The 288358-nt window shown below is 43.1% G+C and overlaps 6 protein-coding genes and 2 long non-coding RNA genes across 21 annotated transcripts; 5 read left to right on the forward strand and 3 right to left on the reverse strand.

Moving 5' to 3' along the window:
* The first annotated feature begins 1195 nt into the window (after positions 1–1195).
* Positions 1196–1500, forward strand: SMIM36 (small integral membrane protein 36). The gene has a single exon (XM_048965045.1). It carries the CDS (start codon positions 1196–1198, stop codon positions 1478–1480), a length of 285 nt encoding a protein of 94 aa, XP_048821002.1. The 3' UTR covers positions 1481–1500.
* Positions 1501–13198: 11698 nt separating this feature from the next.
* MMD (monocyte to macrophage differentiation associated) lies at positions 13199–27498 on the forward strand. 4 transcript variants are annotated; one of them, XM_048965043.1, is made up of 8 exons: positions 13261–13375; positions 14552–14759; positions 17907–17988; positions 22674–22834; positions 23593–23667; positions 24062–24163; positions 24870–24939; positions 25071–25254. In XM_048965043.1, exons 2-8 carry the CDS (start codon positions 14563–14565, stop codon positions 25104–25106), a joined length of 723 nt encoding a protein of 240 aa, XP_048821000.1. In that variant the 5' UTR covers positions 13261–13375; positions 14552–14562; the 3' UTR covers positions 25107–25254. The 4 variants fall into 4 exon arrangements, with proteins under 4 accessions (XP_048820999.1, XP_048821000.1, XP_048820998.1 ...); XM_048965041.1 differs by lacking the exon at positions 25071–25254 and adding an exon at positions 25261–27498 and having other exon boundaries at positions 13273–13375; XM_048965042.1 differs by lacking the exons at positions 14552–14759; positions 25071–25254 and adding an exon at positions 25261–27498 and having other exon boundaries at positions 13199–13375.
* Positions 27499–32196: 4698 nt separating this feature from the next.
* Positions 32197–66122, reverse strand: HLF (HLF transcription factor, PAR bZIP family member). Its single transcript, XM_048965075.1, has 4 exons — positions 65804–66122; positions 64516–64851; positions 39828–40048; positions 32197–36121 (listed from the first exon to the last, which is right to left on the reverse strand). Exons 1-4 carry the CDS (start codon positions 65907–65909, stop codon positions 35906–35908), a joined length of 879 nt encoding a protein of 292 aa, XP_048821032.1. The 5' UTR covers positions 65910–66122; the 3' UTR covers positions 32197–35905.
* Positions 66123–68899: 2777 nt separating this feature from the next.
* On the forward strand, positions 68900–105152 carry LOC125702112 (uncharacterized). Of its 4 annotated transcripts, none has more exons than XR_007380447.1 (5): positions 68900–69011; positions 69411–69617; positions 87578–87656; positions 91760–97432; positions 104981–105152. It is a non-coding gene; the product is annotated as an uncharacterized LOC125702112 (long non-coding RNA). The 4 variants fall into 4 exon arrangements; XR_007380446.1 differs by lacking the exon at positions 104981–105152 and having other exon boundaries at positions 91760–94753; positions 96119–104293; XR_007380445.1 differs by lacking the exon at positions 104981–105152 and having other exon boundaries at positions 91760–91958; positions 93782–104293.
* STXBP4 (syntaxin binding protein 4) lies at positions 79245–133014 on the reverse strand. 4 transcript variants are annotated; one of them, XM_048965008.1, is made up of 23 exons: positions 132903–133014; positions 132182–132288; positions 125628–125701; positions 125353–125448; positions 125052–125121; positions 124177–124251; positions 122512–122597; positions 121739–121868; positions 121120–121252; positions 119159–119265; positions 118582–118765; positions 117609–117687; positions 115373–115467; positions 114816–114912; positions 113531–113643; positions 112776–112862; positions 111287–111352; positions 106872–107048; positions 105159–105275; positions 104762–104811; positions 104306–104439; positions 90844–90901; positions 79245–82602 (listed from the first exon to the last, which is right to left on the reverse strand). In XM_048965008.1, the coding sequence occupies exons 2-23, from the start codon at positions 132217–132219 to the stop codon at positions 82488–82490; spliced, it is 2181 nt and encodes a 726-aa protein (XP_048820965.1). In that variant the 5' UTR covers positions 132220–132288; positions 132903–133014; the 3' UTR covers positions 79245–82487. The 4 variants fall into 4 exon arrangements, with proteins under 4 accessions (XP_048820965.1, XP_048820964.1, XP_048820966.1 ...); XM_048965007.1 differs by lacking the exon at positions 132903–133014 and adding an exon at positions 128173–128328 and having other exon boundaries at positions 132182–132280; XM_048965009.1 differs by lacking the exons at positions 125353–125448; positions 125628–125701; positions 132182–132288; positions 132903–133014 and adding an exon at positions 123043–123103 and having other exon boundaries at positions 125052–125066.
* Positions 105193–111269, forward strand: LOC125702113 (uncharacterized). Its single transcript, XR_007380448.1, has 3 exons — positions 105193–105291; positions 107337–107447; positions 108182–111269. It is a non-coding gene; the product is annotated as an uncharacterized LOC125702113 (long non-coding RNA).
* Positions 133015–133097: 83 nt separating the features above from the next.
* Positions 133098–135942, forward strand: LOC125702336 (cytochrome c oxidase assembly protein COX11, mitochondrial). The gene is made up of 4 exons (XM_048965475.1): positions 133098–133379; positions 133480–133635; positions 133931–134056; positions 134375–135942. The coding sequence occupies exons 1-4, from the start codon at positions 133134–133136 to the stop codon at positions 134555–134557; spliced, it is 711 nt and encodes a 236-aa protein (XP_048821432.1). The 5' UTR covers positions 133098–133133; the 3' UTR covers positions 134558–135942.
* Positions 135943–136772: 830 nt separating this feature from the next.
* TOM1L1 (target of myb1 like 1 membrane trafficking protein) lies at positions 136773–241475 on the reverse strand. Of its 5 annotated transcripts, none has more exons than XM_048965472.1 (15): positions 158299–158472; positions 158136–158220; positions 156173–156251; positions 150735–150884; positions 150197–150316; positions 148346–148450; positions 147569–147685; positions 144294–144427; positions 142547–142607; positions 141088–141208; positions 140415–140511; positions 139852–139912; positions 139490–139577; positions 139145–139217; positions 136773–137849 (listed from the first exon to the last, which is right to left on the reverse strand). In XM_048965472.1, exons 1-15 carry the CDS (start codon positions 158354–158356, stop codon positions 137783–137785), a joined length of 1416 nt encoding a protein of 471 aa, XP_048821429.1. In that variant the 5' UTR covers positions 158357–158472; the 3' UTR covers positions 136773–137782. The 5 variants fall into 5 exon arrangements, with proteins under 5 accessions (XP_048821429.1, XP_048821425.1, XP_048821428.1 ...); XM_048965468.1 differs by having other exon boundaries at positions 148346–148447; positions 158299–158471; XM_048965471.1 differs by lacking the exons at positions 158136–158220; positions 158299–158472 and adding an exon at positions 241457–241475.
* Positions 241476–288358: the final 46883 nt, after the last annotated feature.

Here is a 288358-nt window from a genome sequence, read left to right on the forward strand (position 1 = left end):
ACAGCACGAGGCAGCGCCGCCTGCCCGGCCCTCACCGCGGCGCCACCGTCCTTGGGGGGCTGCGCTGCACCTCAGCCTCGGGAGCTGCACTGCGGGCTCTGCCAGCCGAAGTGCTCGTGGGGTCCCATGGGCTCCTTTTTCCAAGGTGTAACATGTTTGTATCTGATCTCAGAGTTCTTTGCTGTTTTTGTGATAACCTCTGCTTTTCCACGGAGTGTGAAGTTGCACTGGTGCTACTCGGTGTCACCAAGTGCTCATCCTCACCATGTAGGCTCCTCTCGAAGCGTGTCTCCTGCGGTGCCTGGTTTGTGCTTATTTCTTCTGGATGCAGATCTGCACAGAGCTAGCAGGGCTGTGGGGCAGGCTGTGGAGCTGCTGTGTCCAGGGCTGCGGCAGCCGCGTGGCCCCATGACATATTTCTTACTCACAGCTTAGACGCCCCAGATCCGATTCCGGCTGACATGTAAAGCCCTTTTCCACAGCTCCAGCAGCGCTAAGACGGTGACAGCCTAATCCCTTCCTAAAGCCCCCCTGTGCTGTAATGCTGATCAAAACCTTCGGGTTCTGTGTGGAAGAGGTGAGCGTGCTGACGTGGGGTCTGGGTGCTCAGCAGCATCGCCTGCTGCCCTTCCCCATGGCCTTCCTGCTGCTGTGCGCTGTGTTGTGGAGGAGGGATTGGGCTTCCGTAGCACAGGGCAGGGCAAAAAGTTGTTAGAATCAGAATTGGGCCAATTAGACTTAGAGCAGTTACCTTGCAAGTGGCTTTTCCCCTCATTTATCTCTGTATTTGTTTAGCAGTGAATAGTGTGGCTTTATCCAGCCCACGGCCACAGTGAGCACATCTGGAGCCCAAACCCACCTTTAGGGGTGTCCTACAAAACGCCCTTTGAGGAGACCCAGTTTGGTGCCCACCTGTGGAAAGAGTCCCTGAATAATGGAGATGTTTTGCTGTCAATATAGCGTTCAAATTTAGCTTCTGCCGCCGTAGGCAACGTGGTATTAAACGAAGGAGCTTAAGTTATTAAACTGAGCTGCTTTAATCATCCAGTTCGGGGAAATCCACTGCTACAGGAGACCTGAGGATTAATGTATTTTTACCGCAAAGCCAATACATCTATTCTGATCAGTTAGCGGTCACTCACTCGTGCATATGAAACTTCACTGTCCGGGTTTGCACTCCATAGTATGGGATCAAATGGAGTTTTATTTGGAGATTGACCCTGTTACCTTGAATCTCATCATTCTGGTAGCTAGCTACGTGATTTTGCTCCTGGTTTTCCTGATCTCCTGTGTGCTCTACGACTGCAGGGGAAAGGATCCCAGCAAGGAGTATGCTCCCGAGGTCCCGGCCAGCAGCCAGCCCCCCATCCGGCTGGTGGTGATGCAGCAGGGCACCCCGGGCACCCGCTGGGCAAAGGGGCTCGTCTCTGCCTACGAAACCTCCCCCGACCTGCAGGGGAAAAGGACTACTGTGGTGTGAGGGCCTCGTGCTCTGCCGACCCGCCTGCCTCGGCACCTCTGTTTACTCTCCGTTTGCAAAAGGATAACGAGTTCATGAGGTAAGCTGAGATGCCGATTTATTTGTTATGGGGTCAGACAGATGGCTTGAGTTATTGTGTTACTGAGCAGAGCTCTGTGCAGCCGGCACAGTTTGCACGGGGCTGGGAGCTGTGCTGCACCCCAGCCGTGCAGGTGACAAACTGGGGGTTGGTGGTGTGATGCTGTGCCACACACTGTGCTGAAACAACAATGCTGAATACCTTGTTCTGTTTGTTCAGCACCGAAAAAGTGCAATTAACTGCAACTTCCAGCTGCTTTTGGCAAAACTTGGCAGCGATTGAGCCTTCTCAGTGATAAGGGATCCCTGTGATTCTGTGACTGTGTGCTCGTGGCTGTTTTCTTTGTTGGTTGAGATGCCACAATGAGGGTAGAAAGGTCCACAGTTCTCTGTCAAAGGTCATGGAAATAATGCAGTATCTGACACTGTGTGCTTGTGTAATTCTGCAGACACAGAGATTTGCAAGGCTATATTAATAAATACTTCAGATAGCAGGAATCTTCCAGACTCATAATTTTCTCTGCAAATCCCTGGTGTGCACCAAACCAAAATTTTTGGCTCCCTGGATGTCAGTGGCAAAACAGTTGATTTTGGCATGGTTATGTTTTCTTGATGAAGCATCAGGTGGGGAGAAAAGGACCTGTGAGCAGGGGAGCTGCTTCAGGAGCAGTGTTGATGCTAAGGAGACTTACTGCTTGTGACAGGGTTGGTAGACTCTGCCCTGCAACGCTGAGCTCAAAGCAACAAATGACATTTCCCTCCTGATAGTTTTTATGTGTAGTTGGCAAAATCCCTTTCCAGATGAGGCACTAAGGTGCATCAGGACTTTGTCATCCCAGAGGCAGGGGCTGGAATGGGTTTCTTAAAGCTATAGCAGAACAGCATTGGTGTACTTGAAGCAGCAAGAGCGCTTGGGTGCAATGGGGAATTGCAAGTGATCACTGTGAGTGGAGGTCTCTGATGCCGCACTTGGCTTGTATCTGGAGCAGGGTTATGGTGGGCAGATGGGCACCTACAGGCTGAGCTTGGAAAGGCTCTTCTTCAGCTGGCTATAGCACCCTTCTAAAGGTATGTATGGCTGCTTCTGCATTACAAACTGCAAAGCCGATCCCACAAGCTGCCTTTGTGCTTTCTTGCATGGCAAAGCACTCAGCTGTGCTCCTGCTCCGGCCCAGTGGCTGTGCTCTGCACAGGGCCAGGCTCCCCAAGCTGCCTTTATCCTGCTGCAAAGGGCATGAGTGGGGAATCGTGTACAGGTGGGGGTTAGGGCTGCTGTGGGGCTGCACGCCGCAATGCGTGCGAGGAGCTGCTCAGGATGAAGGCGCTGGGCTCCTGGGGCAGCAGGGAGGGTATGGCTATGGCAGCGAGTTGCTCCTTGCAATGCTGGGTTAGGAAGCTGAATGGACTGCCTGTAAATCACCCTGCCATTCATCGTGGAAAATCATCCAATGTTACCAAGGAAAAGCATACTAGGAATACAAAAATGGGAAAATCAGAGCTGCTGCCATCCCCAGCTTCCCACTGCAGCTCCCCTTTCTGCCTTGCATGCTGGTCTCCTTGGAGACACTGCTTGTTAGCTCCCTTTTCTTAGAACAAGCTGTTCGGCATTAACCTTCCCAGGAGGCAGCCCCCAGCCTGGAGGAGGTCTCCAGGGGCAGATCCATGCCTGGCAGCACCAGAACCCACTGCCCACTGCTGCTCCCCACACTGTGGGTGCTCTGTGTGCACAAACCCTGCCCCAGTTTCCCCATCTGTGAATGTCAGCAGTAACTGTTACACAGCTGGGGTGTCAGGTTGAGTTAATTAATATTTATGAAGGAACTTTAGATCCTTCCGTGGGCAGTGGTATGGAGATATTGTTAATTATGAATTAGTCTGATTAAGTATCCATTCTGGAGCATACAGACACAGCCATGCTCCTAAAGAACCCACATTTCACACTCCTTCAGTACTGAAGGATCGCAGCTCAGCTCTTCCTTACCCCACAAACACACCGCACTGTTGTTGAGTTTGGTCTGAGCAAGGAATACAGGCTTAGCATCTGCTCCAATGCAGATGTGATTACACCAGAAAAAAAGTAATTTGACAATAAGCCTTATTTTGCTTGCTGAAACAATGTGTGCTAAACTGGCAGAAAACCTCAGGCTCTGTTGAGGCTCTGTTTACAGCTGATGGCGAGAGGCAGCTTGTAGGGACATGCCATCAAGTCTTCTCCGGTGCAGACAGAGCTCTGTAAAAGCTGCATTTTTATTTATATACCTCTGCAGAATAGAAAATCGGGGCAGCTCTTGTAAAGCCAAGTGTTTGGTCCCTGGGGTATTGAATAGAAGGCAAATGTCTGGCATCAGGAGGTCGGGTGTTTGTTTTGGGAAGCAGAGCTGGCCGTGCTCCCAGCACTGACTCTGAACAGCTGAGGAAGAGGCTGGCTGGGAAGAGTTCTGTTGTGACGCAGACGGGGGAAAGCCAGGAAATTGAAAGCCGGGACAGAGGCTGCTACCTTAACTTGTTCTGGCACACAGAAAATAATTGGGAAGTGTTAACACCACGTCCTTGGGCCGTGTCTTTACAAACCGTGCTGGCGGTGCGCTGCTGGGCAGGACTGCTGCTCCACAGCTCTGTGCAGAGGGGTCAGGGAGCTGCTCGGAGTGGAGCTTCCAGCCAGCACTGAGGACACAGCTCGGCACTGCTGAGCCTGTTTGTGTGGCTGTCTGAGCAAGGTCGGTGGCCTGAGAGGACACTTGCACATCTGCTGTTATGCGTAGCATGCTGGAGGGACAAAGGGATCCTTTCCCTTTCTCTCTAGCTAACTTTGTCTCACCAGCTTTGCAACATAACCCATCCCTGGGGTTCATTTTTCTTGGGATTTTTTGTTCTCAGCATTACAGAGGTCCAGCTGCTTCTTTGGGTAGAAGTTAAATGCTGTTAGGAGGGCACAAGGTATTATTATTGCTGGGCTCAACTCTCCCTGTTTTGCCAAATGAAAATGCTTTGCCTGCTCCCTATGCTGAAGGTGAAGACATTGTTCTGTTTCACTGCCTACTTGATCCTAAATGTTGGTTTGCATTGGGAGGAAGCATCCCCCAGCTGGGTGCATCACATCTGGGATGGTGGACAGCAGTTTGCTGAGGGCAAAAACAGGTGGCAGCATCAGAGGGACTGAAGCATTCCTGCCTGGGTGTGCATCCCTCAGGAGCAGAGCAGTCTTGGCATAGGGCCTCAGCTTCCTGTATTGCTGAAGTAGAACAGCTGCCTGTGAGGAGGCAGGAACCAGGGAGGCCAGATGGCTGTTGATTTTCGGTGCAGGAGGCCAGAAGTGCTTGCTGGATGGAAAGGATGCAGGAAAATGATGAAAGCCAAGCTGTGCCCTCAGCGCAGCTCTGTGTCCGTACGCTTTGCAAATTCTTGTTCTTACCCGTGGTAGACCAGGCCCAGCTTTACTCGGTGCTGCCCAGTGGGTGTCCTGCTCAGTGCTGGGAGCATTGTCTTGCAGCTGGCCAAATTTTTCATCCCCTATTTCGGCACTACCCTGACAGATTGGCTTTACACCTGCAGGGCGCAGCTTTGCTGTCTTAGCAGATAAAGCCCCACCAGCCTGGTTGTATCCAGCTTGGGTGTGCAGAATAACCCAACAGAGGGCAGTGGGGGTTCAGATAAGCTCTGAGTTCAAAGGGACACATTGGGCTTAATCTGGCAGCACCCAGGGTGAGCAGAGCTCTGCACACAAAGCAGCACAGGCTCTTCCAAGTGTTCCAGTGCTCTAACACTGTTGTAACAAATAAATTCTTTAAAATGGCAGAAAGTAATAAAATGGGGTGGTCAGCACTAAGGATGACCTTCAGCAGCCCTGCATTTGAAGGGAAGTCAGAAAATGCTGTGATGTTTTACCATGGATTTAAAATTTTGAAACAGTTGTAATACATATCTCCAAATAAAAGATAGTATGGAAAAGAAAAGCAACTTCACCAGCTTCTTTGGCTGTTGTACCCATTTTAGTTGATATAATGCAGGTATACACCTACATTCTCAGTGTTGTATGAGCACATAATTACAGGTTGTTATATAAAGATTGCAGGTGTTTCTATTTTAACTCAGTGTCGTGGTATCTTGAATGTAACTCTGAAGTCCCTCTAGCTTGATTTCCATCCTTCCCCCCCTCTTTGGGATTGTCTTCTTTCATCTTCCCAGAAGCTCACGTGACAAGGGCAGATGTCCTGACTGCTTTGTGAAGCAATTGCCATCCTGAGCACTGTCCTCCAAAAAAGCACATTCTGGAATCCAGAGCCCCACGTTTGAGCCCTGGTTTCAGGTCCAACATATCCCCTCGTGCTGGTTTTCATGCTCTGTGTTGCTCCTTATACAACATGACCGCTAATTGCTCCAGCTAGCAAATTGTTAAAAGACAGTTTTTGGGTCTTCAGAGCCACCTGTGGGTTTGAGAGCAGCTTTGCTGAGCAGGGAAGGCAGTGAAGGGTAGGAGCACCCTGAGGCAGCACTCGCTTTGTGCTCTGCTTCAGAGTCTCAAGCAGTTGTTTTTCCTACTTATTAGGTGCGAGGTTGGACCAGGCAGTGTTTTTCAAAAGCTAAGGGAATGAACAAAATTAAGTATTTGTTTCAATTGGGATTTGTCTAATCCCTCTTCTTCTGCCATCTGTTCAGGAAACAGAATATGAAATGGCAAGCAGCAGCCTTTAACTTGAGCCCCCTGAGAGGCCGATGTCCCCTTTAGCAGAGATGGCAGTGCCTTCCCAAGGCGTTCTTGCATTACTTGTGGCTTGGTGCAGTAACAAAAACAGCTGCTTTGTTTGTTGAAGATTTCAGTTCTTGGCAAGCGCTTTGTTCTCTGGTGGTTCCGTGCCCTCAGCACGAGGCTGCGTGGCTGTCAGCCCTGGTGCAAAGGGGATGTGTGACACAGGGAGCTCCTGAGCTCCTGCTGCTGGCAGCCTGCACGGCGACCTACATGTGGCAGGAGGCAGGCTTGTAGGCAAGCTGTAAGTCATCAGGTCTGTGCCATTGCCCTTTGCATGTAAGGCAATAGCAGCCCTACTTTCTTTCAACAGTGCAGTAATTTGTAGTTTGACAGCGGCTTAATGAAACTCCGCCGTTCTTCTCGCTGGAATTTGAGAACTGACATGAAGAAGTCCTTCCTTGACCTTTCCCTGTTGGCCCCTCCTGGAAATTAGTGCCTTCATTTTAATGAGCTCAGAGAACTGGGGAGTTGGAAGAAAAATAGCTTCAAAAATACCTCACCTCCTCTGGAGAGTGTGTCAGGACACGTTTTAGGTACAAAGCTCTTACCTGACTGGGCTTGTGCTCTTCTGATGTTGTGCCTTCTGCAGCCAAGCTGCCTCTTGGCCCAGCCTCTGCTGTATGATGCACAGCCACGTGTGCTGTACATGAGGTACGTTGCAGCATTCAGACCAGATCTCCAGCTGTTGTAAATCGCCCTAGCCTTTGCTCCTCTCTCTATCACTTCTGCAGTTAAATCTAGACCGTGGGCCACCTATCAGTGCACATACACATACATCCCTGCAAGGCTTCCAGGAGCTGACAACGTGCTCATATGGCCAAAAAGATGCTGCTGCCTGGCTGCAAAGCAAGAAGCAGCCTCAGGTTTTCAAACCAGGCTCCTTCTATGCGAGTGATGCAGTGACTGGGATGTCAAGGCAGTGCAGAGGTGCACGAGCTCAGGTTGCTGAGGCTCAGAGGAGGAGCAGGGCTGGGGTCCTCCTTGAGTGGGAGTTCAGGCTCTGGAGGTGGTATGAACATGGCCGTGTGGGTTCTGTGATTTAGGAAATACAGCCTGAACTATACACTGGAGTTTGTACAGCTTTGGACATTGTGTAAATAATGGTCTTTTGTAGTAACACGCACACTATCTTGTGTACATATTTATTTAGGAGCAAGGCAGGAAGATTGGAAGAGAACCATGTTTGCAAAGGGTTGTAATGGCAAACATTTTCTTCTTGTGCTGATGTTGGGCAGCACATAATATAAGCCAATATATAATTGAAAATCTGTAGGAAAGACAATTTATTCTATCAACAGCAAATAGAGATACAAAACGGGCTGGCTCTGTAAGTTTATTTGCAGATTTTATTAGCAAAAATAGATGGTGAAGTGAACAAAGTATAAACAGAGCTTGCTCCTTTGGTGCTTCCTGAGGTCCCAGCACAAGGAAAATGATGGCAGTTGCCTTGGCCATGCCTGGCGTCAGCCTGCTGCAGCTGGCAGGCTCTGAGGGGTATGGTTCTCAAAGCGGGATGGTTAATGGATGTCAGCTTTGCCACCACTAAGTGAGGAAAGCAGCTGTGTTTTGTGCAGTCAGGTAGCAGCACTGTCATCCCTGAGTGGAAATATTGCGTTACGCTCACCTGGCTGTGGCGCAGTAAAAATGATACATGCCTCATCTCCCCAGGGACTTCACAGCCAGGGAGGTGAGGCCCATTAATTAATTCACCTGCCGTCACAACAAACCCTTCTGGCAGAGGACAAAGCTGCGGCTCAGGGCTGGCCTTGGAGCTGCAGCCATGGGGCTGTGTGAGGTCAGGGCTGGGTTGAGCTGGCAGGGCTGTGCAGCCACGGCTCTGTGCTGTGCCCCTGAAGGCAGGAAAGGGCAGCCTCTGTCCTCATCCATGTGAGCATCCAAGGAGGGATGGCTGCCATTCCATTGTTCTCTCCAAGCTGGGGCCTTGTTTCTGCATGCAAAAGTGCTCAGTTGGTGCAGGCACACTGTAGCCCATGCTGTGGCATGCTCTTTTTTGCAGCCTGATGCACTGTGAGCAGGGAGCCTGGTTCCACAGAGCTCTGGGTGGCTCTGTGCTGATCTGGGCAGATAGCTGGGCTGCTGGGAGGTGGTGGGAGTTCCCATTCCTGGAGGTGTTTGAGGAGTGTGGACATGGCACGAGGGATGTGGTTTAGTGGTGGGTCTTGGTAGCTCACACTGGGGGTTGGACTGTGGTGTAGAGACTGAAGGGCCGATGGGCAGAGCCCATGGTGCCCCAGGTGCAGCTTTCCATCTCCCCTCTGTCAAGCCCAAGCTGCAGGTGGTACAGACTGACTGGTGCAGATGCCCTAAGCAGTTTGCTTTAGTTTTTCACTTTTCAGCTTACAAGAAAAGCTGGTTTGGGGCCATAAAGCTGCCCAGTTGAGCAGCCAGGATGAAGGTGTGTTGAGTCGCAGCTATGGAGTGGCTGTGGGTCATTCCCTGCTTGGTCCTGCTGTGCCACGGCTGGGTTCAGTGCGTGGCTGCTCTCCAAGTCAGGCGTGCTCATCACCTGCAGCAAAACTTAGCAGAAAGTTGTTTGGCAGCCTGTTATTGCTGGGGGAGGGTAATGCGAATGGGATTTGTGAAGGCTGTCCTACAAATATTTGTTCTCTGCTCCTTAGCAGCGCAGGGATACCTAAAACAACATCTCCTTTTAAGGTCTCATTCTTGTTACACAAGCCTTGATCCAATTCTCTTGCTGTTAAAGACCTCTAGCTCTTTTGGCTTGGTTGTGTAACATACAGTTCAGCTTGCTTTGCGTAGCACTGAGTAGAGGCAAGAGCCTAAAGGTCACCTTTAGATCCCCAGCCATGAGTACAGCTGTGTTTGTACCCAGTCATCCCAAGCACCCATCTGCATGCCATGAGCATCCGAGCAACAGCACATCCTGTGCCCATGTTAGGTTAGGACTGTTCTGCTCTCCCAGGATGAGATGGGATTGTCAAGAAGGCTTTTTGTGAGACCTCCCAGTTTGGATGAAATCTCAGGCCACAAAATGAAAAGTAAAGAGCAAGTGAAATACAGAATAGCTGCTCCCAACAAGAATGTAGTTTACCCAGTGTGTCATTTTTCCTGCAGGAAAATTGCAGTTTGATGATGGTATCACATGCTGTTCCACATTAGACATATACAGAAGGAGCAGGTTAGAGTGACTTCGATTCTGGTACTTCCTAATATTAAGGCATTTGATTTTGCAGCTTTAGCATGATATTTTTCTGCTGCAGGTGGAGAGATTTTGTGCTGCCACTGTGTTAGCTGAGACACCCTGCAGGCATATGCCAAGGCTGTATCTGGTCCTGCAGTTTATAAAATTGATCCTGCTAAGTGCAAATAGAAAGACAGAGAGTGGGGTGACCTCAGCCGGGAGGAATGGTCTGAGGGCAGATTGGGAATTCCCAGGCTATGACCTGCCAGTGCTGCAGCCTGGCTGCTGGGGAAGTATGGAGAAAACATGTTTTGCTGCGTGGCCTTCCTCCAAGGCTTTGCATTCCGTTCCCAAAAATGTGGCCTTGCAATTTTATGTTTACAAGCTGCAGATAAGAAAAAGTTGTACGTCAAGTGCAGCAGAACAAGGTAAGCTCTGGCAAGGTTTGCCTCTCTTCACTTTGCTTAGAAGGAAAGGTTTCTGAAAGCTGTGCTGTGTGTGCGCAGTTACCTCCATTTCAGCTCTTCAACAGGAGCGTTGTCTGTTATTTCTTGATTTTTCTTAAGCTAAATTATCTTCTCCTTGATCATGTTGCTATGAGACCTTGGAATATGGAGAATAGGAATGTGCAGTCTTGAAAAACAGCCCGAGGCATGCTGTGCCCTTCTGAGTGGCTGCTTGCCCACTGGCCATCAGGCACCCGACATCATCCCACCTCCTGGGGCTTCTTCCTTTGAGCCTTCCAGCAGTTATGGCAGAGGCTGCAGGCTCCTGAGCTGCTGTTTCATGGCTGCGCGGGGCATTCGGACACCTGGTCAGGAGAGCTGGCTTCTGTTCACCATGGCTTTCACTCCTGTGTTCGGTTTTTCTAAAATACTGAGAAAAAAAATCACACGGTTCAGGCCAACTAATCTTACAAATCTGAAAATGAGAGAATATCCTGTTGGAGTGAAGTTTCAACCATTTATCCACTGACAAGAAGTCAATTTGTTTTCTTTCTCTAAATATGTTTAAAATCTCCAAGTGGTCCAAATGGGATATGGAAACCATTTCCTCTCAGATGACGAATGACAGGGTAAATTCCACTCCCTCTGCTCTCTTTAGGCTTGACCTAGAGCTGATAGGAAACAATGAGAGTCTTTCCTTTAACTTAAATGGATTTTATGTCAGGCCCATTAAGTAACAGCTTATTTCACTTCATTGATTGTGATGTCAAAAATGAGATATTGAGAGTCATGATGGATGGCGGGCACATCTGCAGGGAAAAATGCAATGGTGGGAAGAAAGAAGGAGAATAAATGTTTTTGCACCTAAATTCCATGAACATTGATTACAGACAGAGCTTTGCCTGAGGAAAAGGACTGAAAGGTAGGTCAGTTTTATTCTGGATTTGGTGTTAGTGTGAATGTTATCCATTTAATTCTGAGATACCAGAAATGGGTATATGTATAAAATATAAAAGAGAAGTCATTTGTTCTGCATGCATTATGCTTTGCTTTAAAAAAAGAAAAGGTTAACATCCCTGATCATCTCCTCTTCAGTCCAATTACTAAAAGCCAAAACAAACAGATATTTGTTATTTCTAAGCAGGCCCCGAATTCTGGGACTCTGTGACTAACGCTTCACAAAGGAAACACTACAGAATCAATATTTGAAAGCAGGATGTTTCTTCACGAAATCCAAGTTCTTTGCCATCATCAGCTGATGACTCAGAGCTGTGCGTGGCTGCAGCAGGGCCAGGCCTCCCCTCCTTCCCTGCTGTAATCTCGTTTCAGTCACACAGAGCATCTCCTTGTGGCTTCTCCATCTATGTCTGTAACATCTGTAAGGGGGAATGTTTCACTCCAACAGAAAGTTTTCTTTCCTTAGTCCTGCTAGAAAATGTTGCTGGTTGAAGTACACGGGAGGTACATCAAGAATCCAAATGAAACCACCTTTGCTAATCACAATAAGGAAAAAAAATCTGTTTTATAAATAGTCTCAACAACTAGAATATGAGAGACTGTGCTTTTGCAATCAAGGGTGTCATGTGATATAATTTTTAAAGCCATTTATGTTCTTGGACAAGATAGATTAATATCAGATTTGACCTTTATTTTTTTAGGTCTGTATTTTGAAATCTGTGTGATTTTACTACCTAAAACAGGCCTGCCTTCAAATACAGCGCATGGCAGGACTGTCATCTGAGGCACAGGCCAAATGACTGCAAAGTAACAGTTCCTCAATTATTTTCCTGAAGATACAATTGAACTTCATTAGTCAAATAGATGACGAAATTTTAACTTCATAATGATGTCTGTACCTTGTTTAGAAGCTTAACTCTCACAGTTTGAAGTCCCTACATCAGAGAACGACTGACACGTTTTCTCTCTGTATTTTGGTATAAGTTTATATTTTCTGTTACATATTTCATTGTGTGGTTTTTTTTTAATAGAAAATTCCAAAATTTTAAATCATTCAGTCATTGGATTCAATGGCTCAACAAATTATTTAAATAACTGAGTAATTTTAAGACATTGCTCTCTTCTGAGACTTTATAGCTACCCTACTCATTTCCTATTGATTGACCTCATATTAAAGATTCCTACCAACCTGTAGCACTTTATATTATTTCCCAACATAGATCCCTGCAAAATCTTGAGTGTTTGTAGCCATGAAAAATACCCTTTTATCACAAATACTGACAGAAACAAACCTTCAGTAGATTTTCATTATCTAGCATAACCTAACTACTGCAAGGCACAACCCTCTAATATCACTTGTTTTACTGGTGATAAATCTTCTCTGATATTACTAAGTAACTCTGTAATCTCATTTCAGGTTTAATGCTGGCAGCAAGAAGGCTGTGACATCAGGTAAATGTTTCTGCTTCAACATTATTCCTACCGTGTGCCAAGGAGGCAGTCCCTCCTAGACACCAGTGTCACCCTGGAGATGTTGTCCAGGGCAGAACTAATTCCATTAGTGTTTGGAAAGCTATTTATAAGCTGCCTTCAGCAGGATGACCTTATTAATTAGGCTGGGGGAAGGCTGAGGGAGGGAGAGGTGCTTGTTTCACAAGACCATTGACATGCATTTCAGTACAAGATTCTTCTCCTTCACAAAGATTGTCAGGAAAGGCAGCCATCTGAGCCAGTCTGCAGCAAGAAAAAAAGAGAGATGTTCATGTGCTGTGCAGGAGCCTTGGCCCAAGGAGGCTGCACCACGCTGAGCCCCAGCACAGGGTGTTCTGCAGCCACGTGTTCCCACACATGCCAAGTCCCCCTGGGGAATGAGAGTTGCTTTGCAGCACTATGGGGGTGTGCCTGAGCACAGGCCAAGGGCAGCACACCGAGGTTTGCCTTGGGCTCACGTGGGACCTGTTGTTGTCCTGGTCCTACAGGTTGTGTTACTGCAAAACCAATTTTTGTACTAGAAACTTGAAGAATAGGATTTTCTTCCAGAATTATGTCAGTAAATTAGGTTTTACCAGCCAAGAAGGTCTTTGTGCATTTCTGCTATGACCATGTATGAAGCAGTCAGTGACAACCACCATTCTTTCAGAGTTTATTCTCTAAACTTGAGGAAGGGAAGGAGCTTTATCTTTAAAGCTGCTAAATCAAACCTCAGGGAAACCACCACCCTCCTCCATTAGCACGAAGACTCCCAGGAGAGGAAGTCCAGATTCTCAGATTTGTTACAAAGTAAGAACAAAGCAAAAGATATTTTTCTCTTCCCTTGCCAGAAGTGCGTAGGCTGGGAGTGGAGAGGAGTTTCAAGGAGTTTCACCTGTCAGACTCGTTTCCCATGCCTCCTTAATGCCCCGCGCTGCTGGCCTTGCTGTGTTACATCGACTCAGAACTTCTCAAGCCACAGTGTGCCTCTCTGCTGCTCCAACAGAGCCCGTCACCACCAGCAGCTCCGAAAAGTAAGTACGTACCTGGGAACATTACTTAGCAATATCGCTGGTAGATCCATTTGGTAGCACAGATTTATGCTTGTCTGTTATCTGTTCAACAAATCAAGAGACTACGTGTTATGCAGGCTGATATATAAACAAATTATCTGCGCTAAATGGCCGGAAGAAACTCAGCTCTTGTGTGAGATGTTTAGTGAAACTTCCTGACAGAATCCAATTCACCACTGACATCTCATGTGGATCTTAAAATTTCACCTTGGCTGGCTAAAAGCAAACTTCCATCAAGTCTCATCTGTTGGCTTGATAGATTTGTGCAACCCAAGACATTCTTGTAATAGAATGAAAACTGCAACTTTTGTAGCTTCAGACCCCACGTTTGTGTCCCGATTTGCATAATCCTATAAAAGCTGCCCAAGTTCTGATTCAGTAATGACACATGCTTGTTTGCCAGTTTAACGCTCATAAAAGCGCTGGCTTAAACATCCAGGAGAATGAACTCCTCTGTCCCTAGACAGTAGATAGTTCCCCAAAGGCTCTGCAGGAGCTTCTGTGTGGGTAAAATCTGACCTAGAAATAATAAGGCCAAACCACACAGCTCCTGTAGTCATTGACTTCACTTCTGAGACTGTCAAGAACTGCCATTAGAACAGATTTGCTATGCAAACTCCTTCTATTAGGTATCAAATAGGGATTGTCTTATTCATCCTGTAAAAATATCTCACACACTGATAAGAACTAAATTCCTTTTGCTCAATGAGAAAACAAGTCAAATTCCTTATTAACAAGCTCTTTGCCTCGTGGAGGCAGTTTACAAAGCTGTTACCACTTCACTGCTTGCTCGCTCAGGATGTGGAGGAAGATTTAGTAAAAGGGACCCACAGCCGTAGGAGATTGGATTTAGTTTGACCGCCAGCCAAGTGACGGTGCTAATTCCTCCTGGCAGGCAGAGATGGCCGCTCAGCTGGGGGTAACACTCCTGCAGGTCCCATCTGCCTCCATCCTACGAACAGCACGGTGCTGGATGGTTCATTTGCCTAATGGTGGTTTGTTTTGCTGTGCCTGCACTGTTGCTGTTGTTGAAGGCTGGAGCTGTTTGAATCCCATTGTAAACAAGATCTTAAATTACAACACAATCTCGAACAGAACTTCATATTCTCCTCACTGACGCCCCGCTTTGTCCCACAGTGGTATAGGCAATGGAACACTTATGGAGACGTTCTCAACACCGTTTCTGGGTTTCTTCATTTACGCAACATAACCCTTGCTCGGACAACTGTGAGCAGATACGGATCCTCAGTGGCGTGCAGCCGGGGGTTGGAACTGAGCAGCCGGTTATCGGCAGCGCTGCAACCACGGCAGCCCCGGCGGAGCGGCAGCTCCCGCTTCCCTCGCGGTAGGGCCCTTCGCGCTTCCGCACTTCAACAGATCGGCCCGTTCGCATCGCGATCCCTCAGCCTCCGGCTTCTTCGGGTGAATCGCAGACCGCGCAGCGCCTGAGGCGCGGTTCTGCACGGCTCCGCCCCGCCACGGGCCGCCATGTCCCCCCGCCACGGTCCCGCCTCAGCCGGGCTCGGCGCTGGGGGCGGGCCGGGCTCCGGGGGCGGGCCGAGGCGCGGGCCGGGCGGGCTGCGGGGAGCTCGGAGAGCGGTTAAAGCGGCCGGCGGGCCGCCCGGCTCTCGCTCCTCTCCGACGGACGGCTTTGGCCGTCGCTCCGCGCCGCGGCGGCCCGCACGCCAATGAGGGCCCGGACTCCGGCCCTCGCCGCTTCAGGAGCCGCCCGCAGCCTCCCGTCCCGACCCCCCGCCCAGCGCCCGGCCGGGGCGGGCGGCCCGGACCCATGCGGCGGCTCCAGGAGCGGTTCCGGAGGTGAGGGATCCCCCGTTCCCCTTCTCTTCCTTCCGTCCCCGCGTTACGGTGTCCGTCCCGGGGCAGCGCGGCTCCGTCCATCGGCGTGGCCCGGCCGGGCGGCGGTTGCTTTGGCGGCGGTGCGTTTTCCCCTCTCGGTGGGTGAAGGGTCACGCATCCGCCCGTGCCGCGGTGCCCCGACCTGTGGCTCTCGGCTTCCCCGCCTCGGGATGCGGAGCTGCCTTCGTTTCGGAGCGAAGAGCCGCTGTCCGCCGGGTTTCTCCCCGCAGGTAAACGCTCCGCTGCGGGGCTGCGCTGCTCGCCCATCCCGGCTCGCTCGGGAAGCCGACGTGTGAGCGTTAAAAGGGAAATAAAACTGAAAGGGAACGGGGGGGAGAGGGAGGCGAGAGCGTGCTCGGACCGCGCGAGGCTGGCGAAGCCGCGTGTCCGCGCCTTTGTGCTGCGCTGCGCCGCCGGGATGCGCCGCCTTCACAGCCGGCCGCGGCTCTTAGAGCTGAGGTGATTGCAGCGGATTCTTAGCCTTACGCGGGTGTGATTGCATTGACGCTTCCGGAGAAGCATCTGTTTCTGCGTTGATGCGAGTTACATGTGCGGCTGGGTTGTTGAGCCGTGGAGGGGATGGTGTGGGCAGGTACCAAGCGCGGGTAGGCAGCGGCTACGGGGAGTGCCTGTGCTTGGAGCTGAATGGGCCGGATTCACAAAGAGGAGATACCTGCCGCTTTGCTTTAAAAAGAATAATCATCAGCTTGACTGTCAAGCTGTTTCTTTCTCGTCAAACCTACGTGGATATCGTTGAAACGCAGCGCCGACCTGTCTTGACCCGCTGGTGGTGTTTTTTCCTCTCGAAAGCACAGAGCCGCGGCAGCGCAGCAGATCGCTTTGCTGTCTAAATTTATTCGCCCACTGAATGCGTGCTGCTGCTGTCTGCGCGGAGTTCTGCCCGCCTTGCTGCCGTTTCTGGGGGTGTGCTGCTATGTGTGGCTTAGGAGGTCTGACTGGCCCTTCCTGCTGCTGGAGAGCACAAGGAAAAATGATATAACAAGGGACAACGTGGTTTGCAGCTGCTAGAAGGAAGTGTGAGCCCTTTTGAGCCGAGTAAAGGAAGTGTGCTTCCTGACAAGACAAAAAACAAAATTAGATCTTTGAGACTAGATCGGTATTTGCTGGTTGTTTTTTCTGCTGCCTTCTTTGCTTCATCCATCAAAGGGTAATTCCATCAGCAGATGGATCCAGAATGGAAGAAAAGAATGTTTCAGTGGTTGTGGGAGTCTAGTAGAGCTTTCTGTTCAATAGTCACAACAGTAACCTTATTGTTTTAAATGAGATGGTCAAGACTGATTGTTTCTGTTTTACTTAAGGAAGATGTTTGGAATTACTTGTAATTAAAGGTGCATGTGTGAAGCATGTCTGAAATCTGGTGTTTGTTTTGCCAGGATGAATTTACCACGTAGATAATAGCATATTTCTTGCCAGGGCACAAACAAGGGTGAAAAAGGCCCTTTGTGTAGATGATAGGGAACAGATAGCTTTGTTAATGCCTTTGTCCTCTTCTGCTGCTAATAGCACTGTCTTAATTTGCATGAATACCAGATCCTAATAAGAGACTTTTCAAAAACGTTTGTTCACCATCCTAAAACCTTCCCTTATACCAGGCCCTGCTGTGAAAAGGATCCATCACCTTTTCTCCTCAATGAATATAAATGAAGAGGAAAAAAATTCTAAAAAGCCCTCTAATGGATAACAGGAGGTCCCATTAGCAGCCTGCCTTCAATTATTAATAGCTTTTTCAGATGGTAATACACAGAAATGTTGAACAACAGAAATAATCAAGCTAATGCTGAGGATAAGCTTATTCCTTTGTGTTTTGGGGGGTTTTGGCCTCTCTCCTCCTGCAAGGCTCCCACAGCCCCCCAGTGACCCTTTGAGGCACAGAGTAGCACTGTGCTGTGGGGGGTTTGGTTGTGGTTCCCCTCACAAGCCGTGTGTACAAAAATTGCCAACAGAGCTGCTCTCAGTTCTGAGCACACAGGGGTGTTTGTAGAGCTGGTCCTGCCCTGTTGGATACCTGTCTGACTGTCAGTGCTCAGTTTCACAGTAGTCTGCAGTACTCTGGAATACAGTACGAGAACTTACAAGTGAGAGCATCTCTTGCACGTGGCAGCAGTCTGTGCTGGGGTGCTGTGTGCAGCACCGTTGCTGCTATAGGAATGGAGAAGAGGTTCAAGTTGGTTTATTCTGAGGTGCTGCAGAACTGCAATGTTGCTGTAGGGCCAAGAATGCTATTCAAAATGAGTGACCTTTGGCAGTGACGATGAAGGCCACAATACAAGAAAAATCCGAGTCTTTATTATGAAAGGGAATACTTTCATAGTATAGGAAATAAATCCTTAATTCTTCTTTTGACCGAACGATTGAAGAGGGAGATATGACTTCTGTATTGTCTTCTATGAAATGAGAGCAGTCTCGACTGTAGATTGCCATCCCCTGCACAGTCACAGGAATGTTTTACCCTGTATTTCTGGTGAGGGAGCGTATTTGGGCAAACGTGGAATTTAATAACAGTTACCTTAAATGTGTCTGTACTGATACATGCCGTGTTGCTGGGTTGGAGATATCCTCCACGGCAGACATTCCAAAGACGGTTTATTAAAAATACTGCTTAATTACTCCACAGGTTCATGAACCACCCAGCTCCAGCCAACAGCCGCTACAAACCCACTTGCTACGAGCATGCTGCTAACTGCTACACACATGCTGTAAGTGCGTTTCCTTTTTCCTTTCTCACCTGGGGTTTCAGTACATTTGTGTCCTGTGTGGATAAATACTTACCTTAGCCCAAGTGGGTGCATTTTTGCAGTCTCTCTGGTTTTGTTACACAAGCTTCAGCCATAACAGCCCAGTAAATGGGATCACCAGCCATCTAGCTGTTTGCCAGCAGTCCCTGTTGCTGGTAAGAACAGAATTACTTTGGTTTACATGTAGAAGCGCTAACTGAAGCTTGTCTCATGTACAGCATTATGTAAATATGTGCTTATTTGCCTAGAGAAATGTAGCAACATTCTGTTAGCGAGCACAAATACGTGGTTTAGCTCCTAATCCTTGTACAAATCCTGACCAAGAAGTTGGATTTGAAGATACCTGGCAGAAGTTGCTGTATTCCTCAGCAATTCTAGGCTTCATCTAGCTGAAAAACAGACATGTGATATTCCTGCCTGACAGCAGCAGGTTACAGCCAAGATGTCCTATCAGTATTTTGTGGTTTGCTGCTGTTTGTGGTGAATTTGTCTAATTATTTTCTGAACAGCCAGGCTGTATGCTACAGCATACCACAAACTGTTTGTAACTTGGGGATATGGTAACATCCACTTTAGAGAAAACGGAGTATAATAAGGGGATTGTTGCTCTGTAAATGAAATTGTATGCAGTAAATAGCTTTTAAATGTAAAGCCTTGAAATAGGAATCTAAACTGGGGAAGCACAGTGCGTTATATGGAAAGAGCTAGGGGGCATGCTTTATTTTTCAGATCTGTTACAGATTGTTTTGCTAAATGTCAGAAGGTCAAGTAGTTGAGCAATTGCTGCTAGCCTACAATAGTTTTTAATTAGACACTGATACAATATATCTGTAGCAGTGTTTAGTAATGGTTCTCTGTAGGCCTTTCAAAATTTTGCTCTTAATTCAGAAAGTAATCAACTTGTATTTAATGGCTGTACTCCTCAGGTACGTATCACTTCTGGTTTTCTACTTCAACACATGGTAGTCTGTTTAGGCAGCTGCTTGGAAAACATCAATTAGTAAATGGGAATACAGGGTCCTACGTACAGCTTTGGGATACAGTGATGAAGCTAACTTTGTGTAGTGTGATAAGGCAGCTTCACATTTCCTACTAGAAAAGCTATTTAAAATGTCTGGAATATTTTTTAAGTTTAAACAAAGCATTGACCTGTCTTTAGTCACTAGGAGACAGGAAGGGCAGCTAAGCAGTTGAATGTAGAGACAGAAAAGACAGCACTGTGTTTAGAAGAACAGGAAGGAAGCGGTGTGTGAGAGAAGCAAGAGCAATGAGCATTTGAGATGTAAGGTAAGCAAAGTTGAAGCGTTGGGGAGGGGTTGCTGGGTTGCTCATTCATGCTGAAACTTTCTAGGATACTCTAGTATAAGGTTTATTAGATAAAAGACACTGTTGTATTCAGACCTTTGAGCTTAAGCACAGCTTTCTTTATGTTGCTCAAAACTTTTCCATTGCCTTAAAAGGAGGAGCTGTTCTTAAAATAAGTTAGGTTCAATTTCTGCAGTGTGTGCTGGGAGGAGAAAAAAAGTATCTCAAAAATGAGGCTTGGAGTGTTGTCCAGGCCATTGGTGCATGGAAGGAGGGGGCTTCAAAATGTCAAAGTGCTCTCATGATGAAAATGCCTTGGCTGTGTTTGATAGTTAATAGCAGTTTCTCTATTCTCTGCACAGTGAAAAATCCAAGGTGCCAGAAGGCTTTTCATTCCATGATGCTTGTCTCCTTGTTTGGGAGGAGAAAATCCATGAGTAGAGGGATGTTGTGCTTGGTTTAGGGCTACACTTCTGGAGCAGGAAGACTGAAATGGGCGCGATTTCTCAAGTTGCTTCTAAGCATCACGTGATTATTTCTTTTTTCCTAACTGTTTTGACTGCTTACTGCTCTTTCTGTCTGCTTCCATCCCTAAGAATGTTGGGGTCATCTTTATGCTATTAACGTTTCCCTCTCAATGAAAGGCAAGTGAGAGAGCAGCAGTAATACCGTGCTTTGCCACAGTGGCTTGAGCATGTCACTGACTGTGACCTACGTGACCTCGTATGCAAAGAAAATAACTTAATTTTGGTATGAATATTACATATAAAAGTAATTTTAAGGTTTTTTTTTTTAAGCCATTCCATGGGAAAGATCGTCTACAGATATAAGAAAAGAACACAGATAAAATGCTGGCCAAAGCACCGTTATTCTCAGCACCCCAAACAGATGCAGTTAGCATGGAGTTTGCTGTGATGCTGATTTGGAGGAATTGCACTTCATGACGAAAGAAGTAAAACTTGTCCTGATTTTGGCTAGTTTTGTTAGTGGGAACGTTGGCAGCTGAGATGTGCCATGGCATCCCCTGCAGTGACGCAGCACACGGTGCGAGTTCTGTTAGTCCTGATGCTTTGACTTCTTCTGTTAAATCTCTCTCCCTTTAAAGGACCGATTGCTTCTGCCTTAGGATTAAAATACCATGCTTGCATTAGAGAGTTTTCTAATTACAATCTTGTTTTGTTCACCGGTGTTTTCCTTTGAGACAGATGTTAGATGTAATGAAGTCCATCAACGACACAAGAGCTAAAGAACTTTGGTCCAGTTGACTGGAACAGATTTTGTTTTTAATCTAAGTGCCTCCTGCAAATATGAAATGAAATAACTGTCACATCTAATCAGTTCCCTGCTGTTCTTAAGGGCTTTAGCCACACTTTAAATCGTATGCCATATGTGGAAAACAGGGGCAACTAATCTCCTGAGGAGTGAAATGCTTTAACCTTTTTAAAATTGGAGAGCAGTCCAGGATATGTATATGGAAATTTATGGGTTGTGACAAATGAGAAGCCAGGCTGGAAGACTATTTTTGGCCTTAGAGTGCATGAGGTCAGCTTCCACAGACTCATTGCAAAACTCAAAGTATTTTCACCTCTGGTCCAAATGCTGCAGATGCCAGAATGCCACACTTCTCAATTGTATGACTGTGTAGCTTTCAGCTTAAATGTAGTAAGCTTTGCAAATAAGAAGAGAATAAAATGTTAATGAAGTCAGTATGCTTCAAAATCCATAGGAAAAAGTAACGTTTTGTCTTTTTTAGCTCTTTTTTTTGTGGATTAACCGTCTGCTTTGCAGATTGATTCAGTACACTTTTCATCTTCTGAGCTGTAGCTGTGGTGAGAGTCTCCATTTTTTGTCTGCAGGTAGATAAAGGACAGACAGTACTGGCTAGACCAGAACTTTGCACTCTAAACTAACAAACCTGTAATGCAAAGCAGAATTGCCATATTTGTTTAAACATTGCTGCTTCCTGACTTTGTTTAGCCTGCTAAGCAATGAAGAATTTAACCTGTGAACTGTCTGAAAAGGAACTGATGCAGAATTTTTAACAGGAGGGCTGCCAAAGATTTTCCTTCATAGTAAAAGGCGACAGGTAGAAATGTCTGAGTCAGCAGGTTCCTTCCTTTAAATCCTCTTTGGCTCTTGGTGTTTTCTTTCTGAATGAGACAAAGGGAGATGGTAGAACCTGGAAAAGAAGTGGAGTTTTAAATGCATTTCCACACTGTGCTGGAGAAACAGAGTTAAAGCTGCTTGAGCAGGGATGTGGCAAGAAAAACAGGTTGGGATACACTGCAACATAATTTCATGTTTGTGCATTAAGCATCTTCACAAAAGAAGTCCCCACTTGAGTACTGTGCCAAGGAAGGTATGGGAGCAGGTCCAGAGGAGAGCCACAAAGACAATCAGAGGGCTGGAGCACCTCCCTTGTGAGGACAGGCTGAGGGAGATGGGGCTCTTCAGCCTGGAGAAAAGAAGGCTCCGGAGGACCTTACAGCAGCATTCCAGTACCTGGAGGGGGCTACAAGAAAGCTGGGAGGGACTTTTTGTGGGGTGTGTAGCAACAGGAGAAGGGAAATAGTCTTTAAACTGGAAGAGGGTAAATTTAGACCAGATAATAGGAAGAAATTATTTACTGTGGGGTGGTGAGATGCTGGAATGGGTTGTCCAGTGGAGTTGTGAATGGAAGCATCCCTGGCTGTGTTCAAGGCCAGGCTGATGGGACTGTGAGCAACCTGGTCTGGTGGGAGGTGTCCCTGCCTGTAGCAGGGGGTTGGGACTGGATGATCTTAAAGGTTCCTTCCCATCCAAACCATTCTATGGCTCTCAGTCTGCAGCTGATTTATTTGGTATCTAAAGCCCAAGTTCTGCAAAGCCTTTGTTAATTCCGTTGCCACCTGTTTACCTGCATATGTTAAAATATTCATTTTTTTACTCATTTGCTATTTTAGTTTCTTTTGGTCTGTCCTGTGCTCAGCCTCTATGCACAAGAGGTGCTTTGGAGCACAGCTCAGGGTAAGATCAAAACCTTTTTAGGAAGAAGAAGCAAAATGTGAATATGAAAGTCGATCATTCCGAGAGGAGCAAGTAGCATATTCTAATCCCATGTAAGAGTGCATGTGTCACAAGCAGGTATGACTTCATTGTCTGAGACACTGTCAGATCTCGACCCCTGTGTGCTGATGTACAACTAAATGGAAAACTCCTTCCAGCTGGGAGGCTGCCGTCAGATGTGCGTGCATGTTCCTCTGTGGTGTGCTGCAGCATTCTGCCCTGCTGTTGCAGTTCAGTGGATGGTAGCTACATTTGCTGTGAGTAGAGTTAATGGCCTTTTTTTGGTTTTGTTTTAGTTCCTCATTGTTCCTGCAATTGTGGGCAGTGCCCTTCTCCACCGACTTTCCGACGATCGATGGGAAAAAATAACAGCATGGATCTATGGCATGGGGCTCTGTGCACTCTTCATTGTCTCCACAGTGTTTCACATCGTTTCTTGGAAAAAGAGTCACTTAAGGTATGGCTGTAGCTCTTGTACAGATGTTTGACCCTCAGGTTCTGTGAGGTTTTAACACTGTGGCCAAAAACTGGGAATTTTACAGCCTAAGGTCAGGTATCTTGTACTTAATCACATAATCATAAAAAAGAGCAACAGACAAACCCTTGATTCTGCTGAAAGAAACATGAACCAAGCTCACGTACAAACAGATGTATGTCTGCTGTGTTTTGATGTTGATTTATGAAGCCCTTGTGGCTCTTAATCTAGTACTTGAGTGGGAAGAACAAAACCTATGTGTGTGGTGGATGTAATCCCACCTCAGAAGAACACTATTTGGGACTATGTTATTTCATGTACCTGGAGTAATGCAGAGCTTGCTAAGAGAATGAAAATGGGATACATGACTAACAGCCTTGGAAGAAAGGCAGCAACAGCAAAACTAAAATGTGATGGTTTTTTTTTTAATGACACCTGTGTAGTTCTGGGTCATGAATTGGGTTTAACTCACAATCACTGGATAACCATTTCTGGATTAAGCAGGTCTGATGTGACAGCTTTCTTCTTCCTTGTGAGTACAACGTATGGTGAGGTAGGGAAAGGGAGAGAAATAAAAGAGTGCTCATCTCCTGTGTGTCTGGCTTATGGCCTTGTGAGGTTGAAGCAAAGTGGACAGTCTTCCAAATGATTTTAAATGTATTTCCCCTGAATTCTAAGACGTGTCAGGAAAAACCAGTGATACTCTGATCTCCCTGCTGACTTGTTCTCTCCCTCACCAGGACAATGGAGCACTGCTTTCACATGTGTGACAGGATGATGATCTACGTCTTCATTGCAGCATCGTATGCACCGTGGTAAGAAGTCTGGGGGGAAGAAACCTCTAACTCTGAAGCACTCCATGTAAACACTTTTATCCTTGCAACTTTCCAGTTGCTGTAGGAGTCTCCATAGCTGCATCTGACCATGTTCTGCATTGTAAAAACACACGTCGTGATGTTGTGGGATTTGCTCAACAGAAAGTAATTAGAAAAAAAAAGCAGAGTTGTTTGTGTGTTCCCATATCCCTTTTGGTGCTTTCCTCACATCAACAGAAATACGCTTTTGCCTCTTTATGCGTGCCCACAGTCTTCTCCCCATCATGTCTAAGCTGTAGTTCTGGATATTTATTTATATTAAGCCCCATTATTCTTGTGTTGGAGTGCTCCATTCATTCACTAAACCTGTCTGTTGAAATCTTTGTGCTTCCAGGTTAAATCTTCGTGAGCTTGGACCTCTAGCATCTCACATGCGTTGGTTTATCTGGCTGATGGCTGCTGGGGGCACTGTTTATGTATTTCTCTACCATGAAAAGTAAGAATTCTTATTTGCATTTAACTTTAAACTGAGGCTTTTGTTCTGCTTTCTGAGCGTTGGGTCTGGCCTTTCACACGTTGAAGAAAGACCTTCAAGATGGCAGAGATAAGTGATGAGAACAATGCAAAGTTGCATCTTGTTCAAAGATGCTCTGTGTCTTCAGGCTATTTTACTGTCTTCTCTGAAAGTGGGGGGAGGCAGGTATCCAGATTGAAGTCTTAACTTTGTTGCAAGAGAGCAGGAGTGAGAAGGGGTGAGGTAAGAAGGATGAAGTGCTGTACAGGTTGTACTGCAGTGTAACACTGGGTGGAGGAGGAGGAGGAATTCCTGCTGAAATGTGCCTTCATTGGTTTCAGTTCTGGAGCCTGATTTCATTGCTTCTATTTTCAGTGGACAAGACCAGCTGTTCTTTGTTTTGATGAAGAGCTACTGAGTTTCTTCTCAAATAAGGATATGAGTTTACAGAATGTTTTATTCTCACTAGCATTTAGCGGGAATGAATGCGTCTAGGCAGTATTTAGTGGAGCTCTGCATGCAGAGATAAATATTGGCTTTATTTTTAGAATAAAATGGGCAGAAAGCTTTTTGAAAAGTTTAATGGCCTCATGCTAACGTGAGATTGAATACATTTTCTTTAGTGTTGAAATAAAGGGTCATATTCCTGTACATCACCTGAAATGATTCACTTCTGTTCCATTTTTAGGTATAAGATCATTGAACTCTTCTTCTATTTGGCCATGGGATTTTCTCCTGCTCTGGTAGTGACGTCCATGGTAAGGAATGCGAATATTGACGTTACAAACACAGGCTTCCCTTTTATGACTAGTCTGAGTTCTGGTGCAGCTCTGCTGCTTCTGAGAAAATCTGAATTTTAGTCTACCACAATGATAAATGTTCTCTGCAGGAGAACCAAACAGCCACCTATGTCATGGATTTATAGCTTCCATTCAGCGAAGCGCTGCCTCTCTTCGCTGAATCCAGGCTGCAGAGTTCAGATAAGAGCAGCTGGGGGTCCAGACTTGCTGAGGACAGCCGTGTTGTGTAGCAAACGTTCCTTGCCTCCTTTCCATCCCTAACGCGTCCTTCATTGGCAGAGCAACACGGAAGGACTGGCGGAGGTGGCGTGGGGCGGTGCGATCTACTGCCTGGGCGTGGTGTTCTTCAAGAGCGACGGCGTCATTCCTTTTGCCCACGCCATCTGGCACGTCTTCGTGGCCACGGCGGCCGCCGTCCATTACTACGCCATCTGGAAGTACCTCTACAGGAGTCCTGCAGACATTCGTCACTTGTGATCCGCGCGGGGCGGGGGGCAGAGCTGCACGGGGCCTTGGGACAGTATGATGGACTTCAGGAACGGGGGGAAATGGCCCAGAGAAACTGCACTGACTGTGGTAGTTCTGTGAACACCATTACTGTGAAGTGCTGTGCGCGTGTCCTGGGATTGCCCTTCAGGTGGCGATGCTGTAACTGACAGAGGTGCTGTGCTGCAGTACTCAGAGTCCATTCCATGTGAGCAGAACTGGCTACCTGATGTTTACAAAGAAATTTTGTATTCTAGTTTACCTTTGTGATTTTTTAACAACGTGAATTTTTCTAAATGAACGATTCCAATGAAGTCAGTGCAATAGTGAAAACAGAGCTCTTGATTTGAAATCGGTTTCTGTCACCTTTCCACTAGCATTTGTTGAACACAAACACAGGTGAACGATCTCCTTTTACCACCTATCATCTTGATATGATGTGACTTTTATAGAAACTTCTGGGGGCTTTTGTAAACTTTAGAAGTACATTTATTGAGCTGGAAACAAGCAGCTTCATCTATGCAGTTACTCATATTGCAAAACCTTGCAAGAAATGGTTACATTCCACATACTGTACTGACAGGCAAACATGGTACCTCTTCCAAGGGTTGGAGCATAGGTGTAATTATAACCACTTTTACAAACTAACGCATAAATGCTCTTCTGCTGAGTTTTAATGTGCTATTGTTGTGCTTATCTATAATACCACTTAAACAGCACCTTAATTTGGCTTTATCTGTGATGGAAATGAAGCGTGTTGGAAGAAATTGGCATTAACTAGTTCTTCAGGATTGCCAGTCTGCCTCGGTGCTGTGCAATAAATAGGGCAGCAGTGTGAGGAAGCCAGCTTATCAGAGAGCAGCAGCGTTAATGAGGGCAGTCAACTAATATGCCTCCCTGCAAAACAAAGGTGGTAATTTCCCCAGAGCATGTACATTGGTACTGGAATATTAAGGCTCCAGTTTTTCAAAGGGATTCTAAACTGGCTGACAAAGGCAGTTCCCAGCAGCTTTCCCTGGGGCTGTGGCTGATGTGTGAGGAAATGCAGGTCAGAGCAGCAGACAGCAGTGGCCAAGCAGGGGGAGTCCATGGCTGATGGCTCTCCTCAGCACAGCCTTCTAGGAAGGGAAGGTGAAAGAACTTGATGCAGTGTCACTTGTCATTCTGGGACTTAAAACACAGAATAAAACTGGTATTTACTTGTATTTCTGTCCTTCTGTACAGGAAAATAAAATGTGGTAGAAAGTCATGACTGTAGAACGTGCATTAAATGGCCAGATGTAGAAGAGTCATTGTAATACTGTTTATCTGATAATTGTTCTCTGTCCCACTATATAATGAATGTCTTATATTAAGATTGACTTGATCCTTTTTCTAATTTACTCAGTTTTTCATGTCAGTATTTGAAAACAAAACCAAAACGTGTTGCCTTTTTCAGATTTCGTTCTGAACATTGCCTGTCTCTCTGCCACTGATGAGCAGCAAGGCAGGGGCGTCTTTCAAGGTACCACTTAATACTGCAGCTAGATTTGCTGGGGGGGGGGTTGCACATTTTAAGGTAGATTCTTCTGTAAACAGAATTTATAAGAGGGACAAACTTCAGCTTCAAGGCACTGAGGAGTTGTGCAGTGTTAGCAGGCGAGCGGAGCAGCACTGCAGCAGGCTGAGCAGCTGCCCCATGGCTACGAGCAGAGCAGCGGGGCAGGTAATCTGTAGTACTCACACATTGGGATGCCTCAGTTTTTTAACATTGTGTCTACTTTAGGATTTTTCCACTTGGTGATTTCAAACCTTTTGTTTAAACGCAGTACTGTTAAAACCACTAAAACGCACGTAAAGGTTTCCTGTAGTCTAAAGTGAAACTATGGCTTGAATACGTTTGATTTAATTTTTCATGGCATTGCTTTTTGGAGTGTTTGAAATGGTTTTTAAAGATTTCAATTCGCCAAAAATATTTTGAATTACTGTAATCTAGTCGATATGATATTGAATGTACTAAACTAACAATAAATATTTTGTGCAATTTGGAAACCCTTGTGTTCTTGTATTTCTTGCCCCCACCATTTGTGCAGGCACAGCAGGGGCTGAGGCTGTTGCCATTCCTTGCACAGGAGATCAGGGCTGCAATGTACTGACCCCTTCACAGAGGTTTTTCTCACTCAGCTCTTACAACTGAGAACAGTAGGATTACAATCCAGAGGATCCCATTGGATGTCAGGGCAGCAAAAGACTTCATTTTCATGTTTTGATCCACGCTGGGACCTTACTACTTCAGCTTTGCTGTTCTAGATTAACTTTCTCGGTCACAGGGGCTTCGTGCAAGTAAGCTACCCTGCAACATAACCTTCCTCTTATGCAGTGCTACATCTATAACAATAAATCACAGACAAGCTGAACTGAAAATACAGTTGCCTACAAACCAGCGTTGTGTCAATCAGCCTCTGTGTCCCAGTCCCACCCCTCCCCTGGGCTCCCAGAGGTAGCAATGGTGCTCTTTCTACTAAGGCTTCCTGCAGTAACAGCAGTTTCTTCTTCTGGAAGCAAACGTCTTTAAAAACGTCTTAACAGCTCCTCTATTTCCATGCCTCCAGGGTTTAGGATCTGCAACAAGTACACTGCGCCGAAACAGCAGTGATAGAAGCGTTGGTGTTTGTGGGTCTTTCCAGAGAAGCCCCAATGCAGCACATATCTGGGGAGCAGCGCCTGACTGCTGTGCATACCTGGTGTGTTCCTGGTTTCCTGCACAACTCTCAGGGCTAGGAACAGAACTACAGTGCTAATATTTGATTTGTAAATCACACAGGTGTAATAGCATTGCTGTGCTGCTCCTTACTGAGATACATGGGGCAGGAGAATAACGAACAACTGGAGCAGAAGGCACTAAGCTCCCCGGAGAGGCTTTTCTCTTAAACCTTTTGCTTAAATTGCACCCAGGACCCTTCCTCTGAGTCACCTACACACTTCTTTATTTAGCCACACGATTTCTTGGGAGGCCAAGGCTGTCACATTCACATCATGTGCTTGACTAAGTCCTTTCTCCATGCTTTGCTATTTTTTAAGGGCATGCAGGATGTTAGCCTCTGCCTGTTAATTGCTTTTGCTGTCAATAGGTGTCATAAGATTAAAAATAGTTAGCAGAAGAATGACCAGGAAGAGCAGCCAGATGCTGCCTGCTCCATGCATTTCCTGGGAAGTTTAGTTAAGCAAGTTGATCGCTTCGTGGCATGGACAGTTGTTCTTAGCAGCCAGAGGCTGTTTGCTGTCATTCTTTTCTTACTAGAAGAAAAGTTTGCTTTCCCTTTTCAGAATGTCTCTGACTGAATTCACTGAGTACTGTCATGGTCTGAAAAGGGAATGCACATGAAGTACCTGTAATGTTCACTCGTGGCTACTTGCAAGCACTTGGATGCTTTTAATTCATTAGGACGGGTGCAGCCCAATTGCAGTGCCTGTGGTGCAGCAGCAGCTCCACGCCCAGGGCCAAAAGCTCCCAGGTTACTCAGCGTCAGCCAAACATCAAAAATTCAGCATCAAGATCAAGCGAAGCCCCTTAAAACATCCATGCTGTGCATACTCTGGACTAATGCAGTATGCTGGCCTCACTACCTCCGTGCAAAGCAGCCCATAACGCTGTAATGTGATAGAAAGCACAGCAATGACAGCAGAATAACAAAGCCCTAAGCTGCAGCAAGTGAACATAGGCTCAAACACAGAAGCTGTGGGTACAGAAATAAAGGAAAAAAGCTGCTTACCTTCAGGAGGCCCCAGGTACACAAGGATCTCCAGATGAGATGCTCTTGCTTCTGTACCAACCCTTAAATGAGGGCTGGGAAGGGGAGGATCCTGGCTCCATCCCTTCCAGTCAGCCAGGTTTATTGCATGCACCTGAGCTCCCCTCGGTTGGCCCTGCCTTCCCACCAGGTGCTCCATCACTGCTTCAAGCTGTGACTCAGCATTTCCACTACACAACCCAAAAGTAGGAATTTTCTGAATTCTGATTTTCTTAGTATGATGCAGCAAAATGGTGTTTTGGTGCTGAACTGAGTGATGGTTTGTGTCACAGCAGGTGAGCCTGTATGGCGTGCAGCACAGGCAGCAGCCATGTCTGTACAACCAGGTGCTGGTTATTACTGAGCAGTTGGGGATCCAGAACCCTCTTGTAAAAAGCTGGCAGTGCAGCCAACACCAGTTTTATAACAGAAGTTACATCATTGCCTCTAACGAGGCTGGGTGCTCTCAGAAGGATATATGCAGACGCCTTTGTTGCTTAGCAGCATGAGCCATGCTGGCAGTGGCTTTGTGCTCCCAAATCCTTTAGGTGCCTTTGAAAAATCTCCCTCACGTTTTCATGTATGTGAAAAGCCATTAGCAGGGACCTGCTGAATCAGTGGCCTCAGCTGTGCAGAACTCTTCTTGCTCTCTGTGTCCTGTTCAGCCCAGGTGTGAGGCAGAGGTTTGGTGTGCAGGCAGTGATGGGCACAGCATGCAGCTCCCTTGGCACTGCCAGCCACCAACTGAGCCTCATCCCTGACAGGATGCCCAGCCCAGCCCATGGCTGCTTGGAGGGAGAGCACTGGTAATTAGTGAGCGACTTCACCAGTGATTAACACCAGTAATGAAACCCAACCCACACTGCCCAGTGAACTTAGAGAATCTGTGGTACATTGGGCTTCAAGCAGCCACAACACAGGAAAGGACTGAATGCTATTGCTCGGGGGGCTCAGCCATCCTCTGAAATTAAAAAGCATACACCCAGGAAGCTAAAGATGAGTTTAGGAAGGGAATACAGATTTTTTATTAAATGCATGCCTGCACCCATGAATGTTTGACTGAACAAAAATGCCCTTTGTCTCGAAGCTGATGGTGTTGCTGAGCAGCTTAATCAGCCTTCTGCTACATCACTGAAAATAAAGCTTGAAGGGACTCAGATATTTTTATCCCATCCTCTGCCTGCAGGCGGGATGAACTCTGCCTGTCACTCCTGATGGGCTTGTCCAACCTGTTCCAAACAGCCTCTAACAACAGGGATTTCACAATCCTCCCAGGCAGTTTATTTCTGTATTTCACCCTCTGTCTTCCTGAACTTGTTTTTTTCTGCTATTTAAGCTGTATTCATCATCTTTGCTATAATTTAAGCCCGTTACTCCCTGTCCTGTCTGCAGCGTGCTCAGAGAGCCCTTAGAGCAAGGTTTCACATGTGTGCAGACAGTCACTCCTCCCCTTTCTTTATTCTCCCCTAGACTTAAACTCAATTCCTTCATCTTTTTTCACATCACATTTTCTATACCTCGCACGCTGCCTCCTGCAGTCCTGCTGCAGTCCTCCTCCTCCTCCTCCTCCTCCTCCTGGCCCCGCAGCTCTGCCTGTTGCTGCAGGCGCTCCACATCAACACATTCTGTGTCACATCACCTGTGCTGCCTTTAGGAACTTTGCAACAGTTCAAGTACCCCAAAACAAACTGTGCGTGATAAAAACGAGCAAGCAGAGGGAAAATAAAGGGTATCCTCTGCCCACACACTTCTTGGGCTGCAGCTTTGGGAGGCTCCCCCCATCACCAAGCTGTGCAACACTATCCCAGCCAGGAACAAAACATCAATCCTAGCAGCTCCCCCTGGAAAAGAAGTGAAGATTCACCTAGGATGGGCTGCAGCCAGGGCGCGTGTAACAGCTGGGGTCGGTTACTCATCCATTTCCCTCGTGGCAAAGCTGCTGGGGATGCATTTGCTGTTGAACCCAGAGCTCAGGAGTGGAGCACGGCTCGTGTGTGACCCCTTGTGTCGGCGGGATCCGGCATGAGGGATGCGGCCAGCTCCGCTGGGACATCGCCGTCCCTACTGGGACATCGCCATCCCCATTGGGACATCGCCGTCCCTACTGGGACATCGCCAGCCCCGCTGGGCACGCACAGATGGTGGCAGCTCTGGCTGTGCTCTCGGTGGCTGCCGATGATCCGCAGCTCCGCGTTCTGCTCCCTCCCGTTTCTCTCAAGCGCGGCCTCGTTTTCTTTACGATCACAGGGAGGAATGAAATGTAAACACGCAGCAAAAACCCGAAGTCACACTCAGCCGTGTCAGTGAGCGCTGCTTCTGTTTCAAACACCACCGCAAAGCTTTTCAACGGCCTGACTCCTTGCGGCAGCGCCGCTCCGCACCGAGCTGAGCAGCGCAGCGACTTCCCCGAGGAACCGCCGGCGGCAGCGCCCCCTAGCGGCCGTCCCTCTGTCTCTGGTGCGAGAGCGGCTGCGCCTCCGGTGGCCGCCAGGGGGCAGTAGCGCCGCGGGAAGCACCGCGCTGCGTCAGCGCTTATCCGTAGTGCGTGTGTGTACGTTTGTGTACATGTGTGTGTGTGTGTACATGTGTGTACGTGTGTGTGTGTGTACATGTGTGTACATGTGTGTACGTGTGTGTGTGTGTGTGTACATGTGTGTACATGTGTGTACGTGTGTGTGTGTGTGTGTACATGTGTGTACATGTGTGTACGTGTGTGTACATGTGTGTACGTGTGTGTACGTGTGTGCACAGCGTGCATGCTTAGGGTATACATACGCTTATATGTGTGTGTATTTAGATGGGCTGGAAAATACGGATACATAAAACATGGATACATTCTATTTGGCCCCATCACCTGTGCTGTGTGTCTATAATACATCAGTAATCCTCTGCTGGAGAGCAGCGTGTGTGGGAACAGCGGGAGCAGAGCCCTCCCAGCACCGACAGAGAAGCACGCAGCTGAGAGAAGACAAATTTAAAAGTTTATTAAACATTGAGAATAACAGACAAAAATAAAATAAGATTTGGGCTGAACAGCATACAGGATGCAATCCATTTCTTGTTGTACAGTTAATTTGATCTTATTAAACTTGTGTTTAAACAGATGCTGTCTCGTGGTGTTGCCAGAAATACAATGGTTGATCACTTGTTTTAATACATACATATATTTCCTTCTTGACATAGAAAAAAAAAACCTCAATAAAAATAAAACTGCACATCCCTATTGTAAGTCACATGCAAAAATAGCTTTTAAGCAATAATTGGGGTTATTACAAACCCACAGAGGCAAGATGATCCATGGCCAGGAGCCTTTGGTGCTGCAGGCAGCACAGCGCACACGGAGCCCCAGTGCTGCCAGGGGCACTTTGCTTCTGTGAGTTCAAGTCAGACAGTGCTGCCATGGTGTCAGATCCAGTGACCCCAAAGCACCATTGGAAAGAAAGAAAAGGACTCCCCTGCCCTCTGCCACGCATCTTCCAAAGCAGCTCCCCAAGGTGCTCATGTTCACAAATACGTCTCAGATTCCATTTGTGTCGAGGATATTCCTTCTCAAAAAGAAAGAATTTGCTTCTAAGATCCGGAGGTAAAGAAATAGAAATTAAGCATTTTACTGATGCTTACGTTTTTAGTAGAGGTCAGTGAATTATTTAGACATGCTGGTATTTATTCTGCAAATACATATATTTCTATTTTTATAAAACGAGAGTTTCTTATGCCTGCAAGCTCCTTCACAGCCATCAGAGCTGTGATGACTCCAGCTGAACTGAGCCGCGGAGCTGAACATGAGCTGAATTTCCTGTTGGTTTTTGCCACGCTGGGGAAACAGCCTGGTTGGAAAACCTGTTGTCACTGCCAGGTTTTTGGCCACGAGTCCTGAGCTCTGAGAGGGTGTCGTGCAGGGAGCACCCAAAGCCCTCGGGCTCCTTTAAGGAGCACTCTGTGGTCACAACGCAGCGTACCAATGGCTCTCACCATTTCCACATCAGCTGATTTCATTTCCACCATTTCTGCTTTTCAGGCACCACTCCAAGAATGCTCACAGTGATGCTGATGACAAACTGCTGCCAATTGCTGCGCAGCTGCTAAAGATGCATCCGTGGCAGTGGCTGCTTGGGGAGCTCCGCCACCGCCACACAGCGCCAAAGGGAAAGCAAACTTCTGCTTCCCAGAGCACAGAGCAGATGATGAAGGCTCAGCTGTGCTGGCCGCTGCCTCCTGCTTCTCCATTTGTGCATTCAGTGCCTTACACTGAGCTCTAGAAAAGAACTGACTGCACTCCAAGCTTTGCTGCAGCACATGGAAGAAAGTTGAGCTCACTGAGTTGAAGGTCCACGGGCGAGTACTGCGCAGTGAGGGACATGCTGGGTCTGAGATCAAGTACTGGGAAAACGTCAGTGTGCACGGATGTCTGTAATGCTGGACAAAATGTCGGGTCCTCTGTAGGCATCTCCTGAATCATTGTTTAATGGAATGAACGACCTTTTTATTTGAAAACAATGCCAAAAACACTCAGGAAACAGTGAGCAGGACATGTAGCACCGTATTTTACTCACATGTGAATGACCATGTGCACTACGTACAACCGTACACATGAACTGAGCTATTCATCAGAAAAAAGGTCACCTGGAAACAGATTCGAGCAGCAGCAGCAGATTAGAAGTGAGTGAGTCTGGGGTTTGCATGCTGTTTTTTGCCTTTAGAAATTGCACTGTCCAATCAATAGTTGCCTAAAATCCATATTGTGCTTTGTCCCTATGAAACAGATCTGTCACGTGTTTCCAATGGAAAATAAGCAAGTCTCTCTTCTTCAGTAATACCGAACAGCCTGGAAAGCCACACTACTTCCATAACAACTTAATTTAAAGCACAGAACATGCCAGTGTGCCAGTGGTAGGCTTAAAACACGAGAGGTTCACAAAACAAAAACTGAAACCAACCAACAACCTCCTAAGCATTTCCTTTCTGTACAATAATGGAGAATATATATCTTTGCTATATATTTTAAACATGGAATAGCTTTTTCTCTTTGTTATATATAATATATGTCTTTCAAAATACACTGTCAGTATTTGTACTTGAAAAATACTGTACAAAACAAACATACTATAATTATTCTGTATAAACTTTATACATTTTATAATATCTGTTCTTTTGGTCTATAGTAAACACTTAGATTGATTGGATTAACCACAGTATATGACAACACCATCCCCCTCTGAGATACACCAGTGTCTCTTACATTCATTTCTCAGAAGTCCACTTTAGATTCGAACATAAGTGTTCAAAAGCAAAGAGAGAGTTTAAAACAACAGAATTCAGAACCATCAGTTCATGTCACACTCAAAACAACAACCACTAGGAGAAATGGGCTTTGCAAACCAGTGACTTCTTCTAACTGAATCAAAGTGATTTTTATAACAGCAAGATATAATCCACAGAAAATATATTACACAACATGGGAAAAAAACAACTGAATTCAGGTTATTTAATTTTTAATCACAAAATGGAGCTCGAAGAAATGCGTAACTAACTGAAAACAGAAAAGCCCCTCTGATTCCAATGCCGGATCTGATTTGATGCTATTAACTTTGTCATTTCAGGTAATTACCCTGCTTCTTACACATGCGCTCCCTATGGCAGGGATACAATTAGCATGCTCACATGAACGTGTCTTTTTTCTTTTTTGTTACAGACATTAAAACTCCTGTTGGGAAGGGAAACCATCCTACGTCCACTAGGAACATCCAGGCAGCATGCGCTAGCGTACAATAGGATTATTGCTTCAGGTACAGACAGTGCAAAGTACACACTCTGTGGTCTATCAATAGTACTCCTACCTACCTGGGGTCCGTGGAAATAAAAGGAACCTTAATAGCTACAGAGAAGCCATTATGGGGTCTATAATGAGTAGAGCTAACTCAGTCTAACAGCACTTTAAATCTGAAGACAATTATCACCAGAACTTAAAATACAACAAAAGCAATCTATAAATTAATATTTCTGCAGTGTAGTACTAAATTATTATTTGTGCACTTTATTAGCATGTTAACTTTTCTGATTAGACGTACTTAAACGACAGCTTGTTACTCTCGAAAAACTGAGCCCTACTTTTTTTTTCTTTTTTCTTTTTTTTTTCCTTTTTTTTTTTTTTTTTTTTTTAAATATAATTTATACTGGGATCTTTCCAAGTGAGTCAGGAGGATGGAACCGGTTACAAGAACATACAAACCCTAATCCGAAGCAGCACTGAGAAAAAAAACCAACGTAATAAAAAGCTTACTATGGCGGTTCTCAACAGTCCAGGTAAAAATGTGGCACCCTTCGAAGAGGGCTTTGTAAAAATGGGAAGTGCTGAGATGCGTGCACACACACACACACACACACACACACACACACACATGCACACATGCACACACACAGAGGTGTGAACACACGTGCACACAGATGCGCCGCACACGCAAACGAAAAGAAAATAACGTGAAGTCAGTTTTGTTTCTGCTTCTGGTAAAGTGCTGAAGACAGAAAGGTTGGTTTGGGCGTGGTGCTATCAAACAGGAAACACATTGTCCATCTATTCAAATGCCAACCCGCAACCGAAACAAAAACAAAACACAAAAAAAAAAAAGAAAAAAGAAAAAATACCCCGCTCCCCTCCCCTCCCCGCGCCCTTACAGGGGGCCGTGCCGCGCCTCGTACTTGGCCAGCACGTTCTTGCACTTGCCCAGCTCTTTCCTCAGGTCGGCCACCTCCTGCCGGAGCGCCGAGTTCTCCTTCTCCAGGAAGGAGGCCCGGATGGCGATCTGGTTCTCCTTCAGCCGGCGCGCGTCCCGCGACCGCTTGGCAGCCATGTTGTTCTTTCTGCGCCTCGCCCAGTACTTGTCGTCCTGCTCAGTGAACACAGGGAGACACAAACGAGCCGTTAGACGTCCCGCAGGGAGCGGTCGGTGCGATGTGCTCCCTGTGCAGCCCCACCGGCTTTGCTGTGAGTTTGCCTACTGTGCTCTTGAAGCTCAGGAAGCAAATGGGATCCTGGGCTCCATCAGCAGAGGGGTGGCCAGCAGGGACAGGGAGGTGATCGTCCCCCTCTGCTCTGCTCTTGTGAGGCCCGTCTGCAGTGCTGTGTCCAGGTCTGGAGCCCCCAGTACAACACAGACGGAGCTGTTGGAGAGGGTCCAGAGAAGCCACAAAGATGATCAGGGGGCTGGAGCACCTCCCTACAAAGACAGGGCAAGGGAGCTGGGCTTGTTCAGCATGGAGAAAAGAAGGCTGCGGGGTGACCTCATTGCAGCCTGCAGTACCTAAAGGGAGCCTGCAAACAGGAGGGGAGTCAACTCTTGGAAAGGGGAGATAACAGCAGGACGAGGGGAAATGGTTTGAAGTTGAGGGAGGGAAGATTGAGGTTGGATGTCAGGGGGAAGTTCTTCACTATGAGAGTGGTGAGGTGCTGGAACAGCTGCCCAGAGAGGCTGTGGATGCTGTGTGCATCCCTAGAGGAGCTCAAGGCCAGATTGAATGGGGCCCTGGGCAGCCTGGGCTGGTATTAAATGGGGAGGTTGGTGGCCCTGCATGTGGCAGGGGGTTGGAGATTCATGATCCTTCAAGTCCCTTCCAACCTGGGCCATTCTGTGATTCCGTGATTCTGTGATACTCTGATTCAGTGTCCCACTGAGCCCTGACAAGGCCGGGCACTGCAGGGACAGAAGTTACAGACCTGCAGGCACAGCCCTGTGAGCACAGAGCTCTGCCGGTATTTCTGCCAAAATGTTTGCACAAAGCCTCTCATCCTCCCGAGAATGAATTCCTCCAAGGAAAACCAATGCGATACTCTGGTCCGACCCATCTCACAGCTATGCTGACCTATTTAGCACATCCACCTACGTGTGCCATGACTCCCAAGCGGTTGCTCAAGCAGTACCAATTAATTCCTGCATGGCCCTGCTCCTCTTTGTCACCCAACACCTGGGGCTCTCTTTTGGAGCCATCACATCCTCTGCTGCTTGGCTCTTCGCTCTGTTCAGAGCTCTCACTACAGCACCCCAAAGGGTTCGTGTTTGCACACCAGAACAGGAAGTCACTAGAAGAAGTTTTCTTGGCACAGCTTCACAGCCAACTCAGGAATGGCAAAACAAGCACGGCTGCTTTGGTACCATCCACAAAGAGATTCATGCAATGGGCTCTAACAGTGAAGAATAAAGCATTTGCCAGAAATAGGTTCGCTCACCTCCAAAGTTTCACAAGTCAGCACGTTCCCAAAGCATTGCCCCAAAAGACTCAGCTCTAGGAGATTTCCTTCAGCTCTAACTTTATACTTAATTTCATCTGATTTCTCCACTCTTCTAAGTAGCATCATTGTTGGTATGAAAGTTAATTAAGCTCAAGAACAATTCACTAAACGCAAAGTGGGCAGAATCTCTTAGGAAAAGTGAAATTCAGACCCCTGAAGAAAAAGTGACACAGCTATTCAGCCTTCAGACTGCCTGGTGGAGCCATACAGCTCCAACTTCCCTTCCCAGCACCATCCTTCCATTTTTATACGCTTACATTTTCTTACGATCTGAGTGCAGCTCTCCTGTTCTACCAAGCATGGAAGCACAGCCCCATCTCCTGGGTGAGATCTAAGAGCCATCTGTCCCTACCAAGCAGGGAAACACCACCCACTCCTCTGTCTCTCTGCAGGAAACCTGCCAAGACTAATGCAGCTGCTCTGCATCTTATGCCGCTGCTTGCACAAGGCAAAGCAAGAGCAAAATGACAGCTAGAAGCACTCTACAACTGCTTTGCACTATTTTAGCTGAGCCAGGTGTCCAGTAATGATGATTTGGAGCCAGTGTATCTCTAAATTGCTTTTTACCTGCATTGAGACAGGACCCCCCCAAAATCCTCTTAAAAACAAGCATGCAGCAAAAAGCTATGACCCAAATCTTGTTTATAATTTCCCATCTCATTCCACTCAAAAAAAAATCAGCTTTAAGCAATTTATTAGTGTGCCACCTAGGCTTCATCCATCTTTATTTTAACAAATTGCTGCGGCAAATCCCTTAATCCAGGCCCAAAAGAGGTAAGGCTGGCATTTCAAAATCACATGCAACCAGAGACGATTGACTGGTCTAATCTGCTTACCCTCCCCGAGAACTCAACAGCCATTCCACATGCCAGGCAGAAGCAGCCCTTGGGTCAAGCATTCTGAAATGAGTCAAGGGCATCTGGTGTGGTTATCTCAGGGAAATGAGACCCTGTATTTCTAGCCTTAGACTGAAAACTTATGTGCTCCACTGCTGTGTGCAAGGCAGTGACATTTTCTGCCTCTGTTATGAGGCATTTTTGGCAAAAGCTAACTTTGGCTAGCAAGGATACCTGGGAGATACCACAAAATGATGTACGACACAAATTTCCCTCTCCTTACATCCGTGTAGCCATTTCTGTACTGAACTTCTCTACTTAGGTAGACCTCACAGTACACTGCAATGCCAACAGAGCATCAAAAATAGTAAAATTTGCCTGAAAAAATAATGGCATGGTACAGAGAAACCTTTCTGAATGAAAACAGAGGACATTACAAAGTGATAGCAACATTACCACCTGAACACCACCAGGACTGTGCTTTCCTTGCTTTTAGCTTGCACAACATTATCCTTAGGGATAAAAATAGCAAACAGCATCAGCTTCTTTCCCTAAATCTATCACTGTGGTTTACACACGTGGCACCACAGCCTCTTTGCACACACCGCCAAAGATTCCCTCTTCCAACAGGCTGTCAATCTGTATCTCAGGGAGCAACAGCAGGATGAAACTCTGCATTGACTACTTCTGATAAAAAGGTCCTCTTGGCAATCACATGCTGGGAACGGAACTCTGAAAATAATGACAATTTTCACAGTTATTTGGTAAACTGAATCAGCTGGTCAATTTGTTCAGCTCTCTTCTGAGGAGGTTTTGCTCTTCACATCTCAGAAATGGTGAGAGACATAAACAAGTGTGCTTCCTCTTTTTAAATACTGTGCTGTTATTGCATTATGTTTTAAATATTGTACTAAAATGCACTTACTGGCAGAATTATTTTCTTTGACTTTCCTTAAACAGTTTTAGATTCTTTCACTTAAATTAATAGCATTTAGTGTGGTGTTCCCATTTGTTGTTAAAACACAGAGCTAAAGAAACTTCCAAACAAGACAAAACATATTTTATTCTGTCTCCACAGACACGCTCTGTGAGTGAGGGATTCTTCCTTGAAGACTTTGCAGACTATGCCAATGAGCCAGACAGGGTGGAGGAAAAGGAAACATGATCAGACTGTTTTGTAAGTGGGAAATATGGGACAAATTAAGCCTGTCCAAGGTCACGCAGGAAGTTTCTGGCATACAAAGGAAATTAATATTGATATGAATTTCAACTGTTGATTAACACAAAAGGGACATCCTCCCCTCAATCTTCCTCAGAACCACTGACAGTTTTATTCTACAAAAAATGTCATTTTTAGTTTGGCAGATTTACACTACACGAGCAAACAGATTCATGCTCCTAATGCGCATCTGAGAGAACTACTGTCTTAGGGTCTGTGTAGGAACAAACTGGTCACCAGTTCCAATTTACCTTCAGATCATCTGGAATGAAGACTTTGCGAGCTTTCTTAATCATTGGCTGTGGTTTCAGCTCTTCTTCAGAGAATTTGCGCTTACGAGGGTCAAACATCTCCTGGCCAGGAATACTGGAAAGAGCAAGATCTGCGGGGTCAGGTTCGTAGCCAACGGGAACTTGGATGGTCTCTGGATCAATAGGACTTGGTGTGTTTCGGTTCGTTGGCAAGATTTGACCTACAAAAATAAAGGAAGAATTCAGCTATGTTAAAAGAAACTATGTAAATAATATCACTGAGCATGGATTTTAAAGGCTCTGTAAATACCAATAATTCTTTAAGCTTTCACTGTAAGTTTGGTAGCAACTCTGCTCAAATATTAGATTGCCCATCTGCAGGGTGCACATTCAGGTCCTGACATGCTCATGCCGTTCTTTTCAAAACTGGTTCCTAATTCTGGTTGCTAATCTTACGTGCCCATTGAGGATCAACGAACCCAGCAGAGCTGCTCTCAAGTGCAGGCAGAGGGCTTACTGCTCCAACCTGTGCCTTACGATCACAGCGTCGGGAACAAATCGTAAGTGCTGTCATTTAGGTCTGATTTATCCACTGCACTGCAATCTTTCCTCTTATTCTCACACAAAGATTTCTAGAATCTGAAGGTGTATTAGCTGCGATAGGAAAAAAGTCTCATCAAAGTGTACTGTCAAGCTGTGCCACAGCTCTCTGCTAAGGAGGTGCTAACTACTCTCAGAAATCTTACTGGAAACGTTTTAAAGACAGTGAAGGAAACCAGCAACATAGCAGGCTACAATGATGCTCTGCAAAAACGGAAGAACTCTTATGTACACTGTTTACTGCTCTTTTATAAGAACTATTTAAAAGGAGCCTACTGCAAGAAAAGAACTATTATCACATCTACTTCTCTTTTTTTAACCTTCAGTATAGCCTTCAAGACTCCAGTGTGACAAGCCCAGTACAGGCAGCATTCCCACTACAACTCCAATTTAAAATCTCAACCAAAGGTTCCAAAAATAGGATCCTAAGGTCAGCTGCCTTTCCCCATGGGCAGAATTTTCAGGAGTTTTCACATGCCTCAGAAGTACCAGCCTCACTGACTTCAGAAGAACTTGTGATTGAAGTAGATATTCCTTTATAATTTTGGCTATTAGTTGATTCACTTTGACTTTAGAGAGATGGTGGCTTTCATAATATCCACACAAACATCCTGTGACTGCATAATATTTCCCTATTCGTGCCTGCATCTGTAATATTGACAGCGTAAAATGGTAAACATGAAGTGTCATTTCTAATTCCAAATCAAGGTCACTGTTAACAATACAGTTTTATTTTAATCTAACAGATTGCAGCAACAATATTGGAACTGCGCAGAAAATGCACCGGGGGATTGCATTGTGCAAACCAGGGCTTACTGACAGGGAGCCTGTCTTTTGTAACTCCCATTTTAAAATAGCACTGATAAAATCAGCTTCCAGGAAAGGTTAGTAAGGGCCTGGGAGAAGAAAAAAGGAGGATCAAAGTTATTTGATTAATATATATATATCTGTATGAGAGAGCAAGAGGAAAGAATTCATCTGCCCGCGTTGCGCCAACGCCGCGCTTCCTCCTGTGCTGCACAACATGGCTGCTGCTGCCAAGGCCTCGGTGCTGAGCGCCGGGCTTCCTGGCAGCCTTCCTCACGGAGCCCAGCAGCACCGTGTGCTCAGGGCCGGGCAGCCATGGGATGGTGATCAGCCCACCTCGGCCTGCTGTGCAGGTGCAGACCAACCCCAGGGTCACAGGCAGCAGGACATGGGCAGTGGGACTCCGCTTGTGGGCAGCTTTGGCAGAAAGGCTTTTTGGTCAGACCTGGGGACAACATTGGTTAATAGGTGTTTAAGCTAACTGTCTTCAAAGGGGGTGGTGGGGAAATCCAAACTATTAACAGTTTTAAAGCCAGCCCAGAAGGCTCAGTAAACCAAGACATTTTTGTACCTTGCTTTAAATGGATAGCTAATCTCATTCCAGATACATGGGCTGGCAGAAACAGGCTTATTTAAAGGATTAAATGCAGGAAAGCTTCCTTTGATGTTAGCATACTTGTATCAGAGCAACCAGATATTCCTTAATGCAGACCAATATGGAGAAACACACAGGTACAAAGCTTGCAACTTCAGTAATGCAGATAAAAATGAAGCAAGCCACTATTTCTGAATACCTCATAACATTTTCAGTGAGCATGCAGGGTATTTCTAAAAGTCACGCAGACTGTGAAATTTGCCCCAGCTTTCTAATTGCCCTCAACAGAAGCACAGGTATTGCAGTATTGCTAAAGTTCTAGGTACAGACTATCAGCTGACATCATTTATCTACAATATGCCATATGACACAATTACATGAGGTTTGTAAGTGAAATTTTACAAGATCTCTCTAAAGAAGGAAAGGGCATAAAAGCTCTTTTTCAACATGGGATATGGAGGTATTGCGTCTTGCCCAGTGAAAAAAACAACAAACCACTAAAACAAAGAGCATTGCACTTCTAAGTAATCCGGGAGAGGAATGTGCAGTAACCACAATCCTGCCTTCTTACCCACCTGCTCGAACTTTGCTTTGCTCAGTCCAAGCTCCCCGTACTAAAGGTCCTTAAGGACCTTCAAGGCAAGGCTCAGTAAAGGTGACTGCTTTCACTAATGCAGAGCCTGAAAAAATTATGTGCACAGCTATGCATTATTACCTAGGAGTCTGAAGACTATTATGCTGGAAGAGATTCGCAGGCTCCCAACCACCTGCACACCTCTGTCAGTCTGTGTTTGCTCTCTGCTCTGGTGTGCTCTGCAGATGATCAGGAACTCCACTGAGCACAACAGAGTTAACGAGGGTGGATGAAACCCCAGGCAGAAAAACCAGTATTTCCTTGTCCAATGTTTTACGTTAGGCAACTCCTGGCACTCTGTATCTTTGTATTTATTCTATCAAGTTTTGCCAATAATGCAAGCCAGGAACCTGTCTTCGTTAGTTTACTGGCTAATGGCCACTGCATCTACGTGGTGCTGGAACTCGTCGTAACCTAAGACGACAGCGTGGGCTGTGCTGGACTTGGCACTGCTGTTAGTGCAGAAGTACAGTATGTGGCCTCATGTTACACTGCTTTTCAACCTCCTCTCCCCCTGTATTCATGGCACTTTAGCTGTGCATCCTTCTGCCAAATTTGTTCAGGGTGTTATTTTTATGCACTAAATTCCTCGCAATCAGAGGTAGGTCAAATAAGAACAGCAATCTGAACGTCATGTGCCTAGCAGCCGACTAATCCTCACATCAGCAAGCTTCACAGCTGTCACAACATCCCGAGAGAGGGCCGCTCAGAGGCCGTGATGCGCAAGGAATCAGCCAAGGAGGAAGCCTCCAGTGCCAGCCGCAAGGCCAGGTGAAGGTAAAGCCTCTGCTGCTCAGCATCAGCAGCCAGATGCCTTCACTGCCAGCCTCTGTATTATTTAAACACTCTGTACTCACAACAGTGGCCACATTTTCACAACAGTGAAGTGGCTGGGCTGTTCAGTGTGCTTAGCTTTGTTATCAATGGGGGCTGATGATTGCCAAGTGTTTTGGAAAGATCTTAGCCCCTCCATTTAAGCTGCTGAAACGAGAGCTCTTGAGCACTGAGCTCTTTTGGAAATCCAGCTGCAGAACTCCACAGCGGTGGTGGAAGCAAGCTGGGAACAATGGTTAATGGAAACTTCCCCTCATACCACCCCAGTGATGTGTCTCAACCGTGGCCTGGAGAGACCACAACTATGTCAACACTGGCCTTTTGTCTGGAAGCTTTCCCGCTCGCAGAGCCGCACTCCAGCAGCACTGTCTGCCAGGACAGACGCAGCTCCAGGTGGATCCCGGCAGAGAAGTCAGCAGGTTTTGGCAACCCCAGCAGCTACGGCTGCCCCAGCAGTTTGCCTTCGCTAATGCTCTTGGTGTTGCTCTGGCTCCTATTAGCAATAGCAGAAAATTTTCCAGAAGGAAGGACTTGAAAGAAAGTTGGCTGTTCTAACCCTTTCAGTCCTTCTCCTCCCAGCAGAGACTGCCAGCGAGGAAGCTGAACGTAATGGTAATATTTTCAGTGCAGCTCCTTGTTCAAAGAGAAATGGACCGAAGCCATTCACTCATGTCATTTAGGTCACTGAGCAGCCGGTAAGAAAAGAGCAGCTTTTAATTGCTTGCAATAATTAAAATACACAATTCAAAAGTACAGTAGCTTTTTTATATACCTTCATATACAACAGTGCTTTTGTACACCTATAAAACCAAAACATGGAGGTGTTGTGGGGAGTTTGGTCATTTAATCCTGACTCGTAATTTCCCCCTCTTTAAACATCCTGCCTCCAGCTGTGTCTAGGAGAGCTAAGATGGAAATAACCTCTTCAACTGTACCACTACTTGACAGACTTATTACTCGTATTGCAGGAGATCCCTGATGAATTATGTAGAACTCAATTTTGAATCATTCAAGCCCCATAGAAATGTGCCTGATTTTCAGAAGAATCTCCCTTCTCACAGCCCTTCCACGCTTCTCATCAGTTCTGCAGCTGGCTGGAAAACAGCAGCTGAGAAGAGGAAAGAAAGGGAAGATGTTCTAAGAAAAATATTTTCCCTTATTTTTTACACATGCAATGGTGGAAGGAGAAAAAAGAGGAGTTTCTCATTCAATTTATGAACAGCCCAAAGAGAAAAACAGGTGTTTGCAAATCACTTTTCTTTATATAAACTAAAGGCACCTTGGGTATGTCAGTGTTATGATGTAGTGTGGAAGTGCATTGACACCTAATCCTCACCCAGAGCTGCTCCGGAGAACCCCACTGCTCTGCTGGTACCATTTCCAACCCTTTTATCCTGCTGGAGGCAGGCCAGCTTTTTGGGATACTTCTCTCACTCCAAATCACAGACTGTCCCAGACTGATCTGCTGTCTATTTCTGCATTAACTCCTTCTGCCTCTAGGCAAAGTCACTCAATGCACAGCACAAGGCAGAGCTCAGGAAGCAAGACAGACAAAAGAACCAACCAGATAGCAAAGTAAGAATAGTACTCTGGAGGCTAACATTTATCCACAGGTCACAGAGTTTCTCAGTTACAACATCACAAGCTACATTTTATTTTCCTATCTGATTTCAGTGACTTTCTGCCCCTGAAACATCTGCATGCCTATTAAGACCATCATCTGCACTAACAGGTAGAGAAGAACCAGCCATGCTGCCTCAACCCCAGCCACTCTGCCTGGGGTGAAGGATGCAGGTCACCCTTGGGTGCATTTATGTAAGCAATTATCATAGGAGCTTTATTTTCTTCCAAAGCAACAGACAAGTGTATTTCGACCACTGCTCCAACCCAGCACAGATATTCTTCTATTTCTTCTCCTCCACAGCCTAAATTCTGCAGAACGTGGAACAACTGCAAACCTTTCCTCCAGAAAAAAAATCATCATAATCCAATGCAACAACACATGCACTGCTCCTAACCCACACTAAGAGTTAAGAAGTTTTTAAAACATGTACTTTTCAAAGATACCAGCACTGTTTATGAATCTTGAGCATTTAATTATGAAGGAATTGTCATTTCCCCTCTCAGCACTGCGTGCCTCCCGCTCTGGGCCTCTGCAGTATTATTACAGGCAGGACTGGTAGTCTTACTAAGACTGCCTGACACTTCCCAATAGAGGATGCTGTCTTCAGTTTCTCAGGCCTTTGCCAGATTTCAGCCATTCTGTTTGGATTTGAATGTGCCAATTTCTGTTTCTGCCAGAATGGTTCCACAGCTTCCTGAAAAAGTTTCAGCAAAAATACTTTGTTTTGAACCTGCTACAAATTTCTGGCCAACTTTTCCCTGCCCAGTGCTAGTGCTCTGTCCTGGAAGAGAGGAAGGGAGCAGGAGAGATCTGTGCTCACAGCCCACAGCCCCAGCTCCATGCAGCTCTGCCTCGTGCTCAGTGCCAGTGCAGGGGTGCTGCAAACTGCAGTGCTGCTCAATGCCAGACTGCATGCCAGATGGGGGGCACATGAGAAAATCCATGTTGTCTATTCAGTGTGCTCTCTGTTCATGCCACTGAACTTGTTCAGAGTTCTACTGAACCTGTACGGCAAGGAAAGTAACAAAACCCAGTTTCTCCAGACATAATTGTTCTCTTTGCAGCCAGACTTCTCCTTCTTAGTTCCTCGTGTCCTCTCACATCTGCAGCAAATGAGGTCAAGATCCAAGATCCTACAGACAACCGCTTCCTTCCTGATACAGCTCTGATTCAACACAGAGCTGGTCTGACCTCTGCATTCAAAAGGGAAAGGATAAAAAGAAGAGGATATAATGTAATTAAAGCCTGTATCTCAGAGCAGAGAAAGGATGGGGCTGCACTATCTGGAGCTGCACATGTGGCCTTTGTTTCAGTGTCTGCAGGCTTTTGAGGGCTTGAATTTGCAAGCCCTGCACGCGGTTAGCACAGTGTGCACACAATGCACTATATGCCTCCAGTGACCTTCAAAAGGGATAAATAAGTAACTGAGGCATCACCACGTGAAATTTTCCACGATGCCCACTGGACTTACAACTCTGCTACTCTCTAAGACTGATACTCTTTAACCTGTGTGAAGACAGCACTTTGTTCCGTGAGGCCCCATTGCTGACAGCTCCCAGGAAATCAGATTTTTATTCCTTCCTAAACCTGCCCCTACAGCCAGACTGCAGGATGCCAAAAACCATTGTTTCCATTCTCAACAACTCCCTTGCACAGCTGCTACACACAGAGAATAAGGGATTTACCTTGATCCTGGGACAATGTACAGGGATTCCCCTTTTCAAATCCTTGAAAAGCCTCTAAAATGACTTTCTGATTTTTTGTAGGGCTCTGCTTTTCCTACACAGACAGGCATTTAGAGGGGGCAGAGCTGAAAGAGAAGGTGCATGAAAGCACGCTCATACAGGTATTTCATTTTGGCTTAGAAGCACATTTCACTTCAAGATGCTGCTGTCCTCTGGTATGTTGGAGCTTCACGACATCCTTTGGCACATTATTCACATACAGCAAGGTTCCTGAGAAAGTACAATTTGTTTCTGATAGAGAACCTTCCAGAAAAGCATCAGAACTGTCAACCTGTTCTGAAGGAGACAGCGGTCCATTTTTCCTTCCTTAGACCCAGCTTTAATTGATCAGTCCACCAACAGTAGACTTTAACTGAGTCCCTGCTTCAGGCATCAGCCTCATATGGCATCCATAAATTCCCCTTAAGTAGAATACCACTTTCAGAATGACAAGTTGTGCATTCATGTCACTGCCAACGTCTTCTGCAAATATCCAGAGCAAGTTCTTCTCATATTGCTCTATCTATTTGGCTAATGAACATCCAGGACAGCACGCTCCCAGTCAGTAAACAGGTCTTGCAAAGCCACCATGTAATCCCAGCAGCATATGCCACTCATGAGTCATGTATCTGTTACCCAGTTCTAGTACCCAAGCTGATCTTGCTTGGGCGTTTTATCAAAACACAGCTGAGTGAGATTTGCAGTGGCATGGAGAAGCCACGTGAACCAGGTACATTTCCTCCCACCGGCAGGCAATGCCAGACCAGAGAGACAGACAACAGATGCTATCAGCCCCTGGCTGAATGTATCCCTTCCAAAAAAGGGGTCACCGGGCAGAGTTACAGCGGCTTGCAAATCTCCCCTTCTCTTTTGACCTGTTCTGTACACAATACAAATTTGCTCTAGCTGTTCATTGGCTTTTGGTTTTATTTACATTTCTTGTTCACTAAAACAAAGCACGCTCTTTAGGTGGCAAAACTAAATTAAAGCTTTACAGAGAGTTATCTTTATAATCACAATTTAAGAAGCAGAGATGTCAGAATGAGGACAAGTTGTTTTTCCCTAACCTTTTAAGTAAGACTTGATGCATTTTCTTTTCTCTCCAACTTAATTTTAGGACCCTGTAACGAAGCTGGAAAAAAAGAACAGCAAAATTTCAAAACAGCAAAAGCCTGTATTTGGTTTGCACAGGAGCCTTGTTTGCTTTTACATACTAATGTCATTCTCACTAGGCACAGACAAAGAAAGCAAAGGTGGTGTGAATGTCTTCTTCTTGGGTACCAGAACAGGATGACAGAGATCTGACTTCCATTATAAAGTATACGAATGCATCAGTCATCACGTAGTCTGAAAATGGGTCAGAGGAGGAAGAGAATGCAACCAAGGCTTAGGGAAAACTCCAGAACAGGCTGCTGCATACAGACGTTACTGGTGAGGCTGTATTTCTTCGTAGCTGCTGCATATTTCTGTAGCACATCAAATACCCAATTCAATTTTGATCCAACTCACAAGTAATTAGGGTTTTACTTTTTGCAATCACACACAGCCAGGCATTCATAAAAATATCAAATTGTTTGAATGTAAACTTGAAGACAACGAGAATTGGCAAATCACTTAACAGTCCACATTTCATGGGAGCTTTACAAATGTGTCGGCATTTTTTAAATACACATAAGCAAACTGGATTCTGTTTTCTGAAAATTTTCATTAAGAGAATTGTAAGCCAATGGTAACCTTAATTACAGTAAACTTATTTTTAATACAGTATTTTTCTTGCAGCAGCCATAGCTGCAAATTACAGAATTAGTTGCCAATCCAGACGTACCGACCAACTTTCAAACAATGTCTTGGCACCGAAGCATTTCTTTAACAGAGATACTTCTACCCCCTTCAAATATAGTAAATTTTGTACAATTCTCTGCCTGCTAGCAAACAAAGCCCCCTGTGTGCTGCGCTGGGCACTTGGCAACAGCCAAATGAGCAGCTCTGTGCCACACTGATCAAAAGAAGATGCGTTCTGCTCCCACAGGCATGGTGTCACTGCTGTGCAACACTGTTATTTCAGGATTATATGAGAGGGAGGGAAGGGACAACACACTCATCTGTGGCACCTTCAGTCTTGACAATTCTTACAGTTTGCAGTAAGTGTAACACTGCTTTCCTGTTAGCTGACTCCCACAGCTGGATGATCCGGCACCCTTTTAACATGGTGGTTGTATTCTGTACCTGGAATAGCTGCAGTACAGCACAGGCCTTATAGTACTTTGTTGTCTAAACCTTCCCAGAGGATTTTTGGAGGGGTCTCGATCCCACATGTTCTGCTCCTCTGTTCACAGTGGGTCATGCACATGCAAAGCTGCTGTGGGCTCCACCACACAGCACTGCTGAATCTGGGGTCGGCCATGCAGAAGGTACATCTGTGCCCAAGTGAAAAGAGAAACACTGGAGAGTTGGAAGGCACCGCAAGCTGAGGGCAGCAGCGATTCATAGGCTTGGAAAATTATGTGGGCTTTACCTTTTACACTCCTGTTAACTCTGATTTTCATGAAGTAGGTGGTGTTGCTACAGCAACTGTCATATCACATCATTTCTACTGACTCTGTCAGGGAGATCATCTTATTTTATCTTAAATTCAGATATGCAGTTCTTCTTCTATTCTAAAGCCTTCTCTATTTTGGATATAAAAAACAACAGAAAACAGAGTTGCACCATATAAATAATACTTCTAAAATGCAGAAAGCCTGTAAGGTTTTTATTTGTTCTCTCTTTACGTACCCAGAAGGGAAAAAGAAACCAGCACTGATGAGATCTGTGGTGCTCCAGAGGTTTGGAAATAATTCAAGAGCAGGTCTCACAATTAAGGTGCTTCGTGCCTCCTTTAACACATTCTTCCTGCAGAAGCAAACTGCATCCTTGTGCACTACACCAGAAGTAACTAATCCACTCACAGGTGTAAACACCTTGCCTCCTCATGCCGAGGTCCATTTACGTATGTACATTCCACGCCACTCACACCCAGCACTTCCCAGCCACTGCACACAGTATGTGGTTCACCCTGCATACATCAACTGCTTAACCTGTGGCCTGGCAGAAGCGCCTATGGAAGCAGAGGCCTTATTTTTACCCAATGCAGAACACTCTGGGCACGAGGTGGCACCCAGCTCAGTAACACCAGAACTTTGTCCAGCCTCACCTGCCTCCATTTCACTGCCTGGATGAGGTCTCTGGGTACTCAATGCAGTGGGCAGGAGCAGTGCCCTGCAACCCTGGGTAAGGCTACGCACACTGTTAAGACATCAGACAGTCTGCAGGTCTGTCATTCACTCCACAAGCTGCATTTCAGCACGCTGGTACTTGACAACTATTCTTCAGCTCAATTTCCTACCAGAGATGAGTTGTGTGTGATTGGGCTGTGCATGCCTGTGGAGCCTCCTCCCAGCTTTTTCAACTGCTGGGCAACTTCAAACAGATTTGGCAGAGATGTATTATTCTCAAACATGTATTACTAACGAGCTTTTTGAAAACAATGTGAACCAGAGAAATTTGATTTCCTGGAAGAAGGGCTCAATCAGCCAGAGAACCCCCAGAGATGCTGCTGCTTGTGAAGCCAATTCATCAGACGGGCAATAGGAAGGAAGGAGGAGGAATCTTCACCAAATTATTCTTTGTTATAGCAGTCATGAAAGTCACTTAATCCTCCCATTCCCTACTACAATTAAGTATATTTCTTCACCATATTCCACCCACCCATTTACTATTTCCAGCAATCACAAGTAAAATTATTTGTTTGACAACTGCACTGTTACTTGACAATCCCTCTGAACTCATCACAGACACACACAGCACTGCCAGCCATTAAAACTGTCAGGTGCACATTCCATCTTAACGAGCAGTTTAAGAGAAGGTCAGATGTGGACAACCACGCTGTCTGATATCCCCTGAGCATGTATTTAAAATCTCTCTAGAAAGAGCTCCTTTGTATGTTGTGTTATCTCTACCATTTATTATGTAAGCAAGCAATTTAAGTCTTCCAATCAAGACACAGTAGGAGAGTTTGGGAACCCCCAGATTTGTCCTGGCAGTGATGAACACTCATTATTGAGTTTGGGACTGGGAGTGAAAGTGAAGATTTCATTAAAATACAAGACAAAAAGCCAGCTGATAAGTGCTAGGTGGGACTCCAGCTAAGAATGGCAGCGCTCTGGATTTGTACAGGAAACTGCATGTCTCTGCATGAGGGACATACGCTGACACAGCTCAGTCCTTGCAGGATCAGAGACCCCTTTCCTAACCCTCTTCTGGCTCTCCTTGCTATTATTTCAGCGTTATGAATGTCCACAACATCTGAAGTCTGGAGAAGAATGGGTTAAACTCTGCAAAGAGGAAAAAAAAAAACAACAGGAGAAATACCTTTCCTCTTTCTGCTTAACTGGCTAATTGGTGAGCAGGAACCTGCTTGATGAGTTTCAGCAGCTCCTAGAGATCAGGCAAGGCTGCTTCTGAGCAGGCTAAAGCTGCTGCTGTATAAACAGCTTTAAGCTGACCGACAAGGCACCCCTGGCTAAGGCTGCTTTTTCACAACTAAGATTTTCAGAAGGCAATGAAGCAGTTTGCACCCTGAGGACCCAATCAAGCCCAGTAAGAGCACAGAACTGAACTACGTTAAGCAAGATATTCTATGGACATAAAACTATCTTACGGACAGAATTAACAGATGATTTCAAAAATGTTCAGGAAAATGAATAAAGACTAAATAAAATGGAGAGAGCAAAAAACCAAGATTCTAACAAATAACAGTTCCAGGAGCTAAGAAAATTCCAGTCCTAAAGGTTCATATGACAAACTAAAGAGCTTCACTGGATCTGTACAATCCCCTGAGCTTAATACTCAACACATTTATGTATAATGCAAAGATTCTACTCAAGTAATTAGTGTTTTTGAGTCCAGCTGTCTAAAGAGAAAGTACAAGAGGGTTGATTTTCACACAGGGATTTAAACTGTCCTATATAAGATGTGTAGCTATGTACATAGCATTAAAAAAGAAATAGAGAAACCCTAGTAATATCTTGCTTTAAGTTCAGAACTCCATTAAGTCTTGAATATGCTATCACCCAAGCAGCATCTATAGCAATCAGAGCAAAATACTGGGAAAGATTCACTTAGCACCCTCTGTATTGTCATCTTGACTCCTGTTTATTCATCCTGATGTTTCAATTAACTGAACACTGACACTGATAAATGGCTATTTACACGAGCTGGGTTCTGACCCCACGAAGCAATCTCCCCTGCCTGGAGTGCTGCAGGCCAACAGCAGCTGAGCCTCATGTCCGGGGTCCTTCCTGCCAGCTCTTCTCTCTCAGGATGCAGGAGGCCCTGTGAGAAGACATCTGTAAATAGATGTTTCATAGAACAACGCACAGATCTGGGGAAACGCACGTAAGTTTTTGCTTGTGTGCATCTGCTCACAGTAACTGCAAAACCAGACTCACAGTCTGAGTTCTGCCTACACGAAACAAACCAACTGAAAACCCACACCTTCAAGAGATGTCCCTTTGTAAAGCTGGGACTGCTCCTCCAACGCTGCTGCTGGTGATGCTGTTTGCACCCCTTTCCTAAGCCTTATGTTTTTGTACCATTTTTTCATTCAACAGTGCCATCAGAAATACTGGGGTTTCAAACCCAGAGCCAACTTCCCTAAACGTGCTGTATTTTGAAAAGCCCATTTTTGTTTCAGAGAAATAAATGAGTTTGCATCACAAAACCTTTATATCCCCCAAACCTGGAGCCTTCCATACTGTTAAAAAAATCAAATCCAGCTTTATTTTCCTTCCAGAGCCAGGCTGCATGCAAACAGAATCAGAGAAAGGCAAGCTTGGGGTGGAGAACAGAACTGAAGTACGACATCCAGAGCAGGATACTTGTTCTTCTAAAAGCACACTCCTATTTCCAAGATCTTTGCTAATCTTTTCACTTTAAAACCACCCTCTTCCCCCAAAACATAGTTTTAAAGATTACAAAGACACACAAGGACAGACTTTATTATTTTAACAATTAGCTATTTTCAGAGCTCCAGCAAAGCTGCTTCCTTCCATAGCTGGACTCCAATCAAACCCTAGTGAAGCTTTTGATCTTGGAAAGAGTAACAACACAGCTCTGTTATCGGCACACGGGGGGCAAAGAGGAGGACATCCAGAATTTTTCAATAAAAGAAAGTTAATTGCTTTGACTTGTATTTACCAAAGGTCACGACTACAAGTTTGAGTGCACGTACATAACGGTGCACACTGAGAAATGGTGCACAGAGCAGCCAAAGTGAGCGCTGGGATTATACTACTTGTGCATGAAAAAAAAAATAGAAAAAAGAAAAAGGCAGCAAAACAATGCTAGATTACTATCCAAATATACCCCAGTGGATGTCCTGCCAAACAGCAAATATGTGGCTGTAAGCTCCAAAGTGAAATAAAAGCTTGGCCAGGAGCCCAGAGCTTCACTGTATTTTGCTCAGCTAGCCATAGTCTGGCAGAACAGAGTGAACACATTCTCAGCCACGTGATGAAGAAGCCAGTCAGGCCAAGCTGATTTCCTTGTGTTGGGTAAATGTGATCTTCAGACTGTACAGTACACACCAGCAGCTTTGGGAAAACGTGAGAAAGTGGGAAACAACAAGCCATGGGCTATAAACTGAAGGGCAGCAGAAGAATCACTCAAGGATTTGCTTCAACACGTGTCTGCAGAGCTGCCCTTGATGCAGGCGTTAACTGGGCTCCCAGGGCACAGCACATCCTGCAGAGATGCTGAGCACTGTGCATGCACACGGGCTGCATGGGAGATAAATATCACCAGCTTCTTGGGCATGTAGCCCCTGAAAGGAGCTGACTGTGAAGAAAACAGTAAATTTTTCATGGTAAAGGATTATGAGAGCTTCTCGTGAGAGCTCACAAGAGTGAAGTCTTGAACAACTTCAAATCCCATATTCAGGAGAGTCAGAGGTACTTAGGCCTCTCAGTAAAGGAAAGCTGTGCGTGTGATGGTAGGACATAACCCAAAGGCTCAGATTTTGCTGACAGTACTTAAACAGCTACCAGGGAATAGCACTGACCATAAAGGAACATTCATGAAATAGAGATAAAATTTGGCCAAGGGAATCAAACCCCAAACCATACAGGGTATAATGGGCTAAGAGTTCTCCCGGTGATAAGCTAGTGTATTTTGATAGTAGTGATAATAATGTTTTCAAATAACTGACTCTGGAAGAGATCAACAGCATCCCTGGCCAGCATCAGGGGTGCATGTGACTCCTGAGAGCACGTAGCATGTGGAAGCAGAAAGAAAAGCCTCCGTGCACAAGACCTCAGAAGTTCATCCCTGCTGCAGATAACAGCAGCTCAGATGAAGCACTCGTGAGGGTACATAAGAAAAGTGAGATTTGTTTACTTTCTAACAGAAATAAATTGATAACCTAAACACGTGCAGCAGCTGCTGAAATCAGAGATGCCACAAGTTGACAATTATACCTCCAGCTCCTTCCCTCTACTTGGCTAATGATTTCTTTTCACATGTTCAAAACAGCTTCGCTTCTAAAGACTACCAGGACGTTCAACAGTGACTTCAACCATGTTGAAGCAGATAAGAAAAGCGTTGCCTAAATCTGGCACTAAGTCCAGTTGCACGGAGATCAGCTGCCCTGCAGCAGCCATGTGATTTTGGATGGATGGATGTCATGTCTCTGAACGCTGGCCTCTGATTTTCTCACTGTTGAAGCAGCAGCTAAGCTAAGGTGTTTCACGGACACCCAAACCACAGCTGTCCAACACCTGTAACTAACTGCAGGCCGGTGGTTCAACCTTCTTAAAAGGTGGGTACGTGGGGTAACTTGAAACATGTTGCACTCATTGCTAATTCCCCCAATTAGGGATACAGCTAAGTCATGCAGGTGTTCAGGTCAATCTTCGGTTCCCGTTTACTCAATTTGTACTACTATTAACAAATGACTCAACCACCATAAGGAACAGCCTAATACCACCTCAGGAAAACCTACATCAGCACACGCCATTTTTTCCCCTATGTGAATTAGAGTAAGGCATTGTAACAGTGCAGTTAAGTGACATGGCAAAAACTTTGGGCTCTGACTTCAATCCATATTTTATATTTATGCTCTTCTCTCCAAAGAAAACAGACTGGACTACAGGGGGGAATTAATCTCTCCTTTTTCATTGCACTCCTGCTGACACAAAGGGCAGGCCCTTATGCAGTGGGAGCCACCCACCAGCCTCTGTGACCTGCAGCCCTGAGGAAGGCTGGAAATGGGGGAGTAGGAATGAAACGAAGGTATCCTAAGGTATCCTCAGCTTCACCCCTCAAAGTCCTCTCCTTCCCAGTCTCCAAAGTGATGCTCACCAGCTGACTGGGCTCCAACTCTGATCACCCATCCTTAGCTATCTGCTCACTGCCTGAGCTGGAAGCCATCCATCACCCCACCCTTCAACCTGTGGTAAACAAAGGGAACTGGGCTCCTCCGTGGGGATAGCTCAGCACAGAAAATGGATACAGCAAATTAAATTATCTCACAAAGTAAGGAAGACAAGAAAATAATTGAGCAAATACACACAGCTGTGAAAATTTTACTTAATGCATCCAAAACAATGAAAACAACTGAGCAGGAAGCTAAGTGCTTGCAGTTATTTCAGATCTGTATCTGAATTTTTACTCATCCAAAGCTAAGCTCAAGGCAACGTCTTTGACTTACACTACTGAGATATGTTACCATTTCTTTTTATTTTAAGCTTTAACTTAATCTGGAGAAAGCAAGATGAAACGATTTAGTGTCTTTTTCATGCAGCTTTAAAAAAGAATTATTTTAAAAGTCACTTCATACAGCATGTACCACTTTGTGATGCCAGTGCCAGACAAAATGGAGTTTCAGGACTTAGATAAGCACTACCATGCCAAAAAGGGACTGAACCATCCCGATGCTGGGCTGGAAGCAGAGAGCTGAACTCTGTTCTAACAGATGTCTGAATGCCCCAGCAAGTGTGTGCACTCAGGGTAGAGGGAACAGGGTGCTAAGGGAGCAGGAGAGTCCACCCAGCAGTGCTGTATTATACTGCAAGCATGTTGTGTCATTACAGCTTTATCCCGACACACCCATATTTACAGCACACAATGTACTGTACAATTCACAATGCCAAGAAACTCAACATATCTAATCTGGCAGAAAAACAAAGTCATATCAGGTTAATCCAATTCTTACATTGCACAACTTTGAAAAGCCAATAGGAAAACAAGTCTTCCCCTCGCTCCCGCTCCCCCTTTCCTCCTTGAGCACACATACCCTGCCACGACCTACTTTTCTCTTTGATCCCTGAACATCTTTAGCCCACTCTCACCATCCCATGTTTCTCACTCACTCCTAACCCACCTCTGCCTCCAACTCTGCTGGAAAGTTACACTGATAAGCACAAGCCATAGAAGGGAACTTTGTGCAGAAACACGCTGCAAAGAATGAATGGCAAGACACACAGACAGGGTCACTTGGACATCTGCCCACATGTGATACTGCAATAACTGCAACGAGATAACAGGCCTCAAATTTAAACCTGGCTGACCGCAAGGGAGCTTCAAGCTGGGCAGTGGAGCTGGGGTGCATAGGATATAGCAAGGTTGCACAAAGGTTCAGGTTTTAGGTAAAGTTGTTCAACCTTAGAGAGGATCAAGATCATTTCATTACCTGCTTTAGTGCTCTCAGGGTTCTGTCCACAAACCCAATGGCTGGTTTTCTAATTTCTATTGTTAAATGAAACCTTAGAGTCATGTAACGGCAAGACTCAAGGAGATGAGGATTTTAAAGGAAGAATAATGGTGGAAAGACATTTGGGACAACTGCACCCCTTCCCAGTAAATAAAACCCAGCTTCTTGCAGATTGGTTTCTCAAAGTGAATCAACACCTCATGGTATCCATAAAGGTGTCAGCTCTCACAGAAGAATTTCAAGCACATCAAGCTCTTTAAAGGTCTTATGTAAATTCTCTGATACAGAAAATGCACATTTACATCCCCACAGCTCCCCTGCTCACTAACATATTCCTATCCTATCCAGACATCTAATTCCAAGAAATTTTAGCAATGTAATTATTCTTTGCAAATTCCCACTCTCTTGCCACATTTGGTTAAAAACAGACAATTACTCAAGAACTATGACCAGGAACATGCAAGAGGCCATGCACACCTGGGATGAATGGATAAGGTTCACTTTCACAGCAGAATAGGCAAAAATAAGAAACCCTATCCATCTTTGGCTGTAAGCAACAGAGCTGCAAGATTTACATACATAAAATGACCGACTGTCCCACACTGTAATGAGGCCACAGCTGCAGGGATTGCAGACGTCAGTAACATCTGCATCTCCACTATGCAGCACAAAAGGGAACAGTGGTATGTCTGATTGCTGCAGGGTCCTTCAAATTAAGTCAGTTTAACCCTCTCCGTTTTAATGAGGAACAGGATTTACTCTCAAGTGCCTGGTTTTCACTTACTAAGCTTTAGAAGCTAAGCACCCAGCTGTTTTTGAAACAGACTCCTTGCTGAAGACTTGCTTCCAAATCTTGCAACGGTGACTTTGTGAAAGTGCCTGAACTGTTTGAAATCACCTCCTTCATTTCAGTGCAGTCCCTCTCACGCAGAGCCTGCTCCATATTCTGCAGCCTTGTGTAAAGCAGGCTTCCACAAGAAGGTTTAGTACTACTGTTTCATTAACTTGTGTTTAAGCACTGGATGCCCCAGAAAACAGAACTCTGCAGAAGTATTCTGCATTTAGAAGTTTCACATTATTATTCTTTCAGTTTACCAAAATGCAACCTACAGTTTCTTTCCTTGTCTCCTTAGAATCTCAAGTTATAAGCAGTTACAGTTAGACCACTTTTAATTTGTTCTCCTTTACCACAATTACTGCACTTAGCAGGTCACCTCTAACATGTCCGCATACAAGGACTAAGAGAGTGGGGAACCTTGCAAGCATTTCAAAAACAAAACTAAGGTCCAATCACTGCCACCCAAAGTAATGGATCTTGCTATGGATGGAAAGCCCTGTTCATTCATTTATTACATTCAGGAGTACCAACCAGCTCTGTAATGAATTACTTAATCTTTGACCTATTGTCCACTGCCACGTTCCAGAACAAAGAATTTATAGCAAGCTGAGTTCCCTAAGGCTAATTGGAAGAACTTTTCTAAACCATTCTTCATCCTTCACCAATCTCTGCCAAAAAGTGCCCTTTTGCCTCTCTGCTTATACACCTGAATAGCTAACACTTCACTGCAGATGAGCTACAGCTGTAGGTCTCTCTGGCATCTGTTGTAGTACCTGCCTGCTAATGCACTGATCTATAGGTACCTGTGCAGTGATAACCCAGATTTGTGCTTCACTTAATGACTACCTGAGTTTCTAGGATCCTCATGCAATCTGGATTTTTTTCCTTCCTCCTGCCTGGGTCCACGCACCAGAACATAAGCATATGAGCAGAGTATCAGAATTCTCAATGTCTGTTTTAATTAAACAGCAAATAATATGAACAAGAGAATGCTAGCAATAAGATAAAGAGCAAAAGCTGCTTCTCTCAAAATCAAACAGAGAACCTTTAAACCAATGGGTGCCACATCACAGAAGCTAAGCAAGTGAAAGCCTAGGCCAACTTCAGCCCTGGCAAGATTCAATTCAACCAGAGAACAGAATGTAGAACCGCAGCCATACAACACCTTCATGCGTGTCAGAAAATGTGAGAAGTTGAACAGTAACTAGTATTCCTATCAAACATGATGGATGGCACCTCAGCTGCACAAAGCTGCCCAGCTCCAGCCCAAGCAGAAAAAAACCACAATGAAACACTGCAGCACCCACATTATGTCTGAAGCTCCCAGGACCAAGTTCAACTTTCCAACAGAAAGCTTCCTTAATGCTATTTGCTAGTTTCTTCAACACTGTTAGCTCATGGGGAAAAAAAAAAAAAAAAAAAAAAAAAAAAAAGCCATAAAAGCTGCAGAATCTGTTCATCATGTATTTATTTTGACACTGATGTGCATCTCAATGTTTGTTTTCCATACTTAATCTTCATGTATAACTTGCTCCACTAGTTACTATTGTATTTGAGGTTTAAGTAAATGTTTATTTCCCCCCCATTTACTTCACATGGAATAGATCAAACCACAGCCTCTTCCTTAATATAAAACTTAGTTGAAATACACTTTCCTGACTCTCAGCATCTTTTGTGGAATTCAGACAAAGTATTGCAATATTTTATGAAAGTGAGCCTTCAAGAAAGCAAGCTAACAATTACGTTAGCATGTAAAGCAAGATGCCAAGCTTCTGATTTCATAACACTCTAAAGTACTCTTTACTGATGACAAATATGTCCTTTCAGTCTGAGAAAACTCCATGGGTACACTGAAACCAGCTACCCCCCTCCTCCCAGAGGAAAAAAATGCACAAAGATAAATGACAGGAGAATGGATGGTGACATTCTGCTGCTCCACCTAGGAGCTGATGAGGGACGGCAATCAACAAATCACTAATTGTATGAGGAGTAAAGCACTCATCACTGAGATTAATTGGCAGAATCTGGTCACAGTTAGCTCCCACCATTGCCAATCTCTCACATAAGCACGGAGGGATTGCAGCAACTTAATAAGTACCCCAATAGTTTCATCTAATCAGATAATATCAATGTCTTCTTCATATACATCTCCTGATGACGTCTTGTCTCTTTTAAGTACAAGAAACTGTTCTGTGAAGGACTATAGGGTGTGCTCTCTTCTTCAAAACCAACTCTCTGCACTAGGCAACCTTTCTAGGATGGGAAGCAGGCCTACAAGAAACAACAGTACTGCAATAAGTTTGACTCCCAGGCATCCTTCAAATACCTTCCTCAGGGGAAAAAGCACCCACTGGCCCCTCAGTGTATCCTGTTCCTAGTCTGAGTTACCCCTGGCTCACATAAGTGGCTCTGTTGGTGCAGAAAGTGCTGATCCACACAAGAAACTTAGAGGCAGGCCAGGTATTTTCTAAAAAAGCAGTAAAAAACCCAAGGTCTTTCTTGCTGTTTACTGTTTGAACTCCTAAGAAACTTCAAGTTCTTTCATGTAGCTGAGCAATTATTTAACCAATAATCAAATTTTGGCAGCAAATATTAAAATTAGATCTCCTGACAGAGACTCAGTGTTCTTGCTTCTAGCATTAACAAGGCTTGTTCGTTCAGCACTTTTTCCCCTGTTATCATATGACAGGCTATTTTTAATATTTGCCAGAATATATTTTGCATCTTCCTTTGATCCGGAAAGCAGTTTGTGAGGCTCGCCTGCACGCTGCACCCTCCTTGCTGCTGCAGTCCACAGAGCCGCGCTTTTCCGCCCGGCTGCGGTTTCGGTAGCGGCAGGAGCACACAGCCACGCACACATGCCTGCTGCTCCAACAAAAGCTGTGCTGAACAGGCTGCACAGGGGACTGCCACGTGCCTGAGCACATGGTCACGCAGGCAGCAGCCATTCAGAGCCTCACGTGAGAGGCAATGTGAAGAGCAGCTCTGGTACCAGCCTGCCTGGCCGGTCATTCCCATGTTATCACGTGGGATGGCAAGGGTCAGGAAATTCCCAGCACTTCTCGGTGCCGGAGGTGGAATCCTTTGCTTCTGAAAAAGGGGGGCTCAGGTTTTGACTCATGTAACACCTGCTTGTAAACAAAGTTTAAAGGTTCAGAGAGAATTCCTCATCCAAGCCGTCTGCTGGAAGCACTGCCCTCCGCGCTGCAGAGGCCGGCTAGAAGGGGAGGTCACGTTAAGAAACACATGGGAAGGAGGACTACAATGCAGGGAGTGCTGCACACACACCCTTCTGTGGGCTGCCCCCTCACCAGGGCATTCCCAGCATGCAGCTGGAGGCAGCAGAGGCAGCCATCCCCAGCCAGAGGGTACGCCCAGCTCAAAGGGGAGTGAAGAGAACACCAAAACCCACCCAGTCCTGCCCACTGTCAATCATTACAACTCTGTATCTATGCAACGAGCGAAAAGTAATGGATAACGTGCTCTAGATGACATCTCCCCACGGACCACATACAATATGGCATTGAATTAAAATCTTACAGGAGGGGAGTTGGGAGAGCACAATTCAAATAGAAATGGTTTTCAGCTTTCTGATCAGTGCACTCCTGACTCTCCACTTATTTTGTTACTGAAAGCAACAATTCACAGATGACATATATCTGCAACAGATTACAAAGCTTGTTTTTCTATTTTTTTTTCCCTTTATCTTCAGGGTATCCTGCTCAAGTAGGACCAGGGCATCCAGCAATCCAAGCATCACAGAGCAAAAACCACCCTTGTGGAAATGCAATGACAGGGAGGGCTTTGTACGCTTTCCAAGGCCCTGTCTGCCACAGGGAGCTGGGCTGTAATAATGCATGGGACGTCAGTGTGCTTGTACCTTCTGTGACACAGCCCCATATCCAAAGCTTTGGTGGCAAGCAAACTTGACATCTAAATCTCAAAGTATTTTCTAAGTAGAGCAGCCCTACAACTTACCCAATGTTTCCAAAGCCAAACCCTTTACATTGCTCCCCAGTTCAGCCAAGTAAAGGCAACACGGAGAGAACAGGCAGATAAAAGCAACCACTGACCAATTAACTGCAAAATCTGATCCTCCTTTTATGTACAAACAGCTGAGCACTCCCAGTTTCCTTAAGGGACTGCACAGTTAAGTGGAGGGACACTCAATAAAGCTATCTTTATCAAGCACTCTTTTTCTGAAGGAGCTTAGTTTTCTACCAACTAATCAGCACTCAGTACAGGAAAAACATATGTTTTAAAGGATGATGGTTTGTAATACTAAAATAAATCACAATACTGCTTATTAATAAAAGATACTGTGAACAAGAGATGCATTTTATTCCAATCCTACAAAAAACACTATCCTGCATCCCTCCTATTCAAAAGCAAACCAGTTTTTCCTACACTGAGATTCCCAAAACAGGATTTGATGGCAACGTAGGTGTTTACTTTAACCTTTACTATAATTCATAAAAAACTGGTGAGACAGTACATTTCTCTAACAATCAGACAACCCAAGAAGTTGGAAGTAAAAACGTCTGTTCTATTTATAAGGAATTTGTTGTTCCATTTTAGTTTCTTTGCTTGTTTTCCTCTCTCCCTGAGGGTTCTGTAATGTCACGTTTACAGACACAGCCCAGCTCTGGTGGGCCCAAGCACACTTCTCACTGAAAGCCAGGGCAAATTCCCAGATCTCTTCCACAGATACTATGCAATGCATATCAGCAGAAGCCAGTGATGCCACTCAGATAAGCCGTCTATTTCAACACACACACAAAATTAAACCTTAAGCCAGTTTTCTGCAGATCTCTATGTCTGAGATACACCATACAGACACATAAACCACATCTGGTGTTCCAGACTCCCAAACACAGCCTCCACATACACACTGTGTGCACAGTAAGATTTGTAGCCAGCTGCATGCGATATGCTGATGCTAACTGCCCCGGTGTCGTGTAAAGCAGGGATGTGAGAAGCACAGCATTTGATCCTCCTTCAGCCCCAGCTCACACAGGCTTACATTATAATATTAATTAAAACAAAACCCAAAGTACAAAATTGCTTAAGAAATGAAGAAAACTGAATTTTTTAGGTGATAGCAAGTAATGCCATGAGAAATTAATTTTATTGAAACTATTTTAGACTCTGTTGGTGCTTTCTTTCCAGTAGTACAAATTAAAACAGCTATGCACAGGGAAACAGTAGTTGACATCAATTAAAAAAGAAACCTCGATTCATGTAAGTTTATAAAAATAGTTTTTAAAAGTCCTATAGGACTTTCTTTAACCAAGAAGTTCCAGTGCAATGATTTTGACATTTACATTCAGAAAAACTTTCATATGTCAAAGCAGCAAATTTACCCCGGCACTTTCATGACAACCTTAAATGGACACTTTTATTTTACTGATTTTTTTTAATAAATACTATCTTACCTTAAAGCAGATTATTGATTGGACTTTCTCCATGACAACACAAAAATATTCCAACAACTGGACAACTAACAACACTACGGTTGTCACAGTACCTATCCGCAATTGGGGAAAAAATGTTATTGCTAAGAAAATGAATGAGCTTACCCTTAAAAAAAAAAAAAACCAAAAAACAACTTTAATAAAAAAAACCTGTATTACTCTTAAGACAACATGGCATGGGGAAAAAAATACCTTCAAGTTCAGAAGCTTTCTCCTGCCCCAAGAGACCTGACTTCTTTTACACCAATAAACGAGCACACAGTTTCTAGTGAGAGAAGTTAGTAACCCCAAGCTGCAAACAGCTCAGGGAAAAATCCGAAAATCAATGAGATGAAAATAAGCCGTGCAGGCAGCTGATCACAAATAAATTCTGACAGGTGATCATTAAAAGCCTGGCCCATAACTAGGCTCCCCTGAGAAGAACAAGGACAGACTGTCTGCTTTTAATGCACAAGTGACAGAAAATGGGGTAGCATACCCGCACTATTTTTAAAGACTCGCTTGGGAGAAGCAAGATTTTGTTTTATATTCCACTCCTGCCAACTCCAGATATATTTTAACATTGGACGCGCTCACAAGTTACTGGTTAACTAAGAAATGCCTTGAAACTGAAAGACAGAAATGAAGTAAGATCCACATACAGTGAGCAAACAAAATCCATGACCCAACACGCACACGACTTAGGGCCAAAGGCTCTGCTGACAGGTTTGGGGTGCACTGGGGGTGCTCTACTTCTTTTTAATGAAAAAGGTACGTTGTAGACTTTTAAGACTTTTCTACTTCATCCTGTTTTACAACTGTTGTCCTTCTATTTATTTATTTTGCCTCCTTATCAGATGACTCTGACAATGACTTCGCACGCTGAGCGTGGCAAGCGATCAAGCGGAGTGGAGAGGAGCGGTTTCCTGCTCCCACGAGCACGCTTTGCTCCAGCAAGCCTTGTGAGAGCAGAAGGGCACAATAAGCCAGCCTTGGACTTCTTTTTCGGGGGGAAAAAAAAAAAAAAGCAAAGCTCCATGTTTTCCAAACTTTAAAGTTGACACTATTCTGCAGGCCATGATCTCAGCCTTGCTGGTATCAAGCCAGAGCAGTTACTCTAGATGTGCACTGGTGTCTCTATAAAGGGACTGTTTGAAGCATTAATAAACAGATAGAAGAGTTTCACTGACACCAAGCAGGTTTGAAACCTGTTAGGATCAGAAATTGGCTCCCTGTCAATTTCTTTTTTGCCTCCAACTAAAAGTAACCATAGGTGTAACACATTAACTCTGGACAGAGCTGCACTCAGCCTATGCTACTTTAAGAAAGGTTACAATGCAATTACAAGATTTAGTTTGTTGCACCAGCTATGGCAAATTTTGCTATGCTCAATAAGAAATAAGATCACAGCCAAAGCTCAGAACAGGAAGCATGGTCCAAGGATTATCTTAAAAAATAATTACCAAGGCTACAACTCAAATACGGGTAAGAAAAATAATGGTCCTTCTCCCTGTTCATTTCACATCATGGCACACACACGTTACTATTTTGTTCATGTGTTTTTCATCTGCTATTAGCAGGCTACCAAAGAAGAAAAGACAACAGGAAAGTTCTCTTGGAATTCTTGCAGCTTCCTGACATAAGTTAAGCAAAAATCCCTACGGAGCAGCTTAACAATACCTAGAGCTACTTTCCTTTTCTGAATACAAATGCCACGAATCACATCAGCCCTCTCTAAACTGCCTGTCAAGCATACAGTGCGAAGCAGTGATGTACAGCGGGGAGGGAGGCTCACACCACAATCCAGAGGAAGCTCTGAGGGCTGATTTACCTGGTCTGACCGGGCTCTGCATGCAGTTCTGCGACACCATGCCTGGGTGGACTGAAGTAGAAGCCCTGCTGCTGAGGTCCATGACAGAAGGGGATGCTGAGGTAGCTTGCTGCAGACCTGGCTGGTGTGGGCTATGCTCGTGCTGGTTTGGGCTGGGTGGAATGCCATTTTCTGAGAGGAACTCTTCCAGGTCCATGTATTCCAACTGGAAAGTGTCTCCATCGTATGGCAGCGTCTTGTCCCATAATGTCGGGCCCAAGAAAGCAGACTGAGGGACTGTGGTACTGGTGCTGTCATCCTCTAACTTCTTCTCTTTGTCTTTTTCTTTACCGAATGCTTAAACAAAACAGATAACAATGATGTAAGAGCTGAGTAATTAAAATATTACCACTCTTTATTTCTTACAGCTGAAGTTGCAGGGGAAATGAGTATTAGCTTTATAAAATCAGTTCCCTTGATTCACTCTGTTAAGTGCAGCATGGAAGGGTCGTGACAACCGAGCATCTTTACTGGATGTAGCCACGCTTGTTTTTTTCTGCTCCTTTTAGTTAAGGATCCCAATGCATGCTTGGATTTGAAGCCAGCATGTGAGTAACAGCAAGCTGGGAGATACTGCTGTATCCTGCTGGAAAGGAACGGTCTTGACCTAAACCTGAAGGGGTTGTTATAAGGTCTCATTTAAAAAATTAAGGTCCCACTCTTGCAGTCCTTGAATTTGATAACTGTTTTGCTTGCTTTAAGGTGGCCTCATACTCAGCAGCAAATTACAAAATATATCATTTGAAGAAATAACACTACTAATGCTTTAAAGTTTCTAACTCAGAGCAGCAAAGTCTAACTGGCCTTATGTTGATGTTCAAGGGTAGAACCAAAGCAAAAAAAAAAAAAAAAAAAAAAAAAAAAAAAAGCAAAAACTTCAAGCGATGTTTCCTACCCGTCCCTACAACGAAGAGCTGTAGGGAAACACCCCATTTCCCTCAGACATTTGGAAGACCCCGAAAGGACGCGGCCAGCAGCGCCGTGCCCGCACCGCACGGCCCGCGGCTCTGCGGGACCTCCGGCTCCTCACGGCTCTCTGCTCCCGCGGTGCTGAGAGGCTCGCAGCTCTCCGCAGCGGCGGACGAGCGCTGGGTTGGGGCGGCAGCGTCCGGCGCCGCACCGAAGCCGTCCCGGTACCGAACCGCGCGGGGACGGCAGCGGCGCCGAGCCGCCATTTCGGGGCGCGCTGCGAGGGGCGCGGAGGGGCGGCGGGGGGAGCGCGGGACCGCGGCGGCCCGGGGGGCCTCACCGTCTTCGTGAGCGAGCGGCAGCTTGAGTGGGTTTTCCAGCAGGGATTTCAGCACCCCGTAGGTGGGAGGTAGGAAGGTGGGGTTCAGCGGGAGCGGCCGCGACATGGTGGGCTTTCCCTCGGGGCGAGCTGCGCGGCAGCGGCTCCTTCAGCCTTCCTCCGGCGGTGCCGCGGCAAAACGGGAGTTGCGGGGCCGGGCCGAGGGACGGCTGCAGGCCGCCGGGCAGAGGGAGCGAGAGAAGCGCCTCCGCCGCGCAGCTCCTCCGGCACCGCCGCTCCCGCTGTGCGCCGCGCGCCCCGGCCGCGCGCCCATGTGCAGGCGCTGCCGCTGCTGACGTCACGAACGGCGCGGCCCCGCCATTGGCGGGGGGGGGTTGAGGCGGGCGGCCCCGACCCTCGGCCCCGCCCCGGGGCGGTGTCGCCACAGCCGCGCCCCCTCAGCGGCACGCGCGGTGGCCGTTGCCCGCGGTGCGGCGGGGCAGGGCGGGGCGGCGGGTGCTGCCCATGCGTCGCTCTCTTCGCGCTGCCCCGGGCCCGGCGCCGTTTCCATGGTAACCGGGAGGCAGCGCGCTGCGCGTGATCGCGTGGCCCCGCGGGAGCCCTCGGCCGTGCCCGAGATGATGCGGGTCCCTCCGGCCGGGCCGGGCGTGCCGCTGGGAGAGCGGCGGGGCAGCGTGTGAGCGGGCCGGGGAGCTGCCGGGTACGGACCGCTGAGGGCCAAACTGCTGTCATTGGAAAGATTGAATTGCAAAAGTACGGAGGGAACGACGTAGAGGAGCGGTGCTCGTGGTGTTATGGCACGGAGTGCTTCTTCTGCACGGTGTAAAGATAGAATAAACAGTGAGGCATCGGTGGAGTGACAAAGGATCGCTGTGCCAGCGCTGTGGGAATGGCGCGGCGGTGACCAGCAGGCTATAAGGACAGAGCGGAACTGCTTCTGTGGCTGTTGACATAATTGGCATTTTCTACAAAAATGTACTAAAAAAAAACTCCACCAAGTTGTTTTTTAGGTACCAGGGGACCTGAATGCACCAGCCCTGTCATCAGATGGGTTCTGCAGAGCCTATTTGTGACCGAGGTATGAGGGCTGCTCCAAAAGTAGTGCCTCCTGTTTCGTCACGTTGGCCCATGATGTCAGAGGCAGATGCTGGCATGGCAGCAGAGGTTGAACCTTCCCACCAACATCTCGCTCCAGTTTGTTCTGATGGCAGCAGATGGGAGGTCTGACAAAACGGTGTCTGACATGGGAGTACAAATGGAGCAAAGAAGTGGAACTGAATTCCTCCATGCTCAAAAAATCGCACCCACTGATGTTCATCAATGGCTGCTGAATGTTGATGAAGGCCAAGCAGTGGATGTGAGCACAGGGAGGGGCGGTGCTGCGTCCCAGCAGTGGGGCAAAGGGTCACCTCCTTGTGCAGGTCCTTATGAGCGCAGCATGCAGCTCTTGTTCATCGCTGGCAAAATTCACAACTAATGTTGGCGACCGTGATGAAACGCAGTGTTTCTTGAAGTTGAAAACATGCTCTATCAGTGTTGTTGCGCTCTTCTTATCTGTTAGTTTCCATGGAAATAAACGGGAGGCATTACTTTTGGAGCAACCTACGCACATGAAAGTTAAGAACAAATCTTCCAAGATTATTATTATTATTATTTTCTGTGCAATTATTTCCTAGCAATTGGAAACACAACTTAGGATGCAGGCACGGTGACGTTTAAGGCCCCTTCTCCCTGCAGCGCCCGGCGGGAGCACAGCCGGGAGCAAGAGCCCCGCAGCAGGGAGGGGTGAAAGGAGGGAGCGCGGGGCTCGTCACGTGAGCGCGCGGGCTGACCTACTTTGGGCCAATCGCAGCACGCGAAGCCCCGCGCGCCTCCCGCAGCAGCGCCACAGCGTGGAGCCGCCGCAACGGTCGCTCCACGCGCCCCGCCCCGCCCCCTGCGTGGCGCCTCGCCTCACCTCACGGCACCTCGGCCGTTTTGTCTTCTAAATACATTTTTTTGGGGGGGCGGAGGGAGAAAATTGCAAAAGTAGCGGGAAGGATGCAAAAGCAGGAGAGCGCGGTTTGGGGAGAGTGCAGAGAAGCAGTTCCCCCTGGCTGAAATACTTCGGTTTGGCACCGCCCTCCCGCAGGCAGCACGGAGATGCGGAAGGGACAACGGCTCCCGCCTTTGTTTTAGGTGTAAAACAGCAGAGCAGCCCCAGCTTGGCCTCGGGCGTCAGTCCTCCTCCATCTGCCCGACAGGACCCGTTACTCAGAGGTGCATAGAAAGACAAATGCTTACGTTTAGACACCCACATCCCAGGCAGAGCTCAGAGCCGGCAGCTCCTGAAGGGCAACACGAAGCCCCAGCAGCACGCCCTGCTGACTGCTGCCCGCGCGGCTCCTGCGAGCAAGGACCTCTGCTGAAGGAACCACCATCTGCCCCCTCCGTTTTTATTATTTCATTTCTTTTCAAAGGTTTTTAATGAATGTGGGAGAGACAGGTTTGGAACAGCGTTGGGGTGATGGCAGAGGAAGTTCTCTGAAGTAATCTGGGGGCAGTGCCAAGAGCCATTCCAGTTCTCAGAAAAATAACCAGTCACTGCTTATGTGCTGGGAGCTGAAAGATTGATCATTTTTGCTGCCAACATTTACAGTCAGTCCTGACCATGACAGTAGATCAAATACATGTACTTTTCTGGACAGCTGACCTGGTTTGAACTCAATGAGTGTTAAATCTCAACGATGACTACGTTTATTTAATAAATACTTTGCTATATTTTTTAAAGCAACCATAACCTCACCAAGCACCAAGCAGCCTCTTAGGACTGTTTCAAACACCTGGTGCCCTTGGTACCTTGGGGAATTGCTCAGACCCCGCAGGTGTGACTAGCTGGTGAAATGAGATGACACAGCTGGACTGAGACAAGCCACAAAGAAGTCGCTGGCCTGTTCTGCAGTTGGACATTGATTGGAACGAGAGTAACTTCCAGCTGGTGCCACTGGGAGAAACAATTTGATCCTTTCTCTGTGCTCGGCTCCTATTCCTTTCTCACTTTTGGCTTGTGTGCAGCAGGAAGGCAGTTAGAAATAGCTGTTCTTACATGTTTAGACTGTTTGATTTTGGAACTTGGCGCTGGTTTTACTGGAGATAGAAGAGCACCCACAAGCAGAGAATGAAACATCCCATCCCCAGGCAGAGCTGTAACGGGAGAAAGGAGTGAAAGGTGAGCATCTCTTCCTTATTCAGAGTTTCTAGCGAAGTCAATGACCCAGATTTCTCTGACTTCAAATGGCTGTTTTCAGCAAGCTTGCCAGAGGCATGGTGCTGGGGAAGGTCAGGCAGAATTCAGCCTCAAGTGTTCTGCATGTTCAGGCTTATCAGATCTGGATTTGTAAAACTTCATGCTGAACACTCACTAAAATCTGACCAGTGCCCTGGGCTCCAGACTTGCAAGGCAGCTGCCCAAAGCTTGGGATTCCTTTGTCTGTACTTCTGGGCTCAGTTCTGTAACAGTTGCCTTGTTCTGAGATTTTACTCTTAAAAAAATTACAGAAAACCAGTTTTTAATCTGTGGTATTTATTAAGAACCTAGAAATACAATAAACCTCTTTACGTTCTCAAGGAAGCCTGACCTGCTGGAAAACTGGGACAAGTCCTGCAGACAACAATCAGCCTTCCAAACAAAGGCATTAGAAGTCATGCTATGCCTTTTTATGAAAGAATCGTCATAACAGCACACATTTTAAAAGAACAGCAAGCAGTGCAGGAGTGCTCGTTACTAACCTGTATGCAGTTTATCCTGAAGGACTGGATCCATTAAGGCTTGCAGGTGAGATTTTCCCCCCTCATTGCACCCCTCCTTACCACCCCAAAATGTTTTCCCACTCAGTTATATGCAGTAGTGGAGAAGGTTCTCAATTTCAAGGTTAGGCTGTAGCACCCTTCCTTAAGATCTATCCTCATGTCTCTCTTATGCCCCTTTTTTTTTTTTAATCTCTCATAAATAAAAAGAATGAGTTGGAAACTAGTTGTTGTTATCTGAGTATTAGAATATATGCACTGAGTATGTGTAATACCAGTCTACCAGACTTTGCATGTATTTTGGAACCTACATTTCTAAGTACCATAAAGCAACCACCATTTTAAGAGGCAAACATACCTTGCATTTTGTGCACGCAACTCCTTCCTTTATTTGATGCAGTGAGACAGATTAGATCTCTAAAGATTAACTTGGATTTTTAAAATGCATTTCCAAATATTGAATAAGCTTCACTAATACTGAACATCCAAAATCTGGATTTCGGTTGTATGCTCAGTATTTACCAAAAGGAAGTGGAGGTATTTTCCCATAACCATTTGTTGGCTCTGCCTTAGCAGTGTCTGGGGCTGCTGCCTGCTGTGACTCAGGATGGAGCGGCTGCACACTGGGAATTGTGCTCAGAGTGCAAGATCCTGGGCAGCCACAGTGCAGGTCCTCCTGCCTCAGCTGTGCTCAGCAGCCCCCTGCAGAGGTCCTGCTGCCTTCTGAAAGAGGAGATGAGTGGATTATTAATCTACCAAGAGTAGATTACTGATGTCTTCTGTAAGGACAGACGTGTATGGAAAAAAATATACATTAAGAGAGATGTGTAGCAGTTGCCATTTCAAACATGTTCAGCTTTGTAAAACTATTTTTGTGCATTTAAATGAAATGCAAAAGTTGCAGTGGTAGCTGGCAGCTGCATTGTACAAACTTCTGATGTTCATGCAGACACAAGAAACCATGGAATGATTGCTTTTCACTGCTTTATTCTGCCTTTGACTTTTTTTAATACTGTATTTTATTTTGAAGTTGTCAGCCTTGATACGTGGAAATGTGGATGTGTAATTGTCTACGTCTGGGTTAAAGGTATTCTTGCCTCTATATTTTCCTGGTCAGGCATTTAGACTACAAGCTATATTGAAAGCCTTGGGCAGCAACCTATTTTGAAATCATCAGAATAACTGGTTTCATATTAAAAAGATCTGCATTTGTTTTACTCCCACACATTTTGCTTTAAGCTTTTAAAAAAATCTATCTTTAATTACCTTGCAGTGTAGCATTTTCGTAGGCACTGGTGAGTTTTATTTTTCTTTTTCTTTAATTGCCAAAGGGCATAAAAATAACCAGTATTCTATGGCCATGCAACAACACACATGCAAGGAAATAAAGATGTCCTCCTGTATTTTCCCTTAAATGGCTTTGACCTGGAGAACACATCGTTTTGATTGACATAAGAAAGAAGGCTGTGATCTTATTTTTCCTGCTTGCTATAGCTGTTTCAAACTTATCAAAGGAAGAAATAGAGGCTTTTTAGATGGCTGCTTGCCAGCATCACTAATCAGAATTTTAATGAGATTTTTCTTTGAAGGCCTAAATTAGGTCTAATTAACAATATATAAAGCAAATATATAATGCCATAAAAGAGATGCAGCCTGCAGTCTTTTGTACAGAATACGCATTTCAATCTCCTTACAAATAGAATTGTTAAGCTAAATACACATCTTTATGCTGCTTAAATATAGGCAGAATTTCTTTACTGTTAGGCATTAATTAACAAATTGCCTTTAGAGAATGTGGTCCTACACTCTTATAGTAAGTTGGAAATCCCTGACAGGGATCAACAGGAGCGCTTACGGCTGAAGCCCTCAATGAATTCCGTTCACTTTAACGCAGACTCTGAAAACTCCAGTCCAACACACACCACAGTCACAATGGCAGGGTGAGCTGTTCTCTTTTACTTCCCTCAAGTACTCCATTTGCCACCATCGTGTCTCTGGATGGACCATGTGTTCCTATTGTTTGTGGGCTGGATAACTAGCCTGCAGCTCCCATTTCCCAACCATCATAAAAGGCGCTGTTAAATTTAGTCTGCAGTTTTCCCCCCCAGCATTTAGGACAGAAAATCATTAGCAACTACAAAACATTATCCTCAAAACACAGCATTGTTTCTTCTGTTCCCCACCAAAGCGTATAGCACGAAAAGAAAGAGGAATAAACCAAAGACATTTTTCTTTCCCACTTGTAGGGTTTTGGTGCTACTTACTGTTCTGTCCTGGGCTGACATATCTCTAACATTACAAAGCTTTTTAGAAAGGGAAGCATTTTTAATTAGAGATGCTCAGATGCAGCCTATTGCAATTAAACACCTGAAAGTATGGAATTGCAACATCTGCTTAAACAGATCATTTTATTCACAAACTGAGACCAATAACCAGGAAGCTTCTTTCAAAGCCTTTTTCCAAATTTAATGCTTAGTAAACAAATCTCATTTCTTTTATCCCTGTTAAATCAACATCACTTCTGATTCATTCAGTTCGTGAAACTAAAGATGAATAGCAGCATAACAATGGGGGAAAAAAAAAACACACACACACCAAAGCACAGCAGAATAGAAAGAATTGAAACCCCAAGTGCTCCCCCTTGCACAAAATCCAAGTCACCAGTTCAAGTGCTGCTGGATCGAAGCGTTCGGAGTGCTTGAGCAGGATAATGCTCTAGGGATTGCTCTGGAGCAGGTCTATTTGGGAAGCTGTAGGCAGAGTTTATGTTAAATTGCAGCATCTGTAGTTAATAAGAATAGTCTCTCAAGTGCCCATTAGCTTTGAACTAACATCAGACATGTTCTGAGTAAGCTTAAATAGCCATTTCAAATGTGTATTTCTTGAAGTGTGTAAATAAATATATTCTCAGCAATTTTAAGAGAAGAGCCAAACCACAGGGTGAAGTGAGCCAGAATCATTTCGCATCTGTTACAACACTCTGGATAATGTTTTGGTTGATTTATAGTGGAAATATTTGTTTTTCAGCTGGAATTTTGGTAACTCAGAACAGATGTTCACAGCAATGTTGGAGTAATGTCTACCCATACTTCTCTGTTAAATAAAGCACTGTTACACATTTAAGCTAACCTAGGTTGGTTTAACCTGAAATCTAATATACTGTGAAGTTAGTAAGCTTAAGAAAGATACATAGTAATGGAGATGCTCATGGAATCCAATATCATTTATTTTCCCATTTTATCAGAATTAAAAGGCTTACAATGGTGCACATAAAGAACTACCAAAGCTGTTAGATTTTCTGTTTTGTGAATCTAGATGGAGAAGTGCTTGTCTATCAATTTAATATTTTTTCAGAGCTATATAGTGTTGAACCAACTCATTTTTCGGACTTTTTTTCCCCACCCTCTGCAAGCAGAGGGATATTTCTTAACCAGGAGAGAGAACCAGGTTCTTGTGATGATAAAGTTATGTATGTTTCCTAAAAAGCTGGCTAGTTGTCTTTAAAATCATTAGGAATTCAGTACATAATTTAGAAAAGACAACACACAAAACAGTAATCAACTGTATCACCTAGACCTTTGACTGCAGAACAGAGATGAACAGAGTCCTCTCTTCTCCACTAGAATTACTCATCTCTCAACATTTTGCCAGATAAGCATAGATGCAAACTCATTATATTAGCTGGATAGACAACATGTTGTGAAACCAAGTGATATCTCTGCATTTGCTTCAGTGGCATGGAGCTCTGTTTTTTTATTTCCTTCTGCTCTGTGGAGGCCAGACAAATAGCATCCAAAGCTCTTTGCTGATGCAAATTCCAGATTGTCGGTGGAGTTGTACCTGATTTGATGTCTTTACCTTATGATGCTGGTTGCTGCTTCTAGGAACTTTCAGCTTCTCTGCTGTACTGTTCTTGCTTCCCAGGAAAGAGCCCCATTATCTGGCATGCAGCTATTTAATGGTTATCCCGTTTGCAGCTGTATTTCTTTCCAGGTGGCATTACTATTTTCCTAATAGCTGAAAGCATTAGCAATGTCAGAGAGGTTTCGGTTACTCATTTCTATGTGGAGCACATACTTTGAATGGCTGCCACTGCATTTAGCTCCTGAAGGTATACCCAGAGAAGCTTCCTCACTGATTTGCTGAGCTCCCAGCAGTACCTGATGATGCCCAGCCTTGTGCTGTGTGCTGTTAGAGGCACAGTGTCCTGCTCAGTGCTTAACCCCAAGTGCTTCCAGGTGGGAGAGAAAGGCAGAGGCAGAGCACCAGGAGCATAGATTTTCCTTGGGCTGCAGCTGTTTTACACCTGCGTCTCCTCCTCCTCTAAGCCATCACTATGCACTGTTAGCATTTGGAACAACTGGAGTCTCAGCAGAAGTTGTTGTGCAAATGCAGTACAAATGCAGATCTTATTAGAATATACTTTTTGCAAGCAGGTTTGTATTTTTAGCAGTGACATGAGTTGCCTCGTTAGATACCATGGATACAAGCTGGCTGATTTCTGCTTCTTAAAGAATCCTAAACTGCTGAGAACTCCTCCAGGTCCAGAGGGCGTGATCCTTCCAGGCTGTGAACGCTTTCTGGGGCTGAGCTGTCCTCATTCCATCAGAGGTGAAGGCTGTCCCCATACTCCAGGATCAATCGGGCTTGAACAGAAATTCTATGCATATGGCCTACAAGAGAGCACAGCTTGCTCTGGAATGCCCATAGATAAGCCTGGTTTACTTAAGAGTTGCACTGAGGCTCTTTGGAAGGCAGTCACAGGTGTGGTTATTGTGGGATTAGTGGCTCATGAGGAGTGCCTGCTGAAACAGTTCACTCTCACTGGGCTGCTGGAATTTCTCTGGTACTGTACCTCACTGCCACACAGACTTGTTTTGAAAATCAAGGAAATCTGTGGAAACACCATATTTCTGTCATAAAGGTCAGAAAAGCATCTGTCATGTTCGTGCCAATGTCTTTCTTGAAAAGGTAACACTGGATTTACTATAAATGTAAGGTTTGCTGGTAAACTTTTACAAAAACTAAAATATGTACATGTTCCTGGGATGAGCTTCTGTAACTCTGACACACGCTGCAGCTATAGACACAAAACACTGCACTTTTGGTTCATTTAGTGAATACGCATTTCAGCACTCAGAGGCCCCCTTATGATCAGGCATCAGCACAGACTGCACTAATGGGAATTTTCAAATTAACTCTGGAAAAAAAAATCATTAGAAGCTTTCCAGTTCTATGCTAGACAACAAGAGCTGTGATTTTCTTCAACACTTAGAGGAGTCCCTCTCAAAATTGCAAAACTCTGCTGATTTAGCTCTTCTCCAGCAGGCGTGCACTGCAGGGGAGGAGCTGCTGGGCCCGGCCCGCAGGCCTCGGCGCTGAGTGCAGTGCAGGCTGCACAGCCCAGCCTTGCCTGCTCCCTGCTTGTCAGGATGGGCAGCAGGAGCTGCTCCTAGCCTGCCTGTGACCTGGATTCAAGAGGCTTGAATCCAGCTGGATCCTGCTGTAATCTATGATTTTAATCCTCTCTCCTCCCCCAGAATTGCATGAACTGCAGTCGTGGCTGAGGTTCATATCCAGAATCTGCGCACAGATTAAAAAAAATCTTGACAGAAAAGCTCTCAAAAATATCTTTCATCAAGCAGTAGTCACTACTTGTAATTACCCTGCTTTTATCTGTAGCTGTCATTGCACTGTAAAAAGTGGCTGTTATAGTGGCTGTTACTCCCATTTTAGAGAAGAAACAGATGTTCTAGGGACTTCTGAACAGATTAATACAGAAATTGCATGCCTAAAAGGTCTTCTAGAAAATCCTGTCATTATCACATGACTGATTTGGTTCAGTGCACCAGGAATTCGGCAGATCTGCTGCTTGTGCTTTGCTTCTCTTATTTGTTTTAAAGTAGTTTTGGTTTGGAGTTTTCATTTCACTTCTGCTCTTGGGCAAAGCTGACATAACACTAGCTGTCAGCACTTTCTTTTCAAGGCAAACTTTCAGGTAGGGATTTGTTTGAAACTTCTTGAGGCTTAATTTGGTTTTCTGATCAAGAGACACAGAAGTCGCATTTGTGCAATCCAATTAGGCTCCATCCCTGGCAGGGACATGGCGCAGTGCACGTATGTCCAGCTGACTCACTGTCCTTCCCTGCTCTCAAAGCCTTCAGCCTCACTTGCAGAGCCATGCCTCTTATCGCAGGTATTTGGGATTACTGCAGGCTGTTTGGGAGGTGTCAGAGCTGTAGTCTTTCCCTCAGAAACATGGTAGGTGACAGTGAGAAGGGCAGGAGAAGAACAGCAGGTGGCTGTTGTATTGGTATCAACAACTTGAACTACTGCAGTCAGTCATTACTGCATGCCACTGTTTCCATCCCCAGCAGCACCATGTCCCTCAACTTACCTTTCCAATTTGTCTGCAGCAGAAACTATAGATCTTTCTCCTTAAGTGAAGAACTATTTCTCTCAGCCACATCAGAAATCAAATTGCTAATTACTGTGTTTCTCACCTCCCTAGGAAGTAATCATCCCTCCCCGCAGAGACCTCTTGTAGAACTCTCTTGTGCCATGAAAAACTTCTTTCCTGCAGGCTGAGAATTTTTTTTTTGAGAAGGAATCTGTATTTTCTAAATGTGCTGAAGTTACTGAGTCCTTTTCCTTCACTTCCCTGAAATTGCATCCATTTGTAGATAGGTTAATTTGTGTGTATACATAACAGTGAGGACAAGCAATTATAACAAACTTTGACTAAAATGGACTCCAGAGCTTTGAACCAAATATCTCTGAGCACAGCACTTACCTTCAGCCAGCCACAAGACTTTCTTCTTGGTGTGCATTTATCACCGATCTGTTTTAAAAATACGATGTGCTGCTGGAATCTAACCATTTTGTGGAGCACTGCAGCCCATATTAGCTGCTACTTTAGCACATAAAATTGTAACCAGCTAAGCACATAGGTATTTTTGAGAACTTAAGTGGCTGTACTACATGCCAAAGATGAGCAGACACAGAAATGAACGAGGTAAGATTAATTGCATCTAAACATTTTCCTTTAATGATAAGAGGCCTCCTTTCAGTTGCATCTTCCAAATAGCCAAATAATAAGACTATCAGTCTTCAACTCTGCAGGTGTCCTACTTCCTGTTCCTCTGCACCTTTATCGTTTACAACACTTTCTGTACTTAATTTTAAGGAACAGGATGTTCTGAGAGTGACAGGCAGCTTTCTTAATGGGCTCATCAGCTCCTCTTCATGCCATGACATCAATTATGTACAGTTGTCTTTGACTTGGAATTTGTTACCCCCATGGTGACTAATTACAGTACCTAATGTTAGAGTCCCTGGTGGCACGGGCTGGAGATTAATAAACGCAATTCAGCCTGCTGCCTGGGGATGGAAAGCTTCACAATCCCTGGAGAGCTCATGGCTCTTGGATTTTTGAGGCCACTGTAGTTGGAAAGGAATGGTGATTACCATTCCTCTTTGCAGTTTGGAGTTTGTTACCGTCCTCTTTGGAGTAAAAATGAAAAAATGAGAAGGAATCCCAATGCTAAGGTCATCTCTTTCCCGTATTGATGCTATTACCTTTTTATTTTAGGCCACAAACATCATTTTATATTTTCTTCTATTTTAATCACGTTTTAAAGAATTCTCTTCGCATACAAGAGCAAGGAATGTTCTTAATAATAATTGGACCATAGGGAAATTATGACTTAATAGGTTGAGAGCCAGGGTACTTGAAAAGAGATTAAGGCATTTCTGATGAACTTGTGGCTTCTAGGAGTTGGAGTGAAATTGTGACTTATCCAAACTGTGGCAGAACTGCTGATTTTCCAGAGCTTCTTTTACTCAAGAGATCTTCGGGTAATGGGATCTGACTACTAATTCTGTGTTAGCTCACTTCAGCTCTTGTTGAGGCAATGTAAAAGGGACGAATCTCTTTGAAAGCAGGAGACCAAAATCAGAGACGGCCTTATGGATTCAGGGGCAAACTCTGCAGGGATACACTAACATCCCAGATAACTTCACAAGTGAGAATAACTGGGAAGGTGTGCATTGGGTTTTTCTTTTTTTTTCCCATAGATTCCCTTTGAATCAGCAGTTTGAACTAGTTTGAATTTGACTCGGGTACCATACTATGGTGACAAAATCAGTATTGGTCATTGGATTTTAACTTCCCATCCTATTTCCTAATTTATCTCAAAAGAATGTTACAAAAATATCAACCTATGGATCCATGGGACCATTAGCCATATATGTTGAAAGAAGAGTGTGGAATGAGCAACGAATAATCAAGCTACCAAAAATGCGAAAAGAACCTAGATGGTACAACCTGTGAGACAGCTGGTATTTTTAGTATGATGTGAAATCAATCCCCAGGGAAAGGCAAAGCTAGTTACAGAGGACAAAGGGCAGGCTTTATTCATTAGTAGCTGATTTTTGGTACAGTATCGTTGTAGGCTGTGAGGAGAAGGACTTACTAAGATATTTAGGTACCTAAACATGCCTAGCAGCATTTATAGCAGCATCTAAGTAGGTTAGGTACCTAATTCCCATTAACTCCATCAACTTCTTTAAGCTGCTAAACATCATTGTAAAGCTGGTACCAGTGTGAGCTGACAGGTGCCTCTATTTAAACTGAGGTGGCTGTACTCATTAGCAGCAGCTGAAGTCTAAGCTCATGTTTCTTGCTCAGCTCAAGAAACGCACTGGAAGCTACCTGGGAAACCTTAATGCTTACTTCAAACCTAGCACCAAAACTCAGCGCCCTTCTTGCAAATTCTGGTCGGAGTGACTTTTGCACAGTTCTACCTTAAATTAAGTCAGAAGCAAAATTTCAAATCAGCTCAGGAATTAGAATTGCCCTTTGAGGGCAACTACGTGAGAACTGAAAGGGCAAGTTCTCAGTGCAGAATCTCATACCACAGCAAACCTGTGTGAATCCTGAAGGCTCCAAGTGAGGTTGTGTCCACGTGAATGTGGTTGTGCCCCTTGGCTTGTGTTAAATGTCTGTGCACAGATAGCAACTGTTTCTGTCATCCTGATTGATCTATAGAGGCTCCATGTATATGCTTACACAACATCTGTATCTTTTCTGCACTTTACTGCAGAAGACTGGCAGGGCAGCCATTATACTGGCTTGCCTGTAGAACACCAGTGCCTTAGCACAGGTTAGGCAGTGTGGCTGTGCTCCTGCCAGCATAGGTGCCTGAATATTTATGCTTTATTCATAGAATGGCCAGCTTGCGTATGTATGCATGCATATATTTATTGCATGGAGTTGACGAAAGAATCATCATTTATTGAGACCCTGAGTAGTGTTACAGGGAAATTACTTATTATATCTAATATGCCAGTGTAGGTATCTGTGCTAAGCTGTTTGCTTTGATGGCAGCCAATGTGCCATCTAAAGCTTACAGTATTTGTGGTATTTGAAGGGCAGAGTGGTGCAAATATTCAGGTCAGCATTAACACCTGTGCGTACCAGAACGGTATTTCTCAGTGTCACCTTTGTATGGAAAATAAATAAGAGATGCAGGGATTACTTATGGCTCTGTTGCCATTCCTTTCTAAAGCTGACTTTCATTATTTCAAAGGCCATAAAGTGCACTTTTTTTTGTCCACATCATTTTTTTAATTCTGCAATGAGAATGGGAAGCCATTGTTTACAGCACTGTATATTTTGACAACTGTTCTTTACAAATTCTTCTCAAGTTATCCTAGAACCATTTTCTCAATATGCATAGTTCAGTTCAATCAAAATAATTTCACAAAATATTTCACAGAAAGGAAGAGACAAGGGGAGATACAGAGAAATATCCTAGGAAACAAGCATGCCAGCATACAAAAATAGATTAGAACATTTGGAAATTGTAGGTATGAAAATGTAGCCTCAATAGCAGAGCAGTTGAACTAGTGGATCATCTGAAGAGGTAGTGCTTACCAGAGAAGAAGCTAGATAGATGCAGAGATCTATTTGTAATGACTTTAATTTCTAGGCAAATTTATAAGAGAAAGAAACAGTCTCCATGTTTCTGAAATGTTCTCATCTGGGGGTGGAGATGGTAAGCAGAGCTGGCAGGATGTCAGCATTGTGCCTTGATTTCTTCTCCTCTCGTGCACAGCAGGCTGTGCAATGCATTCTCAGAGCAAGAGATCATTACCAGCTCTTCAGGAAGGGCCAGCACTATGTACATAGCTGTCCTCCTCCAGCTGGTACAACAGAAGGACAGTTTTAAATTGCTGCTAGGTCTCCGTAAAGCCTCTTCTGATGAAGTCTGCCTGATCCATAGCCTCTGCCCCTAAATAGCTTCTCTATGAGGAAACTCAACTAGCTGTCAGAAAGCCAGCAGCAGAATAAATCAAGACTGTGAGGGTCAAGTAGAGCTTGAAACTTCTTTGGAGCAGAACTGGAAAACTGGAGTCTATATGAAGTCTGGCTGCCATGGAAGTATGAACTGAAAGCGCCTGTCATAACGCATCCAAATTACTTCTAAGGCTACAGTAAATATTGCAAGGCATTTAGAACCTCGCATACAGTTTATGGGTCACAAGTCTATGCCATTTCAGAAAAGGTATTTAAATAATGGTGCATCTAGAGTGCTCAAATGAAACTGAAGCACACACTTTGTCTTTTCACACTGTGCTCTCAGGGAACACAAAGGAGACCATGAAGCACTTAGGGGTCACTGGAGCAAAATATGAGTGAAGCCCAAGTGTTATTGCTATGAGAAATTTTCTCAGAACTATATGCTACTGTGGGTCTGCTGAGAAAACTCCTACCTAATCCACCTGTGTAGATTCATGGATAACGTGGTTCTGACCTACTTAAAAGTACAAAACATTTTTTCCTATTTGCTTATTCAATGTACCCTGACATCTCCTTCCAGCAAAGACTGCAAAAGAAACTTTCATGAGCTGCACTTTGTTCCTACACGAAGAACATTTGGTGATGTGCTCTACAGCTCACAGGCCATATGCAGTAGATGCAGTAGATTCTCCGAACATGGCTGTTCGGAGAAGAGACTTGACTTGGGTTTTTACAAACTGTGTATTATTTTAGATTCAAAAGGACCAGCAGCCCCTGTGTGCCTGACTTGGCACAGCTCTGCAGTGCTGAGGATGGAGATATGACACAGACACCAGAACTAGGAGGAAGTCTGGGCTTTATACACCTAGCTTGCTCTGAAAGTAATGCTTCCTATTTATTTCCATGGAAAACACAACAAATACAGTGAGCAATACAATAGTACTATTTGACAACAAATTCTCAGCTACAAAACAGTATTTTTCAGCATAGGCATCACTGAGAGCTATACATTTTTGCCAGCAGTGAATAGGAGCTTGCATGTTGCACTTGTAAAAATCTGCACCTGCAGAGCTGACTCTGCTGCAAAAAATTTTTTCTACCTGGAGGAATTCAATTTCATACTTGTTCCATGCACCCTTCCATGTCAGACCACCCCTGCTGCCATACCGCCAACATCTGCCTCTGACATCATGGGCCAACATCATACAACAGGAAGCATTGCTTTTGGAGCATCCCTGGTACATTCTTCTAGATGCTTGGATTTTTAATACCACATCTGCTGGAGACAGACCTCCAAAAAATGTGACCGCAAGTCCTAGTTTCTTTGTATGGGCCAGCAGAGGGGAGCTGGAGTGGAGAAGGGTCCCCAGCCATTTCAGAGAGGTTTAGAAGTCCTAAGTGTGTGCCTCAGAAAAATGCAGGTTGCAGCCTGTGCCTTCCTCACACTGTTACAGTACTGTTCTCCTTGGCCTGAAGTTTAGTAATAGGGTTTTTTTTTGGGAGATCCATCAGTGCTTCTGCAATGTTTCAGATCCTTCTTTCATTTATTAGTCAACACCTACCATATACATATATATATAAAATACATACACAGAGTCTCTAGAAAAATATAGCATAGAATCATGTTTGTAAAGCTAGCATCGTATGTTGTGTTGTGAATAATGAGATTTAAAATATCCTGTGCTATTGAGGTGCAGCAAAATCTGTTTACTTAGATTGCAGCAGCACCCCGTCATTTTCTTTATCCTCTTTAAATCATCACCAGTGTTTACAAAATGATTCTGTTCTCCTTGAAGACCATTTTTGAGGAGGTGACTGATTTCTGCTGATCCTGGAGGTGGTTTCACAGGTTTCATTGTACTTGAAACTTCACAGCTTCTACTGAAGTATCTGATGCATGTATGTACCAGTTTAGCAGAGTACAGAAGTAGAATAATTTTCTTTCTTGCCACATATTGTTATCGAGTACGGTGTCCTCTCCCAAAACTGCTTCTTTTTGTTTGACATCCTATCAAAGATTCATTTTCCTAAAGCCCAACCTTAAAAGTAATCAGGGCTGCAATACTTGTAATTTGTAACTGCCAAATTTCTGTTAGCAAAACTCATTCACGAATTTATTCTATAAAAATAAGATTATTCAGTAGCTACACAAAAGGCATCCATCTGCATTACGCTCATTAGCATTGTTCTTAAAAAAAAAGCAGGCCTTGCATACTTCAGCAAACCATCAGATGGAATTTACAACATGAAGCATATCCAATGGCTGTCACGCTGGTCAAAATAGAAAATTTCACTCTGAGTCAGTGGAGTTATGCTGCTACAGAAGTCATGAATTGGGTCCTAAGATTCGCAACTGATCCCTACACAGCTGGGGAACTTACGGACTAAGAGAGACTTCTGCAGTGCCAGCATCTTTTGAGGCACCTAAAAATAAAGCCATGTAAATAGGCAGCAGAACGCCCCTGACTTCATGGGGAGAAGTGTCACTGGGTACTACAGTGTTGGTACTACAACGATGAGAGAACGTTAGAATAAAATGTGTGCTTCTCCTCTCTAATGTTTGGAAATCAAACTGCTTTCAGTCAGCAGGTGCCCTCAGTGGCTCTTGGATCCTGGAGGCTCCCTTATTCCATCGTCATCATCCTCAGAGCAGAGCAAGCTTAGTGCGCTTGTTACAGGGTGGATCCATGATGTTGTCTGTGTCACGTGGCTAAAAAAGAAAAGACATGCTATCAGCAATCTAGAAGGTTTACCAATCTGGAACAAGAAATGCCAGATGATATCCATTTTCAGGCCTTGTGTTATCATTACAATACTTTCAAGTACTGAATTCTCTTTGTCTTGCTAACTAGGAGATTTTACAAACAAAATGAGGAGTCTTCCGGATGCTAGAATCTGGAAAGCTTCACTTCCAAATAAATGAGAGAGTGCTTTTCTAGGAGATTCCTGGTTCAAACTAGCAACACTTCCTGTTAATGAATAAAACTGACCCAGCAACAGTGAACAGCCCAGACCATCAAAGTCTTAAAAAAACCCACATCGAGCTGGCACGGTATTAACATTGCCATCATAGCAGTTAGAGAGTGAGGCATTGTGGATAAGAGGAAGTGGACTGAACACTCATCATTAATATTTCTCACCGAAAAAAAGTTGATGCATAAACCCAAACAAGGTGTATTTTGTGTAAGTAATAAAAAGGAGTATTATCTTTTTAAAGGCCTAAAGCCTATACTTGAAAAGGAGTCTGAGCTGCTTGGTATTTTTGTTGAGCTTCCAGATGAATGGGAAGAACCTGCTCAAACTCAGTAAGGACAGATAAATGGGATGTGCTCATTGTCTGAGGGTGAGAACGCTGCACACCCCACGATTGGTAGCATGCATGCTAGCCATACTGTGTGTGGGCAAGGCACAGCCTCTTCTCCCTTCTGGAATAATGTGTTCTTGGTAAAGGAAATAGCTTCTCTGGACTTAAAAAATCTTGCTAATAAATTCACTGTTTTTATAGTCAGGCCAGTGCAAAGATGAATTTTTTAATACAAGTTCATGAGAAAAAGTTGCTGAAAAATATGGCATATTTAATATAAACTGTAAAAAACAAGCAGTTCTCCTCAGTTAAGTCTCACAACTACTTACTGTACCTAAAGCTCATTTCTGTACTCACATTTCTGGTGCATAAGTTTAACTAAACATGAAGTTGTGATGAAACTACTCTAGATTTACCTTTTCAAGTGAAAAGTTTGCATTTTTATCTTCAAGAATGCTATACAGAATATCTGATAATGGAAATTGATTCACCAAAGTAGGATTCTGCGGGTCAGAGTTCCGTCACACTGACTTACAGGTATGGAGACTGCTTTCCATCTACCTGCATTGACACACAGCCTGAGGAATCACGGGATTCCATCCATTCATTCACTGCCAATGCAAGATTTATTCAAGTGTTTATACTGCCTTTTATCAAGCCATTTCTCAGCAAGCCATTTCTGAATTTAAATAAGAACCAAACTATTTTTGAATTTTTTTTCTCATTTGGTATTCACCTGTAGATGCCTTGACCTGCTGCGTACCTTAGAAGTCAGTTCTTTCAAACTTGCACTAAACTTTGTCCCATGCTTCTAGTAGTACAGTTTGTTTTAAACCTTTTGTTAAAATCCTTACTAGGAAATAACTCTTGTAAATAACTGTTAAGTCCAGATAGCATGTAAGAAGCAGTTGTAAAAAGACATGCATTGTAAGAAAACATACGCAATATGCACAACATGATTTAGGTAAAGAGTAGATGTAGAAACCTCCTGCTATTTATTTTTAGCTCCCTACAAGTGCTGTGGCTAAAAAGCTTTGACATAATCAGTCTGAAGAGATAATCCCAGATTTACTGGTTTGCAGAACATTCCTGTATTAGAAATACATCCTCTCTGATTTGTGTTAGGCCATCAATACGAGCAAGAGAGAATACAAACCTACAGGCATTTTTGGAAGGCTTCTTCTATTTATGAAAATCAGATTATTTGAAGTTAAGCATTCTTTTTTTTCCCCTTCCTTTGTTAAAATTGGCCACTCCTTCAAGGCACAGTGTATAAAACTATCCAGGGAGCTGCTAGGTCCTGAAGGATGGACTGACATCACCTTTCCTCGGCTGCAGGAAGATTGAGAGCACTTGTCACTGTGTCCTAAGGTGTCATAAATGTTGTTATTTTTTCTTTAATGTCCCTCAGGGACTGAAGGTTTGGCTTAATGGTAATTAATGCTTGAGGGATACCAAGTGAAAGAAGAGAGTCTCGCTGTTTATCCCTGGATAAAACAGTTGTCTACTAAGAAAAATGTATGAGCAATCTCAGAAGTCTGTTATCACTAGGAAGATATGCACATCTAAATGGCATGCTCGATCATTAAAAATTACCAACAACAAACTAATGAGCCCACTGAAAATGAAAGCAGTAATAAAAATGGGATTGGAGCCAAAGCTGAGTAAGCCCAAAGGTTTGAGTGATAGGATATACAAACTTCTCACAGTTTCACAAGTCTGACCTGAATTCCTCCTCACACCAGTTTTAGCCAGCTGCTGTTAACCCTACAGCGCTGCGTTACTCACAGTCCTGAGTGCCTCCCCAGGCCTCACACGAAACACACATGGAGCAAACCCTTACTGTGCCCTGCTCTGCCTCTCCCCAGACGCAGGATCCCAAGAGCCCCGACTCAGCCCATAAATGCCCCAGCACAGGAAAACTTCCTGGGAGCCTGAACTCCAGCCTGAGCGTCCAGCTCTATTTATAGAAGTTGCTAAATAGTGAAAACTAGACCCTTGATCACACCAGGCTAAGAGTAGAATTACCCAGCAGAGGCAACAGAAATCAATGCACTGATTTCCGTCGAATTTACAAGGCTTGAGCAAAACAGTAATTTCAGCTTTGAGTGTTTCCTTACTGAAATGTTAACAGCTGCCTCGTATGACACGTCAGAACCTGGACACAGCAGTGTTTGTGGAAGCTGAAAGAACGCTTCTCCATTTTGGTTCTTGAAATTAAAAAACAAACAGCCTCTGAAGGAAAAAAATTATCCAACCAAAAGCAGCTTAAGGACTCAACATTCTTGTATTACAAGCTCATGTTATCATAAAATCCAAAGCCAAGTTTTCTGGTTGCACATCTGAGGCTATTTTTCTTATAGTCATGCAACTAGTGAAAATCAGACTGGCAGAATTCCCTACAACCTAATCATCTGCTGATGATACACTTCCAAACCTTAGAAATTAGAAATTTTCACCTTATCTCAGATTACTACCAGTAAGTCTTTAAGTCTTTTTGTTAGCCAAAAGTCTACCTCTGTAGAGGGAGGTAGGAGCAGAGCTCATACTTGATTCATTCCCACTGCATGTTCAGTGCAGCAGATCAGAGTTTCCCTTAGTTCGTTACTCTGAAGTCACTGAAATACCAACCTTATGGAACATGCACATTACTCTTAGATCACCTCTGCTTCAATTTGATCTTAATTGAGCTTGATTTCTTCTTAGATTGCCTGTGGTCAACTAGTATATTGCAATACACTAATACATGCTGGAATCAAATAGCAGAGGAAAAACCAAACACATCGATGTGCTACATTTTTGGGTTCTTTGTAATGCAGTAGAGATGTGAAAGTGCACTTACAAAAGGAGCAGGTTTGTTTTTCAATTGAGCACGCTAAGTAAAATCAGCTGTGATTTATTTTCCATTTACGATGATACCTTTAGCTCTACTTCACTGTTTACACTGCAGAAGCTCATTTACCACACATGCTTTCTATTCTTAGTTGAGTCACAAAATCATAAACAGTTTCTGTGACTGCCCAGCTTTCAGTAGAATTAATGTTGGCTCCTTCCCATACAAAACCAAAACAAATAGAATATGATAAAATAAGTCCAATTTGTTATTTTCCAAAGTAGAAGCATAATTTTAGGTACGATTTCAAAAGCTACCAGAACACACTGTGTGTTTTTATTAACCTGTAATGTATGTATTGCTTGTCTTCTACTCTCAGTTACACTGACATGCTGTCAAAGCACCTGTGCCTGCTTTGTCACACTGAAATACGCAGTGCTTCAATGTGAAGCTTCTCATTTTTAGGTAAATTAATGAAAGATAATCCTAAATCAAACATTACCATTTCCTTTTTAACATAAGACAGAAAATCCATATGTCCTAATTCATCTAAAAGAAAGCATCCCAAAACATTAAAGGAACTTCTGTGTGTCTTTTAGGCTAATTTAATTTAAGATAAATGTTCTTGAGAAAAATAACAGTTAATATGGAATAGCTGGAACCTAGTCCTGTTAAAAAGCTAGAAGAGGTGTTACAGGGGCAAAATTCACAGCTGGTCCTTACAAACTGTATACATATGTAAGCAGTGGGTGGGAGTGGGAGGGAGAATAGCAAGGCCCTACCTAATTATAGGTGCCAGTCTCATGATACAGAGCTGCCATATGTTAAAGGTGAATGTAGTGGGAGGGTGGAAGAGATCAACTTTGATGGGTTTTCTGAGGAAAAAAATTAATGTCCCAGCTATACTGTAAGTAGAATAGCATAGTTCAGTTGGAAGGGACCTTCACAGATCATCAGGTGCCCCTTGGAATAGGGTGCTTGGATAGGTGGTGCAACCTTCCTCCCTGGAAGCGTCCAGGTCTTGGTTTAACAGGACTCTCATTTACTTTTCTGCGGAAGGTTTGATGACTTGACCTCCAGAGATTCCTTCTGATCTAGACTTAGGATTTTCTTCTCTGATGTTGGAATTGCAGTGGACTGCTGAAGAACTCATTGGGCTACGTTCAGTTGTTGCTTTAAGTTCATGAGGTCAAGATTTCAGCTCTTCTGAAACAAATTCACCGATGTAAACAGGGATAGAAATATCAAGGGTAAAATAGTGAAGAAGCAGGCATGTATTTCTATTAGACATCGTGTGAGGGGGCATGAATCTGGGGCTGCACGTGGATGAATGATTGTATTGCTGGCAGGCAAAATAAAATAACGCTTGCACTATCCATTACTTTAAAGTATATCAGATTATTTCAAAACATATCTGGGGCCAAATTCAACTTTTCCTCTTCAGCAAGAGGAGAGCAGAGCCATGTTAGCAATGAAGCTGATTGCTGCCTTTTAGTCTACTGGCATAATTTTTGTCCTTTTGATAACTTCCTTTATATTATATTGCAGAACACTGAAACTTGCTCTTGCTGCACTGTATGCTGACACATAACTCAGAGAGGCATACGCTGCTATCTGATATTGCACGGTAAGTCTATATGCATGACCTTAATGCCTTGCATAGAGGTACATGAGTTTATGACACGATAGCAGCCTTAAAGCTAATTTCCTCTCACTTGCCTCACTTGCACTTTGTGACTGATCCTTAGCAACTTGGTTGATTGATAATAATTTACTGCAAAACTGAAATCATTTCCTGAGTAAAAGAAAGAGGTGACTTCAGAAAGTTGTCTGCAGGTACATAGAGGTGGACAAGATGAGTCTTTCCACAGTAGATGGAGAGCAGTTTAGTGCCTTAGGAATAGAGCCATGTAAATGTTTTATTCATGTCATTTATTCACATAAGTGGGTTTTCACTTCAGTGTGTAACACAAGCCAGCTGGTTTGCTTCTTTTAAACTCTGATTTCTCATGCATTTCATATTGCTACACCCCCTTCAGAGATATTTATGGGAATTTCACAGCAAGCTGTCTCAAGCTTATGTGCTATTAAGATTCCGTTCTGGGGTGTTTACCACATTAGATTTATAGCATATAGATTTATGGACTCAGCTAGTTGATGGCACAATAAAGCACAATGGAACTGAAGGCAACTGCTAAATAATTCTTACACCCCTCATGGCTTTGGATCTTCTAAACATCAAAGAATAAAAGGATTGATATTCACAGCCAAAGAGAACAAGTTTACAGTGCCAGGACGGTGAATTATCAACTATTCAGCTAAATCAATTTAAACAAATGAATTAAATTATGTGAATTGTCTAATTATCTGAAAAGGATGAGCTGATAAAGATGCATCTCAAGCAAGCTGCTCCTAGAAAAAAGATTTTTTCAATGATATTTTTAATATTAGGTAGAATTTTATCTTCAAATTTCTTCAAGCTACATTGGAAACAAGAGACTTGCAACCCTTGTTCCTTTCTCCAAATAACTGTCTGAGATGAATACTGAAGAGGTATGAATTTTCAAGCCTATGAAGAGCCTGGCTTACACTCTGTATGTACATTTGGCAACAAAGATATAAACAAAATTAGGAAATAGGTAAAAAAAATACTAATTAATATCATGTTTTATCCTTGCATTCAATTAATTCTGTTCTAATGAAGTGAATTAAGACCTCTTAACAAATGTGGTTGTTCCATTTAGAACATGACAGGTGACTTCATTCCCTTCTCTTCAATTAAAATGGATAGATTTTCCTTGCCAGCCACACAAAGCTTCACAGGACAGGTTACAGAAAGTAGCAATGATGGAAAACCCAGGGCTCCATCACTTGCAATGCTAGGAGCACGTTAAGAAGAGGGAAGAACATTTTTGATCCATTAATGGTCAAAGGCCAGATATGCAAAAGTTCCTAAAAAACTTGTTCATGTGATCTGTTCAGTTCAGATCTGTAGCTTCAACAAGTGGGGGCAATGTGAAAAACATGGGAAGCTTTCTGAAATTAACTTCTACCACCTGGAAAGGCTGAGATTCCGCTGTTGCTAATAAGCATCTCTTTAGTACAGCTGCAACAGTTCATCCAAGAGCAGATCTTAAGAGTTCTTGAGCAAACCCAGCTTTCTGCTGACTCCCAAAAACACTTGTATGAAAGACACCAGTAACAAAACCAGGAAAAAGTGTTAGATTTCTTTTATTCTGTTGCTAGTGTATTGTTTGCATAATTCTCTCTTCAAGCTCTGTTCCCAGTTACGCTGGTAAAAGCCTGTATTCCAAGTGCTTTACCCAGAACAGAACCCAGCATCCACCTTAAGCATCCACCTGTGCCATAACGTCTCCCTGTATCAACGCCCATCAAGATGGAGACCAAGTGAACAGTGCTCTGCTTAATACTCGCTCTTGTATTTATTTGCATTGTTATGAAATTGGCTGCCAATTTGTTTTCATTTCCTAAATTATTTGCCTACAATTTTATTTTTTATAAGTCCCATTTAGTAACTTATATCTGTCTGAAAATAAAAGCCACCCTTTGACTAGAGCTGGAATGCACTATTGTGTATGGTGTGCTTGAAAACCTCTGCAAAAAAACCCAACAAATCACGTCTGCTTTAACACACGTAGCCTGAGGCACCATGGGATGAGTCAAGGACAACAGAGCAGTGCTTGAAAAAAAACCAAAAACCAAAAAAACCCAATTTCCTGCTTTTCTTCACTAGCTGATACATAACCTTCACTGTTATTTATGTGACTTCTGCAAGAGTTTGGGATAAAAGCAGTTGCATCTCAGTGCAAAGATTCACTGCCTTTCATGTCTTTTAAGAGACTTCAGGGAAATCTACCTGCAAAATCAGACTTAAACAGTATGTAAATTCCAGTAGCTGAAATAATCTGCTACGATGTAAGCAATCATTTGCGATGTATACAGAATGGAGATAAATTATAGTTTCTCAGCAATTGTTTCTGTCTTTTAGAGGAACAGTAAAACTATTACATGAATTAGTTTTCACTATATTCTGGAAAAAAAAATGCTTTGCAGCAGCAGAACAACTGATTCCCACAGAAGGGAACAGGAGATCATATTTAAAAAGTCATCAGTAGCTGCAGATAGCTTGGAGACTGAATTCATTGCTAAGGCAGTTCTCCCCAAGATGTCCATTCAGGACAGGAGGTGACCAGGGAAAGATGATCTTTCTAGTTACAGTGTGCTATGAGTGCTGCAGAATCAGGAGAGCAGACAGAACTCCACCTTCTAGGGCAGCTGATACATTTGGTAGGACAGCTGGACTCTGGGGTCCTAAATGCCACAATGGGACTAAAATCCACCAATGAAACAAGACTGATATGTTCTAAAAATCCAGCCCTCAGAATTCTTCCACTTCCCCCAGAATATAAGAACATTTGCTAATGGATATATTTACTATACAATTTTTAGGGGATTTTTTTTTCCTTCTGTATCTTCTAGGTCTGTTATATGGTCAAACACAGCTGGGGAAGTTCTCAACACATGCACTGGGGTTTTCAAAGACATCTGAAAGACAGAATCTCACAGTTCTCACTGAATTTCAGTTGACTTTGTGGCCGAGCCCTGTAGGACTTTCTAAACAGTGCAGTACTGAACCAGAGGAATGAACAAGTGATGTTGGTAATAAAGATGTGTATTAAAAATGTGAGAGCTTTTGTTAATTTGCTCTTTTTTCCTGTTCAATCTAGGTTTAAAAATGCAGTTAGATGGGATTTTATTTTAGCTGCAATCCATTTCCTCTCAGAAATACTCACTTGATAAAATATTTGATTCCATCTGCTGTATAAGCTTCTTCCCATCCATAAGGTAGACCTGCAATGAAATAAAAAAAGTCTCAAAATTTAGGTGACACAAGGAACAAATGGTTTTGAAATGGCGTAAGTTCGAGGCATTTCATGAAAAGATTATAAACAAATTCTTACTCTTTTTGTCACAGATGATAATATAAGCAATGCAATTTAATATTTGCTGCACAAAGAAGCTACGAACCACTCAATGATACTTTTATTACCAGCATTTCTCTTCCTGAAGCTGACAGTCTGGTCAAATTGGAGTGCAGCAGTTTGGGCTTTGGAACTTTTCTTGTAATTCACACCTTTATAATATCAGCAAAAAGAACCCTGTGCTTTACCGAGGTCTGTTTTAATTTGTTTTTATAGCTTTTCATTCAGATGGCTATATGAAGTACCAATCTGGACAGAATCAACTCCTCTACTGTCTGGCTTGTCACCGTCTTCTGTGCTGCTACATAATTATTTGGAAATTTAGACCAACTCCAAGATAATGAATGAAGATAAAAGAAAGAAAATCCTAAAAATCCCTTCATTTTTTCTGTAGACTAGAAATATATATGTGCAGTTAAAAGATGCATGAAGATTGTTCTGCAAGAGTTTTAGCTTGAAGTCATCTGGAAATGTTACTGTCTTACAAGTTCCACTATTTTTGTTCAAGTCACAGTCAATCTCAAAGACCAGCTCATTAGAACCATCTGTGAGCCTGCTTTAGATTTAAAACTTGTATTTGGAAAACATGCTGGCCTGCACACACCATATGATCTTCAAAATCTTCTTCATACCAAAGCATGCCCTAAGTGCACACATTTTCTGGGAGGGAAATTCTTTCTTAAAACACTGATTTTCTTTTCTCAAATTGTCACATCTTTGTTTCTAGTGCGTTCTTCTTCAAAATCTGGAACGGGATGGCTTCAGTTCTCAAAGAGAAACAAAGTTCACCACAGCTATGGAAGCACTGGCAAGTGAAGCAGGCACAGACCAGCTACGAGGTCATCACAGCTGGATGCAGACACCACGTGATGAATAACAAGGATGTCTACCAGAACTCAGAATTCAGATGGGTGACCTGAGAACAGGTACCTGTGTGCCGTCACAGTTTTGTGCAGCTTTGAAAAGGAAAGAGCACATCAATCACATTTTTCCTCTCTTTTGACCCGTATTTCCCACTTATCTCAAGCATCTTTACATTTTCAATTTAGCATAAGTCTATGTAATCTGGTCCTCAGAACTTTCCACCTACTGCCTTTGAGAAGGAATAATCCACAGCCACTTCCCTTTAATACCAAGCAGTTGCAGTGTAACACTTTTCAGGCTTTGATTCCTACAGAGGAAAGTAGGAAAGGATGTTTTTAAGTTATAAATACACCAGACATCATCACTAATTCTTCTGCCCTTCCCATAGATCGTGGGAATTTTATTCAAGTTGGATATTTTCTAGTGATAAGAAGGGAAATAGGATTCATCCTTCAATTACTACCACCTTCCCTGGCTTTTCCTCATTTCTGCACAAAACACACAAATCCAAAACAAGTGACAACACACTTGCTCTATTAAGAATAAAACCTCAGCATCTCCTCTGTGCTCACTCTGATCCCATACATCCCCTGTTTCATTCATCACTGATAATTACATTTTACGCTGCTAATTTGTCTAAAATTATTTCACTTTTTTTCCTTCTAAATAAAGGCTGGCACGTAGGTAGCAGTGATAACTGACGCAACCACGAAAGATTGCTTTTCATAAATAGTGAATACATTTGTCAGCTGTAAATGAAACTGCAAAGATAACTCTGCAGCTTTATTTGCCTTTCTCACTTAATATGCAGTAGTTTGTATATCCTACTCTATCTCCATGTTCTTCAAAGCTCCACCTTTGTATTTTTTAATGCCTTAGTTTTCCACACTTTTTCACTGTTAACTGTCCTTAACCACTGTTCTCTTCATGCCTTTCTCTCACTGTTAGATTTATAGTTATTTCCCATGGTAGCCAGGAGGCTCTCATTTTTTACCTTGTGTTTCCCCAGACACCATCTTCACTTACTTCCAGCTCACTTTCTCCATGAATCATTCAAAAGTTGATCTACTCGCTAGTGCCATGTTTTTTCACACTGGGGTCAGATTTGTTGTCTTTCCTAGGACTTGCTTTGGAAGACTGCAAAGCTCCCACCTGGGGTAATTGGGAGGTAAAGGAGCTCAAACAGGCAGAAGCATAGTCTGAAGACCACATTTAGCCTATGTAACCCACGGCAGTCTTAAGTTTCCTACATGTTTATCATTTCTTCTGTAAATTGCTACATTCTTTGATGAAACTTCATAAATAATGTATCTTAACTGTAGTTGTCAGCATGTATAATCTTTTAAAAGAGTCAGATTTGCAGTATTTAAAAATAATTTCCTCACAGCAGAAAATACAAGGCTTCTAGCTATTCAGATTTTTACAATTATTTGTCTTTTGCAAGAAGGTAATAATACAAAAGTAACAATGCATGCAAAACAAAAGGAATACATCCAAAGCACCCTTTGCCCAAACAGAATAGAGTCTCCCTGGAGAGCATATTAACCAAAATATATTACAACCTACCATTATTTGGTTCAGAATATATGCATCTAATTAGGCTTAAGGCAAAGGAGAAGTATATAATTTTATGCAAAAAAAGCAAAACAACAAACTGCTTGCTGTTGTATGTGCCAGTACTGCTGCAGCTGCTACAGAGCAGCAAGGCAGTATCCGAGGGGGACTGCTTGCTTCTCAGCTGCAAGATGCCTGCTGCAGTAACTGCTGTATCAAGTTCCCACTGCTTAAGGCAGAGGGAATGAAACCCTGGGGCTAACCAAACTTTTTTCTGCTACTACATGAAGTGTGCATCTCAGTGATCTTGTTTACTTCTTTGGTTCAACAGGACAAAGAAAATGCACTGATACTTGGCTGATTGCACTAAATAGAAACAATAAAGGTAAGGCCAAATTATAAACTTGTACAGGGTGAAAAAAGTGGAAGATTTTGCCCATGTACCCTCCCTCATGCCTCAGGATAGCTCTCCTGGAACAAAAGATGCACACTGTGTCCTCAAAGGTACGTCACTAAAAGAGCAAGGAGGAGAGCAGAGAATTTAGGGAGGAACCTCATTTTACTGGGCAGTTATCAAACCTGTAAGTAGTGCAGAAATGTTATTCCTGCTCTTCACTAAGTTAAGTACAATTATAGGACAGGAAATGTGGAGAACAGCAGATGAGAGTAATAGTAGCACATATTACAGCACAAGCATTGAGTTGAATCTAAAGAGAGTTATTTCCCTAATGAATAAATAGTGCAGACCAAAACTTTTTGGTTTTATTATTTTCTGATGACAAAATTACTTAAAGAAATGAAGAGATTCACAGACTAGTAAGAATGGATCAAAATTTACTGTTCACTACTATTAAATTACCTCCTTGCGACTGATATTTAATATTACAATTCTCCAAAATGATGAAGGTTTGAAGAAATAGTAATTATCTATTAAAAAAAAAAAAGTACATCTGTTAGAAAAGGTTTCCTAAAGGACACTATTAAATGGTTTTCTCAAACTTTGGATAAATGAAATTTTGAATTCTGATCTCTTTCCAACATCCAGCAATTTATGCTCTTGTTCACACTCAAACCCTCCTCTAATGGCCTCAGTAGTCGTGCAAAACTCATCAGTTAGGATCTCCAATGCCTTTGGCTTTTCTCTTTGAGCCATCTAGGCCATGCAAAGGAGACGGAAAGCCGAAGATCCAACCTGCTGGTCATCTGATGGCTGGTCTCAAACTCCTGAGCGCTCCTGGAATATGGGAATATCCCAGATGGACTGGAGACATCAGTGATGCAGGACTGGCAGAGAAACTCCTGTGTGAGTTATGCTGTTCGGGACAGCTAAGGCAAAAAGTTGTGGAGGAAGATTCATCCCTGTTTGTCAAGAGTGGGTCAGGCATAAAATGGCTCTTTGTTTTTTGAAGCTGCCAATAATCTATGTATATTTTAGTGCTTACTTGCAAGTTAACTACAAAAACAGCTAGAGGTCCAGGAAAACAACTTCCAGAAGAGAGTATGCACTTCTGGCATTTGTTTGTGTGGTACTTTATTCTTCAGAGCATTTCAAGTGCTCTTCCCACAAACAAATGGACTCTATTTTATGAATAATACTCTAAGGGGACATTCAATTCTTGTCTTTCACATATCAAATTCAATTCTTTTTTCTTCTTTTGTTTGTTGTCATTTAATAAAACAAAGATGGAGTCAGTAGTTTTCAAGTGGAGACATCTGGGAAATACTGGCAATTGAAATTTATGCTAATTTAGAGTAAGGTTGGCAGGGTGGCTTGTCTCCAGTCAGCAGTGTTCCTAGAAACCAAGCTTTAGGAAAAATAGTGTTCTTATTTTGAGACAGAACATGGTGAAAGACGACCTTGTGCCTTCCATTTCCTATTGATCATATGATACCGACCCATCTATGTCAGCAAACATCTCTTACTGAGACAAACGCACTGCATTGAACAGTAGTTAGGTACTAGGAGAGTAATGAAAAAAATAAATCACATGGCGAAAGCTTAGATCTCATTTTTACTGGAACACTGGCTTATATGATCAACTTCAAGATCTTTCTGGTAATTATGAAATTATTAACTATTAAACGTGGTTTTGTTCTAATAATTGCCCTTGAAGAACTTGGTACAGTTATCGGAAACAGCATGGATACAATGGAAATGCTAAGATATGAACAATGCTCAGTCAGATGGCTTATTTCAGGAACCAAGACTGAATGACCTCTGATCAGTACCTGGGGATCAGACTTTACTGTAGGTGTCCTTTTTTTCCTAGCTTAGGAATTAGGAAATCCAAATTTGAACAAATTCTTCCTGGAATGCACTCTTAAGTTCAAGTGAGAGCAATAGTCATGCAGGCACTGAGGTTACTAATAGGTGCCTTCAAGATGGATAAAGAATCACATTCCTGAAACATTATTTGAAGAAAAAAAAGGTATCCCTTCAGAAGCTGAATGCTATTAAAACAAAAAAATGCATGTTTTTCAACTAACTGCTAATATTCTCTATTTAAATACAGTTTTACATTCTGTAGGATACAATTATTAATACTGTAATTAAAAAGAGAAGTGAACAGTCTAGCTGAGGCCTGTTTTTATGCAGGAGGTTAGTAGTGTAATGAAAAATAAGCACACCTCACTTAATTACGGCAATAAAATGCTTTCTTCTGCTTAGCCGACAGCAATCAGATGCATACAACAAAACACAATTATGCAGAAACCGCAGAAGTCACCATACTGTGCAGTAACATCACTGTGAAATACTCTGACTTCCTTTTTGAAGGAATGGAAAAGCTGCAGCAAATAACTGGGCTGTACTGAGTCTGTCTGCTTCAGCAATGGATGCTGTTCCTCTAAGGTACGCTGTAGAAGATGCTCATTTTTGTGAGAACAAGCTGAGGTACATAAGCCATTATCAGCTAACAGAAAACCACTGACCTTTGGATAAATCCTTATAGCCCAGAGGGAACACTGACAATCCAGCCATGCCATCAGCTAGGCACTGGCCTGATCCTGTGCAACTGCACCAAGTCTTGGTAAGAAACTGACAACGTCTCTTAAGCATGCAGAATGCCCAAGAGAGACTGCATTCCCTGAAATTCCAACACAAAAGGAATTTAAAATTATACTGATTATTTCTGTAGTGAGAAACCTTCTAGAAAACATGCATTATTTAATAACTTACATTGAAAACCATAAGCTCTTTATTTCTTGTATTCACTATTAACATGATTGCCTGTTTGTGATCAGTTAAGAACACAATATTATTTTCACAACACACAATAATTACTGTACAATCAGAGACATGGGCCATAGCTGGGGAAGAAATCTGCACCACGTCCTTACATACATTACATTTTAATACTGGCTCCTAAGTTCATTCCCAGGCTAAAAAAGCTAAATTCATAGAAGTGAAGTGCTGTCTCGAGTACATTCTTGCACTAAGTCAGCACTGTCCTCTTCCAGCTAATTTCACTAATGTGGAATAACACGTTCTGACTTCAAAAGCCGATCCTCTGCACACGAGGCACGCAGGACCAAGTGGGAACAGCCTGGAGTACTGCAGTGCACAGCCCTGCTCCAAATCATTTTTGTCCACAGCATCCCTTTCTTTTGCTCCCCTGGTTACTACTCCCTCTGTTCTGGAGCTCATTTGTCTCCTCCTCTCCTCACTGGATCAAATCCTCTTGTCACCATCTATTGTGCTGCCCGCCCACTTCCATCACTGTCATCTCGCACCGCTCCCTGACGCATTTGTTAAATATAAGTTTAATTAGAAAGCGTTCATTGGAAACAAATGAAAAAGCCTAAAATTAGAATTGGACAGAGATTGTCTGAGATTTAAAAAGTAATACTATTACATGATATGCCTTTATTGCTAAGCAATATCTTACTTTTATGCACTGATGATGAAATTAATCCATGCAGGGGCTGGCACGTACCACCTTCAATTTGAGAACCACATAACTACTTTCAGCTGAGCTCCACAGTAAGTATGGACCAAAGTAAGTAAGAAATACTATTTTGTTACGAAGCAAGAATTGTGGGAATGCATTAAAACAACACCCATTCAGCCTGTTACTAAAGACACTGTAACTACACCTGAGTTAAAGAAGGGCTTTACTTATAGACAGACATGACTTCAGGACCAGTATATTGTAACAGTTGTCAAACGTTCCTAGAAACTAGGAGAGATGCCTTTTTTCCATAGTAAATCTGAAGAAAAATAAATTCACTAATTCACCGTGTACCAAAATTAGCATATTTATTTTATCCTAATTGTGAAAGATTCCAACAGAATAATTGTACCAACCACTAACAGGAGCCAAAATCACCATCCCCAACTTCCGTTCATGATATACATGCTTCATGGGATAAGATGACAGATTCAGTACGAGATGTATATTTTGTACCTCATTTGGGTCTCCTTCATAAGCACCAAGCAATTATGTTTTGCTATTGCAAATTCTCAAAATACACTTCTGAAATCTTCCTATTCCACTCTTGGCAATCAACTTCTCCCGTGCCTCTTCCCATTTCAGTTTTCACATTTGTGCACCACATTCACCATGTATGTCTAAGTAACTCTGCTAGCCCTCAGCTTCTCACTCCTACCTACTGAAAAGAAGTGAAAAAAATGTGCCAACTGAAGGAACTGACAGAGCAGCACATTGCCCCTCCTATGCAAGATGAGCACTGATGGCTTCAGCATGCATTGACATTCTAAGCAAAGGAAATTAGCATTAATCCACTCTCAGGGTGCTCCTAATTGTATAGCCATGGAAAATTAACTCAGCATTAACTGCACAAACAGCTTTGGTTGTGCTTCCTGCTGAAATGGTTACCTAATTTTTTGGTACCTGAAATGAGGAGATAGTTACTCCCTGATGGTGTGCAGATACGTGCACCCCAACAGACATCTGGGCACCCTCCTCTCCTGACAACCAGCATCCTGGGCTGACCTGTGCTGGCGGGTCAAAAACAGCCTGGAGTTTGAGGCACTATCTGGAATTGAGAACATATGGGTTCAATTCCTGTCTCTGACTTCTTTGATTGGGAGCAATTTGCATGCAACAAAACTGAGAAGTATTTCTGTTTTCTTCTCCCTCATGTCAAGGACGTTGTACTGTAATTAATTGTCAGTACATGTAAAAAAAGTCTAATCATTATGTCAACAGAAATTAAGATGAGGGAACTTAGGAAGTACCTACCATCCGGCACAGTTGTTGGTTCTACAGAGTTTTGACTGTTGTTTCCACAGTTACTGAGAAAAAGTATGGGAAGAGGCACCAAGTCATTTAATTTTTTCATGGCTGGGTCACAGTATGAACTGAACACGTGCAAAGACTTCTAAAGATTTGTTCCTTAATGAAGTCTTCTTATCAGAGATGCTGGAAATTTACTTAACAAGTCTGTCCTAATCTTGTTAGAGCATCTCCATTTTATGGTATAATAATATCACTTACTTGTTTTTCATTATTAAAATGTTTTGATTAGAAAGTCAGTACAGACAGTGCCTATTCAAAAGCTGATTCATCTTTTCTCATTAAAGGTAAGTGAATGGAAAAGGAATAAATTGCTTTTCTAGCGGCAGCAACAGAGTTCTAAAATCTAGGTCACATTAAAGAACTCTTAAATAGGGTTTACACGTTGACTTGTCTTTCTCATTGCTGTGAAACACTGGGAATAAAATACATGTTCAATCACCAGTAAATTAGCTAGCAATTTGTTCACATACTATCCCTTCATGATACTTTAAATAGTTTTTCTTGTAATGTGATCAGACGATGAAATTATTCTGTCCTTCTAAGTATCACCTCTTATGTAGCTTCCCAGCTTGTACATAACTGCAATTTGCAATGTTCTGATTCTTGGACATGAATTTAAACCTGGAAAGAGGAACACGTGTACCAGCCTAAGAGCTTTTGTATGCTGTATCTTAAAGCAAACAAACTGATTAGTCCATTTTATTTCCCATAGGAAGGTCTCAATTCCTATAGCATAATGCAATGTTGACGAACTGGAAAGAATCCAGAGAAACAAAAGAATGATAAAACAGCAAGAACAGCAAAAAATGAGCAAACTGGTATTAGGGGCTTATTTTGGGAACGGAAAATTCAATGTGAAATAATATCTTCAAATATATTAAAAGGTACCACAAAGAAGAACGTACTAGGATGTTTTCAATAACCACTGGGATGAAGAAAAGCAGCAATGGACTTAAACCACAATGAGGATTTAGGCCAAAGGAAAAGCCTCCTAATGGCAAAGATAATTAAGCATGGGAATCGTTTGTCTAGAAAAGCCAGAAAGCAGAATATGTTTGACAAACACCTCTGGATTCATGTAGGTGTAATTGCTGAAGGCAGGCAGGTGCTCTACCTAATTGCTGGAGATTCTTTCTAGCCATGTGTTTTCAGATTCATTGGTACTGTTCCAAGTACTTGTCTAGTTTTGGAAGCGTCTGTGTGATTTACATTACATATACATATTTCTTCTGCTTCCCATTCACAAGGCATTTTTATACCTCAAATTCACAGAAGTAATGCATGTGCATTACGTTATGTACCACACAAGTCTTCACTTGTCTCCTTCCAAGTATTTACTGTAAAATCAAATCCATCCTGGCCAAAGAAACAGACTTTATGGCTTTTTTTAGGTTGCAAGATAGCACCTCAACACACACCCCATCAATCACATTAAAACTGAACAGAAAACCCTAAAGCAAAACTGAGAGCTTTTGCTGTCTGCTGCCTTTCTAGTCAACCATTAAACCCCAACGTGGCCTCACTAGGCTTTTTTATTTATTTAACACTATAGACACGGCTTTTAAGTTCAGGTATTTCCATAATGAGCACTGTTTTCTATCAAGAAGAGCAGGACACCAGAATACCAGTGCTGCTAATTAACAAATGTAACCTCTACACCTTCAAAGCACACAGCATGGATTTTAAGATTACTACTTTTGCTAGTCAAAAACAATGGGAGCTGTATAGATGCTTTAAGGACATATGTTGTATAATTTAATAGGTCTCCTCATTTCTGATTTGAGTAAGTCACTGAAATATTTATGGCCTTACCAGAACAGTGAATGTACAGTTATCTCTTCAGTTGTTATTATGCTGCTCTTTCTCAAGCAGCTCTTTCATTCAGGAAGAAAAGGTACATTCCGAGTTTATTAGCTGGAACTGTATTAAAGCAATGTTGTCCTCCCAATGCAGAAGTGTCCCTAGAAGGACACCTCACAGGGAATTATTTTCTTGCTCTGACACTGAAAAAATAAAAACATAGCAGCAGGAGCAAGTGCCAGCAATCTGAAAATATTTGCAGGGTCAATGGAAGGGAAGAATTTTGATACTTGGGCTCTGCAAATGCATCTTTAATACCACTACGCTAATTACTAAGAGTCAAGTTAGCCACAGTGTGCCTGTCTCACAATTACAGCTAGATACCAATGCACATAAATCAAAAAGGCAGGGGGAAACACCCAGTGCTTACCTATTAACTTCTCCACAACTTTCCCAATCAGCTAAGCCAAACAGCTGTACAAAATTACACCACTGCCATATCCTTAATTTTAAGAACAAAACTAATACAGTATATGGCATTAATTTGACTGTAATAAATATACTGAGGCTGTAATGTGTAATTAAAAAGAACATGAATATTTAGCAGTATTAACTATTCTCAAATTAGCAACTGCTGTTTGAGAAGACTTGCTACTTTTCCTTGTAGCTCTGCCACATAACTGTGTCAAAGGAATGAGAAGGGACAACTAACAGCTTGCTAAACATGGAGCTGTGTTGGCAACTTACCATAATGTAGTTCAAAAAGTAAACAGAAGAAATTGAGGGATTCCATATTTTAGCTGTTAATACCTGAGATGTAAGACTTCATCTGTGGTCCAGAAAGTAACAGCAACTTCACTACCAAAAGAACAAACACCCATGGCTGCTGATCACCAGCTCTTCCCATTGCCTTCTTTTTATGTGCAATCAGCATACAAGGAAAATGAACGCAAAAAGTGGGCAACTGAACCCCTGCCTGTAGGATCTTCATAAGTGAATGCATAATGCCTACAGCGGTACCTGGGGAGATCAAAACCAGGGCAGCAGGATTTTTGAAGATATGTCTTTGGAGATACTTCTAGTGAACTTCCAATGACGGCCAGATCCCAGGCAGGAAAAGAGATTAAAGGAAAATGGTGTCAAGAAATAGCTCAAGATATGCTGCTTTAGTGCCTGTGATCAGAGAAGCAGGGTTCTGAGCACGTAGCAGATACTGATGGCTAGGATTATATCAACAAGGGCAAGACTGTATTTTTTAATAGAAAAGTCAGAGGCAGGGTGAGGAAATTAGCAGTCAGAATACTTGAATGCTGTGTTATTCTGCTGAACGTTTCAAAATGCTCACTGCCTGCTGCTGTATGAAGAGAGAAGTATGTTCCAGAGCTAATCAGATTTTTGCCATTATCAGTAGCAAGTATATTTCTTTTTAAATTTTGTAATAGGAAAGAAGTTGCTTTCTCCAGTTTTTTCTTTACCATATGGACTACTAAGTGCAGCAGCAGCTACTTTTAAATGTTACGGTTCCTTTGCTGAGGCATTATGATCCTTTGTAAGATGAAAGTAATTTTCTTTGTGTCTTAAGGAGATGCTATTCTGCAAAGCAGAAAGGCCTCCCAAGACTTACTGCCTAAAAATAGCTAACAGCCTTTCAGGAAGATGAAGAACGAATCTTTCAAGAGACGTGCTTGATTATTCTGTTTATTACTCTGATTTGCATTTCTGGAACTGGAGGATCCTGTAGTAGTAAGCACTGTAAAACAAAGGGGTTTGGTTTTGTTTGTTTTATACAGAATCCTGGCTTAAATCACCAAACTGACATCACGTAGCTGTCATTCAGCCTACCAAGCTGAAAACTGCTCTGCAGCATCATTACAGACAAAGCAATGTGTACTTGGAGAGTTTCAAGAATACACTGAACTTCTTTTAAACCTCTTCCCCCAGGCAAAATGTGAAGCTATTGTGCAACAGAGGTCACTCTGTGCAGCTAGCTCATGCATATGCCATTTTGTTCTGGATGTCAAGGAGGATTTTTAACAAGGAAATCAGTTTCCATTTAGAAGAACACTCTACACCTAGACGTGTTTCACATCTACTATAAATAAAGTAAAAATTAAAGGGTATAATGATGAATGTCCAGCAGTAGATTTTTATCCACTTAGCAATCTCAGAAGTATTCAATCCAGTTCTATAAGAACTCAATAACAAATTTTAATTTGGAGGCACTTGTCTGGATAAAAAGGAAGTCTTCTAAGTAGTGCCTACAGTCCTTTTTTCTTTAATGTATGATATTTATGAAATGCTACATACATGAGAGCCCTTTTTAGGACAGCACATCTGCAAGAAATCAGAAGATCACACAGAGAATGTGCTGTGAGAATCTGGCCTAGAAGGCTGCAGACAGAATGCCAGTTCCTGTGCTGTAACTATTTGTCTTCTTTTTTCTTTTGTTTGAGAGAGGAAAGCCTTAAAGCTTTAATCTCACACACAAGCTCATCACATCCCAAGTCTATCTGTAATGCTCTCCAAATGAGAATGAACTCGGAAGGATGATGCTCAATCTTTAAATCCTTCTCTGCAGAGCTGTTTTCAACTTACAGGTTCATACAAGGGATCCTTGCTGTGGCTCTAGAACTTTCTGACGTGTCCTACCTGTTATGCTTGACAACCACACGGTAGAATTCAATTGCATTTAGGACTAAAAGTTTTCCTTGCATGATTTCCTGTGTAGTGCGATAGAAACAACTTAATGTGACAGCACACTTCCATTGTCACTGGTGGAAAACAAATTCCCCTCCCTCCTGGCCACTGTTATTAACTCCAAAGCAAAGAGCATGTGCAAAAGGCAAAGGAAAAAGAACAAATGTAAAAACTGGATCCGCTGCTACCAAACTGCCAGCCCACCAAAACAACACACATGCTAACAGAAATAACACAAGGAAATGCCCCGTGCATTTTCCTAGAAGAATATTTAAAGATTCCAAAAAACTCCGTGACTTCATTATCATTCAAATATCACTGTTACAAAGTCTTATTTACTTTTTTGTTCTTTGTTTACACTGTTTATTTCTGAAGAAGTCACACTGTTACATGACTCAGGGAATTAGCAAACACATTCAATTTACTTAAATAGGGTAATTACTACTACACTCAGCTGACATTAATAGCCTTTATGCAATGAACTGCCCTGTGATGTGTGCTTAAAATAAAGGAAAATATGCATGTATATTTTAAGAGCATTAAGAAGGAAGAACACTTGTAACTCCAGACATATAAAAGCTTTTCATCTTCTACTTTCTGTATTTTTCTGAAGTACTGTTTGAATCTTAAGCTACCAGAATGAAGGCAGCTCTGTAGTCTCAGAAATGAAAATGAAATGAAAAAATAATACAGTGTATAAATTCTTCTGGGTGAGACAGACCACAAAAAAGCCACCAAAACAACCATGAGAGAACAATGCACTTGAAGGAGTTAATGTTATGGTAAGGTTAGGGCTGGAAATACTGACAGGATAGGAGCAGCAGCCCCTAGCCTGCTTTGGTAGGTCTTCTGTCATTCTGAAAGACAGTGCATTCTGGTAACCATACCCACACCACACTCTGAACACAGTGGGAACAGAACCCATACTCAGGAGCCTTTTTCCACACTTGGGAAAAAACAAACAAGGCGACTGCTGAAACTCATCATGCTCAATTACTGAGCAAGATGCTAAAGCTCCAGCATTTAATGAAAGAAATGAAGTGCTTATGTGCATGTATACAAGTGTACACACACACAGGCATGCAGCTCTTACTCACAGTTTACTTCCAGAATGGCACGGACAGACTTGGCAAGGTCTCTGGCTTCTGCTGCAAGAGCTGTGGTAACAGTTGGTCCAATCCTCCCCAGCCGGGCAAGAAGTGCTTTAGAAGACAATGGTGTCCTTCTGCCACTAAAAGAAGGGGAGAAAAAGGCATTTATTTGTAAGTTGAGCAAAGGTTCCCTTCAATAAAGTAAAGCTTGAGTGTCATTCTATGAAAAAATCACTGGTATCATCAAGCATAAGTTGGTTTCAGAATTATTCTGTCTGTATAACAAAGGCTTTTAGGAAAGTTAAAATAAAACAGCATATTTAATCTCCCACCCCCGCATTGAGAATAACAGCATTCAGAAACACACAACAGAAAACTAAGGAGAAAATACAAGACAATTTTTAGGGACAAAAGTAGATTATTTTTCAATATGTGTGTGAATAACAGCTCATATCTGCTTACCTCAGAACAGCCGAGGAAGGAGAGTTTTCGGAAAGCATTTCATGCACAACCTGTTGGCCACAGTAAGAAGTTAACAGCTCATAAATCAGTGCAGTCAAGAAGGTCAGATCTTTGGCACGTGGGCTCTGATCTGTACTTCATAATGTTGTTTCTGTTACAGCATTTCAAAACATTACTAAATACCATTTTTCTGCCTTCTTCCTCTGCAATATTTCACAGAAATCAGTGTGCTCGTGAAAAACACGTTTAAGAAATCCAACCAGTTTCACTGACTCCACGTACAGCAAGATGAAAAGACATTCCTACAAGAACAGCACCTGTATTTCCAGCATGGTGCACCAAGCTGGGGAATCAACACAGGGCTTTTCCAAGCAGAACAGTGCAGTGGCACAGTTACCTCTACGAATTGCAGCAGTTTTTCAGTAGCCACCTCAAAGCTCTTCCTAGCCGACTCCGATTTCCGCAGCTGACAGTCAAGAACAGTAACCCTCTTTCTCAAATCCTGGATGCTATCCTGGAAAAGATGTTTGGTACATGCTAGTTTAAGGCTTTTATTTTCATCATTTGCTTCTATGGCTCACAAAGGTAAAAGGTGTGGATTAAAATAGATGTCTGAAATGTTTTACAGCTTATGTTTCCTACCCATACCTGCTCAGGTAAGCTCTAGTAAATAAGCTCCTGGGTATCACATCAAGATAAATTCAAACTGGCAGCTGACAGCAGTGATGGGCTGAAACTGAGGATGCTCTGTACTGATTTATGAACAGATGAACAGCGCTGAAGTGACGCTGGCAGGACCTGTCAGCAGGGTGCCACAAACAGCCAGTGTGTGAGGAGTTGTGGTCCTCTGGTTTGCGTCTGTACATCCTTTGTCCAGCAGAGCAATTATGGCATATCATATTGGAAATTACCCCCCAGGATTTCTCCACGTGCGCTTGTATAAGCTATCGACCTGAGTTATTCATCCTTCCTCTCCTTCAGCTTCAGACAGTGTGAGCCCAGCACCACTGAGTCTCACTCATTAGGTCAGGTGCTGAAGGCTCAGGGTTTTCTCTCGAGTCCTTGGAACTGTTCACCATGAGAAAAGTTTTCATGTGTATGTAGGTTGCCCAAAAGCAATGCCTCCTACTTACATACATGGGAACTATAACACAGAGCAGTACAACATTATTTGATAGAGCAAATTCTCAGCTAAGAAACGCTTTTTCTGCACAGGCACTGCTTTCAGGTGTGCATGTAGGTATTTCACCCCGATGTTTGGAAAGGCTGCGACTCATCATACATGCCATCAGATGAGGGGAATTTCTCCCTGGAAGTTACACACATTTCCTGTGTTGCTCCTCTGTAAGCTCATACACCGCAGGGGTCAGTTTTATCTTATTAAAACCTTTTAATATTGAATTAATTCTCACCGTGAAAAAAGGCAGCAGTTCATTAAGTCTCCTTCACCATTAATTCTTATGCACATCTATTTTTCAAGAGAAAAAGAAGGCAAACACACACGCCAACCTGTCTGCACTTGTTTGAACCATGTGTGGAAGATTAAAAGCACCTCCAATATTTTTACTCCTCAGCATACTTTGAAATGATTCACTGGAAATGAAGTAGTTTTAAAATATGAGACTCAATTAAAAAATTGTAGGAAATTTCACTGGCAGCCTAGTGTTGGTATCATTTAAATTACTATCTTGATTAAATCCACACGTACTTAAGAACAGCACTGGAGTTTGTAACATTAATCTAGCAGAAGCATAAAAAACCATTCAGGTAACTTCTACATAGGTACAGAGGCAAACAAATGCGTGCATCATCTTCACAGCTGCTGTCTACAGAGCAGAAACTCTTCCTGCTCTAATGCTCGAGATGTGCCATGGTGACCTGTGGCCCACATGTGCTTCCAGCTCCTGTTTTTCCAGCCCAGAGACGTCTGGATAAAGGAAGACTCACGCACTCCACATTATCCCCCCCACTACAAATCATTCCAGTTATTGAATAATACAAGACAAACAGTGACCTACTTTAGCAAAGCAGATGAAAAGAAAATGAAAACAAGATACATGACAACAGCAAGGAAACCATGGTAACTATGACAGGAGACTGCTTTGCTTACTTTATTTTGGCCACAGTGATCAGAGAGCTGAGCCTTCAGCTCCACTATTTCAGCTTCCAGCAGGCGAATTACTTCTTCGTAGTCCATCTCCATTCCGCGCGCCTGTCTCTGTGCAGCTTCTGCAAGATGAATCCTGCTTCGCAGGGCTCTTGTCTCCTCTACAGCTGCCTTGGCTTCCTGTAGATGATAGAATTTAATTGACAAGTTACAACTCCTGCTAATAACAAAGGATTTTTTTTTTTTAACTGCAAATTTAGCTTAAAAGCATCGTGGTTCACGTTAGGGCTGCCTTCTAGTGCTCACAGTCAGCTGATCCACTTCCTGATTTTTGCATCAGGTTTTTACAGAGAGATGACATTCCCAATTAACTACAACATTAATTCTATGATTACTTTAAATCCAATTGAATGAAAGGCTTTATGGAAATGCATCCAAAGCTGTTAATTTTTCCCATTGCTTCTGCAGGAGGTGAAGTCCTTCTAATGATGTTGCTACATACTTTACTGTCACTGCCTGAGTTTGCACATCACGCAGGTGGATTCCAGATGCAACCATTCAGTCCAAACTGCTCTTGAAGTAAGTGCTGTTTTTAATTTTCCTGCCCAGTTCCTGCTCTTGTTATTCTGCATTACCACAGAGCAGCATCACGTAACATTTATTTAGAAATATATGTAGAAAATTAGAAAAGAGAAACTGTTACATTCTTATTCAGCTAGAAGTAAATGCTGTCAATGCTCAGTTCATCAACTCAAATTCAACTTCAAATTTCATGGAAAATACGTCATATAATGTTTAACAGGTGCCATAGTATGAATGAGTAGAAAGTTCAGTTAGGCTTACAAAGGCAGATTTAATTCCATTGTTTCCTAACTTAGAAACATGCCTATTTTGCAAGCAATATTCTTCAAGCCAGGTTTTCCTACACTTTGTCTGAATGTTTTTCATATAGAATGATGGCCAGCTCCACCACTGTCAGTTTCATATGTTTTTTAACCTGTAATCTGTTAGCCCAAGAAAACAATTGCATTTTTTCAGGCTGTAAGTAAATTAATCTGAATGACATATATAGGACACCATCTACCCCATATTTACAATGGTTTTGCAACATAATACCAATTTGGATAATTGCCAGGGACATTCTGGTCCTTTGGAAAATAAAGCATTGAAGGAAATAAGCATGCATGTAGCAAACAGCAATATCACTAGTACAGATGACAGCTTTTACATAAAGACCTTTCTATTATAACTGATGAAAGATACATTTTAATACCCTTTGATAGCGAATATAGACATCTGCTATTTTCTTTTAGAAGCACAAGCAGGTGTGGCCAATGCATTCTGCATGACTGTCATCTGCACCTGGGAACACAGGCGACCCGAAAGCAGCGTCTCTGTTGGGCAGCTCGTCCTGCTGCCAGCCGTCAGCACAGCACCCGGAGCTGAGCAGCGCTGGCTGACTGACAGACAGACAGACAGACAGACAGCTGCTCACGGGCACAGCACAGACAACGCGTCCCTCCTGCACGTGGCTCACAGCAGTTCCCTTTCCTTCAAATTAGTCGGGGCATTTCTTAGAAATTCCAATCCATATCTGCAGAGATCAAACCTCCTGCTTCTGCAGGACTTCCCTGCCGCTGTAACTCATCAGCAAGAAAAGGTGGGCCCTGCAGATGACAAAGGATGTTTTCATAGTCTTCAGTAGCAAAGGTACCAGCAGTGAGCCCAGGTGAGGGAAGGGCTCTTGGAGAGGAAAGTGAAAAGGTTCTAAGTTTGCTGAATAGAAATGAACACAGAGGCCCCGACAAAGAGTAGCATCTTAAAAATGCATTGGTGGGAATTATTTAAATAAACTGATAGCAAATAAGTCATGGGAGAACTGCTATAATGAAAAGGGAGGTCTTTATTTTGAAATAAGACTTCCTTGAGATAGAGGTTTAATCTCTTCTAACCCAGAACTGCCTTCACTCCTCCATTGTTTCTTCTGAAACCCAATTGTTGAATATTAATTCCTCTGTAATAGCAGACTAAGTATGACCAGATTTCAACAATGAAAGACCTAAAGGAATAATTAACGAACAATGGACTCTTCTATTACAAGGAAACGATTATCCACACCAGGACTGAATTAGCAGAATTTTCTGACAAACCAGAGCCGTTTCCTCCAGCAGAGAGCACAGAGGGATGGAGGCCATCAGCTTTCCCAGTTCTACAGTTACTGAAGCTGGCACTGCTGTGACACGGTCGGTTCTAACCCACAGAGCTGAGGGGCATCCACCACGAGAACAGGTGGACTACAGCATGCTGCAGCAGCACCTCGTCTCATCCCTTTTGACTGCAGGCATAAAGGAAGACATAACAGCTGCAAATATTTTACCCAAATAAATGCTTGATGGAACCCTTTGTCCCAATGTGGCACAAAGCCACCACCACAGCTGAGTGCAGGCTGCAGAACAGAATGGAATACTTATGGAGAAGGCAAGGTGCAGCTTTCTTATGTGCCAGGTATTTCTCCCTCGAATTAATTCAAATGTTTACAGGCTTTATCTGAGAAATAATCCAGCCACCACAGTCACTGAACCAAAGTCACAAGACCCCACTGGGGAGGAAAGGAACAGAAACCCTGAAATGGCCATACGTACATGGGAAGGTGCAGAATCTTTTGGGAAAAGCCCCTCAGCATCTGTGCCTGGAAAAAAGCACAACTTTAACACTGACTCAGTCAGTGTTCAGTGCTGAGACTTCTTCCATTAAGGACTGCACCACACCTCTACCCGTCATAATGAAGATGTATTTCTTAATACATATACAAAAAAAAAGAGGCAGCATTCAAGTTATGGCTTCTAGACTGGCAGAAAGAAGGGTGAGGTGGGCTTCAGTACACCAAGAAAGAAGTTGCTCGTGCTTTCACTTTGACAAAACCTGTTTTTCCATTATTTCTCCTGAAATAAAGCACCTCAGAGACACTGCACCCATTCTATTTCTTACACTTCTGTGTGGATAAGCACCTAAACTGCATATCTAAAATGCATCCTCATGTTTGCTCTAGGAAACATCTACCTCCTCTGAGCACCTTCAATGCAAATTAATGCAAATTAAAGTAGCCACAGCTTAAGGCCAAAAACACGTCCCTAGATCAGCAAAGCAGTTTTCACTTTCTTGCTGAGTGAAAAATGGAAAGCACTTGCACTTTCACTTTCCTAAGTCGTACCCTTCCTCACCTCCAACAATCCCTGTGTGTCAGAGGACTCAAAAAGAGGTTGAGATAAGAAGCCTGAAGTATATCATTATAAATTAAATGACAAATGGCAGTCTAGATTGCCTATTATTAACTTTGTATCACTATGAACCTCAGTGTCAACAATGGTTCTGAACCACAGATGTATATATATGCACTATATCAACATATAAAAATGTAATAATTTCATATATACATGTATATACTATTTATGTATAGTTATATCTATAGTTACACATAAAATACTTGAAAACATGTGCAGAACACACAGAACTGTATTTTCATCAAAAGCCTTCTCTGTACCTCCAAAGTGGGTCTCAAACAACAGCACTGCTGCAGTGACACATCAATTATTTCTCTCTTTCACTATCTGGGCCCTTTTCAGCAGCAGTTACTCAAAACCTCGATGGGAAATGTTGGTATTTATCCCTTGGTGGGCTGCTTCACTCCCAGCAAAGCCACCTTTAGGAAACACAGCAGGACTGGACAGAAAACTAGAAGTATGAGGACCTCACCAGGTAGAAAAGGGGCATTGCTTGCACCAGAACCGACTGGTCCTAATGAAAGTCCTTCTCAACAAGAGCAGCTGTGTGAGCCGAGGCTCCTCGAGGAGGACCTGCTGCCATATCACCCGTGTTTACTGTTTGTGCTTTCTCTTGGCTTTAGTTTGAACCGATGGACACCAGCTCCAGTCCGGAGTGACGACCTGAGGGCCCATTAATGAACACAAACATATGGAGCACCATTGTAACTTACTTCTGGTTACATTCATCCAAAAAAGAATCTGGTTTAATTCATCAGGGTCTGCTGTGGAGAAGGTAACACCATAGGATTAACGGAGGAAGCTTCCAAGCAGTTCTCTTGCATTTGTGGAATGAAAGGTACCAACAATGGTGCTTAACAGAAACACGTAACGAGCAAAAACGTAAAACTGATCTTTGCATAGCAGTGAACTGAAAGATTTTTCAAATTATATTTTGCATTTTTGCATCTGATGCAACTGAGAGCCTCCAAGGAAGCCTGCAGCAGTACAAGAGAGAAGAAAGGGGAGCAGCTTTGGAGGAGGGCAGACAGAAGTGTTTGGTAGAAGCAGGAAACAGGGAAGTTGCTCCAGCTGGAATTTGGGATATAAACAGATTTCAAGAGAGAATGATTTTATTTTAAAGAAACTTCAGCATACTTGCTTGACTGCTTGTAGTTCCTCTGTTAACTGCTTCTGTAAATTCAGAGATTCTGATAATTCTTCCTGTAAAAACAAAAAAATAAATGAAGTATGCCATAGCTTGTATTCCAAACTAGATTCCAACTGCTGTGTTTGCAGTTTGTGACACACTCTACAAATGACATCCAATAAGCCCACAAACACACAGATTTTAAAAGCGCTGGTGGGAAAAAAATAAAATCTGAACATTTTCTTAAGATCTGGGACAGAATCAAGCTGTAATTCATAAAGGACAGTTTTTGGAGGGTCCATTAACGTCATACTCATTACATTTCTCAAGCATCTGAGGATTACACACTGAATGTTTCTGCAATGCAAATAAAACACGCTTTAAGCCTCTTGCTGCACAGCCACAGAGAAAGTGCACAGAACAAAGACATCTCTGCGGCTTGAGCAGCTTGCTGCACAGCCTAGCATTCACAGCAAGGCATCTCCAGCACCGTGTTTGACCACTCTTTTAGCTGCCTACCGACACCAGCAGCACAGTCAGGCTGTGCTGCCACAGCCTGCACCATTTCCAGAAGCTTAAAAGCTCTGGAGAAGTTTATTAAAAGTGCCATAAAAGCACAGAGATGCTCACACTGAGGCAGAGCTTACAGATGTTTACAGGAAAAGTAAAAGAAATGGGGCGATTCTCATAAGCTGACCTTACCAGCTTTCAACATCAGCTATTCAAGGCCTCCTGGTCAGTATCCAGTTCTTCAAATTGATCACTGGAGACCAGGCTCTTTCATTTCAGTACCAAGTTCTTTGTGAGAAGAGTCCTTGTGCACAGAGTGAAGAACAGTTCTTTGTGTGCACCAACCCAAAGCTTTTGCAATCTCTAGCAAGGATGAATTTGTTGGGCCAGTTGACAACATATAGAACTGCTTGTACCCTGGGATCACACTTCCCACTCATGTCCAAGAACAAGAGTTAGGGGCACTCAATACAGAATTTACTTTTTTTTTACATCTTGGATTGCTAAAGAAATTCAAGACCACAGGACAATGGTTGTAACCCGAGGTATTAAGTAAAAATAAATACATTAATTGCTTTTGATATTAAGTGTTTCATAATGTCTGTGAAAATACGCATTAATTTTGCAAATGGATTCATTTATTTTCCAGTTAACTTCTTTCAAAATTATCAGCATCTGCTCAGACACTGTGGTTATGAGGATCACACATTTCCAAATTAAACTGCTCTGCAAATCAGTCACTTCTCCAAAGACACTTCAATGAAATGGCTTCTCAACCTCACCTCCCTGTGAATCATTTAAAAGTCTTTGTGGTCCATGGAATAAAGCTCATGTTCTCCATACTGTGAGCACACGATCTCTAAGCATTATGCAGTTTGCTCTGCCTTTTCATTTATCTATCACAACTTGAGTGTCAAAAGCAAAGCAGCAAAGTACACAAAAATTCGACTCTTGATTAAAACAACACAAGTAAAAATTAAGTATTACCTTCAATTTGCTCATTTCTTTTAAAGCTTCATTTCTTTCCTTCTTAAGCTTTTCCATGTCATCCTCCAAAGAATCCCAGGTTACAAACTGCGCACATTTAAACAGGCCCTGTTAGAAACCAGCCCTACGTGCATCTCTCATGATCCTTAACATCCTACCCTAAAAGGTCTTGTCAATGAAATGACAGAATGGTTTTAGAATGATTTAAAGCTCTGGAAAATATTACTGAAATCATGAAGAATTTTAAAGAAAATTCTCAGCAACTTATCAAGTAATTTTTCCTGTTACAAAGGACTCCCAAACTACTACAAAACGTCAAGACCACTACACTAACAGTCACCACTTGGTTCAATATTTTAAATAACACATTATTGTATTTAGATGTTCCTATGCTACAAATACACTGCTTTGGCACTCACTCCTAAGTTACCTCCAGAATGAAGTGATATTCCATTTAGCAGCAGCACAAATCACCAGACCCCATAACTGTTTATTATGCACGCAGGTAGTAGCAATGTGTATTTAAGAAACCTTGGCAAATCACTGTTGTCTGTACTCACAACAACATCATTATGTGAATTGCTTTCTGCAATGTAGGTTGCTTCGAAAAGCTTCACGGAAACTGGGTTATCTTAAAGCACAGCATGACAGGGAGCTGTGCTGAAAACCTGCCCAAGATTTGGAATAATCTCACACGTTAAGCTCCCCAATAATCCCCTCCCAGCAGCTGAACACTGCACACACACATACTTCACCTGCAAATCTAACAAACTGGCAATTTCATCAATCCCAAACGTTACAGGATTTTGGCCACCATCTGTTGCATCCAATTGCACAGAGAACAGATTCCTTGAAACTTCAATGAAATCTAGAAAACAAAACAGTTCAGGTTTTGTTGCTGCAGTCTGCAGGTTCGTGTCAGTAGCAGCATCAGTGGGTGCAACACAACTGCTCAGAGCACGATGCAAGGCTGCTCTCAGAATGCAGCATCTGCTCTCCACAATTTTCTTAAAGGAAAACATAAATCTTGCAGTTTTGTCAGACACAGCCCTCTGAACAGAAGCAAGATGGCAAAATAAGAACAGGTCCTGGCACAAAATGCTTTGTAAGTTGTGAAGGAGAAAGGAAAACCAGGGTTCAACCTCCAAGTACCTGCTTAGAGATGCTGTACACTCGCAGACCCCTGTGGAAACCTGAGATCCGCACACCTGCTTTACACCCACCCTGCCCTGTGGACTGATCTTCCTAGAGAGTCTGCAGGAAGACACAATTCTGTGCTTGCTCACCGCTCAACTGCACCTTGGGGAGCCTTCAAAAGCTCTGACAGACCTGGGAAAAGTGATGTTGGACAAGGAAGTTTTACAAACGCTGTGACAATCTCAATCAGCGCAGCCTGAACTTAATGTTCATTTTGAACGTATCAAAGAAAACGTTCTGCTATAATAGGAGAGGAAATGGGAAGGTCAGTTTGCGAGCACCACAAAATCCGATGGAAGATCCACCACCTTCACCAACAGGATACTTGGAAATCCAGTGTCACTTGTGGATGATTTGGTACAAGCAATTATTTTTGTACCAGTATGAAAGTTACATTAAATTTTTATACCAGTGTTTGATGCCGTTTTTCACAAATTTCAGGAAATTTCCATCAATTTTAGCATTGGAAATAAAATATCTCAATGTAAAACAAATATTCTGAAACTGTTGGTGTCACCTACCAGCACTGCCACAACCAACAGCAAAAAACTAGACAAAGCAGCATGCTGGGCTGCACACAAATGGCTCTCCACACGTAATAGCTCTTCTTGGTTGTCACCAGCTGACCAAGTGAAACCATCTGTCAGTTTCATTTCTTTTCTCTACCTCTCAGATAGAATCGCTTCGTTTCAGAATTTTAAGCTTACTTTTATTAAACAGAAAGCTTTCTGCCCTGCAGTATTGTTTTATTTGTGGTAGCAGTCTGACATTGACAGAAAATACATCTGCTATTTCTGTATTCATACATCTTGCTGTTTTCCAGAGTAATTAAGAAATTATTACCTCCAAAAGACACTGTTCCTTTGGAATCTTTCTGAAGTTGCTGCCTTAGGGCTTGCTGCTGTTCAGCTGAGGGCTGAATCCCAAGATAATTCAATGCCTGGAAGGAAAAAACTTATTTTGGAGAAAAAAAACACCAAAAGGACCAGGGATAAATGGCTGCAGGGACAGAGCTGCACTTCAAAGAGCTTTTGTATCAGAGTGCACTCTCACTGACTACACTTTTATTCCAGACACTCTTTGTGACTTCTTGTTCTAATTGAGAGATGTTCAGATATTATTTAACCTTGAATACAGATGAGCATAATAAGCAAAACCCTTTGTCCTTAATAACTTTCTTCAAAATCCTGAGGGACGTTCAGATCCTCAGAAGAGTTAGTCAGTAATTAGATTAACAAAAATAGTAATTTGCCCAGTATATAAAATGAATTGAAATATTGTCCCAGAACCTGAAAGAGCTGCCTCAAATTCATACCTTTGGTTTTGTCAACTTAGGAATATCCCCCAAATGCTTTATATTATAAGGAGGGAGGGAGGAAGATTCAGAAGATTCTGTTTACCTTCTCTAGCTTTTCTGCTTTGAGACGAATAGCAGAGCTCAAGGAAGCCTTCCTTCCTGGCAGACTGTAACCATTGCTCTGGTTGGGGGCAAGGACTGAGAAGAAAAAAACCAAGCAGTAACAATTCAGTTGTAATTCCTGCTTTGAAAAACGTAAGTATTGATACCTTAAACTAATCTGAGATTTTCTTTAAAAAAATTGCAACTACTGAGTTAATAGAGAGAAACCAGAATAATTCGATGTGTTCGTGAAACATGCAGCTTCTTTTTGAAGTGTTTTCCTTTCTCAGATCTACACAGCAAAACTCTGGAAACAGAAAGGGAAACACTGTTGTGAATTCCAAGAAAGATCTTCAAGACACACCTTCAGCACAATCAACAGGTCCTAAAGGCACGTCCAGTGATCTGCAGAACCCTGTGGGAAGAGAGGCAATGCCCTGCTGCCAATTAAGCATGTGCAGAGGGAGCTCAGCCTGAATTCCAGCAGGATTCTCAGCAGGTTTTTTGGGGGAGGAACTCTTCCCAGGACTGCCATCCATTAAGTTCCATATTCTGTGTTTATCACCCCCCTTCCAGTTTGTTCAGTCAGAAATGCTGCAGTTTTGCATAACTTTAACTAGTTGCATCGATTAATTCATTACAGTGCATTAAGTTCTAACGGAAGTTGAAAAATGCAGCTACAGCCTTGTCATGTTTCACACACACCTGTGAATACAACAGCACAAGAGGAGGCAAAAAGCATAAACCAAAACATCTTGAACATCTCCTGATGCCTCTCACATGCTGTATTAAATTCTGAAGACTGGGCTAGAACCTCAGTTCAGTTGGCACTCTTTCTTTCAGCTCAGAATGACAAAGCTTTGTGCACAGCTTTCTGCAGGACTTTCTCAAAATTATGCTGATTTTTCCTATGGCATTTCAAAAAAATCCCAGAGCTACTTCAATTTTTCATGGTTATCCTTGGAAAAGGGCAACAGAGAGAAGTAGCAGCTTTGGTTAAGGACTGGCGACAACTGAAGTGAAAAGTGACAACAAACTTCAAGCTGGAGCTGCGAGTTTTTCTGCTTTCTACTGTTAGCTACGCTCTTCAGAGAGGCTGACAAATTGCAGCCTTGTTCTCTTTAGGCAGCGTGAAGCTCCTGCGTGTTGCATTGTATTAAATGAGCCTCCTATTCTGAACACACCCAGCAACAGCTGTTTGTCTCGTGCCTTTGATTTAATCACAGTGTTTTTAATCATCAGTACAACAGAGCTGAGATCATTAAACTCCAGGTGTATTCAACTACAGCCTTTGCAGTATCAAAAGCTCATATTCCATCAGCTCACCCTTCAGGGAAGAAAACCAACCAGTCAGGTTTGCACTATGGAGGCTTTCATCTGGAATTGGGATATCTAACGTGGGCCACAAAAAACCCAAGCACAGCTTAAATAATCAGTGCAGAAACATTTAGGATGAATCAGATGCTGTATGTTTGCCCTCCATCTCATCGCTCTTCCCCCTCAAACAGAAAGAAGCACAGGTTCTGCTTCCTTACTGCTGCCCAGAACATGGTTCAGGTTTTCATACAGGGATACAGTTTCATTGCTTTCTGTGAGGATCTCACGTTCACGTCTGCATTTGCACTGTTTATACCTGCATTGCATATCAGCATCTCAGAGGAACGACAGGTGTTCAGTTCAGACTCGGTTCTGACCAAATTCTAGAACCTCTCTTTAATTTTCCCTATTGCTGCTTTCATAACATGTATTTGAAGATACAATCCAAGTGATTGCAGTCTTGTAATGTCACAGCTCCCAAATACACACATGCATTCTGTTTGTTATTGAAATAGTGCTGAAGAGGTCTGCATGTTATGCCTGTACTTCCAAAGCCTTGATTAAAAAAATGTGCAAGCAATATACATCCACAGAATTTCATTAAGGCAAGAAAGCACAGTTTCTATGGCAACATAATCTTGATCTATATGTGAGTCCTCATTATCTGCTTTCTACTAAGTCGGTTATCATTACTGCCATACAGCAAATGTTGTGATCACTCATTTTTGTTTGGTTTCAGATGTTTGTTGTTATATCTGACAGAAGCAACTGCACAATCCGTTGATCTCTGCTCATTTTGTACTATAAAATGGTGCAATACTCCTTTTTTTAGAAGCCTAAAGAATCTTACTACATATTATTTTCTGTTAAGACAAATACTAAAGAAAAAAAGAATGACAGGGAATTAAACCAGCATTTACCATGAACAGATACATCAGGAGGACTGCTCTCTGCAGAAGTAATTGGAGACTGCTCTTCCATTTTGACTCTAGTTTCCATCTGTGAAAGGAAATCAAAAGTCACGAAACACCATTTTGTAAGTAGGTCACAAACAGACCAGAAGCACACATTGAACCAAGAGAGGGAAAAAAAGGGCTGAACAAACTAAAACAACTCCAGCAGAAAATGCAAAGCACAGTGAGAAGGTGCAACAACCAGAACTCAGACCAGGGCCTTATCAAAACCTTCCAAGGGTTCTGAGTATTTTCACAGATGAAAATAGCAAAGCTTTGATGCAACTTGCTTCAATGCTTGCACCCATGAGAGGAGAGAAAGCGGGCAAGAATTGAGAACATGAAAACAATTGAGAATCAGATTCTGATTGGGGAATCTTTTGTTCTTCCTCATTCAGAGGAAATGCTTTATTTTGTTCCAAAACGTTGGGGTTTTTTTTTGTTTGTTTTGTTTAATACAAATCATACACTAGCTAAAAAAGTGTTATTTCTTGTGTTCAGCATTGTTCCTTTACACTGAGGATGAACTGTGCTAACTGCCTCTTACTTAGCCAAAACAAAGAAAACTTCCCATTTTTCTGGGATGCTGATTTTTAAGCAAAAAATTCTTCATCATGGAAGAAGTGCAACCTGTGAGATTGTACTGTGCTCATACAGAAATCAGGCACTGAGATACAAAACTGTATCAAGATATCGCAGATATCAAGTTCTGAAGCTTTGCTGCCAGGAAGAAACAGAAAGAGCTCTGTAACTCTAAATGCAGTTGTGGCTAATTTTAAAGGATTTGTTTTCCTACTACAAGTCAAATAATACTCCTATCACCCTCAGCAGTGTTTATTTTGCTGTTGCACAACATGTCTTGAGAGAATCCTACGCTGAAATTCCAGCAAAACCCAGGCAAGGGCCACTTGCTTCCTAGAGGAGCAGTAAGCCTACTCACAGCGTTAGGAAGCAGCGCTGACAGGAGCTTTGTGTGAGGAGATGCCACAGGACCGGGGCCTGCAGCTCGCTGTCCAACAAAGGCTGCAGGAGGCGCGACGAGGCTGGGAGGACGCTGCAGATTCTCTGAATAACTGGGAGCACTTTTTTGTCTTATAAAAGCTATTTCACAACAACTTTCAAACCTAAAATTAAAAATGAAAAAGCTTTCAGCATACTGGATGCTGTTCTATTCATGAGAGCATGTACTACTAGTGCAAACATCGTTTTTTCCCCAACACTGCATTATTTCCTCTTCTGTTTTTCTAAAAAGATGTTTTATTCTCTACCATTAGAACCATTAGGCAAGCAGTGCTTTTTGGTTTTCTTCTTCTCCTTTAAAAGGAATGCAAACACAGTTTTAAACAGCTAAGGGGTGCATTTGAGTCTCCTTCTGTGATGACAGTATTTCAGCTGAATATATCAAAACCACGAACACCCCTTGTGTCTCCTCTAAGCACAGAGCATTTCACAGTAACCCAGTGTTCACTGTTGTCTGGTAGCCCATTTTGGAGCAGCTGTCTGGCAGTGGCAGATACCTCATCCTGGCTCTGTCAATGATACTTTTTGCCTCTTCATAGGACACGCCAATCAGTGACTCCTTGTTTATGGAGACAAGCTGATCTCCAGGCTGCAGCCGTCCATCCTGATCCACAGCAAACAAAAAACAAAACCACAGATTTTGTATTAACTACCAACACTGGATTTTGGTGAAGTTGTGTAAAGAAATTTGGACAGCAGGTCATACTTCTGTTGAAAACAGATAAGCCATAGATATTTGCTTCACCAAGAAGTAACGACCCATAAGATGAGAGGAAACTTCTTACTAATTAACTTCGCTGAGACTTGGACTAATTTGTATTTCAAGAATCAGACATTCTTGGCTCTAAGCAGGACTTTTCAGGGATCTCCTACCACATTCACCTTACCAACACAAGCAGACCTGCAGACCTGTCTGTTGGGAATTGGCCAGGCAGAATTACCATAGAAATAATCATAGAAATGATACTGTCAACTTTGTGTTGAATTGTTCATTGCAATCTTTCTACCAGCACAGCACTGATGGCACTTTCCTGCTTCAGGTCTGCAAAACAAAGCTTTCAAAATTTCTCACTAATATAAAGCATTCTTCACTCACTTTTTAAACAAGCCTTAACAAATTTAACTGAAAACGCATGGCATTCACCTACATACTGCACATCAGCCATGCTTATGGTTACAGATTCAGTTCAGACAATTGTGCAAAGTAACACACACAGAATAACATCGTGTTCTTCATTTTTCAAGAAATGAATCACAGAAGCAACCTGACCACATAAATCAAACTACAAAAGTGAAATACCTTTATAAGACTAATATAGTTTGACATACTTAATACTCTCATACACTAGGATTTAGTTATGTTATTTCAGCATGTGATCACACTTTGTTACATTTCCCATCACTAAAAGCTCAGGTCTTCCACTTCTGCAAGCAACCTGTTAAAAGATATCAATTTCAATGCTGCCCTCCGGTGGCAGAGATTTAAAATGCACTCCTCATTTCGGTTTCTCCAAGAGGATAAAGAGGGAAAATACCTCCAGCACTGCTAACACCAACACAGAGCACACTCATGGCTCAGCCCCACTCCATCAATTACAAGCACGACAGACTGTAAGTGCTTTAAATTCACACACTTACAATGAGAAAAATGCTTCAAAAGCCAAAACGAAACAGCAAAAAGGAAGAGAAGGAGGATTACCATTTATCTATGAAGCCTTGGAGAGATTTGGCATTTTTTCCCTTCAATCTCTGCCTTTTAGGATTAACCTCAATCTACAGATGTTCAATCAGAAATACTTTAAGGCTATTTTGGAGCAAAACTCACTGCTTGTGAAATTAACTTGTACCCTCTTGCTTGGCAGATGGCAAACGCTGGCTTATCTACACCTCCAAATAACCATAATAACACAGGATGACAAGAAGACTCTTAGATGAACAGATCTGTGTATTTGAACCAGACTGTTCTGTTGTTTATTTTTTAAACTCACAAGCTCTCCTGACTTGCATATTGCACTTGTCAGAAATGAAAACAGAAAGCAATACTGATTCATACATTTTATAAGTCTGCTCTATCTTTTGAAATTATTTGCCTATGCAATGCTTTTCAGCTGCACGGATTCAGCTAAATCCAGTGCAAGGGGGAAAAAAATAATGCAGGTCTGCAGCTCTGTCCCCTCCTTGCTCATTTTCCTTGCATCAGAAAGCCTCTTACAAAAAATCACTTTCTCAAGTTCCTCCTAAGTGGAATAGGGAATAAGATCTTCGTTTACCCCACACAAACTCACATAATTTTCATTTCGAGGCAACCACGCTGCGGTGCAATGAGACAATTCTGTCCAGGGAGAAACAAAAATGGATTCCATGATGACAATGTGTGCATATGATGTATATTGGTACACAAAATGCAGGCAAAAATACAGGGGACTCAACAGTGTGAGAAGGAAAGGCCTTCACCTACCTTATGACAGTCACCACCAGGGACAATTCCTTGGATGTATACCAAAGGCCCCTCATTTCTGTCAATTCCTCCAACAATATCCAAACCAAGGTTTGCTCCTTTGCAAACAGAGATGATCTGAAATGCACTACCCCTGGGAAGAGGAAGAGAATGTACACTTACCTCACAGCTCTGCATACTCACAAATGAGTGTCAAGCCTTCTGATTTCACGGGTGTGCAGCACAGTAACAGACATAACCAGAGGATGGAATTGAAGCATGATACAGCTTGCTTACTACAAGATCTCTAACTTCGGGTGTTGCTTCAGGGAATTACAAAAGGAACCACTATATAATTTTGCAAGACTATAAATCTCTCTCTCTCTCTGTCCCTCCAATGGACCATCCAGGTACACATGAGCCAGAAGCACGCATTCATTACAAGACTCTAAGAAGAACAGTCAATCTGATTAATCTTAACTTTACCAACTGAACAATTAAAAAAAAGAGAAAAAAACTTCTATACTCTGACAGTTGGTGTTATCAACAGTATTATAGGATTCAAAATACAGTAATTTTGAGCACTTCAACGCTCAACTCCCTCTCAGACAAGGAAGTTACCATCAGCTTTGGGAATTACTTTGCAATCTTTGGAGATGCTGCTGGTACAGAATCTTTTCTGCTGACGGTGGTGACAACGTCCTCTGGAGGCAACTGAGGACTCTGTGACCTCGAGGATGATCCAGAAGAAAGGCTGTCCACAGGTTTTCCTTAAATCACAATGAAAAAAGAGAAGTAAAACACACCTTTGGGAAAAAGCACAGTTTCAGCTCACTTAAGGGCTCGGTGGCATTACTTCATGTTAGGAAGCAGAAAACTGTGAGCAGTTGGGCAACAGAATAAAGTTTAACTCTACACAGCTAAGAATTGCAGCCAGCATTCCAGGGACACAACAGAGCAAGGGATGACTTTAAAAAATTTGGTGAAATAAATAAACAAATAAATAAAATCACAGCAACTTTCCAGAAGAGTAATGGTCCAGCAATTGCTGTGTACAGACATTCTATGAATGTGGTATAACTCATAGAATATGGTATTCTAGCTCAAATTTTTATTAGTAATTCATAATCTTGTGGCACTTTTCTACAGCCAAGCACTGTTCACACAATTAACTAAAACTGATGAAAGTGGACAGTAGAATATGTAAGTTAGAGCTGGAAAGCTGGCACAAACCAAGTGATTCACATGTTCAGACTACAAAGTAAATGCTAAAGTCCCAAGTAAACGTGCTTTGCCTGACTTCCTCTTGCTCCAGTACCCTTCCCACAAAGCCTTTACAATGCAGGGTTCTAGTGCACACAAGCATAAATTCTGCCCCACAGGATTATGTCAGGGCAGGAAGCAATCTCTCACCAGCTAACAGCTGTGTTGGAGAACTTCTTGCAGAATGGGCATCACTGTGAGAGCCGTACTTATCCATCAGGTCGAGGAATTCCTTCCTGTGGGAATAAAAAAGATCCTTTTTGTCAGGACTTGGTACTGGTGCTAAAAGTACCCTTAGCATCCTGCTAGCATCTCTGCTGGACACTCAGTCCCTCTGACTGGATAACACAGGTATGCTAAAAAAAAGAATATGAAAAAAGGTATGAAAAAAAGATCATAAAAAATAAAAATGGTGTTTTTACAAACCTACCAAAACAAACTGGCAAAAAAGCAGCAGAGATGTAGAACAAAGTACACACATTGCAGAAAAGGAAACAACTCCTTATTAATCAAACACTGGATGCAGCCTAATAGAAAAGCATGATTTTTTAAATAATCTGAGCTATGAACACCTCAGTAATAGAAAATGTAAAAATAAATACACAAAAATCAAGACTGATGTAAGCCAGAAACATCATTGAATTAATATGCAATTAAAGATAGAGGACAAAATTAACTGACCACAGTAAGTTCCTGTCATTGCAGTAACTGCAGACTTATTGAAATCTTGTTGGATGTGTTGCTTAAAAAAAAAAAAAAAAAGAGAAAAAAAAGACCATTTACTGAACTAACAGTGAACCCAAGGAAAACACACAAACCCAGTTAAATGGAAACTGAACCCTTTATCACAGGGATGTGATGTAATTCATTTACTCAGAGGCATCTGAGTGAGGGACTGTGCAGAGCGGTACAGCATCAGGACACTGAGCATACCACCAGGATGGCAAAAGGACTGATGGGTTTTAATTATTGAGGGAGTTTAGAGGAACTAGGTCAGAATGCTTTAGATAAAAGCAGATTAAGAGCACACCTCACCTATCTGGGCAGCCTGAAAAAAGGAGAGATCAAGGGCTGCAGCAGGGAGTCATTTACATTACTGTCAAATACAAAAATAAAGGAGCAGAAAGAGGAAGGGTGAGGTGTCACAGCCATTTCCTCCAGAGATTTAAGTCATGGGTTACAGGTGTGGATCCTAACATCCCCTGTGGTTCCAAGTATCGGTTTATATGGCTAACTTTAGACAAGATTAAGCAGTACTTCACATAAATGTACTTACAATGGAGGTTCTGGACAACCTGCTGTGGTGAACAGTTTAACCTACTTAGCCAAACTAATTCAGAGCTCATTAGAGACTGAAAAGAAAACTCCTGAGGAGAATCAATACTCAAATTTGCCTTTTTTCGGAGGGCAAGACCAGCTTAAATCATATATCTTTGTGGTACTGTAGATCTAATATATTCCTACTTCTTTATTATTTTAAAATGTGAGAAGTGTATAAGAAAACCTATCGTTATTGCAAATGAATTGTAACAATAAGGGTTGGTAACATAACATGTCAATCCTCTTCATTAAACTGAAATCGGCCAGAGCTTACTGCTATCAACAGCCTTGATAAAGTGAGCCTTCCATTCCCCCCTGCCCAGGGCACTAAGAAAACAAACTGCTGTGAGATGCAACACTGGAAAATGCGACACGTGCTGCAATTCTGTGATTAATCCCATCTGAAAGTAAAACATGTGCAATCCTGATCCCTACAACCTCAGGTGCTGCGTTGGATTCTGTCAGTTTGAAGTTGAGGATTTCTTTTTCTCTTACTTTGCCTCTTCATCTCTGGCAACCAGCAGAGACATGTGATTAGATGCAGAAGCTGTTCTCAAGATGTCAACGGCCCTAGGAGGGAAAAATAATTAAGTAAATACATCAAAGTTTCAGTCAAAGTGGGTAATGCTAAAGTAGTGGGAAAATGAACACATATGTAATGTAGTTAATCATTTTAACAGCCGGATACAGAGAAAAAAGTTTGTCAGTATCATAACCCAAAACTGCGTCAGTGCCAGCTGACAGCAACAACCTGGGATGGCCCTCTGCCTCCCACCCTTCTGTCCCCATCTCTCCTTGGTCGATCCTACTGCCTTCCTGGATCTCCTTCAGAACTGACAGCTCCATCAGCAGAAGAGCACTGCTCAGACACTCTGTTGCTCAGGATTTCACCTGGCAACACATGCAGTAGCTTTACTGTGAATTTTAAATGTACATATTACTCCAGAACGAGGCTCCACATCGATCTCTGGTGATCCAGCTACAGAAACCATTCTGCCTTTTTTTGAAGCAGCAGCTCTTTAATTGTCCCATTACAGTGACACTCGTTAGCTGCATCATTGACTCTCACCACTATTCCATCAGCACATGGTTATAAAAATATCCTAACAGCTCAGTATCTTATAATGCTATTTACACATACATTCAATGAACAACATTATAAAACAGACATTCTGTCATTACAGAAGCATTTAAATGCCTGTCACTTTTCTGCAATGGTTTTGCACAATAAGATTTATCGGATCAGTTCATTGCTAGCTCAATTCCAGTGACCTCAGTGGAGCCATCTTTCATCAGTGGTCAATATGGTCCAAATAATCCCAAGCATATTCCAAGCTCTAATCAACATCTAATTAACAGGACACACGTACCTTTCATTGGTTACTCCAGTTAAGTTTTCTCCATTGACATCCAAAATGAGATCTCCCGCCAGCAAACGGCCTTGCAGTGAAATCAACAGCAATTCATCAATCAACAGGAGAGTGCAGAACATATGATATCATGCTAATGAAACAGGATATGTTCTTTCAATTTAAAGTAAGCTGCAATATCAGGAATCCTGACTACGCCACGCTATTTTAGATATCCTACCTCACACAGTAAAATAAAGAATTGTTTCAACAGCTTTTGCTTCAGAACTGATTTGCAACAGAAATAAATAAAGTTACTTACTGTCCACAGCAGCGACCCCTCCAGGCAGAATTCTCTTTATGAAGATCCCATAATCTTCTGCTGTTTGCGCCCGGTAACCTCCAATTATTTTAACTCCTGCACAAGAAAAGACACAGGCAAGAAAATGGTTATTCCACCAGTGCCAAACTGATTTACAGCCGAGTCCCTAAAAGGCAGCCAAATTAAACTACTGACTGCAGTGTGAGCTGGAAAAGCTCACAAAGTGCTTTTAGGTCTGGTTTCCTATGAATCAACAGAACGTGCAATCTATTTACCTAATCCATTCTGACAGTCAGAAAAAGAGATGCGGTGAACAGCTCGATTGATTCCATGAGGGCCCATGATTGTCCTAGAAAATAAAATAAGAATCATTAAACCCCTCATAAATCAGTGTACATAAAGTGAATACAGAAGAAAGTACAGCGACCGTGTTTGTATCACAAACCCAAAGCAGCTTCTTGGCAATTTCTTATTATTTGATACCTCCAAAGAAAATTCAATCTGTTCATCAAAATCTGAGATGGTAAAATAAAGTACACTTTACTTCCTCTTCTCCCAACGCATTTCAGGCCAAATTCTGAATCCCATTTCGCTTATAACAAAAGGACTGAAAATCCCACAGCCTGGTCCAGCTTAACAGTTTGGCAAGAACACATTGCAACATCTCAGCTCAGGGAATGAATATTAGAACAGAACCACAACTAAGACAGTGCATAAAAAACATTTCCTAAGATTCCCACCATATCACTGATTTTTCATTAACATAATCTTTTCCCTGCAGCCTCTCATCTTTTCTTCAACGCCATTCCACGTAAAAAGGCAAACCCTGCCTGCTCCCCTGCACACCTCCCACCCAGGCCAGCACTGCAGGATGGCACGTGCAACGAGTGCTCCATGGGCACCTGATAATGCTAAAGAACTAAAGAACTACACCAAGTAAAATCAGATCCCTGAAACCTACATTCACAATCTCATCAGAAATATATGGCCGTGGGAATGCAGAGGGTAAGGACCATAAATCCAGTCATCAGAGATGCTCTGCCCTCCCCCTGTACCATTTTGGGAACAGCCTCACCAGATGCCTCCTAGAAGAAAGCAGAAGCACTGTTCAGGTTTTCCTGCTTTGACCTACATTTTGTTCTCTATTAGATAATGAGCAGTGCTTTCTAGAGCATGATGCTGAAGTGAAATGGAACAACTAGAATTCATTAACAGGGGAAAAGAAGATCAAAGTGGAGGACATAGTGACCCAAATCCTCCCGCGCGACCAAATCCAGCACAGGGCTTCAGCTCCAAGCCTGAAACCCCCCATTTCTGTGAAACCTGCAGAACGTGTCATTAAAATGTGCCATGCCAGAGAAGACAAAAACGCAGGAGGCCCAAATGTTGCTAAATTCCAGCACCAGGCAAGAAATTCATGTCCTAAAGAACGTGCCAACCTCTTGCATTTTTGTGCAAGAAAACGAGGTGAGCCTTTTTTTGATGGGCAAGCACTTAAAAACACAACAATCTGTTCCAGAACCTCAAATTCCCAAGCACTTGAAACATCAGCCTTTGCTTCATAGAGGCTCACCTAAGAGCAGCCCAATAACCATTCTTCCCATCCTTTTCCTATCTCGCCTTCTGTTACCACTGTTCTGTTTCTCATGCACCTGGACTCTCGCTGGCGCTCTGCAAAGACCCACAGACTGGCATTCATTATTCAAAACATATTCCTCTCAGTAACAGAGATGTCAATTACACTGCATTTCCTTAATTTCATCACAGTACTGCTGTGTTGGTCCATCCAAAATACTGCACTTTTTCCTCAACTTCTGAAGCATTAGCATAGAGCAAATAGTAGCAAACGAAGCTCTCTCAACACGTGCATAGAATATCAACTTCCAGCAGAACTTTCAGAAAAGAGAATCTAAAAACGAGCAAATGTTGAGCTTCAACTTTACACCATTTATTTTTGTGAAGTTTGAAAATAATAGATCTCAGATTTTAAGTCTTCAGTATTTCAAAGGCGGTGGAGCTCGCAGTATGCGTGCTATGATCACAGCATATTACCAAATTTAGGCACAGAATACATCATACAAAGCTATGTTTCCAGGAGCAATGCTTGGAAGAGGGATCCAACTCACATGAAATTCATTCTGAGAGGATACAGAGAATGTGAATCAATTGGCAGCAATAACAGAAAACAATTTCTTTGTAGGAAAAGATGCAAATGAAATCATCAATTGAACATTGCTGCTCCGTCCTGTAGAAGTCACTCAGAACACCTGTGAGTGAGCTTCCAGCAGGTAGAGGGAACGGATGAGAGGCAAGAGATGAAATAAACAAGCAGGTGCTGAAAAAGGTGTGCTGTGACTTTGGGACATTGAAATTATGAAAAAAATATTCCAAAGCACTTCAACCAAAGTCGTGGAAGGTTGGCAGACAGCTTTGTGCAGATGCTCCAGTAAGGCACTCAATGAAATCTCTGATACTCTTCTCTATCACTTTGTTACCAGCACATACACGGAAACCAACAGCTCTGTTTCCTACCTTCTGGAGACTGAGCAGCACACACAGCTCTGAGCCCTGTTCTGAATTCCTCAGAAGTTACCAGTCACTGCCATCTACCAAGTACTCGGCTGGACTTGCCAAAGGGTAACAGCAAACAGCAAACCCTCCCCATTAGCCATCACCTGGCACTCCACATCTAAACGTTAACCTCTGACTGCTTATGAAAAGAAGGCAGCAGCTGAAAACAATTACAGCTTGTAAAGGACTGAAGGCTGCTTTCCCCATCTGCAGGCCCGAATGCCAGCAGACCCGAACGGCTGAGCGTACCAGTACAGCAGGGAGAGACCATCAAAGCGCTCTGGCTCGTCTTCGTCTCCAGGTGAGAGCAAGGACATCCTGCAGCACAGCACAGCAAACCCCCGGCGCACAGCTCAGCTTCCCAGTGCAACTGCACCAAGGTTACGAGCAGGGCAATTTCTGCTCCTAACCAAAAAAAAAAAAATCAGACAGAGCCCCAGACGAGAGTCTCTGCCTGCTTAATCTGCTTGAAACCCTCTGCGTCACATGGACTAATTCAGCCAGGGAGGTAATGTTTACTTTTTCTCCTTTGAAATAAGGATTTGTAGCAACTTTAAAGAGACTGATAAATGCAAGGGAGAGAAGTCACTCGCATTTACTAAAGCTGTGATTATGTGAGCTATATTTAGCAGCAGCAACCAAGGGAAATAATTAAACTTATTCACTCGTGTTCTTCCAGTTCTTTATGTGCTCCATACAAACAAGGTCAGCAGCAGCAAGTCCTGACCTCCACAACGCAGCCCATCAGCAAACTGGGTCACCTCCACCCAGCACAAAAGGGAGAGCCCACAGAGCAGGCAGTGGGCAGCACTACACAAAGGCCATCATGCTATTACCTTGCATTCTCTATCACAGCACTGATCCATGTCATGCTGTAACTGATTTTTAGCCTTTCAATACCCAGCAGTCACAAGTTAAGCAGAACTTGATGTGCATTCAGTAGGAATGGATGCTGATGTGTTTTAGTCAAAGCAAGCAGAACTGGTGGAAGAGATGATCTCATGTTGTTAGTATATCCTCTGATGGCTTTTATGGCACGAGGAGGTGCAAAGCAGGTAAGATTCTGCACCTCACCTTCTCCTACAAAAGCAATCTGTGAACAAGCTGTGACCCTGAGGCTTTAAAAAAAAACAACAAAGACTTTTCACTTGTCACGCAATGCTCAGAACTGCCCTTCTTAATCCAAATGAGTCTCAAAAATTGCCCCCCAATTTCCATGTCCACTTCCAGGAATGCTTTGTCATGGAGCTATCAGAAGAGACTCACAGCCCTGCAGTGCCTGCTTGTCTCAACAAACCCAACAGTACAGCAGAATACCAAACAGAACCATTCTCTGTTGCTACTTGAGAATAATCCTTTCAGAAAAGACAAAATACACCGCAATTTGCAGAGCTTAGACTCACTCCTGCTACAAGGCTCAGCCCTTGCACTGATTTTCAGAAGTTCTGAGCTTCCCAGATCAGTTTGATTACCGACTATTTTCCACATTTGCATCACAGTGCACTTCTATAATCCCCCACTTCCTAAAATACCTTGGCAATATTGCAACCTAAAATGAAAAGCAAACATTGTGTGTTGGATGAAGGCTTTACAACAAATCCTCCCTGCAGCAGGGTGTCACCTTGCCATGAGACAGCATCTGTCAGCGTCTGGAGCCGCACAGTGGGACAGCTTGGCTATGCAAGGAATGCATATGCTGAGCCCAAGTGCTTTTTTTTTTTGTTAAAGTTACAGCAACTGTGGCTTTATGAGCACGTGGGCATTCCAGGAGAACAACCCTTTTGCTTACAAGCATGTATTTATTACGTGGTGATCAGCAACTTTGAGATCAGCCCTCAGACTGCACTCCCAGTACACAAGACAGAAAGCTGAAGTCTGAAAGCCAAAGCGACCCACAACAGACAAGCCTAAGGATGGAAGCAGAAATATGAATGCCGCCTTCCCAACTCCCACAAAGCAAAGGACTCCCACCAGCCTCGTTCAGATTGCTCACACACATTCAGTGACAAAAAACGTGTGCTCTGTAATCCTTTCTACTCAGTTTAACTCTGCTACTGTTACTGGCATTAGTCCAAAAGAGGAAAAAAATCACTGTTATTTTCAGCACTGTATCAATTGGATTTGCTCCAGGCAAGGTTACAGATGATAGCAAATAAAATACCCACTGCCTTTCTACAACTATTTTTTCAGTGTTCTTAACAGTGCAGTTCAGTTTGTGTATCACTACACAGAGCATTTGTCAAAACAAATCACTCAGACCAACACAGTGTGCTCACAGCATCGTGCTTTCTGCAGCACCAACACACACCTTTAAAAATAGTTTCAAAGCTACGCATTTCCATTATTAAAAAGACTAATCCTTATTAAACCAGGCACAATAAACTCCCCAACAACACTTTCAGATGCAAAGTAGCATCACCTCCTTATTGCTCCAAACTATTTTTATTAGTGTGGTGATCAACAACGCATCCCTTGTTCAAATACTTGCTCTTCCACTCCTTCCTCAAGAGAAAACCCTGCAGTTCAGCTTCCTGAGCTCCTCCCCAAGGCCTCTACCCCTCTTCACTTTAAAATCCTCCTGCTGTGCTGCTCCTACAGTTCCTACAGAGTCAATTGCAAAACTGGGATCGCTTCTGGTGCCAGCTCTCTGCCTTTCAGAAGGTGCTCTGTGCAACACGAATTCCCTTTTACTTGCAGAAAGAGCTAGGGACACTGTGACACCTGCAAAGCTACTCCTGCTAAGTGCAGGTCAGACTGAACTGTGGTGGGAGATGAGGCACAGCTGTGCAGCAGGCAGACAGGCTCCATTCCTAACAGCCAAACCATCCCCATGTGGCAGTGTTTTAAATTATGACTCAGCTTTGCCCAAAGAAATTCTGTAATGCTTTAGCAACCAAAATGGATTACAGGATAATTTAGCAGATGATAAAAAGACCTGTATCATCTCTGATAGCACGATTCACAAGATCTTTTACAAATTAAAAAGAGCTTTATGAAAACCTCATTTAAGCAAATGACGCCAACAGAACCTTTTTAGGTTTGCTAACCCTAAAAGGTGAAAATTCACTGTGACCCCAGGGACCCGGCCAAGAGAACACTTTATCACACAGTGTAAGCAAACTCTTTCTTCTCATCTATCTCAAAGCATTAATTATTCAAAACTGTATTTTGTTGATTAGATCATACACATTAAAAGAAAACATATAATTACGTGCTGATTAGTAAACACAGAGGAAAAAAATGTTGGAGCAACAAACAGTGTAATTGTGGAGAAGCAGGAAGGGTTTGAGGGTAACCCCTGCATACAGCAGGAATGTATTTAAGTTTAGGTAAACCTCAATTAACATTTAATCAGCTGCATTCTTGAAACTCTCTATGCTGATACTGTCTCCCAGAGTTTAAAACTAGTATAGAGAATGACAGTCTGGCACCACAGTGTGGCTCAAGTACGGTTATAGCACAGACTTCATATTTGTTTCTTACCTGAAAAACTGCTTTAGGAAGTCAGTGGCCCATTAACCATTTATATGAAACACTTCACACAGCAACATGTAACTACTTACAGACGTATGTTTGCATTACACGCCCCATCACCCTTTATTTCCATTTGCCTCTTCAGACCTCAGTAAAAAGTTAACTCTTTTTAACACTTTATGCTGGCTTTTTTCTGTCTGCACGATTTAACCAAGTTACTCACAAAATGACGTAATTAAGCTATGCTAAATCACTTAATGAAGCTTCTCAGCACCACAAGCTAGATCCTATTGCACAAACACAGCAAACATGATACAGCCCAGCATGAGCTGCCTGCTTTTAATTACAGATTCGATGATGCTGTTGGCATGGTTACCGAGCAGTTTATGACATTAAAATAATTCTTACTATTCTGAAAATATGATGATTGTACCAGCTGCGTTCAGCTATGCCATGTAGTTAGGGTACATGCACAAGGAACCTATTTGCTACACAGCTCACAAGTACGTGCTCATAGTCTTGGGACCATTAAGGAATTTTTCCATGGGGTTTTATCTGTAGAGATGCAGCTCAAATTAAGTGCTGGGAAACCTGATGAGAAGCAGAGGAGCTCTCCTCCCTTTCCTTGTAAACTCATGGCTGTTGGTGTTACCGTCTGTAAGTAGTTGTTTCACATTGTTTCACTGTCAAAGTTACTTTTAATGCATCATCAAAACATGTTTCTACGTAGACAACTGCAAGAACTTCCATGTTAAAATCCCATAACTGGTGTAAAAGTACTTACGTTTCATTGGAAGATGCTGGAGGCTCTGTTTCGGGCATCTTCTATTTCAGTAGAAGCTCAAAATGAAGAATTCTGAGATAAGAGGCTCATATTTCAAGCAGTAATGGCTGTGAAAACAGGAAAGAAAAAAAAAGCTGTTTTAAATTCACACGGCTATGTTTCCTTTCATGCATGCCAACCATTCCATCACTGCCCCACACCAGGGTCAGATGGGGAAAAGAAACAGCGATAAACCAAGCCTTGCAGCGTCAAAAAAAGCAGATAACACTTAGGACCTGACTGCACGCTGTACTGAAGCGTCCGACATCCTCATTAATCCTTCATCTACAGCACAGGGAGAAGCGAACCTACGCTAAAACCTTCGAAAAACCGAATGAAGTCACCGAGATTAAAACAGCTGCGAGCAACGCGATGCTAAACGGGCTCAGTGCAGCTCGCGGACCGCAGGTGTGGCGGAGCTGCGGGCTGCAGCGGTGCGGCACAGCCCGCAAGGGAACGGAACCCCGCGCGGAGAAGCGAAGCGGTCCCTGCCGATAAGGCTGCGATGAACCGGTGCGCTCAGTGCCCGCGCAGCCCCGCACGGCGCAGAGCCGCTCCGTGCCCGCAGCGCCGCGCCCCGCTGCCCCCGTGCTACAGGGAGCCGCCGTAACGCGCGCACAGCCCACCCGGTGCGCGGCCCCCGGAGACAAAGAGCTCCGACCCCAACGGCCGCGATAGTTACCTCGGTACGCGGACGCCGCCCGAGCGGCGCGTCGGGACACGGGAAAGCGACGGCGCGGACCCCGCGCGCCTCAGCGGGGCGGCGCCCACGGCCCCGCGCGCCGCTCCCGCCCTCAGCCGGTCCGCCCCGGGAGGGCGGCGCACGCGGCGCTGAGGCGGGCCGTGGGGAGACGCGTCTCGAGCCGTTCCCGCCTCCTCTCGCGAGAGCCGCGCGGCACCGCGTGCCGGCAACATGGGGCCGCGGTTGCCCCTGTGCGCGGGCGCCCTGCGGGCTCTGGCGCCGGGCAGGACCGCGCTCCGGCCGTGCCGCGACAGCTGGGCAGCCCGCGGGCTGCGGAGCTCCAACCCGTTCACCCGCCGGCAGGAGGAGGAGTGGCGGCGGCGGAACCGGACGGTGCTGACTTACATCGCGGCGGCCGCCGTGGGCATGGTGGGGATGTCGTACGCGGCCGTGCCGCTGTACCGCCTGTACTGCCAGGTAGCCCCGCGCGCCCCTGGCATTACCCCGCCATCCCCCGCCCGCCCCCGCGGCGCTCCGGGCGGCGCCGAGCGCGGCCTTTCTGCCTCTGTGTCCGCAGGCGACGGGGCTGGGCGGAACCACGGGCGCGGGGCGCGGCGCGGAGCGGCTGGAGAAAATGCGGCCCGTGCGGCAGCGCCCGCTGAAGGTGACGTTCAACGCGGACGTGCACGCCGGGCTGCAGTGGAACTTCCGGCCCCAGCAGAGCGAGATCTACGTGAGTTGCGCCGGGTTTGCCCTGCCTGGGGCCGCCCCGGCTCGGGCTCCCAGCCCTGCAGGACGCGCAGCTGCCGCAGCCGCGGGGTTTGCCTGGCACGGCTCACCGCTCCGTTTGGGCACCGATAGGGATTGCTGCGCGGTGCCCTCATGCAGCCCTGCGCTCACAGCTCCGTGTGCTCACCGTGCGGGTGAGATGCAGAGTGCACACGTACACCGACACAGCTTAATTCACAATGGGGCAGGTTGGCCCAAAGCAACACATTGACAAAGTTACAGAGAAAGTTCTCCTGCAGGTCGTACCTGGAGAGACAGCGCTGGCGTTCTATAAAGCAAAAAATCCTACAGACAAACCAATAATTGGGATCTCTACCTACAACGTAGTGCCCTTCGAAGCGGGACAGTACTTCAACAAGATACAAGTGAGTGAGCACGGATATGAATCGTTATTTGTAAATTATTTCTTCTAATTTCAATCCTGGGTATCATTCTAAATATGCCAACATGTTAAGAAAATACCTTAATTCCTCATTTTTAGCCCTACCCTCTTCATAAAAACCATTAAAGAGGTTCCTAGTTCCCTGGCATTTGGTACAACTGTTGTCCTCTCGCTCGTACAGTTGTTCCTTCCCCAGGCTACAGGGATGTACAGGGAATGAGAGTTAAAAGATGAAATGTTCCCATACTTTTGCAGAGAAAGTTCACAGTTTTTGTCTCATTTTTTTTCCTTCCCCCTGTAGTGTTTTTGTTTTGAAGAACAGTGGCTGAATCCTCAAGAGGAAGTGGATATGCCTGTCTTCTTCTACATCGACCCAGAGTTTGCAGAGGACCCCAAAATGGACAAAGTCGATTCGATCACCCTCTCTTACACCTTTTTTGAAGCAAAGGAAGGACAGCACTTACCGCTCCCTGGCTATCAGTAACGGGCAATCCCTACCCCTGCCTTCAGCTCCCTGACTGCTATGACATCATTTTTCTACAAAAAGAAAAGCTGAAGGAGCACTGTGAGACATGACAGAATTATTAAACTACTGTGGGCGCGTGCTGGTGTTACGGAAGCATGTGTTTCTTGTTTAACCTTGTACAGTTGGAATGTTACCTCTTAGGAGTAGTACTTCATCAGAAGACAGAAGGGATCTCTGTGGAGTAGAAAGCTGTCTGAAAGCCATCCTTGTATCAGATGATACATGCTTAATAAATTCCATGAGGCAAATTTTTAAATCTAGGTGTAAATTGAGATATTTAAATTTAGAGGAACAAATCAGTTTATTAAATACCTAACACTGCATTGCTGGCTCTGAAAAATAATTAACTTACCTTTATTCAGTGAAAGGTTTTTACTTCTCAGTAGCAACCTAATCAGTTCACGGACTCTCAAAACTTGACTGTATTGCTTCATAGCCTTCCCACAGCACAGGAAGATGGGATGATTTGAAGATGATGCTCCTTCTTGAATTATTACTGAATCAGTAGTTCATTTAGTAAGAGCAGACTGCTCTAGAATTGTTGTTTGAGTGAGGAACAATAATTTATGGACTGCTTGGAGAAGCATTTGACTTGGAAGGAAAGTAATCTTATTCTTGTGTTTATAAATTTTCTGCATAGCTTCCATGTAGGAAACTCATTTAAAACATCAGCACTGTTACAGATTCCTCTTTCAGTCCTATGAGGGCTGTACTCTGGGCACCTCCATACAGAGAGAAGCTAGACTTGGGTCAGAAAAGTGCTGAAGGGAAAGACAGTACATAGCAACTGCTCTGCATCACAGGCTAAAGTACCACAGAGGCATCTGAAAAACCAAAAGGATGTCGACAAGTCTGCCCAGAAACACACCAGCTGATCAGAGTACATCTGAGTACTCACTGCTTACCACCAGAACACGTAACCCTGTATTTATGTGACTTTTTGTCATTATCTGGGGGGGAAGGGATAATAACACTTTATCATAACCCTGCAAATAAGGACTGAGTTGCAGAGCAAGTTTAAGTGATGTAGGCATTTTCAGACAGAGATTAATCTCAGTTGAGTATCTCACCTACTAGGCCAGTTCTTTCTACCCCTTCAGTGGATGATATCTCAAAAGATAAGACTGATGTTGTTTCTGAAGACTCTAAAAAGGTACTGAGTATATTGTAAGTTGCCTTAGTCTCACTTGTGTTTGCATACAACAATAAGAATGGTGCCCTCTGAAAATACGCAGGTGCTACCTTCAAAATGCATTTTTGTACTGAATGCCTCGTGTGTTTGAAAGGATTCTGGATGATGTGTCATGCTTTCACTGTGTATTTATTAAAGTTTAAAACTGCCATTAGTGCTGTCGTATCTCTAATACGCTTTATCCAGCAGAATGTGGATCCCACACAAGTGGAATGTATCTGCATGAAAAGACCAGCAAGCTTTATAATAAATCTGTAATTCCAGTTGTGCTTCAGAAAAAAAAAGTTATCAAGACAAATCTTAGAATGCAGGCTAGGGAAAAATAACAGTAAAATCTTACCTTGGTTTTCTTTACTTCTTTGTCATTTAGAAAAATGAGCTGATCCTGGAAGTCCTCTCTACACCTTCCTTTGTTCTGGCCACGTGTTTTAGACGAAAATATCCTCTTGACAAATGCTGCTTCATAAAGGCTGCCTCCCCCTGAGTTTGAAAGCCCAAGTCTGCACAGATACTGAGCACATCCCAATGATGAAACAAGCTCTGTAACCTCAGTGATTAGCCAGTTCCCTTCACAGTTTTTACCCATCTGTAGTCATTTTCCTTCCTTAAATATTGACAAGTTCAATTAGCAATGGGTTACCCTTGAAATAGGCTATTTAAAACTTAGATTTGGCATGCTAGGGTCTGCATATAACTAGGCTGTAGGAAAAGTCATCCATCTCAAATCTTATTTTCAACTGTCTTAAGCTGCTTTCCACATCACTCTAAAAATGCAAGAAAAATAACAGCAGAGGCTTACCTTTTCACCTTTGCTTACAAGCCCCCCCACCTTCCAACAGATTCTACTGGTTCTACACCCAGCTGCAACCTTGAGAACCAGATACTTGAAACACCACGGATCCACTCAGCTTCTTCCAATACTGTCTGCATTTAGAACATGCACGTCAGCTACAGAAACTCAGAAGTAATGGGGCTTCACTATTCAGTAAGAATTTGTTTTTATTTGGAATTCTATGCTACAAAAATTCCTTAAGGCTTAAGTGTTCGTGTCACTTAAACAAATAACCATGAGCACTTAAAATGCAGTACTTAAAGATGAAGTTAGCTTATCAGCTATAAACATAAACCACGTTCTCAAATTTTTTTTATCAATTACAAATTCAGAGAACTAGATCTGTAAAGTGCAGATTTTACATTCAGCATTAAAATAGTCAAGGCACTTAAACTATTAAGAGATAAAAGCAGCTTTAAATTACTTGATTAAAATAAATGGATAACTAGTGCTCATTTGCATTGTAGATGGATATTTTTCCTTCACCAGAACAAGAAGCTGCAGAGCAGGAACATTGGAAACAATAGTGATCCCTTCCACTATTTACTAATAACCACAACATGGCAACACACAGCTTTTTTCTGCTCTGTTAATCACAGATGACAGCACCGGATGTCCCAGCTCAGCTTCTTACCAAGACAAAAATCCTATTAATTGGTGGGGTTTTGCAAAGAAAACAAAATCCATATTCCGAATATAAATGTAAGAAAGTGATGACTGTGTATCTTTCATATCTATCAGGAGGCTCAATTTTAGATAAGTCATACATTTCAAGAAATATATATATTTATAGGGAGAGAATTTCACAGACATCAACATGGCCAAAACAGAAATAGGATTATGTAGTATGAAAGAACAGATTAAGGTGGAAGAAAAGCTTTCTTCTATAGCTGTGAGAGTGCTTTTAATTTACTTGGCTTTGATGTCATGTGCTACCTCATACACAGGTGACTTCAAAAATTATATTCTGAAGGCCACAATACTTAAAGAAATAGCAATCATGTAAGTCACCTGGAACAATACACAGTTGAACATTCAAGACCAATTCTCAAGGTGTGGATCCAAGTACTCGTCCACTTCTCATTGCTCTTTGTTCACGTTCCACAAAGCAGAGCCCAGGAGCAGCACCAGAGTAACTTCTGTGTTCAGATCTCCACCTTCAGCATTCTGAATGCTTTTCAGCTTCTGGCTTCAGCACAGCAGCATCAATTTCTTCATAAATTGCTCTGGCAGAAGAAGAACAGGGCAACTCTTATGTCACAGCTCTGTTTTATTTAGACAAAATGCACCAATTAAGTCCTGGCTGGAAGTTTATGTTGTTTATCTAATATGTACAAGCTGCAGGATGCTCAACTTTCCACATTAGCAAGGAGCCCATCCTGAGATGTCTGTGATTGTATGCTGACTGAGATCTCTCTGGAAATGGTCGCTTTTGATTAAATAAACATGACTGCAAAATGCAAATGGCCTCCATGCCATGAGATGTGCAATTACTACGCTAGTTCAATAAATAAATGAAACCTTTGTTGAGATCTTTCTACCTCACAGTTTGATGGTTCCTTGAAAGTAAGTTTTGTGCAGATGACTCAAATCTTCTCAATTTACTGTTAAAAGGAGAGTGCTGCCACCTGGTTAGTTCATACTAGTTTTCTGCCTAGTTGGCTGCCTGGAGAGGCCTGGCTTGTACTGGTTGCTTATATTTTAAATTCAGGATTTTCTTGAGATTCAGCAAAACATTAAAATAAGGTTGTTATGAACAGGAATTACTTCACAGAATCATGGTATGGTTTAATTTAGAAGGGACCTTCAATGATAATCTGATCCAACCCTCTGCCATGGGTAGTGACATCTTTCACTACATCAGCAGCTCAAAGCCCAGTCCAACCTGATTCAAACTCTTCCCATGGTTGAGCAACTTGTTCCAGTGTCTCAGTGTAAGAAATTTCTTCCTTATGTCCAGCCCAAATCTATTCTCATTCTGCTTAAAGCCATTATCCCTCATCCTGTGACAAGACGACCTGGTAAAAACTCATCCACCTTCTTTATGAGATCCTTTATGTACTAGAAGGCCACAATATAGGGTCCCCAAAGCCTCTTCTCCAGGTTAAGCCATCCCAACCCTCAGCCCCTATAGGAGTGGTGTTCCAGCCCTCTCATCGTTTTCATGGCCCTCTACACGTGCAAGTCACTTTGCTCCAGAACTACCTGTGTTGAAACATCAACTGGCTTCCTCCACTACAGCCCAACAGCGTTGTATTCACCTTTTCCTATCACTTAATAGGATTTTACTGGATAGTTTTTGACATAGCAGTACTTCACCATTTTTGGAGATGCTGATTACTGGGCACACTACAGGAGCCTATTCCTTAATCAGTTAAAAAAAAAACAACTCCAATCCAATTGGTCACTTAGCTCTGCCTAAACAGTATGGTCTGTTTCCTCACTCAGAAGAAAGCCATCTCAGAAGCCCTTTTGCCTTTGGCACCTAAGAGAACTGTAAATTACTTTAAAAGCTACTTACTCTGTAGGAGCCAAAGGATCAAATTCCATTATCTCGTAGTAATGAGGTGTCTGCAACTTGTTCTTCGATGCAGCTGAAGGGTAAATACAGACAGATAAATCCAGATTTAAACATAACTAATAGCACGTTTTATGAATGTTACTTTTTTATTTCTTTCTGAAACAAGCATATTATCTAGTATCTAGTTGCTTTAAATACTAAAATGGGCAGAGAAAACCATGAACTATATGAGTTTTTGTCAGTGTTTGATGCTGCTCTAGTCTTTAACAGGCATTATACAAAGCATTTAAGTGCTAACAAGAAAATAAATCTCCATAAAAGTTAAGTGGTCTGCAGTAATATTACCTGGTGGCGATGGTCCACTTGATGATGTAGCATGTCCAGCCTGTAGATTTACTGGATTCAGAGGCACTGGGCTTAAAAGAGTTGCCAGCTGAGGGAATAAAGCAAAACAATGCACAGATCTGTGAGAAACTGCTGACTTTAGACTCTTGGACTAAAACAGGTAAATTCTAAAGGCAGGCCAATGTTCATAATCCTAATTAATCTCCCTTCCCCACACAATTAAGTTGGCATGGCCACAAAATACAGAGCATTCCCTGATGACTGTGACACAGAACAGGTCCCTGTGTCCCATTTGGACAGCAGTCAGGGTAAATCTTTTTGACACTTGAAGAACAATAATTCTGAAGAGGAGTGCTACTCACATTGCTATACGTATGTCCAGCTGGGGTGCTCACACTATTGTTTTGTGCTTCAGTTGCAAATCTAGGAGAGTAATACATTGAAAGTAACTGAGAAACTAGTACAGCTAAATATTCTGATCACTGCATTATTCTTATCTGCTGTGCTGTCTTCACCTTAAGTCACAACTGAGAGCAGCATGAGCAAGTGCTCCATTTACATAATAGGTGGAAAACTGCAAGGATTCCTTTTTCTATTTTAAACTGTTCTTGGTCTGTACAATTCATCTGTTTCTCCCCTTAACTACAGCACAGGCAAGACTCAAGCAGAAAGTCAACATATATCTCAAGTATCTTGAGATAAGTTCATGGTTATGACTAAAAGGTGCTTCAGGGTTAGTAAATATTTTAAGCATGTTAAGCAATGTCTAGCACATGGAGTTTTCACTTTCCTACTGAACTAATCTGTAGAAGTATTAAATAACTTCTTTTTTCCAGAGCTTTCCATAAAAATTCCTTGTCAGTTACAGCAGACTCATAGTTCTGATTATCTGCTATCTGCTATCGTTTCTTGACAGATTACTCACGGGAACTGCTGAACTTTCACAGCAGCTGCTAAATCTAGCTGGGGGTAAATGGATGGATGCAGCCTTTTTGTATCTTCAGGGTGTGCAGATATGGAATCTGAAATTCAAAGTGATATTTAATGATCATTTAAGCGTTATTAAGCAAATGTTCCTTACTTGTACTATGACCAATGAAGTTTTGTTTGGAAGGCATATAAAGAATACAGAACCAATTGTGTTTATTGTGACAAAATTGTAACTGAAGTTAGGAGATTTAGTCACTCCTTGCACTATGACAGAAGTCTGACGTCAGAGAAGGCAAAGTGCCCTTCTCAAAGTGAACTGCTGTTGACATCAAATGCCTCCTTGAAAAAACACAGGAAATCAAGAATAAAAGAATATCTCAATTTCTTTCTTCCAACCTACAGAACAGGCAGCTATCACAGTTTCATAAAGAACGCTCTTTTGCTCACATTGAAATGCAAGACTGAGATCACTGCTCTCCCTCTAAAAATATTACAAGGAACCTTATGCCATCTTGTATTTATTTTTTTAAACACGCACACCCAAATTATCATGTTTTATCAGCTTATGGATACCTTTCTTTCAAGAAACTACTTGATCCCTCCACTAAGCTCATGTTGGTTTGTTTTAGGAAATCAGAATGCCAGGGAAACACGCATTCATCACTTACTAGGACTTGGAAATTGAGATGCTGCAGGGTCAGCCCCCAACACTGCAGCCACAGGAGATGGAGAATCTGTAGAGAAGTCAAGGAGATCACTGGAGGGAGCAGATGGCTGTTTCCTGTACAGCTTAACATTCAAAAAGAAAGAAAGCTATTAAGAAGAGAGTTGGAAAAAAGGAACATGTAGTTTTACATAAGCTGTCATTTTTACAGAAGGTAAATGTTTGAAATCAGATTTGTCACTAACCAAATGCTCCTATAAGTGTCAGCGATATCAGATTTAATGGAGTGGGTGGGGGCTGTGGAAATGCTAGCTAATGGACCAGAGAAGATTTCCAGATAACACACATTGCAGCAAGCTGACTCAGTTCGAAAGCGTAACTGTGAGTTTGCTCAGACTCTGACCTTCAACACTCATACATTTCTTACTGGGGCTATTTTGATTTGATAAGTACTTGGGGAATGGGTGTTCTTCTAGTTTCGATTTTGGCAGGAAAAGTTCAAAATCACAACGTTTCCCAGAGCACAGGAGAAAGGTTTGCCTTGTTCCTCTGTGAAAGTGTGAGAATTAAAAACGTAGCCAAAGTTTTTAATCAAAATCATGTACTTGAATCAGATATGGGTTTGGCCACACCAGATTGAGAGAAAAAAAAGAAATCCATTTTACCATGGAAATTCCTGGATAAAATACAAATGCACACAGTGCACCATTCAAACCATCCTTTAATCCTACAGTGCCTCCATCGAGCAAAATCATCTACCTACATAACCAGACTGCAGCAACAGCAGATTTTCCAAAGGAAACAACATCGTCTTCTACCTTTCTTTAATAACAATCAGCTGTATTTCAGCTTCCACAAAGCAGTCATTTTCCTATTGAGCCCTGGATGACTGTGCAATTATGGCTTACGAGAAGCTGAAATGTGCAGAACTACTTTGCGCAATATAATTAACAACCATAATTATCAATCAATAATGGACAGCCAGGTTTGCTACAATCCATTATTCAGAACTCAGAAAAGGCTTTGACTGCAGAAGAAAAAAACCAACCTCAGTAACAGTGAATTCTGATTGTGTAACGCATTTTAGTCTTTAAATGTTTATAGAGAATAAAAGCAACATTACAGTTTCTCATTTCATGTATGGAAAATAATTGTGCTTAGCTATAAAGGTAATAAAATTCAAGTAAATCTCATTTTCCTTGATCAAGCTTCCATCTGACATTGTTTTTTGCTTTAGTTAAATCTGCATGAAATTCTGCAATACATTATTAGTTAAATATATAGTTAATATATATTTAATATATATTAATATATATATATATATCCAGTAAATATATAGTTAAATCTGCATGAAATTCACAATACATTATTACAAAACATACAATAAAGAGACAGCTTTCACAATGAAGAGAAAATGGGAAGCTTGCAGTCCTGCAGCTCACAGTTCATCCATCACTACTCACCTCTTCACGTTCACGCTGTATTCTCTGGTTCTCCAAAAATCGAACTCTGTTTCGAGAGAACCTGTTGGAATGGCAAAGCTAAACGTTCGTTCTGACATTTCTGTTGTGCTGCACAACAATCTGGCAGTTATAAGCAAAGCAGCCCTCATTATTTCAGGCAATTTAATTGAGGAAAAAAAATAGGTTTTGAAAAGAAATCCCTGCAAAATATGTTTGTGTACTGATAGGCAAAATGGTGCTACAGTGGGGCCAGAGGAGTTAGATGAACGTCAGCACCTTAAGGCCAATCTGTTACAGAAGGAAAGGCCTGAACTGGCACGGATATGAGACTGGCACACACTGCACTTGGTGTTCAGGCCCACCATGCTGGTGAGGCCCATAAGGATGACATAAATGCAAAGAGGGGCAGGAGAACAAAACCTTTCCAACAGCAGAACAAGCATTTGTCCAAAATACATTAAGAACAGAGTTGCCAGGGCCACTAGAGGGAGTCATCATTACACACACGAGGCCAGCTTGCTTCACAACGGTGACTGCTCCTGATTTAATTTAGACTCTACATGAATAATCAGAAACAGAGAATGCAGCATGACTTGTCTTCAAACAATGCACACAGCATGGAACAGATGCAGCTGGTTAAAATAAGTTTGTCTTTTACACATCTCATTTTCAGAGGGAGTTCCAAAGAACAAACCTGCAACAAGCACTAATCAAATAAATCTTAATACTTAATCAACTCCCATGTGCAAAGGCACCTGCACTCAGGAAGACTCGTTACAGTAAGCCACAACATCACAGTGCTGAGAGGCACAGCCTTCTGCCCATTTCACAATGGCCTATTAATTGCTCCTTCAATCACCTGCTGAGTCCTCCACAAGGAATTTTTTAAATCATGCCCACAAGCTGCTATTCACAACTCATGAGGCTCGTGGCATTGCCAGCACTCATCAGCCTTAATAAACATATAAGCCCACCTCTGACTAAAGTGGATTTCACAGGATCATTTAGGAGGATATAAACTGCTGAACATGGAAGGCTCGTTCCCATTGAACAAGAATATTCTCCACGAGTATATTCACTATGGTATTTTGGAAGAAAATGGTGGAATTCTGAGTTTATGTTTCATTTCATTTTTGCCAGCACCTCATCAAGCTGCTGCTGCCATAACAGGCAAACACACGAGATGTCAACACGAGCACTGCAGCGCTTCCATGTGTGAAGAAACATTTCCTGCTGTAAGGCAGGTAGAACAGCTTGTTTCGATTCAGTTGAGAAAAGCAAGTGACTCTCTTCAGCATGCAATAAAGCAGAACGCTATTCCATGGCCAATTTCTGCAGTTAAGGCTGTCAAAATTGTTCAGAAAGGACAATGAATATTCCTTCCTGGAATTGTATGTATATAAATGTAGTGACCATCACCAGACCCGAAAGATTTGTAGCAGACTGATGGCAAATCCACCGTGCTTGACGAGAAAGGAACACCAAATTCCAAAATGATTTTTGTGTGCCTCCATCTCACTTCCTGCCTATGCTGTCAGCTTGTTTTACCACATTCTGATGGTCTTGTAACTACCATTATCGGCTGCTTCTGACGTGCCCAGGGGAAGGCAAACAGATTATCTGCTCCTGTTGTTATCACACCTCTTTCAGGATGTATGGAAAAATCTGCCTCCTTGGAAAGATTCAGCACTAGTCCCACAGACTGACTGTAGCCACCAGGTGTGCTTATCCAGCTCGGACCACTTACCTTTCATGTCCCAGGAGAACATTATTCAGATCTTCATTTACTTGTATTAACTCTATTATCACATCTTCATTCTCCACTGTCACCAACAGCTCCATGATCCGTTCCTGCATCATCCGACACGTCTTGTACAGCTTCTACCCAAAGAAGGGGAAGAAAAAAATCTGAAGTCACAACCGTGTTCTCCTAATTTCAGTTTTGGAGAAGAATGATAAGACAGTGGAGCACAGGAGGCTCGCAGGTCACGTCCCTTCATTTACACAAACCACACACATACCAAGCATTGCAAATAGTGTGATTTTCATGTCTTTGATCTCTGCAAGGCCATGCTGACAACTCCTATCATCAAACCAGCACTCCTACCCCTACCAGCCCCTACCCATGACCTACCTTCGTTTCTGAGGATATAGCTGTCTCTAAAGTCTAAATTACAAATTAGAGAATAATGAAGACTCCTCTGGGTGATGCAGAGTAAATTTGATTTGAGCCTGATTGAAGCTGATTAAACTCAGTAGGATACTTCACATGAATGTAATGAATGTGATCCAGGTTCAACATCTGCTAGAAGGAAAGACAATGGTAGTCTAAAGGATAAAGCGCTCTGTGACATCACCGTGTAGCTTTAAGTCCTCCTCTCAGTGGGGAAGTCTGGATGCTCCTCACCCATGCACTTTCTCATGCACTGGCACAAACCTAGCCTTATCATCTGGTGTGATATTTATGAGATGTTTCTCAGCAGAACACTGCATTATTGCCAGCTAAAATGGTGGTTAGTTTATTTACATTTCTCTCCCCTGCAGGTTTTGCCTGTTCAAAGAAACACATTCTTTAGCATCAGAAGCTTCATCTCAGCCAAGATTCTTTTTCCCACAGTGTATTTTTGCGAATGCTGGCTGGCTCTGCTTAAGGGAAAAAAAAAAAAAAAGGGAGGGCAAAATACTGTTTGCACACTGCTATTCAGAAAGGGCTCTGGTATTATTTTCAAAGTGTTCTTGTTTTTCTCAAGAAACATAAGCTTTGTGTAATTCTTTAATTTATTATGTAAGAAGAAATGTTCCACCCCTCTGCCAAATCTGCATGCACATTACTTTATTGCTCACTATTGTATCTTCACCCATCCAGGATGGAACACACAAAAATGTATGCAGCTCAATGAATACAATTAAATTTTAAACCTCTTCAGCTCCACATCTTATAACCTTGTCCACACCTCAAAAATGTGTATTTCTTATGAATCCCTTTTACAGGCAATTTTCTTTGTAAAACTGAATAAATCACGAAGCAGTAAATCGTGATGCTCATTTTGAGGAAGAATTTCTACGTTTTATTCTGACTCACCATGAAGTCCAGCATTTTGAACACTGGAATTTACAGCAATGCACTACCAGCTCATATGAAGCCATCAGTGATCCCAATGAACTCGTGCCAATGTTCCCCACCTGGCAACGTGGGCCTTAATTCCTGCACATCCATCAGACATGTCTGTTCACTGCCCAGTACAAACATTTGTGGCTCTTTCAGCTTATAATGGGCTTCTGGTATTCTTCAAAAACTGTTACTGGCAAGCACAATATTTCATGTGAGATTTGCTATCCTTAGTCTAGAACAGGGTGGGGAAAGGCTGGAAGCAGTCATTCACCAAACTGCAGAACCAAAAAATACGCTGCACTGATGAAGTTTACCCCCTTAAAGGTTTTTACTCAGAGACCCTGGATAATCAGAAGGGCTGATACTCATCTCTCCCACTCACTCAAAGCCTAAACAAAGAGCTCTTGTAACAAAGGACTTTGTTCTCCAGCAACAAAAGCCTAACACAAGAAATCCAGGTAAAGCCACAAGCAAACATGCATGTTAAACATGGTTAAAGAAACAGGCTGGCCATGCTTGGTGTTCTGTACCACTCAGTGCATGGAGGAAAAGAACAACAATGAAATTAACATAGAAGGAATGAGTTTTTAGTCACTCCCCCACAAATGGGAACTCCACACCCTGTCCTCAAACTTTTGCCAACAATTTTATTACTGGGAGTGTCAATAAGAATCCACTGGTTTGCTGTGTACAACCTAGTGTGTGCGCCTGCATGCAGAAGGGCTGCTCTGTAGGAGCCAGGAAATGAAAGGCGCCCTTCCTGTTTCACAGCTGAAATATCCCTGGTTCACTGGCCCTTCCTCCTTGGACCTGCGGCTCTACAGATCTCTGCCAGAGACAGCAGTGGAGGTGCCAGGAAGTTCCAGGGGAGCAGAAACCCAGCCATTGATTCTGTCTCCTATCTGGTTCCCACCCACCAGCAGTGCTGGTGGTCAATGGTGGTCATTAAAGGTGAGACACAGTGGTCAACCAGTGCTATCTTCCTAAATCTCAGCCTTCAGCTGAGAACCAACACATAAAAGGATGCAACTGAACAGTGTAACCCTGAAGGCAAACAAACAGTACCCAGAAAAATTCCCTGCAAAGGAAGAATTCTCCACACCAAAGTCTTGCAAAAATTGTATCAGTTCTTCAGTGCGTTTATGTTGACAAATTACCAAAACTGTTTCCTTGTCACAGAGTTTTGGAGGTAAGTTTAGAAAAAGAAGGATATGATAAACTTCTGTTATTTCTTCCAGAAAACACGAAACATCAAGATGTCCATTTAATATAAAAAGCTGTTGAAATGCTCAACAACGTTACATTTTAAATTTCTGAAACAGAAAAAGCATGAGCAAGTAGATCGTATGCATCTTCACTGTCAAATCTAAACTTGACTACTGCAAGACACTACTTCAGGCTACACTTCAAGAGCACGTGGCTCCATCTAATGTGCAGCAAGCTTCTGGGCTTTGAGGTCATGTACAGAAACCCAAAGCCTCATTTTCTTCACTGTCCTTCAAATTGCCTTTAAGGTATTGGCAATAATAAAGAGAGCTCTGAAAACTCCAGGACGGATATGAGATATTGTGTCATCACCTGTTTTCCCAGCAGGCAACTGCGCTCACCTGGAATGTTTCTCAGGGCTGTTTGACAGAACATGCTTAACAGAGAATGCTCCATTATGAAATTCCTTTGCCCTTGGAAGTCCCTACAGCTTAAATTTACCTTGCAAGCTGCATTGTCCTTTCATGACTATCTAGATGTCGGGGAAGGTAAAGGAGACTAAAGGAACTGAGCAAAATCAGAGGCAGAAACTTGATGTTGGTTTGATTTTGCCATCTAAATTCCAATGTTACAAGAAAGGATACAACAGATCCTAAAATCAGTTTTGTTCAAATTAATAACCCCATCAGTGAGTTACCTCATACCTGTAAAAGATTCATATCATCCGGATTTTCAGAGCCAGGAACATTTTCTTTTAATATTGATGACATGACTCTCACATTCATTTTCGCCATATCCAGTTCACTGTACAGTTTCCCAATCTGTTCAGTTCAATAGGACAGAATATTGTGCAGGTGAACAGAGAGAGCAAAGTAATTCTTACCTCTAATACGTACTTTCTTCCCCATTAGGCATAATATGGGTCTAATTAGCATTATTTTACTCCACTGACATTCTATGGAAATTAGCTCAGTTTTTATACATCCAATCACACTAAGACCTAAGCCTAAAAATACTAGTGGTTTCCTATACATGTAGTGCCTCTTTAAATACTGAGAAGACTTTTTAGTTAACTGCAGGACAAGTGGGATCAGAAGCTGTCCCTTCCTTTCTGCTTTTAAGTACAATTTCTTCACATGAGTCTTATCCAAAACTAAATTCAGCTTCCTCACTCATCTCTGAAGTATCTTTTATCAACATGCATAACTTGCTCATAAGAGATCAGCAGAAATTCTTAGCTCAAGTGAACTATTCCACTCCCTGGCTGGGTACAGCCTGGCATTTACCCAAGTGATTTCTGCATGCTTTGTTTTGGCAAATCACCATACGAAACATCTTTAGGTGAACAAATCTAGAACCACGAATAATGAACTATGCTTCTTGAGATGATGGTTCCATCTACGACCTGCAATGCTGAAATTGCATGTTCCTAGCATGTTTCAGGTGGAATGCCCCTCCCCTCCAAACCTGTGGTACTGTACCTGTTCAGGTATCAACAGTAACGTTGGGCCCGTGGGAAGAGGCAACAAAGAACGTTTTGGGGGATTAGCAGAAGATGGTGATGACTTTGCAGAAGATGGGGACTGCTAGAAGACAAAGAGCAGAGCTTGCATTTAACAGAGGAATTGAAACCGACTTCCAGATGAGAGTGCTACCATCATCTGTCAGACCACAGAACCAGGCATTAGCTTTCAAATAACCAATGCTGAGCAAGCTCTATTTGTAAGAATGAGAGTAATAGCTAGTTTGTAGCAGGTTGGAATTTGAGAATGTTTTTCAATTAGTTTGCTTAGTAAATTCCACTACAGACAAAGCAGGAATGGCTGAGAACAAACTGTCTGTCCTTGACCTCTGAAGCCATCTGACAGTGAGTCCTACCTTAAGTGCTACCACAGTTCTACAACCATGGGTGGTTTAGAATGCATTCACACATGGAAAGAGTGACAGGCTGGGGGGTTTCACTTGTGTTACAACTGAACTGACTGCAGCAGAAGGCAACCCTGCACAAGACTGTATACATCACATGCTTAATCTCACAGAGACTGAGCTATAGATTGTATCCAGGTCTGCTGCAGCTAAGATTGACAGGTTTGCAACAGAATTTAATGGACTGAAATATGTGGCGGACAGAACTGTCTCTTATTGCAACTGGTAAGGAAAAAATTGTTGTCTAGCAAAAGCACTCTTTCAATTGTTCAAGATACAGCTTGTTCAAACAGCCTTAAATACACGAGTTTTTGCACTCTTTGCTATTCAGTCGTTGAATCAAACTCAGTATAACGATATCCTTCCTGTCTACACTGATTACAGTCATCTAACTCTGTAATTGCAAGGTTGCACCCAAAGGTGAACAGCTTTCACATATCCCAAGTCTTGTGAAAACTTTTCTAACAGAAAAATTCTGGAAATAACTGCTGGAAAGCATGGATAGCATGTACTGTATTTTCAGCCAATGTCCCATGCTCAAGCCATATTTATATTTAATGTATCCCAGATGCTACACAATGATATTTAGCATACATATGCCTAAACACAAAGGTAGAAATTAGCTACAGGGTCAAACATTATTGAATGTAAGTTATGCAAACAGCTATGGAGAGATACAGGCAACAGACCTCTCTTGCAGATCGGTACATCTCTCAGATTAAAAGTAAAAACAGACACTGTTCCAGGGAGATGTTATTGCAGCCTTCTAAATAATCTAAAGAAACTATTTACTCTGAGTGTGGTGAGGCATGAACCAGCCTGCCTAGAAAGGCTGCGGATGTCTCCTCCCTGGAAGTGTTCAAAGTCAGTCTGAATGAGATCTTGAGCAATCTGGTGTGGTGGGAGGTGTCCCTACCAATGGCAAGGGGATGGAGCTGATGCTTAAGGTCCCTTTTCAACCCATACCATTCTACAATTCTTTGAATGCTCGAATTCTGAATGGCATGTTTTCAGGCAAATCTTACTCAGTTAAGGCTTCCAAAAGCTGACAAGTTTCAAGCATTCATCTCTCGTTCATTTTGAGGCAAACTGGTTGCTCAGATTTTTCAAATGTTCTGGAAGTCTCAAGAGACAGAAACTTCCTCTTTAAGAACATATCTACTATTCCGTGGTTTTAAATAAAAGACACTATTATGTAGGACAGGTTTCTTTGTTGTTATCTTAGCTGCTGTAATTGAAACTGATTTCTGCTCACATGCTTAAGTAGATTGGTCATACTCTGCCCTGGAGCATTTAGAAAACAAAACAATAACATACACACCTTCTGTGTCTACAGAGCTCATACAATTAACACATCCTGCTTCTGATTTACAGTGGATTAATGAGGCATCCCTGCATATCCCCACCTTAGACCTTCCTTTGCTGGTAGCAGAAGATGGAAACTCCACTCCTTTCTTCAGCAGTTCCAGATAAACTTCTTTTACTTCGGTCACATCCACCATTCCTTGGAACCCTCGGGCCCATATCTGGTTTTGAAATAACAGTAACAGTCACAGAAATGGACAGTCAGTTGGGGCAGACAAACTCTTCTAAAACATACAATCCTAAAGGCATTTTCTCCGTGTGAACAGCACGTTTTCTGCCTCTATCTGCTCTAGCTAGCTCCAGTTTAAAACACGAGAAAGACTGCAAAACTCTCAAGTTCCCTCTCACCCTGCTTATCACCACAGAGGGGAGCAAATACACAGACTGGGAGGGGAATATGAAAGGCAGAGGCTGACAGGACTCTTTCTAGTTCTGTCTTCTTGTCTTCCACTCTGTGCTACCCCTGCACGAAGCAGAAGAATAAAGCCCACGAAAAAGGTTTCCATGAGTAACTGCAGGAGAGAAATGAGATGCATATAAAGCAGAGAGACAAACAGCCAGTGTTTGCTCTGGGCTCACCATGATGAAGGTCAGGATCTTCTCCTGCAATTCAATGGGCAGGTTGTATCTGGGGTTCAGCAGTTTCACCAGCTTGTCCTTGCAGAAGTCCTTCTTCACAACTAATGACTGGAACCTTGGACCACAGTTCTGCATACACATGTCTAGCAGCTGCAACCACAAGGAGCTTCTGTTACGTAGATGTAAGGAAAAGAAAACCTTTACTTCCTTAGTTTATGCCAAGGTGTTGCAGGGAAAGAGTACTACTGGATCTGAACAGACTATTGCCAGTAGTCTCACAGTGCTGTCTGAGGAGGTTACTGCAGGGAAACAAAAGTTCAGCATGTGCACTTCTACTGCTATGCACGTACAAAATGAGATGGGTTACCCAGAATTAAACTATTTTTGACAGCGAAGCCCAGCCAAGCTTGTTTCCTTGTCACAGCAGTTACTGAACACGTCATACCTTAACGGTGTGAAATCTGTCCGTAGCCTGAAAGAAATGACTTGCATAAGACGATTAATTTAATGCCTAGCAAACAGGTCCCCTGGTCTGACAGATTCTGAAGAGCTCTGCAGATGAAGAAAACAAGCTTACTAAGTGCCTCTCTTCTAATCTGCCCTCTAATGTGAGAGACTAATGAAAAAATAGAAAAGAACAAATTCAACAGCTCAGAGTACAATTTCTCCACGTGTTTTAAAGGTCACACTGATTTGAAACAGAGCAGGTGAATTGTTCCAGTTGTCAGATTCATCTCCACTACAGCTGTCTACTTTCAAAACTGCCTGGAACGCTCAGAATGGGATCTCTGCAAGCAGCACATCAGCCCTATCAAACACAGCACATGTCATTGTGATGTTACACCTCTCCTTCATGCACCTGGAGACGGCTGGCTGCAATTCCCTTTTTGCAGAAGAGATATCAACGGCTATCAGTACATCCTAACCACCTGGAATCAGGCCAGTACAGGTTTTGTTAGGGAGCTGGGGCTGATCACAATCAGAACTCATCTTGCCTGGCACAAAACTGGAGATCAACTAAGGTACTATGATGCTCCACACAGAGAAAGAACACTCACTTGCACTTTTCACTCTTCAACCTTGTCTTTTCTCTCTTGATTTGAGAGTGAGGACAGAAAGGTGAAAGCAAAGGGCAGAATTCACAAAAGTTTGCAGAATTCTGTGGCTTTAGAGTCATAAAACTTCCCCAGAATCACGCATCAGGCAGCACCCAGTCACAAAAGGATACAACAAATTTAAGGCTGCTACTGTAACCATGATCAAAGTATGCAAGTTCACTCTCCTACCCAGAGCAGACTCTGTTTGGCTCTGTTGGAGTCATTTTAGAAACTAGTTTTCCAGCCCCAGGATCTGGGGATTTTTCTCCCAGCACTATCAGGAATTTCAGGAGAAGTGGCTAAGACCAGAAGAAAATGCACTGCTGAAATAAAGAGAGCAGAACAAAGAGACACTGGCAAACTGCTGCGCAAAAAAACAAAGATAATTACCAAAAATCTTGGCTGGAATCATTATTTTTCATGAGCACATGAAACGTATGCTAATAAGCCAACTCATCTGCCTGTACAGTACTTCAAAGATGGCTGGTGTAAAACATTCCCAACCCAGAACACGAGAAATTTGGTATGCTATTCTCTATCATTAATTTTTTGCATACAGGACTGAGTGTTTACCCTCTGAAAGTACTGAAGGTAATGGACAAGACCCTCCATTAAATTAGGCCAGTTCAGCCCACTTACTTCTTATGAAACCAAGCTGGTGAAAAAAACAAAACATAACAAAACAAGAATTTGACTTTATTTTTAACCAGCCCATTCATGAACAAGGCACTTCTGTACTAACAGCACCTTTACTTACAATGTCAATATGGTTATTTATCACTGTAAGCAGGACTTCACTTTCCTGAGATCCATTGGAGCAAATGGACCCAAGTCAGCCCAGCCAAGTGCTGCAGCATACAGCACAACGGAATCTCAGCATACACATTTTCTAATAACAGAACTGGTAAATTAACGTGAATCAACCCATTAACCCTTCTCTCAATGAGGGGCAGGATTTGAGGACTGTAGGAATGGACAACGCTGCTGTGTTCCAGGCAAGCTGATAGTGGGCAACCATTGAGAAGAGATTTGCACTGAGTAGGAAGGGGGGAGAACTGCACAAGCACAGCCCTGGGGTTCACAGAGCACCAACACAAAGCTGAGGCGACAGAAGGCACCTGAGCAGACACGAAGACAAGCCTAAGAAATAAAAGGCAGAAATGAACAGGGGAGAAGCTACTGGGGATAACAACAGAAAAGCCAACTACATTCCTTATCAACAGTGACCTTGCTCAGAGTTCTGTAGGACTAATTGCTCATCTCAGGCAGCCACATATGAGGTCCATAAAGCAACAGTGAACGCATTACGTTTGTAACAGGTACCTTCAAACTTAATGTGAATGCAAGAAAACACAGACAAACAGTCTGCATTCTAATATTTCTAACTGAAAGAGAACAAGTCATCAATCCCTGCCCAGGCTTATAATCTACTAAACTCATACTGCTGTCCTACCAAATAGAGTTTCTGAAAGCCAAGACGCTTGAAGAAACTGGCACAGGCTGCTTCTCAGCTGCCATTCACTACTCACAATGTAGCAGCCATACAGACGTTACCAAGATCTTTTATTCCTAAATGCATGCGTGTGTGTTAACACAGGTGCTCAGAGGAACACACTTAATAAACTACTTCCCCATATGCTGTTCAGTTCCTAAGGCCTCTCAAGATTCAGAACTGGGGCACTGCAGAGACACCGAACAGGTGCCTCAGCATTCACTACGTAAACACATTTTACACAACCAAAGCTTATTAATGAGCCAGATAACACACGCAGACTCTGCTGGATCCCTGCCTGAAAGTTCCAATCCTCGTTCTGTGGTTGTGCAATCAGCACTGCCAAGCCTGATCTCTCGGCTTTATCGGGGAGAGCAAGAAGCAGCTTCAAGGCCTGGCACGCACACACCTTGATCTATGTGACTTCACAAGCACCAGGTAACCTCCCCAGACCAGAGTACAAGCAGTTAGGCCACAGCCAACACGTTACACAGCTGGCACTCACCCTTCCTCCTGCAAGCGAATAAACACATGTTTAAGATAGAGGAGGAAGACAACACTACTGAGATTCAACGTGTCTCGATGACAGTACTGGGGCTGCACCACCATGCAGTGGTGTTACTTCAGACACAGACTTGCACATTTCAGTCTGCCTGCATTCCCTGGGAAGGATCTGCTTTAGAAGTAGTTTTATTAAGAAGACGATTCCAGAATTTCAAGGTTGAATAAACAAATGTGGATCAAAGTACATTCCAAAGGAAAAGTGGTTTCAAGACTTTGCTGCCTTCTTAGGATCACAGAATGGCCTGGTTTGAAAAGGATCTGAAAGATCACCTGGTTTCAACTCCCCTGCCATGGGCAGGGTCACCAACCACCAGACCAGGCTGCCCAGAGCCACATCCAGATAGAGCTACGAGAAACACAGGCTGGAGAGAGAATTAGGTGTAGAGTCCCAAAAGCAGGAAGACAGCATCTACTGCAAGAACGGCAGGCAATAAGTATAGCTTGTCAAAAGAAAGAGCTCTTGTTTTTGTTGAAATCTGGGAGAAATCAAGGAATTTTTAAAAGGTAATGGTTGAGGGTGGGGCCTCTGCTGGTTTGTTTATTAGGAAGTGAAAATGGCTTGCTTTCCATTTGCAATGACTTACTGATCCAATCCAAGTATCTCAAAACGAGAAACAGGAACAATGTCATTATTGCAATCAAGAACATAAAATGGAATGGCCCATAGAAGGACCAGCTTGGGATCAAAGGAGTTAAAAGACATCCATGGTTAGCAGTGAAGTCAAAGGGAAGGTTTCACACACTGAACTGATAGCAGTGAGAGCAGAAAAGGGGAAAAAGGGAGCCTGGAACAGAGGAAGAAGTGAGGACAGAAAGTCTTACATAGGAACAAAGGTAGGAAGAGAGCTAAATGTGAGTGGAGAAGGAGACTGGAACTGCAAAGAGGCTGTGAGAAAGCGATGAACAAGAAGTACCGCTGAAACCTGGTATGCATTCCACCTGCAAGCAAACAGAATAAGCTTCCAAGTAAACATGATAAAGCTCTTCCTTGGACACAGCTGAAATAAGAGCTCCTTGAGTATGTCTGCAGGGTAAACATCCTGATAAGGACTCAAATGTAAGTACTGGGCCCTGCAAACTCCAGCTGACTGCATTGGAGAGCTGGGGTGCACAAGGACTGCAGAAGAAAGCAAGATCTGATATAGGGATTGCAGTTACAGTGGAAACCAAGTGTTTCTGTTATGCAAACACATGGAACACACAAAAAGGTGACTCATGAGACAGTGGAGGAGGAAACTGAGAAAGCAGTGCGGAAGTGGAATGAGCTGAAGGTATACAATGGTATGTTCAGCACATTTATCTGCCTCTCAAAACTTGTCAAGTGACACTTAAGCAATTGCTAACCGACCTACAACTCAACACTATCAATCACCTATCTTTCTTAATCACCTCTCATATATTGATATAGATAATGATTTTGCACAACAAATAGCAAACCTGTGATTAACAGTACTCAGAGTGCAATGCAGACAAACCTCTCTACACCCTTAAAAAAGTAATTGTCAAATGCAGCTCTGCAGCAGCTTATAACACAAACTGCTTCCTCCTGCAGCTGCACTGCTGTCAGCCAAGAGAAACTCAGGTGGGGACCTCTGGATTTATGACAGCATCAGGAACTTCTTGCTACTGCTCGCCTTACCAGAGCACTGGAGAACATCAGCATGCTCCTGTAAATCTTAAACCGACTGAAATCATAACTCTTCCCCAAAATCTGGGAGAGCTCAAAGGCAGTGTCACGTTCTGAAGGCCAGGTAATCTGCAGTGAGGACACTCCCGGTCACCCCAACCTTTAGTCACAACATCTGAATCCTGCAAGGCTTATCCTCTGCCTTTCTGCATCACTTAATTCACCACTGTTAACCCTTCATTCAAATCTTGTTTATTTACAAAACAGGTAACACACATTTTAGAATGCGACCTCAAGCACTCAGTCTAACCAAGGTCACCACGAGGTAACAGAAAGGCCAGACAGCTTTTATGGCATGTCCTCAGCTCTGTGCCTTTCACAGACAGGTGGGGTGCTCACAGAGCCACAGTTGCAGGAGTAAAGAAGAACCAAACTGCTTTTATCAGCTGCAGGCTTAAATAAAATACAAAGCAGCAGTACATTTAGGAAGAACGAACACCAGTGGACCATCAGATCTACACTGGCAGAGCTATCCACACAAGCAACAAAGACAGAAAACGCCCCGGAGAGTCGTATCAGTGCCAATTTGCATGTCATCTTATCATCTGAAATGTTTTCTGTCTTAGCGCCCAATTAACATAACCAGAGCTGTACTTACAGACAGGGTGAGCCTGATCTCCTTATGGTTACAGTTTTTTGAAAGCTTCTTCTTCAACGCTTTGACTGCATCCTTAGGCCTGTGACAAGACATCAAATAGAAAAGTACCAGAGAAACTGTTTTTCCAGTTCATAACTACATCCAAAATCCCAAAATACCGGCCTGAGATTGGGGCATCCCTGTATTTACACCCATTTACAAACAGAGTCATCTCCCCACAGATTTTGGTAAAATTTCTTCAGCAATAAGCGAGATAAACAAAGCAGCCGATCGGGAGCATTGCTGCTGAGATTTGTGCAGAGAAATGAAGTTATTCTTCGCAGGGCCTCTTTCCAAACTGCATTACTTCACTGTCATACTGTGGATTTACTCACCTAGTGTGGACAACATCCGTTGCTATGAAAGGGAATAGGAAATGCCAAATGTACCAAGACTTAACTCGCACCTATTTTTCAAATATGATGTGATCAAAAGATATTCTCCTGGGAGTGCTGCAAGAAGTAGGGGTGTCTTGGCTAACCCCCAATCTTTTAATTGCTGGATGCTTTTAACTAATCTGAGTAATTATCAGGTACAGACAGACAACACATTCCACCCAAGAGAGTGGCACTTCCACTACAGTCTTTCTCATTTCTATATATACACCCCATATCTGCTAACTATCTCTGTAGGAGGAAAAGGGTGGAAGACAGTATCAAAGTTTATCACATGTGGGAAACAATTCTGACTGATTAATATGGGCTATGTATAGTGTACCCAGAAATTACAGCTATTAGGGCCAGCTCAGTGCTCATCATCAACAAAAACAAGATGTCCTCAAGTCGCTTTAGGATCTCTGTGGAATCTAAGATGGAACCATAAACTGAACGTGTCAATTACAGAAATCTTTGCTGAAAACATTACTAAGTTGATTAACTTAAATGGGTATTTACCACTGCCACTTCTTTTTTTTTTTCCCTCAGTTTGAAAGGTCTGCTGTACCTTATGGAAAAAAAGCAGCAACTTCTGTATTTTTGCTTCGATCCTATGGCCACCCGCAATTAGACCAGCAGAACACAGAGTCAGTGATGGATGGGAGGGGAGAGGAAAACCTCCCCCTGCAAAGCGACGCTGCTACCCCACTGCTGCTTCTGTCTGAAGCATCTGGAAATGCCCTGCTCAGGAGTTGGGTATTACATTAAAATAACAATTTGCCTAATTAGATACAGCAGTTCCTCTGTTCCTAATATCCTGTTACAGACTGGGACTAGCAGCAGTTGCCTAGGAGGAAGCTTTAAGGAGCTGCTCTGTAAGCATAAGCTGTACACAAGAGGAAGTAGTTCATTAAAAAAAGCTCTGTTGCATAGAAACTTCACATAAAACTACCACAGATGGTCAGAACGTGCTGTGGCTCATAGCAGGGACTGGGAAGGAGTTACTGCTGAGCCCCCGAGCTCTCAGTCACAGGTGAGAAATGACATTGGGAAAAATGAAAGGAGGGAAAACTTGCTATAAAAGAAGATACGGATACCTTTTTTTTCTGAAGAAAGCTCTCCAGCAGCGTTATAGCGTGCCACTGCCCACTGCCTGCGAGTGCTAGACACGTGTGTGCCAGCAACGCGTGTGCCAGCAGGTCCCACACAGAGCTCACCTCCCCCTGCCCACACCGCTAAACGCTGCTGCTGGGGCCGGACGACCTCGGGTTCCATCAGCAGCTGTGCTTTAACACCTGAGCGGCCATAGGACTTCTCCTAGCCGGGGCTCTGCAGGGCACGGGGCCGTTCTGCCCGACGAGCAGCACGGGCTGCATGAAACGCGGACGGAATCCGCGCTGCCACCTCTCGCCAACAGCTCTGAGCCGCAGCCCCGGCAGACGGGCAAAACAACTCCCGAGGAGCCGGGCTGCCGTTCGGCTGCCCGTACACACGTGTGCACACACATACAACACATACACACACACACACGTAGCCCCGGCCCCGCTCACCCCTCCTCCGTGGCGTTGATCACGTCGCAGATGTGCATGAATTGCCCCCACTCCTCCGTCTGCAGCGATCCGAACGTCGCCCGGTCTGTAAAGCCAGGGGCACCGCGGTCACCGGCGGCACTCGACCGGCCCGGGATCCCCGCTGCCCCCGCCCCCTACTCACCCACCAGGCTCCCCACGGCGGTGCCGAACGGGTCTTTGGGCGCCTTCCCGAAGGCCATGGCCGCCGCCTCCCCGGGGCAGCCCCCTCCCGAGCGGCCCCGTCCCGCCGGGCGCTCCTTCCCTTCCCGGGCCGGGGCGGAGCCGCCCGCAGGTACGGCAGCGGGGCGGCCGCGATCACGTGCGGGCCGGGACGGGCGGCACCGCCCCGCGGGGCAGAGCCTCAGCGCCGCTCCGGCCCGGGGAGCTGCGTGTCTGGCTGCGGAGCGAGACCCGCCCGCCGCCGCAGGGCTCCTCGGCCATCTCGTAAGCGGCACCGAGCGGCGCGGAGCACGGGAAGCCCGGCACGGGAAGCCCGGCACGGGGCGAGGAGCCGCGGCTCGGAGCTGCCTGCTGGCGGCCGGCGCTCGGAGGAGTTCGACGAAAGAAACGGCACGAGCTGCCTGGGAGCGCTCGCCCGGATCGGTTCTGCGGAAGAAAGAAGTTTGGGCTGAACGCTGTAAAGCTCGCCTGTAAGAGCCCGCAAAAAACCGAGGTGGAAAAGGAGCTGACGCTGATCCCATTCGCGCAGTCACCCCACAGAGCTGCCTGTGCATCCCACAGCGGGGCTTTCTTTTTGTGGTTACTATCGGTGTGCCGCTCTATCCCAAGTTTGACTTTATCTCAGACCCAGACAATGCCGGGGAACAAAACGTGGCATGAATGAAGATTAAAAGCTCAACTGCAGTTTTTGTTGACTGCGAGTTGTAATTATTGCAGTGTCAAACAAACACGGAATCGCATTAACCTTCACTTGAGTACAGCTTAATCAGTCACAGTCAAAACACGATATAACCAAATAAGTCATTTGCGTGGCATTAGAATATCATGAATGAACAAAGCTGTCTTTGCACTGACGAGAGCCCTGCCCAGCAGGAACGCACTCATTTGCGTACATCCACGGCCCCACCTGCAGGCCGGCACAGCACAGCACGAAGGAGAGGAACATCTCCCACATCCCTACAGTGCAAGGCACCGAGCAGCTCGCCTCTGAGTTCTCGCGTTTACAGCACGTTCACAAACCCAATCTCTTCCTCACACTTTCAATAAGAAATGAGCTTCATCACACAATCTGGTGAGGTTTCAGCTTAAGACTTTTTCTAATGAACTCGATTCTCTATGCTTCTGCTCTCCTTGTCTGGTGTTCTACAGCACACAAAGTAGGAGTCTGCTTGTCCTCCGTTGCAGAATACTGAAAGACAACCTCTAAACTCATTCACTCTTTACTGCCTGAACTCCAATAAGGGCCCATTGAAATGAGCCCTTGTTAAACCTGCAATGTGAATCAGCTCTCGTTTCAGAGAGCATATTTTATTGAGCTGCTCAAGGGGAAAAAATTAATGAAGCCTTTTTTTCATTGGAATTTACTACTTAAAGTTACTCACTGAGATCAGCTGCTGGCACCAACTGAAGAACAGCCCGGGGTTTGGGCACAGCCCTCAGCTCTCAGTATGAGCTGCCCAGCAATCAGAGCCCTGCTGCGCTCCCAGAACTCTCACTGCTGTTGTGGCTGCAGTATTACACTTCATGACCATTATTAAGGGGCACAGCATTTGGAAGAGTGTTCTAAAAAGAAAGGAGAACAAGCCCAAAACAAAACCAGGAGAGAATCCCGAGCACATACAAGCATATTCAGTCTCACCGAGAAAGTGCTGAAAAATAACTTTCAGCTTCTTTGAAGACCCCATAAGTTCAGGTTCTGCTCTGCCTTAGATGCATAGACATCTCCAGTGTGAAATTAAGAACCACAGTGGGACTCCACTTCTAAATTTTGTGCCATTTTAAAAAATTCTCAACAAATCCCAAGGCGGCACTTTGGGTTCTGGAGGCCTTATTCTGTCAGTTCGGAGGTAGCAGAGCTCTGCAGACTTTGGGAGATGCATGCACTGCTCACAATAAACTCACGGGCAATAACACAAATAATTTCTCTTTGCAAAACGCTTTGGAAAAAGAAGGTGTCCAGTGGCACCACCTACACCCACCTCTTGATCCAGCATGTCTTTTGTCAGCCTAAGTAGGTTTCTCAATGCAATTTTATTTGTACTACAGATACTGTGGATGCTGTGACAAAAAACAAACCCCTAATTGCCAGAGCTACCCAGAGATTTTCCCCCTCTAATTTTGCTGGGTTTACAGCTTATATATCATTAAGTTGTAAAGTCAGACTTGATTTAATCTTCAGTCTTATTTTCAAGGATTTGTGTACACATACAACACAGAGTAAACATTTCACCTAACAGCCCTCCTACTCATAAATTGATCCATGATATTGACTCGTATCTCTGTGATGTGTTGTATCTTCATGCACCACAGTGATGACTTTTGACACAGTTTAAGAACAGAGAGATTTTTAAGAGATCACTATTTCTGCAGCCTTGCAGAGGAATTGCACAGTACCGTCTGCCCCAAGAGCTGTGTTTCCTCCCCAGCCTTCCCCAGGAGCTGTTTGAGGATGATTCTTCCTTGTTATCCCATACAACAGAGCTGCAATCAGCAGGATTCTCGCTGCAGCTCATTAGACCAGATGCTGGTTGTGGCCTGTGCCGGGAGCTGAACTTGAACAAACGGCCAGAGGGCCGCATCAAATCCCTTCTGCATAATCTCCATTAGCTCACTGCCTTCAGATAACAGCAAACCTAATCAAGAGCCATTTGGGCAAATTAAATTAATGCTTGTCTTATTTGGGACTGAGCCTTACTAAGAATGCAGAGCTGTCCCCAACTATCCGTTGAAGTAATTACTACTTTATTGTAAAAAAAAAATAAAATAAAAAAAAATCCAACCCTGGTTGTTCGAGCAGCACCTTTAATTCGCCCATGTAAGAACAGAGAAAGAACACTGCAGCAAACGAGGGAAGTGTGTGCAGCCTGCAGAGGGCAAGCTTGGCCAGCCAATCTCCCCGTGCACACAGTGCAGGTGCCTCAATGAAAAGGCACTTCTGGATGGGCCTTTCTCACACACACTGTGGGCTTCACATGCAGCTTTTTAGCAGTAGGACACTGTCTTGTTAGGAACAAGGCTGTCTCTGTACGTGTGATGCAAAGCTTTCTGAAAGCAAACCGGGGAAGGAATGCGGTATTTTCGGGACTCAGGAGTGCCCCACTCAGGTTTCCCCCACAGCTCTGTGCTGTTTCCTGGACACACTGCCATGGCAAAGCTGGGCAAATCTGTGTGGCCCACTCCTGCCCCAAGCTTCTCTCCAGAAGTGTATTTCCTTGCAACAGATTCTAGATACATAAGGTGAAATCACTATTACATAGCACAGTTTTTCAAGTTTTGACTCAACTTTCCTGTATGAGATTAATTATTAAATATACCTCTGCTGCTTCTTCTCATTTTCTCAGTACTCGGAGAACAGCGGTATCTAAAACCAGACCCTTTGCAGAAAACTGCATGTAAAGCAAATGATTTTCAAACAGGGTCCTGAATTACTAATTGCAGCATGACCTGATTGCCCACAACAGAAGCACTGCCACCAAAACTCACTTGTAGCCTGTTAGGAACCTCAACCTGCCTGTAGCCCCGTGTCCCCCAGCCCTGGGTTGAGTCCACCAGCCCCAGCTAACGTAATGCCACACTGCTCACAGGGCTATCTCCTGTCCTAATTAACCACGAGTCTCAGCTCAACTCTCTGCTGGATTTTAATTACTGAGTTATTAATTCATGGGGAAAAAATTGACAGATGTTTCAGGTTGGTCGTAGCAAATTAAAAGGCAGGTGCCTGGCACCAAGAGTCAGAAATGATTAAACAAATGACTCATGGATGTTCAGCTGTTTCACAGCAAACAGTGTGCAAGGCACTGCTTGGCATTCTGCAGGGCAGGGTGACTTCTCAGGTTAAAAATAACTGCAACAGATTTCACTATCTCACTTTTAAATGTAAGGAGGCTTTTAAATGTGCGTTCTTAATTTGCTTTGCATTTTTTTTCTTGGTTTCACTCTCCTTTAAAAAGGAAATTCTGCTTTTTCCTCAGATTCTTAGTTTAGAAAAAAGTTGGGGTGATGCCATTTGAAGAGAAGGAACTATCTGGTTCCTCTTCAGTTATCACAAAGCAACATGCCACATGTGACTCTATATACAACATGTATACATAACACAAGGTTGAGGACTATTTTCCATTTCTTACAGGGGACAACAGTTGTAATTCTGCTGCTAACTTCAAGGGCTTGACAAAGCTCATGGAAGCGTTAGTGCAGATCAAACACATTACAGGAAACGCAGCCTGAAAGGCTACCGAGGTCGGTGCTGTTAAAGGAAAGCAGGAAGCAGCAGTGCCACGGGCTGCAGCTCTCCATCACTCGTGCTGCTCCACAGAGCCGTTCCGTCAGGTCTCAGCAGGTCCCATTTGTCATGATGGCACATGCAGCCTCAGCCAAACTGAGCAGAAACCACCTTTCAGAAGATGGCTGGTTATTAAAACCCATCGCTTGGCCACAAGTTCCCTGCATCTCTTTGGGCGTTTCTCCTGGGAAGGTGAAGGAGGTGTTCCAGGCTGAGTTTGGTGACAGTGTTGCTTGTTTGACTGAACACCTATACACAATTTATGGTACAACCCTCTCCTGAATGAGGCATGTTGTATTTTCCACATGTTAGAATCATAAAAAAGATGAGTGTTTTGCTAATATTTTAATTTCTGTACAGGTTGTTGGCTTTTCCCCCCCCCCCCACCCTTGTATTAAAGTACAGCTCAAACTACACCTCTGGTTCAAGTCAATCAAAAAATTACTCAAAGACAAAAAAAAAAAAAAAAATAAATAATAATAAAAAAATCATTAAATTTGATTTGGACAATGCAGAATCAGATATTTTGACAACTTCAGAACTAGAATTGAATGGTAATAGATCCGTAGGAACAGTCTGCATTTGTCAAAATCAGCATTCTCTTATCAGACAGCAGAAAAATTCCCCACAGCTGTAGGCTATACTGTGTAGCAGCTGTCCTGGAGCTATGAGGAAGTTAAACAACCACCACCACTGCCTCCTTCCCATAGCCTACCAAAACTCACCCTGTTTGCTTTATTACCACAGGACACATCCAAATGCATTACTTGGGAAGCTCTATCCAAACCATCTCTCTGTAGCCCACAGGCACAGCTGCAGCCCCAGAACGACCAAAAGCTGAGTTCCTGTGGAAGTTGTGATGCTCGGGGACACAGCGACCATCCTCCTATTATAACCTGTCCCTGTTCTACCTCCCCTCTTGCCTGGAAGACCCCTCAGCTCCTGCACAGCATGTAACTGACATGGCCACACAGGAACTCAGACTCTCTCGGGGCTGGAGATTTTCCTGTTGCCAGGTAAGACACTGCCAACTGCCTGGACTGTATACAGAGCCCCAAGACTCACCTGTACCCCATCAGTTAACAGAAGAAACAAATAAATGCAGACTTCAATGCTGTGACTCAAAAATATCTTTCCCTGTTGCTATGAGAGGCTGCATTTCATCCAGAACACGGAAATGCTGTCTGCTGGGCCCTTTTCTAAGCAGGAGCACGTTCACACTTAATTCCTTCCACCTCCCTCCCGCCTTGTTAGCAGCTGCAGCCTGGTGCCTGTGGCCTGCAGGCTTCTGCACGGCTGCCGCTAGCAGAGTAACACATTAATGGAGATTTATGGCACTGCCACGTGTGTCACACTGAGCTCAGGGTACTCCAGAGCAGAGGAATCACGCTGCTCCCCGAGCTCACACCCATGCTCTGCATCGCAGCTCACTGCTTTCTGTAGTGCATGTAACTGAGCAGCAGCACAGTGAGAGCCATGGGTCCCCAGCTCAGGACAGAGAGCACACAGCGTGCGTGCCCTGGGCTGGGCATAGGGAATTATTGCTTCTTGCTTTTCTGAACTCTACAGTAAAGATATCTCAAAGCTTGCTCAGAACAGCTGTAAACCTCAACATATTCTTCCTGCCTTGGCTGCATCCCCACAGGGATGTTTTTGGCACATGTTCTCCTACAGTGCATTTCGCCCAGGGAGCAGGAGCACCGGTGTGCTGCAGGACCATGCAGCTACCAGCAATTTAAAGCTATGGGGAACAACTCTCGTTAAGACTAAGAGGTGGAGTTTCACACACTGCAGGAATCCCGGCGGTACTTCCAAAAGCACAGAACATGTGGGATGTAGTGCATGCTCATCCTAATGGACACTACGTGTCCTGCATGCAAACAGGACATTGCAGCTCATCTCCACAATGTTACTGCAGCTATCACTGAGTAACAAGGCAGCAACACAGGATTCCTTCCTGAAATATTTCATACAGTCTTGGAGTATTAAAATTATTTGAATTGTTGGTTGTGAAGACAGCCATGAGGAGCAGCCCCCACAAACTGCTGTTTCTACCACGAAAAATCACTCTGATGTTCAAACAATTATAACAGCCTCTACTGATTTTTAGCTACTTACATGGTTCTCATGGCTACAGAAGCTGACTGCTTTACAATCCTTAACACACTTCCCTTCTGTCACTACATGCAGCACCACAGGATCCCCACTGGAAATACACAGGGTTGTCTGTGGTCCCAATGGCTGCCTAAAGCCATGGAGAAGTTGTACAAGGATGCTGAGTGTCAGACCACTGCCTTTTTGTGCTCCACTTCATGGACCCTGTTCTTACACGCTGTGCAAGAATCCTGTGCGTTGTCAGGGCTCAGACTTTGATGCCTATAAACCTTTTATTGGATCTAGAAATAAGGAATTTGCTTAAGGTTATGCAAGAGATCAGTAGTAAATCAGGAAATTGAGCCTAAGCCTCTTAGAGCAGCAGCCTAATGGTTGTTTTCAGAAGAGTTTCACTACATTACACCAGCTAAGTGTCTGGCTCACTCACTGCTCTGTGGATTAACAGAGGGCAGATTGACTATAGTTTATTGAATTCCTAAAACAAAAAATAAATACCGGCTATGAGCTCTTAAAAAGCTTTTCCTAGCAAGGCTTCAGGAAATTCCCAGCAGTCTTAATTGGATATCTATACATACACAGAAACTAAAAGCACATACACCTACATAGCAATAAAGCCAAGTCAAGTATCATTATTTAAAGTTAACAAAAAGCAGTGTAATGCCTGACAGCCCAGATAAGCTGCTTTTCATTGCTGTACACAAACACACTGAAATACAGTTAGCATTTCATTCATCAGGCAAAAATAACCTTTGCCTCTTCCAACCTGGTATTCTCTAACCACCCACAGACAACAGGACATTGCACACTTACCATCAAGTTACAGAACTTTTTTGTCTTCCACAGAATGAGAACTGAAAACAAAACACACAAAACCTCTCACACAGCAACTCCTGACACATAACTTCTCTACTGCATCCCTGCCTACCCCTAATTTAACTCAGCTGAGCCAAATCTATACCCAGCTGCACCTGGTACTACAGCCCTCACAGCTCAAGGTCACCAGCTCCAAATAGCTGCTTGCTTTTAACTGCTCTCACTTGAATGGTAATAAGCTTCAAGTAGTGCCCAGTCTTAGCTTTGATTCAGTTAACAGTGCACTATCATCAGCACGTGAGCAGGCTGTCTGAACTGCAGTTAGAACCTTGCTGCTCCTGTTGCTCCAGTCTAATGCAGAAAATATGCAATATTGTGCAATATCATCAGCAGCCTTCTGAATATAGATGTATATTTACTTACACACCAGGGAAGCTATTGCTAACTTCTTGGTTTTTCATCTCAGTTGTAGTGTTTTTAGTAAACCCTATGCTAAGGGGATACAGATGTAATAAAATAAATTTATTTTGCTATTCCAACCCAAAAGTGCAATGTAATGGTAACAGGTGTAACAGCCCAGAGAGCTCACATTCTAGCAGGCTGTGATTCTGAGACTGTTCCTATGGAAGCCCAAAAATATCCTTCCTTTGCTCTTTTTTCAATCCTTTGATTTCCAAGGCCTTAAAGGCAAGCCAGGGAAAAGAGGGCTAATTAAACCTCTGATCTTGAATCATGGCATGGCAGCTGCAGCCTTGGTGTACAGCACCACACAGCAAAGCTGCTACGAGTAACACCCTGATAACCTGTTAGTATTTGTTAACAACAGTTAGAGGGAATTGGTTTCAAAGCCTCTCTGCTTAACACAGACTGAGACCATTAAGTCTGCATACTAAGGCTAGTTTGGGAAAAACGGCTCACTTGCAAAGTGAAACAGCAAAACCCTTTGAGGAAACAGCAGCGACCTTTGCTGGCACTGTAGTTTGCTTTGCACGAGGATGTTTTGACTTCCTGACTCAGTCATTTTGGACAATTCAATTTGGCAAGCCCTTTGTAATTGCCCTGATTCTTAGGAATGCAGTTAATATTTAATATCTAACTATCAGTTGAGTCAAATCTTTATTACCCTGTAAGGTTTTTTTTCAGTTCTTTCTTTATTTCTAATGGCTGATCATATTTTTTAGCCAGAAAACATTTGTGCTTTGCCCTTTGCTTTGTAGAAGGAAGCTTATTAGGGGTTTCTTTCAGAGTAGAAACACAATGCTGTCAGTCAAACCTCTACAAACACAAAGCCTCTTTACACAAAGTTCTCTCTACATACCCAGACAAAACTTTTTACCTAACATGTATTTCATCTAGCCTTACATTTATTATTTCTTGTCAGTGCATATTTCTGTGGCCGTGTGAGGCATTTCTACCCCATAGGAACTGCAGTTCAGATGCTTCCATGTCTGTTCTGTGCAGTTGGAAGCTTCTTTGAACTGCCTTTGTCTTGAGAGAAACCATGGCTTTCCCTCAGGCTCTCATACCATGAAACAATGGGATTTCCAGGAGCTTGGTGGGAGCATCTACTGCAAGAGCATGTGGACGTGGGCTAGCACCAAGTATAGACACATCTGACTCAGAATCAGAAATGGTATTTAAGGCACAGAAGTTATTGACAGATCTCAAATCAGAGATGGTCCATGTTATACAACCAGGACGGAGGAGCCAGGAGTCTCAGCATCTTTCTCCTGGTTTTAAGCTGCTTGCTGTGCTCTTGGGGAACACAAAAAGTCACTCACTATGCTATGCTGTAGTTTTTTCATCTGGAAAAACGAGATAACATCACTGACCTCCCTCAGAGGCAGTAGGTGAGCCTTCAGTAATACTTGTGGAACTACACCGATCTCCTGGCAAGAAATACTCTAATGGAGCACAAATGTCAAAGATTGTTTTCAAGTCAGGCAGGTTTGAGAGCCACTGAAAAGCAAGTATCAGAATGCTGTATTTATTTCCACTAAGATGCTTCTCTTATTGTTTCATCTCTTTTATGGTCTATTTCATGGCCTATTTTGATCAGTTAGCATTGTCTAATACTTTTTTTTTTCTCCAAAATTTCAGGTGTCTCCTCAGCCCTCTCCCTGCATTCTGCCCACCCCACCTGCTCTCACCCAGCATGGCAGGGTGGGCAGAATGCTACTAGCCAGAAATTTGCATACATTCTTCATTATCTCTTTTCCTTGTTGTGGTAAATCCTCCTTAAGTTAGCTTTAAAATGCCAATGGCTTAAATATTTCCTGTTCCTGTTTTGTCTCTTGGGATTATGATGCCTTTCCAGCACCAGGAATTACTATTTAATAACTTGACTACTTGAGGTTAAAGTGAAGGTTTGTAGAAATGATCTGTACATTCATATTGTACAAACAGATCTCTTCAGAAATATCGGGAAGAGGACCAGCAGCAGACTCATGGAAGGTAATCTTTTACTGTGCTGCATGTAGGGAAGATGCCTTATCTTGAATATGCTTTGTAATTTAAAAAAAGGATTATACATCCAAGTAGGAGCAGTAGCAAGCAATTAATGAAATTACTCCTCTGGGAGGGCTCAGTGTACACTCTTAAATACGTTGAAAATTAGCCACAACCCCTGAGGAGTTTACTTGGAACAAAAGCCAAATTTAAATCCTGAAATTAATACAATAATGTGAAATAAATCTTGAGACCAGTGGACCAAAAGTTCCCTCAACTCTTTCTTTTCTTTTTTTTTTTTAATATTTAAAGTTTGCATTTTACCCAGTGCGTGTTTCTTTATCTCTTTATTACATTTAGTTTAATATTTTATTCCTCCTAATGTTGTCGTATGTTAAATATCGTAATCTCCCCAGGTGATGGAAGATAACAGCAGGCTGTGTGCAATGTAAAACCCAGCTCAGAGCAGTCAGGCACAGCGCTGTACTGCATCCAGCAGAGCTGGGGGCAGCAGTGGGGACCTGCAGAGAAGGCAGGAGGGTTTGGGTGTCCTTGGGAAGAGCTGCAGTTGCATCATTTTAACCGAGGAACTGCTCGGATTGCATCTGCGGTGGGAGAATGGGGAAAAATCCAGGAGGATTTAACAAGCAGGCCTGTGTGGAGCTCGCTGATGCCCAACATGAACCCTTCTGCCTCCTAGGAATGAGGGACTTCTGCTCACACAGCCATGGAGATGCCCTGAGACAACCACAGAGCTCTCCCAAATACCCTTCGAGAGAAATACCTTTCAGAAAAGGGATGAAATTCTTTCTGCCTTTTACTTTTCCTGTTTAGCTTATAATGTCCTATATATATTATAACGACGCTGGACTGGCTGCTTTCCATTGCTCCATTAAAACAAGTCTGCATTTCATTAAAATACATCAGACGTGGCCTATTCCTTTTTCTTTCATCCTGCCTCTGCAGAGAGCTGTGTGAGACACGAAGTGCTCTCTTTTCTCTTCATGGGGTGCGTGTGGCTTTGCTGTTTTGTCAGGTGGCTCCTGACCAGCTCTGTGCTGACCATCACGCATGGCTCTCTGCTCTGCAGCCCCAAAGATCTTCTGAAGGTGCTCCACATCAGCGAAGGAGCTCACTCAGGAGGAATTCTCCTGCGAAGGAGCTCAAGATATTTTCCAAGTCGTAACATTGCTTGTGATGAAGCTGGATATCCTTATTCCCACCGGAAGACGCTGGGTATACGGACCCGACGTCGAGTCACATAAAAGCTACACACAGAGCCAGGTTCAGGCACAGAAAAAAAAGGAAAGAAAAAGATAAAAAGAAAAATAGGAAGAAAAGAACAAAAGGAAATCCCAAACTGTTACTGTTATCTATCTTGCTATCACTAATTCAGGTCTGTGAAAGGCCTGGGCAGCCGTCCTTTACTCCCATCACCATCTCAGATCCCAGGAAGGCTAGCAAGCTGAACTCCTAGGGTGGGTTTTGTACTGGAGACTGCTTTGCTATATAAACCAGAGTGAAATTATCTTGCAGTATTTCAGACTATGACCTTTTGAGTAGACAGACCCAATGATTTTCAGTCAATGCTCCCTCTGCTTGATTTAGAAGCCCATTCAGAAGGCAAAAAAGGCCAGTTCATTGAGGCAACTCATTACTCCACTGTGCTGCTACATCCTGATAGATAACAAATCTGACCTTTGCTACAGAAATAGGTTGTTGTGGGCAGTAAAAGTTCACTTTGAGTGACACGACGAATGCTAACACTCCTGCAGACAAAGACAGCATGGGGGCAGAATGTGCAATCAATGGTCCACTTTGAGCAGCTCGCTGAAATCCTCTCTCAGAAAATGCATGGTTTTCCCATTTCTACAGATGGGATTGAGCCCGTTAGCCTCAGATCTCAGTTTACTGTCGTGGGAACACCAAAAAGTCCAGAAAACAACCCACAGGTAACCTCACTTTTGTTTAATGAAGTGGGGATCAGTTGAAAATGTAACTAAGTGAGCTCCTTTGTAGATGTAGATGGCCCCATTCTTGGCACCAGTGCTAAAGCTGTGCTCCTGTCTGTCTATCAGATATTCTGGCTGATGATGGTGAACTATCAGAAACTATCTGGAGAATTCAGCTCTTAAAATGATGTATCAGTAAAATGGAATCACAGATCTGCTCAGGTTGGAAAAGACCTCAAAGATCATCAAGTCCAACCACAACCCTCTGCTAAATCACATCCCTGAGCAAATCGTTTTCTGAGGAATGTGCTAATTATGGCAACGTTCAGTGGTTCCCTATTCAGCAAATGAATTTCAAACATAAAAATTGATTCTTGATTTTATTCATCACATCCATTTTATTTTAATGCCAGCTGACTTGGCATAATGAGATATTACTTGCTCTCAGGAATTATTTCTTTTCCCAAAGTCAGGCAATTGAACAAAAGCTTGGATGATCCATTTTGTGAAGTTTCATAGATGAAACAATAATATTATCCAATACCTATCACAATCCAGAATATATAAGCTCAAAAAAACACATTCCTCTGTTTCTCATGCAGCTCTGTCTACTAAATCAATGTATTTCTATTCCCTGCCTTCCAAGTGAGAACAACTACAAAAATCTGATGCAGCTATTTCTGGGGAAGTGTGGCCATACATCCACCTGCAACCTGCAAGAACCAATATGCCAGAGACACAGCATGAACCACAGTGCAAGGAGCACAGAAATGAAGCTGATGAGCTCTGCAGGCCTCCTGCTCCTTCACTGAATGCTTCATCATCAGTGAATATTGACATCATCTCAGAACTAAAATCCTAACATAAAGTCAGCAGTAAATTAAAGATCCTCCTCAGGAGAAAGGCGTTTGGCATTCTGGAAATATTGGTCTTTGTTGTTTAAGACTTCTGTATTTATGTGAAACCTTTTTGGCTGAAGCTTCAGATGATTTTTCCCAATCTCACACACCCACAGTCTATCTTTTCATACCAGAGAAGATCAGGCTGAACCATGCTCTCAGTCCATCATTTAGGCTATTTTTTAACTGAAAAATCCCTTATTTTTTGAAGCACTGAGGTTTCATTCCTAGGAATTTGTGCTTCTAGCCTGGGAACTGCAGCGCTAATGAAGGCAGTGCTTTATGGCAGGGCTGGCTTGGCAGGAAGCAAGTGGCATCAAGAAGCCAAAAGACTGAATCCCCCCCCCCTTTTTTTTTAAATCACATCTTTAATGGCCACAAGATCCAGGGTATCATCCTCCCTGCTATACTGCTGGGATGCTCATTAAGCACTGGTAATTAGAGTACTCCTACTGCTTTCTTATACAGCACTGATAAAAACTGTTAACTTGGCTTCTTCCCAGATCAGCTCATTTCAGGGAAGTTCCTCCCACTAAATTCTGTTGACCACAATCCCTTTTAATCTGCTGACCTGGACACTGCTTTAAGGCCATTCTCTTTGAAAAACTTAAAGAAATGAAGAATTAAAAACGATGAGAAGGCAGCTACTTTCTGGAAATGTTAGCACTTAGAATTCCCTCGCTCACAGCTATGACCAGGCCTGCAGACAACAAGGCAATGCATAAGAGTGGTGTGCGAACACTAATGTGGGAACACTGATGTCACCCATGGGTCCCTGCCCTTAACAGCCCCCTGGCAGCCCAGCCTGGTGACAGCTGGGTTAACCAGCCCGCACCGCTCAGGGAACGTCCATCAGCTTTGTGGGTTAATGCCTCAGTGCCCCGAGAGTCTTCTAGAAATGACTTTCAGAAAATAATGCCATCAGCAGGAGACCAGCAAGAAGCCAGCGTATTTGCAAGATTACTTCCCATGTAATAAATTCCCTGCGACGAGCTGTTACTGACCTTGCTGTTTGTCTGCAGCTGCACAAAGGCTCAGAGGGGAAGGCTGACCCAGCATCGCACGTGGCCCCTCCAGCAGTTGCAGTGCAGTGACTGCAGCCTCAAGCTTACGGACAGATTACATGCAGCTTTCCAAAAGACCCTTCTGAAAAGGTGATGTCGGATATTTCATAAGTTAACACCAATGAAAACCAGATTTATTCCTAGTGACAGGGAGCTTAGCCCTGCTAAGCAGCCACATAATCATTTGCTGCTTTCACTTAGTCCTCATCAAAGAAATGGGTATGTTGGAATGAATGATCTGAGGGATGGAACATCAGACATGAAATACCTCATCTCTCTAACTAGCCCTGCACACTGAATCTTGCTTGGGCTCCATCTCACCACAAAAAATTATGTATGTTTAAAACCTTTATTTACTTTGCAGAGCTTGTCAAATCTTAGAACTTCTGTTTTGCAAATTATTTCCAAACATGTATTGACCTATGTTGAAACAAAAACAGGACTAAAACCCCAAAATGTCCCGGAAACAAAAAAAAATGGATGTAAAAAACTCATTCAGTTTATCATTTTGTAGTTTGTCATCTTGCATATTTTCATATTGTTTTATGCCAAGCTGGTAGCGGTGATTCATTACACGAAATTGGAACATTATAGATTCAATACAGGAGCATTCATCTTAGTGACAGGAAAGGATCCTTTAGGTCACAGAACCACTTCCCTGCAACCGTAGGAAATGCCATAAAAGACACCGAAACCAGAGATACTGAGAAACTTAACTTCATTCAGCTGTGCACCCCTGGAGTTACAAACCCCCGAGCATCCCGTAACAACACGAAAGCTGTCAGAGCAAACAAAAGGCTTCAAAAGCTAATCTGATGCTGCAAATCTATGCTATATAACAACCCCAAAGCATTAACAGTGCTCTGCCCTGGCACTGGCACAGCCTTTGTGAGGTTTCATAAAACAAATATTCTGATCACAAATGCCTGATGAGCTCAAAGCTTGAACTTATGGACAAGACATGCATGTCCATGTGTTGTCATCTCCTCTGCAGGGTCATTAAAACAATTAAACATTGCTGGCAGCCTGTTTCATCCAAGCTCCAGTGCCCTCAGTGCCCACCCTGCTGCTCTACAGTGAACTCTGAACTCGAAAAGGTTGCTTCATGTCTCCAGGAGTGATGCTCGGGGCTGTGTGCACGTCAGCTGAAGCACATGGGAGTGAAAGCAGCTCCCTAAAAGTAACAGATGGCGACATTAGTTCCTATTCTCACAGCAGGCCAAGCTGTGAGAAGAAGTAATTGAGTTGCGAAGGATTATAATATAAATACCACTATTGTACCATTATTTTTATTCCTTTGATATTCTGGAAATGAATTGGCCATAGATATTTTACTGTGTTTGAGTAGTGCCTTATTAATCCACATGAAAGAATCATAATGTCTTTCAGAGTGGATATTGGAGAGTGGGTATGGAATACCTAAAGGCAAGAGCTAGACAACACCCAACTGCATGGAGGCTATGCAGAGAGCTACAGAAAGGTGGGCTTGTATGCAGACGTGGAAGGGGCACAGCTGAATTGGAAAATGCCCCGAGGTATCCAAAGAAATGAGATGCTGTAAAACCATTTGGGATCATGAAGGAATCTGGTATACAGAATCTTTCAGCAAGTACCAACAGTTCAGTGACACTGCAGATGTATTCTTTATGCAGAATAACTGATATGGAGATGGAAGAAAGAAAAAGGGCAGGAGAACCAATTGCAAAGCATTGTCTAAGTAGGAGGACTGATATCATACTTCTAAGTTCTTTGGTTGGGAATTCTCTTAAAAGTTTCCACTCAGTTACAGTGAAAGAAAAATACCTTCCAGAATTCAGCTACAGATTTGATTTCTACACGGTAGTGACCAGTAAGCACCACAGAACTTTAAATCAAAAATCACCTCAACATCAAGAATTGCTCTGTGTCCTTCATGGCCTGGCACAGCAGCCTGCCTGGCACAGACTCAGTACTTGCCTGGAAATGCCCTCCCAAGCTCCGAGCATCAGCTGTACCTGCACAGAGACACCCCTGTGCTGAAGCTCACACCCAGCTGTGCTGGTCCAAGGCTTTGTTCTTAGCACTGCTCTGCTAATGCTTTGACAAGTGAAGAAAAAGTAACTGAATTTGTGAAATGAACAGAGGGAAGCACTGACCTTGGTCTATTGTCCCACTGACAATTTGACTGAGTTATGTATCGAGCTCCAAAGACCTTTTCTGTGCAGATGTCCAAGAAAATATAAAGGAAGAATTATACCATACAGTCACCTTTCAGAGAAGCATATGTAAGGGCTAGTACAATTCAAATAAAGATTAGATGTGTTGGAGAATGATTCAGAGAGAAAATTCATCATAGGTTGTGATTTTGGAATATGCTGTTTACCACAGGCTCGCCTGGGTAGCTAGAATTTCAGGCTGACCAGGAAAAAGCCACAGCATTACCTGGTCTATCTGCAGCACTGACTGTTCAGTGGAGAGAGCAGAAGAGAATCAAGGAATCTTGCTTCCTGGGCAGATGCTGCAAAGCAAAAGACACTGCTTCTTCCAGACCTGAGGCTGCCAGCCAAACACATGCTTAGAAGTAATTACAAACATACCTGCCCTGCAATCCCTTGGGTCCTACGTTGTATTGCTGCCTACAAAACTCTGAGAGGAAAAATGCATTTGAAAGAGTTACATGATTATGAAATGTGCATGTCTGATCAGAAGTGTAATTACTTTGCATTTTGGTATGTCAGCAGCAAATGGCATTCCTGTGGGATACATCATAACATATGCACTCTCACCCCTAAACCTCAGGCATTTCTCAAATGCCATTTGAAAGCAATAATAGAAATCCATGTTTTAATTTCTAATATTTCAGAGCCTTTTCTTTTAGCCATTATATATGGCTGAATCAATCACGCTGTCTATAGCTGAATCTCTAGAGGCTCTTTACCTGAACCCTGCTGCTTTCTTCAGGCTCCTACACGGATTCACTACATTTTCATTTTCTATTACCCAGATGGGTATTAACAATAAGGACATTAAGTCATAAAAAACATTAACTCATTGGTGGAAAAATAGACAGCGAGAATCCATTTCACTTCTCCCTGTATTCTGACATTGCATTTGTGAGTTGTATCATCATTTTATGAGTGCAGGCAGAGCAGAGCACAGCCCTGCGATGCTGCAGAGCGTGAGAAAGCAAACGGTGCAAGGCTGCTCTGAGCGCGAGCCTTGGTCGGGGTTAAAGACACTGTCACCAAGGGGAAAAGCATTGATTAGAAAAGCTGTTAAGGGCCCACAGTTAGGAAGGACCTGGAGTGTGAGTACAGGCAGAGCACCCGAGTCTTGTGTCCAGGGTTGGCAGAAGAGCTATAGAGCTGCATCAGCTCAGGGCGTGCACACAAAGCCCTGCAGGTGTGCCAGCTCCAGAACAGCACCGCTCTGTGCATCTCTGCATGATTCCAGGAGGGATCTGCCTGACACAGGAGCCAGAGCTCTTGCAACCATTAATTTAAAAATGCCTCCGGAAATGCAAAAGCGAAACCGAAGAGCTACTAACGGGAAGAAGTGAAACAGCAGAACCTGATGGAAGTTTTGATGTTTCCTCTCAAAGCCCATGTTAGCATTAGCACTAAACAGATGTCCCACATTCCAAAGAAATGGCAGGTTTGGCACCTCTTCACGGTTAACAAATTTAATTATGGCTTCAAATGCAATAATGGAGCAACCTTGCTTGGTTATAATTGGATCTACAACTGGCATAGACTTTCCTTCCCTCACTGTGCCATATGGGGAACTGCAGAACAAGGTGCTGCATATGCTCTTGCTGAATTATACTGGGTCAAATCAGGGTCAGATTAAAATATTATGGAAAGGAAGGGAGGGGCAATCAAAAATGAAGAGTGGGTGTTTTCCTTCAATGCCAGTTTCTCTGACCAAATTACTTGGGATCGAATTGGATGTGGGCTACAATAAAACAGCTATTTTAATTAGGAGAGCTCCCAGTCTGTCTGAAATAACAGCGTGTTCTGGGCAGAAGATCAGGAGAGGCAGAAGAGCTGGCATCAGCTGGATACAAGACAGACCCGAAGAAAGGAAAATAACCCTTTAAATATACCACAGATTCTGGGGGGAAAGCTTTCTCTTTTCATCCCTTTGGAGAGTTAATGGCATTTCAGAAGATTTGGAACAGGGTGGGGAAAAACATTCTGCCAAGTCACATTACAGATCTGAAACACCACACTGATTAATGAGAGCAAAAAGAAAAGCAGGGCTATCTTTTATTTGGTTATGTAAAATAGCCCTACAGGCAGTGAGGGAGCAGCATCTATGAGTGAGACTGCCTGACACTTTCCATTAGCAGACCTTGTTTTCTGTTGTTAATAACACTGTCAGACTTAAAGTGTTGGGACTAAAATTGCCCTTCCTGATCTAAGTCTTAGCCTGAGTTTGTCTGCCACGTGTCCATGCAGGCACACTTACACCTGACTGGGGTGGTGGATTCTAATCCAGAGGAAGAAAAAGCAACCTATAAAATAATTGCTCCAACAACTTCATAGCACCAGCAAGGAAAAATAGCATTACAATATTCATTGTGGCATCCCTCTGCCAGAAGAAGAAAACTGGCTGTGTGAAGGGCGAGAAAGTGATCGGATGCTGATGCAGAACTCCTTACCTCCAGCCAATGTCAGCACTACACACAAGAACATTCAACACCACTTAGTTTTAATTTAGTAACATTCCGACAACATTTTCTTTCTCCTGTTGAAATGAATGGGATTTCTGCAGTAACCGACCGGGGCCTCTTGCGTGTACGTCTGCTTGGAGTTGCATCCCTCTGTGACATCTCTTAAGGCACCAGGAATCACAGTCCACTGTTTACTATTTGAACGCCTACTTAAAAACCCCAACATCGATGAGAAGTTACTTATTCTTGTTTTCCTTTTCCTGTACTTTCTGTGTGATGATTTGAAATTATGATTCTCCCATACTTGGAATAGAACATGAAATTAGCCCTGATGGCACTGAGACCAGAATCAGCACAGCAGCCGAACCCAGCACAGCATGCAGAGGTGCCTGTAAGCAGAGCCCAGCTGACTGCAATTAAGCAGTGTTGCCATGGCAATGGGGAGGGCTAGGGAGCAACACAGCAATGCCATTTACACGGGGCACAGGGGGAAGGCAGCTGCAGGTGACTGTGGCACTGGAATTCGGTCTCTCCGTCAGAAAGCAACAGAGACATTTATAAATATGAATAATGATTTGCAACACCTGGAAGTAAGGAAGAAGGCTGCACACTACAGAGCAGACTACCAAAATAAGAGGGCTGCTACTTTTCATGGCGCTGCGTGCCCTCGGTGCGTGCCCTCTAGATGGAGCAGCTGGGCAGAGCTGCACAGGTGCCGAAGGAGCACGAGGAAGAGGAGTTGGATGCTGGAGTTCCCAGTCCCAACGACTTCAGCTCTGCCAGAGAGCACTCAGCAGCCCCATTCCTTTTCTGTAATGCCAGGGATTTTCGCACTCCTGCTTCTGCTGGTGCCATCTGCGTGCAGGACGTCAATGCCAGCACCACCAGGCTGCCAGCACACACTCAGCCAGAGAGCAGCAGCAGGACATTTACCCTCTGCTCCTTGCACTGCTCCCACTCCCTGGTTTAGGGACACATCCCTGAACACCTCTGACAGCAGCTGTCTGGAAGATGACCAAAGGGAGGAATGGATTTTTACTCCACGTGGAACCCATTTTGGTTGTGTGCCCCTTTCTTCCCCCAGTTAATATCATCTTGAAAAAAAATAATTCAAATTCAAATATGAAATGAAGAGCAAAACCAAACCACAAACCAACAATGAGACCCAAAAACTGCAGTCTGGAGCTGAAGGTCCTTACAGCTGTGCACATCTGCAAACACTTGCAGACAGCTCTGGACTGAAATAATCTGCATATTAATGTCATCCTTGAAGCAGCATGAACAGAACGTGTAAAAGTCATAAGAATGAATAAGGGCAAAAGTCTGGAAGATCTATTTCTTCATTACTTTATCCGGATACATTATGCTAGCAAATAATTCAATACTTGTAGAGAGAGAAGAAAGTCTGTAGCGATGTCCTGGATCCCTGGATCCATATCACTGCCTTCTGAGTTACTAATAGCTGAGACCCTTGCTTTGAAACTCCTTAAACCTGTGGCTTTTCACCTATGAAACCACGTGTGTGATAACATCTCAGGTGGCTGTACTTCTCCTGAATTCAGCCTGGAGAAGGGGGATTTCCATATACCTCATCCTGCTCACAGGATGGGTCTCGCTCTTTCTATCAGATTCAGTTGGGAGGCACTGCAAACAAAGTGTGTTTCTCTACATTAAGAAGAGGGACAGTACTTGAAAGCATGAGCATTATTTTGTCATTCCACTTAACCTATAAGAAATACACAGATACAGCTTCCTCATATATTGCAGTCTCATTCTACTCATCACCCATGGCAAAAGCCTCCATAAGACACGGTAAGCTACAAAACACAGCACTCGGGCCTAGATCCCAAGGGATCCTCAGTCTCTCTTACATAATAACACTGACATAGAACTGATAAGTTCTACATTTATGTCAACATTTCACTGCAGGGAATGCCATGGCACAGACAAGTGGGCTGGGTGCATCCTGCCATCCTGCTCATGCCTTCCACTCCTTTTCCTCTCTCTAATGACCAATGACTTCACTGAACCCCGAGTTCAGCCACGTGCCATGTACAAATCCCAGTGCAATTCATAGTATAAGGGATTTATTGGGTCGTAAGAGGTGCAGAGTTAGCACAATTAGATTTTATATCGGCTGTAGATACGTGGAATATAAAAGTACCTGCTTTAAAGTTGGAGCAATTTCTAGGAAATATTATTTGCTGCAAAATAAAAATTAAGACATTGCTGGGAAGACCACAGCTTCACTGACAGCTTTTGGATAAAAAATAAAAAAAGAGCTCATTCTGCAAAAGCACAGAATACAGTGTGCTTATGTATTCAGCAAGAGGAGGATGTGCTCCGGCAGCGGAGGTACCACGAACAGGACAGACAGAACTCAGATAAGTAAGAAGCTTCTTGAAGAAGATAACTTGCCAGGCTTTCACTGCACAATGCTATATCTGAATTTCCAGTCATCTAACAGATATTAAGGGTGCTCCTTGTCAGATAATCCCAGCTAAATCCAGGACATATCTCCACTGGTATAAAATACTGTTAGATTTTGCTCGTGTTTCATAGTGTGGGAACTATAATTAATGAAGTTCATTATATTGAGTATCTCAGCAGAATGCTGTGCTGCCTTGCTACGTGCCACAGCCCACGCTGTGATGGAACAGCTCCAGCCAGAGCCACAGGCAGTGCAGGTCTTCACCTGGTTTTACTGCCCAGGAAAAGGGAGCACAACTGCTTGTGCTAAAACCTCCCATTTTTGCTAAAATTGAAGCTCTGTCTGTCTTTTACAACCCCGGCTGCTCTGCTGCTTATTCCATTAGCAACCATTACAGTCCTGCCACTGCAAAAGGCAATTATTTGTTCTCCACCCAGCACACGGAGCTGGTGAGTTTGGCTGAGACATCACCTGGAGGACAGACCTCGACTGGCAGCTTCCAAAGGTAATTCAGGCTCCACAGTGAATGCAGTAACGTAAAACATTTTTTCTTTGTATTGCAGCAGCATCCTGTTTGTGAGAGCAGGTCTTACAGCATGGAAAATGATCTTTTATTCTCATTTTAATTGGAAGATTCCCTCTCATCAGCCTTTTATAGCACTGTATCAGACCTTCTGGAGGTAAAGCTGAGCTAACTTGGTAAAAGGCCTTAGCAGAAAGAAAGGAGGTTGCTGTGGCTTTTTGATTAAATTCTTACAGACAAGTGAAAAATCATACAATTCCCTAAAGCCCAGATACCACAGCGATGGCTGCACCGGCTATCAGAAGAATATTCACATCAGAAACATTTCTGCAGCTCTACTCTACCCAACTTGTTTCACCTCTCCACCACTCCTCCCAAATGTGAGAGAGCCAGCCTCGATGATTCAAGGATCTTGAATAAAAAATGCAACGTGCAGAGCTTTAGCTGGCGAGCCAGCTCATAAATTCAGTGTTTCAGCTGGCAGCCCTCGGCAGAAAGCAACCACCCCATTAAATCACACCGGGCAAGAAACTGTCATTTTGGTGAATCATGAGAATTACTAATTCTAATATAATGTGTGCATATATGAGGAAGGTAATTCAGTGGGAGTTTTAGTTTCATTTTTATGGTGTCCTTCAGAAGATTATAATCCTTGCTGCTTTTCCCTGTTGTCCACCCAACTTCCAAAGCAGCTGTTAGAAGTGTTCACAGCAGCAGTTTATAAAGACAAGCCAAGCATAAACCTTTGCAAAACTCATTCCTGTTTTGCTGCTCCCCAGATTCCGGCATTAACATCCCATAGACTGGGGGTTGTTTGGGAGAACAGAAAACCAAAACCAGCCTGAACAGTAGAGTGCTCTTATTTACCATGAACTCCAACTCTCCATAGTCCATAGGACAAAACAAGCAGTGCAGCCCAACTTTAAAACCAATCCAAGAGCAGAGCAAACAGCCCCATCCCAATCCTGAGCATGGCGCGGGGTTCTGTGGCGTTCTGGTAGCAAATACTTATTTTTGCACTTTGTTGCTATGCAGTGGGAGATGTGGGGTAAATTCTATTGACCCAACTGGTTCTGAGAGATACAAATGTATGTGAACGATGAAAAAAAATTTGCCATCTCAACACTTCACATCAAATGCATAAATCTTCCAGAGATCCAAGTGAATACAGATAGGTTTGATACTTCAATCCACCTGAAACAGTACAAACCACACCAACCAGTACTAGCACATTTTGTGGGAAGCTGTACAAGTCCAAACTGTTTGTAATTTCAGGTCCACAACTTAAAAGTACATGATTTAATTCAGAGTAAAGAGATAAAAAGCAAAAGCAAATCTGCTCTTTTTTTTCACCAATGAAATAGTACTTCACGGTGCAGTAAAGAAAATACTTGGCTGCAGTCTTACTGCAGTGTGTCTGCAAGAGGGACACACTGCTCTCGATTCATAAAATCTTGTATGTGTTGATGTGCTAAAGAAGATGCCAGCTTTTGTCACTGGTATCTGTGAGACAAGTTTATTCATTTTTGCATTAGTAAACGTAAATTGGAGGCGACCGTTAAACACAAGTAACTATGTGTTGTCTTTTGACCACTGCCACTGCTCCAACAGATCGATGGCATGCTTACACATATGGGCAAAGAAGGGGCTTTTTGTGAGTTATTTTAATTTATTTTCAAAGTACTGCTCACCTATGCTCATCTTGCTTCCTGTACGGCCCCTGAGTCTTTTGTCTTCAGAGAGCCCTGTTTGAACAGTGAGGAAAGAAGCTCATTCTCTGCACACCTCTGTACTGCTATCACCTCCCCCTCACCTTAGTTTGTGAGACATTTAACTACACCTTTACTGCCCTCTCATAACAAACCAGAGGATGAGCAGAACAACCTGGGACTGAGCTACAAAGAGATTAAGGCCGTGTCTGCACTGTGCAGTGGAGCACACTGAAAACAGCACTAGGGAATATGTACTTGTGTCTAATAACTGCCACAAGCACTTCTGCCTGCTGCACAGCACTATGTCAAGCACTATTCAAGTCCAAAAGGCAGGGCTAATTAGCACTGTTACCCTCACATGGTGATCTTGCTGCTGCTTCTGGAGCTGGCTTGTAGCATCCCCATAGGGTTGCTTGGACCAGTGTGCAGAATTACGTGCTCAGACCAGTGTGCAGAATTACTTGCTCAAAGTCACGCCAGAAATCAATGGCAGCAAGAAGAGAAGAGCCCAGATGTACTTAATATCAGCCTTGGCTCAGTCACTGGGCTCTCATTCCCAAGGACAACATCCTTCTTCCTCCAGTACACAGACAAAGTATTGGAGAACCTGCACAACTCTTAATACGTGCAGAGGACGTGCAGCAGACACAAAGCCAGATCCCAAGAGGAGGACTTCACCAACAGCCCGCTCTGGTCCAGGACAATGTAAAATCTCCTCCTGTGACTCAACTTCCTTGCTGGACCTGTTCAAATGAATTATTCCACATCAAGCAGATGAGCGTTCATACAGACCTGAAGGGTAGATGAAGCTTATACTTGGCTGCAAGCTGCCCCGTGTGCACACAGGTGGGACCCCCAGCAGCAGCCCCTGCTCCACGCAGAGCCTCTGCTGAGCTGCTCTGCACACACACTGCTGGGGCCTCAATCCAACGCTCAGTACATGAATTAGTGACACTTCAAGCCTAGGAGTAGAAATTCAGTTATCTACAGCAACTAAAATAACACTGTGCAGCTTGTCATACCCAGTCCAATTTGTTCCACAGTGTTTCAGAGACACCAGGGAAATACTCCGTTCTCCAGTTAAGCAAGCTTCATCTACGGTATATATTGGTTTCTAAGGAGTTGCTACAGTGGTGAAGAGAAAGAAAAAAGCCATGGAGATATAAAACAAAACTACAGGCTTTCCACCACGACTCCTATCCACTTCTGGTTACTGAATTTAAATCTAAAGCCATTTTCTTTCCGAGACAAATGCCAGTCTATTCTGACTTCTTCAGCTACTGTCTTTGGCATGAGGCCTGTGTCCTATTGTATTGTGTTGGCCCACGATGTCAGAGGCAGATGTTGGAGACACGGCAGCAGAGGTTGAGCCTTCCCACCAACATCCCATTCCATTTTGTTGTGTGTGACAGATGGCAGCAGAGGGACAGTGTGACAGCATGGCGTCTGACATGGCAGTGCGGATGGAGCAAAGGGGCAGAGTTGAATTCCTCCCTGCAGAAACAACTGCACCCACTGACGTCCACTGACACCTGCTGGATGATGGCGCAGCCCAGCAGCAGATGTGAGTGCGGATGTGGTGGGTGCCGCGTTTCAGCAGTGGCAACTGTGGGTCACCTCTGCCGGCACGGGCTGTTATGAGTGGCATGAAGCTCTTGTTCATCGCCGGTGAAAATGCGCAGCTAATGGTGTAACTGTGTTGAAAAATTGTGTTTTGCAGGTCAGAATTTGCTCTACCAAATAGTGTTATTGTGCTCTTTGTATCTGTTGTAGTTTCCATGGAAATAAACAGGAGGCACTACTTTCAGAGCTACCTACACACAATTCTGCACTGATTTATACTTCTTTTGACTTAACTTGTTAAGGTGCAAAGGATGGGAAAAATGGCTTTGAATTTCCTTGCTTTTAACGCTTATCCATAGAGAACACAGGCAGACTGGCTTATATTTTGACTTTGTAAGTCACTGTCATATTTTTTTTCTCTAAAATCACAGTAGTTGAAACCATTATGTTTTTTCGGTGCACAAACAAAATTCATATCCTTTCAGCTTAAATTATTTTTAAATGGTGAGATGCAGAAGTAAGTACAATGACAAAGCACAGTGGGTTTCTCTCAGTACGTTTGGAGCAAAACCAGGAGGGAGCTGTTTTCAGCATGCAGCAGACTCCCAGAAAATTACTCTCCCAGCGCAGGCAGATGTAATCAATTTCCACACCTCCAGTCAGAACAACCAACTCCGATTTTCCCCAGCCAGCAGAGAAAGAGGAAGGTTGGAAAAGAGGATCTTTTGGGGGCTGTTTTTCTTGAATATGTCACCACTGACGGACACAGAATTTCTCCCGATTTTGTAAAAACACCTTTTGGGAAGTTTGTTTAGCTGCTGCTGGGACATGGGGATGTGGGGCTAACTGCCCAGCTCCCCTTAGGGCCCCAGTGAGCAGCACCAGGACCCTGCAGATGTTGATGGGAATGACAGAGAGCTGCAAAGGGGACTGCGACACTGAGAGCAAACTGGATGAGCAGTCAGACAGAAGAGAGCAAAGGAGCCGTCTAATTTTTCTTTGGGGTATTTTGTTTCATAAATTCTCAGACAAGCTAACAACTTTTCCACTTCAGAAATCAAATCTCAATGTGATTCTCCTTGCCAGTAACAAAACGAAAGACGTTATGTATCTGCCCACTGAGCCCATTCCATGGCCCACAGCTACGCCAACTCTTATTGGTACCAATACTGAAAGAGAAAAAATTAGAGCACAGAAGAAATGTTTTTGAGGATGTGCAACCCCAAAAGGATCCAAAGCACACTAATTTAAGCTCCTTTGGTGCTGAGAAGAAAGAGCTGTGGGTACTTAGAAACAAGAAGAAAGAGCTCCTTCAGCAGGGGAGAATTCTCTGCTTCTCTGAAGGGTCTTAACTTTTAAAAATCGTGCTAAGGAGAAGTCAATAAATGCACTAACTGGAACAGGAGGTCAGAAGCGACAGCCCTGATGAGGGCAGCCCTGTCCCTGGGGGTTTAAGGCGGGCCCTGGTCAAGGCCCAAGGACTCAGACCACAGAAAGGCACTGAGATTTGGAGGGAGCCAGACACAGCCACCTCTTGCTTATCTCAGGCCTCCAGGCACCCTAAAAAAATACATCAGAATTGAGTGCTCACTGTTTTGACTGCATGTGTGGGTTTTGGGAGCTCACACCAGCCTTGATGGGATCTTTACCTCGTGTCAATCACACCGCTCACTCTACTGACAACCAGCTGCCTACACCACTTCTTACAAAGCTGATGGTAGGAATTTCAACAGCACTCAGTTTATTCACTGTTATTTTAACTGGATGGAAACACAGGGAAACATCACCGGTGAGCCCAAGCTCTACACAGAGCTGCTGGACCGCAGCAGCTGCCCGCCGGTCTGGGCTCCTCCAGGGATGGCTGAGCTCAGGACGAGCCGCCTGCAGGGCCTGCTCACCACCCCCTGCTCCTCCTGGAACAACGGTTTGCAGTCAGCTTCTATCCAACACAAAGCGCTCTCCCTGTGTTTGTAAATGAAGTCGAATACAAATTTGGTTTGATGTCTCCTGCAAGAATCCTTTATCGTCAAAATTTGGCAGAGGAAAAAGACAGGAGTTGTTCGTGACCTAATGTCTCCCCTCCCCCTTTGGGTAAACCCTTACACTGGGAGACATTTGAATATCAGAGCTTTCTTTCCTTTTATCCTGAACTAGCGCCGTGGAAAAATCCAGCACAACGTTATATGATAAATAATGCATGCAGGCAGTCCTCTGCCCAAACAGTGCTGAGCATGGAGAGTCTCACGGTGACTCGTGCCTCTGCACCTGGCCGTGTTCCCCTCTTGGCATTAAGCAGCTCCCGGTCAGAACTGATTCCCTTTCTGCTCCAGGTGCACCAGGCTCAGCAGGGTCTGTGCCGACCTGCACTGCACATCTTCACACAGCTCCTCCCAGGACGATCCCGTGCTTCTGTTCCTCAGTTTCCTCTTTATCTCAACAGCCTGTTTTAAAGTAACTTTTGTACGCAGCACGGAGGTCCTTGGTAGAAGTGGTGTAGAATTTCTTTACTTCTAAGCCCAGCTATTTGCAATTCAGAAACTCTTGATAGGACATTAAAAGGTTTTGACAAAGTAATGTGAAATTTCTGGAGTAGGCTCCAGCAGCACAGTTTCTTCTTTTTATCTTCTATTTCAAGAGTGACAGCAAAAATGTAATGCTGTTTTTATTTAGTGCTGTTTGATTGAAAGACTAAAGGTTGAATTGCTAATTTGAAGAGCAATCCCCAGTGGAGATACAACACTTATATCTATTAAGGACAAGGTGCCCCTGAAATTGCAATCTGCTGCTCTTCAGAAGTTTTAAATTTCAGGAAATCATAGCTTTTTACCTTCCCTACAAAACAAACGGATGTAGTTTTATGATAAAAATAAGTGCCTAAAGTAGAAAATATGTGTATTTCAAATCAAAAAAGTGCCCTCTTAACTTTCAGACAAGGCATTTCTGCCCCTCTCTAGCAGCCTCACAATAAAACAGCTGTTGATCTTATTTTATGGCCACCTCCCTTCTCAACATGCTAATCCTGCTACAACACAACTGAATTTCCAATTCTAAAGCCAAGTCCAGCTTATGCCAGCGCTGCTGTGCAGCAAGTGGAGCACAGAGATAGCTATAAGGCAGACACAGGGCAGTCTTATCTCTCCCAGACACCATCTGCATGAGGAAGCATCTTCCTCACCCGTGACATCCTCACGCCAAAGGACACTGTCCTCAAACATCCTCCTGCCTGCTAGAGGCCCAGAACAATGTCTTTCCTCTTCCCTCCTGCCCATGTCAAACATGTCTACAAGGGATAATGCTCTCTCAGTACTCCAATTTCTGCACAAACTCTGAAAACTGGCAGCTTGAGTTGTCACAAAATGTTTTTCACCACAGGTAGCTCAGCTGTGAGCTCAGCCAAGAGCCGCATTCCCTATCCAGGCTGCCAGGCCACAGCCTGAGCAAACCTGAGCTGAGAGCTACGGCTGACCGCCGAGCAGCGCCGGCAAGTAGTGGCCATGTCCCCAGCCCCCCTGTGACAGTGCTTTTATCTTACAGGCTGCAATTACGACTCCACACAACCGATCCTCACCATGACAGACCTGAGTTACAAAGCTGTCAAATTCGTCATCTGTCACTCAAACAAAACACTTGTGGATCCGCACACAGACCTGCCCCCAGCAGATTAATACTGAGCACTATAAAAGAGCTGTGCCCACGCTGATGTTTGTGATCACTCCTGGATTCAAATATATAACAGTCCAGCTAGAAAGAAATGATAGATAATAACAAAACCCAGACATTTTTAGATAGAATGTTTCAGTCTTATTCTCAGTAAGATCATTCCTGCTCAGAAAGCAGCATGAGTATTTGTACTCAATACTGCGTTAAGCAGCTTGCAGCCTATCTTGGGCAAAGGCGGTGTTGTCACCCTCATTTTTTATGTGCAAAATACAGGCACAGAAAGAAGAGTTGACTTGTACAGAACGAGCCTGACAACCATCAGAAGTGAATGAGAGCTCGGATGCTGTATGGGAATGTTTTCACAGAATATCTTCCCTTTTCTGTCACTGAATTTCCCAACCTTTTTTTTCTTCCCAATTTCCCACTTAAATTACTGCATCTTTCACTGCATTCACAGATTCTGATTCCTTTGGTTTCCAGCAAGTTATAGTCTGTCCACTTACCAACAAAAACTAGGCTGTTAAGGGTTCTTCTTCTCTATTTCCTTTAAAGGAAACTGACTCCGGGCATCAAACTCAAAGGCATTTCTGGTGGGAACTTTCAAAGCTTTCCAATCTTATGCACCTGCAGTCACTTTAGCTGCTTGCAGCCTGGAAGCAGGAGGTAAGAGGAGGTAAGAGCAGTACTGTGCTACCAAAATGGGTTAGATCAATCCTATATACTTTTCTTCCAGGATATAAGGGAGTAGCACCTCCATCCTAGCACAGAATCATCAATACTGGATTACAGCGCTGGAGTCTGGCCTGCTTTTGAGGGACTCCTTCATTATTCATCTGCAAGCATCACAGGTCTGCTGGAGCAGGAAGTTTATAGTGCATGCTCTCGATGCTAAGTAAAACTCTAACAATGCCTGTCATCCTGCCTCCAGCATAACCTAAGATGAAACTTCCTACACTGATGCTTCAGAGGGCAGCAAAAGAATAAATAAACCCCTTAGTAATATGTCTAGCCAACCGTACAATGCTTTACATGGAGAAAAACATCTTTCCTGAGCCCAATAGGAAATCATTTTGTGCCCTGAAGCGTGAGATTTGTTTACCCTTAACTTAACATGCATAATGCTACTTTTGTTTTTTTTTGCAATGAAATTATCCATTCCCTTTATAAATCCAGCTCTTCAGATTCCCCTGAAGAAGCTTATGGCACAGCTTGGAGAGATAAACCACCAGAATGAAACCGTGAGGGAAATTACTGTTATTTCTCCTAAACTGCCTCAACAACTGCACAGGTTGGACAGAAGTGCACACAGACAGACAAGCACTTTCCTGAGCTGCATTTTACTTTAACACTGGCAAAGCAAGGTGTTGCCTAAATAATAAGATAAATTAGATAAATTTTATGCTTAACTCCCCTTGGAATGCAGCACTGTCAGTAGAGCTAATAGAGAAAACAGAAGTCTTCACTTAGCACTGGAGATTCTGAACTTTTTCTTCTTGTGTTCAAGACAGCTTTAATTTTGATGGCTGATGTTTAAAATGGCACAGACACTTCAGACAGACACTGTTCACGTGGACTGCATGGGGGTCACACCACTGAGAACCATCATGTCTTGGGGGGGCTCAGACACCCACCAGTGCAGTTTTGAAGACCTACAGTTTTATAGAGGAGACACAGCTTCTGCAGGATAGGAAAGGACTTCAATGCACGATGCTGCTAACTCCTGAAGGTCTTTTCCAGAATATTGTATTTACACTGAGATGAATTTGTTCCAGCAGCCTCATGGTATTTTGGTAGACCATGAACCCCCCCCCCAGATTTTATTAACTCAGATGCTCTCTTTTGCTCTTAGAAGGCAAAAGGGCAGAAAGATCTGCTTGCAGTGGTTAAATGCCTTCTTTTTGAAGGCTGTCCAGTGAGAACAGAAAACATTCCTCCAGAGACAATGAATGCTGCCAATCCATAGCTGATGCACTTGTAAATACTGATGACAAAAATATTTGCTGAAGGGCAAAGTAAACATATTTCATAGTCACATCCAAACAGCACTGCAGGAGAGATAACACCACAGTCATAGAAGCATGACTTTTTTTTCCTTGTATCTGTTCACATGCTGTAGTAAACTGCCTCCCCTATATCTCTAGTATTAAGTCTCGCATGCACTCATTGCTGATCCTGAGGACATCATTTCCATTGCAAATGGTGGCTGCAATGTAGAAAGAGACAGCAAAAAAACCCAAACCAGGCCAAAAAGCCAACAAACCATTTGAGGGAATGCAGCGATGCAGTGGTGATCCAAGAGGAATGCTGCAGCCTGGTGAGGTTAAACCCCCTCGGCTCCTCTTCACAGTCAATGAAGAAGGTTGGCCTTTCTCAGATGGTGAAACCGAACAACCAAATTAAGTCCCTGCTCTGAGGTGCAGAATCCTGTCTTCACTAACTAGAGAGATCCCAGGTAGATCAACTGCAGTCAGTGGGGGCCTCACAGCACCTTCTTCAGTTGTTGGCCCAGACAGGGCTTTGAGTGCACGGGATGGATCCAGGTTCTTGTGCATAGATGGTGCCTGCAGGTCACTTCAGATGATGTTTCATACCTGCTGTAAGCTAACCCCATTGTTTCTAATTGTTTGGATTTTTCATTTTTAATTGACTTTCAGCTGGACAGGCCCTGGCCTAAGTCCCCCTCACCCTTAGGGCTTTGCCCTAAGGCACTTCTGGAAGCGCTGCCTCAGTGGCATCCATGCTATGCTGTTGGTTTCTGCCACTACCATTTTGCTCACCATACCCTCCACCAGGCTCCCCACTACATTTCACTTCTTGCCACTACTCAGGGAAAGGAACCACAGAGAACCAATATCAAAACTGCATAATTATTATAGGCTAAATTCCATAAAAAGAGCTTATGGTAGGATATGAAGCCTATATAGCAAGAGAATACCTCCACTGCAGAGCTCGTGTGCTAGATAAGGGTTGGGAGAACATCTTATCCTCTGTTCAACACAAAGCAAATTAATGGCTTACCATCCCTTCCACGTGAGCTATTATGAAACAAAACAACCTCTCAAAAACAAACAACACACAAAGCCACCTCACAATAAAACCAGCAACCAATGAAAAACCCTTGTATGAAAGTATTTCTGTTAGAAGTAACAGTATGTACAGAAAGATGACAGCAATACCTGAGCTTCGTGGCCAGCCAAGCCCTGCTGCAGCTGGGGAGACACATTCCCTCAAATGAGAAGGTAGGTAAAAAAAATAAAAAGTTAAGGAATCAGTCATCTAATTAATTTAAGGCTGAGTTATTAAGTAAATTAGACATGATATTAGAAAAAGAGGTGGCCCCAAATGTGTTAATATTCACCCAGACAAATATTGGCATTGAATCCAGTAGGATTACCCCCCAGAGACATGTTAAGCGTACACCCAAATCCCTGTGGAATTTGGGCTTAGTTTTGTTGAATAAACAGCTGTCAGAAAATTATTCATTCTGTCATATATGGCCTCATCTGTAGGAATACTGATAAAATAATTTGAATACTGCTGAAATAGTGATTTTATAAAATACTCAGTTGCTCTTCTTATGTGGGTGAGGGATAAGACAGGTACAGATACAGTGCATTTGGGAAATAGGAGAAACTTAGTCACGTTACAACAAACGTCATTCATTTCCTTAGTGTAATTAGGTTGATTAAAACCCAAGGCAAGATACTATTATATTTGCAAGCATCTTTCCCCACGGAGCCCCCAAGTACTCGGCAAGGCCCATGCTGGCTGCAGCCTGTGTGCAGCCCCTCTCCTGCACAGCAGCCCAGCCTCAAAGCTCCCAGCCCAGCAGCCCAGCTCGCGCCGTGAAGAATAGATCCATGAGATTTCACCTCACCACTGCTCACATCCGCGCCCATTGCATGGCATCCTGGGCCCAAAAAGCCCGTTCCCTCTGAAATGAATGTTAACAAGGAAGCCTGGCTGTTGGTGGAATCTGCATTAAGGGCACACGTGTATCCTCAGCTGGGAAACCACGCTTCAAACACCGCTTGCAGAGCAGCAGGAGGGCAGCCCCGTTCGGACAGTAGGAGCGGCAGAGCGCAGCTTTGTGCAGCAGCCCGGACCGCCGTGCTGGACCCGAGCAGCAGCCGGCAGAAGGGCTGGAAACGGAGCACCGCTAGAGGACAGTGGAAGCTAAGAAACGCCTGGTGCTGCTGGAAGCGGCCCGGGGGCTGCAAAGCGGCTCCAGAAAACTCAGCACCCTCGTTTCCAGGCGTCAGCGCAGCATGGGAATCCAATCGCGGCAGCTCGGGCAGAGCAATGCCGCGGAGAGGCGGCGCGGAACGGCCCGCAGATCAGCGGCAGTTCCTGCCGAGGAGCGGCCCAGCCCTCAGCGGGCGTGAGTGACAGCTGCTGTGTTTGGGATTGAAGAGCCTGACGGGGCAGCATGCTGAAATATAATTATTATGACGCGGAAAAAAATTAATCAGCTTGCAAAGAGGTGACAGCTGTTTCTCTGATTCCATTTACATCTCATTCGCAGTGTTTACTCAGTACCTTGGGCGAATCTCCAGACAGCTAAGGGTACTGCATCTCTAAGGCTGCTAAGTGAGAGCAGACGTAATTTCACGTGGGTGACGAATTCTACCATTTCTTGCTAAGCAGCAGAAGCCCAGGCCAAAAGGAGTAATTTGAAGACACCTGGTTTGGAATGCTGAATGACAGTCTGCTGCATAGACTCACGCTGGCCATGTGTTTGCATGAGGGCCTCAAACAAAGGTTCTGTATAAGATGATACAGATGTAAATGCCAGGCATGTCAACTGACTGTAATCCTGAAGAAAATGCCCATGTAGAAAACCCTTAAGATTTCTCACCACTCAGCAGCCAAGTGTGGCTAACATGCAGTTTGCGGCTGCTTCTAGCTTTGTTCCTTGGGACTGGCAGTGACACAACCACTCTCCTCCAGTGCAGTTCCCAGTTGAGACTCCTTGTGGCTTTATCTCAAATTCTCTTCCATCTTTTATGAAATTTCTGACTCTGCTCACGTTTCTCCCATTTATTTGGGACTAGCTCACTGCTTGTGAGGCAAAATGTGTAAGAGCTGCCACAGCATCTTTCACACGGAAGTGTCCTGGCTCACTTTGCAAACCATGAGAAGATGTGCAGCATTCCTATGAAATGGCTGCAAAGTCAGGGCTGTGCAGGGCAGGAATGAGCCTTGTAACAGCGGTGCCAGCAGCAGAGCCCTGCCTGCCTGGTGAGGCTCTGCTCTGCTCCCTGCTGGAAGCAAATGCCACAGTGCCACACGGAGAGATCCTGAGTACTTTTCTCCAGAGTTATTAATATTTTATTAGCAATTTATGGATTACCTTTCCTTCTCCCTATTCTCCTCAGACATGGAACAAAATTAAAAAAACAATCAAGGCATCCTGTGTTCCAATTAAATACAACGGGACAGATTCCCAGGGGCTAGACTGGCACTTGCTGGGGCTGTCCTTTATGAACATAAGCAGAACAGATCCCAGTTTGCTATGCGAAAAGCACAGTTCCTACTGTGCATCCTCCACTGCCAGGTACAGAGGGCAGACCTTATTCAAGAAATGCAGTTTTCCCTGGGGAAATATGGGGAAAAAAATGGCAGCTTGTTACTCTTTCTCACAATCTTCTCACCCTCAAAGTAAAACAGCAGTAAAGCTCTGGAGTGACAGCACTCTATGCCAATTTCTGTGGTTTTGGCTAAGCTGCTTACTATTGGCTTTTACACTCACAGTGGTTTGACTTTTCCTGGCAGTCTGGCAGCCCGGGGGAATGGTTTTCAGCATCCTGTAATTGCGAGGCTGCTGTCAATGAGCTGATGCCTATGGGGAGGTGGGGAAGAGCCCAAGCCCTGGGAACGGCCCCCATCCATGCAGCCGAAGCACAGAGAGATGCACAGAGAAATACATCTTCTCTTTGATGGCTGCAGAGTAAAACATGGACTCTTAACATTCACACCTGCACTTCTTGGTCTTGTTACCTTAAGGGAAGCATTGGAAATTTTGGCACTCTGAGGTCATGAAACATACTTGCAATAGATTATTACAAGTGCTTCCCCAAATTAAGGAATGCCTCTTTGTCTCTGCTAAGGACTTTCTTCCTTTACAGGAGCGATCACTGTGTTGGCAGTTCACTCCTGAAGGAGAGGACATCTGCAAAATGCTCAATGGCAGAGGCTTGGTGACTAGGAGAGAGCAAGGCATTGAAAAAGGGAAAGAGTGGAAAGAGAAGGAAACACAATCAAAGCTCATTTTAACCTCTGTATATCATTATTAGTTAAAATTCCCAAGGTAACTTCATATTTCAATTTCAGTAAGAAAGTGCAAGCAAGAACCATGAGACTCCAGGCAAGGACCAAGCAGTCTGGCTGCATGCACCATGTTGCAGCAGGCCTCTGATACTGCACCCCTGTGCCCTCTTCAGTGTGTACATATAGGTGTATATATACATGTGTACCTGCTACAGACAGCTGAATAATAATCCTCCCCTCATTTATTTCTTGTAAAATCATTTCTCAGCAGATCTGGATGACACAGATGAGTCCAATGAGAAGAATGACCTGTTTTTGAGTGCAGAGGTCAGAGGACAGATCCTGCACATCCCTGAAATGGCAAATGAAGCAGATGTTTGCTGTTATTGCCTACTACCAAGGTGCCAGCATTTCTTCCTCACTAACCTCATGCTGCAAGCAGCAGTCATGCATCACCTTCTCTTCTTCTAATGGTTGCTCAGGCATGTAATAAGTTGAATTTCATCTTGCTGATGAATCTTATTTTAGTTGTTTGGCATGACAGGCATTTCTGTTTTAAAAAGTGAATGGAGACATCTGGCTTTGGCAGGGTGACTAAAATGAGCTGTGTTTGGCCAGTGTTTCTCTTGATTCACCTTAATTTGCTGGCACTAGATCCAGCTGTGACTGCAGACATAACAGGAAAGCAAGCTGCAGAAGCCACCCTTTACCCTGCCCTATTTTGCCTCAGACAACTTTATCTTTCTTGGTATAAAACCATGAGGTATTCCTTCTGCCACCCGAGCAGTGCCAGTGCTACATCACCGCTGAGCACAGGCACTGAACCTGTGAGCACATGGGAGATATTCCCATTACTTCTGCTGGCTCCACTGATGGCAGTAATACTGTCTGCCAAGCAAGCACCACGTTCAGTTCTTCCTTGACCACTTGTCTCAACCTTGCGCTTACGCAGAGAAGCACAACACTGCTCTGACTCAACAGCATCTTGCACAGTGTGCAGGACTGGGGTAAGTCACTGTACAAGCTTCAGGACAAAGAATCAGACCCATAATCTGGGGTCACTGGTGAGAGACTGCTGCTGCTTCATCCCCCTTGTAATAGCTTTCTCCCTTCGCAATGAGTTATTGCACTCCTATTTTTGGCTGTGCTTCATTTGGGAGGTTGGCACAGAAATATTGTTTGGCAGACACAGTCCTGCCCTGGCAATCTACTGTTTTGGGGATTGTTTGCTTTTAACTAATTCATTATATTGCTGTACTGCAACGTATATCACTTGTTTTCCCCTCCAGCAGAGAGCGTTTATTAGAAAACTACTCTCAGGAAAGTTCCCTGAGACAAACACTTAACCCTCAGCCTGCTCAGAACGGCTGGCAGTCCTGCTGCACAGGAAAACAAAGGCACTTCCAATGGATTGACACACACATTTAATGATAATAAGCTTCGGATCATATTTTACTTGATATTAGTGAAAACTTGTGTTAACATCAGTGCCTTTACTTAGATTAATCCCTGAATTAATCACAGAGAGATTTCTCAGATGAAGCCTGGATTACACCAGTTTCTCTGTCTTTGTGATTGCTCCTCACAACCCTGATACACAACCATCGTGTCCAGTGCTGGTAACCACCCTTCCTACTGGCAAGGGTTATGCATGCCAAAGACATTTAACAGCATCACTGCTCAACCCTGACTCTAGAGCCACAAAGCAGCTCCTGTTCCTTAGAGCCAATCCCAACAACTTCCTTTTTGGCACACCAGCAGTGTTTGGTGGAAAGCCCTCGGCACTGCCAATTTCCATAGGGGTGACTGCAGGAGCTGCTTACTGATCTCAAAACAACCCTCAAGCTTCTGTGACCTCAATTGCTGCTGCATGAGTGCAAGATTTTCAGGAAATACCAGGAAATACTCAGAATTTCATCTCGTTTAGCTGTCATACAGACTGCAGTAAGCATGCTATTGCATTCAAGATCTCAGTCTAATCACTGGTTATGGCAATATGTAAAGACATGGCAACACCACCCTGACATCAGACAACACGGCCGAAGTCCACCACACCGTACAGCACTTGCTTTAGAGAAGAATCCCTATATGCAAAGATAAAGAAATGGAGAAGCAGCATCTGATCACAGAACGAGATGGAAGAGATCTCAATGACCCACCCAGTATAACTCCCTGTTGTTGCCTGAGTGCCACCCATTGGTGCTTTCCCCCTGCTGGGAGCAGGGCCGGCAGCACAGGGTGAGCACAGGCTGCCAGCAGCTGGCTGAGCTCCTGCAGAACCTCTGCTGAGGTGAGGGCCCGAGCCTCTCAGATAATAAACTCCCCATCCCACAGACAATCTGCAAATTAACCTCGTTCCCTGGAGCACCGTGGCTGCCCACTGAGCCAGGTGCAGCGATCGCATCTTCTCTGCACGCACCACAGAACGGCCAAATCCCCGCAGGCACAGCCAAGTGCATGGGCAGAGAAACGGCACAACAGGACATTAGAGAGAATCACTGATCTATCAGATTTCTGCCTGTCATAATAAATAACTCACTAAAGGACTTTCTAGACCATAAATTACAAGTTTTATAAAAGAGAAAGACACCCTTTTTTTCCTGTGCAGCTGCAGTGGTCCACTGGCTTTTGATGCCTGTGTTTCAGTCCAAGCCCAGGCAGTGTGCTCATCTTAACTTGGTTGTCGTTTTGCATATCAAATTCTCATGCACGTCACCCAGAGGAGCACAGGTCAGCAAAGAAGAACAAAAGAAGCACTGTTAATAATTTCCCCAATTCACCGTTTGCCTCAGCTTTAAAAACATGCCTTGTCACATGAGCTAAGAGAGCACTGCACGAGAAAGCACAGCTGTAAACCTGGGGCTGAATTCTGGATCTGTAAGGGGTGCGAGTCAATCTGTGAGGCAGTAGGAAAAGCCTCCCTCAAACCATCTGGGCTTTCGCTGCTGCCTCGCTGTTTGTTGACATCAGCAGTCCTTGAAACTGTTCCCAACAAAACCCAGGCTTTTATTTTTCACACCTGGGTAATTAAAACAGGTAAGCATTGAACACTGGGAGCCATTTTGAAAAGACATCCTTTTCTCAACCCAGCAATGCAATCTGCTCTCAAACAAAGCATTTCCACGCCCTGTTTCTCAGCATTTTAGCACTATAATTTGAAATACAGGTGATGGCAATGCCTCCTTCCAGGCAGCTGCCAGGTTGGGATGCAGTTTGAAATGAAGCGCTTGCCTTGTTCTTACACAGCTCAGCTGCCTATTGCCTCGGTGTGCAGAGGAGACAGCAGGAAACAGAAGGGAGAGCACTCAGAGGAGAAAAGGTACCTCATAAAATGGAGATGAGGGCAGGAAGAGATGATTTGCTTTACAAGAGAGTTACCACTGTAAGCCTTTCTTAGTGGAAATTCTGTTGTCGGAAACTTGATTTTCAGTGCAGCATTTTGGAAATAAGCTTGGTTGATTCAGAAGAAAATAAGACATAATCCCTGCAGCAAAGTCATAAAATCCTAACAGAACTGTGCAAGGCTGGAAGGCCTTGGCTTCACCTGCAGTTTCCAGCTGAGACCTGAGCAGGTAATACCAGCATCGCACACGGAATCATTTTGCAGTACCCCAAACAAAATACATAATCTAGTTCATCTAATTCAGAGAACTTTTCTGGAGACCACAGCCAATAACCTGGGTGACAGGGGCTCCCATGACCGAGCTTTAGGAACTGGTTTTCCTTTCGGGAGTGCAGAACACAGCAGCACTGTATGTGCATCCCAGTGACTTTTCTCCAATGATCAAATCGCAACACACAGCTGAGAATCAAAAGCAGTTTCTCAGTGTTAGTGGATTCTACTCTAACTCCAATTGTAGCTTAATGTACTTCTTCCGAGCACTAATTTCATTAGATTTATTTATGGTTGTAGTGGGATGGTAACAAGTTACTCTATAATTCATGGATCACTGGCGTAATAGGAACCATTAGCTGTCACATCAGTGCAGATGAAGTGAGCTTTGACCTGTGAATTACCGTCACAATAAAAACTCCCGCAGATACCAATGTTATTCTTGTGGAAATAATGCATGTTAATTTGAAGTAAGTACTTTAGTGAGGAACCTAAGAAATTAAAAGAGTCTAATCTGCTCCCGATCTTTTGTCTTATTTGAGAGCTGTACTTCTAATAAACCTATTTGAATATGCAAAGAGTAATGAGTTGCTCAACAAGGAGAACTAGGGAATAATGGCAAAGCGAAGGACAGCTCCTCACTTGACAGCTGATTTACTGCCAAATGTATGTTCAGGCAAAGGACAACAAAGGAACACGAATGCAAACTGTGGTTTTGTCACTAGTAAAGAAAACAAAAAAGGATAAAAGTAAATGTAAAGAATAAGGGGAGGTAACGATGGTAATTTGTTTCCCTATTCTGAGATAATTGGTCCACGTTGAAAACATAATTAGAGTACATTAAAGAGATTAAACATAAGGTCTGAAGCACAGAGTGAAGACAAGCATGAGTTGAGATACTCCAATTATGACATTTTAGGAGTCGCAATATTTTGATGCTGGCCTTTCAAAATCGGGACAACGGCAATACAGCATTCAGTTGTCAGAAATCTGCTATTTCTATCCCTTTTCTTGTTTCTTTGGGCTGCAGACTCTGACAGAGTGCCTGCTGCTAGCAAGAAGCAAGGTAAATGATGTGACAGTCCATGCGGTTAGGAACAACTATTCTGCTGCTCAGAGTGTCTTCTTTTGATTGCTAATCACACCTCAGAAACAGGGATTCATTTACCCAAGGGGCTTCTAAACCTTCCTGTTTTTGCTTGTTTGTTCCCAGCCCTCTTTCTTCCCTCTAGGTGATCTTGTGCTTTACTCTTATTGACGCAATACCTGTGGTGACAGATGGTTTGGAGCCCTCAATGTTCCATCTGCCACATAGGGCAGTACCTGGCATGCAGGGCTGGGCTACAGCAGCCAGCGGACTCCAGCCATCATTGGCCTCTTTTGTCACCAGCATTGGAAGCTCTCTGAGACAGGGAAGCCCCCAACCTGCCTGGTATGGCTGTGGACATCCATTGTTAATGCGTTGCGGATATATGAGATGACAACAGCTTTTAACTATTTAGAATATACATTCTGTTCTGTCAGTCAAGCAGCTCCTCGGGAAGAATAAAGAGAATGACTCAAATATAGGAATTCAAACCCTAGCGAGGAAAGGAGATTGCAATAAGCTCAGTATTGGCTATTTGCTGTTAATTCTATTATTCTGTGTTAGTGTGCTTTCCTGGGAAAGGCCCCCTTTATTTATTTTGTTCAATAATGAATATAGAATATGCTTTTTTATGGTCACCGAAATTTCAAAAAAGAGTGCAGGCTGGAAATAATAGAACATAACCAATCAGGGAAGAAAAGAAATATCTGGCAAGTTTCCTGCACACAGTACTGGCAGGCATGGATCACCCCATGCATTTCAGAAGAGAGTAGAAGCATTAGAACACAAATCAGTCACAACAAAGATTTAAACATGTCCAACCTACACCGAACACTGACCAGAGCAAGAGAAAGATGAAAGCTTTAGCTGATAACCCACCTTCTGCAGAGGATGCCAGCATACAGATACATCAGCCAGAAAGTTCTGGGGGTGCAGCTACCTCCCACCTACCCGTAGATAACTTATTCCATGAACTCATTTGTCTTATTAAGGCTTCAAGCAGTTGCTTTGTTGAGCACCTTAAAAAGCAACTTTCATTTCACTCCACCAGCTGGCATACATGCCAAGTATGCCCTTTAAAGCTGTTAATCTTGATTCCAATTTTTTTCTTTTACTGCCCTTAGGGAGTGTGATAAGGAAAGAGCAGGGAAGGAAGCATTAAGCTCCTTCACAACTCTGTGCTTAGGGCATTTACAGCTTACCTGATTTCCCTGGGCTTGGCTCATGCTGTGCTTCTTCTGCTGGCTAAGAAGCTTCACTACTGTGGCACTGATCACTTCGTCCAGCACATTAACATATTTAAAAAACCTTTAATTTCACTACAGAGCCTTTTTCTGACCCAGAGATGCCTAAGGAGTTTCATCTCTGCTTTCTACCCAGCCTGTCCCAGAACAGTCTTGATGTACCCAGGCACCCATGGGTGGTGGTCTCAGCAGAGCAGACACTGCAGTGCAGCATATTGCAACTCTGGACTAAGTTCTGTTTATGTAGAATATCTGGGATGTCCTGGGAGGAAAGAAACTTTTCACTGTGTTTTTCTGCCACGCTATTACAGTGAGGTGAGAGGAAAAGCATTCTTGCTGCTATGCAGCCCATTCTGAACACAAATTCAGTGCACAATTGTGCTTTCATTCCAAATTGCCAGGCAATAGAAAACAAAGCAGAATAGGGAAGTTCAAGAGAAAAACCAGGTTGGATGTCATCGCCTCGAGAACTGCCACAGACTCCTCCAGCAAGAAGAGAAATTCTCCTTTTAATCGTTGCTTTCACTGTCTGTTTTGAACAAAAGCTATGTAGAATGAGTTCCGTACAGCACCATTTCAGCCATCCCTAGTCTCACTTAACCCAGAGGCGGCTGATGTCTGCTCTTTTGCTCCCCCAAATTCTCATTTTTCTTATTTGGGAGTTCCCTGAAAACAACAGAAAAGTCACAATATTGTAAAAACCAATTCATTAAAAACAAAGGTCTAGACAATCATTCAAGAAAATGAAAGCATTGCACTTAAGGGACAGAAATACAGTACTGAAATAGATTAATGGGAGAAAGTAATGAAGACGAGAAACAGTCCAGAACAAAAGGCCAAATATTTCATGTTAGACAGGAGGAGAGAGAAAACTGTAAGGTCATACATAATTTGGTCAGTTGAGAATTGTAAGCAGATGCATAAAGGAAAGTAATAGAGAACGGTATCTTCAGACGTGGCTGCCAGAACAGGGTAAAAAGAGGTAAAAGCATCACGAGCAATGCAGCTGATGAAACCCACTGCGCAGTGGCTCTGTGCTGTGTCCCAGTCCCCCATGGCTGTATGACTCTAGGGAGCCCAGGGTGGATGCAGCTGTCCGGCCCTGGCAGCACTCAGCTCTCTCCACTGTTCTGCAAGAGCTCTTACTGCTACTCCTCCATCAGATTGCTCTGTGTACAAAACTGATCTCTGTTACTAAATCCCTTTTCTCCTTCTTTTTAAAAATGACACTTATTTGAACGTTTTAAACTTGACAGACAAGCAGACTTGTCAACTCTTGACAACAGAGACTGCCTTTTAATGCCTCAAACAATAGGCCACAACCTCGCAGCTCTCCAAACACTTAAGATTTAATGTTCGTAACACTGCAATGTTATCAGCATTAAATCATACCAAGAATGGAAGCACATGGATCTTGCACTCAGCATTCAGCTTTGTTTCTAGGAATGTACTTCTAAGGCCCAAGAACCAAAAGGAGAGATGAAGAGAGGGACATTTCCTGCATTCCTCCCTTGCCTTGCTCCTGACACTGTGGGTTCCAAGGGCAAAGCTGTTGCTGAGAACACAGGAAGCACAAATAGCAGTTTTTGAATCCTGAGCAACAACACAAAGCAAATTGACATGAGGGGAAGCAGGGGAGAAATATCCAACATTTAGACTCTGAAGATGTTCGTAATGCTGCTTATATTGAACTTTTTTCCTCCTTATTGACTGGAGGAAAGGAAGAAGAATAACACATCATTGTACTCTGTTGAAGAGGGCACAAATGAGCTTACGTTGTCAATAAGAAAATATTGTACCATTTCTTTTGGAGACCTCTCCGGCTCTGGTTTTAGTTTTTTTAGAGAGAGATAAGACTCTCCATGCACTGTGTAAGTATGGAAATGACCTCTTTTGATTTCCAAACTGGTGAAGTTCTTTTGATACAGAGCTTGCAGCACGGCTCTTTTCACCTCTCTGCTGAACAGTGCTTATTCCTGCAAACAGGTTGCAGATGCAGCTATCAGAATTTCACCAATATCATTTAGCACTGCTGTTCACCCAGCCTGGGCAATATCCGTATCTACCAATTATGTGAAAAAAGATGCCATACAAGTTTGAGCAGAAATGCGTGAAATATTTTAATTTGTATGGGCGCATCTCAAATACCTGAGCTTGGAGACTAAGAAAGAATCACACACTGGCAGGTGTCACTGGTGCCTGTTTTCAAAGGTGAGAAAAAAAAATTTCCAGCAAAATATTCTGTAATACTTCATCAGGAAAGAAATGGATCCTTCATCAGTGATCTTAGGGGGCCTGTGGCAGAAAAATGTGGGGTGTTTCTCTCTCCCATGTCTACAACTGCATCAGCATTGCACAGTATCTCCCACAGCACAACCACTTAGCATGGCAGAATGATTTGCAGCTCCGGCTGAGGCCAGCCCACGGGTGCCCAACAAGGCACATGGATTCAGCACAGGTACCAACTCCTGCTTAAGCCCCTGTCCCTTCAGCATTACAGGGCTCCCCTGTAAACCAGGAAGCAACAGTTCTGCTTACACACAAACCAGCCCTATCTCCACCTCAGGTGGCCCAGCCACCTTCAGGAGTCACAAACCAGGCTTTGTCTTGTCTGATTGATGAAGCCACTGGCCCTCAGCAGTGTCCTCCTCTCTGTGAGTGCTTCTCTAATCCAGACTTAAGGCTAGAAAAATTTCATCAGAAACCTTACGAATTCTCAGTACACTGCTACATAATAAAAGACAGAGGCATGTTCACAGGATGAAATTCTCAGTCCTTTCCAATGAGAAGGCACCAACCCGCCAAACTACCGCTGCTTATTGCAGGATGCTGTGCTACCCTCTCTCTGCTCTCCTCCACCAGCCAGGAAGCACAGATGCTCACTCTCATTTCCCAATTAAAGCCCTGAGGCAGGAAAGCAGTTACTGTGCACTATAAACCACTCTGAAAAGCATTTAAATACATGCTTAAACTTCAGCATGCATTCAAGTACCCTTCCTAACGGGGCTGCTTCCCTGAACCAAGAGTTGAGCTGCAGCCCCTTCCGTGCCTCTTCACCACATCTAAAAGGAGCTCATAAGAGAAGATGGTTATTGTCAGTGGCTCCAGGAGTGGATAACCCTCTTGTTAATACCACCCTGCACAGAGAGGGGCTTTGGATGTGTCCCAGATTACCAAAAAACAGCCATTCTGCCTACTTCGTTAACATCAAGGGCTGTCTAATCTCCAGAAAGAATTTGTTCCACCTGTTCTGTTTATCCGAAGCCCAAATTAGTACCTTTCTCTTCTATTCGAAAGCAAAGTTGCAGAATGCACCAAGATCTGCTGCTGGAGCACACTTAAAAATACCTCTTACAAAAGAATTAAAACTGGCTGATTGCTCGGTGAGTCTGCAAGTAGGTCACTAATTAATCTAAAAATATTTATTATCAAATCAGATCCATACTCTCTGCTCTGGGATAAATGCAATTTCACATTCAAAGACAATGTTTACATTCATCATAAGAACTAAGCTTCTCTGCTGTAATTAACAGTTGTTCAGACACTGCCCACTATTACTCAAAATAATAAAGAAAATATTTTTTCTTTATCATTAGCCAGCTAGGTCAGCGAACACGAGGGCAACATATATCATAAAATTCCCAAGGAAGCAGAGATTAGTTCCAACACTTAAAATACCCTAAATCACTGTCAGCCGCATTACAGATTCCCACGTGTAAAGAAGGAAAGAAGTCACAGTATATCAACACGCACACAAATAAAGGTAATTGCTTTTTTTCTCTCTATTTCTCCCTGCACTTTAAGAGAGATCACAGTGAATAATTATAGCTATTTTTTAAATTCTGTCAAATGAGTCCAGTTTTACTTCCAAGAATCTTCTCTCTACCGTTGCTTTAAAATTAATCTAAAGGATTATTTGGATGAGTGAAAATTGTCTGGGAGTGTGCTCTGAATAAAAAGGCGATTTCTGAGTCGAAGAGGTTATAGCTGAGATTCTCTGTGGCTTGACTTTCAGATGATGAGTCTGGTTTGACTTCCATGTAGATTTAAAGGCAAGCACATGTTCAGAAAGGGATGGGGAAAGACCCCAGAATTTTAGCACACGTACATTCTCATTCAGGAGTACCCAAAAAAAGATTTGGGTACCAAGCTGTGCTGCTTTTTGGACAGGATGGGCTTGGAGGAACCAAACCCAACGTTCAGTCCTCTCTTCATGACACTCAGCACAGGGACAGGTGCGACCTTGGACTCTACACAAACAGAAGTTCACCCAGAATAAACGCAGAATAAATGCTGCTGTGCATGCTTTCATCTTCAGTGCAGCACTTTCCAGAAATTAGATAGGAAACATTCTACCCTAGAACAGCAAAAGACTGCCCTGATGTTACCCAAAATCAGACAACACAGTATTACAACCACCCTGCAGGAACATGGAGGATAAACTGCCTCAATATAATTTGATCTATTTTTCTAATAACCTTTCTAATGAATATTTTATTTTCAGTAGTGCTGGACTTAATTTTCTTGGAATACGACTGTCGTTACATTAAGGAACAAACCGTTCACTAGAGCTGAGTAGTGCAGTAATTGATATTTCAACTTGGTGGGTAAATTAAGGAGTCATTATTTTTATGTTCCAAGTCATGTTAGAAAAGCTGTAGTGGATTCTGAAATTCTTCACTCCAAAAGACTGATTTTGATGTTTTCTAATTCTCAACATATTTTCCCTTTGGTACATTTGGATCAATACCCACCCGTTGTTGCCACGATTGCTTTTCCAGTTCAGATGAAGGTGCCTGTGACCATCCCAGCTCCAAGCAGCAGGGGAGGCGTGGCTGGGCAAGGAGCGATCCCAGAAAGCAAAGCTATTATCCATGTTTATGTAAACATCACATCTGTCGTTTATGTTACCTGCCCAGACATCATCCATGATCAATGAGCAACCACCTTCTAATGTACGTTATATAGGCTTAGTTCAGGGCTGCACTTGCTCCCTATATGCAAATCTTTTAGGCTGAAGACTTTAATACCATTCACTTATTTTGATCTCTTGATCAAAAAAGTACGTTCTAAACTCTCTGCGTCCATTTTACCAATCTGTGGAAGCAGAACAATCTATTCTGCTTTGCAAATGTCTTTGATGTCTTCAGATGAAGTGCAATGAGCATTAATATAACTCTATTGCCAGCACAAAATTACTGCTATACCCTTCCCAGCCTTTGAGCTGCATTAAAGAACCAATGACATTTAATTCATTTGATGTAACTGTGTAAGAATGATCATATATACACAACTGAAAACATCTTTTTTATCAATTATGCACTACCATCTCAGTTGTAGTCTACTAATTAGAAAGGGAAAAAAGAAAGATAGTAGCTGAAAATTAATTATGCCAGCATTTCTTTACTGTTTAGAATCTAGTTATAAGAATTAAATATTTATATCCTTGTGGCTTCCATTATGCATCCTAATATGATTGCCTGAAAGAAAATTTTGCAAGGTGTTGCAATAGTCATGCAAGCTTCGAGTTTGGATTCTCCCAAGAGCTGATAATGCCAAGATGGCTGTATCTAAATTTGACATCTTCAGACAAGAATCATCTTTGCACAGTAAAGTTCAAAATGAGGAAAAAATAATCCAGGCAAATAAGAACTAGAATGGGAGATTAAAACCAATGTGAATAGAAGATGGGTAGAAGATTCTCCCAGAATTTGTCCTCATTTCATCTCTTGCAGCTTTCTCAACTCGCCTGAAAACACAGCTACCAAATGGCTTCAAAACAAGGCCGTGCACCCCTGGGTGTGCAGGTTCATCTCCGAACGCCCAATGTTTATGCAGAACAGGTTCAGCCCTACAGCTCCTGGCTCCTTACCAATGCGGTTTGAGACTGGCAAAATTTATTCAAGGCAAGAAGGCTTTGCTCTTTGCAGGTAATTGCTAAAAGGTGAGGCCCTGACCCCACTCATTACACAATGGGTTATTGCCTAGATTTCGCCCTAAGGGGTTCTTTACCAGCAACTTTTATAACAACTATAAAGTGAACTGCCTGCTCCTACAGCAGGCTGCTCCTCCGTCGTTTTTTTTTTCTCCCTACAGAATCCAGCATCCCTCTCTAGCTTTATTTAATGTTTATAGTTCATCCTTTTATGCTCCTGCGTTGAAGTTAATGAGATATACCTGGCTGGCCCAGCACGCTTGGATGAATCTGAGCCTTTCTGGATGGCGAAGAAGGTCCCAGACTCTCTCAGTCATCATACTGCATATTACACCATTTTGTAATGAACTGATGCATAAACAGCAAATATATAGAAACTCTCTCAGGAAAGAAATTTCACTTAAACGTTGAGCAATTTTAGCTGCCAAAAAGGCACTTGAACATAGAAGTTGAAAAGGAAGGATGATTTAAGTAATAATTTTAGCTTTCAAGAAAACACAGAAACATATGGTTAGTGTTAAATATTTGTACACATGATCTGGCAAATAGAGATGTCTCATGGGTTTTGAAACGGATTATTTAGAGAGAAAGAGAAATAAAAATAACTTGCTGTGTACTTTCTTTAGCGCAGTCTGGAAGCAGATTTTCTTAAGACATGCTTATCAGAGAGAAACTTTGATTAAAAGAAGAAGAAAAATAATCTCTGAGCTCAGCATCAAATTTTAAAGCAGTTTTCTTAGCACTTCTCCCCATTTACTGCATTTAATTCCTCCGGCCGTAGCAAGCGGAGCCCTTTGAAGGCAGAGCCCCTGCCTGGGACAGGAACCAGAGACTTTGAAGCTGGACACCACCTCCAGCAAAGCCAAGACCTTTAAAAGGGAGGGCACTTGGTGGAAATTCTTTGAACAAGGGATGCTTCAGCTACGTGAAGTGTTTAAGAGTAAAGCTTTCTCCCCAGTGATATCGGGTCCTTGACATGAGACACTAATTCAGAGAGGAGAACTCTTTAATTTGGAGAAGACTTAGCTATTTTATCTTTGGGGGGAAAGGGAAAATGTGTCTGAAAATAAAAGCGGATAGGAAATGAAGCAAGGAAGCTACACAACAGCTACCTAACCCTGTTGAAGCATTAAGTGCAGCTAAAAGGAACAGGACATTATTGATTCAGTGCAGTCAATGCTTTGTTTTGCTTCTTTTCCTGGAAATTGCCTCCCACACTCCAGGGGAGCAGCCCGCACCATCAGACAGCTCCCAGCCCACCACATCCCTGGCTGCTGGCCTGGATGAAAACGGCCAATTGCAGGACACAGGAAAGACCAAGTACATATTCCCTCACCCCAAAAAGGTTGTGTTAAGAATACTAAGTGTATGGAGTAATCTTAGCTAGTAGGTTAGTAATGTAAAGAAAATAGGAGATAAATGTCCAGCAGCATCAAGAGGGTCTCATCAACAGACCACAGAAAGCAACAGTCATAGTTCAGAAAAGCATTGTGGTTGTGTGCTTGTGGATGCTGGCACACATGTATGCAGGGACAATCCTTCCTGTTTCATTCTCAATTTTCAGGGGTTTAGCTCAGCAAGAAGACCGGGGTAAAGAATGCAAGACATCAGTATTACAGAATAAGAAATCTGCCTACTTCTTTATATACGATAGTCTCTTTGCTGTTGTTTAACTTCAGACAGCTGCAGTTGAACATGGAGTGATACAAAGCTTGCTCTAAGTTGACAGGCACCTTATTAATGTATGTCATTATAACATTAGCAGTCGTTTTCTTACTCATATTGAACAGGATTTTTATGCCAAAAGGTCAGGAGGAAAAGGATTGAATTTCTCTGATCAGATTTGAAGCTGATTATCAGCAGTGCAAGGAACTCCTGTGTTAGCTGTGTGCAGACAGCAATTCAAAGGCAGTGTTACTCTGCCATCAGCATGTGTATGCAGTGACAAAAGTGAGGAGTGGAACACCTCAGAAGCCTCTTTCAAGATTTTATATGCTGCTTAACATGTGCAAAATATGTGTGTGAAATTATAAGCAAACAACTCTCTGGAATTCAATCTACCCAGAAGTTCACCTGGGTGTACTTTTCTGTCTCTTGCATTCATTGGGAGACGAGAGTTATGTTCACCTCAATAACTTGCTGTAACAGATGTATTTTTGAAGGAGTTTACATGCTCCTCATTCATGGGTCATTTCTGACCAAGGTGACATTGGTTCTGACCATGTTCCTGAAGGAGCAAACTGATCTGGTTGCAGCACTGACTTGTGGGAGGATTTCCTCGACACAAACAGCTATTTTCTGCCTCTCTCCCATTGATTTTCAAGTGCCAGTCATGCCTCTTCCCACTCTCTTCAAATTGCGTCGACATCTGTTTACTCACCCATTACGAGCAATTGGTCCAATAAAAATCCCAAATGGAGAGCATGCTCAATCAATAGCCGAGACCAGTGAAAAATGGAGCATCAAAGCGATGAATGTGAAATGATTATTTTGATCACAATTAATCAATTCTGAGAACTATCATAGCAATGAAGAGTTCAAGAGGGGACAGTGATAAATTGTATTTCACATACATGCTCGGTTCAGTTAGTGGAATGTTATGTTCATAGAAAGTTATGGAGAGAAGCCTATATTTCTTCCTGCTCCAAAGCTCACAGAAACCAGGGCATCTGCGAGGGGCTTTAACATTTTTAGTCCAAGCAAATTCAGGCATCACAGAGTGTCAACAACAATTAATTATCTCCTGGGGTTAATAGTATTTTTCTTTTTTCTTTTTTTTAACTTTATTGAAAGACTAATGTTAGGGATGGCAGAGAATTTATAATTAAGCAGATGTCCATCAATATTTTTTAAGCAGAACTTCTGCTTGAAAAACAGTGAATATTTTCCCTACGATCCCCCTTTGACAGATGTTCTGCCTAATCTGCATTCGCTTTCCTCACTGCCTTACCTTTGACCTTTCCTGTGAAAGCATCCATTGTAGAGAATGTCGATATTTATCTACCTGCTGCGCTTCCAGCTGTCTATGCAGTGCACGAATAACCACAAATTATACTTTCTGTCTGAAATTTTGAATGACAGAAGCATTTCTAAGGCTTCATATACGTGTAACGATCAGATGCTATTTCCTTGTCTTGGAGGAATTATTTATCCTCTATCTGGACACATAAACCAGTAACAGCTGCCAAATCTGGATTTGGATTTCCAGCATCTCCACTGAGATTTCCTACCAGAAGTCTTTCTTGGATGCTTTTCCATCACACGTTGTTTTTCACATATTTTTCTTGACAGAGAAAATGAACCAGGAAGCTTCATACCCAAGACTGCCACAAAGAATGCAGAACAACATAAAACCATTTAAAGATCTCTCCTTTGGGAATGGTTGTCAGAATAATGACTGTCAAATCTATTAAAGTCAATATGGTTTAAATATTAGGAAACGTGCTTCTGTCACGACTTCAGTGGAGCCATATTGATACTAGATCTGGTCTCAGGATTTATGCGCTCTAAGACTCACAGAGTAAGCTTTCAACATGAGATGCCAAAATAACCTTCTTTTGGTCAACTGCTTAGAATAACGAGGAAAATGAAGAGGCAGTGTTCCCTGAATAACTCTGGCACAGAAGTTTATTGGAAATGGTGTCATCTCATTTTTGCCAGAGAGGTGAAAGAGGCCTCAAAAATGTGTCCTTAACAAGCCAATTATAAACACTAAAGCAGAAAAATCGACAAGGACACCAATCAATACTATTAAAAAAGGCTTGCAAGGTTAGGGGCAGGTTAGCTGGTACTTGTGCAGTAGAAGTCACCAGGAGAATTATAGATATTATTTTGGATTTGTTGCCGTAATAGGAATAGTAATTCCTAACCCAGCACATAAGCTTTTCCGTATTACTTCCAAGCAATTGTCAAAATATCCTTTGTAAACTATCAGGAAGCATCCACATAAACAATACTGCCAAAACTTACACACTCAAAAGATACACCCTACATCTATCTTCCCAGCACCTGCTGGGAATCAACCAGAACACCTTTGGGAAGAGCAGACTCTGGAAGACAAGAGAGAATCAGCACCCTCCCCATTGCTCTCTCCACGATTTGAAATTTTTGCATCAGTCATGAGAGTGAAATGCACAGCTTGAACAGGGGAGTATCTGCACGTACTGTAAGACAGGCAGGATTCCCTTTGCCATCCTTGCAGACGGTGCTGTCCCCTCCGATTTCAGTCCAGCTTTCCACTCACATCCCTTCACAGAACAAAAATCCCTGTAACTCCTTTAAGCCTTGGCGCCTCAAGGCTCTGCAATGCTTGAGCTCTGGCGCCAGAACTACAAGAACAGTAATTATTTAAATTCAAAAAAAGTAAATAAAATGCACCTCATAAAGGTCACAAGTCAATGATCTGTAATTTGTATCAAAGCAAGAAATGCGTCTTTGACACTTTAAAGTCTAAGTTTGCTTGTGAGAGCATTCTGACAGACTTGCAGGAGAGGTATCAAAAAGAATACATTAAAATGATTTAATCTGCAGAGAAATTTAAAGGAAACTACATGAAAGACAGTATTTCTAATGAGGGAAGAGTTGAAAACTGTGTCAGGAATTAGTCATGATTTTTGAAAAATTAGACTTTTATTTCACTCGCTATCGAGTAATTGGTGTTAAGTTATCCACCTAACTCGACTGAACCCTAGAAATTAAGCAATAATGGTGGTCCAAGCACTCAATGGAAGTACATTAACAATGGTAATTTTGGTCAGGGTTGTAGCAAATGAGCTGCATGACTTCTGTTAATTTGGGGCCTGCTTTGCTTTTGAAGTCAGGAGTTCTGTTGACTTCAATGAAAATGAAACTGAATTGCCTTTCCTAGCAATAGCATGAATTCAATTCAAAATCAAAGCATCTGCCTAAAAGGTAGTCTGAATTTCTGGCATAAAACTAATTAAAAGAAAATCCTGAGATAAGCATGTAGTCTTTACACATCCTGGATCCAGAGGGGTCAAGGAAACACCACTAATGACCAGATAGCTGTAGACTTCTTTTCTGAGCTAAACTATCCCCTGACATGGCTTTGCTCTCAGGCTTACTGACATGAAGCTCTCAGCTTTTCCATAACCTTGGGTAAAACTCCCTCTCCATGCACCTGTCCCTTGTTTCGGGAGAAGGGGTAGAAAGGGCTTCTTTCTATTTAGATTGTACAAAAGCAGATGAAATAATCTGCACACAAGCTATTCTTCTGACACAATTACACTGACATCTGTTAGGCTTTCAAAATAACACATTTCAAAGGCAAAATGTGTCAGACCTACTACATGCAATACTCCTTCTTCCTGAGGTTATGAATTCTTTACAGTTTAATTACACAAAGGAATTTATAAGGGTGGTCATTTTGGATGAACTGGATTCATTATGAGTGGATGGTCAGGTGGGAGTATTTTGGATGGAAGACGAGTCTTCAGTGTAATTAGGGCAGGCAGGATGAAAGGACAGTGGCACGCTGCATGTTTATGCAATGTTGTCTGTTTTCACCCTGAAGTACACTTTATGTTCAGGCTGTCCTGTCCTTCCTGTTGATGCTAAATGATATGATTCAGCACCTTTCCCCTTGGTGTTCTCCTTCAGCACTGGATGGCCAATCTCTTTACCTTGCTTTCTAAAAGAAAATGTTAGGCATGATTGGAAAAAAAAAAAAAAAAAAGTGATAATAAAAGAGCTTAATTTTTATATGCTTCAGAGGAGATTCGTGTTTCATCAATTCTGAGTTTAAACAACACGAAAATGGGCCCAACCCAGGAGTAAATCCCCTCGGAGTACAGCCTTTTGAGTCAATTTTTCATCTTAGCCTTTCTAACTGGAGACATCACACATAAATAAACATGTGCGAGTTATTGCCAGCATGCTCAGCTTTATTAATTTTGTGTAGAGCAAGCTGGCTTTTGGGGAGGTTAATTTCCTGAACTGAGAAGAAAATGGCACTTCACCAATTTGAAAATAAATAATTGTGCGGATACCTCAGTTCATTATGTTTAACTCTACGGAGTATTTGCAGACTCCAGAGGCGAGCTGGCACTTGGAGAAACAGCTATTTTCAGCACCAAGTTAGGTTTAGCTTACACTGAAATTAATGGCTGTTAAAAACAGCAATGCCTTGTCCAGGTCCTTGTAAACTGAGCCTGGCTGGCAGTCATAGTGCTGTAGCCATTGCTGTAGGAAGAAATCCACTCAATTCCATATTGGTTTGGAGAAAATATCCTTAAACTCCAGCACTCAAGATATGTTGAAGCCCTGCAGATGCCTCAGTAGACAGTGCACCTTTGCAGTCCATGTGGCCCTTTTAACCCTCCAAGCCCTTAGGTATGAGCAGCAGCGTCCTGAGTGCTGGGGCTGTTGAGCTGTCTGTGGAACTGGAACCAGAGCACACACCTGAAGTGCAGGCTGAGTTTGAAATAATGAGAAAATGACATTGCTCCATATTGCCTTGGAGATCTTGGTCCAAACTTCTCTGTTGATTTAAGGGCGTATGGACGAGACAGGTTTCATACAGTATCACTTGATTGGGGCTATTTCTAGAAATAATCTAGAATCTAGAAAAAGCAGATGGCAGCGTTTCTGAGGCTCTGAAACACATGCTACAAAACCTTTATTTAAGTATATTTATTCACAGTGGGCTTAATTCCACTGGAAATCCTCATGAAACTAATATTGGTAAATTGTTAAGGAAGCCAGTGGTGAGCTTCGAGTTGTGTCAACCTGTGGCTCTGGAGTTATTTTCCCAGACTAAAGATTTGATGGAAATTCTGGATAGCACCACCACCCATCCGTACTTCTGAGTGTCTCTGCACAGAAAGATTAGAGAAATAATGCAAATTTGGAATCATTTAAAATTCATGTGTCATTTTGAGTTTATAATCATCTTTTCATCATTGTAGCTAATGTCAGGTGATAGGCAAGAGTGCATTAATTTATCTGCCTTATCAAAATGTTTAGCACAGACAATGCAGGAAAGAAAAAATATTATCTGGCTGACGTGATGCAGAAATGTCATTCTGTTCTTCTCTGTACAGATGGTTTTTCACTACCCACGGTGTTTCACCGTGGAAAATCTGTTGTGTTCTTGATATTTAATTTGCCTTTTCGATGCAGCTTTGTCAATTAAATCTCACGCAGATGATGCAGTCATTTATATTCACAGGATCAGACTTTCTGATCTTATTGGATAAACTTTAATCTAATCCACAGGGCTGAGATTTAGCTGCATGATATTAATTGATTTTAAACTTAGATAAATGTTTCTTCAGTGAAGATCAAAAGGTAAATGTGGTCCCCAGATCTGGAGCCTCCAGGGACAGCACATACCGGATGATTGGCTTGGATTTTACTGAACTAAGAGGAAATCCTGTTTGAGGGGATGGCAGCACAGCCCTACGCCTGAGCCTGCAGCTCAGCACCGCCCCCTGACCACTCAGTACAAGAAGGCCGAGCAGAATGATGCTTTCTTGGCAAAGAGGTTTTCATCTAGGTGCTGTCTTGAGATGTCAGCTTCAACTTGGTATCCTCTTGATTCATCTCTGGATACCAATGAATTCAGCCATATGTCCTTTATAAGACCACAGAAAAGATCTTCATTAAATTCAGTATCTGGTCCATAGGACCGCGTGTTTGTCTTCATCTTTCCTGAATGAGCCTAAAGGAAACCCAAGGGTTGCCACAGAACCTCAGATTCCCATAAGGACAAGCATGCTCATTAGGACCACAGAAGGGATGACACAGCAGGTTAAATGTTACACTTTTGTCCATGAGGTTACAACAAAGCCCCTTCCATGTCACATGAAACAAAAGCTTCAGTGTGCAAATGGGAATCTCTCTCCATTCATTTCTAGATGAGCTGCAACATACTGAACTCCCCTTTGCCCCTCAAGTGCAATGCATTCAAAGAGATTTGTCCTAAAAGACGTCTTTCAATTTGTTTTATCTATTTACAGAACAACTTGTTTTTCCCTCTGACTTGGAGTTATTCATAAGATGTTCATTTAGGTGGCTATCTGCATACAAACAGTACCACTGGAGAGCAGCACAGTGGATAGCCAATATGGATTTCTTTGTCTTATCGTTGCTCGTCTTTCATATCAGGTGCTCATTTAGACAGAATTCATTCTATATTATTCTCCTGTGACAACATTAACCGGCCTCCAACTTTCCAGTGCTTGTTATCATTTTCAGAGTGTAAAAACCTCAAGGACTTAAAAGGACAGACAGGCAAGTTTGCAGAACATTTCATTAATTTGTGGGAAATTCTACTTACTGTAAGTGTCATGTCTTTGCTGTGCAGACTGAGAACATCTGCCAAATATAATACCACTTTCTTCCTTCACAGTCTGGCTCCTCTTCTGTTTGACATTGAGGGACTAACCATTAACTCACAGTCTCAGCTTGAAGAGGCAACTATGTACATATATCTAAAGCTTAAATTTCAATTTGTATTGGAATGTCAGTCATCAGATAAATCCAGACAAGGAGGAAAGTGAATAATAAATAGCTGTGTGGGCCAAGAGAGAACAGCAAGTGCCAGCAATAACTCCTTCCTAATCTATCCTGGTCCTATAATTCTGGGGCTGTTATTTCCAGTGGACTTTCCTATTGCTTCTAGCCAGAATGACAGCAAATCAGAGTCGGGGGTTGAATCACATTCGTCTGCCCCAGGGAGGTGTCTCAGAAAAGCATTCAGCTATTCAGATGACACTTGTCCAAATGATGTAATAAGCTCCAGGGTTTGTTAAATTGATCTGGTAGTATCCTGGGACCTATTCTGGGCTGACTCATCATCTTCCTTTTGCATTTCAAGGTTATGTTCTGGTCCCCAAAGAGAAATTAAAACTAGAAGACTATTAGGTGCTGGGAAGTTTTAACCATCATCTTAATAACTACAATAATGCATGCGCCTATCAACCAAAATCACACATGCCTATAACCATAAGCAATCCTGAATTGGAAATTCAGAGAAAACAATATCAAAACACACTACTCCAAGGCAGCTTCAGTATAACAAGCTTCTGCTAGATCTGGCTACCCCTGTTGTACTCAGTAGCATCAATCTCCACAGACTGACCCAGGGAATCTGATCCCTATAAGAGACAGTGGGAATTCAGAAAGCTGTACAGGGATGTGAGCAACACAGCATCAACCTGGAACCATTTACAAGACTACTGGAAATTGTGAGGAGAGTCCAATGCCTCCAATTGTCTCCTGATGCAAAACACAGATGTCATTTTGCTCATTTATTGTTCAGTTTCCTTAAAATAATTGAATTGTATCATCCTCAGATGTTCTGTTCATGCCTCAGCACTGCCCTGATCCTTTGTGTTCTGTTAAGAATCATTTAATCAAACAAAAAAAAAGTAGAAAGGAATGATTATGGCCTTTTATCTAATTTCACAGTGTTCAGAGACTTTTATCTATGACTTGTTGATTAAATGTTATCGAGCATGTTGAACCATAGTATCTCCTTTAGAACTCATTACAATAAGAACAATGCAAATATGTACTTAAGGAGCTTCAGACAGCAAATTATCTGTAATGACTTCTTTCAAATAATTTAGGTAGAGAGAGAGTTAACAAGAGTTAACAAGCAACCTACAAAAAGAGCATGTAGTATCACTGGCATCTCAGCATTAATTCAACCACACAGACAATGCCACACTGCAACCGACACTGAAGTAAGAGCAGCACAATAAAGATCTCAGAACAAGGTAAATATATCCCAAAAAGGAAACCATCAAGGACTGGTCAGCCCCCCAAAATACTGCCTCTTCTGAAAACAGCAGCTTTGCTGCTGTGTGCCTGGGAGGTGGGCGCAAAATGGAGCGAGGGGTTCACAGCGCAGGGCAAGTCATGTCAGTAGCAACTGACTGAGAGTGGCAAGTGCTCTTCAATTACAGTCCTTCAGCAGTAATTGTGAAAAATGGTGCTTACCTGACTTACTCTGAATAATGAATGAAAGTTCAAGCTCTAATTACGGTAAAATCTTACCGTATGAATTCCAGACAACAGGGTATTTTTGGAATGTTTTCAGATGATTGGCTCATTTTTAATTCAACTATCATCCCAATTGTTTTGGATTATTTGAATTAATGGCCTTCACTTTCAGTTAGGTGCAAACATTTGTCCCTAAAGAACCAAGAACTTGAGAGGTTTGAAGCACAAGCCTGCACCGGTGCAACATCCACACAGGAGCGCTTGTTTGCTTACATACGACTTGCTGTAGAAGACCTGTTGCCATCTTGGATGACTGTCCAGGTCAGCAGAGGAAGGTGGGCACTCAGATTCCTCACACACCAGTCGAACACACTCAAAAGGAAGCAGTATGATAAAGATGAGCGATGATCTGAAGTGCTGCTCTTTCTCAAGGGATTTTGTATCTCCAGCTGTAACGAAGAGCTTGCTATTTCCCTTGGGATTCACATCTACTATTCTTCAACTGTTCCTCTGAAGACCTAAGGATGGACTGGTATGATGTTCTAAAACATGAGCAGATGCCTAAGGATGAAGACAGTCATCCTTACACTGGGTGTAGGTACGCATGCAATGATACTACGAATGTTTAGCAGCAGAGGAACAATTCTGACAAAATAAACGAGGAATGAAATAAGAAAGGTTAACAGTCTCTGGCACCAGATCATGCAACAAGGGTCAAGCCTGGAAAAATTTATAATGAATTTCACTCTGCCATCACCCAGTCACCTTCCCATAAGTTACATCTGACAACAAAGTAACCAAATGCCACCAACTTACAATTTGTCAAATGAACAGTTATAGAATCCTATTCACCTATTTTGAAGCAATCTGAACAGATTTTCTCTGTGAAAACCTTAACTGTATCTGCTGAACAAGAGTTTTACTGGTACACAGCATGTGTGATCACTGTTTTAAAACATGCTTTCCCAATGTAAGGTCTAACATTGCCTGTTTAAAAAAAGCACCTGCTACGACCACTCGTGCATCCTCCTGAATGAATTCAACATGTGGACACTCTTTGTTCCTGGACGACTTTATCTACAATTCTCACTTTCCTGCAGATGCACAGATGATGCAGTGCAGGAGCAAGTCATTCTGTGATCAGCCAGCGAACACCCCTGGGTCACTGCTGTGCCACTCCTCTGACTCACTGGGTTGCATATTGCAACAGCTGCTAAGAAATGCAAAATGAAGCTTGGTAGAGAAAAATAAAAGCTAAATAAACAAACATTCTCCCCTCTATGCCGTGATGTAAACATTCAACAGCTGCCAGACCTTCACAGGTCCTGCTGTTACCCCACAGCTTCTTGACTGGTGAGCTATGGCCCTGCATTCCTTGAGCTAGTTCAGCTAACCAGTGACCCCTGTATTCCAGGTGTAAATGAGTTTTCCCACTCCAGCCTGGCTTTTGTCAATGCTTCAACGTAAGCAGTTAATGAGTGCTATTGCTCTGAGTTTCCCCAGGTGGAAGAAGAGCACATCTAACTGGTACACAATGACAAGCAGGAGCTAAAGGAGAGTACAGGATAAGGAATCCCCAAGGCAAAGCAGGACTAAGGATACATTAGGCAGAGCCATCTGACAGCCCACCTCCAGCCTGCTGTATGGGCTTGGATCCATTTGTGCTTAGTCAGGAATCTAGCTGGGGGTTAACAGGAAAGAGGCTAGTTTTGTGTGAAACAGCCCAGCTAAAGCCATCAGCAGAACTGCTAGCCTGTAACAGCCCAACACATTTATTCAGCAGCAGGAGACAGCAAAAGGATGCTCAGATTTATAACTCCAAGTACCATCATTATTTAGTGTGCAGAAAGCCTTCTTGTCTCACAGTTAGAAAAACAAAATTACAAATTAATAGCCATAGGTTTCCCCCCATGTCCTGGATATATCATCCAATTTCCCGTGCTGTGACTTTATTTTGTTACTAAACATATGGGGCTTGGAAAACTAGCAAAATTAGTATTACACATATTTTATCCCTGTTCTCTCACATGATTTTTCATCTTGTGTTTGTTTGCTGGAGGAGCACAGCCCTTCTCTTAAGAATAAAAAAAAACATGAGGGAAAAAAAAAAGATTTCTTGTTTGTAGCTTTGACTGGGTTACTTCCTTCTGTGGACCCTTTCAGATATGCTTTGGATTTGCTTTCCAAGAGGGAGCATCCACTTCCACACAGAAGCTGGCAAAAGGCAGCAATCCCAACTGGGTTTCTGCCAGGAGATGAGAGTGGAGTTCATACAAATAACTCCCACATGGAGAAACTCGTCTGCTTTCAGGAACACCTGGGTGAAAATGTTACCCAGGAAAGCTCTTGCCAGGGGACTCAAGGTGAAGCCATCAAATGACAAAGAACAGTTTTAAATGAAAGAAAATTGCAGCTCCCCCTGCTCAGAGAGATCAAAACAAACGAAAAGAGTTCCATGCAGGCCCTGGTGTGAAGGGAGACCACAGCGTGAGCTGGGTGTATTTTTGTTCATGGATGTGTAAGGGAAGACAACAGACCACTGCTGCACAAAAGCACAAAAGCTTTCTGGCGCTCAGATGGCGATGGGCACTTTGCAGTACATCACAGATAGGCAGTCTAAAACAAACAAGGATGTTCTATTAGGGATCTTCTCTCAGATGGATGAAGAACCCGGCCATCAGCCTGAGCCCATTTTCCTTTCCATTGTCTCATAAATCCAAGTATGTCTGATTTAAAGGGAAAAATAATATTAATGACACCAGTTTGATGTAGTTAAATTAGGAGTCCAAGTTTAAGTTCAGATGGAAACCCCTCTGACAACAGGAATGTAACGGAGGAGGCAGAAAATCTCAAGATCTTCTGCATTCAAATGTTCTGCACAAAGCTATCTCCACTGAAAACGCCGGGCAATCCATCTTGAGAATCCTTCCAGAGGCTCAGCAAAAACAGGCTGTGTTGGAGATAAGAAGTCTGATTGCAATCTTTCCTCTATCAACACAAAGCAGGAGTCGCCCCACCAAAGTCAGGTGGGAATACAGATCAAAAGGTGATTTACCTTCAGAAATATTCAAATGATTAAAGGCATACCACTGCATTTAACGCCCCATAGTTGGGTCTGTGACCTCAGAAAGTAGCACTTGGTAATTAATTCACATCTGATTGCTTGTAGTCCTTTCATCAAAAGCAAACAAAACAAAACAAAACAAAGAAAAGTCTTTCCCAGTGCTAACCTGTGATGGAGTTGCCTAGAAGCCGTGAGCATGGGCTGCCTGCAGCAGACAGATCTGTGTGCCATGCTCGGGGTGCTGGGGGGACTGGAACTCCAGAGACAGAACTGAGGGGAATGACAGAAAACTCAGATGATGGCTGAAGTCACCGTGAGGAGAAGACCACCTCTCTGCCTGTTACATAGAGTCTAAACAGAACTGTTACTATTATTTATTTCAAGTGCAAATACTGTTTTTATTTGTCAGCAATTAGGAGAAAAAGGAGCAGTGCCCTTAGGGAAATTTCAAAAGGCAGCTTCGAGATGTTCCTTGTGCTTCGTGCAGAGAACGAAGGTCCTGCAATTGGTTCTCTGACACTTCCAACCAGCCTCCCCCAGCCACATCACAGGACAAAATATTAGCCTTACAGAGTCTGTAACAATGGAGTGCTGTAAAACTGTAAATAAAATGCATTCCCACAGCTCAGCTTAAACACAAGACCAGCTGCTGGGTCAGAAGAAGGGCCGTACTGCCCAGCATCCTCTTGCTGCCAGTAGCCAACACACAGCGAAGCTGCAGATGGCTCATTACAGCAGTTATGGCTCCTCAGGTCGCTCCAACTTGGATAACGGTGCTATTTCTAGAGATAATACACAGTGATAAGCACCGACCTCCAGGGATGGATGCATTAATCATTAGCCAATAGCAGATGCCTGGGGAAGAGCATATGGACTTGAGAAGCACCAGCTATGACTTCACTGCTTCACCGCTGCAGCAATTGGCAGATCAGAGATTTTCTGAGACAGAGCTGGCATCTTTTTGTCTCACAGTCCTGGATGGATTATTCTTCTAGAAATCTGTGCAAGACCTAGGCTAATAGGATACGAAAAACACACGCAACTGGAAAACAAGAAGAGCCTTTTGCTTTAAAGCTATGCTATAACAGCACTCTGAGCTGAGCTGCAGCAGGGCGTGCTCCTGCAAACCTGCCACCAGCCCTGCTGCAGCCCGTCCTGCCAGCTGCGTGCCAGCCCTCTGCTGTCAATAGATGTCACACTTGTGCTTCTGTTTATGTCTTCTGGAGGAGACTCCGCCAAGTGAGTGCAGGGTAGCAGCAGGACACAAATTATTTGAATGCAGTGCCTTTATAAAATAAAACCAAATCTAGGAAAGATTTGATCTTCTGCAGGTTTTATGATGTGCATCCCTGGAAAGTATTGAACACAGAAAGAGAAAGAGGGAGGAATGACAGCAGGAATCTTATCTTACAAGGCAAAAGTTCATTCTGAGCCATAGGTTACAAGTTCATAACTATATAGCTAATTAGTTGTCTGCTTTTTGGTGAGCAAATGGATTTTAAGTGTATTTTTGTAATCTCTGGCTAAATGCTTGTTGTAATAAGTGCAAGGCTGGGAGGAAAACAAATAATCTGTGTTCAATGTACAAACAGCAACAGATAATTCTTTTTCAGGCAGAGAAATACATTTAGCAAAAAGTACTGAACGCTTTAGAATAGTAAAAACCTTGGATCTGACTCCACCTGTTAACTCTTACATTGGCGTGCAGATCTGACAAGTGGGATGGCATGATCCATGGAAGAATACCTCAGAAAGTCTTTCTCTGTGCTATAACCATTGCTTAATGGTCAAGTTAGAAAACCAGAAAGCCTTTAGTCTTGCTTTCCCTGTGAAAGAAGGAGTTGCCTTTCTACACAGTCATCTGTGCTAACATACACAAATCAACCTCATGTGGAAGAAAGTCAGCACTAGAAAAAGCGTGCAAGATGGAGAAAAAACACGGGGTTTTAAATCACCTCGTAGGAATTTGTGGAACTTCGGATGAAAGTGTCATTGCTAAATCTTGCAATGTGGCACTGAATGTCTAATAGCTGTTGGCACTGTAAGGGGATGCAGTGCAAAGCTCTGGGCGCTCTTCCCAACAGGAGCAGCCAGCTGTTCAGCCGGATTTCTTGCGGACTCTCAGTAATTGTATTGCTGCAGCACCCCTTGCTCCCCAGGAACCCAAACCTCGTGTCATTGCAGTGGGTTGTGCCAATAGGCAGAGATGATGATTCCAGTGGGACTCTACACAGCCAAAATGAATCAAGCTTAAACTGGCTACGACAGTCATCACTTTTTAATGTGCCAAATGCTGTTACCGGATTACATAGTTCACTTCAGAAGAACTGTATTCCATGAAGTGAGGAATTCCTGTTTTTTACAGCAAAAGCGATAGCTATTTATACTGTAAATGTTTTCCAAAGCAGAACCAGGCAAAAATGTCTCTTCTGCAAGAAAATTTAGTTCAAGACCAGATTCTGGAAACCAGAAGCTCCCCCAGCACAGCAGTTTTGGGGCAGTTCCACTCAGTATCAAACAATTCCCCAAGGCAGTAAGGCCCCTGGAAAGTTAACTAAACTCTTCTCTGATTTGCACTCATCAATAAGCTCATTCATTTAGTTCCCACTGAATAATTCATCATTACTAGCAGTAACAGTATGCAAACCAGGGAAAAAATCAGCTTGACTTTCACATCCCTGGACGAATGCACAGTCAGGAAAATAAGAAGCTGGAAACTTATTTTCTTCTCTTAGCAAATGCTAGAAATGGATGTGGCAGCCATTTCAAGCACTGTGTCATGGTCCTCCACGACCACAAAATCTTTTTCATAATGTCTGAGAGCAAAACCAGGGAGCCCTGGGAGCAAAACCAGAGGCTCAGGCCGGCGAGTGCTGCTTGAGGAGCCATGCCAGCCCTGCTCCCACTGCGCCGTGCTCATGCAGTGCTGCCCTGGTGGTCACACGTGGAGCTAAAACCCCATCTCCACCCCTGTGTCTGCACATGAGAAGAGGAATGACTGAGCGGACATTTCTCTGCGTTCCATTACTACATGCAAAAGATTAAGGGGGAATGCTCCACCCGCTGCATTTCTGTGTATAAATGTGGAGCACATTAAAACCCCACTGTTAGGCTGCAAGATTTCTTTGATCATCACTCACAAAACCACCATCTGGCCTGCAGTACTCCCAACTTGCACCAAAGGTCAATTTATATGAAATGTTTAAAGAAGCCATTTGTGTATCGCCAGCATAGGAAAAATAGACATCACCATTCTATTACATTTCATAACTCAGGCTGAATCTGATTGATATCACCTGAAAAATAATAGAAAATTCCTTCAGGCAAGTAACTGACATATTTGAGGAGAGACAGCTTTGCTTAATTATTCATTGCTACTGTGACTGAGTTCTTCTGGATGATACTGTGAGGGAAAATAGCAGTTTTCTGGCTTTCTGCATTGCCTGTGACCCTTCCTGGAGGCAGATCCTCCCTGAGTGCTCGCCGGCTGCACGCCCTGCGGCTGCAGGGACAGCACTGCTTAGAGCAGAACCCAGTGACAAGGCCAGGCAACACAGGCCCACAGCCTCTGCCCACAGAGCACATCGGCCATGGCTGCTTCCAAGGCAATGGTTTCCCAGTATCAGGAACAGTAAAAGCTGGGGACAACGATAACCAAAGTCGCAGTTATCCGTACAATCCTGCCAGCCCTCCACCACATCACGTCTGAAGGAAGAACGGTACCGCAAGTGAGTCCCTGTGGGGTGGGAGGACATCAGTGACAAGGAGCATTTATGTGTGCTACACAATTAAACAAACTGCACTTCTGGTGACACAGGCAAATCTGAATCATATGCTGCAAACATTCCTACAGTGTGCTAGTGAGAGCGAATGACAAATCAGCACATCTGCCTGCATGCGGCCCGAGAGCCGAAATAGCACAATTTACTTTTTCTATGTGAAATATCTTGCAAAGGAAATGGCATAGAGGCTTAATTTCACAGAAAGAGCAAACAGTAATTTATCCCAGGAGCGAGGAAACAGCAGGGACTTGGAAATTCAGAGCGGGCTCAGTATTTCTGAAACTAATGGATTTTACAGAGGAGAAACAAAGAGGATCCTTCATGAAACTTCAGAAGCTCAGCCCTTACACTCCTATAGATGAGCAATGTTTGTCTCTGGAATAGCATCATCTTATGTTTAATTTATTTTCAATAGTCCCTCAAAGGCCTTCCTATTTAAGTACTTCAGCACTGAGGACTAATCATTTCTCTTTGGCCTCAAGAAGGTCTTCTTTATTTATTTTCCAGCTCCCCAGAGTAAGCGTGAGGAAGCGCACCATGCAGCAGCACTGCCTAGAAACAGCACTAAAAAGACAGAGATGGCACCGCATTGAGTCGGCACCCCGACCTCCTGAATGCTCCTGCCTGCTCCCCAGTGACATTGGGCATTAAATGGCCGCTAAACACAGACCCCAGCTCTGACCAAACTGTGCTAAATTTTATTATCCCTGAAGGCAGAGTAGGAAACCACAGCCAGACGAGCATGGTATGGCTATCCAGAGCTCCCATGGGTCACCTGCAGCCACTGAGCGTGGGGATGGCACTTAGAGAGCAAGGGAACATCCTACGTGTGGCCATGCCTGGGGAGCTGAGGGGTGCGAGGCAGCAGCAGCCGCTGAACCTCCGGGCACTGCGGGCTGAAGCTCCATCCAGCACAGTGAGGAGGAGGGAGACCCAGCATCCTTCAAACATTGCTGTTTTACTGCCTTGCCCCTCATTTGACTAACACAATCTGCAATTATATAAAACATATCACATTCTTCATCTACCAAGTTTCTGGCTTTTTTTTTTCTTTTTTTTCTTTTTTTTTTTTCTTCCCAGCAACAGAAAAAGGAAAAGGCTGGGGCAAAAACAACACAAAAAATAGGATTGAGATCTTTGCCAATGCTCCCTCCAGCTCTCAGGATAGTGGTGGAACAAACGTGTCTTCTATTGGTTGCTTTCTCCCTCTTCTTCAAAGAGCAAGCTGCGAGTACCTGAGTGCCAAACCCCTGGCAAAGTCAGGAGCCGAGTTCAGTTACCCCCATGCCCATGCTTCAGAGCTGGCTATTTGGTCTGAAAAACAAGACAAAGTCATTGGTGTTTTTTTTTTTTAAGTTTACAGGGGAAAAGAGAAATGGAATGAAAAAAAAATAAAGGGAAGGACGAAGAGCAAATGCAGTCATGCTGCACAGAAGCTATGAAGGCTGCACACACATCAGGAAGAGAATATTTGTAAATCTGGAGGTATTTATGTGATCACTGTTCCTTTCAAAAACTAAAGAAAAGTCCATTAATTTATCAAACCATCAAAGTGCTCCTGCTTTTCCATAAGTGCCATTAAAATACATTACTGAAAGAAGGTAAGGCACCAGGGCAGAATATTTTATAATCTAATAGAGTAAATCTTGACATCTTTCACGTTAATGACCCCAAAACTTGACGGGAATTCTGCCTTTATTAAAAATTGAATAAAGATGACATCATGTAGTTTAAGGTCACTGCAAGCCATCACTATTAAATACATGAGCCTCTAATGCAGAGTGCATAATGGAGATTCAATCTCTTTTTTCTCCCTCTGCTAATCAGCCAGCAAATCACACTGACGTTCCAGGCAGGTGACAGAATAAAACATGTAAAGGCAAAGAAGAAAAAAACTCAGAAAACCCACTGTTTTGTTTCATATTCAACAGCTGAGGTTGGAGCTACATGATATGCAGCAAGAGCTTCTGCTACCAATTCACTACAGCTCAACATAGCCCTGAAAGCAGACAGACTGACAGACAGACAGGAGGAGGGGCAGCAGAGCAGAGGAAGCCCAGCCCCGCTCAGCAATACCACTGGTGTGTAATGTGTGTAAAGCAGGCCCATAAAAACATTACTGCTGTCATTTCAGCTCTGCTTACGGATTAGGAAGTCTTTATTTTAATGGATCCTTTCTTCCTTCTCTATACTTTGTTCCAATTATAAATTATTTTAACAGCAGTTTTCTTTCCTCTTTTCCCCCCTTAAAGCACAATTAGAGAATAATTGTTTTCAAATAATAACCACAACTTTTCCATTTAATTCTCTTTTAACACTAGTGGCGTCTCCCAGCTGATTCGCTCAGTGCTAGATGAGGGTTTAGAAGCACTATAGAACAGAGAAGCAGCTGTTTCTTTGAGCATTATGAGTTTTATTAATCCCCTCTTGCCTATAAAATGTAATCGTCCCCTTTATTTCTAGAGGTACTACATATAGTTTCCAAATAAGTGACAATCAGAAACAAAAAGTTTCTAACCTTTTTATCACAGCCCTTTTTATAGTGCAATATACAGACGACCCTGCAGGGTGGCACGCTCCTTCTATTTAGCTAGTTCATAAATAAAACAAAACACACTACAAAAGTAAACACTCCACAAAGCTCAGTTTCACTAAAATCTGCTCTGATTAACATCTCTGAAATGGATATTATCCACAGCCAACAGAAGATGCTCACAGATACTGGAGACCAACAACAGGAAAGCTGCTTTGTACCACTGCAGCTTTTACTCACGGCTGGGGTGCCCTGCATCAAACTGCCTCCCTGCCTCCAGGAGGAGCCTCGTGAGCCCCAGCCATGTGCCCTCCTGCTCCCTTTCCCTCTTACTACAGCTAATGCTTCTGAAGCACATGGAGTGTCTTTTAAACAGTCCCTGACAGAGCCAAAGGAGCTCTGGGGGTACATACGCACACTTTTCTATCACTCATCCAACTGCCTCCTATGCAGCATTCATACTTTCAGCTGCCATCTAAGTAAGATATTAGACTCTGCATTTGTACTGGGAGAAAGTCAATGGAGAGAGAGTGAATGTGCATGTGCCCTATGGAGCAGAGAACTACTGGGAAGACGAGGGAAGCTCCTGATGGCAAAGCAACTCAGGTTTCATTGGAGAAGCTGAAGCTTTGCTGTACTACCTGCTTCTATTTAACAATAGCAACAATAAGAGAGATACTGAGAGTCACTTTTGCTCGAATCATGCCCTCCTGCAGCAACACCTCACGCGGGCACAGGAAGGACCTGTTCTCCTCCAGACAGGGCTGAGCTCTTCCTTCCCTCCCAAGCCCTGCCCTCCCTTTGCTGAGCTCAAAGCCACTCGACTCCTTGGGGCTGCAGATGCTCCCCAGGGGCAGGTCCCTGTTATTTCACACTTTAACCTTAAGCCCAAGACTATGTCACTTAAAAAAAGAAGCCTGTGAACAGCAGATGAATAATAATTGCAGCTTGGATTAAACACTCTTCTCATTTATACAGAAATTCAATGCAGAAGAGGAAAGAAAGATACAACTATGACCGGAATTGCTAATATTTGAGCCATTGCCAGGCTTACTTTCATATCCAAATATTTAAATACTAACTAGATACCATGAAGTGCCCCCAAATACAGCATTCTGTTTGGCTTCCAGAACCTGCTAGCCACAGGGGCATCCTGGTGGAGGCAACACAGCTCCTCCCCTGTTCCTTCTTGCAAGGCTGCAGCCTTTCCTGTGCCTTTAGCAGCACCTCACAGTGCTTGCAAGGGCTCCCTGGTGGCCCATCTTCTAACGATGTCATCAAAGACCTCCCTCGTTTGTTAATTTTTGCACTGAATAATTCAACTCATGGTCACCTAGGGCAGCTTCTTATGAGCGGAAAGTAACTTTTAAACACGTCAGTGATTTCTTTACAAAAATAAACCGTGTTGTACAGCCCACGTCCAAAGCATTTTAAAAGCAAACTACATTCTGTTCATGGCAGCAATCCTTTCATCATCCACTGCTTCAAGATTCAGAATAGGAAACAGATATCCTCCAAAATTACTTTGAAACTGGAGCATCTGTCCTTGCAGAAATGGTTACCTGCCTGTTGTTCTATAAGTTAATTACTGCAACAGCTTAAAGTGCAAATTTATAACATTCTTTTAGTTCATCACACTGTGGGTGTGTTCTTTGAAGAACACTGAATCAAGTTAGCCAATAACAGAAACAAGCTCTGACTAAGGAATACAACTACACCAGTAACCACATTAGCCCGTGGACTAGAGTGCTGTTCAAGGCATCAGCCTTCAGTGCTGGCTAAGCTCAGGCCATGCAGTGTAATGCAATCCTCTGCCATGCTGGGCTGACGTGGCAGCTCCTCTCTGGCCTTGGCGAGGCTCTGAAACCAGCAGGCACAGCCTGCATCTCCTTCAGGGGCTGAGCAGAGAAGGAAGGCAGGCTGTGGGAGAGGGAACTCTACGAGCTGCCCTCTGACCAGGAGACCTTCCTCTCACTCGGCCCTCACACATTCAGTGTCCTTCCATCTCCTCAGGTTTGCTGAAGGCCGGCAGCCCACGGCAGTACCCAGGCAGCAGGTTTGTGGCTGCTGTGTTTATGCTCATTGAACACATTTTCCAGATCCCCTTACAACGTGTTTTCAAGCTGCCCTACAACGAGCAGCAACCTGTGAACACATAGGGCCCACAGCACAGTCATTAACAAGCGCAAGCAGCCGACCAGGAGACTATTTGCATAAACTTGTTATGGAGAAGAAGGGAATTAAATGCTTAGCTGGATTTAGGCCTCCAACTATGGTTCTGATTATGGATTTACACACTTATGAATCAGAAATCACTCTGTCAACATCAACTGAATGACACTGCTGTAAAAGCAACATAAGCAAAAGGAGAATTAATCTCAAGGCAGTTTGATTTTTGTTCACTTATTTCGTTTTTAATTAAAAGGAATGTGGAAATGAAAAATCCCTAATGACTGCAGAACTGCTCCATTTCAGAAAGGAAGGAAACAGGCAGATGTGAATGCAGATATGCTTTTTTCTGAAAAAGGAACATGGCATTTATGAGCCACGTCCATAAAAAGGAAGATGAGAAAAATAAAGTTCTTTCAGAAGCAGCACAGGATCTTAACAAGAAACGATGTAATAATGGTTCAGTGCTAAAAGAAAATAACAAATGACAGAGTTTTAGTGAAAAACCTGAAGATGCTTCGGCAGTAACACCCTGTAATGACGGTATTAAAAAAGTGCTGGCTGATGCTGTACAGACCCATTAAGAGAGAATTGAGTACAGTAGTAGTTTGACAATTTAGAGAAAACATTTTAGCAAATACATTATATTAAGGTCAGAACACTTTGGAGAAACAAGTTAACAAGATGAGAAAGGTCACACCACAACAGTGGTTTGGATTTGTAAAGATATTACAGCCATTGTAATGATGCATTGGATTTTTACGTTTTTGAAGTCATTTGATAAAATTTCACGTCTAGCTTTTACCTCCATGAAGCAGAGCCCATACCAACAAAGAATAGCTGCAGACTAATAGGAAAAATACACTTTATGAAGCTCAGCATGAATTTCATTCAGAATCATAACCATTTTTAAATAATTCACATTCAAAGTAAAATGTCCAGCTTTACATGAGATCATTGGAAGAAGCACAAAGAAAAATAGCTAGAGAAAAAAAACCACAGCAGCAACATTGCCAGAAGGTAGGCTAGGAAACTTTCTGAAGAGCACAATGTGCATTATAGTCTGTTAAAGATATGCACCAGTGAATTACTCCTGTTTTGCGGGTCTACCCTCAAAAGCAATTACCAATTTGGAGGGTCTAAAATTGTAAGTCTGTTTTGTAATGCTGGGTTTGCAATGAGAATGTTCCTTGGGGTACAGAGGTGTGCTTAAGTCTCAGCAAACAGAAGGCCAAGTTTACAATACAAAGTGTGGCTTAAAAGCTGACCATAGTCCTGCTTAAAGCAGCAGAGGTATCATTAGCTCTGTCACACTTCTAACTTGACAGCTGTTAGAAGAGCGCATTTTCTGAAAAGCCAAAAGAATTAAAGGCTCATCCCAATTTCAATGAGGTCTTCTTCATACAGTTCTCAAGAGGAACCACTGTGGCCATCCCAGCTGACCATTCTTATGAGGTTTAACACACTTCCCCTAAATAACAACATTTATTGTTAATGGATCATCCACTTAACAACCTAATGAGGACTGTCGCATGAAGAGACCAACTTCCATGCAGCCACATTGATATCCAATGTCAACCAGTTAGAGCTTGGTGGTAACACTGTTATTAGAACTGTTAGCATTTATTTCCCTTATAATAAGGTAGTTAAGCACCATTATAGTTCCGTTCTGTAGGGAAAGCGTGTGCACAGCTTCAGTCTCATCATTCAACAGATCAAATTCAGGTTTACAAAGCATGCAGTGAAAGGCACACACAGCCCTTACAACTCTGATTTGGTCCAGTTATGAGTACAGCTTTGCAAATTGAGACAAGAAGAATTTAGGCAAAGACCTGATGGGATCAGTCATTCCTCTCCCCATCCTGTCTGCCATGTAATGATCCTCCCCAAAATGACTGCTCTATGCAGACAATTCATTCCTTCCTGAGCCACTCTCAGAATTTTCATGGAACGCAATTCCTTCCTCTCTAACAATGTCAGCACAGCACAGACATGACAGCCTGCTAACTTCTACCTGGATACTCCAACAGACTTCAGCCCTATTCCTGGCATCTGCAGAAATATTCCGTGCATTGGCAATAAAGGAGTCATTGCTGATACAATGAACGCATCTGTTTGCCAGGCTAGCTCTTGCCAACATAAGTGCACAACTATTGCTCTAGAAAAGTCCCAAGTCAGTGAGGTTTTGGCACCCCTTCCTCTGCTTTGGGGCACAGCAGCTTTTCCTGCAGCAGCAGTGCCACACGAGGCTGATCAGTGGTCACCTGCTGCCTCGCACCAGGGCTGCTGCTGTTGTGATTTTACAAGCACAGTGAACACCAGGCAGAGGAGTGCTGGCCTAGAGAGATAACGTGCTTATCCTGCACAAATTACCACATTTGCATGCCTAATGGTTTCAGAGTTTTCTCTGAAATCTGTCTTAGAACTGAAAGCAAGCATACAGCTAGAGAGGAACACAAATCCCAGTCAGTGCTAAAACCATGATGCCCAGCTGTAGATACTGAAACGCAGAACTTGTAAGCAAGAAAAGACTTCTGCCTATCTGTGCAAAATTAACTATGTTTTCTCTTATTCAATGTGACTCAATTGCTAATGACCACTACAAGAGATGTGACATGGTGCATGATGATACATGACTCTGAAACTGCTGCAGGAATGATCTCATATCCCACAGTTTAAGATCTTTTGTAGAGATCCCCTTCAGCTGATACTTCTTGATCTTCCTTGTAGCGCTCCATAGCTCTCACTTGTGTTCCAGGATTTACTGATTTGATTTGTAAATTGCGGGAATCCAGAAAGACAACTCTGATTTATACATTTTTACTCCAAATGCATACAGTGTAAGAGATCATTTGGGCTCATTAAGACTCATTTAATTTACATGCTCACATTCACCTTGCTTCTGCAACGCTCCTGGGACAAAGCTGGAATCACTCACGTGTGGGGCTCACAGGTCAGGATGGCAGCAAGTAATGCTATGAATAAGGAGTGACTGCATTAGAGTTGACTGCCTTTATGACATACCTTTAACATATCTTTCATTCTATCTTTTCAGTTTACCCATTGCACCTACCTACAGCCCCTGGAAACACTCCTACACGAGGATACGAGAGGGTGAGTGATCTAAATGAGTCTGCAATGGTACCAGGGAGTCTCAATTAAGGCAAAATAACTTCTGCTACTTCACCTATCACCTCTGATGTTGGTACTGAGGGCTTGTAAATCTCTTCTCAGTGGGCTCCCTCATTTGTCTTATACTTTATCCTCTTTGTGAGACCTTCTCCACCCTTTGAAGGTAGCTAAGATTCATCTTGTTCATCTGTTCTTTGCACCTCATTGCAGAAACTGATGCTTGAGATAAGATAGCTGGATAATGATCACAAATGGCTTCCAAGAGCCTCTTTGGTGCTAAAGTAAATTATTTTAAGGTACTTTCTCTTCTGCCTGCTGGGTTTAAAAACTTCTCATGGTACACATAACACATAGGACTGCAAATTCTTGCTGCGCAGTTTCCTGGGCAGCTTTTAAAGCATCACAGCTATTCAGTGCCACTACAAATCTTTATCAATTATATTAAGAATTGTGAAAAATGAAGCAGGAACAGACATCACCTGCTGCAGGTATAAATATTCCCTGCACTCCTGCTTCAGCAGTAACTTGGGGGTAGGTTTGGAGGATACTGAGCAACTGTTTCTAATTAGAATTGTGACACGTTTTGTGTTTCTTCAACTTCTATCTGGGAGCACCTTGCTGTTTGTCTTTCACGGCAGTTTTGAGAACCTGAGTGCTTGCAACATTGTAAAACCACAAAGCTGCCAGCAGACAATACGCAATTGTTGTAAAAGCTTTCCAAATAGAAGCTAAGAACCCAGGTCTAAATGGACCTTCCATCCTCACAATGCAGAACAGGAGCACCGAGCTCCTGCATTACAGCGGGGTTAATTCCAGCTGCCCCAACTCCTTCCTAAAGCTTTTGCATATTAGAGGAGCGAGGCTGAAAACTGCAAAAAAGCAAAAAAATGGGAAGTTTACCTTAGATTTGAATAGCCAAGCTGGTTTTGATAAACACTCATTGTTTTCTTCTTTTGGGTTGAATTGCCATGTTCCAGTTTGTATTTACACAGACATAGATCTGCTTAAGGAACCTGGGTGTCAGGTTGTTTTGTTCTGCCTGCTTGTCCCTCCTGTCTTTAGTGTGCAAAACCAGAATCTCCCCAAATCACCAGGAAAGCACATCACTACTGAACAGAACGTGTTCCAAGGCAGAGATTTAAATGCCTCATATTACTGATTTGTTAGTTAAAGGTAAGGCTGCCTAACAGAATCGTCCTCTGTCAGCCTTGAATCACTTTGGCTAAAGTTTGCACACAAGACACTTTTTTTTTCAGAATTTCTCCTAGAATTTTGACCTCTCTAAAAGCAAGTGAATAAATGAATAGCAGGGATGCTCCTTTTGCTGTCTCTAAGTGAAAGGAGACCTAAGGCCATGGGAGTGCTTGGTTAGCACAGTGAAGGACAAAGCTGTTAGTTTGGCAAAACATTTATTTTCTGAGCATGCTGGGGTGAGCAGCAACCTTGCAATTGTTCTTTCCAGTTCAGCAGGAGAGGACAAGAAAGCCATGGGAAAAAAACAGCTTGAGACGCAGGAGTAGCATGAGGGATGCTGAGCCAGGCCTTGGGATAAACTGCAACAAAAAAACAGCACCTAAGAAACCAACACAGGGCATTGGAGGATAGTGAAGAACACTGATGTGTCTGGAAAACATTTTGTTTTAATTTCAAGGCCTTGACTGCACTTCAAATAAAATAGGAGGTACTAAAAATGGGAAGATGTAAGCAACTATGTCCAAAACTTGTGTGCTGCAGTGGAATAGTCTGCTGCTGCTGCTGCTGTGTTTTCCAGTAAGAAGATCGTCAAAATTGATCCAATTTTGTCGGACACTTTGTTGTCCCTGGATGCACAAAAAAGCTTCAGCTGAAAGTTGGTGCCATGCCCTAACTATGCTGCCATTATCTGAAGTGCTGCACGCACCGCCCTAAGGAACTCGGTGTTTTCCTCTTTTATTGTGATTCTTCCCATCAGGCTGGGAAAGATTTCAACATCTAACATATAACGAACCTGCTTCACTTCAGCAAGGATTCATTATGTTGAGGCTCCAATGCTACATGCTTTATCTAAACCTACAGTAATTACCACAGCAAGTTTGCTGGTCTTCACTTATCTTGTTTGCTAACATATCTATTGATAGTCAAACAAACAACAGTCAACCTTCCTAATGAACACAATCAATCACAATACACACAAGCCACGACCAAGGCCAAAATGTTAAGACATCCTGCAGTCCTACAGAACCAAAGCTTCCAAAAGTAGCAGAGCAGAAATATTGGAAAAAAACACCAAAGCAAAACAAATATCAAATTGAAACCAACAACTGTGGATTGTTTTCCAAAATAAAAGGGCTGCTGTCTTTGTGACAGCTTACTGAGCCATGTGCTTTAGGCAGAAAGCCAGGATGAAAGGAGAACAGGGAAATTGAGCTCTCTAATGCTGCCAGCAGTAAGCATCCTTCTTTGAGCACAGGAGAGACCTTTCATTTCTTCATGTCATTTTCCAGTTCAATAGCTAAAGACATATTAGTGAAATATCCGAATTCATCTGAACAGAACAGCGAGCTGTGAAGGAAAGCTGTGAGAATACGTACCACATGGTGCTTTCTCCTTTCTTACCCTAATCCCATTTCCCTTGCCAAAGTGTCTGCTACAGGTCTCTGTCAAAGGCTGAATACCTGAAATATTCAGAGTCCCACTCTGACCCAAGTACAGCTCTTATGCTCTTGCACACCACAAACAGATATCAGATAAGCTAGGACTGAAGTTAAACACAGGCTAAAACGTCATCCCGGTGACACCAACCTGGGGACAGCCTGTGCCCTGCATGACCTCCCTGGGCACTCACTGGGGATTGAGCAGGGCAGCAGCAGTGCCTCGGTGCCCTGCTTCAACTTGCTTTTCCCTGAGTGCAGAAAGGGAAGAACTCACTTCTGTCACAGCTGTGACTGGTGCACTGCCTGCTGGGTCACCCAGCTTGCTCTCACCAGCTGCGCAGCACATTCACAGCCTTCTTGATCCAAATTGTCACCTCTCTTCTGCAAACTACCTGGCACTTCAAAACTCAAAAGTAATTCCTCCTCTCCTTAAGTGTCCTTCATTTTGCGTTGTCAGTAACCTTAATAAATTCAGCCATGAAGCCCAGTGCAGTTCTTATAATGTTGGTAACAGTAACCCAGCCATGCAACTTGGGGGATGTATCTGCCTGTACCACGGCTCCCTGCAGCCCTGAGCACAGAGGTGGGTGTGCAGGCAGCCAGACACACGGCCACCACCCCGCACAGCAAACCACTGTGCGAGACAGATGGACGTCTGGAGACAGCAAGGAGGAAGCCAACAGAGCTCATCTGAGTCATGGCAGGCTGGAGGCTGTCGGGAGGGAAAGCGTGCCAAGTGCTGGGCTTTATGTCATCATGATCGTAATATGAAATTGTCTATTGACTCTGTGTTGTTCTGCTCCATAAAATATTAATGTATCATAGAAAGAGGGGAATAAGACTCCTGTCTTTATGGACATAGATATTCAGAGAGAAGTACCAGTACGAAGGCTGAGGCTCAGGGCATTATTCTATCCCTGCACACAGCCTAACGCATTTGCTGAAGTGAGATAGCATCAATGAATTTTAAAAGCTTACCATACCCATTTGATTTAGTCAGCCCTAAAACATTAAATATAAGTAAACAATGAAAAATATATTCACATTTTGAGAACTGCCAGGAAAGTCTCAGCAAATGCTGAAATTTTCAGCTGTCACTACAAATTTCATGGCATTCAATTGCAAAAATGAAAAATTGTGATTTTCTACATTCAGGCTGAAGAGTTCTGCCATTTTTTTCCCTATCAAACTGCTCTTACTGGTTTTACCCAAGGTCCTAACTTCACTTAAACACAGCTTTTAACATTCACATTGCTGGAATTTCAGAGAAGGAAAAAATACAGTATGTGCATACGTGTATACATTCTCTCCTACTCTTCATGTACTCACATAAAATCCATACATACGAGAGATATGAGACAGTATATAGAGTGGAAACACACATTTGCACTCTTCATATATCCTGCACTCCTGTTGCACAGTTTTGTAACTGGCTTCCTTTGGAAGGGAAAGCTATGAACGATGGGCAGATACAAACTGCTTTTGTCTACTTGCACAGTACATCTGTTTTAAAGATTGCAACTGGTTTTAATAACATCTGCACTACTGTAAGACTTTGAGATTGCAACCAGGGTCAGTGACAATGGGCACATGAAACTATGCAGAAGGGATTTAATCCTTCAGAAAAGGAGTTTACTGCACCTCACCAATACTCAAATGATCCAAGTTTGATCCTTCCATCCCCATGCCAGACTATCATCCTCATCTGTGACAATAACAACGCCGTGCACTGCCTGGATAACCTAGTGATCCCTTCTGCCTTAAACATTTCCAGTGTCAATAAAATATAAGACATTATTATTGTCTTGGTGCCTAGAAACCCAAACCAGAGATAAAGTCGTGCTGTGCTAGGCTCTACTGAGCACTGGCATTGTATCCAGATGTGTAAGACTTGATGTCTGTACATCCTCAGTATCAACCTCCTACAGGTCAAAGCAGTTTGAAGGCAACCCAGCCCATATCGTGCAACTTCCTCATCCTGGATGAAACGCCCCTGGAACAGAGGGGCAGCAGAAGACAATTCCACAAGGAAGAACAAGTTGTGCTCTGCTTCCCAAATGAGCATCCATTGCAAACACTTTTGATTCTCCTTCTTTATCACAAAATGGCATTTAAAATGCCTAATTTGTGGTATGTCAGAAACGTTAATGGATTCACCAAACAGGTCTCAGTGCTATCAAACACCTTAGTGTCACTTGGGGCCATTTACAACAAACACCCCTCTGTACACTGCTCTGTTATAAATACTACTCTGTAATTACTGAGGGACTCGTAAAAGAGAGCTGGCATCCTAGTGACAGAATTTCCTTGCAGATTTGTGACTTTAATATTGAAGAGAAACCTCCTGCCTTTGAAGACGCTCCCCAGGCCACTGGCTTCCTTCAGCAGAGGGCTGAGCACACACATCACGGTTTGAAGAGCAATCATAAGACAGCACAAAGTAGTGCCCCATTTACAGACAGCACCACTGGCCAAACAGCAGAGGAGGATTTACCTCAGTCTGCTGTTGAAACATGTCAGCAAACCATCCATGTGATTCAAACTATTTTATTACAAAGGTTTGCAACTTAAACATACAAGCATAGCAATACACCAGGAAAAATCACAACTGTGAACTGCTAGGAAATCAGCTCAAATTTACCAAGGGAATTAATGCAGAGATCTTTATGTCTTGATCAAGCAGTAAAATTCATGAGTCTTTCTGTGAAAAAACATTTGAAGAAAATTCCTGCCTACCCAAACAAGAGCACTGAAGAGAGCTGTTTTTATTAAAAGGTGTCTACTAACCTCCAAGTACTCATTTGTGCACGACAACATATCTGTAAGATCAGTCAAAACATTACACCAACAGTAAGATTACTTCAGCATGCTTAGGATTCAGACATAACCAACTGGAAAATGCAAGCTGAATCAGCCCCTACCCCATTATTAGACACTTTTCAGCCACTATAAAACCCTGGTTAAGTATAAATTGCTGCTGCACACTGTACTCTGCACATTCAACCCAATGAGACTTTTTGGCCCCACTGCACCCCTGGCTTTGGACTCACTCCAGGGATCTCCAGCGCTGAGCATCTCACCTGGAAATGCTGCTCATCCTCACCCCTCATCGCTGGCCAGCGATCCAGCAGATTTGCTCAGAGGGATTTTAGACAGATCCCAAGCCTCTAGGAGTGTTATAGACCAGAGAGCAACAACACGAACTCTTTCTAAAAATGAGCAGACAACCTAAGGTAGGCTAGACTGTAATACTGCAATGTGTTTAGGGGATGGAGCACCATTAACAAGCATCTAAATCACATGCCATAAGCTTATTCTGAAGCCTACTTCTGAGGGAAAACCTCTCCTCGGCTTCCTGGGGCCTTAGATTATATTCCCAGCTTACTCTGGGTTCATATGAGCATCTGAAGGAAATGTATGGGATCAGCAACAAAGGAAAGGTACAAATGGAAAGATGGAGATACTATTGGCAAAGTGAGATTAAAAACCAAATTAAGCCTCCACAGATCTCTCAGAAAAAAAGTAGCAAAGCTATTCCAATAAGAGATTGCTAAACCTCATCAAATCTACTGTTCAATTATTTTGAACAGAGCTTCTACTAATATACAAATGAAAACCTCCACATCATATGTTATAGCTGACTATATTGCCCATTACCTTTAAAGAAAATTCATACGTCCATATTCCTTTGCGTAAAGAAGATTCAGTACCTCTTTCTTCATACCCAGGCAAAGACACCACCTTTAATCAGCAGTATCTCTTGATTTACTGTTCTGCTATTAGCTGAATGAGAGCCTTTTCTGTTTAAAACAAATGGTGAGAAAGCCAAACCCTATACCACAGCCAATACCAAGGACTGCTGAAGCCGCTCTGAATTTGACAAGGAGATCTGCTGTGGCCCATCAGGAAAGCACTGTCTGGATTTGGGCACCCTTGCCTGGCTCCCAGCAAACGTGCACTGACTTGCTGCCCAGCAGGAAGGCTTGTTGCGCTTCTCCACAATGGAGCTATGCAGGGACCTGTAATCTCCACTGCTGATGTTCTCCTGAATGGTACTCAAGGATGTCCAGACACATCATTTTCTGAGAAGCAGATGGTGCCACTCACTGTGCAACAAGCGTGGAACAGAAGAGCAGGTGATAACCTTAAAAGGAAAGCCCTGTGGTGTGGATTGAGACTGGGCGATGTGGAATGCATACAGTAATTCTTAATGCTTCCAATCTTGGGTGATTTAGGGCATTTGTAGTCTTTTCCCTCTCCAAGTCTCCTGGAGAAATTCAGCATGCCACAGAATAAGCACACAGATTGTTCCGATGCTGACAGACTGCTTTCAACTACTGCAATTACAGCACAATTTAAAAACTGTGCTAAACAGACTGAAGTACCACATACCCACAGTTAAAAAAAAAAAAAGTATTTTGGAATGAAATGAAGAATGAGGTCTTTATTTGTTCATAATCTAAATGCAACACCTGCTAATCCAAGGGGCCGGGAGGCGATCGTGCTGGCCTTTGGAAGACGCCTTCAGCTTGTTTGTGGCTGTGCAGGAAAGGAAGGCTGCATTTGCTGAAATGGATGCAAACTTGCACTTCCGACTACTTCAATTTATTATACAGAATTGTTTGGAGATCATTAGGTTTCTTCCAAGTTTTTGTTCACTTTGTCTTTGCTTTACTTTACAAGCTTCCAACATAAAGCCAGTACCATTAGAGAAAGAAAAAACAATTTAAAATTCACACTGAATTAGAAGAGATTGACCACAATTATTTTCTTTTGTTTACAACATAAATTTTGATGCCAGCTATCCAGTGCCAGTATAAAAAAAAGACTCCTGTTTGATGATTCATAGCAACTTGGAAGGATGCAGTTAACAAGAAATGACAAGAGCTCTTATTCAGCACAGCTGGATAGCTTCCTGCCATGCCACACTACTACATTTCTAACCCAAACTTCACAATTTCACTTCCACTTTCCAACTTTTCAGACCCCCTGGGTCACAGTGAACCACACAAAGGATTTTTAGTGCTTAGTGCATTAGTGCATCTTCTACTTGGTGCTACTGTGTACTTTTCAGCACCTTGTGGGTAAGGGGACAGGCACACAGCTTATTAATGTAATGGAGCTTATCTTGCTGCTAATAAATTTTGAGAGCAGAATCACTGCTGTAACATCCATCAAAGGTACTCACGTTTGCACAGCTCTGAGGCTAAACCTTGTCCATTATTTTGGAAGTAAATGCATTTTGATTGAGCTTTTCACCATTATCAATACTCTGCTTTCCCCATCAAACCAAATTAACATTCAATGAATGTCTCTCAAAGCATGCGACAAAACCGCACAAATAAAAGAGCTTGAAAATTAAGAAACAACATCAAAGTCCTTCAGTCCAATAGAGAAAACAATCCATGAGAGGAAAGCTGTTGTCCTACTCTCTTCTGCATGTGGGCCTGACGGAAGAGCAACAAGAGAAGGCAGTCTTGAAACAAAGAAATCAACTAAAATACAATTGATGAGCTTAAGTTGAACTTGTGCTCAGTAAGTGACTGGATGAAAACTAAAAGCCATCCTTAGAACAAGGGTAATCCCCTTAAGCTCATTCTCCCAAAAGAACTTGGGTGAAACCACATGGGAACACTGGCATGCTCACGATGTAGGTCTGGCCCTATGGGGTTTCAATGCAGTACAGATTTACCTTCCTGGTGTAGGTACAAGCTTCAGAAAAGCCACCTGTGCAGACTTTACCAGCTGAAAGGAACAAGAAAAACACAGCATTAGGGCAGTTTCGCTGTGTAAAGGAGTGCCTCCATTTTCTTTCTTTGTCTCATAAAGCTCAGACCTGTCCTGCCTTTTTATGAGCTCACTATAAGATGATCCAATACTGCACAGTAGTGGCTGTGGAGTACAACCTGCCTTTCCTTTTTCATTTCATACATCATTTCAAACCCCTGCAATAAGCCCACAAAGCCAGCAGAGGCTTTAAAAAATTAATGAGAAAGATGTAAGAAAAATGTATTATTGTTTGTTTCAGAGAGACCTGCAACGTTGGTGGTTATGTACTCAGAGACACTGTGTTAGCTCTACGCTGTGGGGTTTTATTGCATTGCTCTGGCAAGCAACTCAATGTATCATTAATGACCAAATCTTTTTGTCCTTTGTGCTGCTTTTGATAATAGTGATGCCCGAATAAGGGATGCAGGCTCGCCTTCATCAAGTCAAGCACAAACATACAAACGCTGCAGATGATACTGATGACCAAGGATGCAGTAGTCTTCCAAAAGAACCATCTCTGCAGGACTGGGTGAATGCACACAACTGGGAAACAACTTTTCATTTTCCTAAGTCAGAGTGCCTGCACTCAGAAACTACCTTCATGGCTGATGCAAAAATGTCCTAACAGAAAACAACAACAACAAACCTTTGTTTTTCATAGACTCAGTGAATTCAAGTAAAAGCTATTATTTAAATAACTGGTCGCAGTGAACGTGGACACTGCAGATAATTATTCTGTACTGTATCCTACTCTTCCAGCTCCTTTAAGTACACAAAGTCCTCTGCTCTAGTAGACTGAAATCAAAACCTTCAGTTTAACTATGTCCTCGACCTTTCCTATTCCTGTTTCCTATATTTTAATTGCTTTTCTACTACTCTGCCTTATCCAGAACTGAAATTTTTTCTTAGATAAATATGTGATATCCCCCAGTTTTGTTCAAAAATACCTAACAGTTAGTTTAAATTGTTCCTAAAGAAAAAATACTTAACCAAGTGTGTTCTTCCATAGCTACACCAAAAATTCCATGGAAGCAGATGCTGTTACTTCAGAACCAAGCCTCATTCTATTCAGATGGGAGAAGGCCGCCATTCCCTGCTGCCGCTCATCCCTGCTCCCTGTCTGTGCCCCACGAGGTGCCACCAGCCTGCCCCTGTGTGCCCGCACCCCTCCGGGTGGGAGAGCTGGGCTGGTGCTGGGGCTGGGACTGCTCACACGCAGCTGATGCGGGTGTGTGATGCTCCTGGAGATGCGCTGCCTGCGGTTCCTGGTCGTCATGGCAACGTCTGTGCATCCCAGGGCAGTGCTGAGCAGTACCGCACTGCACCTCCTGCACCTTCCTGCTTCCTTCAGAGCAACACCCCTCCTGCTCTTTCTTCCTTTGCTAATTTATGCTTAATCTAAGGAAGGTATAATACATGACATCTGTATTTTAAACCCAGCTTTGTTTCCATTCAATCTCCCCTCTTCCCCCCAGTACAATTTGTTGCAGAAACCTATTTCAGAACCAATGGGAAAAGCAGGATTGAAAGAATTTTCATGTATAACAAATGCATGATCTTGCGACATGTGCACAAACTCTCTGAAAAAAATCCCTCTCTGAGTTCATCGACCTAAATTCGCTCATGTCTCAAATATATTTCACTTTTTCTTACACACTTCCCAGTCCCACAGAACTGCTCATGGGCACGAAGCTAAGGGTGCGTTTGCCTACGTGTTTTGCAGGGCTGTAATCTATAGCTTGAATTCTTCCTTTTCTGTGCTGTATCTTCCATTTTCATTATGCCTCAATTAATACGCTGAAATATAACAAGCACTTTCACATGAAATATGTTTCTCATTTTAATCAGTTTAGCATCAAAGGTTTTAGGCTGGTATTTTCTAGGTTGAGCATACAGTGTTTATTAATTTGTCTGCGATGCCCTCTCTCATTAGTGTTTAATGGAACTTCAAGCAGTCCCAGCAACCAGAAGACAATTTATTTTTTGAACATATTCTTATCAGTGTATTGAATAACCAGAGTCTTTATTGTTTCTGAATAATCTGGAGTGCTTGTTTCATCTCCAGATCAGAAAGCCGCTACATTCTGCGTCCTGATTGCTGGGAAAGAACCAAGCAGCAGCCAATCACCGCTGACATCTGGATTCTCAAACATTCCATTCTTTGCAAGGAGCACATCCAAAAGAAAAGCCACAGAGTCCTGCTTCAGCCACTCCATTCAGCAGTGAAAAGGCTCTCTGCCCAGGCCGGAGCCGGTGCTTGGGACCGCTGTGTGCCAGGCATGTGCTAAGCAGGGCAGGCTGACTGCAACCACGCGCTCCCCCACCACCCCCAGCCCTCACCTTTCTCCTGGTGCCAAGCAGGCATGTCTCACTCTGCCACTCAGCAAATATTCACCGACTGAGGGTGCAGCAATTTCTGCTAACTACTGACATCTGCTGCTTCTGATTCATTTGTATTTTCCGACAGGACGCTGTTGTGTCAAGAATTTTTACCCATGTTAGTCATCAAATCCGGAGCATCTTGTGAAGTCATGTTGTTCCCTACAGACAGTGGGTCAGTTCCAACAGAATGACAACATGAGGCTGAAGACTCAGGAGAATCAGACGAGTTGAATATGCTGCAAGCTCTGTGGGATTTCTGAGCTCAGATTTTAACCTCAGAGCTCCTTTTATCTCTAGGTCTTAAAAATACTTCTACAAACAAGGCTGGCACCTTTGTAGATAGGCATTATGGAGTCCTCAATCAATACCCTTTAATGTGTTATCTTTCATCAAAACGCATCTCAAATTGTGTACGATCAAGAAAAAATATCAGTTGAGATTGATTATTTCACAAGACAAGTAAACTTAATTGCCTTCTGCCATGATCAATGTCAACTCAATTTGATTTTGCCAATTATTCATGAGCTTTCATGAATATGCATACACTTTTCTGTACGGGTTAGCATTATTACATTGTACTTTTCCCAAGAGCAGGTAAGTGAATTAAATAAAAGGGGAATTAAAAGTAACAACAGGTGCTAGCCAAGGGGATACAAAGAGATCACTATCACATGAGCTGGTTTGGCACCCTTGCCCTGCTTGCCCCAAGATTCACTGGTTCCCAGGTCTCGGGTTGCTGTAACATCTTCTGGATTGGGAATGTCTTCATTGAAGCTTTTCCAGCCAGCAGTAACGTGCAGCAGTTTGTAACAGCAATACCATTCAATTTTACTATGCCAAGATGCTCTGACCCTTGTCATTGTAAAATAATTCCTTTTTGTTTTCATCGGCTGAAGATAAGTTTATGGCTCACTGGAAAGTAAAACACTGACTACACACTTTGTTTCCTTCAGAAAGAAAGCCTATCTGTCGTTCATGTCATAAAGTAGTTGTATCCAATAATAAAACATTCTGTTTATGTAGGAAAACTGCCTGGAACCACAAAAGACTGATTTTTCTCCTAGAGCAACTCTGACATTTTTTACGCTAGCATCTGCTGTGGCTTGCATGCAGCATATGCACGGGATTTAAATCTGGACATGGAGCCCCACCAAAACCTGAAGGCTTCAGCTTCTGTTCTCGATCTGAGCTCTGTGCTATGACAGCAGCCAGCACCCTCAGCCTGCTTGGCTTCACTGGAAACGTCTGGCTGGTCTCTGCCTCTGATTTGAGATTCTCAGACACCTCAAGGAATATTTTCCAATAGAGAACGGGTTACGCTATGCAGGATATCAATTAAACAGCTTAATAAGAACACACACACATACCAAAAGAAAAAACAACCCAGTCCTGAAATCTGAAAAAGATCCATTGGCATGAGTTTACCTTCAGGTTCATGTATTTCAGCTGCATAGAAGGAGAGAGCTCTGAGCTCTGACAGCTTTACAGGAAAGTTAAGTGTACTTTAAGTGAGTAGGGGAGGAAAGTAATACTTGAGAAACAACAACAAAACAAAACTATCACTAACATTATGAATAGCAAAACCAAGAATTTACCCTACCCTGCACTCCCTGTTAGACCAGGAACAGATACAGAGTATTATCTAACACAAAAATGCAATCTTCTTCTCAGGGAAAGCAATAAGTTTAGTAGAAGGAAAACAAGGAGGAAATACCACATTTAAAAATCTAGTGGCTCACTTGGAAACATAACTCCCTGGTTTTCCTTTAAAATCTCCTACATACATATGCAGTGCTATGAATTACATGGAAATGGATGAGCTCCTGTCACCTATTATTTGAAATGCGAGTTGAGGTTCTCTTTAAATCATTCCTCTGCCAGAGAACAGATTAAAAAAAAAAGAAGACCCAATAGTTTCTACCCTGAAAGCCATTTCACCATAAATATATGTCTCCCGTTGACAATATATAGGATGAGCTTGTTTACAGATTCTAGTTCCAATGGTCTTAGGTAGTCCCTGACCTCTTAGCTTTATTCTCATTACAATACGTACTTTGGGTAGTCATCTATATGAAAAAATTTATTATTTCAGAAATCCTGGTGCTCTTCTTCTTCCTTCCAGTGAATTAATGAAATCTAAGAGAGAAGCCTGCGTCACGGCAGGCCTGAGACACAGAGCCAGGAGTGCTGCACAGCCTCTGAGCTGCGCAGCGCCTGCATGGGAGCCCTGAGAAGCAGGAAAGGAAAGGGAGAGGGAGAGCTTTGCCGAAGGAAAGATGACATCTTTTAAGCATTTCTTTCAGTAAACATCCTACTAAAGAGAAAAGCCATTTATGGAGGATTAGACACGATAAGCCACTCAAAATTTCAGCCAACCAGTTTCAGCTAATTCTTCTTTCCTCCCATCCTTGTAGGGGACAGGTGATATCTCCAAACTTGCACTCATCAATATTATCCGATTACTTCCTCTGCTGCTCCAGCCCCCTGACCACCGTGGCACTCACCTCTGAGAGGTGCTGGTGGATAACTCAGAAATACACACTCTGGTCATCAATCCACATCTTCACAATAACGATACATATGTGAAGTGCCCAACTGCCTTACTCACTGCTGCCTCTTCTTAGAATCACTGCGACAAATGAATATGGACATGCCTGTGGGTGGACTCAGTATTTGTGCTGTTTGTGGTTTGAAAACAGCCAGTACTCCATGGGTATTATCTGAAAAAATTAGCTCACAGAGCTATCCCTGGATAAAACAACCAAATAACCTAGCAACGATTTCTCTAGTAAAGCTAGGAAATAATTCCTGCGTGCCAGCAGTCAGGGCGCAGACAACAAGCTACGATTCTTGCAATGATATTGGCACATTTTGCTAAGAGACAGTGGAATTGATTTGCCTGAATTTTCAGATCCCCACTATTGTGGTACAATTAGAAGCTATGCACTGTCACAGCTCAGTGGGTGAAGCAATGGTTGTGTATCCAAACGTCTTAGAACCAGGATTAGTGTTTTGCACGGTAGAACGTGAACAATTAGAGCTTGTTAATGGATTGTGTTTTCATTTGCGTTTGCAGGATTATCACACATACACGTATGTACAAATCCACTTTTGCACACACGTTCATATATAAAATAAAAATACTTTCTCTACCATGCCATGGGCTAAATGATTGTTTTTCCTTTGAAAGCACAACATGCTATCGAAAGTCCATTATGCTTTGGAGCAAGCCGGGCACTGGGAATTTTGAAGCACACTATTGTGCTGCATTTCAATTGTTAGCTTTGAATAAAGGTTTAAAAGGAATCCTAAATTCAGCAAAGAGTATTAAAATCTAAATGACTTGATGGAAATTGTTCCTCTAAATAGCATATTTGTATGAAAATAGCTTCACAGAGTGCTAGCTATGGAGCAGGACACAGATTTCCAGGGCTGTAAAGCAGAAATTAAAGACTACGGATACAACCATAACCTCAGAAAGAAAGACCAAGATCAAGTGGTTTTCTGAACATCTTTCCAGAGTTACTGCTTGAATATCCAGTTCTCCCACTGAATTCTGAGTTACTTGCAATTACATTAGACATATTTCTGCCACATACTGCTTTCAAACACTGAATACATGTTGAAATACAAATATGACTTCTTTCAACATATGTTAAAATTCTCTCTCTCTTTCAGAGTAAAACAAACAGCTACAGTTATTGCAACACTCCTATTTTCTGTGCCAGCTTTCAATTACATAGAACTGGAAGTCAGAACACTGCTCAGGCCAGTAAACACTTTTGGCAGCCACAGATCATGTATGTGATTCCTACAATGCAATTCAAGTATAATTTCGATACTGTAATTATTCACTATGGGCTGTTTAATAGACCTGTCTCAGTATTGTTTTACTGATTCCTATCAACTCTAATTAATGTCTGTAGAACACTTGATCATTCAAGACATTACGTGAATGCCAGGGATTATTCCTGTAATATAATTTTAACACATACTTGCAAATGTTCATTACTTATGAATCATGAAAAGGTGTTTGATACTTCACAGATACAGAGAATGACAGATTTTCTGTCCTTGTATGTTTCATGACACAGAGAAATATAAAAATACATGTATTGGTTTTCTTTTGTCAGTTTATCTTGATGTAATATCAGCTCAAAGACTTGTATCACCAGAACAGCTTGCTGGATCATAAAATCCTTTCGATTTGAAATCAGCTGCATTTTGATTCCAAGTACAGAATCAGCCACTTGAGACTTCAAAAGGCATTTAAGGGCTTAGAATAAACATTAAATGTATTTTAAAAACACCACCACCAAAACAGAAACTGCAGCAGAAAAGACAAGATTTGCTTCAGAGAATCAAGCTTTAGTTTTCCTAAGCCAGTAAAACTCTAGCATTTCTTGGAGAGAGTTTTTCTTCCTTGAGCTATGCAAATCAGCTTTATACCTATTACTAATTAGAATTATACCGAATGTTCCTTTAGAAGATATGTTGGCCTATCTGCTCATTATGTGAAGGTAAAGCAGCAGCCTTGTGAAGGCGCACGGCCGCACAGCTGGTGCCTGCAGTGGGGACGCGTCAGGTCTGACTCAGAAAATCTCTTTTTACAGAACTCGAGTCCCCTTCTGGGGTCTGGGACATGGTTGCTCATATAATTTAGCTTCTATTGTAGTGATGATTAAAGATTATAAAACTATGTTTCTTGCTCTGCTCCTTCGTCAGAAGACCTCTTTGTGCAGTGCTTTTTTATTACAGGATATTCCCATAAACCAGGTTCTTTACAGACTCTGTAGGTGAATGGTAACCAGTCTCCTACACAGTCACAACACAAGACAGCAAACTCTAAAAAAAATCAAACATTAAAGGAAAAGAATATATATGGAAAGAGTTGACCAAAATCAAGGACAGAACCATGGCTACAGCTTCAAGAAGATTCAGGAGTTTCTTAGGAGAAGTTGTTAGTTTAAAGCACTCCAGCATAACACTCTAGATGTGTCTCTGCAAACCTGATGAAACATTTCAGGATTAGTAGCCCATAGGAAGCAGGAAAATACATCACCTTGGATGGCACAGAGGTGGGAGTGGCAGTTGCACAGAACACGCCTCATAGTCAAACATACTAAAGCAAGAAAAAAGACCTAGGATATATAGACCTGGTTAGACAGAACTGACTGCAATCATGAAATGCATTATGCAATCCTGTAACAGGTCACACATAGGCTAAGAATGTATACTGCATGACTTCAGCTGAAAGACTGAAAATGAGCATCAAACCTTGCAAAGGGCCTTGCTCTACTGCACAACTTAATTCCAACTTACTCAGAGCCCACATCGTGCAATCTAAATCTCAGCTCATCCCACATCAGTCAGTAAAAATACTGACTCACTGCTGGGGTTGCCCTTAACTCTAGCTCTAAACTGTCCAATCCCAGTTCCTTCCCAGCTCACCCCCAAGCTCAAGTTGCTCCTAAACTAACACACCTGCAGGGTCTTTCACATACAGCCACATGTATACCATTTGTGAAGGATCTGCTTTGCAGTGTAAATACTTGGCCTGCAGTGTGAAACAATCTGATGAGCTGCAAACAGAAAAAAAACCTCACACAAAACAATTCAGAAAGACAGTAAATTTCAATCTCTTGCTTCAGCTTTTACAGTTGCTTGATGGGAAAGGTACCCCTAGCTATGAATATTTTAGTGTGAAGAAGCCACATCTTATTGCCTCATCAAAATATATGCACATAATTCTCTCTCATTACTGTTCTATAAAACAAAACCATGTCAGGATGGTATCAAATAGAAGCACTAACACTCTTTTTACAAGCCATGTCAAAGCAGTTTAGCAAGGCAATTGTTGATAGCACTCATACTTCCCATGCAGAGCACAAGGCCACTGCATGGCTATGAGCAGAGCTGGAGCCTCATTCCCACTTTATTTGGCTACTGCACTCATCTGCCAATGAAAACATTCATACAACACACAATGATAGTCTGAATATATAGTTTCTTCTGTAGCCACATTCCTTGCTATTTACAATATAGTTTAATCATTAATAGGGTAGAATTTTCTCCATCAATATTACTACAAAGCATCCTTTGCTGAGTAGTAACAGGACATTATCGCACACCTTCCCAGTGCATCTGTTAAGGAAACACAGAACTTTCCAGCCATGCATGGATGGCACACACTGAGCTATCTGCTTGTCTTCAGGTGTTTGTTCAAAGGCTCGTGGGCGTTATGAGAACCAGCTATGTTTGCCACAAATTTCACAGCAACTTCCAAAAAAATCTGTGGGGAATCTGTTGCCTGAAGTTAAGTGCCAAGCATGTTTTGGCTGCACTTGTGTGTTTTAGGACTAGCAGACATCAGCACACCTGGGACCCATGCAACACCCAGCTGGTCCCTGCAGGTGAAAGGGACAGGAATAAACACTTTGTGTGAATCTGTATTGGACTAGATACACTGGTCACTTAGCAACCTCCACTTCTTGGACAGATACAGATGGTAAAACACCTGCAACTGTCTTCAAATCAGAGACGAGATTTTTCTCTCATGCTAGTCTGACACTTGAAAAGCTTTTTCCATTCTATATAGCTTCTCATGCTACATCTTTCCAAGAAGGAAGAGTTATCCATCCATTACTGCAAGCAAGATTTGGAGTAACCCATTCAGTGACAAGAGAATAAGTTAAAATGAATATGAATATGGTCTTGAACACAGGGTGTTTTCCTGGGGAAAGTTTTTGTTTTACGTCCCTTTTTTTTTTGGTAAATACGCTGCCAGGGAATATAATCTGCATATCAATGTGTTTTATGCAATTCAGTACTAAATCACCTTTTGCCAACTAGAAATAAAATGTAGTACCAGACCAGTTGTATCCCTTGTCACGCTTATCACTGAGTGGTGGCTGGCAGAGACTCGGTGCTGCTGGGCAGCCTGTTGGTCTGGGTGGGTAAGGCTGCATTCCCTGTGCTGCTGCTCACTTGGGGAAAACATTCCAGGATGACATTTGGCTTCCCTCTCCTTGGATCTGCTTAGGAACCAATGTGGTTCTCTCTCCTGATGTACCAAGGACAGATATCTTGAGACAAAAGAACAGCACTGCAGTAACTGTGCCACTACTCCCAGTTTGCAGAGGGGGAACAAAGTTAATGAGTTCACATCCTTCTTTGCCAGCAGCAGTAGATGTCACTCTCAAAACTGATGGAGAAAATGAACAGTCAGACTAAGATTTCTTGACTCAATATTACTTCAAGTCTGAAAAGTTCATGAGGAGAATGAATATTGATAATATCTAGAGTTGTAATTATAAATGCAAAACAAACAAAAGCATCAGTCTTCAAATACTTTAGAGAGATATAAGCTCCTGTGCTTCAGGGGAAGTTTCTGTGTTTTCCCCATCTTTGAAGACAGAAGGAAATTTCCCCGTGGAGCAGCTTAGATGACAATTGCTTTTTTGTTAGGCTGCCTCTGAAACCTGTGGTTTAAACCTATCTGTGATAGCTCTGGACTACACAGATACTGGACTGATCCAATGTATTAACTCCCATATTTCTATTCTGAAAATACTATCAATTTTATATAAAACATTCTGCTTTGCTTCTTCATCGTATTTACTGCATGAATGACCCAGCATACAAATTTAATCTCTCTATTTTGAAAGCTTGAAGACAGCATTCCAGCCAGATAGTGATCTACTCAGGCTCTTTTATCTCCGTAATGGTCAATGCTGACATGTACTTACAGAGGCTGAAAAAACAATGACAAAATAAACACTAGGTAAAGAAAAATCATTTTTGCTGTTGACTCTGATAGCTCAGGATTTCTGCACATTACTGAGTCTGCTATGACTAAGGTCTGTTATGGTCTACCCAGATGCAATGACTTTGGCTGACCATGTAGTTTATTGCAATTCTAATCGTCACTATCGATTCAGACACTCACTGACATTTTTCTGCACGGCCAAACATTATTTTAAGCACTGTGCTTTGCTATTATGGCTAATGTATTTGTGGCAAGTTACTCACCAGATGATCATGTGCTTGATTTTCAGACATTATGTCAGTTCTATTCCAATTCATATTTTCCTCAAGAAGGACACTTCATTAGGCATATTGGTTATGTTTTGACAGCAGCAGCATGGATGCCAGTTTATGGGTGGTTTTATTGTTTGGTTGGCTGGTTGGGGTGTTCTCTTGCTGTTTTCTAAATAATGTAATAACCACTTTTTGGCACTTTGAGATGTTCCTCTGATTGTGAGCAGAATGTGATGCAACAGCTGGACGTACATCAGTGACAGCCATAAGGGAGCCATCTTGGTAGGAAGAACAAAATAGAGATTTGTGACGCAGATTTCCCCTCCTAAGTAGTGAGATTCATGTAGGGAATTCTGCGGTCCTCCTAAACAAGTTACCCCTCTCCTATTGTATCTTGATTTACTGGTGCTTTATCTTTAAAAAGGAGTTATGGACATTTCACATGGTAATGGTGTGATCAAACGCTTCAGAACCAAGCACTTAACGCTTACTTTAATCATCGAAATTAGATGCATGTTTACATGATTAAGGAGAAAACAAAGAAGAGAGCTGAAGCTGACTGAAGAAGCTGCAGGACTGTAGCTGTATAAAAATATGTTTCTTTTTAAGGCACTTATAAAAATCCTAAACTTTCATAAAGAAGTTATACTGAGCCATTTGTAGTGACACACTAAAAAGTGATTTATTATCCTGTATAGCTCTCTATAAAGGCAGTACATGGAGGCATCTGTCAGGTTTGCTCCGAGGACAGAAATAGACTTCACGGTTTGGATGCCAAATTATATTTGACATTTAATTTACCATCTATGAAGCTGTAATATTTCACCTAAGCAGAATGGGAAGGAAACAGTAGGAAATTCCATTTTCCAAAAAGAAATACCAACACTCATTGCAGTCAATAATCAGATAACTAAAGAAATTGATTGTTGACCACAGTAAAGTACATCTAAACATGATGAATGTAATGGACTGCAGAGAAAATATTTTGTATATAGAATTGTAGGAATAATGCATGTAACAAGATTGAGTTTCATGATTCTTACCTCTGCTTCTTGATCTGGTCTGGATGATGGGAAGTAGCAGCAGCAATGCAAGCACTGGAGCCAGCAGCAAAGCTCAGAGCAAGACTTACCTTCAGCATCTGCAGACTTGAAACCAGTACTGGACTAGGAGCAGGGGAGCATCCTGTTGGGATCTCTCACGCTTTGGGCAATGGAGCAAGCAGGGTCCCAGGCTACTGATACATCAACATTTTTCACTGTCACTCTGCCTGAATCTCTTGTGAATCTTTGGAAGGCAAAGCTGAAGATGTTTCAGAGAACTTCACGCACTGCAAAGAAGAGAAAACATTCATCATGAGTATTTATCCGAAGGAATCCACACTGCATTGCTTCCTGATCCTGATGGGCTTAGTTTCTTTTCTAAAAAACCATTCTTAGTCTATCTTCACAAGTTGTGACTCTTATAAGAAGAGCAACCTTCTCAATTTTTATTGGAATACAATAGACATTATAGCTGTTACCAAACATGAAATATAATATACATTAAATTAACACACAATTGTCCTATTTTTGGGGAACTACACAGGCAAGCTAGTTGCTGTAACTGCACACAAAGCACACAGCTCTCTTACAGAGAGTATTAAATCAGTTAGCCTTCAAGAACAGGAAACTACATAGGTCACTCCAAAAGTAATGCATCCTGTTTACTTCCATGAAAACTACAACAGACACAAAAAAAGCACCATAGCACTATTTGATAGAGCAAATTCTCAGCTACAAGACACCATTTTTCAACACAGTCACCACCATTAGCTGTGCACTTTCATCAGGGACAAAGAAGAGCTCAGAACAATCTGCATGGCAGCCTGGGAGGTGGCGTGTACAGGTGTAAAGGAAGCTGTGTTTAGCCTAGAACAATATGTTAGTTTGGAGCAAAGCAAAGCATTTTCTCAAGCTGTAGAAAGTGCATATTGTCAGTGGCCAGCAGATTTTGTTTGCTTTCATGCTGAAGATTTAGGCTTCAAGCTGAGTCTCTTTAAACTGGAGAGGAGAGCTTGTGGTAAAAGAATGAAGAACTTGCCAGTGAATCAGTGCAACATCATTACCATCTAGACTTGGAAAATCATCCATCATCCAGCAGCAGCCAACACAAGCTGAAATTTACCAAGCTCTGTCTACATACATTCTGGTGAACAGGCGCCTTCCCTCCTAGCTCTGAGTGGACTGAAAACAGATGGTCATAAATAAACAAACACAGCCCCAGAAAACCTTGTTTCCCTCTTAGCAGTTCCACTCTGAGCACTGAGCAGCCCTTGCTGGGAATTGTGCTGTGGCATCACTGCTGCAGGTGAGTGTGGGATGTACTCCAGAAATCCCTTCTTAAAGTAGTGAAATACCACCTACTTACGTTTCATGCAAATTATTCATCTTGTTTGATTATCTATTATTAAGCAGCTATCATTGCCCATCTGTGAGACAGTAATAAGCACGACTTATTGTACCCTTACTCAGTTTTGTTTCACCTGCCTGTCAGTGGGCTCTCATTTGCTGTTTGTCTTGATGTGTGTTTGTGCTGTCGCTACAGAACTGAAATCAGCTGAGATGATTTAATTGTGGGATATGCAAGCTGAGGGTGATCATTACAGACAGCTCAGGTAACCACCTCTAAAGCCCCATCCAGCACGACAAGCCTGATATGAAACACTGTTATTAACAATGACAACAAATACCTGTGACATAGTAACTGTTGTTGTTTATATCAAACACTTCCACATGGGGAAAGGAAAAAAAAAAAGACAAATACAGATGCTATGAATAAGTGAATAACTTGGAACAGATCACCAGTATAATGCAGCATCAATAGCAGCAGCAAATCTCAGCTCCCAGATTCCCAAGCCTTTCTGCACACTGCACAACCAACCCATCCACCACTCCCTGCATGAGCTGCTCCCTGCTCGCTGCTGGATGAGCCTCATCCAACACTGCTACACAACCACCTTCACAATGCTGCCTGTTTAATGAGACTGTACTGGATGAACCAACCTGTAAATAATGTAAAGAAAGCAGGTTTTGATATTTATAGTTATCATGAAGAATTTAGTGATGACAGTAGAGTGTACCCTAGACATTAATTTCATTAGATATAAATTACACTAGTATGACATTGATATATTGTAATTAAAACTAATGATCCATTGATTCTCATCCAGAAATTCAGTTAAGATGACAAATATTCTTCTATTATAGACCAACGAATAAATATTAAAAGCATACAAAAGTCCAGGAGGCAAATTCTGCTTTCATTTATGCCAAGATTCATATTCCAGTGAAGTTACTGAAGCTAGGGCTATGGCATGAATAAAATGAGAGGCTGTGGTGTTTGGGAAGCATGCTCTCAGAAGCAGAATAGGGGCAGGGAGCTGGAGGATGGCTCTGGTTTCACCACAAGAGCTTTCTGAGGAGGTCTAAGCTACAAAGAGGAAATCTCTGCTGCCCCTCACCCAAATTCACTGATACCCACCTGGAGCCACTGTGGGTCAGACACAGCTGACAGGTAACAGGGCTGTTACCTGAGTATTTTCTCAAAAGCAGTTCCAGCAGCAGCTGTGTCTAAGACTCCTACAAGAGCACATCAGCTCTGGGTGAAAACGCAGCTGATGGCTCCCCAGGAGCAGCACTACTGTTGCACAAATGCTCGGCCACAGCATCAGAACGAAATGCAAGAGAACAAAAGCCATGAATCTGAACCAAGCACTGCTGGTTTCAGTGTCACTCAGGACAAAACACAACACGTTCCTCTTTCCTCCTGGATCAAAGGCTACTGAAGTCTCACAGGTGCTGTACAAACATTCCCATCCCTTGCTTTTACCCATCTGCTTCTGCCACACGATTTTCCTACAGTAAGGCCTTCAAAAGTGTGCCATTCTTTTCATCATAAAAACTGAAGATAATTCCTTCTTGAAGCTTAGACCTGCCAGATGCCAACAAAACAAATTTTAGATTTGCTAATTTTAAATTTTTAGAAATATCTGTACTGACCTGTGTAGGTGTATGAATGGACGTAGGGCTGACATTCAGAACCACCCAACCCTTTGTTTAAAGCATCTGACTGCCCAAAGTGGTCACAAAGTGGGTGAAGCTTTATCTACTTACACCTTAGAGAGATGTTCAATCTGCTGTTCAGTGAGACAGCACTTGCCTGACCAGACAAAACTTAGATTTGGTAAAAAGGGTTCAAATCAACCATCTTTAGAGCACGCAGGAGCAGCTCATTTAGGAGCCTACTTCTCCCATTAGTTACACCAGCTAAGCTGCACATCGACGTTACACATCTTTAGACAACAAATGACCCTCTTCTCCATCTGCTTGCACTCAAACACATGGCGTTTCTCCCCTCTGTAACTCCAGACAAGAACATTTCCTCATTTCACCCTCTTTTTGGTTGACCCAGCAAATACTTCCCACACATTTTAAAGTGCACCCACCATTGCTTTGGCAATCCAAACATTGAGTATGTGATAAGATATGTGGGGACAGCAATAACCCATGAAGCCTGGACCTGAGACAGACAGCAGATGTATCAGAGATGTGCAGGGCAGTTCCTGAGAGGTGGAATACATATGTAACTTAATTAAGCATTTTCCTGCAGGCCTAAGTAATTCATTGGGCCAACAGATACTGTATTTAGGAGGGTGCATGTTTAATTTACAAATTAGTGGATTACAGTAATATGCATAACAACATATTAAATGAAGTATTAATGTAATACAACCCAAACGACACATGATAAACCATATAAGCATATATACAAACTTGATTTAATACGTTAGCTTCCTTTGCCCTCTGTCAGTCTGATTGCCTTTGCATAATCCATGTTCCTAATTATCCCCCGGTATGCCTTGCATATAAATAGCTAATTAGATGGTGTCCCTGTCAGCTATGAAGTATGTAATATCTGGAAAAAATACTCCTTTAGAAATTTAATTTAGGATAACAGATTGTGCCATCTAACCAAAGAATTAAAGCTTTCAGTTTACTAAGATGTTTGTGCATTTAACATCGACTTCATACCATTATATTAGTGCCTCAAAATGCGCCCAGTAATTTTGTTCTTAAAAAAAATAATTAAAAATTGTCCTGTCAAAAGTACGTACAGTAATTACAGCAAGTTGCTTAAGACCTAAATATTACCTCACACAACACGATCTGACATGTGCATCCATTCTCCACTAAATACATGCCAATGGAGGGATGCTGGGATGCAGCTCAGGGAAGCGCTGCACCAAGGCAGCTCAGTGGCTGCACAGCACTGCAATCCCCTGCTCACAGGTGGACGCTCCTGGGAAGGGCACTGGGCTTCTGAGGCTGCTGGATGGCAAGGTTTGCACATCACATTATTGTGCACCAGGCGCTTTTCTCTCATCTTGCCTTGAAACTGACTGTTTCAAGCCATTAACTCCAATGTACACAGCACGCTTCCAAGACTTTCCCTCACTTTTAGCAAAGAGGAAAGCAGGAAGCCTTGCTGACCATCCTTTTTCACACATTACTGCATTCTTTAAGTTCTTCACAAACTCTTGTGTTGTTTTTTTTTTCCCTCCAAGCCTTTAGTGAGCTTCACTCCAATTTATTTAATTTGACAAAGTAAAAACAAATCCAAATACACAGCTGTATGTAAAAAGCTGGCTACAACAATCACGTTCCCTTCCTCTGCTGCAAGAAGCCAATATTAAAAAGGTAAAGGTTAGAAGGAATAAAGGGAGAGTGCCATAGGGCTGCAAGCAGCAGTGTGGCAGGGCAGATGGATGCCTGAATACCTTGCTGCCCTCCTCTCATACAGCTAAGGTTTTCATAGTCATATACCACATTCAAATAACTTCCCTCTTTCGTCCCTGTGGCATAGATGTTCTTCAGGTTTAAAATTCATTCCTTCATATAACAGCTGTTTCATCTGAAGGAAGTGTCTTCATAAAGGTATAGAATCATAGAATCATAGAATCACTAAGGTTGGAAAAGACCTAAAAGATCACCCAGTCCAACCGTTCACCTATTCCCAATAGCTCCTACTAAACCATGTCCCTCAACGCAACATCAAGTCTTTCCTTGAACACCCCCAGGCTCGGTGATTCCACCACCTCCCTGGGCAGTCCATTCCAGTGCCTGACCACCCTTTCTGAAAAGTAATACTTCCTCATGTCCAGCCTGAATTTCCCCTGGCGTAGCTTGAAACCATTCCCCCTGGTCCTATCCCTAATGACACGAGAGAAGAGGCCGACCCCCAGCTCACTACAACCTCCCTTCAGGAAGTTATAGAGAGCAATAAGGTCTCCCCTGAGCCTCCTCTTCTCCAGGCTGAACATTCCCAGCTCCTTCAGCCTCTCCTCATATGGCCTGTGTTCCAGACCCCTCACCAGCTTCGTTGCCCTTCTTTGAACACGTTCCAGGGCCTCAATATCTTTCTTGCAGTGAGGGGCCCAAAACTGGACACAGTACTCGAGGTGCGGCCTCACGAGTGCTGAATATAGGGGAACAATCACCTCTCTGCTCCTGCTTGCAACACTGTTTCTGATGCAAGCCAGGATGCCATTGGCCTTCTTGGCCACCTGGGCACACTGTCGGCTCATGTTCAGCCGAGCATCAATCAATACCCCCAGGTCCATTTCCTCTACGCAGTCCTCCAGCCACACCGCCCCAAGCCTGTAGCGTCGCCTGGGGTTGTTGTGGCCGAAGTGCAGGACCCGGCATTTGGCCTTGTTGAAACTCATTCCATTGGCTCCAGCCCAGCTCTCCAGCCTGTCCAGATCCCTCTGTAGGGCCTCGCTACCCCCAGGCAGATCCACACTTCCAGCCAATTTAGTGTCATCTGCGAATTTACTGAGGGTGCACTCGATGCCCTCATCGAGGTCATCAATAAAGATATTGAAGAGGACAGGCCCCAGCACCGACCCCTGCGGAACACCACTCACGACCGGTCGCCAGCTGGATTTGACTCCATTCACCACCACTCTCTGTGCCCGGCCCTCCAGCCAGCTCCTCACCCAGCCAAGAGTGTACCCATCCAAGCCTCTGGCTGCCAGCTTCTGCAGGAGAATGCTGTGGGAGACAGTGTCAAAGGCTTTGCTGAAGTCTAGGTAGACCACATCAACAGCCTTTCCTTCATCCACCAGATGGGTCACTAGATCATAGAAGGAGATCAGGTTGGTCAAACAGGACCTGCCCTTCATAAACCCATGCTGGCTAGGCCTGATCCCCCGGTCACCCTGCACATGCCGCATGATCTCCCTCAAGACAATCTGCTCCATAACCTTCCCTGGCACCGAGGTCAGGCTGACAGGCCTGTAGAACATAGAAAACAGTAAAGTTAGAATGCATTAAGAAACAGCCATGTGTACCTCTCCCAAAATTAGCAGATTGCACACTTTTCTCTAAGTTAATCATTAATACTATACAACAGTTTAAAAAAAGCAACACCATTAGGTTTCTCTTTCAGTTCTTTTGTGTCCAGTAGATAGTATCGATGGGTATTTTCCAGATCCAGGTTATCATGCCAGGAATGAGCCCAAGGGGACAAGAGCAGTTGGAACATTGTGCTCTGTGACTTGCACACAGCAGGCCTCATTCATCCCTCGTGCAACCAAAGTACACACGCAGCTTGGTGCGTTCTGCTGCGTGTGTTATATAACCCATGTAAAGGGCAATGATGCACATTTCAGAGTAATTAAGGTTCATAAAGTGCTGGGATTACAAAACAAGTTCTTATAAATAGCACAGGAATGAGCATTAAAAAGATGGAAATGCAAATCTTTTCCCTCGGGGGTGATAGGGAGGGGATTTTTAAAAGCAATTGCTTCATGAGCTCATGCTCCTTTTTCCAATAAGCAGCCTATAAGGTGGGGATGAGGCAGCCCCAGGGGACCGCAGGGCTGGGCTCACCCATGCACTGCAGCGAGCTGCTCCCATCACCATCACTTCCCTTCACTATGACTGTGCTTCTTAAGGCTTCAGCTTCACAATTTCTGTGCATTCTTTTCAGCATTAACTGCATTCACACATTTTTAGAGAGCAATTGTTTACACCTGCAGAGCCATTTTGGGAATATTAGCATCTTCTGTAACGGTATGAACTGCTCTACTACTACTGAGTAAGGCAGGTAGGCGCTTCCAAGGATTCCTGATAAGACAAGAAATAATTCATAAGATAAAGGATTTATTAACATTTGGAAGTGGAGACAGCAAGCAGTGCCATCCACCCTGGGCACTTCTGGAGCTGGCAAAGCCCTGGATATCCCTCTATAAGTGGTATCAAGCACCTGAACATGCCACCTTTACAGTAAGCCCTGTCCATGGCATGCACTGACAGCTTCCTCCACTTGTATGAAGTTTCTGCATTTTGCAGTCCTTTCTCCATATGAGGGAATTTATGCTTTTAATATTACAAAATACCATAGCAACCTGCATTACTCGCAGTAAATATATTCCCGTGATTATTTTGTATATCATCAGCAAACCTAAATGAAAATGACAATGTCTAGAGATACTTTTTAGCTGATAGTTGTATTTATTCTGCATGTTTATGCACTCGTTGTCAAAATAGTTGTAAAATTTGCATATGAGAATGTATTCCCTGGAAACTCAGAAAAATGAGCTATTCCAGTCTACCCTACTTTAGATATACAGGCACTGCAAAATGTATCTCCATTGATGTTTTTATTACAGTTTAAAGTAGGGCGCATTTTTAAAGCTTTGTGGATGTCAGTAGGAGCATCTCCATCCACACACTTCACTTACCGACGTGTCTGTTATCAAGTGCTTATTAGGCTGTGATGACTCCAATAAAGCAGAGGGAACTCTAGAGGAGCTGCATGTCTTCTCTACATGAGATCTTTCTTTTTCTTTTTTAAAGCAGATCAGACTGCCTCCCTCGCCCCCACCAAGACAAAAAAAATGATTCACTGCTGTCTTTCAAATGCTGTTGCATGGAATATGTCAACTCCTGAAACCATGCAAGTTTCTCCCAGAATACTGTTTATTGAAAACTGTGAGCTGCTATTACTCTGCTAAATGTCATTATTTACACTTTGCTTAACTTCTGCCTAAATTTTGCTTTAGCATCACTGGTGAAACTTAGAATTGGGTTGGCAGTTCAGGATCTGGGCTGCAGGACTGCACTTTGGTGGATGACTCACAGACATCCGTATGCAGAGATCATTTTTAACCACGGTGCTCAGTATCATTACTGTATACATAATAAAGAGATCCTGTTTTACCCATATGAGCCTAGCATTACCCACAGCCAGCCATAGGAACTGGAAAATGAGCGACGCTCTCACCCACCCAACAAATTATTCATCACAAGTCTTGAAACTTGCTTCACCAGGTAAATCTTCTGCATTGCATCGAAGCTCTTCAGCAGTTAAGGACAGGGTTTGATTTTTCTGCAAAAAATGTTTGAGCCAGATGCTAGCATGAACAGCCTACACAATCAAATCCACTCCTGTTAATTAGAATTTTGCTTCATTTGAATGAATAAGCATCTCTGCATCTGGTACAAGTCATGCTGCTAACATTTTTGTCAGGTGCTTGTCTTCATTTAGCAATTAAACCAGCACAGCACTGAGGGCCAGCTTTTCAATCTGCATCGTGCCTAACTGCAAGATTTCTAGAAGCAGCAACACAGCATTTGATTTCAGAACAGAAAAAGAATAAAGAACAAGGTTTGGCTATACAGGTTTTCCAATAAAGCCCAGAGCTCAGGAAGGCTATGCTTGTCCTAAGGGATGGAAATGGGAGCAGCTGCTTGGTTCCTGTGTCTGTGGCAGAACCAGGGCTGAGCACCTGCAGACATGGTCCAAGAATAAGATGAGGAAACCCCTTTTTGTAGAAGAAACTTGGATTATAAACAAATTTCTGCCATATTCTTAGATGCTCCTCCACTTCCCTTCTTCCAGGTGACTCATCACAGAACACTTCCTCCTAAAGAAACACGATGAGCTCAACCTCATTTTCATTCTGGTGCTTTTCCCAGGGCTTCATTTCAGCTATTCTGAGGGCCTACAAGAGGACCAAGATCAAGAAGTAGAAAAACAATGAATAGGAATCCAGGTATGAATTTAAGGACAGCCTGGCTTCTTTCTGCTTGGCTCACACAAGTTCAGGCAGAAATCTTCTACCAAGCTTCCTCAGAAGTCATTTTGATTAACACATCATGTATGAAAACTCTGCCCATCATCATCAGGGACTGTGCTGGGGGAACTCCAAGAGCTGAAGTTCTTTGTGACGTTCAAAATCCAAGCACTGTGGCTGGGGACTGTAACAGACTCAACTTCAGCAAATTTAATTAAGTTAAAATCTATACTGCAACTTTTCAACTTTTTTGTCCCCAAAATGTTCTTGTTTGCTCATGTGAAGCAAAACTAAACAAAGGAAGTTGATATTATCATGGCAAGAAAAAGATAGGGTGGGAATGACTAAGTAATTAATGCAAGTCTTTTGATTAAAGTCAATTTGCCTTCAACATCATGACTTTTAATGTGCCCCAGGCCTGCATTAATAACTCACATGCACATGGCTTCACAAGTTGTTTAATTATTTATAAATTTTATTTCTTGTTAAAACAAGCAACCTTAATGAGATTAATACAATTATTTTCTTAATTAACTTTTACATATTGAAAGGATGGAACTTCACTGTGCTCCCCAGTAAACCTCCAGCTCTACGTCCTGCCTCCTGCAGTTCTGCAGTCCTCTCCATGACCGAGTGCTGCTGGGTTTCTTGTGCACCCTGCACACACAGCTATGAGGGCTAAGGCCAAGATTCTTTTTGATGTTGCAACTGCTCTTCTTCAGGTTACAGGTCTGGTAAAACTTCTCCAAAGCAGAGATGAAGCAGATGGGATATAAAGGACAATCTGGACATCATCACCTGCTATCCCTTTATTTTAGGACGCTGACCATCAGAAGCAGAAGCATCACTTGCTATTAGGAACAACAACCCTGAGCACCTCTGATTTCCTTTGTGGTACGAAATTCAGTCTTCAAAACTCTGCACTGAACAAAACAAGTGCCGTTTTTCCTCCAGAAAGCCATCTGTACCACCACAGCAGATGTATCTCTGACCAAAGGCAACTTGTATTTAGATGCCACCCTTAGAAGGCGCTTTAGAAAACAGCATTTTCAAGATCAGAGAAAAGCGTATGATGCACTTAGAAGGAACTGCTTATAGTTAGTAAGTTGAAAATCAGAAGTAACTCAATTAAAAATGCACAAAACCAGAAATTAAGTAGTGTAATTTTGAGCATCAGGCTGCTTTTTCTTCCACATCTTTCTAAAGCATTAAATTTTCTTTGTGAAATGACTTTGGCCTTTCTGTGAAGGACACTGCTTTCTGCAAAAAGCTTCTGCTAAGAGCTTTATTAATTGTGAGATCACTGCATTTAGACAAAACAAAAATCTGCCTGGGCAATAAATACTACTCTTAATGTATGTGCATCAGCTCAGGTGAATTTGCAGAGCTAGAAACAACTGTTCCGAATACTGATAGACTCATAGAACTTGGTATTCTCTGATCACCTTCCTTTCAACTATTCGATTAACCTAGGAAGACACAAATGAATTAAATCAGACAAAGCCTGCAGAACTTATTCAGTACAAGCCTAGCACGTGTGCCACCAGTAAGACTAATTGCTATCAATCAATTTCCTTCACTGGCAGTGGAGATAAAAAATACCTGGGGCAAAGTAGGGCTTGCCTTCCAGAGCAGCTCATTGATACACCTTGATATGGTAAAATCCCACATCAGTTTCACCAAGATGAATCATTTTAACACACACACACAAAAAAAAACAAAAACATGAAAGAAATCTTGCAGCTATTTGGCCTAAAGCATTCACAATTGGGAAAAGTACCCTTGCATGCAAAAGTATAATTGAGAGCATCATGTGAAAAAAACATTTGGATTTCATTCTTCCAGGTAAAGAGACTAACTACATTCCCCCGCTGCTTTTGAGGATCTGCAATCGTATTTCACGCTCGGATGAGCAGAGGCTCCTTGAAGCACCAACAGCCAGGCGTGCAGAAGGACTGGGCTGTGCCCTGTGCTGCTCCCTGCCCACGGGAAGGCTGGCCCCCATGTCTGCCACGCTGCCACCCGTTTCCCTGCAACTCAGCCATCAGAGATTCTCTTTTTAAAACAAACATCATGGTGCTTAATCTTTCCTGAATTCATTATGGCTGACATTGTAACAACAGCATCCAGTGCCAAGTGGTCTCACACACACCTGGGACAGATGGGGCACCTAGAACGGATTTATATCTTCCCTTGATACTGTAACACTAACAAGTTCTGTACTCAAGAGTTGCAGGCTTTCCGGAGACATCTTTACGAGACCCTGCTGACTCCAGCAAAATTTATACCCGCTCCAGCATGCTCTCTGAACCACAATTGCAGACACAATAAATTTAACAGATCCTTTATATGACAGTAGATGCTTCTCAGTGCTCCTTTACATGGCACCAGAGGGGAAGCACTCCTGTTCCACAAAGCCTTGTAGCCTGTTCCAGTTGCTCTTTCTCAGTACTCACAAGTATTTTGCAGTTTGGGAGATACAATTAAGGAGAAGAAAACCAAGCCCAATGTACTGATACAATTATTCCCAAGGAAGACACAGCAATGGCCAGGCCTTCCTCCACGCTGGCTCTGCAGTGCTGATGGCTTTGAAGCGTCAGCCTGGACACTGCAACATCCAGAGCAATGGGGAGGACTGCCAAACGCCTCTGTAAGATGACCAATTTGTAGGACGCCAGTAAGACCTGCATTTCAAAAGCCACCAAGCAATCCAGCTGATACTGAAAGCTGTTCTATGGCAGAGTCCAAAAGGCTCCAACAAATAGGCAAGGGAGAATGTTTTTCAATAGCACCTGTTTCTACCTTGATCTGTCAAGTACTGACCTCCATTTGAGCACAGAATTGGAGAGATTTAGAGAACGTTATAAAACCTCACCTGCTAACACAGTTTCACCTGAGACAACTTGAGAAGTGGAATGTATCACGTTATTGCTAAAGTTTAAGGCAGAGGAAGGTGTTAGCTGTAAACATGGCCATTCAAAAGATAAATATTTAAATACACACTTCATGTCAGAGCCTATCAAATACAGTATTCACCAGTTGGCTTAAGCCAATAGGAAATTTTAACAGAGAATGAACTACTACTTTTCACGGTTATTTAAACCAAATTAACAATGACAGTAATGCAATTTCCTTGGCATGACTCTTTTTCATTTCTCTTCAGCTGCCTCCTGCTAGAATCTTTAGAGAAGTTTAAACTGATTTTAAGAAACCCTCTGAAAAAAATGCACTTTGCTATTATATATCTTCCAGGTGTTCACAGAAGTGCAGAAGAGAAAACATTTGCATTTCCACTTAAATGCTCTGTTTATACAGAGCTGGAGACGGAAAATGACAACATGCATTTTCCAAGACCATAAATATTTACCTTCACCAAACTACAAAGTTAGGTTTGGGATCACGACGCATTTCTAGTAACCTGTGCAGAAGGCAGTGTAAGATTTCAGTAACGAGGGACAGTGCTGAAGAAGCAGTTTGACAGAAAGGTTAATTAATAGGTGTTACAAGTTCAAAACCAGTGATCTCTAATTTGAAATGGACTACTTAAAACAGTTCTTATGGGATTACTTCATGCTGCTATGCTGTTATATTCAATGAGCTAAAACTATCCTTCGCTGTAAGCAGAAACCATGGTTTCAATAGACCAACCCACTTCTCAGTTTCACTCGTTCAGCCTGATTGTAACTGTATCCTCTAAATAATTTCTACTGAACGTACACATCATTGCCTAAAATTGTTACAGCTCTGCATCTATGAAATGTACTCCAGAAGGGATTTCCTTCACTAAAGCCAGTGGAACAACTTTCTTTGGATTCACTTGAGGTTGAGAGGGTCTCTCTTGTCAGCAGATGCAGCTGTTATCTTTGTCTTCACGTCAGTAGCCCTTGGAAGGTACCTATAGGCACTGTCGTAACAGACACTGAAGAAAATCAACTCTGCCCCAGCTGAAATCAGGGCAGAATACTTGATTCAGAGCTATAAATCACATCATGTCATAGCTGGAGCTGAACTACAGCTTCCAGAGGTCACTGTACTTCAATCAGGATCTACGCCGTTAGGAAAAGACCTCAAAAGAACTGGGACTCTGGGTTCTCTCTCTTCCAGCTCTTGCTGTCTGCCAACGTGGATTCCAGCCAACGGCCAGCACATGTCCAGAACGCCACCCAGCATCACTTCATGGAGCCATCTTACCCAGCAGCATCACTTCAGATCACTGCAGAACACAGGCTGCTCCAGGAGTCCCAGCAGATCTCATCTGATATGTTTACCTGCTTCTGTCAGGACACTCAGGTTACAAACCTCTGGGGCTTTGGGGAGCCTTACGGTCTCCTGATGCCTGACTGTGTTCTTAATTCCCCAAGCTCTGTTCCTAGCATTCCTGATTAATACAGGTCACATCATGTGTGTTAGAGTAAGATGCAATGAAATTAAATCTCTTGACAGCAAGCTGACTTTTAGGGCTGTCTGCCAAGAAACCTGATTACTCTAACCAATCATTTGCAAAAATTACAGAAAACCAGCTTGCTGATGCTAACTATGCTGGGGGAAGGGGAGGCAAAGAGGAAATCAAACAAGAGAGCTCAGGTGAAGACATGAAATAGAATGAAAACACTATGGATAGGTTTTGCAATGTTGTTTTTTTTTCTCCTTAAATAATCAAATTTATTACATTCTCAGTGGACTTCTCTGTTTTGTTAACAGTCATTGTTTCATGCCAGGGCTACACCTGACACAGCTATAAAAAAGATCACATGTTTTGAACTCCTACTTTTCAGAAAAGTTTTAGGGAAAATAAACTGTGAAAATATAGCAAGCTGCTGATATATGGCTATTTCCATGAAGGTTACCTCAGAGTTGCACTGAAAATCAAAGCAAGTTGAGTGAAGCTGCTTGTTTCCTACACTACTACGTTCCCCAGCGTGAGACAAAACTTGCTTCAGAAGAAGTGCATTCCATTCCAGTGGTTTGGTTTGCTCTGCTTCTGTTTGTTTGTTTGCTTGTTTGCTTGTTTACTTGTTTCTAACTTTCTCCTTCAGGCAGCATTTGGATGTGGTACAGGATACGCCTTCCTATAGGCAAGCTATTCTCACAGGTGTTTTTATCCCACATTTTGTTATTGAGGTATTGCACCATTATGATATAAATGCAGCTATGTAAGTACTTTTATCTCCCTTCTGAATTGTGGTATAAATAGTTTTCCATAAAACCCCCCTAAAATAATTTATGTAGTAATTATCATAAAGTACATTGAGCATTCAGTAATTAATAGTTCCAAACATTCATATTTTCCTTTATGCAAACAAGTAACTATGTCAACAAAGTCTTAGCAGAGGATACTCTGTTAAAGAAAGACATTAGGGGAGTTTCAGCTTTGTTTTTCCCCTCTTCTCTCAGCAGTCTTCATTAATATAATAAAACTCTCATTATAAAATCATTAGTGTAAATGCAAATAAAGTTTTACATTGTTAATGTCCCCAACCAGGTCCTTAATCACTTGAAAAGTCACGCTGCATTAAGTCTAACATTGATTAGACAAGATAAAGGGAATGACGTAGAAGATGTTACCTTATACTGAACTATCTGGGTACAAAGTGCTCTCTGTGCTCAAAGCTGTTTTTCTGCATTGTTCATATTCTGAAATCTAGAAAGTCTAAACTGAAATAATTAGACAAAACACTCGACTTCAGTTATCTGAGGAGTCCTACAACTCCTGGACATCTTTAATGCCCTTCTCATGTTGCCCACTACCCAGCTCCATCCTATCCCTTATCCTCTGCACTAATTAACCTGTGGAAAATTATGATGTATCAGATGTCTTTCAGACAGAGTGGCTTTAGAGAAAAGCAAGTTGCTTGACCTCGGTCTAGGAGTACAGAGGAGGAATTCTGAGGCCTGCCCATGAACCAGATGATCTAAGCCTTCTTTTAAGAATTTTTCATCAAATTCACTCCAGAGGACCTCAACATCTTATGCAGTACAGCATAAGGCAACTGAATGCATTTCCATCCTGGTATTTTTCCTGCATCTATTCTGTATTTAACACAGATCCAGGAATCACTGGTGTAATATTAACAGTTGGCACCATGTGGCAATAAGACAGGACTGCAATGCCTCTATCGCAGCACTGCACTAAACCCCCCTAAATTGTAGGAAATGCTATCTACACAAGCACAAATATCCCTGATTTAAAGCACAACAGAGACAGTGTTGCAGACCTGCTTCCAGCTTTTGAGTCCTACAGATTGCCACTGAGAAAACACAGCTGCTTCCACACCGAGCCATTCCGGTGTATTACTTGTGAAGGAGCTGCTACACCCGCCAGAAATGCAGGAACACGATACGACTGGAATGCAGAAGAACATCTTCTGGAGTCTTTTTCCTTGATTTTTGCCTATCCAAGTTATTTTTGTGCTTCCAGAAGAAAGTCGTCAGGACTATCATAATTAATTAGTCCAAAGATGAGGGCGGCTGATTGCACTAATAATCATAAATAGATCAGACAGATTTAAATCATGAAGCCAAATACAAGGAGAGAGACTAAAATAGCTCTTCCAGGCTTGAAAGAAGAAGTGTACTGTAAGGGAAGAAACCAGATAACTCCTAACCATGGAATTCTTAGTTTGATAGTCTGATGCACTATTTCATAATCCAGACACCAAAAGGGGAGGGAGGTGGAGGGGGGGCCTCACAAAACAAGCCCCACAACCTACAGGCATAGCTAGTGTGCAAGCAATCCAATTTATAAGTTGGGCCGGTCTTGCTGATGTTCTATTTCACCAAGAATTACATGTCACTTGATGACAGCTTTAAGTTGACTGAGAATATCGATACAAGAAATCAAGCAGGAAATTGTTTGCAAATAATTTCACAGAAAGAAAAACTATTAAAGTTGCAAACCAAGGATTTGAACATTAGGAAATGCCAAAAATTAAGGTTGTCTGCGCTACTTCAATTCAGTCTCCAAGAGACCTTCTTTCAACCATGCCCTCTATGCATGATGATACACTCCTTAATTACAGAGAGCAACTCTCAAATGAGCTCTGCCAGGAGACATGCCAGTCTTCTGAAGTGAGATCAAGAAAACAATCTCCTTTTCATCTCAATGTATTGTGTGATGCAGTCATTGTTAGCATATTGTAGCTGCTATTTCCAAAGGGGCTTCTCAGATTTACAGCTTAGAGAAGCACTAAATACCTGAGGCTTTCATGTTAGTTAAGGAATGACAACGAATGTTCTCAACATCTGGTAAGTGTACTAGAAGAAAAAGTGGGGAAAGAAAATGAAAAAAGAAACAAACCCTCAAATGAACAGAAATTGCAGTGAAATAAATTTCTCCTTTCAACTCCAGAACTACCTGCCTGTCTCCTTTCCCTTCAGCTCAGATCAGTGAACTCCCATGACTTCCACGAGACAGGAAGTAGTGCAATGGCTGCACACAGCAACACACCTTATATCCAGAATACTAAGTCAGATGTTAACAGGCTTAGTCTGGTGACCAGAAGGGTAGCACAGGAAACAGAGATTTGTTAGTGGACTCCCCATTAGCACTGCACAGGTTATTTAGGGTTTATCTGTGTCATGCAAAGAAGCACTTAGATATCTCAGCTTGCTGGAAATGAGCTAGCATCAGAATGGAAGGCAATACAGCAGCATCAGCTTTACCCAAACTCATTAGTTTGGGTGTTCTGCCACACTAATGAAGCTATACTGCATCTGGGACTTAGGGAATGAGGAAGGCAGCTCATTCAGAGCCAGCTCAGGTATCTTTACACCATGGTGGATTATGTAATTAAACATATGTTAAAAGTGCAGTTCCACTCTCAGCATAAGCGGCCTCAGCACGGAGCTTCTGGCTACAGGGCAGCCCTTTCCTTCTGCCCTGCTGCAGCCCTGTGCTCCCCATCCCACATCCAGCCCCAAGGGAGGCAGCAAGCAGTGGGGAAAGGGAACGAGGAGCAGCCTATGGAACAGGGGGAATAAAACCAAGCCAAAATTAAAGCATGCATTAAGGGAAGGCCTCTCTGTACCTCCATCCTGGGCAGCAGAGAAAAGGGAAATATTTAGTTATGATCTGTTGAATCCACTGTACGTACAGCATTAGGGATGAATGGTGAGGGTGGCCAAGAGAGCTCCAAGGCAGAAATTAAAATGGAAACTGAAGCAGAGATGGTGTCCAACAGGTGAGTGTTTGCAGGAGGGGTTTACCTGTGTGTCCAGGAGTGCCAATTAACAGCTGAAAGATTAGTACTTAAGCTCCATCCCCAGAAGCGATTTCCTGAGGCCTTGGTTAACACTGAGGCTTTTTTTTTAATTCCCCTCCTACAAGTAGTAACAAGGATTCCATTTGAGGGCAAAGCTCAGAGAGAAGCAGGGCTCAGGGGACAGCTGGGAAGTCACAGCTGTGGAAATTAAGGATGGAAAAAAGAAGGAAGAGGATGAAGAGCGGGGTTCTCTTCTTTTGTGCCTTTCACTTCAAATTCTTCTGGTCCATAATGGAACCTTCACTTTGTGTATCACCAATCATGGAAAGAATTTCTCCTTCAGCTTCAGACTTTTTCAGAATCTTACAAACTAGATCCCACACAGCAACGTTCCCATCTCAGGGGCTGCATCCTACTGACACTGTCTGCCTGTGCTGCAGTTTGCACCACCCACCCTGCCAAGCCACACGCCTTGCTGCAAAACAAAAACAAAGCGTGCTGCCTCTTCCACAGAACCGTTAGGAGTAAAGTGGAATTAACACATACAGTACTGCCTTCCTATTAATTTTCATTGCCTTGTACATTTTTATTTCAAAGCTCTTTGCAGGGGAATAAAAGATATATTTACATTGCCAACTGGCATACCTTGTTAAACAACTTAATGCTCACTGAATGTTCAAGGAAAGATCTGGAAAGAAAGTAAGATAGAGCAGCAGGGCCCACGCTGGCAATTTCCAAGAGATTTATTTTCAAGATGCTGCAAAAACCTGTTAGCAAGAAGGCAAAATCGTAACCTGCAACAAAAGAGAGTATTCCTCTTAACACAGTTCTGTGGGTGTTTTTGCAGCACGTCTATTGGCAAATGCACATACCTGCTGGAAGCTTGATAACTTCCATGAGAATAGCAAAAGCACAAGATCTAATCCAATTCAACAGCCTGCCCAGCACCTCATGCTGCAATACTGCTTGGGTAATAAGAAGTGGTACAAGAAGAACTGGATTTGTTCTATTTCTTATTTTTGACTACTGCTATTCTCCCTGAAAGTTCCTACATCAAAAGAGAAAGGTAGGTGCTTGTGTGGGACCTGCAGTTTGTCTGTATGAGTGTTTCTGAGCAAAGAGAGGCTACTATACACAACCTCTCAACAGCAAATGTACACCCAAGTTCCAGCAGGACTGGTTTTTAAGATGCCTTACCACTGCTGTATGCAGTCTGGCATACAGGCAGAGCAAATCCATAACTAATAAAGCAGCACCAGGTAACTGAACAGTTAGCCTTGTTAACAAGAAGTCAATGGCAGATAACGTAACCAACCGAAATACATGCTTATCCTGCTCATACCAGGTCCTGCTGTCTGAAGAGCATAAGAAAGGCTGCTCAGGATCACTCAGCTCTTTCCCACATGCAGGTGACAGCCTCTGCCCCCTGAGGGGAAACGTGCACCCAGCACCCTTTGTATCACAGAACTTTTGAAAGGATTGTTCTCTCTGGAGGCGGATATTTTTTTTAGCATGATACAGAGCTACACCACCAAGCTCTCCCAGCCTGAGCCTGTAAATCCCTCACCATATATTTAACAAACTGAGCAGAGTGTGATATTGCTTGCGGGGAGAGTGCTTCCTGGCCAGAATTACCAAACAGCTGCTTGAGGAGCTCCCACCAGGCTCATCCTTAATGCTCAGAATCGGCATTGCTGGAAGGCGCACAAGATGCCAGGCTTGCAATTTAACGTGATGGAAATGACAACTGAGACAATCCTCACCTGTATTCCTCATTACACCAATTGCACCTGCATGTCTAATTGTCGTTTACTGTTCTCATTAGCACTTTTGTGCCAGAAACAGGACACAGCAATGGGAAGTGTTACGAATCCTGTTTATTGGAGCGGAAAATGATCTTCCCTTGGGACATTGTTCCTAGGAAGCAGGAGGGAAGAACCATTTCAGGTCTACTCCTGAGTTGCCAGGAGGAGAGCAGTGAACAGCATCTCCTCAAACACTTGTGAGGGATTTGGTGGTTATTCAGTCATGCATTAAAGCCCAGAGCAAAGAGGCCCTCTTGCAGGTCAGAACACCCTTTTGTGGCCTCTGCCCCATCGCACGCTGGGTGGCAGTGGAGCTTGTTGTCTTCATCTAAACAATTAGAATTCATTAACAGGAATACCCACTAAATACCTTGCCTCCTTTCAGCACTCTTTCACGTCCTCTTGCTCTCTCAGTGTGGTCCCCATATAAATTAAGCAGCAGTGCTGTCATGCACTGGCAATGTCCTCACCCCAGTGTGCCGCTGTTGAAGCACCTAGAAACAGGCTGCCTTTGGAACAGGTTTCAGATAGTGTCAGCTCATCATTCCAGAGAAAACCAGCTTCTGAGAAGAAGGTAGGTCAAACCTTTCAGCATCCCAAGTTACTTATAGAAATGAAACATAGAAAAAAATTCTATGTGTTATTAACCTGATTAACCCGATCTCAACATGGATTAGTATATAATGTGAGCTCCAAGGGAGCAATACATCAAATCAGTAATACCAGTAATCTAGCCAAACTATTTATGCAGAAGATCAAATATTAGAACATATTAAATATACATGCACATCTTTCAAATACACAACAGAAACACTAACTGATTCATCAGTGCTGTCTCAGTCTCCTATACAAATAAGCTCTCACTCCTTAAAATGCTGCCCTTTAGTAGAGGCAGAGTTTGTAGTAAGGAACGGAGGGATCATGGAACATATCTGTGGACTGCATTTATGTGGTGTACCTAATGAAAAATTAATAACATTGGAAAAGACTTTAAGGATGTATAAAATACTGAAATATGTATGGTTATGGCAAAACTGTTCTCCACTACCTCCTACTTTTAAAAGGCCTTTTAATTGGGAAAAAAAAAAAAAAAAAAAAAAAAAAAAGCAAACATGGTCCCCATGGTCCCTCTGTGCCTCCTTTCTTCTCCTTTCTTCTTCCCTTCCTGCTCTGAGTCCATTGGAATCATTGTGATGCAACAGCCATTACAAAAAATACTGCAGAAGAAAAAAAGAAATGGGAACATGGAAGGTGGACCCTACCAATGTTAGGAGTGTCACAACAAGCGTCCTGTATTTTAGTCTCTGCATTTTTGTTTGGTTGGTTTTATGTACATTTCTGCTTTGAGGAGCTTGAAAAAAATACAACAAAAGCAGTCTAAAAATTGGGAGGCAACAGCCCCATCACCACCATAACTAGGTTTTTATAAAGCTGTGATTTATAAATCTGGTCTACTTGGGGACATAGAGGGAGACTAGGCTTGCTCTTCAGTGATTTTAATGGGCAGCATCCAGCCTGTTGGAAACATATATGCATGCACCTCAGAACTGGCCAAACCCAGCTCACCACGTGCTGGTCTCTGCAAACGGCTGCCTGCAGCTGCTGACAGATGACTCACAGAAATGCAGAGGACACGTTCAACTTTTTGGTTAGCTACTGCTGACTCTAATATTGATGTTTCTACTTACATTCTGTGCTTGGCAGGAAAGTTATGCCCTTACAAAAGAATATAGCTCAGAAGTTTGTACTGGCAAAACTCCCATCTGACATGTCTACTGCATCACAATGAATTTTAGTTTAACAGTCCCACATTAGTGTCTCCAAGTCTCCTGCAAACCTGATCCATTTATATTCACCCACATGCGAAAAGATGAAGTACTCTGCAATTACAGAATCAAAGAATGGCTCAGGTTGGAGGGGACCTTAAAAATCACCCAGTTCCAGCCCCCCACCACGGGCAGGGCTGCAGGCACCAGCTCAGGCTGCCCAGGGCCCCATCTCACCTGGCCTTGAGCACCTCCAGGGACAGGGCATCCACAGCCTCTCCAGACAGCCTGTTCCAGGGCATCACCACCCTCTGAGTAAAGACTTTCTTCCTAAAATCTAACCTAAATCTCCCCTCTTCTAGTTTAAAGCCAATCCCCCATGTCCCATCACTACCACGCCGTGTAAAAAGTTGGTCCCCCTCCTGCTAGTCATTATCTTGTAATTCAAGACATTTTTTATACGTACAAAAGGATTCCTTTTCACTGATGAAACCCTAAAAGACAGTCTGCCAACGCTAATGTGTGTTAACTATAGGATATGTGAAATTAAGTTTATGCTGTTACCGAAAATGAGCTTAAGTCCTCTGTTGAAGGCTTATGCCCCAAAGCGATTTTCTTCTTCGCAAATTAGTGAGAAAGTTGTACTTTGCCAAGAGCCAAAAAAATAAAAAATAAAGACTGTTCAGTGGGGACTCACAAGTCCCTGGCTCCGCTTTTGCTGGCTGGCATTTAAACAGCAGAAAAATAGCATTAGCATTTTCATGGGCTAGTCTATGCCCTCACAATTTAAATGTGATTTAGCTTTTAAAGTGAAACTCCAGAGCTTTCAAAGTTTTATGTGAGTGGAAACCTAGTCCAAAAAAGCCAGAAAAATCATCATCTGTATCTCTTAAATACAGATCATATGTAAAAAGCTCTCAGTTTCCAAGTCTAAATCACACTGTTTGAAAATGCAGCGGTATTTTTTTCCCTTTCTGCGGGTGCTAGGAATTGCTGCCTTTGAAAATGAGACAAAATGTCCATTATTGTCTGGAAACATGCCTGGCCTTAAACAAGACCTTCAATGCCATCAGTTTTAAGACACTCATCCTCAGTGAAGGTCTGCAGTGTTTCACTCCTCAGGTCTGGGCTGCTTCCATCCTCTGCTGGCTCTACACACCAGAAAGCTGCTCGTTGGCCTGCAAAGCACCAGTGCCAACCTCTGGCCACAGCCGTTCACAGAGGGAACCCAAACTCTTTCTTCCTTTGCTTGACTCAAGAGGAGATCCAGGATTCAGGCCTGTTCCTGGCACACAGCCGTGCTTTGTGGCACAGGCAATCTGATCACTTGATGTGCTTCTTGTCAAGCTTTCGAGCTGACATCTGGCTGGATAGAGATGACAAAAATGACACCACTGGACAGCTGCTGCCCAGTGAGCTGTAAAACCTCCCGTTTCCCACTAATTTCAGGTGATTTCAGAGACCTAACAGACCCATCGCTGTATTGAGGCAGCAAGACCAGCTCAGAGTCAAACCCCAAAACAGCTAAAAGCTGTGACAGAACACAAGACATGCCACAGCACAGACTGGGCTCAGCTATGGCAGCAACCAGACTGTGATTTGTTCATTTTTTCAATCCTTTCCAGACCCTCAAAAGAAGTTTCTCTTCTGAGCTATTTTGCTAGAAATAGTTTTCTCAGCAGGTGTGTTTCAAGGAAACTTCATTTCAAGACATACATAAAAGCATTCTGATAACATTAAACACTGCAATTTGTTCCCTTAACAAGTCAGTCTTCTTTTGTTTCAAATTACTCTTTGTTTAGACATTTCCTTTACTGTACAGCTATTCCATTGATGTTGAATACCGCGATGGCCTAACGTTGTTCTTTCTCTTTTATAGGTGGGGATTCTTTTGTTTCTTTCCCATTTGGTATATTACTAGTTTTGGTACTTTCTGTTTTTTTTTTTTAATGGACACAACATCACATGAACTGGACACATCTATCTCTGTTGGGAGAGGAGAACCAGGGCACTCAGCCATAAGCTCCCCGCTGACCTGAACTTTCCTTGCTGAACGTCTCTATTTCTCTCCAAAGAGCATTTTGCATTTGCTCTGACCTTCTATAACACATACATAGGATAATCTGAGAAAAAAAATGCAGATGTCAGCCCTAACCTCACAAAATCTCTTCTGAATTGAAGCATGTGGCCTGCGTTAAATATTTTACTTGAAGGCAGCATGGAGACAAAAATAAAAGTGTTTTGAATTATTTCTTCAGAGATGATGTATCAGACTGAGACAACAATGACTTTAAAAGGAACAGTTTATCTCTACAAAGTATTAAACTTTTGAAACATCTTTCCCTCTACAGAATGCCTTTTAAATAACAAAGCAGCAAGTCACGGGATTAAATCCTAGGACTCCATTCTGCCTCTGCAGCTTATGAGCAGCTTCTATTCTAGGGGAGTTATTGACATGCTGTACCAGGGCAAAGGGCAATCCACAGAGCTAAGACTTTCTTCTGTCTCCAATAGAAGTTATTTCCTGAGGGAAAATGGTGTGATATAGAGTCACTAAAATTTGAAGAGGTGCAATGAGGCCAAGCAGGAAAATCTGCACACGAGAGTGGAGGAGATGGCACTGCTGGCCCAGAAACGCCCATCCTGTACCCTGCAACACAGCCACAAGAGTGCTACTGATGGGATCCTGTGCAAATAAAACCTGACTGACAGAACGCACAGGAGAAGTAAACGGAAACAGCAAACTGCCAGGGTCACCATCACAGCTCTGGCAAACACAAACACTTGGCATATACCGAAGATCAGCTGGAGGGAGAAGCGCTTCCTTCCCCCGGGATGTACCCAGCTCTACCAAACATACAAGTACACCCAGAGTGCACAGGGGGAAGTGCCTGCTGCATTTCTGAGGGTGCAGCAAGTCCTGTTTGTGCTCTCTTCCTCCCACCCCCAGTGGTGGTTGCTTTCAGCTGACCCATCCCGGTGCCAGCTCACCCCTCTGCAGCGCTGGGTTCTGCCAGCGAGCTGAAGCAGCCTCACCATTCATCTGCTCTGCTGCTGCCCAGCGCTCGCTGCAGGGAACGAGGGCTTTCACTTCTTAAAAAGTGGTTTAAAAATAATAACAAAAAAGTAGCCTTGAGGGTTTAATTTAAGAGTTGGTCTTTTCTAATATTGTCATGGATAAAAAAATAAAGTCAAGTGATATCATGTACACTGTGCTACTCATGGGCAGGATATCTAATTCTTTTTGAAGGTGAGATGCATCATTTCCAACTCCACATCTAGATAAGAAAACAAAACAAAAAAAAAAAGGGATTTTTCAAACCAAAGTACTTTCTTCCGAAACAACGTGAAATATCCCAGAAATGAAATTCCTCCTCTCTTTGTAATCACTCCTGTGAATTCTTCAGAAATCATTATTAATCAAGTCAAATGTCCTATTTAAATACATTTGAGTGAAACTAAACCCACTCTGTTTCAGGAAGAAAAAAATATTTTCAATCTCTTTTTTCTTTTTTCCAGAACTGGTGTGGAATACTGAATACTTCAGAAACATATTTTGATTTGCAGAAATATTTCCAGTGGGAACAGAATGAATGATGAGCAGAAACAGCGTTAAAACCAAAGATTTCCAGCCTTTTGTTCCCAGCCTTACACAGCCAGAGTCAGAGGCTTAGCTGTGGAAATGGCTTCCAAGATGAAAACTCATTCAGAGCTCTGCTTTCAGCTGGAGCAGCAGTAATCTGCTTCACCTAGCACTACGAGATCCAATGTACAAAGCTCTTTTGGATCTTATCCATAAAGGCCATGTGAATAGGGTTCATATAACAATCTACAGTGTCAAGATTTGCACCGAATCCATACTGTACCTCATTTCATTTCACTTCTTAAATATTCTCCCTTCGTTGTATAAAATGAAACCAGCGGAACTCCACCTCCCAAACGCAGACCTGTGTTGATGTCTGGAAAGCATCCTGATTTGTAAATATCTACTATGCACCACTTGTGCATAACCAAGGATGAAATTATGCAAATCCATGCCGTGTTTGTGCTTGCAATTGCCAGAAATCTGTACTGCAGGAGCAGAAGGAGCCTCGGCTTGCAGTGAGCCTGGTGTCGGGTCCGATGGGCCGCTCTCCCCAAAGCACCTCCCTCCTGCACTGCTGCAGATCCTGCCTCAGCTCCTGATCTGACCAGGTTCAACACAACTGCTAATCTCTGAAACCAGCATTAAATGCTGTTTTTGAAAATCAGAATGTAAGGATTGAAAGGTAGATTTTTTTAAAGGTAAGTCAGAGCACAAGGTGCTGTGAGCTCGGTTACTGCTCTCACTTGAGTATTGTGGAAAATATGGTGTGACCAATCTGGCTGACAGCCCAGCCCAAGTTCTTGCCCACTGCTGAATGTACTTTTCAAAGCTAATGATGATAGGACACCCTTTATTATCCACGGGACAACCTCTGTGAAAAAATGGGCAGAGATGTCTCAGAACAGGCAGGCTGTGCTCACAAGTGGCTGTTTGGAAATGGAACTGAGTCTGACCTTCAGCTTTGCTTATGCTCAGCAGTTGTGTAACTTCTCAGCCTAACTCATTTCAGTGCAACCTGCTCTTTGGCTAGTTGTAAATCAAGCTTACAGTGATTTTGGCAGCTCCATACAATTACCTACAAAAAGCACATGGAGGAAACCAGGGATGCCACAAAACTTATTTGAAGAAATATTGTTTAAATAATGTATTTAACATGCATTCCCATCATTAGAGTTCTTGTACGTGGCAGAACTTGATGGAAGCTCTAATGTTCTGTATTTTAGCCTTATATAATGAAAAACAAGTAATAATCCTGGCAAAAAATCCAGCATTGCCATTCAACAATGTCTAAGGTTTGAGTGACGCAAAAAGACACAGCATGTTCCACTGGAGGAGACATCAAAGTACAGCAATTAAGAACAAACCGCTTTAGTTGAAAGTATGATGCTTTCATTTGAAGATGGACCTAGTTAACTACAGCACTGCTCTACTGCAATGACAGATTTTTAACATAAGTACATGGTCATCACACACCAACAGTTCGCACTGTGAACCACAAATTAATTCTAGCAGCAGCACCGATGCTTGAATTCTCATTTTTCACTGTCATACGTGTGGCTTTAGTGTCAGAAGCAATACATCCAAGCTGCTCCCTCCCCCCTGCTTTACATTTGAATTGTGTGCTATCATACTGTGACATAATCAGCAACCTTGAAAAATACCGAGGCATGGATTTGAATATAAGTTTCTGTATCAAACAGGTCTACACCTTCTGATCCAATTTAAAGCTCAGATCAAGCTGTATATGATATGCTCCATGCAGCTTTAGTTGGCAAGGAACTGCATTAAAAAGCCAGAAAGTTAGCTTGTGTACTGAAGTTTCTGTAGCGCTTCTGGGGACCCACAGCTAAACCCCAGAGTAATAACACCACTGCAATCTTTCAGTCTCCAAAGCTCTTCATTTTGAGAACAGAAATGATGCATCAGCTTGCTCTGAGCTCTAGCAGTGGTGAATTTTACCCTGGCCAGGGATCCTGTTTTGCACATAACCAAACAAGATGCTCTGGCAATGCTAAAGGTCAGCTTTGAGCAATATTCACTTTGGTTGGCAGGGGTTGTCCCAGCACAGCAGTATTTGAGTCAGACAAGAGAACAGACTCCTAAACTCACTGGCAAGAAAGTGCAGAGAATATAAACTAAACCTTCCCTAAGCAACATAATTAAATACCACTAAGCTTAATTCAGTTCCCTGGAAGATGTCCCAATTAAGTAGATTTTCTAATTAAGGATATCCTGATTAAGGGGTCAATAGCATTCAAGTTACATTAAAAATAGAATAGGAGAGAGATGAGCAGTGTGCTTTCAGGGCCTTTAGAAATGCGATATGGCTCAGCTGCTAACAAAAATTACAGGAGGCTCACGTTTTTCTCCAGAGTTATCTGTGTTTGCAAGCGTGGCATGAAAAAGAACAATGAGAGCCACGAGGTCAAACCTGCCCTTCACCTCCAACTGTAATTTCACATAAGCTCATGAGAACTAGACCTGGCACAACAGAGCAAAATCAGATCTCCAAGAATAAAAAGGCTTGAAAAGACAGGCTGTTTAATTTCAAGAGAGTTGACATTTTCAGTCCATTTTTAATCACAGATGCTCCTGTCAAGATTTGCTTGCTTTAAAAACATAGAGCAATTAAATCCCAACTAACTGGGCAAACTGCCTTGCAATGCTAAGCTAAAACATGGTGTTAGGACCAAATGTAAGTTAGCTCACATCACTTCTCTGGAGTCCAGCCTACACGCTGCTGCCCTGCTGAAGCACTGCAAAGCTCCTGCTCACACAGTTCTGGATCTATATTTAACAGCACTTGGTGTGACCTTTTCCCATAGAAGACGTGGGTTGAAGCTTACTGATATTAAAACACACATTTTGAAGACTTTCTGGTTTTTTTTAGAGCTTACTATGTAGCCGTGCTACTGTCTTTCAGAAGGTAAGTGTAATACAGCTAATGTCACTTCAGAGCCAGGTACAGCACCGATCTCATCCCATTATCTGGATGTGGAGTTTTGCATTACAGTGCATATGAGAACACAAACCTGCAGACAGAAGCACTTCAGGTCTGGTATCTGATAGATTACAGACACGTGCAGCAGGCTGCACAGCTATGGGAAGGCTTCTTAATTGCAGACAATGCTAGGGAATAGAAATCATACGCTTACATGACTTAGTACCCACTAAGGAGAGAATCAATCCTGGGCACTATGCCCCACCAGCTACTGACTTGACAACATATGCCAAAGCAGCAAGAATCCTAAAGCAAGCACTTTCTTTGGCTGTACTGGATCGCACACCAGTCACTGTGAAGTCAGTAGCTTTGACAGCCATGCACACAGAGGGACTGAGATAATTCACATCCGTTGTTCAACTGGGGTTTATTTTCCCAGCAAAGTAGTAATGAGCTCTAATCCCTTGTTTCCAGCTTGAAGAAGCAAAAAGGAAGAAAAAACAATTCTTGCCAGCCCTTAAACGTTGGATTTTTGTTTTGCTACTAATCTGAGAGGGCAGGACTCAACCCTCTTTGAGTGTGAGGCTCGCAGACCTTGCACTTCCTTTCAGCCCACTGCTGTCTGATCAGCAGCAGGCTGGTTTCACATTACCTCATTTCCTTCTTCACTTCTTTTGATACCAAAGGTAAGAACCAGCTGGGCAGAAGGAGACGTTGCAGCAATGCTCTCCCTATGGTTTATCTTTCAAGTGCAGACAGAGATGAACAAAACAATTTAACAAGCAAAGAAAAACTACTGCGTCCATAGCTTCAAAATGATTTTTTTTTTTTAATTAATGACTATTGAATCTCATTTTCCAGAGACCACAGAAGCAAAATTTCAAGGTAAAAATATTTCCTCTCTTTGTATACATGAACGTCTGTCCACGACTTAAGGACAAAAAAAGGTTTAGAAACTGAAGCACCACTGCAAAACTCAGTGAGAAAAGAAATTTGTCCTTGCCTGCACAGATTCTAACACTGAATAAGTCTGTTCTTCAAAGCAGCAGGGAAGAACATGTCAGTGCCTGCCTAAACAAAGTATTGCAGAAGAGCAAAATTGCTTTGTGGCCAGCCTGACCACCAAATAAAACCTCAGAGTTAAATTCTGAGACATGGACAGGAACACAGGAACAGCTCATGGAACATGGAAGGGACAACAGTTCAGCAACTTTAAGCACCAAGGTTTTATCTTTGCACAGATTTGAATAAAGAGAAGATGTGGAACAGAAGGTCATCTCTGAAGAAATGGACTGGGCAGAGCTGCCGGCTTTTCTGTTCAGGAAGCACTGACAAAGAGGCAGGTCCTTATCTTCCAAGTCAGCAGGGCTGTACTCAACAGAGGCCCTTCTCATTCACAGTCTTAGCCCCAGGCACATAAATAAGTCCTCAGACAACTCTTTGTCCTGTACTCAGGTTCGGTTTCTTATCCCTAAAGATTTCTCTGGTGCTCTGAAAAGAAGCTTCTACTGTAGAAAAGCCCTCTGGCTTTTCAAGTAGACCCAGGCATCTCTCTCATCCTCAGTCCAGCTGAGCCCATTTCCTCTTGAAACCTCTGAAAAGTCAGCTTTTCTAATCATAAATTTAACTAATATAGGGTAACACAGATCATACAATGTTTGTGCAATTTAAGAGTGGACTGAGCTCCTTAGGTTTTATTTTATTCCTTCATCAGTTTAATGTTTTGCAAAATCACAATTTGTTTGCTTTTTGTCTGTTGCTGGGTGAAGCAGTATAAATTAACCCCTGGCAGACTACATGCAAACATTTTCTTCCCTGTTGTGATTGCTTACTCAGCCTTGAGGAGGCTGGTGCTTCCCTTCCCTTATGGGAGAAGGGGACAGGACTTCAGTTGTATATGGAGGTTCTCAGGCAAGCATGGCAAACACCACCCTGAGGGAGTGAAACCAAGTGATGGCATCAACCAGGGAGCAGTGTCTGATCAGGGCATGAATCTGCAGGACCTTCAAGTTCCAGCTTTGTGCCCCTGCTGCAGTTTGACTTGGCACCAGTGCATTAGCCCAGGTGTGACTTGGCTTAGCTGGGGATAAAATGCCTACAGAAAGTCTCACTCCCTTAGCAGCCCACATGGTATGAAGCTTCATATTACCACAGTCATATTCATATTGCCAAGTATGTAAAACTTGCTGAGATCTTCATCTGGAAGGTGCTGTGTATGGTGAGTTCCAATCACTAATAGCATCATTAAAAAATAATTAGCTGGAATAAAAATGCCTTTTGTTGGCAGACTGCTTGAGTTGTCTGCAGCATCTTCAGTGACTTCATCTGGATTTTACAAAACTATCCTTCCAGCAAATGTACATGTTAATTAGACTGAAGAAAGTTTCATTCTGGGGCAGAATAGCAGTGTATGACCCCTAGCAAATGCCCCCAACTTCTTCATCCTGAATGACCTTGCCTGTGGATTTTGACACTGGAGGCAAAACTACAAAAAATGAAAGGTGAGAACACTAATGGCTAATTAAGGTGCCTTCACTGCATCTCTGCCAACCCTGATACATACATGCAGACCTACTGTGATGAATAAAGAACTGTACATAATAGGAAAAAAATGTGTGCTAAAAGAATTGGGAGAAATCCCTGCTAATGACTGCATGAAGCCATCAGCTTGCAGATGGGAAGAGGGAGAGCCACTTGCAGCTGCAGTTCTTTTTTGCATTTCATTCAGCCACAGACTGCCCAGCATGGCTTCTTACTGCAATTATTCCCCAACTAATTCCTGGTTTGGTTCTGGTCTTTAGCCAGACATTAAAAGGGGCACAGTTTTGACTGAGAAGCTACCTGGCACTCCTGACCACATGCTTCCAAGTCTTAAGAGATCAGACTTAAGAAACTTAAGTTTGTTAATTTGTATTTAAAAAAAAAAAAACAAACATATGTAAGCATATTTGTACATGTTTACAAGTGCACAAGGATACACTGCCAACACCAGCATAGCAGACCCAGTCAGTAGAGGTAAAAAACAAATCATTTTCTCATGTTTAACACTCAAAAGTTACAGGAGAAGCAGCAGCTGAGGGGAGACCTCATTGCTTTCTGCAGCTGCCTGACAGGAGGTGAGAGCACAGAGGGTGTCAGTCTCCTTCCTCAGGTGGCAAGCAATAAGATGCGAGAAAAGTGATGCCAGAACAGGTTTAGATTTTTCATTTCAATAATTGCTCTGAATTAAGAGGATTTCTGCAGCTGTGTGCTATGCTATCTAAAACTATCTCCGCCTTTGCTGCGCTGAGTTTCTTTCTACTCAGATACAGCACCATGCAGAATAAAGCATATTTTTCTCAGGTCATACATCCCGAATGCCTCTGAACTTGAGAACTAGGAAGTGTTTGAACAAAACAAACAAAAAACCCAAATGGTTTATAACTCGAAGTGACCTTGATGGAGATTTCCGTATGAAATGCGTCATAATCTGCTTTTACACACCTGGCTTTTACATCAGGCAGTTGGATTTACGCTTTAATTCCCAAAGCCCTCAAGATAACAGCTCTCTGTATTTGTGGTGAGGCCTTCTTATTTATCTTTCAGTATGCTCCCTATCCCAAGCCCTTCGACTTCAAATACGGAGCTGATTCAGGCATCAACCAGTGACCATTTGCTTTGGAAGTACTTGATGTGTGCTTTGTTGCTTATCTCAATTATTGTATCTCTTTTACAGTATAGGCATGAAGTGAATCTAGGCTTGTCTCGATCAGGAAGGCTCTGAGCAGGGCCTGAGATATGTTTTAGGAACAGGAGGGTTTTGAGGAGAACGAGAAAGAACTTAAAAGAAAATCTTTTCCTCCAATAAATTTCAGGGAAATTTAACACTGAAGCTGTGATGTGTGCTTCATGAAGAGGAATGAGAGGACAGGGGACCAACCCTATAATTTCCAGATAATATCTGCTTCATTTAGAGATTCCTTCAAAACGTGAGCACTGACAGCAACCAGAGCGGTTGATGCACAGATCCTCGCTCACCACAGCCCAGCTGGGGGCTTCACTGCCAAGCAGCCCTGACTACACCTGGGACTGCACGTGGCCCCAGAGGCACAGGCATAAAGGTTCCAAAACCCACATGCAATCCTCAGCACAGCCTTTGTGCTGTCCCACAATTACGGTTTTGTGGAGTTCATAATTGGTTTAATTGCTGCTGATTTTCTTGTCAGGAAAACATCTAAAATCAAATCACTAACCCCTCAGCTTTATGCGTTATCTGGGATTATCCAGTGGCCTTTCCCATAAGCTGAAGGGTTATTATACTTTTTTATTTAAATGTCAAAATATGAAATACTAATTCTCAACGTACTGTGCACATAGGTGCATCCATCAGGGTTCTGCTCAACTGCAAAATCCTACTTTTGGCTCCACGTTGCCTGGTCTCACCTCCAAACTCAGTCTAGATACACATTTCTGGTGCAGCACTGCTTCACCACACAAGTGCTGAGAGAAGAGAACTTAGGCAACATTAGAAGGATAACTCCTGAGCTAAAACTTAATTTCTCTCCTCATTACTCAAGCATCAAAGATTAAATCTTGGAAGATTTCACCAAAGGAGAACAATGAATGGTGCAAACATAACTGAAAGGAATTCATTTCAGACTGGATGAATATTCATAGAAAATATTTCTGCATTGTTTGCCTAGCTCTAATTGTGTTCATTAAAGACACACTTCATTAGCAAAGGTAAGAGCATATTGTTGTGCACAGCAGTGAGCAAAATACAACCCTAGAACTAGCTCTTATGTTTTCTGAGCAGTGTGTGCAGGTTTGTCAGTTACTGGTAACAAAGGAAACATTTCAGAGTTATAATGAGCTGAAATGTCCACATTAACAATTCAAATGCAGAAAAGGGACAGGAGCGGTTTGAGCTTCCTGCAAAACAAACCGTAGCACCAAAACTATTGGCAGTGAATACTGAAGGAAAGGGTTAGATTCTCGGAGGAGGTAACAGACTAATAACAGAATTACTGCCATGCATGGGTGTGCGTGCATCACTGCCTGATGATGGATGAATTCTCAGTGTTTGTAAATATGCTTCCATTCAACTGCTAATGCACAAAGCTATAATCTCTGGAATTAGTGCCAGCTAACAGAAGAGGGCTCTGTTTTTCAGCAAAAGCATCTTTGGTTCTGCAAACAGCTAGCACACATCAACCATCTTGCTTTATGTTGTAGTAGGCTTGAGGCTGGGTATTTACCCAGAGCAAAACCTTGGCTCCCTTCCTCTCAGAAACACTGATTTCTACTGCCACAGGCATTCATCTTTGATAAACACTTCATGTGATGTCCAGAAATTCTTCCAGGGATTTATGTAAAGACAGGAACTTCAGCCTCAGAACCACCCCCAGACCCACTCTCAAAGGCTCAAACAATGAGCAGCTCACTGCATCCTGCACACTTCAGAAAGAAGAAAAAGAGTCACCTGCAAGTCTCTTGTACAAAACCATCTGGCATTCCTTTTTCTTTAACAACAGCATCGCAGGGAGAACCATCTACTATCATTAGCAGATTTCCAACAGATGAGATAAATGCATTGCATTCCCCCCACCCGCTTCTCCCATGTTGCCCCAGGTTTATGTTCTGGTTTTCATCAGCATTCAGCTCACTGCAGTGCCCATTCAAATGGCAGACTAACATTTTTGGATTTTTGGAGTGGGTATTTGCTCACTGTCTCGATCTATCAGTTATATTCATGACTTTTCTTGTACTTTTGTACATTTTCCTGTGTGTAACAGGTATCTGAAGAACGACTCCATGTTTTCCCTAAATGGCTTATTATCTGGGATAAAGTTTCTTTCCTTCCCCCCCCCCCCCTACTTTTCCCTACTGAGACTTTAAGTTTTCCCCCTTATAGGGCACTTGCCATATTCATTAGGATTTAAATGCCACTTCTACTTGCCCATATTTCAGCTTCCATAGGCCATGTAGTAATTGGATAGTCCTAACACCATCTTTACTTCTTGCAGTCACCACTGTAAGCACAGCACCTATATGGCCTCTTGGGGACGGAGTGTCTGCAGAACCTTGTATAACACCTGGGGAGCGAGAGGGAGGACTGCAGGTAATCTCATTATTCAAATTGCTCCACTTAAGGTAGTTCCATTGCTGCTCCCAAACAACTGAGGAAGGAAGATTTGGGGAACTACTGGCTAGTCAGCCTAGCATCTCTTCCTGATAAGACTGAAGAACAAATCTTCCCAGAAGCCATTTCTAGGCATACGAAAGACAAGGCAGTGATCTGGAACAGCCAATACAGTGTCAGTAAGTCATAGCTGATTGCCTTCTACATCATTTGGTGGATGAGGAAAACACAGCGAACGTTCCCGTCTGGCCTTCAGCACTGCCTCCACAGCATAACCAGGCTGCAGAGATGCTGAGCAAAAGGTTGGTCAAAAACTGTCTGGGTTGAAGGAAGACTGGTCAGCAGCCTGGAGTTCAAATGTTATCTGGTTACTGGTGGTTGATATTCTTTAAACCTTCACTAATGACCTGGCAATGTTTATGAACACCTATCCAGCCATTTGTTTCTTAGACCTTCCCTTCCAAAAAGTAATAATGATTTAAAAGCTATTCTTCCACCCATGTCTATACCTTCTTCTATCCTGCTCTGCATTCCAGCTCACACCAGTTAATTTATTCATCTTAATTATGAGCGTGAATATATCTAAAACTAAATCACCCAAGAAGTGCTGTGCACCTGCAGGTTTATATATCACAGCCTACGTGCACACTGCATCCTTTGGCATGAACACCTGCTCTCACTCCAGTCATGGAGGTAACAACTCAAATTGTGAGTTCTCTTTTTGGTTGGTGGTGCTAAATCCTCCCTGTATGCCTCTCCCAGCAGTGCTGGGCTCAGCTCTGTGCTGCTGCTGCTGGAGGCACTGCTCACAAGCACTGCTGTTTTGTACAGTCAGTGAATTTACACTGCAATGGAGCGTCTCTGAGAAAAAGAGCTCCAGTGTCTTTGCAGTCATAGCTTATTACTGACTTTCATTTAATCAAATCTTTCTAGTATGCTATTATTGCTATGTTAAAACAAAAGAATTACAAAACCAAAACCTCTGGCCATTTATGGAACAAACAAAAAACCTTTCCCATTTCCCCAAATCCATAGCTATTCAGTGGAACTCAACTTCACAGCAGGAAGTTGCAGGCAGATGAAGCCAAACTTTGGAGCATGGCCCAAAGTGGTTTTGGCACCAGCTAGAATGTGGAATTTCCTTTTCTGTCACCAAAGGTATTTTCATCCATATTTAGCTTCCAAGACATTTCTGTGTTTTAGAATGATGTATTATTATTCATGCCTATTTCCACTCACACCTAATTTATGACAATTGTATTTTTGTAACTTTGATAACTATATACCATTGTGCAGTTGTCACTCTTCTAGAAACCTGACTACAGTATAGGCTTGAATATAAAAAAAAAAGTGACAAAAAAGAAATAGGAAAAAGGGATGGGAAACACTTGCTCTAGAGGAAGGGAATGGAAAACAAAGGGGTGGCTCAGTCTTGGTGGAAAACAGAGGCCATGAGGGTCCTACACAACAAATCCTGGTGGTACACATTTGCAGGTGGCTGACTGTATTCAGTCTCCACCCAGAACTTTAGAAGATCAGAATATAATCAGTTTACTATTAGAATGAATGTATTTTGTTTGATTCACCCTTATTAGAGATCATAATTTGCCATGCCAGGTACCAGTATAACACTAAAGAAGTCATCTGATGCTGCAGGAAACAATAATGTTACATTGTGATTTTAGAATTTAGTATTGCTAGCTTCTCTCATCCAAGACCACTGAGGAATCAGTCTGGAGGCATCAGAATTTTAAGGCAGTGGGATTTGGTGGGCAGAATCCTGACCAACGCATGCTCTCAGAGCTGCTCCATGAGCAAGCAATGCTGTGTGGGCACAGGCAGGCACAGCCGCACTCCATCTGCACGTGTCCAGCTTCACTGCTGGGACGGCACCGGCTTCTGTGACCAGCAGAAGTGACAGCAAGAAGGATGAAATTCAAGCATTTTTAATGCTTTCTTTTAAGGACTCGAGCAATGAGAGATTTTTTTTTTTAACTGTTTGTTGGAATGGCTTCAATATTTCAATATTTTCTGTTACTGATGTATAGCAAAATTCCCATTTCATTTTGATGTGTGTGTTAAGTCATGACAGGTATCCATCCTTGCCAACTAGCTCTAGCATGAAAATAAAGAGGCCCGGGAGATTAATGCTATTTCAGAAAGTAAATAACATCAATAGATTTTAAAGAAAAAGATAAGCCTACATTGTCTGTTAAAGAACACCCAGGTGGAAGAGAGCATCCTGTCAACACAGACCAGATTAGAGCCACTCAGTTACTCTCAATTAACAATGAGCTAAGGAAGACAAAGAATGCTAGATAAATTAGGACTTAGGAACTTGATGTTACCACTATATAGGTTTCCAATAGTAAAATTTGCTAGCTTTCTCCCAAACAGTTCCTGCAGGCACTCGTCAGTTCTATTCCCAGACTACTGGCCATCACCACCAGGTTCACACAGAACACACAGCATAGCGTGCTGATGGCACTCATCGTGTCTGCTGGGCACAGGAGCCATGGTGTGGGAATGGAACCACCAGCACTGCAGGAGAACACGGGGGGCTCACACTGCAGTCAGGTGTCAGCCCAGACAAGTGGGAGGGAATACTGGGATGCAAGTGAAAGCCTGAAGATGACTCTTGAAAGTTTACAGCTACTTTGAGGTGTTTTATGGAGCCCCAGGCTGCTTCCCAGCGCGCTTGCTGTGCCCAGAAAGGAAAATCAATGGGAACATACGTAAAATTGCTCAATGAGAAGCAATTTGTCAGAATTTGGCCCTTTCCTTTCAATTCTGGGATGTTCCATTAATCAGGGAATTCATGTTTTGTGGGAGTTAGTGTACATGGCTCCCATTAATCATTAATAAACATATTGATAACATTTACTTGGCCTCTGGGAACGAGAGTGTTATTTCAGCTCTACAGTGTAACTGTGAGAACAGCACCCAAGGAGTGAGCATAGTACATAAATGTACTCATTGCAGATAAGAAGTTTCTGATTTTTGTTGCTATGGCTATATGTAACATCACTTTCAGTTGGATTAGATGTCTCTTCCTGACAGAAATACCACCAGACAAAAATCAATAGAGCTGTTAAAGAGCCCAACAGATTTATCACCTACGTATTACACCTGATATTTTCAGGTGTCCCTCCCTGAAGTGCAAGCTTTTGTCTATCGGCATTTTCCAAATGTGAGAAGTGAATCAAAAGCCAGCATTTCGAGCAAAAGGGAGGCTTAATAGTTAAATCAAATTAGACTCATGTTACCCAATACAGCACAATCATGTTCCAACAATTACTCTGTGACATACTAATCTGTGAATTGAGCGTTCAATTGCAACAACTTTAAGTGGCTGTTTTAGTTGTCTGCATGTGTTGATAAAATAATCAGCTAGGGTTGAGTGGCTTTCTGGATGGATAGCATGCCTTTCTGCCTTTGAGACAACTTTTTAATTCAGATCAGAGAAGAAACTGAGTCAAAAATAACTGTGTCTGCCTCTGAGTACTGCAAGGGCAGTTAAAAAGAAGAAAAAAACCAACCACCCCACATAGGTTAACTGGTACAAACAACAAAAGGACATTGGGGTAAATCCTGAATTTATGCATGAACGCAGGACATGAGGAAACAGCTTCAAGCTACCCTAGGGGAGGTTCAGAATAAATACTAGGAGGAATTTCCTCACCAGAGTGTGGTGAGCCATTGAACAGGCTGTCCAGGGAAGAAGAGCAGCTGTGGTTCTTGGAGGTATGTAAGAACCATGTGGACATGGCACGTAAGGGACATTGTTTATTGGTGGTAGGTAGGAGTGTGGTTGGATTTGATGATCTGAAGGGTTTTTCCAACTATGACTATATGATTCTGATTTGCTTACAACACTGTCTCAACTTGAACTTGCGTGAACAGTATCTCAAGCACAGCTGGTTTCTGAACAGAGGGATCTAAAGGCATGTTTCCCTCCTTGATCCTAACAAAGAAAACTGCCATCATACGTCCAAACTCAGCAAAACTCTGGGTCATACCAGGACCTCACACTACAGAGAGCCATTATTCTGATCCACATCCTGAGAAACTGAGCAGCAGGTAACCGGCCTGCAGGGTCACAGTGTGGGGCACACAGGAGGACACAGTCCAGGTCATGGTGCCCCTAGTCAGGGTTCTCTCCCTAGATCTAGTCTACAGCCACTACAGGACAGATCATGTCAGACAAGGTTAGGAGCACACTCCCATTCTTATTTTGACATTATGCTGAGGTGAAAAACAAAACATTGCTATTACCATAACCAGAGATAGTACTAAATATTGTCCCAATAACACCAAACACTAGAATTAACTCCTAGACACCAAATGCCATCAGAATGCAAATTAAGTGTGCATTATGAGAACCAAACCTTAAAAAGCAATTAAAGACTTAAAGAAGGCATAGGAACTGGGAGAGAGGAAGGAACTCCCTGCTTTTGCAGGTGGAGAGCAGACTCAAGCAGATTGCCTTGCTATGACAGGATCAGGAACCAAATGCATGTTCTGAGTCCTGGCCATTGCCTTAATCTCTAGGAATATTTTTCCTGGAAAAAAAAAACACAACTGTTTTCTGGTGAGGTTCTACCATTCTCTCCAGTCTCAGTATTGTCCATCTTTCTTCATTTTCAGGTCTGTGTTTTGTATGATACATTGATTTTTAAATGTTTCTTCCAAGCTTTCTTCGTTTAAAAAGTTCAGTTAAGCTCAGCATGTCTGAGGAAGGTGTTCATAGCATTAGCCAGACCACGAGAAAGAAGGAAAAAAGGTTAAAAGTATTAAAGCATGAGGCAAAATAAATAATGATGGGGAAAAGAATAATAATCAGCCTAAAATGAAGATAAAATATGGAGCCCTCTCATCTGCAGTTTAGTTTAATTTATATTCCTAACGATCACACGTTCCTTCCTTAATGCATGTCCTCCTTTTAACTGATATTGACATCCAAAATGTAATTGCCCTGTTTTGGTGCCAGCACCGTGAAGCTCCGCTTCAGCAGTTTTCCAAAAACAACTTCCTATTATCACGTTTCCAGTTTCCATAATGCAGTCTTCCCCATAATACAATATGGATGACTTCTCATTTGTATGCACAGCTTCTGTATTGCAGAAGCAGTCCAGGATCATATCCACATGTCGTATGGGCTTTTTATAGCTACAGTACATTTGATTTACAGCTACTCCAGCAAACTGTAGTACTCATTATCATTGTAAGTCAAGACACTTAGATTCTCTTTGCTTTTCATGCCCCCTGTATGACTGCAACTTTAAGAGGCTCTAGTGATAAATCATTGACAAAAATCAGACTCATATTTTTCTATTTATAATCAACTTGAGCACTAAGAGTATTCTGTAGCCACAACGTGGTCATGCACTATTTCTAGCACCAATACAAAAACTTACACAAAGCACTCCTTTTTGCTACAGAAGAAGCACAATCCATTCAGGTACTGATTAGCAGTTCCTTACAGACTCGATACATTCAGGTATTCCAAAATAAATTTCAGAAACTTGAACTCCAATTCAATCGATGTTTATCTTAGATTTACAGCAACATCTGTATCCACAAGGGAAATTATTTTGTTAATTAGAAGACAGGCTTGCTTTTGTTTGATTAGGGTCATGGATTAGAAGGTGATGTATCCTGACATGTAGAGATTTGAATGGAAAATAAACAACCAAACCTATGAAGCACCTTTGTACATCTACACTGACTTCATTTTTAATTAG

Source organism: Lagopus muta, chromosome 18 (assembly GCF_023343835.1).
Source record: "Lagopus muta isolate bLagMut1 chromosome 18, bLagMut1 primary, whole genome shotgun sequence".
Taxonomy (NCBI): Eukaryota; Metazoa; Chordata; class Aves; order Galliformes; family Phasianidae; genus Lagopus; species Lagopus muta.

Bases quoted from the DNA above. Each gene is read 5' to 3' on its own strand.
- SMIM36 (XM_048965045.1), top strand. From the start codon at position 1,196: ATGGAGTTTTATTTGGAGATTGACCCTGTTACCTTGAATCTCATCATT.
- MMD (XM_048965041.1), top strand. From the start codon at position 14,563: ATGGAACACTTATGGAGACGTTCTCAACACCGTTTCTGGGTTTCTTCA. The intron at 22,835-23,592 runs GTATGGCTGTAG...CTCCCTCACCAG, and splicing joins TGGAAAAAGAGTCACTTAAG to GACAATGGAGCACTGCTTTC. The intron at 24,940-25,260 runs GTAAGGAATGCG...CTTCATTGGCAG, and splicing joins CTCTGGTAGTGACGTCCATG to AGCAACACGGAAGGACTGGC.
- HLF (XM_048965075.1), bottom strand. From the start codon at position 65,909: ATGTCGCGGCCGCTCCCGCTGAACCCCACCTTCCTACCTCCCACCTAC. The intron at 40,049-64,515 runs GTAAATCAGCCC...TTATTTTTGTAG, and splicing joins GCAGAGCCCGGTCAGACCAG to GTCAAATCTTGCCAACGAAC. The intron at 36,122-39,827 runs GTAAATTGGAAC...TTCACTGAGCAG, and splicing joins TCATTCCAGATGATCTGAAG to GACGACAAGTACTGGGCGAG.
- STXBP4 (XM_048965007.1), bottom strand. From the start codon at position 128,240: ATGTCCTTGCTCTCACCTGGAGACGAAGACGAGCCAGAGCGCTTTGAT. The intron at 107,049-111,286 runs GTATGCTGAAGT...TATCATCTACAG, and splicing joins AACTACAAGCAGTCAAGCAA to GAAGCCAAGGCAGCTGTAGA. The intron at 82,603-90,843 runs GTGAGTATTTCT...TTTCTTTTTTAG, and splicing joins GGAATCAAATATTTTATCAA to CCACGTGACACAGACAACAT.
- LOC125702336 (XM_048965475.1), top strand. From the start codon at position 133,134: ATGGGGCCGCGGTTGCCCCTGTGCGCGGGCGCCCTGCGGGCTCTGGCG. The intron at 133,380-133,479 runs GTAGCCCCGCGC...CTGTGTCCGCAG, and splicing joins TGTACCGCCTGTACTGCCAG to GCGACGGGGCTGGGCGGAAC. The intron at 133,636-133,930 runs GTGAGTTGCGCC...GTTCTCCTGCAG, and splicing joins CCCAGCAGAGCGAGATCTAC to GTCGTACCTGGAGAGACAGC.
- TOM1L1 (XM_048965472.1), bottom strand. From the start codon at position 158,356: ATGGCCTTCGGGAAGGCGCCCAAAGACCCGTTCGGCACCGCCGTGGGG. The intron at 148,451-150,196 runs GTGGGGATATGC...TTTGTCTTCTAG, and splicing joins CCAGCAAAGGAAGGTCTAAG to CAGTCCCCATCTTCTGCAAA. The intron at 137,850-139,144 runs GTAAGTAGCTTT...TTCTTCTGCCAG, and splicing joins GATCCTTTGGCTCCTACAGA to AGCAATTTATGAAGAAATTG.